At 40.3% G+C, this 229,901-nt stretch overlaps 8 protein-coding genes across 9 annotated transcripts; 7 read left to right on the top strand and 1 right to left on the bottom strand.

Moving 5' to 3' along the window:
• Positions 1-35,905: 35,905 nt before the first annotated feature.
• On the bottom strand, positions 35,906-54,258 carry LOC139455526 (agmatinase, mitochondrial-like). The gene is made up of 9 exons (XM_071237078.1): positions 54,246-54,258; positions 53,550-53,674; positions 47,774-47,963; positions 46,187-46,312; positions 45,752-45,927; positions 44,649-44,849; positions 44,205-44,349; positions 36,825-36,919; positions 35,906-36,010 (listed from the first exon to the last, which is right to left on the bottom strand). The coding sequence occupies exons 1-9, from the start codon at positions 54,256-54,258 to the stop codon at positions 35,906-35,908; spliced, it is 1,176 nt and encodes a 391-aa protein (XP_071093179.1).
• A 16,912-nt stretch (positions 54,259-71,170) lies between these two features.
• LOC139476946 (glutaminase kidney isoform, mitochondrial-like) lies at positions 71,171-123,168 on the top strand. Its single transcript, XM_071259507.1, has 15 exons — positions 71,171-71,383; positions 86,569-86,662; positions 99,484-99,620; positions 100,106-100,235; positions 102,041-102,120; positions 104,448-104,611; positions 108,256-108,347; positions 108,971-109,029; positions 113,844-113,910; positions 114,937-114,987; positions 115,389-115,565; positions 116,302-116,433; positions 117,069-117,223; positions 118,384-118,524; positions 119,035-123,168. Exons 1-15 carry the CDS (start codon positions 71,352-71,354, stop codon positions 119,156-119,158), a joined length of 1,635 nt encoding a protein of 544 aa, XP_071115608.1. The 5' UTR covers positions 71,171-71,351; the 3' UTR covers positions 119,159-123,168.
• Positions 123,169-127,127: 3,959 nt separating this feature from the next.
• LOC139463925 (tetratricopeptide repeat protein 38-like) lies at positions 127,128-144,694 on the top strand. Its single transcript, XM_071245364.1, has 14 exons — positions 127,128-127,268; positions 131,177-131,254; positions 131,796-131,877; positions 132,741-132,909; positions 133,499-133,672; positions 134,557-134,632; positions 135,212-135,331; positions 135,782-135,841; positions 136,141-136,179; positions 137,864-137,945; positions 138,219-138,384; positions 139,615-139,771; positions 140,159-140,232; positions 142,730-144,694. Exons 1-14 carry the CDS (start codon positions 127,242-127,244, stop codon positions 142,818-142,820), a joined length of 1,395 nt encoding a protein of 464 aa, XP_071101465.1. The 5' UTR covers positions 127,128-127,241; the 3' UTR covers positions 142,821-144,694.
• Positions 144,695-146,936: 2,242 nt separating this feature from the next.
• LOC139463920 (C5a anaphylatoxin chemotactic receptor 1-like) lies at positions 146,937-149,219 on the top strand. The gene has a single exon (XM_071245351.1). The coding sequence runs from the start codon at positions 146,937-146,939 to the stop codon at positions 148,311-148,313; it is 1,377 nt and encodes a 458-aa protein (XP_071101452.1). The 3' UTR covers positions 148,314-149,219.
• A 3,890-nt stretch (positions 149,220-153,109) lies between these two features.
• On the top strand, positions 153,110-158,055 carry LOC139463912 (uncharacterized protein RT0683-like). Its single transcript, XM_071245338.1, has 3 exons — positions 153,110-153,182; positions 156,925-157,068; positions 157,255-158,055. Exons 2-3 carry the CDS (start codon positions 156,940-156,942, stop codon positions 158,053-158,055), a joined length of 930 nt encoding a protein of 309 aa, XP_071101439.1. The 5' UTR covers positions 153,110-153,182; positions 156,925-156,939.
• An 8,376-nt stretch (positions 158,056-166,431) lies between these two features.
• Positions 166,432-172,926, top strand: LOC139476915 (thiosulfate sulfurtransferase-like). Its single transcript, XM_071259481.1, has 7 exons — positions 166,432-166,833; positions 167,397-167,598; positions 169,512-169,607; positions 169,824-169,959; positions 170,220-170,369; positions 171,201-171,325; positions 172,220-172,926. Exons 1-7 carry the CDS (start codon positions 166,712-166,714, stop codon positions 172,277-172,279), a joined length of 891 nt encoding a protein of 296 aa, XP_071115582.1. The 5' UTR covers positions 166,432-166,711; the 3' UTR covers positions 172,280-172,926.
• A 3,910-nt stretch (positions 172,927-176,836) lies between these two features.
• Positions 176,837-196,123, top strand: LOC139476925 (thiosulfate sulfurtransferase-like). The gene is made up of 7 exons (XM_071259491.1): positions 176,837-177,004; positions 184,242-184,443; positions 190,082-190,177; positions 190,467-190,602; positions 191,114-191,263; positions 191,868-191,992; positions 193,334-196,123. The coding sequence occupies exons 1-7, from the start codon at positions 176,883-176,885 to the stop codon at positions 193,385-193,387; spliced, it is 885 nt and encodes a 294-aa protein (XP_071115592.1). The 5' UTR covers positions 176,837-176,882; the 3' UTR covers positions 193,388-196,123.
• Positions 196,124-197,303: 1,180 nt separating this feature from the next.
• LOC139476902 (thiosulfate sulfurtransferase-like) lies at positions 197,304-203,052 on the top strand. 2 transcript variants are annotated; one of them, XM_071259462.1, is made up of 7 exons: positions 197,304-197,635; positions 197,964-198,165; positions 198,698-198,793; positions 199,237-199,372; positions 200,657-200,806; positions 201,467-201,591; positions 202,730-203,052. In XM_071259462.1, the coding sequence occupies exons 1-7, from the start codon at positions 197,346-197,348 to the stop codon at positions 202,787-202,789; spliced, it is 1,059 nt and encodes a 352-aa protein (XP_071115563.1). In that variant the 5' UTR covers positions 197,304-197,345; the 3' UTR covers positions 202,790-203,052. The 2 variants fall into 2 exon arrangements, with proteins under 2 accessions (XP_071115563.1, XP_071115572.1); XM_071259471.1 differs by lacking the exon at positions 198,698-198,793.
• Positions 203,053-229,901: the final 26,849 nt, after the last annotated feature.

Here is a 229,901-nt window from a genome sequence, read left to right as displayed (position 1 = left end):
TTGATGATAACTTTATTAGCTACGTCTTGTGTCCAGCCGAAAGCTATCCCGGTTGCTTTCACCTTTTACAATGCCATGAGGCTAGGCCGCCTTTACCATGCCGGAAGCTGACGATGGCGCCTCGTTCTGAATTCTCCGTAACGTAGTTACCGTTGCCGTTCTCAACGTCCCCTTCTGTTTTCAACAGAACCACGATCGCTTTTGCTCCGTTGATCTCCACGTTGTGCTCACTACTGTATCTCTTCAAGCATTTTCCAGTCCAAGATGAATACAAGGCTTCATATTCAAGGTATTTAGGATCCCAATTATTCGACTTTAAAGTGTTAAGATGTTAAATTAGTGATGAAATTCGTCGTAGTTAGGCAGCCGTATTGGGACTGAAGATGGCGGCCGCCATTTGCAATTGTTTCAATTCAAAATGTTTGATTTTGAAATTCATTTCGTAGGCTGTGATGACACCTGTTGGTGTATTACAGTGTCGGACGATGTAGCATACACATTTTAGATAGCTTGTATTACGTGTTTAGAAGTTGTGGACCCAATTTATTCGTTAACTGTCTCGTTTTAGAACAGCAGGTAACTGGATAACTGTTTAGCCGATGTGTGCCACATAGATGCAAATTAAATAGAAATGACCAAATCTGAAAGAGCTTTCTAGCAGCTAAATACACCATACTATCTGCCTGACCTTCCTGTAGTATCTCTGGTACATATGATTGTTCTGATTTGTTCTTGGTAAACGTGTATTGACTCTAATATTACAATACTAAATAGGGGGTAATATGTATTTGTACAGAACTGAAAATATACTAGATTTTTTTTAAACGTAACCGTCGTCGTACATTTAACGGAGCTTTTCTTTTCTTTTCCAGCTCGGGAGGACATAAATCGGTATTATGGTACTCCTGCGGCTGTGAGTTTGTGGCCGTCTCAAGATGAGGAGTCCGACTGTGTATGTATTTTACATGCACTCCTAACTTCTTCAGTCTAGTATAGCTGTTTCGTTAATATTAAGTATGTCCATTGCCTACGATATAGTGTGATTTGTTTTCTTAGCAAATCTCCCGATGTTCTGTCTCACTTGCCTTACTTTCTCCCTCCCTCCCCTCGATGAGTAGCGTTCCCAAGCTGTGTCCCCTTCCCGTTTCCCTGACCCCCTGAGTGTCTTCACTCCGTTCTGGGCCCGCCCTGTCTACGGTGAGACGCTCCCCGCCCCCGTCACCATCAACCACGCCGACCACTATTCTGCCCCAAGTGACGACGATGAAAGTGACTACTGGGTGTACGAGGACGAAGATGACCACAGCTTCGTGGATGACCGAGAGATTCATCCCTTGAGTAAGGCGCTGACGAGAGCGGCTGCCTTCTTTAGGAAGATCTTCTCGTAGACTCCTTATCATTTTAATGTCTGAATGTGTGTGAGTGAGTGAGTGAGTGAGTGAATGATTGGATATGTGTATAGGAGAGAGAGAGAGAGAGAGAGAGAGCGAGAGAGCTTGAACGATTGAGAGAGTAAGATGTAGAGAGAGCTTGAACGGTTGGGAGAGTAAGATTGTGAGAGAGATTGAGATTGTGAGAGTAGTTGAGAGAGATTCAGAGTAAATAAGACAGAGCGTGCACGATTGAGAAAAAGTGACAGAAAGATTAAGAGAGAGTTTGAGATAGAGTATATGAGTGAAATTGAGAGAGTAAATGAAGGAGAGAGAGCGAGAGAGCTTGAACGATTGAGAGAGTAATATGAGTGAAATTGAGAGAGTAAATGAAGGAGAGAGAGAGGTGAGAGAGAGAGCTTGAACGATTGAGAGAGTAAGATGTAGAGAGAGCTTGAACGGTTGGGAGAGTAAGATTGTGAGAGAGATTGAGATTGTCAGAGTAATTGAGAGAGATTCAGAGTAAATATGAGATAGCGTGCACGGTTGTGAAAGAGTGACAGAAAGATTAAGAGAGAGTTTGAGAAAGTGAGAGTATATGAGTTAGATTGAGAGAGTAAATGAGAGAGAGAGAGAGAGATTGATTTAATATGCATCCTCTCATTTTGGCCCATTTTAGACACACTATTTTGGCCCATCTTTGGCTTACGTTTTGGCTTATTTTTCATATAATTGATGATCTTTATTCGCACAAGGTGATGCTATATAATACTATTTTGGCCCCGTAATTTGGATCTCTCTTTTGGTATATTACTTTCGACCTATTGTCATCTGAATAAATATTTCTGTAATGTACATTCAAGTCGTCTGTTTTCACTACTGTGTTCCTTCCTTAGAGCTAATAATGATCTAGTAGACAGCGGTATCGCAATATCGGCATCAGGCCACATCCCCCGGCCTCTGATCTTGACACATAAAACCATCCTGATGTTGTGAAACAACGTGATATTTGCCCCCATATATGGCTATGCTGCTGTCTCCTAAATGGATGAAATATTCTGGCAAATACCTGCAGATTCGTGTATGCGTGGGGCTACCTTGAAGATTATAGACATTCCTTTATGTGGCGACAGTTGTACGAGGACAGGTCTCTCGAACACTTTTTAATTATAAAAAAAATGTTAAATATTCAAACGTTACTACTCATCATTTCTTATGAAACAATTATTGTGGTTCCCTTTCAAGTGAGTTCGAATCAAACCTGGCCTTTCCACTTTAAAACAAGTGTCACCACATGGGATATATTACGAGCACTTCACTCACCTCCATCAGGCTAGGCGGACATGGGATTAAGAGTGATCTCCCCTCGCTCACATCAATCTTGGATTCCACACATCTCTACAGTTTGAACAAACGTGGAAGCTTTTTCAAAGGAATGGACTACACTGCTTGTCCTTTGGTCCGTGGCCAGCAGAAAGAGCAGCAGGCCTGCTACAATATAAGGCAGTGGCCCAGTCGAAAGCGAAAATTCACACATTCTTTGGTGTAGCAGTAATTTGTAGATATTCTAATCTGGCATTTCACGAGATAAGGAAATACTGACAGAAAGGACAACTGATGTTTCTAATAGATGGCACTGTTGTCCAGTAGAGTATTTTGGAGGGGTAGTTTTTTTCAACACCAGCCGATGTTTATTTTAGTGGTAGAAATAACCCCAAACACCATGGAGTTTCTACATAACCAACACTCAATTCAGGATACACCTCACACGGCACTTGCTTCACACACATCAAATAGTTTCTTCTTCCACATTCTACCGACCCGTTCAAATGAGCACGAGGCTGCAAAGCAAACGTTTTTAAAGGTCAAACATCACCAGAACATGGTCTACTTTTAATCACAGACGATACTACACATATTGCAGTTTATTTTTCATTTTGAATTTTCCATATTTAAAAAAATAAATTCAGTCGACATTGTGGTTCTAAGTAAGAACTGTCACTGTTCATCATGGTACATATAGCAGCTCCATTTAATATTTAATCCCAGTTGACGGGAATAATTCCAACATCCCACTGTGATCATCAGAGATGAAAATTGTCACTAGCCCGCTACCCCGAGTCATTTTGTCTGCTATGAAAGACATCCTGAACGGCTACAAGAATTTCAGGTTTTAAGGGATGTCCAAATACGATATCACTGTTTAGGCTAGTAAACGTTTGAGATTAATTTCTTGAACTGAATATTTTATCCAAATAAACATAGTTTTCACAAAACATTTTTTTCAAGCCACAAACGTGTATAGTTTGTTTCAGTTCTAAGTTTGCACTTTGAGTCTCGCGAGTTGCCAAACCAAATGCTGGAATTGATGATAACTTTATTAGCTACGTCTTGTGTCCAGCCGAAAGCTATCCCGGTTGCTTTCACCTTTTACAATGCCATGAGGCTAGGCCGCCTTTACCACGCCGGAAGCTGACGATGGCGCCTCGTTCTGAATTCTCCGTAACGTAGTTACCGTTGCCGTTCTCAACGTCCCCTTCTGTTTTCAACAGAACCACGATCGCTTTTGCTCCGTTGATCTCCACGTTGTGCTCACTACTGTATCTCTTCAAGCATTTTCCAGTCCAAGATGAATACAAGGCTTCATATTCAAGGTATTTAGGATCCCAATTATTCGACTTTAAAGTGTTAAGATGTTAAATTAGTGATGAAATTCGTCGTAGTTAGGCAGCCGTATTGGGACTGAAGATGGCGGCCGCCATTTGCAATTGTTTCAATTCAAAATGTTTGATTTTGAAATTCATTTCGTAGGCTGTGATGACACCTGTTGGTGTATTACAGTGTCGGACGATGTAGCATACACATTTTAGATAGCTTGTATTACGTGTTTAGAAGTTGTGGACCCAATTTATTCGTTAACTGTCTCGTTTTAGAACAGCAGGTAACTGGATAACTGTTTAGCCGATGTGTGCCACATAGATGCAAATTAAATAGAAATGACCAAATCTGAAAGAGCTTTCTAGCAGCTAAATACACCATACTATCTGCCTGACCTTCCTGTAGTATCTCTGGTACATATGATTGTTCTGATTTGTTCTTGGTAAACGTGTATTGACTCTAATATTACAATACTAAATAGGGGGTAAAATGTATTTGTACAGAACTGAAAATATACTAGATTTTTTTTAAACGTAACCGTCGTCGTACATTTAACGGAGCTTTTCTTTTCTTTTCCAGCTCGGGAGGACATAATTCGGTATTATGGTACTCCTACGGCTGTGAGTTTGTGGCCGTCTCAAGATGAGGAGTCCGACTGTGTATGTATTTTACATGCACTCCTAACTTCTTCAGTCTAGTATAGCTGTTTCGTTAATATTAAGTATGTCCATTGCCTACGATATAGTGTGATTTGTTTTCTTAGCAAATCTCCCGATGTTCTGTCTCACTTGCCTTACTTTCTCCCTCCCTCCCCTCGATGAGTAGCGTTCCCAAGCTGTGTCCCCTTCCCGTTTCCCTGACCCCCTGAGTGTCTTCACTCCGTTCTGGGCCCGCCCTGTCTACGGTGAGACGCTCCCCGCCCCCGTCACCATCAACCACGCCGACCACTATTCTGCCCCAAGTGACGACGATGAAAGTGACTACTGGGTGTACGAGGACGAAGATGACCACAGCTTCGTGGATGACCGAGAGATTCATCCCTTGAGTAAGGCGCTGACGAGAGCGGCTGCCTTCTTTAGGAAGATCTTCTCGTAGACTCCTTATCATTTTAATGTCTGAATGTGTGTGAGTGAGTGAGTGAGTGAGTGAGTGAGTGAGTGAATGATTGGATATGTGTATAGGAGAGAGAGAGAGAGAGAGCGAGAGAGCTTGAACGATTGAGAGAGTAAGATGTAGAGAGAGCTTGAACGGTTGGGAGAGTAAGATTGTGAGAGAGATCGAGATTGTGAGAGTAGTTGAGAGAGATTCAGAGTAAATAAGACAGAGCGTGCACGGTTGAGAAAAAGTGACAGAAAGATTAAGAGAGAGTTTGAGATAGAGTATATGAGTGAAATTGAGAGAGTAAATGAAGGAGAAAGAGAGCGAGAGAGCTTGAACGATTGAGAGAGTAATATGAGTGAAATTGAGAGAGTAAATGAAGGAGAGAGAGAGGTGAGAGAGAGAGCTTGAACGATTGAGAGAGTAAGATGTAGAGAGAGCTTGAACGGTTGGGAGAGTAAGATTGTGAGAGAGATTGAGATTGTCAGAGTAATTGAGAGAGATTCAGAGTAAATATGAGAGAGCGTGCACGGTTGAGAAAGAGTGACAGAAAGATTAAGAGAGAGTTTGAGAAAGTGAGAGTATATGAGTTAGATTGAGAGAGTAAATGAGAGAGAGAGAGAGATTGATTTAATATGCATCCTCTCATTTTGGCCCATTTTAGACACACTATTTTGGCCCATCTTTGGCTTACGTTTTGGCTTATTTTTCATATAATTGATGATCTTTATTCGCACAAGGTGATGCTATATAATACTATTTTGGCCCCGTAATTTGGATCTCTCTTTTGGTATATTACTTTCGACCTATTGTCATCTGAATAAATATTTCTGTAATGTACATTCAAGTCGTCTGTTTTCACCACTGTGTTCCTTCCTTAGAGCTAATAATGATCTAGTAGACAGCGGTATCGCAATATCGCCATCAGGCCACATCCCCCGGCCTCTGATCTTGACACATAAAACCATCCTGATGTTGTGAAACAACGTGATATTTGCCCCCATATATGGCTATGCTGCTGTCTCCTAGATGGATGAAATGTTCTGGCAAATACCTGCAGATTCGTGTATGCGTGGGGCTACCTTGAAGATTATAGACATTCCTTTATGTGGCGACAGTTGTACGAGGACAGGTCTCTCGAACACTTTTTAATTATAAAAAAATGTTAAATATTCAAACGTTACTACTCATCATTTCTTATGAAACAATTATTGTGGTTCCCTTTCAAGTGAGTTCGAATCAAACCTGGCCTTTCCACTTTAAAACAAGTGTCACCACATGGGATATATTACGAGCACTTCACTCACCTCCATCAGGCTAGGCGGACATGGGATTAAGAGTGATCTCCCCTCGCTCACATCAATCTTGGATTCCACACATCTCTACAGTTTGAACAAACGTGGAAGCTTTTTCAAAGGAATGGACTACACTGCTTGTCCTTTGGTCCGTGGCCAGCAGAAAGAGCAGCAGGCCTGCTACAATATAAGGCAGTGGCCCAGTCGAAAGCGAAAATTCACACATTCTTTGGTGTAGCAGTAATTTGTAGATATTCTAATCTGGCATTTCACGAGATAAGGAAATACTGACAGAAAGGACAACTGATGTTTCTATTAGATGGCACTGTTGTCCAGTAGAGTATTTTGGAGGGGTAGTTTTTTTCAACACCAGCCGATGTTTCTTTTGGTGGTAGAAATAACCCCAAACACCATGGAGTTTCTACATAACCAACACTCAATTCAGGATACACCTCACACGGCACTTGCTTCACACACATCAAATAGTTTCTTCTTCCACATTCTACCGACCCGTTCAAATGAGCACGAGGCTGCAAAGCAAACGTTTTTAAAGGTCAAACATCACCAGAACATGGTCTACTTTTAATCACAGACGATACTACAAATATTGCAGTTTATTTTTCATTTTGAATTTTCCATATTTAAAAAAATAAATTCAGTCGACATTGTGGTTCTAAGTAAGAACTGTCACTGTTCATCATGGTACATATAGCAGCTCCATTTAATATTTAATCCCAGTTGACGGGAATAATTCCAACATACCACTGTGATCATCAGAGATGAAAATTGTCACTAGCCCGCTACCCCGAGTCATTTTGTCTGCTATGAAAGACATCCTGAACGGCTAAAAGAATTTCAGGTTTTAAGGGATGTCCAAATACGATATCACTGTTTAGGCTAGTAAACGTTTGAGATTAATTTCTTGAACTGAATATTTTATCCAAATAAACATAGTTTTCACAAAACATTTTTTTCAAGCCACAAACGTGTATAGTTTGTTTCAGTTCTAAGTTTGCACTTTGAGTCTCGCGAGTTGCCAAACCAAATGCTGGAATTGATGATAACTTTATTAGCTACGTCTTGTGTCCAGCCGAAAGCTATCCCGGTTGCTTTCACCTTTTACAATGCCATGAGGCTAGGCCGCCTTTACCACGCCGGAAGCTGACGATGGCGCCTCGTTCTGAATTCTCCGTAACGTAGTTACCGTTGCCGTTCTCAACGTCCCCTTCTGTTTTCAACAGAACCACGATCGCTTTTGCTCCGTTGATCTCCACGTTGTGCTCACTACTGTATCTCTTCAAGCATTTTCCAGTCCAAGATGAATACAAGGCTTCATATTCAAGGTATTTAGGATCCCAATTATTCGACTTTAAAGTGTTAAGATGTTAAATTAGTGATGAAATTCGTCGTAGTTAGGCAGCCGTATTGGGACTGAAGATGGCGGCCGCCATTTGCAATTGTTTCAATTCAAAATGTTTGATTTTGAAATTCATTTCGTAGGCTGTGATGACACCTGTTGGTGTATTACAGTGTCGGACGATGTAGCATACACATTTTAGATAGCTTGTATTACGTGTTTAGAAGTTGTGGACCCAATTTATTCGTTAACTGTCTCGTTTTAGAACAGCAGGTAACTGGATAACTGTTTAGCCGATGTGTGCCACATAGATGCAAATTAAATAGAAATGACCAAATCTGAAAGAGCTTTCTAGCAGCTAAATACACCATACTATCTGCCTGACCTTCCTGTAGTATCTCTGGTACATATGATTGTTCTGATTTGTTCTTGGTAAACGTGTATTGACTCTAATATTACAATACTAAATAGGGGGTAATATGTATTTGTACAGAACTGAAAATATACTAGATTTTTTTTAAACGTAACCGTCGTCGTACATTTAACGGAGCTTTTCTTTTCTTTTCCAGCTCGGGAGGACATAATTCGGTATTATGGTACTCCTACGGCTGTGAGTTTGTGGCCGTCTCAAGATGAGGAGTCCGACTGTGTATGTATTTTACATGCACTCCTAACTTCTTCAGTCTAGTATAGCTGTTTCGTTAATATTAAGTATGTCCATTGCCTACGATATAGTGTGATTTGTTTTCTTAGCAAATCTCCCGATGTTCTGTCTCACTTGCCTTACTTTCTCCCTCCCTCCCCTCGATGAGTAGCGTTCCCAAGCTGTGTCCCCTTCCCGTTTCCCTGACCCCCTGAGTGTCTTCACTCCGTTCTGGGCCCGCCCTGTCTACGGTGAGACGCTCCCCGCCCCCGTCACCATCAACCACGCCGACCACTATTCTGCCCCAAGTGACGACGATGAAAGTGACTACTGGGTGTACGAGGACGAAGATGACCACAGCTTCGTGGATGACCGAGAGATTCATCCCTTGAGTAAGGCGCTGACGAGAGCGGCTGCCTTCTTTAGGAAGATCTTCTCGTAGACTCCTTATCATTTTAATGTCTGAATGTGTGTGAGTGAGTGAGTGAGTGAGTGAGTGAATGATTGGATATGTGTATAGGAGAGAGAGAGAGAGAGAGAGAGCGAGAGAGCTTGAACGATTGAGAGAGTAAGATGTAGAGAGAGATTGAACGGTTGGGAGAGTAAGATTGTGAGAGAGATCGAGATTGTGAGAGTAGTTGAGAGAGATTCAGAGTAAATAAGACAGAGCGTGCACGGTTGAGAAAAAGTGACAGAAAGATTAAGAGAGAGTTTGAGATAGAGTATATGAGTGAAATTGAGAGAGTAAATGAAGGAGAAAGAGAGCGAGAGAGCTTGAACGATTGAGAGAGTAATATGAGTGAAATTGAGAGAGTAAATGAAGGAGAGAGAGAGGTGAGAGAGAGAGCTTGAACGATTGAGAGAGTAAGATGTAGAGAGAGCTTGAACGGTTGGGAGAGTAAGATTGTGAGAGAGATTGAGATTGTCAGAGTAATTGAGAGAGATTCAGAGTAAATATGAGAGAGCGTGCACGGTTGAGAAAGAGTGACAGAAAGATTAAGAGAGAGTTTGAGAAAGTGAGAGTATATGAGTTAGATTGAGAGAGTAAATGAGAGAGAGAGAGAGATTGATTTAATATGCATCCTCTCATTTTGGCCCATTTTAGACACACTATTTTGGCCCATCTTTGGCTTACGTTTTGGCTTATTTTTCATATAATTGATGATCTTTATTCGCACAAGGTGATGCTATATAATACTATTTTGGCCCCGTAATTTGGATCTCTCTTTTGGTATATTACTTTCGACCTATTGTCATCTGAATAAATATTTCTGTAATGTACATTCAAGTCGTCTGTTTTCACTACTGTGTTCCTTCCTTAGAGCTAATAATGATCTAGTAGACAGCGGTATCGCAATATCGCCATCAGGCCACATCCCCCGGCCTCTGATCTTGACACATAAAACCATCCTGATGTTGTGAAACAACGTGATATTTGCCCCCATATATGGCTATGCTGCTGTCTCCTAGATGGATGAAATGTTCTGGCAAATACCTGCAGATTCGTGTATGCGTGGGGCTACCTTGAAGATTATAGACATTCCTTTATGTGGCGACAGTTGTACGAGGACAGGTCTCTCGAACACTTTTTAATTATAAAAAAATGTTAAATATTCAAACGTTACTACTCATCATTTCTTATGAAACAATTATTGTGGTTCCCTTTCAAGTGAGTTCGAATCAAACCTGGCCTTTCCACTTTAAAACAAGTGTCACCACATGGGATATATTACGAGCACTTCACTCGCCTCCATCAGGCTAGGCGGACATGGGATTAAGAGTGATCTCCCCTCGCTCACATCAATCTTGGATTCCACACATCTCTACAGTTTGAACAAACGTGGAAGCTTTTTCAAAGGAATGGACTACACTGCTTGTCCTTTGGTCCGTGGCCAGCAGAAAGAGCAGCAGGCCTGCTACAATATAAGGCAGTGGCCCAGTCGAAAGCGAAAATTCACACATTCTTTGGTGTAGCAGTAATTTGTAGATATTCTAATCTGGCATTTCACGAGATAAGGAAATACTGACAGAAAGGACAACTGATGTTTCTATTAGATGGCACTGTTGTCCAGTAGAGTATTTTGGAGGGGTAGTTTTTTTCAACACCAGCCGATGTTTATTTTAGTGGTAGAAATAACCCCAAACACCATGGAGTTTCTACATAACCAACACTCAATTCAGGATACACCTCACACGGCACTTGCTTCACACACATCAAATAGTTTCTTCTTCCACATTCTACCGACCCGTTCAAATGAGCACGAGGCTGCAAAGCAAACGTTTTTAAAGGTCAAACATCACCAGAACATGGTCTACTTTTAATCACAGACGATACTACAAATATTGCAGTTTATTTTTCATTTTGAATTTTCCATATTTAAAAAAATAAATTCAGTCGACATTGTGGTTCTAAGTAAGAACTGTCACTGTTCATCATGGTACATATAGCAGCTCCATTTAATATTTAATCCCAGTTGACGGGAATAATTCCAACATCCCACTGTGATCATCAGAGATGAAAATTGTCACTAGCCCGCTACCCCGAGTCATTTTGTCTGCTATGAAAGACATCCTGAACGGCTACAAGAATTTCAGGTTTTAAGGGATGTCCAAATACGATATCACTGTTTAGGCTAGTAAACGTTTGAGATTAATTTCTTGAACTGAATATTTTATCCAAATAAACATAGTTTTCACAAAACATTTTTTTCAAGCCACAAACGTGTATAGTTTGTTTCAGTTCTAAGTTTGCACTTTGAGTCTCGCGAGTTGCCAAACCAAATGCTGGAATTGATGATAACTTTATTAGCTACGTCTTGTGTCCAGCCGAAAGCTATCCCGGTTGCTTTCACCTTTTACAATGCCATGAGGCTAGGCCGCCTTTACCACGCCGGAAGCTGACGATGGCGCCTCGTTCTGAATTCTCCGTAACGTAGTTACCGTTGCCGTTCTCAACGTCCCCTTCTGTTTTCAACAGAACCACGATCGCTTTTGCTCCGTTGATCTCCACGTTGTGCTCACTACTGTATCTCTTCAAGCATTTTCCAGTCCAAGATGAATACAAGGCTTCATATTCAAGGTATTTAGGATCCCAATTATTCGACTTTAAAGTGTTAAGATGTTAAATTAGTGATGAAATTCGTCGTAGTTAGGCAGCCGTATTGGGACTGAAGATGGCGGCCGCCATTTGCAATTGTTTCAATTCAAAATGTTTGATTTTGAAATTCATTTCGTAGGCTGTGATGACACCTGTTGGTGTATTACAGTGTCGGACGATGTAGCATACACATTTTAGATAGCTTGTATTACGTGTTTAGAAGTTGTGGACCCAATTTATTCGTTAACTGTCTCGTTTTAGAACAGCAGGTAACTGGATAACTGTTTAGCCGATGTGTGCCACATAGATGCAAATTAAATAGAAATGACCAAATCTGAAAGAGCTTTCTAGCAGCTAAATACACCATACTATCTGCCTGACCTTCCTGTAGTATCTCTGGTACATATGATTGTTCTGATTTGTTCTTGGTAAACGTGTATTGACTCTAATATTACAATACTAAATAGGGGGTAATATGTATTTGTACAGAACTGAAAATATACTAGATTTTTTTTAAACGTAACCGTCGTCGTACATTTAACGGAGCTTTTCTTTTCTTTTCCAGCTCGGGAGGACATAATTCGGTATTATGGTACTCCTACGGCTGTGAGTTTGTGGCCGTCTCAAGATGAGGAGTCCGACTGTGTATGTATTTTACATGCACTCCTAACTTCTTCAGTCTAGTATAGCTGTTTCGTTAATATTAAGTATGTCCATTGCCTACGATATAGTGTGATTTGTTTTCTTAGCAAATCTCCCGATGTTCTGTCTCACTTGCCTTACTTTCTCCCTCCCTCCCCTCGATGAGTAGCGTTCCCAAGCTGTGTCCCCTTCCCGTTTCCCTGACCCCCTGAGTGTCTTCACTCCGTTCTGGGCCCGCCCTGTCTACGGTGAGACGCTCCCCGCCCCCGTCACCATCAACCACGCCGACCACTATTCTGCCCCAAGTGACGACGATGAAAGTGACTACTGGGTGTACGAGGACGAAGATGACCACAGCTTCGTGGATGACCGAGAGATTCATCCCTTGAGTAAGGCGCTGACGAGAGCGGCTGCCTTCTTTAGGAAGATCTTCTCGTAGACTCCTTATCATTTTAATGTCTGAATGTGTGTGAGTGAGTGAGTGAGTGAGTGAGTGAATGATTGGATATGTGTATAGGAGAGAGAGAGAGAGAGAGAGAGCGAGAGAGCTTGAACGATTGAGAGAGTAAGATGTAGAGAGAGATTGAACGGTTGGGAGAGTAAGATTGTGAGAGAGATCGAGATTGTGAGAGTAGTTGAGAGAGATTCAGAGTAAATAAGACAGAGCGTGCACGGTTGAGAAAAAGTGACAGAAAGATTAAGAGAGAGTTTGAGATAGAGTATATGAGTGAAATTGAGAGAGTAAATGAAGGAGAAAGAGAGCGAGAGAGCTTGAACGATTGAGAGAGTAATATGAGTGAAATTGAGAGAGTAAATGAAGGAGAGAGAGAGGTGAGAGAGAGAGCTTGAACGATTGAGAGAGTAAGATGTAGAGAGAGCTTGAACGGTTGGGAGAGTAAGATTGTGAGAGAGATTGAGATTGTCAGAGTAATTGAGAGAGATTCAGAGTAAATATGAGAGAGCGTGCACGGTTGAGAAAGAGTGACAGAAAGATTAAGAGAGAGTTTGAGAAAGTGAGAGTATATGAGTTAGATTGAGAGAGTAAATGAGAGAGAGAGAGAGATTGATTTAATATGCATCCTCTCATTTTGGCCCATTTTAGACACACTATTTTGGCCCATCTTTGGCTTACGTTTTGGCTTATTTTTCATATAATTGATGATCTTTATTCGCACAAGGTGATGCTATATAATACTATTTTGGCCCCGTAATTTGGATCTCTCTTTTGGTATATTACTTTCGACCTATTGTCATCTGAATAAATATTTCTGTAATGTACATTCAAGTCGTCTGTTTTCACTACTGTGTTCCTTCCTTAGAGCTAATAATGATCTAGTAGACAGCGGTATCGCAATATCGCCATCAGGCCACATCCCCCGGCCTCTGATCTTGACACATAAAACCATCCTGATGTTGTGAAACAACGTGATATTTGCCCCCATATATGGCTATGCTGCTGTCTCCTAGATGGATGAAATGTTCTGGCAAATACCTGCAGATTCGTGTATGCGTGGGGCTACCTTGAAGATTATAGACATTCCTTTATGTGGCGACAGTTGTACGAGGACAGGTCTCTCGAACACTTTTTAATTATAAAAAAATGTTAAATATTCAAACGTTACTACTCATCATTTCTTATGAAACAATTATTGTGGTTCCCTTTCAAGTGAGTTCGAATCAAACCTGGCCTTTCCACTTTAAAACAAGTGTCACCACATGGGATATATTACGAGCACTTCACTCGCCTCCATCAGGCTAGGCGGACATGGGATTAAGAGTGATCTCCCCTCGCTCACATCAATCTTGGATTCCACACATCTCTACAGTTTGAACAAACGTGGAAGCTTTTTCAAAGGAATGGACTACACTGCTTGTCCTTTGGTCCGTGGCCAGCAGAAAGAGCAGCAGGCCTGCTACAATATAAGGCAGTGGCCCAGTCGAAAGCGAAAATTCACACATTCTTTGGTGTAGCAGTAATTTGTAGATATTCTAATCTGGCATTTCACGAGATAAGGAAATACTGACAGAAAGGACAACTGATGTTTCTATTAGATGGCACTGTTGTCCAGTAGAGTATTTTGGAGGGGTAGTTTTTTTCAACACCAGCCGATGTTTATTTTAGTGGTAGAAATAACCCCAAACACCATGGAGTTTCTACATAACCAACACTCAATTCAGGATACACCTCACACGGCACTTGCTTCACACACATCAAATAGTTTCTTCTTCCACATTCTACCGACCCGTTCAAATGAGCACGAGGCTGCAAAGCAAACGTTTTTAAAGGTCAAACATCACCAGAACATGGTCTACTTTTAATCACAGACGATACTACAAATATTGCAGTTTATTTTTCATTTTGAATTTTCCATATTTAAAAAAATAAATTCAGTCGACATTGTGGTTCTAAGTAAGAACTGTCACTGTTCATCATGGTACATATAGCAGCTCCATTTAATATTTAATCCCAGTTGACGGGAATAATTCCAACATACCACTGTGATCATCAGAGATGAAAATTGTCACTAGCCCGCTACCCCGAGTCATTTTGTCTGCTATGAAAGACATCCTGAACGGCTACAAGAATTTCAGGTTTTAAGGGATGTCCAAATACGATATCACTGTTTAGGCTAGTAAACGTTTGAGATTAATTTCTTGAACTGAATATTTTATCCAAATAAACATAGTTTTCACAAAACATTTTTTTCAAGCCACAAACGTGTATAGTTTGTTTCAGTTCTAAGTTTGCACTTTGAGTCTCGCGAGTTGCCAAACCAAATGCTGGAATTGATGATAACTTTATTAGCTACGTCTTGTGTCCAGCCGAAAGCTATCCCGGTTGCTTTCACCTTTTACAATGCCATGAGGCTAGGCCGCCTTTACCACGCCGGAAGCTGACGATGGCGCCTCGTTCTGAATTCTCCGTAACGTAGTTACCGTTGCCGTTCTCAACGTCCCCTTCTGTTTTCAACAGAACCACGATCGCTTTTGCTCCGTTGATCTCCACGTTGTGCTCACTACTGTATCTCTTCAAGCATTTTCCAGTCCAAGATGAATACAAGGCTTCATATTCAAGGTATTTAGGATCCCAATTATTCGACTTTAAAGTGTTAAGATGTTAAATTAGTGATGAAATTCGTCGTAGTTAGGCAGCCGTATTGGGACTGAAGATGGCGGCCGCCATTTGCAATTGTTTCAATTCAAAATGTTTGATTTTGAAATTCATTTCGTAGGCTGTGATGACACCTGTTGGTGTATTACAGTGTCGGACGATGTAGCATACACATTTTAGATAGCTTGTATTACGTGTTTAGAAGTTGTGGACCCAATTTATTCGTTAACTGTCTCGTTTTAGAACAGCAGGTAACTGGATAACTGTTTAGCCGATGTGTGCCACATAGATGCAAATTAAATAGAAATGACCAAATCTGAAAGAGCTTTCTAGCAGCTAAATACACCATACTATCTGCCTGACCTTCCTGTAGTATCTCTGGTACATATGATTGTTCTGATTTGTTCTTGGTAAACGTGTATTGACTCTAATATTACAATACTAAATAGGGGGTAATATGTATTTGTACAGAACTGAAAATATACTAGATTTTTTTTAAACGTAACCGTCGTCGTACATTTAACGGAGCTTTTCTTTTCTTTTCCAGCTCGGGAGGACATAATTCGGTATTATGGTACTCCTACGGCTGTGAGTTTGTGGCCGTCTCAAAATGAGGAGTCCGACTGTGTATGTATTTTACATGCACTCCTAACTTCTTCAGTCTAGTATAGCTGTTTCGTTAATATTAAGTATGTCCATTGCCTACGATATAGTGTGATTTGTTTTCTTAGCAAATCTCCCGATGTTCTGTCTCACTTGCCTTACTTTCTCCCTCCCTCCCCTCGATGAGTAGCGTTCCCAAGCTGTGTCCCCTTCCCGTTTCCCTGACCCCCTGAGTGTCTTCACTCCGTTCTGGGCCCGCCCTGTCTACGGTGAGACGCTCCCCGCCCCCGTCACCATCAACCACGCCGACCACTATTCTGCCCCAAGTGACGACGATGAAAGTGACTACTGGGTGTACGAGGACGAAGATGACCACAGCTTCGTGGATGACCGAGAGATTCATCCCTTGAGTAAGGCGCTGACGAGAGCGGCTGCCTTCTTTAGGAAGATCTTCTCGTAGACTCCTTATCATTTTAATGTCTGAATGTGTGTGAGTGAGTGAGTGAGTGAGTGAGTGAGTGAATGATTGGATATGTGTATAGGAGAGAGAGAGAGAGAGCGAGCGAGAGAGCTTGAACGATTGAGAGAGTAAGATGTAGAGAGAGATTGAACGGTTGGGAGAGTAAGATTGTGAGAGAGATCGAGATTGTGAGAGTAGTTGAGAGAGATTCAGAGTAAATAAGACAGAGCGTGCACGGTTGAGAAAAAGTGACAGAAAGATTAAGAGAGAGTTTGAGATAGAGTATATGAGTGAAATTGAGAGAGTAAATGAAGGAGAAAGAGAGCGAGAGAGCTTGAACGATTGAGAGAGTAATATGAGTGAAATTGAGAGAGTAAATGAAGGAGAGAGAGAGGTGAGAGAGAGAGCTTGAACGATTGAGAGAGTAAGATGTAGAGAGAGCTTGAACGGTTGGGAGAGTAAGATTGTGAGAGAGATTGAGATTGTCAGAGTAATTGAGAGAGATTCAGAGTAAATATGAGAGAGCGTGCACGGTTGAGAAAGAGTGACAGAAAGATTAAGAGAGAGTTTGAGAAAGTGAGAGTATATGAGTTAGATTGAGAGAGTAAATGAGAGAGAGAGAGAGATTGATTTAATATGCATCCTCTCATTTTGGCCCATTTTAGACACACTATTTTGGCCCATCTTTGGCTTACGTTTTGGCTTATTTTTCATATAATTGATGATCTTTATTCGCACAAGGTGATGCTATATAATACTATTTTGGCCCCGTAATTTGGATCTCTCTTTTGGTATATTACTTTCGACCTATTGTCATCTGAATAAATATTTCTGTAATGTACATTCAAGTCGTCTGTTTTCACTACTGTGTTCCTTCCTTAGAGCTAATAATGATCTAGTAGACAGCGGTATCGCAATATCGGCATCAGGCCACATCCCCCGGCCTCTGATCTTGACACATAAAACCATCCTGATGTTGTGAAACAACGTGATATTTGCCCCCATATATGGCTATGCTGCTGTCTCCTAAATGGATGAAATGTTCTGAAAATACCTGCAGATTCGTGTATGCGTGGGGCTACCTTGAAGATTAAAGACATTCCTTTATGTGGCGACAGTTGTACGAGGACAGGTCTCTCGAACACTTTTTAATTATAAAAAAATGTTAAATATTCAAACGTTACTACTCATCATTTCTTATGAAACAATTATTGTGGTTCCCTTTCAAGTGAGTTCGAATCAAACCTGGCCTTTCCACTTTAAAACAAGTGTCACCACATGGGATATATTACGAGCACTTCACTCACCTCCATCAGGCTAGGCGGACATGGGATTAAGAGTGATCTCCCCTCGCTGACATCAATCTTGGATTCCACACATCTCTACAGTTTGAACAAACGTGGAAGCTTTTTCAAAGGAATGGACTACACTGCTTGTCCTTTGGTCCGTGGCCAGCAGAAAGAGCAGCAGGCCTGCTACAATATAAGGCAGTGGCCCAGTCGAAAGCGAAAATTCACACATTCTTTGGTGTAGCAGTAATTTGTAGATATTCTAATCTGGCATTTCACGAGATAAGGAAATACTGACAGAAAGGACAACTGATGTTTCTATTAGATGGCACTGTTGTCCAGTAGAGTATTTTGGAGGGGTAGTTTTTTTCAACACCAGCCGATGTTTATTTTAGTGGTAGAAATAACCCCAAACACCATGGAGTTTCTACATAACCAACACTCAATTCAGGATACACCTCACACGGCACTTGCTTCACACACATCAAATAGTTTCTTCTTCCACATTCTACCGACCCGTTCAAATGAGCACGAGGCTGCAAAGCAAACGTTTTTAAAGGTCAAACATCACCAGAACATGGTCTACTTTTAATCACAGACGATACTACAAATATTGCAGTTTATTTTTCATTTTGAATTTTCCATATTTAAAAAAATAAATTCAGTCGACATTGTGGTTCTAAGTAAGAACTGTCACTGTTCATCATGGTACATATAGCAGCTCCATTTAATATTTAATCCCAGTTGACGGGAATAATTCCAACATCCCACTGTGATCATCAGAGATGAAAATTGTCACTAGCCCGCTACCCCGAGTCATTTTGTCTGCTATGAAAGACATCCTGAACGGCTACAAGAATTTCAGGTTTTAAGGGATGTCCAAATACGATATCACTGTTTAGGCTAGTAAACGTTTGAGATTAATTTCTTGAACTGAATATTTTATCCAAATAAACATAGTTTTCACAAAACATTTTTTTCAAGCCACAAACGTGTATAGTTTGTTTCAGTTCTAAGTTTGCACTTTGAGTCTCGCGAGTTGCCAAACCAAATGCTGGAATTGATGATAACTTTATTAGCTACGTCTTGTGTCCAGCCGAAAGCTATCCCGGTTGCTTTCACCTTTTACAATGCCATGAGGCTAGGCCGCCTTTACCACGCCGGAAGCTGACGATAGCGCCTCGTTCTGAATTCTCCGTAACGTAGTTACCGTTGCCGTTCTCAACGTCCCCTTCTGTTTTCAACAGAACCACGATCGCTTTTGCTCCGTTGATCTCCACGTTGTGCTCACTACTGTATCTCTTCAAGCATTTTCCAGTCCAAGATGAATACAAGGCTTCATATTCAAGGTATTTATGATCCCAATTATTCGACTTTAAAGTGTTAAGATGTTAAATTAGTGATGAAATTCGTCGTAGTTAGGCAGCCGTATTGGGACTGAAGATGGCGGCCGCCATTTGCAATTGTTTCAATTCAAAATGTTTGATTTTGAAATTCATTTCGTAGGCTGTGATGACACCTGTTGGTGTATTACAGTGTCGGACGATGTAGCATACACATTTTAGATAGCTTGTATTACGTGTTTAGAAGTTGTGGACCCAATTTATTCGTTAACTGTCTCGTTTTAGAACAGCAGGTAACTGGATAACTGTTTAGCCGATGTGTGCCACATAGATGCAAATTAAATAGAAATGACCAAATCTGAAAGAGCTTTCTAGCAGCTAAATACACCATACTATCTGCCTGACCTTCCTGTAGTATCTCTGGTACATATGATTGTTCTGATTTGTTCTTGGTAAACGTGTATTGACTCTAATATTACAATACTAAATAGGGGGTAAAATGTATTTGTACAGAACTGAAAATATACTAGATTTTTTTTAAACGTAACCGTCGTCGTACATTTAACGGAGCTTTTCTTTTCTTTTCCAGCTCGGGAGGACATAATTCGGTATTATGGTACTCCTGCGGCTGTGAGTTTGTGGCCGTCTCAAGATGAGGAGTCCGACTGTGTATGTATTTTACATGCACTCCTAACTTCTTCAGTCTAGTATAGCTGTTTCGTTAATATTAAGTATGTCCATTGCCTACGATATAGTGTGATTTGTTTTCTTAGCAAATCTCCCGATGTTCTGTCTCACTTGCCTTACTTTCTCCCTCCCTCCCCTCGATGAGTAGCGTTCCCAAGCTGTGTCCCCTTCCCGTTTCCCTGACCCCCTGAGTGTCTTCACTCCGTTCTGGGCCCGCCCTGTCTACGGTGAGACGCTCCCCGCCCCCGTCACCATCAACCACGCCGACCACTATTCTGCCCCAAGAGACGACGATGAAAGTGACTACTGGGTGTACGAGGACGAAGATGACCACAGCTTCGTGGATGACCGAGAGATTCATCCCTTGTGTAAGGCGCTGACGAGAGCGGCTGCCTTCTTTAGGAAGATCTTCTCGTAGACTCCTTATCATTTTAATGTCTGAATGTGTGTGTGTGAGTGAGTGAGTGAGTGAGTGAGTGAATGATTGGATATGTGTATAGGAGAGATAGAGAGAGAGAGAGAGAGCGAGAGAGCTTGAACGATTGAGAGAGTAAGATGTAGAGAGAGCTTGAACGGTTGGGAGAGTAAGATTGTGAGAGAGATTGAGATTGTGAGAGTAGTTGAGAGAGATTCAGAGTAAATAAGACAGAGCGTGCACGGTTGAGAAAAAGTGACAGAAAGATTAAGAGAGAGTTTGAGATAGAGTATATGAGTGAAATTGAGAGAGTAAATGAAGGAGAGAGAGAGAGAGCGAGAGAGCTTGAACGATTGAGAGAGTAATATGAGTGAAATTGAGAGAGTAAATGAAGGAGAGAGAGAGGTGAGAGAGAGAGCTTGAACGATTGAGAGAGTAAGATGTAGAGAGAGCTTGAACAGTTGGGAGAGTAAGATTGTGAGAGAGATTGAGATTGTCAGAGTAATTGAGAGAGATTCAGAGTAAATATGAGAGAGCGTGCACGGTTGAGAAAGAGTGACAGAAAGATTAAGAGAGAGTTTGAGAAAGTGAGAGTATATGAGTTAGATTGAGAGAGTAAATGAAGGAGAGAGAGAGATTGATTTAATATGCATCCTCTCATTTTGGCCCATTTTAGACACACTATTTTGGCCCATCTTTGGCTTACGTTTTGGCTTATTTTTCATATAATTGATGATCTTTATTCGCACAAGGTGATGCTATATAATACTATTTTGGCCCCGTAATTTGGATCTCTCTTTTGGTATATTACTTTCGACCTATTGTCATCTGAATAAATATTTCTGTAATGTACATTCAAGTCGTCTGTTTTCACTACTGTGTTCCTTCCTTAGAGCTAATAATGATCTAGTAGACAGCGGTATCGCAATATCGGCATCAGGCCACATCCCCCGGCCTCTGATCTTGACACATAAAACCATCCTGATGTTGTGAAACAACGTGATATTTGCCCCCATATATGGCTATGCTGCTGTCTCCTAAATGGATGAAATTTTCTGGCAAATACCTGCAGATTCGTGTATGCGTGGGGCTACCTTGAAGATTATAGACATTCCTTTATGTGGCGACAGTTGTACGAGGACAGGTCTCTCGAACACTTTTTAATTATAAAAAAAATGTTAAATATTCAAACGTTACTACTCATCATTTCTTATGAAACAATTATTGTGGTTCCCTTTCAAGTGAGTTCGAATCAAACCTGGCCTTTCCACTTTAAAACAAGTGTCACCACATGGGATATATTACGAGCACTTCACTCACCTCCATCAGGCTAGGCGGACATGGGATTAAGAGTGATCTCCCCTCGCTCACATCAATCTTGGATTCCACACATCTCTACAGTTTGAACAAACGTGGAAGCTTTTTCAAAGGAATGGACTACACTGCTTGTCCTTTGGTCCGTGGCCAGCAGAAAGAGCAGCAGGCCTGCTACAATATAAGGCAGTGGCCCAGTCGAAAGCGAAAATTCACACATTCTTTGGTGTAGCAGTAATTTGTAGATATTCTAATCTGGCATTTCACGAGATAAGGAAATACTGACAGAAAGGACAACTGATGTTTCTAATAGATGGCACTGTTGTCCAGTAGAGTATTTTGGAGGGGTAGTTTTTTTCAACACCAGCCAATGTTTATTTTAGTGGTAGAAATAACCCCAAACACCATGGAGTTTCTACATAACCAACACTCAATTCAGGATACACCTCACACGGCACTTGCTTCACACACATCAAATAGTTTCTTCTTCCACATTCTACCGACCCGTTCAAATGAGCACGAGGCTGCAAAGCAAACGTTTTTAAAGGTCAAACATCACCAGAACATGGTCTACTTTTAATCACAGACGATACTACAAATATTGCAGTTTATTTTTCATTTTGAATTTTCCATATTTAAAAAAATAAATTCAGTCGACATTGTGGTTCTAAGTAAGAACTGTCACTGTTCATCATGGTACATATAGCAGCTCCATTTAATATTTAATCCCAGTTGACGGGAATAATTCCAACATCCCACTGTGATCATCAGAGATGAAAATTGTCACTAGCCCGCTACCCCGAGTCATTTTGTCTGCTATGAAAGACATCCTGAACGGCTACAAGAATTTCAGGTTTTAAGGGATGTCCAAATACGATATCACTGTTTAGGCTAGTAAACGTTTGAGATTAATTTCTTGAACTGAATATTTTATCCAAATAAACATAGTTTTCACAAAACATTTTTTTCAAGCCACAAACGTGTATAGTTTGTTTCAGTTCTAAGTTTGCACTTTGAGTCTCGCGAGTTGCCAAACCAAATGCTGGAATTGATGATAACTTTATTAGCTACGTCTTGTGTCCAGCCGAAAGCTATCCCGGTTGCTTTCACCTTTTACAATGCCATGAGGCTAGGCCGCCTTTACCATGCCGGAAGCTGACGATGGCGCCTCGTTCTGAATTCTCCGTAACGTAGTTACCGTTGCCGTTCTCAACGTCCCCTTCTGTTTTCAACAGAACCACGATCGCTTTTGCTCCGTTGATCTCCACGTTGTGCTCACTACTGTATCTCTTCAAGCATTTTCCAGTCCAAGATGAATACAAGGCTTCATATTCAAGGTATTTAGGATCCCAATTATTCGACTTTAAAGTGTTAAGATGTTAAATTAGTGATGAAATTCGTCGTAGTTAGGCAGCCGTATTGGGACTGAAGATGGCGGCCGCCATTTGCAATTGTTTCAATTCAAAATGTTTGATTTTGAAATTCATGTCGTAGGCTGTGATGACACCTGTTGGTGTATTACAGTGTCGGACGATGTAGCATACACATTTTAGATAGCTTGTATTACGTGTTTAGAAGTTGTGGACCCAATTTATTCGTTAACTGTCTCGTTTTAGAACAGCAGGTAACTGGATAACTGTTTAGCCGATGTGTGCCACATAGATGCAAATTAAATAGAAATGACCAAATCTGAAAGAGCTTTCTAGCAGCTAAATACACCATACTATCTGCCTGACCTTCCTGTAGTATCTCTGGTACATATGATTGTTCTGATTTGTTCTTGGTAAACGTGTATTGACTCTAATATTACAATACTAAATAGGGGGTAAAATGTATTTGTACAGAACTGAAAATATACTAGATTTTTTTTAAACGTAACCGTCGTCGTACATTTAACGGAGCCTTTCTTTTCTTTTCCAGCTCGGGAGGACATAATTCGGTATTATGGTACTCCTGCGGCTGTGAGTTTGTGGCCGTCTCAAGATGAGGAGTCCGACTGTGTATGTATTTTACATGCACTCCTAACTTCTTCAGTCTAGTATAGCTGTTTCGTTAATATTAAGTATGTCCATTGCCTACGATATAGTGTGATTTGTTTTCTTAGCAAATCTCCCGATGTTCTGTCTCACTTGCCTTACTTTCTCCCTCCCTCCCCTCGATGAGTAGCGTTCCCAAGCTGTGTCCCCTTCCCGTTTCCCTGACCCCCTGAGTGTCTTCACTCCGTTCTGGGCCCGCCCTGTCTACGGTGAGACGCTCCCCGCCCCCGTCACCATCAACCACGCCGACCACTATTCTGCCCCAAGTGACGACGATGAAAGTGACTACTGGGTGTACGAGGACGAAGATGACCACAGCTTCGTGGATGACCGAGAGATTCATCCCTTGAGTAAGGCGCTGACGAGAGCGGCTGCCTTCTTTAGGAAGATCTTCTCGTAGACTCCTTATCATTTTAATGTCTGAATGTGTGTGTGTGAGTGAGTGAGTGAGTGAGTGAGTGAATGATTGGATATGTGTATAGGAGAGAGAGAGAGAGAGAGAGAGAGCGAGAGAGCTTGAACGATTGAGAGAGTAAGATGTAGAGAGAGCTTGAACGGTTGGGAGAGTAAGATTGTGAGAGAGATTGAGATTGTGAGAGTAGTTGAGAGAGATTCAGAGTAAATAAGACAGAGCGTGCACGGTTGAGAAAAAGTGACAGAAGGATTAAGAGAGAGTTTGAGATAGAGTATATGAGTGAAATTGAGAGAGTAAATGAAGGAGAGAGAGAGAGAGCGAGAGAGCTTGAACGATTGAGAGAGTAATATGAGTGAAATTGAGAGAGTAAATGAAGGAGAGAGAGAGGTGAGAGAGAGAGCTTGAACGATTGAGAGAGTAAGATGTAGAGAGAGCTTGAACGGTTGGGAGAGTAAGATTGTGAGAGAGATTGAGATTGTCAGAGTAATTGAGAGAGATTCAGAGTAAATATGAGAGAGCGTGCACGGTTGAGAAAGAGTGACAGAAAGATTAAGAGAGAGTTTGAGAAAGTGAGAGTATATGAGTTAGATTGAGAGAGTAAATGAGAGAGAGAGAGATTGATTTAATATGCATCCTCTCATTTTGGCCCATTTTAGACACACTATTTTGGCCCATCTTTGGCTTACGTTTTGGCTTATTTTTCATATAATTGATGATCTTTATTCGCACAAGGTGATGCTATATAATACTATTTTGGCCCCGTAATTTGGATCTCTCTTTTGGTATATTACTTTCGACCTATTGTCATCTGAATAAATATTTCTGTAATGTACATTCAAGTCGTCTGTTTTCACTACTGTGTTCCTTCCTTAGAGCTAATAATGATCTAGTAGACAGCGGTATCGCAATATCGGCATCAGGCCACATATCCCGGCCTCTGATCTTGACACATAAAACCATCCTGATGTTGTGAAACAACGTGATATTTGCCCCCATATATGGCTATGCTGCTGTCTCCTAAATGGATGAACTGTTCTGGCAAATACCTGCAGATTCGTGTATGCGTGGGGCTACCTTGAAGATTATAGACATTCCTTTATGTGGCGACAGTTGTACGAGGACAGGTCTCTCGAACACTTTTTAATTATAAAAAAAATGTTAAATATTCAAACGTTACTACTCATCATTTCTTATGAAACAATTATTGTGGTTCCCTTTCAAGTGAGTTCGAATCAAACCTGGCCTTTCCACTTTAAAACAAGTGTCACCACATGGGATATATTACGAGCACTTCACTCACCTCCATCAGGCTAGGCGGACATGGGATTAAGAGTGATCTCCCCTCGCTCACATCAATCTTGGATTCCACACATCTCTACAGTTTGAACAAACGTGGAAGCTTTTTCAAAGGAATGGACTACACTGCTTGTCCTTTGGTCCGTGGCCAGCAGAAAGAGCAGCAGGCCTGCTACAATATAAGGCAGTGGCCCAGTCGAAAGCGAAAATTCACACATTCTTTGGTGTAGCAGTAATTTGTAGATATTCTAATCTGGCATTTCACGAGATAAGGAAATACTGACAGAAAGGACAACTGATGTTTCTAATAGATGGCACTGTTGTCCAGTAGAGTATTTTGGAGGGGTAGTTTTTTTCAACACCAGCCGATGTTTATTTTAGTGGTAGAAATAACCCCAAACACCATGGAGTTTCTACATAACCAACACTCAATTCAGGATACACCTCACACGGCACTTGCTTCACACACATCAAATAGTTTCTTCTTCCACATTCTACCGACCCGTTCAAATGAGCACGAGGCTGCAAAGCAAACGTTTTTAAAGGTCAAACATCACCAGAACATGGTGTACTTTTAATCACAGACGATACTACAAATATTGCAGTTTATTTTTCATTTTCAATTTTCCATATTTAAAAAAATAAATTCAGTCGACATTGTGGTTCTAAGTAAGAACTGTCACTGTTCATCATGGTACATATAGTAGCTCCATTTAATATTTAATCCCAGTTGACGGGAATAATTCCAACATCCCACTGTGATCATCAGAGATGAAAATTGTCACTAGCCCGCTACCCCGAGTCATTTTGTCTGCTATGAAAGACATCCTGAACGGCTACAAGAATTTCAGGTTTTAAGGGATGTCCAAATACGATATCACTGTTTAGGCTAGTAAACGTTTGAGAATAATTTCTTAAACTGAATATTTTATCCAAATAAACATAGTTTTCACAAAACATTTTTTTCAAGCCACAAACGTGTATAGTTTGTTTCAGTTCTAAGTTTGCACTTTGAGTCTCGCGAGTTGCCAAACCAAATGCTGGAATTGATGATAACTTTATTAGCTACGTCTTGTGTCCAGCCGAAAGCTATCCCGGTTGCTTTCACCTTTTACAATGTCATGAGGCTAGGCCGCCTTTACCACGCCGGAAGCTGACGATGGCGCCTCGTTCTGAATTCTCCGTAACGTAGTTACCGTTGCCGTTCTCAACGTCCCCTTCTGTTTTCAACAGAACCACGATCGCTTTTGCTCCGTTGATCTCCACGTTGTGCTCACTACTGTATCTCTTCAAGCATTTTCCAGTCCAAGATGAATACAAGGCTTCATATTCAAGGTATTTAGGATCCCAATTATTCGACTTTAAAGTGTTAAGATGTTAAATTAGTGATGAAATTCGTCGTAGTTAGGCAGCCGTATTGGGACTGAAGATGGCGGCCGCCATTTGCAATTGTTTCAATTCAAAATGTTTGATTTTGAAATTCATTTCGTAGGCTGTGATGACACCTGTTGGTGTATTACAGTGTCGGACGATGTAGCATACACATTTTAGATAGCTTGTATTACGTGTTTAGAAGTTGTGGACCCAATTTATTCGTTAACTGTCTCGTTTTAGAACAGCAGGTAACTGGATAACTGTTTAGCCGATGTGTGCCACATAGATGCAAATTAAATAGAAATGACCAAATCTGAAAGAGCTTTCTAGCAGCTAAATACACCATACTATCTGCCTGACCTTCCTGTAGTATCTCTGGTACATATGATTGTTCTGATTTGTTCTTGGTAAACGTGTATTGACTCTAATATTACAATACTAAATAGGGGGTAAAATGTATTTGTACAGAACTGAAAATATACTAGATTTTTTTTAAACGTAACCGTCGTCGTACATTTAACGGAGCTTTTCTTTTATTTTCCAGCTCGGGAGGACATAATTCGGTATTATGGTACTCCTGCGGCTGTGAGTTTGTGGCCGTCTCAAGATGAGGAGTCCGACTGTGTATGTATTTTACATGCACTCCTAACTTCTTCAGTCTAGTATAGCTGTTTCGTTAATATTAAGTATGTCCATTGCCTATGATATAGTGTGATTTGTTTTCTTAGCAAATCTCCCGATGTTCTGTCTCACTTGCCTTACTTTCTCCCTCCCTCCCCTCGATGAGTAGCGTTCCCAAGCTGTGTCCCCTTCCCGTTTCCCCGACCCCCTGAGTGTCTTCACTCCGTTCTGGGCCCGCCCTGTCTACGATGAGACGCTCCCCGCCCCCGTCACCATCAACCACGCCGACCACTATTCTGCCCCAAGTGACGACGATGAAAGTGACTACTGGGTGTACGAGGACGAAGATGACCACAGCTTCGTGGATGACCGAGAGATTCATCCCTTGAGTAAGGCGCTGACGAGAGCGGCTGCCTTCTTTAGGAAGATCTTCTCGTAGACTCCTTATCATTTTAATGTCTGAATGTGTGTGAGTGAGTGAGTGAGTGAGTGAGTGAGTGAGTGAGTGAATGATTGGATATGTGTATAGGAGAGAGAGAGAGAGAGAGAGAGCGAGAGAGCTTGAACGATTGAGAGAGTAAGATGTAGAGAGAGCTTGAACGGTTGGGAGAGTAAGATTGTGAGAGAGATTGAGATTGTGAGAGTAGTTGAGAGAGATTCAGAGTAAATAAGACAGAGCGTGCACGGTTGAGAAAAAGTGACAGAAATATTAAGAGAGAGTTTGAGATAGAGTATATGAGTGAAATTGAGAGTAAATGAAGGAGAGAGAGCGAGAGAGCGAGAGAGCTTGAACGATTGAGAGAGTAATATGAGTGAAATTGAGAGAGTAAATGAAGGAGAGAGAGAGATAGAGAGCTTGAACAGTTGAGAGAGTAAGATGTAGAGAGAGCTTGAACGGTTGGGAGAGTAAGATTGTGAGAGAGATTGAGATTGTCAGAGTAATTGAGAGAGATTCAGAGTAAATATGAGAGAGCGTGCACGGTTGAGAAAGAGTGACAGAAAGATTAAGAGAGAGTTTGAGATAGTGAGAGTATATGAGTTAGATTGAGAGAGTAAATGAGAGAGAGAGAGAGAGAGAGATATTTAATATGCATCCTCTCATTTTGGCCCATTTTAGACACACTATTTTGGCCCATCTTTGGCTTACGTTTTGGCTTATTTTTCATATAATTGATGATCTTTATTCGCACAAGGTGATGCTATATAATACTATTTTGGCCCCGTAATTTGGATCTCTCTTTTGGTATATTACTTTCGACCTATTGTCATCTGAATAAATATTTCTGTAATGTACATTCAAGTCGTCTGTTTTCACTACTGTGTTCCTTCCTTAGAGCTAATAATGATCTAGTAGACAGCGGTATCGCAATATCGGCATCAGGCCACATCCCCCGGCCTCTGATCTTGACACATAAAACCATCCTGATGTTGTGAAACAACGTGATATTTGCCCCCATATATGGCTATGCTGCTGTCTCCTAAATGGATGAACTGTTCTGGCAAATACCTGCAGATTCGTGTATGCGTGGGGCTACCTTGAAGATTATAGACATTCCTTTATGTGGCGACAGTTGTACGAGGACAGGTCTCTCGAACACTTTTTAATTATAAAAAAAATGTTAAATATTCAAACGTTACTACTCATCATTTCTTATGAAACAATTATTGTGGTTCCCTTTCAAGTGAGTTCGAATCAAACCTGGCCTTTCCACTTTAAAACAAGTGTCACCACATGGGATATATTACGAGCACTTCACTCACCTCCATCAGGCTAGGCGGACATGGGATTAAGAGTGATCTCCCCTCGCTCACATCAATCTTGGATTCCACACATCTCTACAGTTTGAACAAACGTGGAAGCTTTTTCAAAGGAATGGACTACACTGCTTGTCCTTTGGTCCGTGGCCAGCAGAAAGAGCAGCAGGCCTGCTACAATATAAGGCAGTGGTCCAGTCGAAAGCGAAAATTCACACATTCTTTGGTGTAGCAGTAATTTGTAGATATTCTAATCTGGCATTTCACGAGATAAGGAAATACTGACAGAAAGGACAACTGATGTTTCTAATAGATGGCACTGTTGTCCAGTAGAGTATTTTGGAGGGGTAGTTTTTTTCAACACCAGCCGATGTTTATTTTAGTGGTAGAAATAACCCCAAACACCATGGAGTTTCTACATAACCAACAATATTCAATTCAGGATACACCTCACACGGCACTTGCTTGTGGGGAGGGGTTAGGTTGAGGAGAGGGGTTAGGTTGTGAGGAGGGGGTAGGTTGAGGAGAGGTGTAAGGTTGAGGAGAGGGGTTAGGTTGAGGAGAGGGGTTAGGTTGTGGGGAGGGGTTAGGTAAAGTAGAGGGGTTAGGTTGTGTGGAGGTGTTGGGTTGAGGAGAGAGGTTAGGTTGTGGGGAGGGGTTAGGTTGAGGAGAGGGGTTAGGTTGTCGGGAGGGGGTAGGTTGAGGAGAGGGGTTAGCTTGAAGAGAGAGGTTAGGTTGTGGGGAGGGGTAAGGTTGAGGAGAGGGGTTAGGTTAAGGAGAGGGGTTAGGTTGTGTTGATGGGTTGGGTTGAGGAGAGGGGTTAGGTTGTCGGGACGGGGTAGGTTGAGGAGAGGGGTTAGCTTGAGGAGAGGGGTTAGGTTGTGGGAAGGGGTTAGGTTGAGGAGAGGGGTTAGGTTGAGGTGAGGGGTGCGGTTGAGGAGAGGGGTTAGGTTGTTGGGTGGGGGTAGGTTGAGGAGAGGGGTTAGGTTGTTGGGTGGGGGTAGGTTGAGGAGAGGGGTTAGGTTGTTGGGTGGGGGTAGGTTGAGGAGAGGGGTTAGGTTGTTGGGTGGGGGTAGGTTGAGGAGAGGTGTAAGGTTGAGAGAGGTATATGGTTGAGGAGAGGGGTTAGTTTTTAAGTCTCAACCTGTACAGTGATTTCAGTGTACCTCACCTTAGTATATTATTCGTTTGGCTATAAAGAGAGACTAAACTCACCTACATACACAAGTGTCTACTAGTATGGCATTAAAATGTATAGCAGCTACTAACGTTTGTTTGAAGTTGCATCGTGTTTCATCAACTTCATTCCAGCCCCACATAAACAGCTATAAAAGTTAATGGCCGCCATCGCTATTCTCAATTTTGTAAGCCTTGTCTTGACATTGCCCTTCGTCAATAACGGCTCAGATATAATCAGCGGACTCACTTGAAACTCCTCTACATTCAGACATTTAGACAGACATGTTTATTCAGTAAAAGGCCAATGGCCCAAAATACAGACATGTGAGCATGACATTTACAGGGCACAGAATTTATCATTAATTATTTTGTGAGCATAGGATAAGAATTTACAAACTAGAAATAATGTTTGCTCATTTTAATTACTAAGAATATTTATTACATGAGAATTACTGTAATGAGTAGGCATAGGAAGATTAACAAGGTATTTTTGTCTTAGGGCAGAATATAAATTACAATTAAAGAGTACATGAAATTCATCCTCAATGACATTAACTCCCTTACTACTACAATAGTTACAAAATCTGAGTGAACGGTCTGTTTTACTATATCTGCCAGTTTCTAAAGCTATTTAAAAATTTGAACATCTGAATTTAGTAAAAACAATTCTTAAATGGGTAGGGAGTGGACATGACAAGTACCTTTCAACATTTAACATGGATTTAAAATGCTTATAAAGATCACAGTTTGAAGAAGAGTTTACAGAAGCACTCCAGAATTACTAGTAAATTATCTTTGAGCCTTTGCTTAAAATGGGGAATAAAAGCTTTAGAGTCACCCACCTCTTGATTGAGCCATACAAAACCAAATCCAAATTGGAATAAAATATTTCTAACTTTAGTCGCCCAAGTTACCCTCCCAACATCATCTAAAGATTTAAGCATTAAATAGCATTGAGAAGGTAATTTGTGGGGTTGAAGATGTAAGATCCTGCACCAATATTTAATTACTTTTGTCATGTAAGTGAGTTGTAAAGGAAACCTCCCACATTCCCCTAAAACCATATTTGAGCAGGTTGATTTGTTTACTTTTAGATAATGCTTACAAGAGGCGATTTGGACAGATTCGATTTTTTTACAATAGCAAGTACCCCAAATTTCAGAGCCATAGGTTAAGATGGGGGTGACCATAGAGTCAAAAACCTTAAACAGAACCTCTACATTCCTGTGCCAAGATAGAATGTAAACCATGACGTATGTTGTTCCAACAATGTGACGGTGTCCACTCTGTCTGTCACCGTAAGGTTAACAACACATCAATTAATTAATTTCTTGAACCAGAGATCAATTCGTTTGTGAAGCAGCCTTGATAGCTGTATTGTTTGACTTTCGCTCTGTGTCGGGCAAACGTCATAACGTCAATTAGAATAAGTGAGTTGGGTTTATCGTCTCTGTAAACAGCATTTCAGTTATATTACGGCCTTTAAGCTTAATTTAGAGGAAAGACTAAACTGATGCATGTCTCAGACGTTTACCACTTTGGTGAAACCCAACACGAGCACAGGTATTGTGCTGACGAACCTTGTTACATAATCAGGACAAACCGGTATTCGAAAGCACGATCACATGTTTCTGACGTGCCCAAGGGACGCAACTCTGCACATCAAGAGAACAATTAGAAGATATAGTTTACATTGAACTCATGCTGAATGAGATATTGGGTTGTGGTGAGATGGTCATTGTCATTGGTGTGTTTATTCAGTTCAACAGAAAAAACTCGAAATCAAAATTCCATGTTCGATGATCCGCTCAAATATTTCCATTTCACAAATGTTTTCAATGGTTTTTGCTATCTTTGACTGAGCCAATCGTTTGTCATTTCATTCAAAATATATCAATCACATAAACGAAAGTTTAGTTGAAAGGACGTGTCAAAGTTTTTGTGTACAATATATAGAATGGTGTATTTTTACATTTAACACACATCTAGTCAGTCAGTCCAAAAGCAGTAACACAATGTCACAACGTGTTCGAGGTATGTAAATGTAGACCACAACATGTAGACACCGTGTGTCGCAATTCGCGGATTCATTCCAACACCCACAGGTACTTGTGAACAGTTTGTCAAATATCATCAAAGGAGAAATAGGGACTTTTCAAGATTTCGTGACAAGAACACATCCCAGTAGCACAAAGATGTGAAAATCCTGGGGAAAGACAACATTCTGCTGAGAAATGGGCAACAATGACGGATGCCTGTGGCATGCAAACCTATGGTATTGGTGATGAGGAGGGCCAGCTTGTAACATCTTCATTTCCATGGTCAGGAGCTTCTTCTAGCAAGCAGCCAGCTCACTCACGATTTCCCCCAAGCCACGATGGCAGCAAAGAGTATGGCTGACTTTGAAGAGCTCCTAGAGACGCATTTGTAAGTACATCATATGAAATGATATCATGTGTAAAATGTCGAAATAAGAAAAACAGTGTGTCTATATACAAGTAATCGCTAAGAGACGCTTATCTTTGTTTTAACCAACTGAGTGACGTATTATTATTATTATTATTATTAGTAGTAGTAGTAGTAGTAGTAGTAGTAGTAGTAGTTGTAGAAGTAGTAGTAGTGGTCGTGGTAGTGAGTCAGACATTGAAAGGAAATCTTCCAAGTGAGCTATACAAAGGTTCGTGTTGGATAAAATTCTGCACGTTTTCCTTCGACAATAACAACTTTTCGGTATCGGCCAATAATTAAAAATCGTCGGCTTTGCCGTCATTGTCTGCCTTGAAAGTGCCCAGCATCACTATCTAAGGCAAACGAAATTAAATTATTTAAAGCAATTCTTGGTTAGTTGGTGTTTCTCCGCAACCACTATTGCATCGAAACGACCACATCGAACTTAATGTCTTTCAAAGTCTTGATTCTATCTAGATGAGAAGGGAGTAGCCTTGACCTACAGTGTTCCAACGTTGAACGTACATGTGTACAGTAAACTCCAGTTATAACGAACTCAAAGGATGTGTACAACAAATGGCCGCGTCTAAAAAATAGGTTCGTTATATCAGTCAGTTCGTTATAAGCATGTTCGTTATAAACGTAGTTTACTGTATTTTGAAAATAAACTGCCGGGTAAAAGAAAATTATACAGCTAAACGAACTTAAACTTAAACGAACAAGGAATGGTTAATTGATGGTGATGGTTTTGATACGGGTATCATAATTATGTTTTGGACAAGTTTGTAGTCTTTCGGCGACTGTTTGCAGCCTTGAAGCGTTTTGATAACGTTTGTAATTTTTGGGGTCTAATACAGTTTTCAAGTATATACTTTCGTTTGCCCGGCATTTTAGAAAGGTGTTAAGTGTAATGTGTGATGTGCTCCCACACCTTCACTGGTTCTGTGACTGTACTTGACCTTGCAGTCATTGTAACATTACCAAGAGCGGGTGTCCTATGTTGAATAACTTGTTCCCAATCCTTTTCCCGTTGTGAATAAATTATTTTCAAGGAAAGTAAACTAACTAACATTACCACATTACTCGACTTGACATTATGGTGACACCAAATTAATCATAGTCCTTCGGCTTGGTAATCTTTAAATAACGCCTTTATCTTTAGGTTAAATACTAAAAGCTTGTACCGAAGCAATATCATGCTTTAATCCAACTAGACAGATGACTCAAGAGGCACGATGACAAGTAGCATCGACACTAAATCCAAGTCAAATTGAACAGAGACTGTACATTCCACTGGCGGTGCGACCCAACGTCATATACAAGTACCCTAGAAAAACAATGTTCCTGCTCAGAACACAGTATAGGTTACCTGTGACCGTCTATTTGAGCTCTCCAGATGCCTGCACTGCTCACAGGCAAATATCAGGCAATGTTGGTAAACATCTTAAGATTTTTCGTACAATCTTGAAAGATGAGAATCTTACTCAGACAGTACATCAATTAGTCAGACGGTGTACCATTTCGATTGTGAAGTCACAAAATTACTATAATACATTTAAAAGGGACATAAAATATCTGAGGTACATAGAACCTGTCTCCACCACAGATTTTTACGTTGGTGTTTCAGCAACTCAAGATGTTAATGTCCATGTGTGTCAAGGATATCTATTCATAGCTTATATAACTGAAATTGCAGAAGAACCAGATTACATGTTAGAGCTAAATACCTGACATATTGTTGGGTTTATTGTAGGTAATCCAGATATTTTTTTTTTAAATCCAAATTATTGAAGACGTTCTGTTGTTCACATTAATTGAATGTGAAATGGGTGAATTTTGATCGTGAAGACATTGTCATCAAAGGGCAAATAATTATTTTACTTATGCCTTTCACTGACGAAGAGTAGTGTCCCTTAGCTGGCAGGATCTGCGGATCACGTGCCCGATACATCAACAGCATAAACGTGCTCAGGGGTTGCTTTATACTGTTAAAACATACACGACCCAGCTAACTGGGGTTTCGTCCTCCAATAATAAGACATGATGTGATATGACTGAAATAGGTTCAACCTGCCGTTATGTGTAACTCACTCACTCAAGAGTTCAAAGACCCACATAGTTTATCACAATTATTGTATTTTACACAGGTATTCATTACCGACGCTCTCCTGTACACCTTGCATACCTTCACCCAGGAAAGATGGAGATGACCCACTTTCATAAATCCAGCAATGTTTCACACCAGTAGATAAATCATCTTTTTTTAACAGGGAATCGTCTTTACACCCTTAGGTAGATGAAGCAGAGATAAAATAAGTAAAGCCCCCGTATAAACCTACACGTCAAGGTCAAGGGCGCAGCCAGGGGCCTCTTTGTTCAGTTACCTGACACGGTTAATATGGTAAACACTTAAAGTGAACAAAGAAGCTAGTAGGTAGTAGGTAAAGGAAATGAAACGTTTGGTCATTTACACAATTCCATGAAAGACATGGACATCATCTCTGCATCTTTGAATGCAACTGGGATGTAGCTTAACTCCAACTTCAACTTTTAAATAGTCAGATTTGTAAATATCATCCACATGTCCACAATAAAACTTGTTGACAGCTTTACTGAGGCCTTAAATGGCCTTTTTGAGCAAGAGTCATAAAACGCTCTTTGAAATCTTCGTAAAGAGAGCATGCTCGATTGTACCTCTAAAGTTTGGGGAAAGTTTGACTATTAGAAGCTGAAGTCATCCCTCTTATTATATCTTTGTGGAGAGCGGTTTGTCACTCTGACCCGCTATGCATTAATCTATGTTGTTTCACACATATCATTAATTCAGATCCACGAAAGCTATTGATTAGAAGCAATTACAAAACTGACGGTAACCCAGTCCTTATTGCTGACTTTAATGCAAATATGAAACAGATGGGTCGGTTTCACTTGTCTCTTTTATTTTAGTTGAGGTGAGTACATCTGTGGGAAGGGACTTGGATATTTGACATTATTGAATGATCGGCTACCAAAGTGCTTTTCATATACATGTCTTTTTGATACTAATTATAAGATCAGCTATCAAAGAGGTGTCCAAGTATGTCAGTTTTACATATGCATGTACATATCTTATTATACTTAAAGGGGTTTCTATTTATATCAATTTTATACGTTTTGGTTCTTCGCCGAATTTATGATACCTAAATATGGTATGAAGACAAAAACGACGATGGTGAGAAGGCAGTTAAGGTGCGTGGTGTGATATAAGCATATGCATCTGTTGGTCATGAATGAAACAAAACAATGGTATAACAAAGTACATGAGAATCACAACATTAGCTCCATCTGAAAATTGTTCGGCTATCAGCTGATGACTGGTGGCCTTCTGAGAAACCTTTTGAGAGGTTCCATTTATGAGATCACAGCGGGTAGTATTTGACACCGGGAAGGACACATAGCATCTCAAACAAGTAATGTGCTGCTGCCATTGACGTCATATTATTGTTGTCGTAGGGCGGTGATACCTGGAGATGAAACAAGACACGATTCACTTAAACTGTCAGCAGAGGTATCACAGGGACAACATCGAGAAAGGGTAGAGATTCCGAGGTGTTTGTGATGGACGAAGTAGTTTTAGTTGACCTCTTGCTATTTATTCAGTTTTATATAGTTTTGAATAAGGTTTGACATCTTAACATCGGACGTACAAGGCTAACCTCAACCTCGCTTTATGAGGGTTTAATCTAATTGAGTAAGGGGACACGGGTGGCCCAGTCGTCTAAGCGCCGCGATTCGCTGTGCAGAGTTGCGTCCCGTGGACACGCCAGAAACCTATGATTGTGGGTTCGAATCACGGTTGACACTGGCCTTTAGTGACATAGTTTCCACATGCAGTTGTTTCACACTATCATTAATTCATATCCACGAACACTATTGATTAGAATCAACTACAAAACTGACGGTAACCAAATCCTTATTGCTGTCTTTAAGCATCCGTGGTTTGTTGCTAAAAAAGAACGTCAAATAAACTTATATATGACTGATCAAAACCAACTGTTATGTCCTGTGACGGTGCAGGTTAAGCTGCCAGAAAGGCTGTGTAACCAAGTCAACATGATAGACGTAAAACGTCGACGAGACACTAACCAGTCCCAATTATCCGACGAAACAGATTTCACTGGCAAAGGCAAAATAGCAGTGAACATTATATGCATGAAAAGCGAGAGCGTGTATTCAACGTTAAAGAAGACAGGAATGATATGTTGTGTTCTTGTAATACGTGGAACAATGCCAATTAAAAAAGTTACGTGGAACAAAGTGTTGTGGTTTAAGCGTTACCTCCACGACGTCGCCGCCGATGATGTTGAGGCCTCGACAGCCTCTGACCACCTCCAACCCTTGTATCGTCGTCAGACCACCGATTTCCAATGCCCCTGTTCAAATATAGGACCAATTTAATGACACTTTGACCAGATATTAAAGAGAAGCAGTATTTTATTCATAAATGATTCATTTAGCATTCATTTGGGGCAAGGATGCTGGGAGCCACGTGATCTGGAGTTGTCTTCATTCTCTCTGCCAGATTTCGCTACTCGTTCGAAAACCCGACTAGCATCGGTTACGATCCTTTGTCTGGCAGCACAATATTATTGCTCGTGGGGTTTCAACAAGTAGATGTCTACAACATGGGTCACTGACACGCAGTATTACCATCCTGGAGTCATGTTCAAAGGAGTGTTAAACCGAGCTAAGGTGGTAGTTCAGCGTTTAATGTTCTAAGCAACTTAAACTTATTTTTACTTGGGTCTTGATTGTCCTTGAACGGTAGGAATAATTCCAGAGGTTGTTGGTGATTTCTTAACGAATTAGTTTACCCTGTACAATTGGTCGTTAAATTATTTTAACAATTCATTCAACGTTTGTATGGAGATGTTAACAACGACATGGGTTCTCCCTGTCAGTGACGTGTTCCGATTTCACAAGGAGGTATGTGTGCTTGCAACTGATTGTTTTCATTTTGCTTGGTCATAGATACTTTGATCTCGTACATGGATTACAGGGTAAAGTCGTGCGCATGATGCTGGTGTAAGCATCATGTTGGTACTTGCAACAGTTACATCAGTAATAAGGATTTAACTGTGAAGGGATCATTTGAAAAGGTGAATGTTGTTTTACATTGAATTACACCACTACGGTTTGCAGACGGGTTCTCCCTGTGCACGTGCAGAAGTTAGACGATTCGATCTACGGATGGGAATATAAGAATGTCAACTTATTTATTATGAGGAACACAACGTTTCGGAGTATATACTTACTGCTTTACCTGATGAAGCAGTGAGCATATACTCCGAAACATTGTGTTCCCTGTAATTAAAAAAGTTGACAATCCATAAATTCTCTTCCTCAGATCGAATCGTCTCCTTCACCCAATGAAGCAGTAAGCATACACTCCAAAACGATGTGTTCCTCAAATAAAGAAGTTGACATCCATACATTCTCTTCCTTCGGTCGAATCGTCTCCTTCACCCAATGACCGAGTAAGCATACACTCCGAAACATTGTGTTCCTCATAATAAAGAAGTTGACATCCATAAATTCTCTTCCTTATGTGCATCTCTTCTAAATGTCTTTCAAAGACGTGATTCTATCTAGATGAGAAGGGAGAAGCCTTGGTTCAGGATCTGCATTATTTTGAAAAGAACATCGTGTTCGGAGCTTACGTCATGTAAATCCGTATCGCCATTGTCGGGGTCACTAACGTATACGTAAATGAGTGTAGCCACATTATATTTAATCTGCGTCACCAATGGCTGCTACATATAACATGAGCTAAGATCTACAGCGTAGAGGTACGATGGCACAATATACACATTCAGGCGCCGTGGACCACCTGGGTGTCTAACAGGGAGAGAACATTTAGTGATGAGTATGTTCAGGGTGATCTAGTGATGAGCAGGGAGTGGGTGATGAACTCACCAGCTAAAACGGTGATGATGTTCTCTTTAGCAATGGTGCCACACCTGACGACGATGATATCGATGACCTCGATGACGATCCTAGTCAGTACAGTGGTTACATATATTTCTTGTGATTATTCAGGCAATGTTAAAATCAGCTAAGGACGATAATAATGATTGTTGAACTAATGAATACTTTGATGCTTTTGAATTGTGCACTGACACTCCCCCAATGCCTATGTTGATTGCTATGATGTGATTGAAGGCGGCAACCATCATGATGACACGTGATGATGATGATGATGATCATCATCATCTAGTTTTTACTGGTATCACACCGAGTTCCCAGAGACTCGGAGGTTACAGACGCAGCCTACATTTATCAAGGAAATTATCGGCTTGTAATACATCTTTGCTACTACATGTCATACACAATTTGAAAGTTCTAATCCTACCGTTCATAAATATGAATGTCATGTTTATCACATTATTTAAATAATGCATTGATAACTTAAATAAGTTGGTTTTTAACAACAAAATTAAGCTAACACATTCAAAACGTCAAGATTAAACATTAAGGAAGCGAAAATTCTGACGTTTTCGGCAATTTTAAGATTTAATAATAGAGCAATACATTAACTTATTTCTTTTTTATTTTCGTTGTTAAAGTTATTGGAAAATACTGATTAAAAGAATTTTAAGTACGATCTATCATCACATAATTCCTGATAACATTGGCTTTCCGCTCAGTGACATGACCTATTTTTAAAATACGTGTTTAGATCGTGTTTAGGTTACGACCCGTGACAAAGATTTCTCATGCATATATTTTGGCATTAAACATCGTGTCTTGGCCTAAAAATCGAGGCAACAAATGCCGAGATGTGATATGACTTACATTACACGATCGCGTGATAGATTGAAATTGTAACTTGGATATAAGCTTGACAGGTTCTAGAAATATGTTTGTTGATTTAAGTTATTATTTATTTAATTTATTTACGATTTGCTTGAAAGGTCTTTGTATTGCTCTTTGACATTGTCGATGTATGTGTCCCAGATTATTATTGTTTTCAATAACACTGCGTGAAATAGTTCATTATTTAAAGTCTGTTGTGAAAATATGATAAATTGCAATGAAATACGTATTTTCTGACTTTATGAAAAGTGATAGATTTAATAAATGAATGATATGAAACTATATAGCATTTTAAGGTGGCCTGCGGCGTTGAAAGAATTAACGAGCGGAGCAATCTCATTTTTATGATTCATTTATGCTTACAGCTTGAAATAAACAGCAAGGGCCAGCTGAAAATTAAAACTATCAGCCCGAGAACAAATCTGTCGGCCTCGGGCCTACGGGGCGATCTCTATTTCGAACACTAATGATGATGATGATGATACGTGATGATGCTATGTGTTCACTGAATGTAATCTTCTAAGATATAATTCATCATTAAATCATCCTTTCAGGTAATTTAAATAATTGTTTTCTTCGGTTATTTATTCACCAAAAATATTCACAATTATTTCAGATGTAAATAAAAGCAGAGTCAATTGCACGATTCCGACCACTAGGATATATATGAGCATATGTTCATAAATCACTATCAGTTAATGATGATCGCAAGTGATCGCAAAAAGGTAAGTCAATTCTGTTCCACCAGTGGCACCCGTCACAAACACAAGCAAAGGCAAGTCAATGTTTCACCTGTCAAAACACGGAAACATTTTATACGAGTCAAAGTGAGTGTGCGAGTGAGTGAGTGAGTGAGTGAGTGAGTATGTTTTACGTCGCCTTTAGCAATATTCCAACAATAGGGAATTGCATCAGGACACCCGTCACAAACACAAGCAAGTCAATGTTTCACCTGACAAAACACGGGAACATTTTATACAAGTCAAAGTGAGTGAGCGAGTGAGCGAGTGAGTGAGTATGATTTTACGTCGCCTTTAGCAATATTCAAACTATAGGGAATTGCATCAGGACAGGGACATCATATCAAAGTGGCTCATGGACATGCACTAATTCTGAATTCATTGCACACAGTTATTTATCAAGTTAAGGAGTCGTGCAATTATTGCAAGCAGCGAGCGGGACAAAATGCTCAAACCGCTGACTCAGCATTTTGAGGAACCTTCCACTGAAAATATCACAGGGTCATTGGAACCGTGCGGAGACTTAAGTATTATATTTCGCTCCTTGGTCCATGAAATGTAATGCCATTTAGATTGGCGATACTAAATGAGATCTTATGCCCGTCACACGTTTTGCGATAACACTCTGGCTAACCTATAGCCAAGATGTCAAGGGCATACCAAATAAATATAATTGGGACAGAATCTTATGTATTTCACCCAGATCGTGCGAGATGGGATGGTACTATCACAGTGACTCGCACTGTCATATATCCAGCTATGTGATTGGCTGAGTGTAGAGGAGAGTCGTGTTTAGTGTCAATGTTGATATCAATGTGAATACTTCTTTTCTAAATTTTGCGTCTCTGTTTGTTAGTCAAGTTATTCAAAACACAGCTTCTGTGTTGATTTCTGCGTTATGGCTATCTTCACCAGTTTGGTTCAAAAAGCAAACGATAAACCATTGGTACAGGCAGCCAGGTCACAAGTTGGAGTGGTTGATGTTGACCATGATGGGTTTTTTATGTTGTTTCTTAAAAACAACAACTGGGTTTTGACGTGTTTTGTTTGTTGTTGTTTAACGCCGCGCTCAGCAATTTTCCAGCTATATGACAGCGGTCGATAAGGTCGATAAATAATTTAGTCTGAGCCAGACAATTTAGTGATTGACATTATGAGCATCGATCCACAGAATTGGGATACGATGACATGCTTCAACCAAGTACGCGAGCCTGACTACCCGATCCCGTTAATCGTCTCTTACGACAAGCATCGTCGCCTCTTACGGCAAGCATGGGTTGATGAAGACCTATTCTCTACCCGGATCTTCACGAGTCGTTTTAGAAGTAAGACGATGCTATCAAGGTGGACATTTGGTCCGAACCAAAACTGAAAAGGGCGTGATCTGACTGGATTCCTTTCGTTACTGTAGTAGCACAGCTCGAACATTTGCACATGAAGGATTGTCCTGTGAGAATGAACGGGAACTGATCTTCGTATTTAGTACGTGCTTTTTTACATTCGCTGTTGTCTGTAGAAGGTTATCCTAGCTATGTAGCTAGATATTGTCCACAAAGGAGATTCCTCATTTAATAATGTCGAACCAACAAGGACCAGACGTGTCCCGTGTATTTCACACTTGTTACTAGTCCAAACGTTGTCATTTGGTCTCATGTCACCAGAAGTGACGCCGCTTTTAGCAATATTCCAGCAATATCACGGCGGACTCTAGGAATGGGCTTCACACATTGTACCCATGTCGGGAATCGAACCCGGGTCTTCGGCGTGACGAAACACAAGGCTACCCGACCGCCCTCTTAACATTTAAGAAGAAATATCATACTTATAAGCATCTAGTGTCCTTCAAGAAGTCAATATCAGTTGGTCATAGTTTTGCAACGCTTTTTCATTCGCCAATGCCTGTTTCTTTCTCTGTTGCTTCGTTTCGTCTATGCTACTGGTAGACACACAATTGATATATCTGGTGATGTGGTCATTACTCTTACGAGATGCACTAATATACCATTCCGTTTGTTGTTTTACGCCGCAGTCGTAATTATCCCAGGTTGATCAGCACGGCATGTAAATAAGATAGAGTTCAGGGCAGTCAAAGGAGTGGTTGATATCAAGAGCACCGCCCATCGCCGTCAGGGTACGATGACACGCAATCATCCAAGTCATCGAGCATGACCCGATCAAATTTAGCCGTCTCTTACAACAAGCAATTGAGTGCTGCGGATGGTCACTGGGACGTAAAACTAGTCTAGTCACACACTAGTTCAGTGACACTCTTCCTTAATTGGCATCGTCACAGTTCAGCAAAGTCCGGCGATCGTCATACGCCGGTGTCTCTACGTTTATTGTTAGAGAATTTATGAACCGTTATTGTATTCTCTGGCTGTTTAATCGCAAACTTTTATCATGTATTGATTTGATATATGTTGTCTTATATATGTTTGCTACCCTTATTCATGTATGGAAAATGGGCGGTGGGGTTGTAGTTAAAGCGTTCGTTAGTCAAGCAATGTCAGAAGCCCATTCCTGGTGTCCCGTGATACTGCTTGATATTGCTGGAATATTGCTAAAAGCGGCGTAAAACCATACTCACTCACTCATGTATGGAAAATAAGTAACTAGTACTTGTAGATTATTTCTCTGGTATTTATGATCAATTTTGCCATCCCAATGTACATACCTGGTCGTTTATCTTAAGTGTTACCGTTGGATAGCTTATGTTCAGCGCTTTATTTTGGTATCTACATCTCCCAGATTGGTTTAGTAGTTAGTTTGCTATTCGGGTCAGATAACACACTTTGCTCACCAGTCTATAGCATTCCCCCGGCTGACCCAGAGAGGTTGCTCTCTCCGAGGTCCGCGTGTCCCGTATGAAACCCTTGGCGAAATCAAGTCTTTACCCCCAGGTATCGCTAGACCGTTAAGGGTTCGTCTTTCTACTGGTTTTGTCAGGTCGAAAGTAAGTGTTAGTAAGTAATTACGGAGCAGTTTTAATCAAGAACTGGCTTACTCCGGTGGTTCTGATCTAAAACTTATAAGCTACGTTTTTATATTTCATATTCCGTTTCTCTAGTAATCCGTGGACTTACATGTGAATATCTAGTTGAGATCAAGTGCCTACTAACTATTGGGAGTTAGGTTACTCCTTTTGGTCGAGTACCTTTCTTAATGATTGTGAGTAAAAAAAACCCGTGGGTCAAGAACATTGTATTTTTGGGAAGTCTTCCTTCCTACTTCCTTAGCCAGTTTAAGTGACTCAGACTTTAGTCTGAGACAAGTTTTCTATTCAGGCGTTTTTCGTCTTTTGTATAGTCCAAGAGTCATGCTTTAGGGATAAACCCTCGGTGTTCATTTCTCCCTATCTTATTCCGTTGAGGGTATTACTGTCACACAGATGCTTTCCTAATCTGCTTGTATATTTATTCTGATTTAATTAATCAGTGATCATTGGCAGTGTTAACTGGGTTTTTGATCCTTTAGTTTGTCGTCTATTGATACAATTAGCTGATAGTAATAAAACTGAACTGTTACCACGTTTTCAACAAATACTGTATTCTTGTTTAATGACACCCTGGTCGCAGGAGCACAGCTCCGTGACAGGGAACTACTCTTAACCCACGTGGGGTGTTATATCAGTAGTACTTAATTGAAGTTCGATCAAATGAGGCAATAAACTAAAAAGGGATACAAGATTTAAATCATGTTTGTAAAATACTATCAGTCTTATATATGGCATGAAATATTATAGTTCTTCTCGTTGACATACATATTTATACTCATTTTATACTCCGCAGGTTTAGCACTTTCCTCAAATGGGATTCTTTATATATTCAATCACAAACGCTCTCTGTTGAGTGGGGTATCCAACCTTTCCTTGTCAAACTGATGGCCCGTTAGTGACAAAAAGGCGCTTCTTTATGAACGTCAAATGAGCTGAGGACAGTGAGACGCTTGAGTTTGACCAGCTTATCCCCTTACATCTATTCTGAATTTTTTTCTCAGTTTTCATGAATGCCCCAACGTCATAATAAATTGTCAGATTAATAAGAGTATAGTGATGCGGCACGGGTATTTGGTTTCATGGTATATCTTGTCATCAAATTATTACCTGTTCCCGGAGCGAATGAAGGGTCAAGGGCGTCGATATCAAAGGTCACATATACGGGTATGTCTCCCATCATGGCTCTTACTTCTTCCATGAGGGGCGTGAGGGACTTGTGCCAGCATTCCTCCGCGCGAACCACACGGAAACCCTGAAACAGATGTTTGTCGATATTGCAGTATTTTGAGTACAGCTTAACAACAGTTGTGCAAGCAGCTAGTTTGCACTAAGCTTGCGTTTAGCCTGCTTTTTGATTGCGTTTAACGTTAATCGTTAATGAATGGTTGCTCTTTTTGGCTATAACCAATTTACAAACAGAAATTACCATCTCTGTAACCGGAAGTACAGCCTCATCTCACCTTCAGCATCCACGTGTGATGTAACTGCATTAGGCTCTCGTTTATACACATGCTCTGGGGTATTTACATTCAGTTTGGAGTATCAGCTGACCTGGTCAATGCCCCATTGTACGTAGTCCATGGAATACCCGCCTCCACGGATGCCAATCTGCACGGTCTTCTCCGGAATGATGCACCCGTCCTCCACGGCACGTCTGATGGGGGTGGAGTGGCAGATCTTGTCCCCGGCTATATTGTCCACCGTGTCCGTGTGGGCGTCTAGCTGGATCAGTCCCATGGGTCCGTGCTTCTCCTGAATCATCATCATCATCGTCAACACATAACCCGCATGTACAATATCCTCCTCCTCCTCCTCCTCCTCCTCATCATCATCATCATCATCATCGTCATTGTCAACAACATATCCCGAATGCACAATATCATCATCATAGTCATCATCAGTGGTTTCGTTGCCGTTTCATTGGATCAGAATTTTTCTTCGTTTGCTTCAATTACAATTAAATAATACATTTTCTTTATCAGAAAGAACGAAATGATCATATCATGTTATCAATATGATAAAACAATCCCATAAACTTGGTATCACGATCCGTTAAATATGCAAAAGAGGTCGTCTTTGAGTAATCTCTGTACACCGATCTGATGATTACTGGCTGAAACACAGTATAATGTCTCCTAAATGAGTAGCGATATTCCAGGTATATGAAGCGGTGCGGGTTGTAAATAACCGAATCTGGACCAGACAATCCAGTAATTAATATTGTGAACAACGAACCACGCCGTCAGGATACGATGACATGCAATCAACCAAACCACAGAGCCTGACAACTCCATCCATTTAGTCGCACCATACGACCAGCATAGGTTGAATCCAAGAATCCATATTATATTACTCAAGCTTTATATTCCTTAGCGGTATCTAAAGTTACTATAGTGGATAGCAACATGTCTTAAAGTGCGATTATTTTAAGAATGATATATGACCATCGTCATTCCTAATAAAAAATTTCGTATCGTAACTGAATTAAACGTCTCGTTATGCAATACATGTACCTTCATTATCAGAGCTGTGCTAACATTATTAATTGTGGTCTTCAAATGACCTTATTGGAGTTAAAACCGGGATTTAGTACATATTTATAACGAGCTCGGCAAGAGTTATGGCTCTCACCTACTCACTCACTCACGCTTTACCTTCAGTGCCTGGAGTATTGGGTAGGTGAGGGTGTGATCGCCACCTATCGTCAACGGGATACACTCTACGTTTGTGTAATATCTTCGAATTTCCTCGCATGCGGTAACCAGATTATACTGATTAAGTCTAACGTCACCCACGTCTGCTACCAGGAGAGACTCGAACGGGGCAGCACCTGAAAAACAGTATAATGCAGCTCCGTATTTTTTCATTCGCTTTTATCTTCATCATCATCATGATCATCGTCATTGTCATTATTGTCGTCCATTTTTTATAAATTTTATTCTATTTTTTATATATTATTATTATTATTTGAGAGAGAGAGAGAGAGAGAGAGAGAGAGATTCTTCCTTTTGTCGGATGGAAATCACTATCAATTATTGAACTTTGAAAGGTCTGTAATTATTTATCTTTTGTTCTTCTGCTATTCTCACCTGTGCTTGCATTAAGTGATTTAAGGTAGACGGACTCAACTCTCACATTTCTCGGACCCATCCTGGTACCATTGCGGTACCCGACCCCCATATCAAGGGGGACACCGATGAAACCTACATCTAAACCTGTCAATAAAAAAAGAAAAAAAGTACACATGCTATTCTTACTGCGTATATAGAATCGTTGATCTAGTAGGGGCTTTGATCTCCGGCCGCGTCATACCAAAAGACATAACAGATGGTATTTGTTGTTACCCTGCCTGGTGCTCGGTATTTAGGGGCTAAAACAAGAACTGGTCGGCTCGGAGTCAGTATACTGTGCCTGTGTGGGGTATTCATGTTAAACTGCGGCATGGTATCTCAGTGAGCTAGCACTATAAATCGGCATCAGTCCGGACTAGTACAAGCAGCCACACACACACGTATGCACGTCACTATATAAGAGCAATAATCTTGAAAGAGACGTTAAACCCCATTTCATCTCACCACCAAGGACCAAAATATTTAAGAAGCATATTAGCTGATATGCATAAGAAATCATATCATATCATAGCTTAAGAGAACAGTATTCATATTGCAAATCGGATACAAAAAGTGTGACTAACTATGACTAATTTCATCATTGAAACCCAGTATTTTATCTATTTTTTTTCTACATATGAACTTTAACGCTGTGTTGTATAACATAGGCAAATAGTTTCTATTATCTCTATCCTGAGTTCTACGAGGCATTATTATAGTAACATGTAAATAAAAAGTTATTTGTCTCAATGTTTAGTACTAATGAATATTAAATGGAGTTGATGTCCTTATGGTTGAAGCGCTTTATGGTCAAGCCGAAGCCCCGGATTTGATTCCAATATCGGAACAATGTGTGAACGTCGTACTGTTGCTGGCATATAGCAAAAAGCGACATAAAGCCATACACTTTCTAAGTTCTAGTTTTAATTGTATCGGGACTGACATTTGTAATGCGAAGGTTAGATGATTACGCATCCGATGGTTTTGGTGAGCGTATCAATGATCAAGATATAACAGTGAGTGAATATGGTTTTACGTCGCTTTTAGCAATATTCCAGCGTGAGCGCGGCGGCGGACACAAGAAATGGGCTTCACACATTGTACCCATGTGGGGAATCGAAACTAGGCCTTCGGCGTAACGAGCGAACGCCTTAACCATTAGCCAACCCCTGTGCCCCTCAAGACACAACAGAAGTCCTCAGCAATTGTCAGAAACCGTCTTACAAAGAATCTGCGATACAACGTATTTCGGGACCATGCGTCAATCTGGACCAGTTTGATACACCTCTCAATGTATCTGTCTACAAGTGTTACCGACCCGTGAAGATCCGGGGTAGAATTGGTCTTCAGCAACACATGCTTGTCGTAAAAGGCGTCTAACGGGATCGGGTGGTCAGGCTCGCTGACTTCGTTGATGCATGTCGTCGTATCCCAATTGCGTAGAACTATGCTCATGATATCAATCACTGGATTGTCTGGTCCAGACTCGAATATTTACAATCTGTCGTCTGTAGCTGGGATATTATTGGTGAGTGCGGCGTTAAACAAACAAACAAACAAGGTTACCCTTTGTTGTTGCTTGTGACGGGAGTCTCATCATCGTACAGATTCCAGCTGGACGGGGCAGTACATCCGGGGACAGGGGTTGGTTGAAGGCGGCCGCCCGTGGGGTGGTGCAAAATGCTCGGTGGGTCGTGGATTGTTTGACCATGCCAGACAAAAGTCGGCCAGCAGATAATAAAGTTCTCTGAAACATCTAATGATGAGGATGCAGCATGAAAATATGGTAATGGTAATTATTGTTTTTGTCTAAGTAAACTGGGCGACGAAAGAAAGAAAAGGTCGAGTTCCATGATCGATAAAAAAAATAACAAGAAGAGGTTTTGTTGTGAATTATATACATAATCTAGGGAGGGGTAACAAATGATTGATCAACCACAGTTTGAATAAAATTGTGCAATCACAGGTAATGTCAGCTCAAGTTAAACAATGGTGGGGTAAGAAATTTCATTTTCAAAAGTTGTCTGAAATGTCACCAAAACATTGTCAGACACACTACAAGTTCATTGTCGACACAGTTGCCTTCATTAGCGTGTATGACCTCCAGCTGCCTTAATGTATGCTGTGATACGCCGCCTCGTCGATGACGTCAGTCTACTGATGACGTGGACTGGAATCCGTTGTCACTCGTCTCAGGGCCTGCTACAATTCTTGTCTGTTGACGGGAGGCTGATGGCGTGCTCTAATCTGTCTGTCAAGATGGTCCCACAGATGTTCAATAGGATTCATATCGGGTGAATGGGCAGGCCAGGGCAAAACGTCAACGTTCTGCTTGTTTAGAAAGTTCCGAGTCAGTCTTCCAATGTCCCCTGCTGTTGGTTCGTGTTGAAACAATGTCCCCTGCTCATGGTTTTGTAAGAACGGAAGCACAACTGGCTGCAACACTTGGTCTCTGTACAGCACAGCGTTCAGGTTTCCCTGTATAATCACCAAATCAGTCTTCTGATCTCCACATATACCGCCCCACACCATGACACCTCCCCCGCCGAATGGATGGACCTTTCGAATACACACCGGAGCCAAACGTTCCCCTCTGCGTCGATAAACTCCTTCTCTGCCGTCATTTCGAAACAAGTTAAACCGACTTTCATCAGTAAACAGCACTCGACGCCAATTTCTCACTTGCCAGCATCGAACCTGCCTCGCCCATCGAAGTCTCAGGCGCTGTTATCGCTGTATTTAGGAAAATTACATTACTTTCATTTCTGAATCAGTGGAAGGGACTTGGCTATTTGACCATTGTTAAACAAGTCAGATCATTGAAATACCTGAAGATTAAGTATCCGATTCTTGATTGAAGAAACAGATCAAAAAGACAAAAAGAAGGGGGGCATGCCTACTTCTTGTCTGAAAGTCTTATGCCAAATTTTCACGTACAAGTCATTAATGGGGACGTCCAGCATTTCTCATATTGTTTTCTCAATAACTTCAGATGGCATTTGCTTTCATTTTATAAATTGCCCTGAACCTCTGAGGATAGAGATGTAATTATATCTATGGTCACCACGTTTAGTAACAAATGCCCCATGGATCAAGGAATGAAGATTTCCCTTAGATTGTTCGACACTCTTTGAACACCAGATACATGTAATCAAATGTTTCCTTCTTTTTGAAATTTCAAATTCCTTGCATCTCTCAAACTTATCAATTACAATATTGAACCACTTCATCACTACTTCTCTCCTTCCGATAAATATCCCTTCACGGCCTAATCTTAAATTGGCCCAGTAGAATTTCCACGTGGTTTGTCAAAAGATTCCAGCAAAGTAAATGAAACGTGGGGATATTTGAAACAATGCGAAATAACTGAATTACTGTGCTTTTTCCCACACATTTTCTTTTTGTCAGCATGAGCTCGATTTTTATAATGTTATTTTTTAATCTACGTCATTTTCAGCATATGTCTATTCCATAACAAGTTAGGAACTCATATAACTTAATTAACTAGAAAATAATAATAATCACAGTGTGGCTTCACAGAGTGACTAAATGTCTAATCATGTACACGACAAACCACTTGCCAAGACGAGGTTGATGTTTTTTCCCATAATAACATTATTTTTCTGAAAGTTTAGCAAGCCTATACATGAAAATAAAGAGAATGAATTGGTCAGGTCTCTCTGACATATTGCTGGAGGAAGCCTTGGTTGCCTTTGGCTCCATCTGAAGAAGCGAGTTCATATGCATGTCCAACAGCATTGCTGACCTATTTTTCTAAAGAGTGTACAATACACGTTTAGAACTTTCCCGTGCTGTTCAACATACGGAAAGACAACTAGTCCTTGTATGTCTTGTGTTTCTCAAGCTTTCCTTTGAGGTTCTCACCAAAAGATTTGGAACTCAATATATATCTAACAAAAATCAGTGTTCTTCTTCTGCTGTGGGATAATTCATTGCAATAAATTCTATAACATGGGTTTCTGTGAGTTTCATTGGTCTCAATTTGTCTTTATCATTTTCCTTCGAATCCTTATGAGAAAATGTTTTCTTTGCCTCTTTTCTTTGCTCAATCCCTCAGTGATCCATGTTCCCTTGACCCTGAATTTCTTCCTTCCTTCTGAATGGCAGAATATGCAGTCCCATTTGAACGAAGTCACTTGGCCAGGGTGACAACCACACGTTTTGACACTTGTGTTTCCGTGTGTATGAACATATTCATATTTCCACATCTACCCATACTGTACACTAGGGGTAGTGACAGCACTGTAAAGACCTGTAGACATTGTTGGTCCCAAGGCTGAATAACAATCTGGTCACTGGCGGGATATGATCTCAGTATCTAGGGCATTTGGCTGCTTTCCCACTCCGAACATGATGGTCCTGGAGGATCAGAGTGTGAGGAGAGGCGATTGAGATTCATGGTGAATCAATAGTAAAGTTTTGTCTGGGTTCAACACTGTAACATTACATCGAGTGAATAATGTTCTCACGATATTTAACCATACGATCTGCCATTGCTGGTATGTACTGTTGATCCATTTGGTTTCTCGGATATCTACCGGCAAAAGCATGGTTTGGTGAGAGCGCGGCACTGAGGTTAAATGAAAAGAACGACAGAGGCTTCCGATCTTAGATAGGGTTTCCAGTAGTCTATATACACGATGTTGTCTTCTGAGTAACTTTTGTATTCTTTTTTTTTGTTGCAAAAAAGAGCCCTATTATCATTATTATTATTGAACTCATGATATTTTTCCTGCATATTACGTTTTGCCTCTTTACATTTAACATAATACCATTGTTTTGTTTTTTGTACATTTGATTCATGTTTGGAGGCTTTGTTGATAATTTGTTGACGGTTTGTAAAATATCAGAGAAGGCACCAACGAGTGCTTCACTTTCAGAACTATCTTGGAGGCTGGAGGTTAACATAAAATTGTTTAAGAAAGTTTGAATATTTAAGCTAGAAGTAGCATGTTCAACACATATGTGACTAAATGAATACCGGCGTCTTCTACCCCTGCATTTATTGTAAAGGTTGTGAAAAAATATGCCAATAATATGAAAACATATATTTAAAACACTTAATGAAGAATAGAACTTATAAATATTATGATTGTACTGTTAATATACATTTTAACTTTTCATATGTGTCATTCACATTGTGAATATATCCTATAACTACCAGTATCCTCACTTTGTTTGAAAAGAGCAAACCCAACTCACTGAGCCTCTTAATTTGTGCTGACCATCTGCATAGATTTAGACCACTTGGTCTAATGAGAGCTGACAGGCACTGGTGCTCCCCATGGCCCAGCTATGCAGTGATATGTCAGGTGGTATCATATTGCCTGATTTTATCTCTACATTTTTCTTAGGAGTATAACTAAGAAAACAACCAAGAGTATGTTTTGTTACATTTCAAAGATATTTCATTATCAAGGAAAATATAGATATTTTTTATGTATATTGAAGTACTGCATGGGGAACAGGGTTATTGCTTTTCGTAGGAAGCGATTAAAATAGATCTCGTGGTGGGGCTTTGTGTGAGGGACATTGATCGTGATATCAACCCCTGGTTTGTCTGGCCCAGGTTCCATTTACACGTCGCCATGGTGAAGCTGGAATATTTTTTGACTGGCGTAAAACAGCATGCAACAACACACAATACCAGGATTTGCTTGTCAAAGTCATGCGAACCTGGATAAGATCATAAATAAAGTACAGGTGACAACAATATATGCACAATCATGCCAAAAACAATGCCCCGGACACAACATCTCTGACACTGCATTCGCTCGTCACGCCGAAGACCCGAGTTCGATTCCCGACATGGGTACAATTTGTGAAGCCCATTTCTGGTGTCCCCCGCCGTGATATTGCTGGAATATTGCTAAAAGCGGCGTAAAACCATACTCACTCACTCACTCACTCTGACACTGCATAACTGATAAATGCGAGAGAGCTTTGTACGAAACACGGGGATTTCAGTCCACCAGCAGAAACAAGGAATGATTTGGTGTTAACTTTTTAAAACAATATTGTACTTACCATGTGCATCTCTATCAAAGACACATTCGCGTGTATTTGCACGGTTTCAGTCTGGTTCTCTTAGTGTGGCCTATATTTAACACGATGGCGTCTCATTTGATTATAGACTGTTAATGGGTTCCTTGTTGTCATTAGTTATACGTATAGATAAGCACCTCAGTACAGCCCATAGTGTGCGGATTAAACCAGTACAAATGGCAAACTACAAATACCACTAGCCAACCAGAAGAACTCAAGCAAGTCTAGATTTTATTCTGTTTCATAAATTTGTTTTCGTTGCATCGTCACGCCTGGGTCCGTGTTTGTACAAACATAGGCCCAGATTCGATTTACAGGTCGCCATGATGCAGCTGAAATGTTGTTAACTGTGACCTAAACGAATATGCAAGCCTGAATGTTACCGAATATCCGATCAGCTTGTCAAAGTCATGCAAACCTGGATAAGATGACAAAGGAATACATGTAGGTGACAACAATAAGTGCAAAACATGCCAAAACCAGTCAACCTTAGAGGACATTCTATCAATTTTATTAGATTTTATTAATTTCCGCTTGAACGGTTGTAACTGAACTTAAATTTGATTTACTCATACCGCTTTACACAGCATGATACAATGTTATTTAGATTGATAATTTCGAGATATCTATTGATATAGTCGAACTAAATCGACCTGTTTGAATCGCTGACTGTTTCTATTTCCGCTTCTACAGTTTAACAGTGATAATTAGATGAAATTATTTTCGAGTCATGACCATATGTGAATTGTTTACTGCTAATATTACACTGACAACATGTTGCAATGTTTAATTGCAAAGCCCCTAAAATTCTAGTTTATTGCCTTATAAATATTATGCTGCACACAGATTCTGCAGGATATCGATTCAGCAGTGAGGTGGGGTGGGGGTGGGGGTGGGGGTTGTGCTGGGGGTGTGAGGTGACAAAGGGATCAGCGTCTTGAAGCCGGGCAGGGTAAGTATCTTTCTACGTCTTTTGGTATGACACGGTCGGAGATCGAACCACCGACCTTCTGCTCTCTGGCAGATTCTCTGTCCACAATACCACCGAGGCGGGTGTTGAATTAAAGCTAGAAGAGATTAAACAAAATCATGAATATCTTATGGGTTGAAACAAAGGACACAAATTATAACTCGCGCAGCATGGGTATTTTTTAAGATTGTGAAAGACTAGCGTAGCATACATTGCAATGAAATGGGATAGCAAGCGTTGAGGTGGACAACATTACAAGGAGACACACAGACTTGGTCAAGAAAAATGAGTTGCAATATTGCCTACCATAATATGTCCTCTTATTAAAAGTTGAGATGTTACACCAGCGTCCAAGTGAAACGACCTTTCCAACACTCCCAGAAGCGCTGTGGTTGTATTTAGGCCACACACACATATATTTATATGTGATGCTCATGACTACTGCTTACATGTGATTGGTCCGTGTTCATGAATAATAATACTGTCTTCAATAGCTCCCACATAAATATAAAACGCCCACGCCAGAGAATAACTCAATTATCCCCCGAAAAAGATTCCATTGCGCGTAAAAGGCAAGTTAGCGATGAAAATTAATGTGAATGGATCACTTAAAATCAGTGATTTCAGTGGTGGTCAAGAAACGGGTACGCATGTCCTGCCCTAATGGTATCACCTGCCACTCACTCAAAGTGCATAAAAAATAAGTGTTTGTTTGTTGTCTGCCGCCACACAGCAGTAAACAAACCAGACAATCAATGATTGACTAGAAAACCCAGTAACACGATAGCGCATTTACTGATTTTAAAAAAATGTAAATAAAAACGATATCATTTGTGTAGAGGTTATGCTGCATATAAATAAAGACAATGTGACACGGCAGATTGGTGGGAGATGTACCTTTGATATCCACCACCGTTAAGATCTGAACAAGCTAATCTTAATCGAGCATGTATTACTTGTACAGATCGATCACCTTCATAGAAATCCGAGATACTGAGTTACCTTTACGCCCCATTGCTGACTTAAAAGATGCACAAAGACGACACTTTCTGGCGCTCTGAACTCATATTTAAAATCATTGTTCCCATGGATTTCAGTGTTTTGGACAGTAATAATTATTTAATACATTTTGAGGTGTCATTTTGTGCTTTTGTCTCGCATTGTATGTATATGCGTTTTGTACATGTATTGTATGTGTATTGCATTTGCATTGTATATGTATTGAATATGTATTGTATATGTATTGTATATATATTGTATTCGTATTGTATGTGTATTGTATTGTATCGTGGTTTTACTGATATTTGTACAAGAAATTGTGTTGAATATGTTCACTTGACAAAACATCAATTATCACTTAAGCGAGAGAACATATTTAACACAGTATAATAATAAGACATGAATAAATATTTTTTTAAAGTTCATTCTCCCATAAACGCAGAAAAAATTGAAGTAAATTCCTAAGTGAACATTTTCAAATTATCATCGTTGAAAAACAAATGACACAGTTTCAAAACCAGAAATAGAAAGCAGCAGAATGCAGTTAATGAATTACTTCATAAAGTGCTCAAAATGTGCATTAATGTGAAGACACTTAAATGAATATACAAAAAACCCACAAATACCACAAATAGATACAAAAAAACAAAACAACAAATACTGTTTCAAATATTTTTATAGATAAGATTGTTTATTAAATGTCTATTCTGTTTAATAGTTTAAAGTAAAGTACTCTTGGAAAACAATCTTAATTCTGTAAATAAGTGAAAAATTAAAATCTTTTATTAAAACTACCAAATACGAAATTACAATATATATGAACTAACAGGTTATTATTTGTATAATTTATACATGTACAATTATATATTCGTGTATGTATACAACGTGTACCGAAGAAGCATTAGTAGGGACCAATTCAAAAGTTCGATGTCTGATAAAAAAACCTTAATTCTTATGATGTTGAGTTTTGTGGCCTGTTTTGTATTCAGCCCTGTGATATGATCAATTGTCTCGGTGACAAGACGTTTTGTCATGCGTTCTTGTGTTTTGCACGTTTTTTTTTCAGAACGTCTATCGACTGCAGTTTATTTACTAGGTGTTGAAAATCTTTTGTGTGGATAAAATCTGCCATTACATAGTACGCAATAGGTCAAATCTGCAACTCCAAAGTACGCAATGGATCAAATCTACCATTCCATAGTACGCACTGCACTAGATGGACTTACCACTGTTGCCGGTGTCCCGGTATAAACTCTCCCCCGTACAAATTCTCCCCCCGAAGATTTTATACCGGTACAGATTCTCCCCAGGAGAATCTGTTCTGAAATAAAATCTCCCCCGGGCGGATATATTTCGCGCCCCACTCAGTATAAAGTCTCCCCCCTGATTATTCGGTTGGTTGCAGTGTCTTTAAGTACCATATTCTTTAAATAATTCTTTAATGTAATGAGGGTTACTTTAACAAATAGATTATGAAATATGGTCATAATGATTGATATTTCAGAATATTTTATTTGGTAACTGTACCTTCCATCCTAAAATAATTATAAGACATAATCATACCAAACAAAGGATGGGAGACAAGAGTCTCTACAGAGTTTGTTGTTTCTAATACAGTTGTTGTTGTCTGTATACATTTTTTAATATACCAGTTTGAGTCTACATGTGAACACAATCGATGGTTGAAATGTTAGTCTAAGAACAAAACATGAACTAAATCTCAAGAACTCTGATGTATAAAGTTACCTTCATCTTTGATTGACTGATGTATTTTCAATCTTTATTCAGCACTAAAGAGGCCATGAATAAACTGTTATAAAGATTTCATAAAGTATCAGGGGTTATTTCAACTTGCAAAATGATTGACATAGTCCTTTAAAGAGCGAGGATTTGGCTGTTTTCCCACCCGATTGACTGATATTACAACATTCACGTGGTTTAGAATGGTACAATGAATGGTAAAGCATGCAAATTACACTAATACGCGATATTTCATAAGAAAATATCATATCTCCGTTGAAACATAAAACCAATATTTATGAGTCTACATATTGATAAAAGACTTTATCACTGTATTCAATTCCAACATTTTAGATATAAACTCTCGGACAGTTCAGTTCAAAATTCTTTAACTTTTAATACATCATTTTGTGTAGCTAGACGACGAGAATCTACAGTCTTGACTTACTTACTTACGTTTGGAGATTTAACGTGCGCTTTCCGACTGGAGCGTATTTCGCACACGGGCCCGGTCGGGCCATTTAGCGTGGTTTTGAAGGGAAAATAAAGGTTTTGCAACCAGAGGGGGGTTTTAGTTGTTGCTTATATAAGTTTTGGAGATTTTGAAATTTGGAATACATGCCTAGGGGTGTGGTAGTGTACTAAGGGAGTGTGTTGGTGTGTGTTTGTTTGTTTATGTGGTGTGGTTGAGTGTTTTTAGATGCGGATCATTAGATTGGTTTTAGTTAAGTATACGCCTAGTGCTTTAAATTTTTCTATATTGTTATGTGGATTTAGGATTGATTCTAGGGTTATGGCTTTATCTAGTTTTAGATTTGTTTGGAGTGTTGCTCGGTGGGTTTGGTAGTGCGTGCAGTGTAAGAGTGCATGTTCTATTGTTTCCAGGTGTGGGCAGTGTGGGCATTTTCCGGTTGCGTGTTTTTTTATTTTTAGGAGTTGACTGTTTAGTTTGGTGTGACCTGTTTGGAGTTTGGTGATTATTCTATCAATTTTCTTGGATGGATGGAGGATTTTAGGTTTGGTTAGAGGTTTTTTGAGGATTTTGATTATCTGTGTGTTTGTTTTTAGGTATGTCTTATGCCATTTTTGGGTGATTTTACGTTTGTTAATGCTTTTGATCTCTGCTTTAGATATTGGTAGATTAAGGCTTATTTCAGGAATTTTGAGGGATTTTTTGGCGGCTTGATCGGCGTTTTCGTTTCCATATATTCCTACGTGGGCTGGGATCCAGATAAATGCTATTTGTTTGCCTGCCTCTGTTAAGTTATTTGCGCTTTTGAGTATTTGGTTAATGGGTTTAGGGCGGTTTTTGGTGTTTTTATTTTGGAGGGCCTGTAGTCCACTTAGTGAGTCTGTGAGTATTAGGATTTTTTTTATGTTTTTTAGCATGTTGGTTATGGAGGGCGGATGCTATGCCCATTAACTCTGCATTGAAGATGGATTGGTTGTTTGGGAGTCGATAAGATTGTGTGTTCCTTTTTGGTTGTGCTATGTGGACTCCGAAACCTGTGCGATTTGTGATCGGATCGGAAGATCCGTCTGTGTAGATGTGGCACCAATTTGGCCAGTTTTCGTGTATGTAAGCTAGTGTGGTGGATTTAGCTATGTTTGGATCGGTTTGTTTGTTTATTGAGTTTGCCAGAGATGTGTCTATTTTGGGGATTTTTAGTTTTGGGGTAAATATATTTGATGGTTTGCAGTTTTGTTGGAGGTTATCTATTTGGTTTTCGTTTAGGTGGTTGAAAATTCGTTGAGATATTGGAGTAAGTAAAGGGTGCTTCCTAGTTAGAGCCTGGTTACGAGGGCGGATATTTTCGTTTAGGAGGTGTGTGACTGTGTGTGTTTTATTTTTATGAGAATGTTTCTCACCGACCTTAGCGTGTAGGGGTGAGATGTCCCGGGCAGGAAATGACAGTGTTTTGACTACTCGTCGTTCATTAATTAACGTTATGGGCATCCCTAATTAACCTTTACTAATTCATGTTAAACCAACACAGGATGTTTTCTGGAAGTGGACAATCGCGAATGTCATAGGGCTGACACGACACGTGTTAATAACTGTCCTAGAACTTCTTAAGTTACTAAACATTCTTTATATCTAACGACTAATATTATATCTACCTATATACCACTTTATTGTCTCATATTGCGGTAATTAAAGAAAACACAGTGCTCAAAGTGAAGCCCTTTTCACTCCACGTTCTCAACATCGTCTCTATCAGAAGTGTTTGGCAACTATTGAACTGCATGGCAAGTATTTATAAAACGACCGGGGGAGGAAATATTCTTGGGGTGGTGGGGGTGGGGGTGGGTGATTTTATTTCGTAGGGTAGGGGAGAGTTTATTTCGAGAGGGGCGGAACTGTACCGGTATAAATTCGCCGGGGAGGGGGGGGGGGGGGGGGAGATTTTATTCGTGACAATGAAACCCGACGTTGTTGAAAGACTGGATGTATCTAGAAGACAACATCATAAATGAAAAAAGGATAGTTATAGTTTAGTTACTATATAAAACATTGAAAATAAGTTTTGCTGACGTTGTCCGATGAGCCATTAACCCCTACCCCTTAACTTAAGGAATTAAGATTTTTATCATGTCATTACTTCGTCTGAATTATTTCCATTATGTCAACAGTTTTGAACAGGAACTTGGTTGTCTCTTAAATGTCTTACCAGAAATAACCATAGCGCCAAACCAAACATTACAACGAACCAGTGGTTTATACATTTTAAATCCATGTTCGACACGGATTCTCTACATGCTTGAGAGATTGCTGATCCAGAATCAAATAGAAATGTTAATGAGTTGACCAAATCTATATTGAATTCGCCCCTTGAACAAGAGGAGGTCCGAGAGGCCTTCATTTAGCGAAATAGTAAATCACCTGGTAATGAGCTTATCTGTGAAATGAAGACCTTATACGTGTATTACAGTCGTTTTTAAGCTTAGTTTCCAACTGTTTGGGACTATTGTCCCTTTATAGCTCCATGGGTAAATATAAATATTTAATGTATGTTCATACTGTATTCAGTACGACACTTGTATGGTTGTATGTGTGTATGTATATATGGACTGAGGTATGAATGGATGGATATAGGTATGGTTGTATGTGTGTATGTATATATGGATCGATATGTGTATGGATGGATAAAGGTATGGATGTATGGTTGTATGTGTGTTAGTATATTTGGATTGAGGTGTGTTTGAATGGATATAGGTATGGATGTGTGTTAGTATATTTGGATTGAGATGTGTTTGAACGGACTTAGGTATGGATGGACCTGTGTATGTATAATACGGATTGATTTATGTTTGATGGATATAGGTATGTATGTAGGTTGGTATGTTAGTATGTATGCTGGTTATACATGTAGGTGAGTATACACGATTGATGAATTAAGTTGTGTGTATATGGACGCATATGTGTATAGATGTATGACATGTATGAGATTGCCGTGAGTGTTTTGTATGAGATTGCTGCGAGTGTTCTGAATGAGATTGTTGTGAGTGTTCTGTGTGAAATTGTTGTGAGTGTTCTGAATGAGATTGCTGTGAGTGTTATGTATGAGACTGCTGTGAGTGTCCTGTATGAGATTGCTGTGAGCGTCCTGTATGCTTACCTGTTTGTATGCTTACCTGTTTGAATGCTTTGAGCGGATGTGTGTGTAGGTGTATCGGTATGGGTGTGGGTGTGGGTGTGGTAATATATAAAGTTGCAACTAATTTTTCCTTTCTTTTTTTAATATATTTTAAATGTACCATTATGTAATTAGTGTCTCGTAGGCCAACTGGCCGGGTGCTGTTTTTTTTAATGAAATGTTTATATGTCCATATATTTAGTACTGCAGCATGTGACACTTTAATAAAATAATTTTCTTCTTCTTCTCTTCTTCTTCTATAAAGGTACACTTTTTAGCGTGTTTAGCAAAATATATGTGTCAATTTTGAATACAAGATTACAGTTCTGGGGTGAATGCTTTGATAACATTGTTGAACCCTAGGCCGGCTTCCGTTGCTATTCAACAGCTAACAATATGTATATTTCACAGTCCGTTATACAACGATATCCAGGAGAGGTGTTTCGCAAAATACATGTTCTATTTGAGGCTTCTGCCAAGGCATACAACTCTGTGAACAGATTTATGCTTTGGACAGTTATATATGATCATGCTGTTTCACCGAATATGTATAACTGCATTAAAGATATTTATGACAGTGTTACATCTTGTGTAAGGTTTGATGACCACCGGTCGGAGACCTCTGAATGTCACATCGGAGTCCGTCTAGGGTTCGTTAAAAGCCCTTTATTGTTTGGATTTTTTATTAATGATTAAGCGAAAGAAATAGGAAAATCACATGAACCTGGAATACAACTTCGTCTAGATATGACCTTATTGTTTCTTCTGTTTGCCGATGACGTGATTCTTATAACTGACACAGTTTTGGGACTTCAGAAATGAATAATTGTCTTAGATAAGTCTTGTGATGATTATATGTATATGTATATCTGTGTGTGTGTGTGTGTGTGTGTGTGTGTTCCATATAGTATATCCATCTTACCTTCAGAAATTCAAATTACACACGTCTTTGAAATGAACGTGTTATTCCCACCACACCCACCACACCCACCCCACCCCACACCCCCATGTGAAAATAAGAAAATAAAGATCGTTGTGTCCAGTCACGAAACTAAGAGGTCTATAGGTTGATTCCACCTGAATGCATTATCCGCTTATGCTGGTGTCATACAAGGCTGTATTTTATCGCTTGTCTCTTTACCCTTATACAGTGGAGAACTCGAAAGGGAAATTTTATCCAATGATTGAAGGTAGATTCATTGATGAAACTTTTCAATATTTATCAATATTTATTTTTGCGGATGCTGCTGCAATATTTGCAAACTCTGTCATTCTTCTACATCGTAAAATTGATATTTAAAAAATCACTGTTTAAATTAGGGAGGAACAAAAAAACCGTGACAAAACAAACATAATAGTGTTTTAAAGAATGGTGAGAAACACAATGAATTGAGAGAAACGATTCATCAATACACAATGGTTGTTAAGCTGTCAGGTGCTCATGAAAACGCTTTTTTATTGAACCGTAAATAAAACTTCCTCAATGCCACGGCTTGCTGAAAATCAACGTCTACGCGCAAACAGGAATGGCGCAAAATAAAGTTGCCAGACATTTCAAAGTTTATCGAAACAATATTTTTCTATTTGGGGACGTTATCTTCATCAGGGCAACTCTCATGACTTGCCACGTGGCGGTCGTCCACGTGTGACGTCACGTCAACAATATGACCATATCCGGTTGTTACATTTAGGATGGTCACACCCGATATTGCCTTTGTTAATTGAGTTGATACTTCTCTATAGGCATTCTCTAATAAGTGATTTAGGCACTTTAACGTAATAATGTGTTCAAATGTACAATGAATCTGGACAGATGTTTCAAAGTGAATATATTTTTTAGGTTGATGAGGTTTTACGCAAGTTACACATATTTGGCCATTATAACTCCTTGAGGTATAAAGAAGTCGTTGTTGGAGAAGAGCTTCACACATAAAAAGATAGTGAAACTCGTCTGATTCCCCAAATTTCGTTTGATTAACATGAAAAACAGTTACTTTTTCTGCAAGTATGTATTGCGTTTATAATACAGAAATATATTCTGTGGCGCCTGTTGGTAACTTTCTATGTCATTAAACATGCTGGTATTAAATATAATGTGTTGCCAAATAAATCATCATTCGATGGGAAAATTCAACCGACACTGTTATAACGTTTGGGCATAAATACTATTTGTTTGTTTGTTGTTTAACGTTGCACTCAGAAATATTCCAGATATATGACGGTGGTCTTTAAATAATCGAGTCTGGACCAGACATTCCAGTGATTGAAATCATGAGCATCGATCCACGCAATTGGGATGACATAAATACTAATATGGCAATAGAAGAAATCCACGGAATGTGTTTGTCAAACTCTGATTACAAATTGGCAAACGACGTACTGGCTGAATGTGGTCGTTTCCCACTATTTATTAATGCTCTGAGTTTAGTTATGTCATACTGGATAAGAGTAGATAGATGCTATGATTACTAAAACAAGAGACGATTTGGGGACTTAAACTGTGGATCTTCAGTATGCAATGTACTTTTTCTTTACGGTTTGGGGCACGTCTGGCTTGCTTGCACAAGACGTATGATACACAGAAACCTTTCAGAAATATTTTACACAGAGATGTAAAGAAAGTTATCAACAAGAATTGTTTACATAAGAGGGAGGAACATTTGTCGGAATACAAGGTCAAAAACTGACTCTTGTTAGCAAATAGTATAAATACTCTAGATAAGCATATTGCTCAAGTGTGACTTCAGAAAGGACCCACGGGAGAGTCACGTAACGAGATCACTCGCACACAAAAACTAGCAACAGCGATGTTAGTTTATTTCAGTCATTGGTACAATCCGTAATTTCTTCCCGAAAATGCGACCTTGCGGTCCATATAACAGATCTTATAATTACGACACTAAAGTGGTGATGGGGCCAATTCTGCCACGAAATCCCCTTCAGGAGCTGAGGAGATATTGCTCTGTTACGTTCAAAACAGAAAAGAGAAACTTATAATGTAGTCCTTTTTTGAGGCAAGTTAGCAATATTCCAGCCCTATCACGGCGGGGAACACCAGAAACGGGCTTCGCACATTGTACCCTTGTGAGAGATAGAACCCGGGTCTTCGGCGTGACGAGCGAACGCTTCAACCACTAAGCTACCCCACCGGTATACCGCAAGCTATGACATTATGTTCAGGCCTTGACATACATTCAAAGACATATAGTATAGACACGTTGAGATACTTACTTCAGTGAATACTACAGAGGGCTGAAGTGAGCATTAACCATCAACCACAATCTTCTATCATATATTAAAGCTGACCTACGATCGGCTGAAACACAAATGTCGCAAAATGCTTTAATGTTAATAGTTATGACAGTTACCTTAGCAACGAACTGTGTCCTATACATATTATTCACAAATGAGTTGTTGTACAATGCCTGTCACACCTGTCACACCTCTCCGAAATGTAAAATAAATATATATTTGCAATATGGATGTGGAAATGCAAACGACGGCATGAAGTTCTTTTCTATAGAAGTTCAAAACCAAATTTGAATTGAGGGACATATTAGGGTTTCTGGCGTCATTTGAGTGAGTGAGTGAGTGAGTGAGTGAGTGAGTGAGTGAGTGAGTGGGTTGCTTGACTGAGTGAGTGAGTGAGTGAGTGATGATGCAGATAGAACGGTAGGAAGTACGTGTATCATAATCTTTACGAATGTGTTCCTTTATGCAACGATAACTGGGCGGTTCCTATAAGGGACAGAAAATAAGTGGGTGTAGTGCCGCGATAGGTAGGCGTTATATCACGGCGTGTCAGGTAAATGTGTACTATTTTAGTTTTGTTTATTTGTTTGTTGTTTAACGCAGAACTCAATAATCCAGCTATATGACGACAGTCTGTAAATCGAGTCTAGACCAGACAATCCAGTAATTGATATCATGAACATCGATCCACGCAATTTGGATACGATGACATGTATCAACAAAGTCAGCGAGCCTGACCACCCGATCCCGTTAGGCATCTCTTATGACAAGCATGGATTGCTGAAGACCTATTCTATCCCGGATCTTCACGGGTCTACTAATTCAGAAAGGCGATATGCAAAACTACATATGTACGTTTTAGCCTGATATATTGTCCCAGAACAAAGTCTGGTTCTGATTTCCAATGTACTTCTATGAAGTAAGCGTTTGTTTCTACTGTGCAACATAGGTGTATATTGACTCCAACAATCCAAACATTCCGGAGCTTTAACCAAGAAATTGACAAAAAACAAAATTGGATGCGAAGATGTAGTTCCCTTAACTTAAATAGAGACGTTTCCAAAGGAAAGGACAGGACGTGTGAAATTCCGGAATAAAAGGGCTTCGCTGTAAATGACATTGTTAACATTATTCTTCACAGTGATTCTGACCGCCCCCGTGGCCTAGTGGTAGAGCGTCCGCCCGGGGGTCATCATACCAAAAGACGTTAAAAGATGGTACTTGTTTTACCCTGCCTGGCGCTCGACATCACGGGTCTAAAACAAGGACTGGTAGGCTCGAAGTCAGTATACTGTGTCTGAGTGGGTATTCACGTTAAACTGCGGCAAGATATCCCAGTGAGCTAGCACTATAAAATCGGCACACACACACAACACACACATCACTATGTATGTGCAATAATTATGGACGTGACGTTAAGCCCCATTTCACGTCACCTCACCTCACCTCACCACACAGTGATTTCTGTAGCTTAGCGAACAACACTTACCTGTGAGTCTGGGTAAACGTGTTTTTAGAATTGAACCTCCTCCGACTCATTTACAGAATGACAAGCCGGAAGGTGACCTTCCAACTTCGTCGGATCATGACTTCTTAACAGTGTCCTTGGTTTCATTGTTAAGCTACAAACTACACTGCCACCCTGTCTACTTGACACATTTCTATCCCGTAAATCAATCTCCAGTCCTTGGTTTTAGTGCTTTATTGTTGCTGATATTGTTGTGCAAGTGTAAATCTCTATTCACGTGTGCATATACCACCGTATATAACTTGACAAAAAATGAAACGTCGTAGTTCATTTTTTATATATAAATCAGGATTGTATAGTGGTTATATATGCACCTTGTACAACATATTTCATACGTTGTGGTAGCGTACAGGTTGGAGCAGTGACTCGTCACAATGACAATCTAGGTTCGACTGTCAATGTCAATGTCAGATAATAACCAGTCTAGATTATCCGCCGAAACAGATTAAAATTTGGCGTAAAGGGCAAAATAGGGGCGCAGATTATGAGAATGAACCACTGAAAATCAGTGATGATAACATGTGTTCACGAAAAGGGTAGTTACTAAGCAAGTACTGTCCTACCGGTAGCACCCGCCATTCACACAATGTGCATAAGAAAGTAAGTGACAGGTGCCTTTTTAACTTCTTGGAACCCATTTGTCCAGAATCTCTCCATGCTGTGGCCAGATTCTGTCAAAGGTATTAACAAAATTGAACGTGCTGTTCTCATGGGTACATACTTAGGAAGGGTGGCCCATGGGCGAGAATATTTTCCTTTGGTCAAAACTCATGTTTTTCTTTTGCAAATACATGGAGGTGTGTCTACAAACATCATGACACATGATTCAACAGTTTTAACTAATTTGACGCGTTATTAGAATATTCTCGCCCGTGGGCAGGTTTGTGGACCACTCTTCGCCCTTGGGTAGTATGTAGGCCACTGAACCTGACTACACAGAAAAAACGGTATATAAATGGAATATATGTTATTGGAAAATGTTGGTGGCCTGATATTCGACAAACGGTTCGTCAAAACGCAGCCATTGTCGATTTGCAATGTCTTAAACTGCATTGTTTTCACACTTGTTAAAAAATATCATGGAGGAAAACAGTAAAGCAAAATGCACGTGCAAGTTATGCCCTTCGTAACTCGTGGTAATGGCTATAAAAAGGCAATCATAAGCCAATAATTTGTCATCCTATTGTCAACATTTTTCATGTTGGAAAATGCCGAGACTCAGCGCTGCCGGTCGGAACATCGCTATAGGACGTATCCAAAGAGGGGAATCGCAGTCTTCTGTTGCACGCCATTTCAACGTCCACCACAGCACCATTTGTCGCCTCTGGGACCGATAAACACAGTTCAGTTCCACTGCAGACCGTCCGAGAACCGGCCGACCAAGAGTTACCACCCCTGCACAGGATCGCTACATTCGACTGTTCCACCTACGTCATCGCAATGCCACAGTTACTGCAGGACGCATCCCTGGTTTGAGGAGGATATCGGACCAGACTGTTAGGAACCATCTTCGCGAGGCTGGAATCCGACCCAGAAGACCAGTTATCGTCCCTGTTTTGTAACAGATCCATCGACGGCGACACTTGCGTTGGTCCCATACCGTACAGTCAGCGAATTTGAGAAACTGGAGACAAGTGTGGTTTAGCGATGAATCACGATTTTTTCTTCACCGGCAAGATGGAAGACAACGTGTTTATCGTCGTCGAAATGAGCGTTTTGCCCCACATTGTGTACGTGAGTTCGACAAATTCGGCGGCAGTAGTGTCATGGCGTGGGAGGCCACCTACACCACGAGATCTGACTTGGTTGTAGTTCAGGGAAAATTGACAGCAAATCGCTCCATGAATCAAATTCTTCAACCTCACCAACCTTCTTCCAATCATTGACCGCCAGAGGGAGCTATTTCAACAGGACAACGCTCCACCGCACCAAGCTCGTGTCATGGTAGACTACCTTCAACATCAACGTCTTGTCCTGGCCATCGAGATCTCCAGATCTCAACCCAATCGAACACCTCTGGGATGAACTCGATCGACGTGTACGTAAACGTCAGAACACGCCGCAGATACCCCCACAACTGGCCAACGCGTTACAAGCAGAATGGCGCAGAATTCCGCAGGACAGAATTCGTACACTTATCCAGTCAGTGCCGAGGTGACACGAGATACTGAGTTCAGCGCAACCTTGTGGCCTTATGTGACATGACATTGAACAGTTTTCAATGCCTTTGTATCGAGCTCCAAAATTTCATATTTTTATCTATGATATTAAATTAAATGTATCGACTTTATTAGGTACAATAAATTTACTACAAGTCTACTTTTCGTTTTTGTAAGAGCGTAGTTTAAATTTTGAGTTTTCGAAAGATTTTTTACATTGTTTCTTTCTTTTTATGTACCCATGAGAGCAGCATGTTCAATTTTGTAAGTACCTTTGACAGGGACTGACCACATCATTGAAAGTTTCTGGACAAATGGGTTTCCAGAACTAAAATGGGACGTGTTATATGTAGTTCCGCCAATGTCTAAGAATCAGGTTTCAGTTGGAACTGTATTGACTGTCACTGTCCGACTGACACGTAACTTACCTTCTAGCGTAATACATAATGCGCACATTCCATGAAAGCCTGCAGTGTCTTGGCAATGTTTGTGAGAGATGGGAAGAGATTTTTCGAGCACAGAATTGAAGAGTGACATAATATGATGCCTAGGTTATCAAGTTTGTGTGTTTGGGGATGGTAAATATCCTGTTTCTTCGCCAAGGCTCGCTAGATACAATGTTTATTCAAAATACAGGATATTTACCACCCCCAAACACACTCTCGTGATAACCCCTATTGATTTGCATGGGGGAGGGGGTTCATTTTTTAACGATCTACTTTTTCCCCAGCTGTATCCAACAGACTATCTATTTACTGAGCACCACCAAATTATCTATTCATTTTCACTATTAACACGAAACGTTTGATGTGTGAGTATTTTCCACATAACAAACTACTAGCATTGATCTTTTCACCGCTGTCCACAGAGTATTTATTCACTTTGGACATATATCTGAACAAACTATTTGTTTAAAATATCTTCATAAGGAAACAGGCAAACACACACACACACACACACACACACACACATTTGGTATTAGCTACCTACTTTAAATAATCAGATATACAGGAAATGTTGACAAATTATAATTTACAGTTAATTCTTTTATATATTCTGCTCGTTGTTCCTTTCTACTTGTTAGGAACGGTCTGTCACCTGCCATCTGTGTGCCGCTGATGTATGTATATATTCAATTTTGTATGACCGACTTTAATTTTTGAAACCAATGAAGTTATCTATTTGAATTTTTCGCAAATGTTGATTACTTGTCATGAGAAATAACACACAGGCCGATAAATGAAGTATATTATTTCACTGATGCGATGTTATCTGTTGTTTTCTTAAATAGAAAAGGCCGGGCGATACACACATTCTATGGCGTTTTTTCCGTTACTTTTAACTGTGTTAGTTCGTGTTTTAATTGCAGACTTAACAAGTAGCTGTAAGTAGCTATAACTAAGCTAACAATCACTATAAAACACGGGCTAGTTTCAGACATTCAGGAGTAGGCGACTGTGTTGGAATATAGGTGCCTCCGTGGTCTAGTGGTAGAGCGTCCGCCCGGAGAGCAGAAGGTCTTGGGTTCGATCCCCGGCCGCGTCATACCCGAAAGACGTTAAAAGATGGTGCTTGTTGTTTACCTGTCTGGCGCTCCGCATTAAGAGGCTAAAGCAAGGACTGGTCGGCTCGGAGTCAGTATATAGCGTCTGAGTGGGGTATTCGTGTTAAACTGCGGCATGGTATCTCAGTGAGCTAGCACGATAAATAGGCATCAGCCCGGACTAGTACAAGCAACCACACACACACACTATATAAGTGCAATAATCTTAAACGACGTTAAACCCAATTTCATCTCACCACACCGCTATAAAGGTGCAATTATCTTGGTCGCGACGTTAAACTCCATTTCGACAACTTGAGTGTGAGTGAGTGAGTTGCGTTTAACGCCGTTTTTAACAGTATTCCAGTTATATCGCGGCGTGTCCGCTTAATGTGGGTGGAAAGCCCGAAGTGATGCAGGTCTCAGACATTTACCATTTCGGTGAAACCCACGAGCACGGTTATGGTGCTGACAAACCTAGAAACATAATCGGGGTGAACCGGGATTCGAACCCACAATCATAGGTTTCTGGCGTGCCCAAGGGACGCTACAGCGAATTGCGGCGCCTTAGACGACTGGGCCACCCGTGCCCCCTTCGACAACTTGAAAAACTTGACTCCGGCGAAGGGGTAGTCTAGTGGTTAAAGCGTTCGCTCGTCACGCTGAAGGCCCGGATTCGATTCGACAAATTGGTACAATGTGTGAAGCCCATTTCTGAAATGTGTCCCCCGCCACAAGAGGTACATAGGTCTGGCCTTTCAAAGTATGCATTAGTCTTTACTTCAGGAATATCTAAGTCACTACAAAGTCTACATAAGGAAGTTCCTTCAGTACTAGCTAAGTGACCACCCTCTATCACATCTTCCCGAGGCAAGGGAGTTGACTGACTATTAAAGTCCAGTTTCCGACCTTGTCGAACCTGGCTGGAATTATGGCTGGACTCATAAATCTATTGTTATAACAAGGATCGGTTCCCACCGTGATATTGCTGGAGCAGTGCTAAAAGCGGCGTAAAACCATTTTCACTCTCAGGCTATAAGACCGTGTCGTAACCATATGTGTTTTTTGGTGGGTCCTATCTGAAACTTGTCTTGAATACTTTTTGTAATTCGTGGATGAGGGAGTGAGTTAGTTTTAACATCGCTTTCAACAATATTCCAGTTGCATTACGGGGTGTAAGCTTAATTTGGGAGTAACGCCGTGAAAGCACGTGAAGGTGCTTTTATACATAAGCGTTTGCTCGTTGATTTTGAAGTGTCAACCATTGATGAAATGTACGACGATACGATCTGGTTGAAGCTGACGGGAAAATCATGCAATACGCTCTGCTTGTGCGAAACGTACATGCCTCCTGAGAACTCGACAAGGTCACATGACCCTGAAAATTACTTCACACGACTTTTAGCTCAAGTGTATGAGTATCAGAGTTTAGGAATGTTATTATTGACTGGTTATTTTAATGTTCTATGTTGTTTAAATTTTGTAGGGGGGGTTAGATGGTATACCTCACAGGGACATCATTGACGAAACAAGCAATCATTTTGGCAATTTCCTGTTGGACTTTCTTGTTGATTGTAACATTTGTTACAATAAATAAGAATTTTTTTCATGAAGGCATGAATATGGGTACATCGCAACTAGCAGACGGCTGATTGCAATCAGTCCGACAAAACGCAGCAATGAAACTCACATGTACGTGGAAATCATGTGTCAACGGCGTGGTGCACGTGACCATAAAGACAATGCGCATGACATCGTCAAACATCGCGTTTCTTTATTGTGGAAACATGGCAAGACAATACAGGAGTTAAGCACAGAAATGGCCGTTAATTGGTAACATTAGGTTCGGAAAATCTATACGCCAGGCTGCAGCAGACTGTCAGAAGTCGTTCAGTATGGTGTCACGTCTGAGGAACCTCTATAAGCAAACAGGAGATGTTGTGATGAGACGCAGTCGTGGACGGAAGCCGAAAACAATCCATTGCGACGATCACGAAATTAGGCTCATTGCTGTACGGGATCGCTTTAAATTGTCTTCACACGTGAACACCGAGTTCAGAGCATGGACGAATATCAGCCATCTAATGACGTCTGTAATCCCCTCAAATAGTTTGGTCTCAATGCGCGTTTAGAGTGGGAACGGCGGTTTGACGTCAGGTATTTACGTGAGTAGCGTTATGCCATGTTCAGCGATGAGTCCAGGGATTATTTTCTTGGTTGTTGCGTCAAAGAACATGTGCGACAACCTCAAAGTCTGGAAGAACTGTTCTTCGTTCTCCGAAAAAAATGGAATTTGTTTTAATGTACTTTGGTAATAGATATAGGGTTAAAGGTACTAACCCCGATCAATCAATAAGGTGGCATACGTGTGTGTGTGTGTGTGTGTGTGTGTTATAAAATGTACATTTATCTGAAATCAACATAATTATCACTCTTTGCATACACCCTTTTCCCAAAGGTAACAACACACGCACGCACGCACGCACGCACGCACGCACGCAAGCACACACATCCCTTTCCAAACAAAACTGTATCCACTTGGCGCGATGTGATGTGAAGGATCAAAGCCATCTCAATGTTTCTGAAAGTAGGCGAGTATATGTTGTGCATCGCTGCGGTTGCGGTGGGCAATATTCCAGTTCTGTCTAGGCGACCTGTAAATAATCGAGACAAATCAGTGGTTGATATTATGAATATTGCAGGAATACCACCAAAAAGAAGCGTTAAACCCAACTCACTCACTCCACTCACTGGGGACGGTTTCATCCCTAATAGCGAGGTTTCACTCTATAAGATGTAGATCATAAACCAATGGGTATAAGGAATAGAGACATATGGTGCCGAAACACCAACAAGATCGGAATGAATGCCACCTGTGGTATCTCCTCGTTGCTCAAAGAAAGGTTAGGCAACACTACCAGCTCTCCCTTAGCCTCGAACATTCTGTGGAGGTATGCTGGAGTTTCCATGATGTACACAATCCGAGCAGTTAGTTCCATGCCAACTGCTGAAGACATACAGTTTCAGCGAGCTAACGTTCTTCTCAGGGTTCTCTCTTTTATATCTGTGGTAGAGCGGCTAGCCGGACCAGCATCTTCTTACGCGGGTATTCGTTCCGCTTTGTTGATGGTCCAGACCGCCTGCTGATATATATGTCTAAAGCATGACATTCAGGCTTCATTCACAAATTCAAAGTCATATATACACAGCTTCACGCCCAGTGCCATTTTCTGAGAGGCTATCCTCAACATGGACAGTAAAATACAGGGAGGCCAGCTGAAGTAAGTTGCATTGCTTTATTTATACTGGGCATTTGTCGTATTTTCACTGATGTTTGAATATCAGAAATGCTGAGGTGTGTTACATGTTTCTATAAAATTCAAATCAAGGGCATCTGACTTCGTGACCTATTCAAAATCTATGTAGGTATTAAAGGTAGGTATTAAACTCAATTCTATATAGACGTAATTAACCTTATTCAAACTGATTTTTGCGTTCGTTTTCTTATTGTTTGTTTTTTCACAGGGGTACGTGCTATTATTATTTTTCACGGTGTCAGATTGTGGTGGTTCAAATGCATGTAAAGTGTGCGGAAGATGCATTTTGCTTCTAGTTTTAGTAAGTGTTTCATCGGTTTGGAAGAGAATGATTTGGGTTTGACACCGCTTTTGGCAATATCATGGTCGTTTTGTAAGCAGTGTGTTAGTGTATCGTAAACCCCCGGTCTACAGATGAACACTGGATTTGACGAACAAATTACAAACCTTATCAACTGATCGTAAGTTTGGATATGTATGTATTTCCAAGTTCAAACGCAACACTTGTTTTTGTGTCTGTTGGTTAACACCGCAGTATCGCGGCTGTAAAAGAAGGCTAGAAAGCGATGACCCCCCTCGGCCACCATTACTTGACAATACGACACGTCTCGGAAAGCCCTAATCTGAATTACAGCGTCGTGTGTTAACAATAAAGCCATGTGCACGCTATTTGTTTCTCGCAGAACGAAATGCGTTCTTATGCTTAATGACTTTATCATTACCTTTCTCTAAGGAATTGCAGAAGAAGTAGGATAAGGGTGAGAATGTGTAAGCCTGAACGAAGTGTTTGCCTATAGCGTTTCCCAACTAATCAACATCATTCATAGTTAAAACATAGATTTATGGTTGATATTAATCATGCTTATCAAAACAAGTTTGGTATAGTATAAAAAAAAATATATGTAAACACACACTCCCTGGGCCTGTCTGTTATTTCTTTCCTGTTATGACCTGACAATGAGAACACCGTGACATTTACAGCCCTAGTTATACTACTCCTGGAAATGTCACTGACTCGTTGCGCCAGATAGAATTCTTTGCAGCTCCGCAACACAGACAACAGCTTTACATCAATCAACATGTTTTGGTTTGGTTTGGTTTGTTGTTTTACGCCGCACTCAGTAATATTCCAGCTACATGACGGCGGTCTGTAAATGATCGAGCCTGGACCAGACAATCCAGTGATTGATATCATGAGCATCGATCCACGCAATTGGGATGGATGACATGCTTCAACCAAGTCAGCGAGCTTGACCACCCGATCTCGTTAGTCGCCTCTTAAGACAAGCATATAGTTGCCATTTCGACAAGAATGGGTTGCTGAAGACCTATTCTATCCCGGATCTACACGGGTATCAATCGACATGTAGGAGACTTATATATTCAGCGCGATTTCAAACCAGGTCAGTTTACAAAATGTTACCGTGCAATAGTAAATGAGTGAGTAGAGTTTTACGCCGCATCCTGTAATCTTTCAGTAATATCACGCTCCGTACCAAGTTGAAGAGGGACATCCAAATGAGTATCTTTCACTGAATAGTAAAATTATTAAAACTTGATTTTAAACGAATCATTTCGATTGAATAGAGGCGAAGATGACATCTCCAACACCAAGCAACGTATTTACTAAGCTAGTACATGACGTAAATTAATAGACATTATTCATATCACTTCCCGTACACTATAATGAACGATAATAATCAACAGCGATGATTAATAGGTGAGGTGAGGTGAAATGGGGTTTAACGTCGCGTCCAAGATTATTGCACTTATATGGCGACGTGCATGTACGTGTGTGTTTGTGTTGCTGCTTGTACTAGTCCGGACTGATGCCGATTTATAGTGCTAGCTCACTGAGAAACCATGCCACAGTTTAACATGAATACCACACTCAGACACAGTATACTGACTCCGAGCCGACCAGTCCTTGTTTTAGCCCCTTAATGCCGAGCGCCAGACAGGGTAACAACAAGTACCATCTTTTAACGTCTTTTGATATGACGCGGCCGGGGATCGAACCCCGGACCTTCCGCTCTCCGGGCGGACGCTCTACCACTAGACCACGGAGGCGGTCGATGATTAATACATACATGCAGTTGACATGAAGTTAATATAAGTACAGTGGTACGTGTCTCGCGTGTTGGCACCATAGTACGCCGCGAAACTTTCTAATTGTATTAGACCGCCTCCGTGGTCTAGGGTTACAGCGTCCGCCCGTAGAGTGGAAGGTCCGGGGTTCGATCCCCGGCCGCGTTATACCAGATGACGTTAAAAGATGGTACTTGTTGTAGCCCTGCCTGGCACTCGGCATTTTTAAAAGGGGCATTAATCCCTGGTTTCGTCTCGGCTGTCTAAGACTGCTCATTAGCTGCCGTCAGTCAATTTGCTAGCCAAAGCAACTAACCGTGACAAGAGACTAGGCTACCGTCTGCAAGGACAGCTAAAAACTTTTTTTTTTGAACACTGATTGGTTACCCGTGATCTATGACGATTTCGACAAAGGGCGCATGTTCATTAATCTCTTCACTCCGACAAAAAGAACGGCGGAAGCTTATCGGATGTCGTCATTTGGAAATACCTCTGATGGTTATACATGAAGTTTGATAATAATACAAAAGTATCCCTGCAGTGAAAGCAATTTCGGATTGCGTGGATCATACGATTACTACTCCCTTGTTGTCATCCATGTTTTCTGGTATAACCCTACACTTGTCTATTTGTCGTCATTCACTTGTTGCTCAGTTAATGAATTTATTACAGGTATAATTAGTGGTAGCACCGCTCAGATTACCTGATAAAGGTTCCCATGTGGCATTTCTTGTGTCTGGGGTAATTATTCAATCTAAATCCAGGTTTGAAGTGAGGTGAAATGTGTGCTATGTAATATGCACGTGGTAGCCCAGCAGAACAGAACAGGGCCCTGTTCCACAAAGCGATCTTAGCGCTTAGTAGATCGTAACTCCCTTTCTTTAACACTGACTTACGACAGTCACAGCGCTAAGATCGCTTTGTGGAACGGGGTCCTGAACTTTATTACGCTCAGGCCGAGATCCTCGGCATATGAGGTACGAAATGACAGCAAAATACACATAATAATAGCGGAAGTGTGGTTAGCCGGAAGATTTTACAATTTGCATTACATATTTACAGAATTTACTAAGGTTTTTTAATACAGATATCTCTTTATAATTACAAGTGTAAAGTCTTTGAAATTTAATCATATTAGGTCTTTTAGAATATGTAGGTGGGATATACAAAATTCTTTCTTCAGTAAAATATGGACATTTAAAAATATAGTGAAATTCATCTCCAATATCATCAATAAAACGCAGTTTACATTTTCTTTCACAAATAGGTATCCCATTCCATCTTCCTTTTTCATTGGGTAAGTGGTGGCATGAAGTACGAAATAAAAGTAGAGGGATAGCTTTATTTAGGGGTAGGGACGTCAGATAATTTTCTAATTCAAATTGTGGTTTCAAGAGAAAATAGACTACACTTTTTTTTTAATTTTCCACCTCAGAGCTCCAGGTTCGTTTAGCATGATCAGTTAAAATAGAGTGAGCTGTTGCTTTGAGCCAGGAAGATGAAACAGGAGACTGTGACAACCATACATAACTTAAACCAATATTGTTTAGAACATTTTGAATACATGAAATCCAGTCATAGTTGTAAACACCTGTATTATGGATGTTATATACAATGGGGTAAATGATTGAAGATATTTTGCTGGATTTATCTGTAAGTAATTTCGACCAAAAGGTTAATATACGGGTTTTAACATCAACAGATAAGGGAACTCTACCTAGTTCACCGTAAAGCATGCATAAAGGGGTACTCTTTTTAACAGGTAATAATTTTCTCAGTAAACAAATATGTACATTTTCAATTTGTTTTAGATTAACAAAACCCCATAATTCACAACCATATAATAAGATATAATAAGATTGTGTCAAAAAGATATAATTGGCTTTGAATTGATAAATTAAGGTTTCGGCAAGAGATGAATGATCAGTTGATTTACTTTTTTGGTAAATCAAAGGATCATTTTCCTAGACATCAAAGGATCAACCAAAATACGTTGATTGATTAATCACTGTTATCTTGCACAGTGGATATGTCACAAGTAAGTGTTTACATGTGTATGTTTACTAAAGCAAAGGGAATACACTCATATCATGGCGTGAAGTGCCGATGTAAAAACAACATACTTTGTTCAAAGGGTTAACCGATGATACGTTGATTGAATGCTTGTTGTTATCTAACTCAATGGACTTTTTAAGAACCGTGGACCTTATGTAAATAGTTATCACGTGGGCTTTCTCAGCTGACCTTTGAGACTTGACACCTATATGAAATAACTGAAACAAACTAAGTGATCAGTTGAGAAACGAACACAGGTCATTATATCCCGATACGATATATATATATATATATTTAAATATTTAATTGTTACAGAGATACGTAACATCGAATACGTTTCTTTGTACAGCTACAGACGTAAGGAGTATTGTTCCTCTATGTGGATATTCACGGATACAGCTCCCTAAAATTATACACATAACTTTGGTAGGTTGTAATTAAGATGTTTTCATTTTGTTTTCATTCATTTGCTGTAGCATTGAACGGAATCATTCTCGTTCCTTTACGTCTTGGTTAGGAAGTTCTTCGATCAGCGATAGACGTTGTTTTCACAAGTCTTTTCCTTTGTAAGCGTGTATATGGTACAGTCAATTTGTAAAATGTGATTCACTCAGGCACTTTATAAAATGTCTAAATATGTCAGTCATTTTACAAATTGACTGAAACATCTGTCCATTTATTTAACAGACTGACTACAAATGATTAAGAAGGTTAAAAGGGCTTCTTTAAAACATACTAGATTAATTATGCTAGGATTAGAGAATATAGAAATGTGCTTTTAATCATTTCCAGTCTCTTGGTGATGATATTAAACATAAAAATGTTAGGAATTCGTTATCATAATAATACAGATTGACATATATTTCAGTCAATTTGTAAAATATCGGAATATTTAATATGCAATGTTCATGTGAAATATTTACTTTGTGTTGCAAGTCAAAATAGTATAAATGAAAATCCCACAATTACCAAGCAAGTGACTTATCAAAACTTCGTCACCATTATCGATCATTACAAAGATACCTACATTTCCTTATTATTTTCCAAACTGTATTTCATTTTGTTGATCAATGTGACCATACGCCCTTATACTATCAATAAAAGTGACAAATGCGCTTACGAATGGCGCAGCACAGGTCGCGAACTTGTCTAGATTTCTGCTATATCATCCGGGTACTCACGGGGAAAAACAATAACAAAGGCAACAACCAGTCCCCGGGAATTGCTTTAGATCAGTGCCCCTTTTAAAGGGCACAAAACAAGGACTGATCGGCTCGTAGTCAGTATACAGTGTCCGAGTGGGGATTTCAACCGCGGCATGATATCCCAGTAGGCTAGCACTATAAAACTAGCATTAGTCTGGACGAGCACAAACACAAGCACAAGCACAAGCACACAAACACACACACACACGCACGCACGCACGTCGCTATTTAAGTGTAATAAGCGACGTTAACCCCATTTCACCCCCCCCCCCCCCCCGTCATCTCTGAATGTATGATGAACCGAATTAGGAAAAAACTAAATTGTAACAGATTTGGCGATCTGTATTTATTTTTTTGACAGCATGTACATATATTGGGGTAGGATTTGTCTCCTCTTACCTAAAAATGGTTCGGTGGTTGATAGCGTGCCAACGAACCCGAAGGCATAAATCGTTGCTAGTTGCGTCCCTGGTTTGCCTCTGCATCAACACAGATGCTGAGTGGTCAGAGGTGGAAGTTTTGTTGGTCTTATTTTGTCTTATTTTATGCATAGCTATCTTGTCCATACACTCATTTCTTAAACATATTTATTTGTTTTATTGGTATGTTTCATTAAAGCTTAACAACTCTTTCACATTCCACTGACAGCACATTTTAGTGTGCACACAGAATTCCCCAAGCTCCAGGCAGGGATATACTGTTTTCTGAGTATAGGGAATGTGTCAACACTGCAATAGAGCTAAGGTGAAATTGGATTTATCATTGCATTCAAGATTATTTCACTTATAGAGCGATGTGCGTGCGTGCGTATGTGTGTGCATGTGTGTGTGTTTGTGTGCTTATGTGCGAGCGAGTGCTTGTACTAGTCCGACTAATGCCGATTTCATAGTGCTAGCTTCCTCTCACTTTAATGTATGTGTGTTTTTTCATGTTTAACTTTTTCATGTTTAACTCCATGTTTATTCCAGCTATATAACAGTGGCTAGTCAACGATCAAGTTTGGATCAGACAATCCACGCAGTGATTGATATTGTGAGCAACGGTCCTTTGTACCTTACAGTATACATATGTTACTTCAAATAACCAGGTGCGATCTCGTATCTGACTCCAATATGATTTATTGCTCAGAGACATAAGTACTTCTTGGTATTTACATCACACTATGTATTTTCAGCGATCATTTAAAAAAAATGTAAACCTGTTTTTTTTTAGTTTTTCGAGGAACAGTTTTTAAAAATCTCAGCTAAGCTATTTTTTTTCATTTAAAGTCATGTTAGAGTTAAAAAAAATAATTATATGTGTTAATTCCTAGTGATAACATTACATCACAATGATCTTCGCATGTTTCAAGAATGCAAATAATACCTGACAATTGCGTGAAATTGGTATCACGTCACGGTGACCAAAAGTGCAGCTGAGCTGTACAGCATGGCGGTCTATGGGTAATCAACATGTGGTTGATAGCACGAACATCAACCCACAATGTCGGGTTACGGTGACCGAAGCTGTCAAGCCTCACAATACAACCACCCAATTCCCATAAACACGAAATGAGGAAGCATGGGGTCTTGGTCTCTATTCTGCCCAATAATATCGATAAAACATATGCACTCAATTTAAAAGACAGATTAAAACAATATGAAAGAAACCATGTCAGATCAACATTTGTACTCAAAGCTACAGTGTCGGGCAAAAGAGAGCATACATTTAAAAAATCACACTTCATTCTGCTCCTTACTGTGATCCCCGTGTTCCTCGAGACGACATGTACACGTCACCACCATGCGCACGCACGTCACCACCATGCGAACGCACGTGAGATACTCATTGATATGATGCATGTATATCGCCTATGATATCCGTATCAAATACATCTCCATCGAATAGCCATTTGTCTCATTTATCTCATTTTTAGCCACCATCAAACATGGATGTATACTTTCTTTTGCCCGTCAGTTTTAATTTCAGCAGGGCGCACGCACGCACACCCAATACCCCTAACATATCACATAAATTTCTATTTCATAAATTGTGATATGAAATTCACAACAATGTTTACATAAACATTCCAGTCTACAAAAGTGTTGTGTAATATTCGTGAGTTAATAACTTATGACCATGTTTGCGCTTTTGTACAAGGAGTTTTCCATACACCACGTGCCCTTGAATCACTCCACCTGTATACCACAATGTAGTGCGGGCCGAGCTGGGTCGGATCGCTGATGGCTCATGTCGAACATACACAACCTATCTGACACTAAGATGCGACATTTATCACATATCCTGATTTTCGGAGCAGAAAGATGGACAAAAAAAAACCACTAAATAGTTACTATCAGATTACGGACAGGGATCGTGTCACAAGAAATAATTACTTTTTCACAGAACTTGAAGTTGTACCTACCGGAAAAATACACCCCCTGATAAGTTATTTCACGATTTCCAAGAATGCCAATATAAAGAGATATATCAGTGTTTAGTTCCGTCACATACAATGAAAGACTGTTACCCAGGTCTGGCCTATCCAGAAACCCTTCCTTGCGATGACTATACAGTAAACTACGGTTATAATGAACACGCTTATAACGAACTTACGGATATAACGAACTTGCTTTTGGTACCGACTATTTGCTGTAGTTATGCTGTATATATTCTTATAAGGAACTACGGTTATAACGACCTGACTATATAACATCTATTGCTTAAAGCGTTGTTCCGAAAATGTGTTTAAAAAGCGATTTTCCTTGGAACGGTTCCTACACACCTACGAGAACAAAAATATATTTATATAGAGAGAGATTCGTATATATGATATGTGTGCACGTGTGGCCCAGTTGTCAAAGGCGCCACAATTCTAGAATACTTTGATCCAGCTTATGCATTTTTATCGTCAGCAGGATACCCATAAATAATTGTTGGGGAAAACATGATCAACCTCCAACATATTAGTTTTCCTCCCAAAACAAAGCTGACACGCCGTGATATACGACATTAACCCAAACACACTCACTCACTAACGCAGAGCAAAATCCAACTGACTTACGAGGTTATAACTATTCGACAAGTCACACGTGAATTAGTTGTTTGAACGGTTTGAACAGTATTTCCGATGCATCACTCGGTACTGGAGGAAGGACCACTGTGGCAAGAGAATCACCTCCTTGGTACCCTTCGGTTCCGCACGTGCACGTATGCTCACAAAAATGCATCGGTTTTATTGATAATTTGACAACTTTCGACAGAAGCATAAACAGAACAAAAATCGTTCAGATAAACTGAGGGGCAAAAGAGTGGATACCGTGTTTATTAAGTCTTTAGTTGCCGTATACGGCGTCATATTAGGTTAGCCGAAAATATTTTTCGGCTAACCTAATATGACACCGTATACGGCAACTAAAGACAACGAATTTATTATGCCGAAAAGTTTACACTATTTGGTATGTTTCTTGCACGTCATGTCAAAACTTAAAACTCAAAACTAAACACTTTCAACCTAAGACGTTGAGGGTCAAAGGGAGACTATTCTTCAAACCTCAGAGGCCAAACCTTGTCGATAATTTTAACTTTATATAATGTTTATTAAAGTCATGTAGGTGATAAAAAACATTAATTTCCTTACACATCAAAATTAATGATATTAAAACACAAAACAGTGTCGAAAAACGAATTTCTGTACCAGAATTTCCATGTGAAATATGTGAGGTTGGTGTTGGAAAATCCAAAATGGCTGTTACTGACGGTATAGGGTCTCATATTAGGTCAGTAACAACCGTCTTCGATGTTCAGCCTAGACATGCGGCAACCTATACTTGCCAAACTATTCTAGACTTGAGTTGGACAACTTTTTAAATTTATTCTCCACTGTCTGGACACAGGAACTCGGTGATAGCGTGTATAGGATAATATGTTCGTATAGAAAATATCCCATCTATTCGTCTCTTACAAACACAAATAATTGTGAAATAAAACAAATAAGAAATTAGCCTTAAATGCTTATTTCAAGATACTAGTATATTCATGGGTCTATTCATGCACTGTGGCATAGTGGGCACTGCAACCCTGATGGTGATACGGCCTAATCCCTTAATCCTTTGTTGTTATAAGATCCAAATTCAAAAGTGGGCACAGTGGGGGTAAACCGGAGATGATAGATCACTGAGATCTTTGTGCTTTCGCTCGTCAGATACCACAACTATTCACTCGTTTCATAAAATTGGTATTACACGGGAGCTTGTTTAGTATTCTATATATATCACCCTTGCTGCCGCTTGTAAATACGAGAATTTTCAAGCTCATTTCGTAAAATCGGTATGATGCACTTACTCGTAAAATTATCTCTATATATGGTAATAGGAGGATTTCTCCAAATGCCCTGGTCCTTTCGCTGAAACTGGAGGAAAAAAAACTGCATCGCTTGCGGGCTTTGTCGTCGGACCAATCATGGTTGAGGAAGATCACGTGATTGATGACGTGATTAACCGGAAGATCAACAATCGATAGCAACGGACATGTGGCGTGTGACGTCGTTGGCACCAGTCGAGACAGTGGTCGAGTCGGAATTTGCCAACCAATACCAAATCCTGACTTTACTTTCGTGAGAAAAAAAACATTTTCCGAAGAACCAATCAATAGACTGATGACATTTGTACCAAATCCTCCATTCACACGTGTGTAATGAATTTGACCTCGCTAATGTCAAACCTGCGATAGCAAATTTTTTAGTTCACCTCCCACACAGGCCCCTTACCTCACACCCTTTTGATTACCTGATTGTGTTATCGCTGTGATTATGACGAGCTTACAGTAATCCGTTAGGTGCTCCCTCGTTATTACGAGTAACTAAACCCCCAGTCATTATGCTAACCCTAATTTTACCATGTTACAATTTCTATCGTAACAGACAGGGCGCTTATCTTTAACAGTAACGTTATACTGTTAGTTGACGGGTTTATCTAGAGAGTGCAAACGATGTTATTATAACCACAAATCGTCATATTGGTGTGCATATATTCACAAAACAGCACGCCTAGTCAGTATTTACATATATTGTCGTTTCATATTTCACAGTAGATTGAATTTCACATGATTAATATTTAATTGTATGAGTAATTCCACTGTACATATCGATTTATGTTTTAATATTTGAGGTAGAGTTATGAAGCCTTTGGGGTGTATGTTGTGCATGAAACCAAACAGTACAATTGCCAGTATTGCAAAAGTTGGTGCGAAGCTAACAAGGAATATTGTAACCTCCTGTGCTCCTTCAAAGTGTTATGGACTGAGTGTGGCAGCTTTAAGTGAAAGTAAGAAAGAATGGCATTCAACACAGTTACAAAAATTCAAAGGTGGACAGAATGACGGCTACCTTGAACAGTAAGTATATTTATACGCCTCTAGAACATTTGATAACAGATCCGTATTCAATCACCATCACAACAGTTTGTGAGACGTCTGTAGATCAAAACGGGCCTAGTCAAAACAGGCCATTACAGACGTCACAATCTAGGAGTATCTGTATGCCTGTTACAAAGAATGTTTGTTAAATGTGTTTATGTGTATTAGGGCTGGGGCGGGTGTACTGTCTAAGGTACATTTGTGTTCCGCGTAGGTACCCATAGGACTACCCGGATCAAATGGTTTGTCAAGTGATGTATTGTTTAATAACCCTAACAGTCAAGCTCCATGGTTACACTACGCTAACTCGCTGAATGTTCGCATTTCTTTCTCCAATGCACACTACCCTTCCGACTGTTACATGTTTGAGTAATGATAATTTTTAAAGCTTCACTCAACTTCAATGTATACATGATCAGGTCGTTTTATGCGTGTATCTAAGTAGTTTTTGCCAGTGCTCCGTCCAGACAGTTCCCAATCTGACATTTTGTACCCAACTCTTGAGACCTACAGCAGGTACTCAGGTAGGGTCAGGTAATAGGGGGTCGTGTACCCATGTATTTAATTTTGACTCGTCCAAGGCCTAGTTCTGTGTGGGTTTCCTTTTGCAAAGTTCAAAAGGTGCCCCAGTACTTAAGATTCTTCTTTCAACCTTCAGGATGTGCCACAATGGAATGGTAAATGTCAAGAAAAAAAATAAACTAGTACAGTAAAGTACGATTATAACGAACACGCTTATAACGAACTGATGGATATAACGAACTGATTTTTTGGGCCCGACTTTTTGCTATAGTTATGCTGTATATATGCTTATAATGAACTACGGTTATAAAAAACTAAATTTAGTGGCCCCTTCGAGTTCGTTATAACCATAGTTTACAGTGTTTACAAAAATATAATTCTGCATATCTCCCATAGTTCAAGAATCTTGTTATCTATTTCTTGTTGCCCTAACATAGGATGTGATTTAATGGCACCTACCCCTTCATCATACACAGTCTTTCTCAACATTACATGGCCTTGTGTTTGTACACAGACTGGTGGGAGGAAAGCAAGACTATCTCAGAGCCTTTCATGTGAAACCCTGTGTCAGCATTGGACCCAAGCAACTGTTGCTGGTTGTAAGAGGCGGCCTAATGGATCGGGTGGCCAGGCTTGGTGTCATCGGACCCTGATGGTTTGGATCGTTGCTCACAATATCAATCACTGCATGGATTGTGTGATCCAAACTTGATTGTTGACTAGCCACTGTTATATAGCTGGAATATTGCTGAGTGTGGTGTTAAACATCAAACACACATACATTAAAGTGAGAAGAAAGCTAGCACTATCATATATATATAATAAATTATCTTGAATGCAATGATAAATCCCATTTCACCTTAGCTCTATTGCAGTGTTGACACATTCCCTATACTCAGGAAACAGTATATCCTTGCCTGGAGCGTGGGGAATTCTGTGTGCACACTAAAATGTGCTGTCAGTGGAATGTGAAAGAGTTGTTAAGCTTTAATGAAACATACTAATAAAACAAATAAATATGTTTAAAGAATGAGTGTATGGACAAGATAGCTATGCATAAAATAGGACAAAACATGACCAACAAAACTTCTACTTCTGATCACTCAGCATCTGTGTTGATGCAGAGGCAAACTTCTCAGTTTATTGGATGGTCTTTTTCCTAATTCAAGGAGCTGAATTCAAGATCTGCGGTAACACATAACTGCAATAATTGTAGCCATTAAAACAAATTGTTTTCCATTGTAGCATGAAGAAGTAATTATCTAGGGGGCGGACCCAACTCCTCCTGCAGTACCCGTTACTGATACCCGACCCCCAGAATGTGTCATCGGTCTATCTCTCCTCCCCCACCCACCCCTCTTCCCCCACCCACCCCTCTTCCCCCTGTCCATCAGGGACACAACCCAGCTATATAAGTAGAGAAGTTTTTGTGCTGCTGGACAGGTTTTGGTTACACCAGGGTGGATCGAGGTTGTTTTTTCTATGGAGGGTTTCAAGTCCTTAACATCAAGCTGACCTGAAGATTGAAGAAAATATTCCTGAGAAATAACAGAAGTACGTTGAATTAAGTTTTGATGTCTTTTTAACATGTTTATTTTAAATATAGCAATATATTTAATGTTTTGATATTGTACTATTGTTAATTTAAAGTTTGTGCACAATTTGTGCATTTGCCAAGTGTTAAATATGATAATTTCAATAAGGTGGAATTCTGTAATCTCTGGATGTCTCTCATCTGTTCATTGCACTGTGAATAATTAATCTACATTTTCAACCTTTTCCCCTGACTCATCCCGTCAATATTGTCTTTTTATTAAGTACTTAGGGTTTATGATTTGTTAATGTTAAGACCACACTGATTCTTTACTTCTAGGTTTTTGGTTTCGTTTGGCAAAAATCTTGGTGCGAGATTAAAATACATTTAAGATTTTGTGAAAATTAGGCCACTTTAGCAGTGTTAATTAAGCTTTTCCCAACAGGATTGCAGTGTAGCCTATTGTCTGTGACAGTATCTTTGTGGCCAACATACCACTTGGCTTCAAGAGGGATGAAGCGAAATAGTGCCTTTCAATATTGTTTTTCCTTTTTTCATTATTTCAAGATCTGCAGAATCCATAAACCAATTAAAAAATAGTTTTTTCTAACATGAAATTAAGTGGTATTGGGTTTATAAAGTTATATATATTTGCCAGTGTTACATATATAGCTGACTACATGAAGGGTATTTAAACAGTGGACATTCCATCTCTCACATACTTAATCTTTTGAGTGCAAAGATATATGTATTGGACTTCCTGATATTAAACACATATTTTATTTTGTTTGCAGGTGGACACGGACATTTGGCCGCTACACCTGGCTGTCTTCTACCCGAATCTTAACCACTGCTGTCAACATGCCTCAGTATAAGTGGGGCTGTCCTTGTGATGGTCCGACCCCAATTGCGTGATCGATGCTCATGATATCAATCACTGGATTGTCTGGTCCAGATTTGATTATTTACAGACCGCTGTCATATATCTGGAACATTGCTGATTGCGGCGTTAAACAACAAACCAACCAACCAACCTTGTGATGCTCCAAAAAGCAAAATGAGCTGATGTGTCAGATGAACTAGCTGACATGTGCAAACAAATAAAAAGATCATTTCTGTGTGTTTGTTATTGATTAGAAAGGGATTCTGATTAAAACTAGATGGGTGAATTATCATTCAAGCACTATTTGACTGTTAATCGAGCGGATGTACAGTGAATAGTAGAAGCTCAAAAATTATTATTAGATGGGTCTTTACTGGGCCTTATGGTAAAAATCAGTGGGGATAATTTTCATATGCTTTATTCATATAGCGATGGGACATGTTGTTTTTTCAGTAAGCCAATCCTTACTTAAACTGATGATAGTATAACTATAGGGCTAGGTCAATTACCTCCCGCGCAATTGCCTCTCGAACAGTTGCCACCTGGGACAATTGTAATATTTTTACCACCTGGGTAATACCCAGTGAATTTACTATTACTAGTATTCCCACCCAAAGTTTTTTGTTGTTGTTTTTTCATTAAATGAAAGGTGTCTTACTGTTGTGCACAGTGAGATAAACAAACACGTTCTTGAATGTAAGGTGTATAAAGCAGTTTTCATGTTATTTTGTAAAACATTTTTGTTTGTTAGAGGAGAGTATTGGGAGCAGAGTTGCTTGTTTTTTACAATACCATTGGTTAGAAACCAACTATTGTTTGATAACTCCATGATGACATATATGTTGTGAGAGTGTCACTGTCAGAGAGGATTTACTGAATATACATATTCTCACTACAAAAAGAAACGTAAGTTCACATTGGAAACATCTCTTCTTAACTCACATACATCTCCACATTTCTATGTTTTGTGTTTGTTTTGGTGGTGAGCATATATCGGAAATTGTTTGATGGTAGACCCATGTACTTATTTCTATGTCTGTAGGTACTCTGGGTTACACCAGCAGCCTATGCTTGTGGTAAGAGGGGACAGTAGATCCAGTGGTCACACTTGGTGACCTGGTTCATTGCATGTCATCATACCTAGCAGCATGGGGTAGTGCTCATGACATCAGCCACTGGTTTGTCCTGTCCAGCAGGTCCTGACATGACTATTATCAGTCAGGTGGAATAGTCCTGAATCAAGCATTAAATAAATAAAAGTTTGTCATGATAGTAAGATGCCCCGCTAACTTTTTGTTCCAAATAAGCGTAATTATTATTTTAGGGTGCATTTATTTCAAACCAACCCACTTTGGCTGTTCAACTGCCTCCCCAGACATGTCCAACAGATATTTTTCCTGGTGCTTCTAAAAAACAAGCTGTCCCTGTTTTCTGCATCGGACTGTATCAGAATTTCTGTTTTTTCCAGTGAAGCTAAGATTGACCATGTCCACATGGAGGATTCCCTCTTTGACTACCTGTGTGAGACGCCGGACAAGCTGTCCATCACAAGGTTCAAGACGGTCAGTACATTTCTCATGTCTCATTAATACAGGTCAATGGAGCAATCGCTTCATCAGCTAAAATGGGGTTTAACGTAATGTTCAATATTATTGCACTTCTATAGCAATGTGCATGCTATGTCTGTGTCTGTGTGTAGTGCTAGCCCACTGAGTTACCATGCCACAGTTTAACATGACTACCCCACCCAGACACCGTAAACTGACTCCGAGCTGACCAGCCCTTGTTTTAGCCCCTTGATGTCAAGCGCCAGGCATGGTAACAACTAGTACCATCTTATATGGTATGATGCGGCGAGGCTCGAATCGCTTCATGAATTCATGTTAACACTTTATATACAAATAGGATAACTGTACTGATGCTTACAGTTCAACAGATATAACACCGACCCTTATGAGATGATAAGTACAACTACAAGGCCCAAATTGTGTCTAGGGCAGAAAATATTCGCAGGGTCTTATGCTTGTCCTGGGATTATGTGGCAACAATGGCACCTAGGTATGGACATCACCTGGGAAGAACAAAGTTAAGATAGAACCTAATTGTTTGTGTCCACTGCTTTGATCACTGCTCACTATGTCAACCACCGGTGTTCTTGGTCAAGACCAGAGTACTTTACAGACAGCACAGACAAGCTACTTCTCTGTTTTTAACAGGTCTATCTGTAAATATGGGTAGCCTAGTGGTTAAACAGTTGCCTTGTCCAGCTGTTAGGGCTGGGACAGGTAGCTCGGGGACTCGGGTCAGGTGGGTACTGAGTAGGACCCGGATCAGGTGGGTACTGAGTAGGACCCGGGTACCCACAGGACTACCCAGACCCGTGGTTATTCATGTGATATATTGTTTAATGATTAAAAATATCTAGAACTCTATGGTTGCAGTACAAATCACTAATGTTTGCATTGCTTTCTGATTAAGCACCATTGCTTCTGACCTTTATATGTTTGAATAAAAATAATGCTTCAGTCAACTTCAGTGTATGCATGACCAGATCATTTTATACATATATTTAAATACATTTTACCAGGGCTACACTCAAACTATTTCCAATCAGACATTTTGTACCAAACTCTTGAGACCTGAAGTGGGTACGCGGGTAGGGTCAGGTAATAGGACTCGTCCCAGCCCCACCAGCTGTAGCTACTTCCTCTTAACAGAGACCATATAATAGAGGGACGGCCCTCACCAACAGTTTATCACTAACCATCAGCGCTACGGTCTGGCATGTAACTGATACACCCCGACACCCTGCTGTTAACCTCCCTGTACCGCTGCAGATTCGCAATAGATGCGCAGACATTCACAACTGACAATTCTGGTAACCACGTAAACAATATTACATAATATCCTGGGTAAGAGTTAATTCCCTTATCCGAGATTTCTCCGACTACGACCAGCGACAATCCAATAAAAGGACGTCTCTTAGCGGATTACACAGATTTTTGTATGATATCTCTCATTAGCACATGCCAGTTGGCTGCAAATTATTTGCTGAACACGTGTGTCTTCCGGGACATTTATTTCAATTTACATATCTCATTTTATGCTGCAATTGTTCACTATTATAAATAAACAAATATACCAAATTTACTACGAACGCCACAGAAAACTACGATCCTGTAAATTGCACAGGAACTCAGGAAGTGTAAATAAAACTCATTCAGAATCAGGGAAGACACTTGTAACATATCACCATATTCCCGATGTTCACAAAATATATCTCCAGATTAACTTCATATCTTATAATAAGTTCAGACTAGATTTACTTGCAAAAATGCATGATCACCGACTGGTGTAAATGCTTTACTATTAGCCAGAAAAAAATGACGCCATATTAATGTTTTTATTTCATGTAAATTCGCTACTATTTTATAATGCTAATAGTTCCAATGAATTAAAAATACACATTAAACTACGAGCGTTGTTATATGAATGTGTCTGACAATGGGCTTCGAAAGAATCAAATGTTATTGGTTAATGCCAGTTTGGGTCTAGCAGTGATAATAGGGTTTGCTGGAGCGAGATAAGTTTGACACCTTCGACCTTGTTGTCTGGAACTTCTCTCCCGACGACTGCCGATATAATCCTTCTTTTTTTCTTGGCATTCACAAAGCAAATAATAATTTTATAATACAAATATTTCATGTAACAGATTTTTATTTTTGTATGATGTTTTCATTGTTGGGTAAATACACAAAGTAAGTACCTTCATCATATTTACATTATTATGATTGGGTTTAGGCCAAGATAATTTTGCTCATAATCAATATTTACACGGCATAAAATAAATAACTGATTAAATGTAGTCATGATTAATACAGACAAAATCTTCAGAAGATAACAAATATGTAGTATTGTAGTATGTAGTATATGCGCGATATGTGATAGAAGCCTAACTGAAACAAAGTTAAACTTACGAAAAAATGGCGAAAGCAATGGTAAAAAAAATACGCGTCTTACAAAAACAATTCTAATATAATACAATATAAGTCACTTTGTATAATGTTTCAAAAGATATATGCGAATGATAATCACAGACAAAATGCATGTTATTTCGTCTGCTATATGGTAACTTAATTTAAAATATGTGACGTAAAATATGGCCTTGCGCCAAAAATCATACAAAAAAAACTACCGATCGTACCTAAATAACTTTGGTACCAAGCCAAAGGGGAAATCGTGATGAATGTAAAACTATTTATTTCAGGACCGATGATAGGAACACATTCGTCTGAAAGCATGCGAAAATTAAGAGTTGTGGTGTAATTATTTCGGGAAAAGTCAGATTTAGTCTAATTTCTGGAGTCAAAATCTGAAATATCGCATCCGCCCTAAATTTGTAAATGGCACTAAGCCAATTTTTAACATATTTCCTTTTTATACACCTCGGTAACCAAGGACTTTCATCGCGAATTAGAGGCCGTTATTGAAAATCAAAATCTGCACTTTTGCTGATTTTACATGTGCGCCATTTTGTTCTCTCGGACAAAGACGAAGCGTGATCACAGTCATCAAATACAGTGACAACGACATGCTTTAGGGCACCAACAAATCTCAGTTGTAATGTTAACAATGTTAAGAAATACATGAGTGTAATTTTGTATTGTAAAATATATCTTTTGCATGGGAAAAAAAGGCGACAACGATGACTGCAGTGAACGCGTTTCTGCTCGCTTCCGGACAGGCTGCGCTGTACAAGCTGTAGCACTGATGGTTTCGCGCATAGGCTAGAGGGCCGTCCCTCTATTATATGGTCTCTGCTCTTAATCATTCATTGTTTATCATCTGCCTTTCTGTTTGTCACTACCTGGGGCTGCAGATTGACTGGACGGAAAGCAATCTCCAATTGGTTACAAATTATTCCTTAATTACATTCCTAAAGATTTGTAATCTGTATTTAATGAAACATATCAAAATGAGCATTCTATGTATGAGGGTACTAGATCTGAATTAATGAAATAAAGCTGCAGCGGTACAGGAACGCCATCTTGTTTTCTAAAACTGGTACTGGATCTTGTTTCCGGGAGGATTAATTCTCATCATTGGTGTAGGCTTTACATATGTAGCAGGCCCTGTAACATAACAGGGATATGACTCTTAATGGATATATTACATGTAAATATGTCCTCCTTAAGGAACTGCTGTAGTTAGCATTCTCAGTTGAAGTGAATAGTCCCATGAAGATCTGGGTTAGAATTGCTCTTCAGCAACCCATGGTTGTCATAAGAGGACACTAACAGGATCAGGTGGTCAGGCTAGCTTACGTTGATACATGTCATTGTATCCCACATGCCTGGATCGATGCTCATGATATCAATCACATCTTGTCTGGTCCAGACTTGATTCTTAACAGACCTCAGTCATATAGCTGGAATATTGCAGGGTGCGACATTATAACAAACAAATGAAATGAAGTGAATATGTTATTTTATAACCATGGAAGTTACAGTGTTATGTCATGATACCAGCTTGTCATTACCAGTATCTATCACAAGCAAAATTTAATCAACTAGTAGCAACAAGAAATGTTAAGCTTATTAAAAATATTGCCATATATTTGAAAAGAAACCTGCCTGTATAATCCAACTGTCCATAAGCAAAGGATTATCTCATGTATTGTACTCTTGGCCATGCGGCCTTTGATGCTGAAAAAACTTCTTCTTCTTCTTCAAGATACACAGATATACTTTCCAGACTATTTATGGGAACAAAGTTATACTAGTCTATCACAGGAATCAGGCAATGCAGTCACAACTGGTTCACAACATTATTTCTGAGACTTGACTGGAAACTGTGAAGTTATTCTTTGGGGTTTGACCTGGTATACTTCTGTTAACTAACAATGTGTCTACATTTGGTGTTTGTTCCCCCAAAAGCCTTGACCTACATTCTGAAGTTGGATAACGATTGCTATACAGGGTCAGTGACCATGAAAAAAGATTTGAAGACCTCCCTAGCTATGACCTTGAACCGAGTACTGGTACATGTAATACAATCCAAGAGTAAGTACCCACTGAGGGGTTGTCCCACAGGCCAAAAAAGAAAACAGTTATACAGCCATCATATTAGGCCCTTTTTTTCTACTTCTTAGTTTTAAAGATTTACAGTGTAATTTGCCAAACAACTAGTTGGTGGTCAAAATATTGGTGAAAGTGTTAATTAAAATGAAATTTTGAAGCATGTTTTTTTGTAAGTCCTCACTATCCCGGCATTTTCGAGGCATTCTTAGAGGCCCTCTGTCACATCCAATGTCCGTAAGAAAAACCCAAAATTTAATTCAAAGTGTCACAAGTCAGGTTTTTCTTATGTGATGGTGACTTGAATTTCACTGATCTTGCTGAATATATGACCAGAAATATTTGATAATTACTTTGACATAATTGCACTGAATGCAATGTTTGAGTACCTTTAAGTTTTAGAAAATAATAACTTTTAAAAAGAATTCCAAATTTGTTTCAAACTTATGAATTCTACCTGCCTGCCAAAGGAATTAGTTTTAAATCCTTGCTAAAACTGCTATTAGGGACCGGTCATTTATTACAGGGGTATGTGTGACTCAGGTTTTTGATGCACTAATAATTGATGAAAATAATTACCCTCCTGTAATACTTGTCCTATTTTTAGACGACCCTTCCCAGAGTGCGATAATTATCCAATCTTTGGACCAGTAAAAGGACAAGAAAAAAGCCTTTGGACATTATGCCAGTTGATTAAATATTCGTAGTGATACTGATTTTATTATACCCCTGTTTACGAAGTAAATCTGGGGTATATAGCGTTCCGTTTGTCTGTCCTTCCGTCTGTCCGTCCATCCTACAATTACCACAATGAGTACTTGTGCCTTTTGCCAGTTTGAAGATTCTGAACTTTTAATTTTTGGCGTTTCCATGGAAACATTAAAAAACTTAAACTTTTAGGGTGGGTGTTTTGTACGGCCCATATCTTTTTAACTATACACCCTAGCTTCACCAAACTTTCTACACACATTAACCACAATGAGTACTTGTGCCTTTTGCTTGTTTGAAGATTCTGATTTTTTTAATTTTTGCCGTTTCCATGGAAACATTAAGAAACTTAAACTTTTAGGGTGGGTATTTTGTACGGCCCATAACTTTTTAACCATGCAGCCTAGCTTCAACAAACTTGCTACACACATTTACCACAATGAGTACTTGAGCCTTTTGCTAGTTAAAAGATTCTGAATTTTTTTATTTTTGCCGTTTCCATGGAATCATGGTGAAACATGAATTTTGGGTAGAGTTTTTGTACGATCCATGTTTACAATATTATGTATCCTAGCTTCAGCAAACTTGCTACATTAACCGCTATGATTGTTTTGTATCTTTTATAACATTCTGAAAGTTTTGTCTTTTGCTCTTTTCATGGAAACATGATGGAATTTAGAAATTTTGATGACTGGTTTTGTATAGCTAATATATTTTTTAAAATTGTTTCCAAACATGTAGATCATCATAAGTAAGACGGGTCCTCTCTCCATCCAACCTGCACAATGTTTCTTCAGACTGTCATGGGCGCTGTAGCCCATCTGCATGCTGTGCTCAGTTCACTGAATGGCCAGCATGTGTGAATTACAGTAAACGACCTTTATAACGAACATGCTTATAATGAACTGACCGATATGACAAACTTAGTTTTTAGTCCTGGCCACTTGTTGCATATACGCTGTATATATGCTTATAACAAACTACGGTTATCCCAAACTAGAATTAGTGGTCCCTTTGAGTTCATTATAACCGTAGTTTCCTGTACACATTTTGAAATATTTCTAGTGGCCAAACAGGCAAGTTTGATTTAGAGTTTCCAAAATATGCTACAATATGTTTGCTTCGAGATCTGTCCACAAAAATTGAAAACTGTGACTTAATCATTCAAATGTAACTCATAAACATCGTGAATGTCAACAGTCTTTTCAACTTCTGGTTACTCAGAAACATTTTCATGCTGCTGCACATGGCAAACTCGCCGCCTTCTGCGGGAAATAAATGACTTAATTGTTCTGACAAAAGTGTGAACCTGGGGCAATATTCATTGTTTAATGAACTATCACCTTCAATTAATTCAAAATTCCTTAATATTTCCTTTGATATGTTACACACTACAGACGGAAATAGATGCTATTTCAGGTCATCACTTTAAATATTTTGAATTTAATCAAAACACACATTGTTGAAGACCTAGAAATGTGATAACTGCAGATTGTTGTCTCCTGCATGCCAATGAAATGAACAGCTGTTGTTGGTAAACATGCCTCTTAACGGAAATATAAATACTAATGTTATTTTCTATTAATACTAAATTCTAATATTTGTATGTATTCGCAGTGGAATAATTTATGTTCGATAAGTATATCTGAGGATATATCAAAATAATCATTTATCACTACAATGTTCAAGTCACAAGTAATGAAAATCAAATACACTTTCCACTGTGTAAATGCGAAATATCGCTGAAAATTAGCAAAATTTAATCACATGCCAGATGCTTGTATGTCGCTACTTGCTGGAAATTGGATATATAATTGCTATGGTAAGCTTGATTAGAGTTTGATGGTACAGTCGTATGGGCACAACTAGTAGTATACAATTGGTTACACGTCAATTTGTAAACAAAATTGTCCACTCCGATTCACGTTGGTAACATTTGCTTTTCGCTATTGTAAAGGTCACTAGTCAATAAAGGACCTATGAAAAGTAGGTACGTAGAGTAACACTGTAAAAAAATATATATTTTGACATTTGCATCGGTCTAATTCTCCAGGTTAAACTGTTCAAAGTGTTATGAGAACCGACAGGCTATGTGACTGTACACTGTCGTGTAGACCAGGATGAGATTAGGTCCATAATACGTTTCTAAAACTTGAAATGTATCATACACACAAATACACGTCACAGTTTTAGATTCTGTGGGAAAGTATCTAATATGTGATGCCATTAACAACTATTTTAGGCAAAGCATATGTACAACAAACGACATCTGAAAATATTATACAACGAAAATATTGCCATTTTTCGCATTTTTCCAATTCCCCATTCAAAAGGTGATTATTTATTCAAATAACGTATAGCTACACGAGAAGTTCAATTACAAAACCATTGGGTGTCTGCTTTTGTCCAAACACCAATCATCATTCCGAAAAGACTCCAATAACCCTATATTCGTTTTTTTCTTTGAGGCCAGGGGAATTAATATTCAATGCATTTAGTTCATGAAGTAGTTTACTGTTTCAATTTTGAATTATAATTTAAATATATCTCTTCAATATCTTTTCACCCAGTAAAATAATGCACTGCTGCAAAATTGGTACATGTATATAGTACTGTTCCTAATATTATCTGAAATGCCGTAAAAAATTTTTTGAAACTCTTAATAATCAGCTGTTTGTTTGAACATCGAAATTGATATTCATCGTGTTATTCTTCCTAAATGTTGCTTTGTGAATGTAATAGCCTGCAGCATATACATATTTCCTTTGAAGAATTGTAAAATATTCATAGTTGCAAATTTTTATTGATAGGTTCAATAAAACAGGCACTTCATTTCTTAAATTAAAGTAAATGTATACCTGAAGGAAATTCGTCATGTTATATTTTTATTAATTTATAACTCATGTGTGAACAACGATTTGTTTTACATTTGGATTTTATCGTTTAACTGGCAGAACATTGACAGCTAAAGACTGCATCTGTCTGTGATGCGCGTTTCAAAATAGGGGCCGACCATTTGAGATTCAGTGGGTGGGGGCGGGCCACAGTCTGTTGGGGTTTGGGTTTGCCTTGGTGGGTGGGGTTAGGATGTGGGGTTGTGGAGCTGTGGAACATCATGTTCTTTTAGTCAACATTTTCTATAATATGAATGTATATTAGTGTTAATAAACTGTTACTCTTTTTGTGGTACCGATTTCAACGTTTCTTATAAATTGCGATATAACCTAAAAGTATCTGGTTTCAACAGAGCACAGGGCACATTCAGGATTTTTATAGGTCATTCTTCTCTATTATCACAAAATCTGCAATATGTCTTCATGGCCCTGTTCCACGAAGTGATCTTAGTGCAACTTTGATCGTAAGCCTATGATAAAGTGAGGGAGTTATGACCAACTTAGCACTAAGTTCGCTTTGTGGAACAGGGCCCAGGACACTTTAGATGACAATCATTGAATGTCCCAGAAAAGGAGCCTATGTGGTTATTACAATTGATAGCTGTGTGGGAACTTTGTAGATCCCAAATCACAAAAATATACTTGAATGTATTGTCCTGAGCCAAAGCAGATGCTCACCACGACAAGACGATGAGTTACAATGGCTTACAGTTAAGAATTGCAGAGTTATGCCCCTTTTTGTCTTTGTACATGAAGACATCTCCCTCATATTTTGATGTCATAGTGGAAAATTTATTTTCGCCACATAAAACAAGTACACTTTCGTATCGATGTGTCACGTTATACATAGTCGTACTATACTAATATATCTGTCATGTTTGGATATACGTATATTGTTCACTCACAGTTCCCATAAAACATTTCGTCGCACTTTACTTTATCTATGTACGATGTGTAAATATGGCTACATACTTTAGAGGCTTTTTTGTTAGCAAAACAGAAACTTTTAACACTTTTTGCTTTTTTAACCAGTCTTTAATTTTCCACCTTGGTGTTAAAAATTCAGTGATATGCAAGTCCGTTAAATTGCAAAGTCAGATGTTTGGCCAAGTACCGCACCACCACAATTCTCGCACAGCGTTGATTTTTCAAAACTGAGCGTCTGAACATTGACTCAGCAACCAGGATTCCAGCGATAATGTAGTGAATCACAAGCTTTTTGTCAGAGATCTCGCGAGACCCGAGTTGTATGCAACTAGCCGTGTGAATGCCGAGTTGTTTTACGATGACTTTTTTGTTAAATGGGGCACTTAGGGAAAATAATAAAATAAATGAAATGCAGTGTTTAGTTGAAAATACCTATTGTTAAAAGTATTGAATTAACTTGATGGGGAAAAATATTGTCTTTTGGTCAACAGTAATTTCCAATATTATTAGTCAATTGTTATGGTAGTAACATGATTAATCTGAAATTGTATTCAATGACCATAATTCTCGTGCCACTTGACGTTTTGGCTGACAAAAATGGTAAAATTAGAATTTTTCGTCTGGTTTAAATTGGAACTAGGACAGAATCAGACACTGTGCTGCAATACCTGAAAGTACTGGAACATTTCTAATATTATTAGTAAACTATTTCTGGTTGAACCCAGACTTCCATACAGTGAAGCCAGGCGGATGGCCCACAAGGAATCATGAGTATAAACAAGTTATGAGTGCTGAGTAATGTTGTTTGGAGAATGTATACACAGCTGGCGTGGCAGTCTGCTCACCTCAGCATTTTGTGCATGGCTGTTTTAATAGCATCAGTGAAATATCAGTTTAACAAATCAAGATCAGGAGATATCTTTACTTACGTATATGAAAGAGCTGACTAAAGGGCAATAGGATTATCTGTCTGTATAAAGTGGCTAGTTGTGGGTCATCCATGGCATTGTCCACTCACTCACTCACTCACTCACTCACTCACACTTATTTATTTATTTATTTATTTATTTATTTAAAATGGAACCGACACTCCTGATCCAGGTGATGGTGAAATGGGTGAGCATGGCCTACTGTAACTGTAGGGCTCATCATGAGTGAGGGTCATAGTCATAAAGTTGGCAAAAAACCAACATTTTATCCCAGAACAGCTTTTCCTTAAGTAACTGATGATGATGTTACATTGTGTATCTATGGAAACTGTGAAGTTGACTGCTCTGTTCTTGATGGGGATTTCCTACTTTTTATGGGTTGACATGAACATAAATGTTCAAACTAATGGACAGCCAGATTTTGTGAAACATTTATCGGTCAAGCTCGTGTCACAACACATTAACTCTCATGTTCTTTTCATCATCACAATAAATTGTCCATGATAGGAGGTCAGGGGGATCTATTTCAGATTGGCTGACTCAGATATAGATAGTTGACACAATCGGGCAGCCAGTCCTCTCAGGGCCTGCTGTTACTCACTAAGGCCACACTTCGTGGATTTTGTGGCAACATATCTTGCATTATGAACATTAAATATTGTATCTATCACAGTATTTTTGATCTGTGATTAAAGGCATAAAATATTTGCATACTTTATTTATAACAACAGGGTTTTCTAATGATACTGCGGAATAAATGTACAGTGCTTAGAAATTATATACAAGTTATAAGAATTACGTACATAGATACATACATACATACATACATACATACATACATACATACATACATACAGACAAACACATATACGTACGTAGGTACACGCACGCACGCAGGCACGCACACACACACACACAAACACGAGATAGATTGATATTTATTTTTATACAATGGTACATTTGTTAAAGATATTTAATGTATTTATGAAATGACAGTAGTTTATTAAAGAATAGAATAGACAGACATTTTAAATGTAAATAAAGGGTGGGAACAATAGAACATTACTATGCTGTGATAATTACATGGAATGTTATGGTTTGACATCAAAATCACAGTCATAACGAATACCAAAACTAATAGAAAAATAAAATATAACTGAGACTTTTTGTACAGAAACAAGCATGTAACAATATAGACATGATAGAAGTAGCTGGTGATAGATAATTCTTATTATATTAAGATAAATTTAAAATCCTTTTGTTTCCACTGCAAATTGATGGATAAATGTAAAAATTGAATTATTTTGTTCTCCGGATAGATTTTTGTTACCACTTAGAATTGTTTCTAAATTGGGCTGAGCCCCTATATACATAATGCTGATAAATATAGATTGTCTTATCAAAAAAATGTTCAAGAAAATAGTGAAAAGCATTTTCACACTGGGAACCGCAAGAGCAAGAAGTAGTGTCTGACAAACTTACCCTCAGTAAGTCAACATTTAGATTGCTACATCCATGTCTACGTCTTGTGTGTATAATATTAATTTAACGCGTTCCATAACTGAAATAATATGGAGATTTAATAACATTTGGAGATTCTTGTTTTAAATTCAGCTACAGAAATACTATTTTTATCTATTTTAGTTTTTGTATTCCACTGTTTTAATGAGTCTATAATCAATTATTTCTGAAAGGTACTTGTTGTGGCAAAACGTGCAGTCATGTTCTGTTTGTTACGTAGGTTATAATTTGAAGCAGCTGATCTGAGGTGAGGTAACAAATCATTTAGATAGAGGGAATTCATTCATTATTATTTTGTCCACTGTCATAAGTTTTTTTTGTTTTTTTGTCTCTCTTTTAGTGGTAGCCAGCAAATTTTGTCAAACCTGTAACAGTTCTGTGAATCAGAATCTAATGATGCTAAGGTTGTGTACATTTTAGATGTTTTGTGGAAGTATGTGTGTAAAAGTCTTTTAAGATAATGAAAAGATGAAACACAGGGAAACATGAGTTGAGTCAAGAATGATGATCTTCTGTAGACCTTCAAAAGCTGTTACTGGCTGGACTATACCGGAGACATTCAATTCAAGAAGATCAATGAAGGAATCAGAGTTTTCCCTTTTGAATAGAATTAAATCTGTCGTTACTGCGGTGAATTAATTCTATATATACTTAACTTACCACAAGTGAGTCAATTCTTTTATTGCTTACCAAGAATCCACAAATTAATCTCCATGACATCTGAATTGCAAGAATTTGTGTAGTCATTGAACCTTTTATGCCAGTATCTGCTTGGAAACTACATTATAAGGGTGCTTCTTTCACATTGTGGCAATCCTATCCTTCAGCATGGTCAAATAACCATGGTAACAAGAGTGTGCATATGTTGTGTTGCATAGCGTCTCATATATGGAGGGGGCACGGGAGGCCCAGTCGTCTAAGGCACCGCGATTTCGCTGTGCAGAGTTGCGTCCCTTGGACACACCAGAAACTTATGATTGTGGGTTCGAATCCCGGTTCACTCCGATTATGTTTCTAGGTTTGTCAGCACCATACCTGTGCTCATGGGTTTCACCAAAGTGGTAAAAGTCTAAGACCTGCATCACTTCAGGCTTTCTCCCACATTAAGCTGACATGCCATGATATAACTGGAATAATGGTAAAAGCGGCGTTAAACCCAACTCACTCACTAACTCATATATGGAAGAGAGACAGTACAGTGTTCTGGATCATGTTTTCCACACTGTATTTGAGTCAATTATGTCTACCTGTCCACCTCTCTTACAGATATGTCCTTCTCATTACTGAAGTGTCTTTGTTACATTCTCATCCCCTCTTCCCAACACAGGAGCTGGAGAAGACTGGGCTTAGGGAGACTGACCATCGTCTGAAGGAGTCAATGGCCAAGATTGCCAGCATACAGAGTGAGAACATCAAGAGAGAGGGACATGCATATGACTTCTTGGACAGAGAAACTTTTAAGAAGTAAGCCCAGCACACTAGAGGAGACATCTCTCAACTTAGAGAAGGCAGACCATACCACTAACAGCATGAGCTGGTCGTCATTGGACCAAATTAAGAGGGAACAATTAGCACATGTTTATAGATATATGTTTATTCTGTTATCTGGTTAAAATTGTTGCTGCTGTTTATTGTAATTTAGGGAACGGGTGGCCCAGTCGTCTAAGGTGCTGCGATTCACTGTGCAGAGTTGCGTCCCTTGGACACACCAGAAATCTATGATTGTGGGTTCGATTCCCAGTTTGCCCCGATTATGTTTCTAGGTTTGTCAGCACCATACCTGTGCTTGTGGGTTTCATCTAAGTGGTAAACATCTCAGACCTGTATCACTTCAGGCTTTCCTCCCACATTAAGATGACATGCCGCGGTATAACTGCAATATTGTTAAAAGCGGCGTTAAACCCAACTCACTCACTACTGTAATCATTTTTGGCAATCATGGTTTTCAGGTGTATTGCAGACAACATTGTCCTCATTGCAAAGGCATTCCGAGAAGAGTTTGTGATCCCCGACTTTTCTACCTTCTGTCAGGACATTGATAAGCTGTATGAGAAGGGCAAGTCCAACACAGCCGGAACGGTCAGTATCTCTATTTTTTCGTATTTGACTGACCAGAATCCTTCAAGGTATGTTACTGTGAGGGGTTTAGAGCTTATGCCAGACCTGCATTCTTATTCTCATGATAATGCATGAGTATTTTCTATTTATTTCCTCTTAGCTATTGTTCAGCTGGAATCCAAAGGCCCATCGCATAAGATTCATATCAACCCAAATCTGTGAGAGTGTCCTGCTCTCCTTCAGCCAGCATCCTACATCTCTCAGCCAGCTAGGTTCAACCGTGATATGTGAGGGGCGCCGTCTGAACCGTATGTCAATGTCCTGATTGCTCCTTCAGTCAGCATCCTACATCCCTCAGCCAGCTAGGTTCAACCCTGATCTGTGTGGGATGCTGTCTGAGCCGTATGTCAATGTCCTGATTGCTCCTTCAGTCAGCATCCTACATCCCTCAGCCAGCTAGGTTCAACCCTGATATGTGAGGGGCGCCGTCTGAACCGTATGTCAATGTCCTGATTGCTCCTTCAGTCAGCATCCTGCATCCCTCAACCAGCTAGGTTCAACCCTGATATGTTAGGGGCGCCGTCTGAACCATTTGTCAATGTCCTGATTGCTCCCTCAGCCGGCTAGGTTCAACCCCGATCTGAGTGGGATGCTGTCTGAACCGTATGTCAATGTCCTGATTGCTGCTTCAGTCAGCATCCTACATCCCTCAGCCAGCTAGGTTCAACCCTGATATGTGAGGGGCGCCATCTGAACCATATGTCAATGTCCTGATTGCTCCTTCAGTCAGCATCCTACATCCCTCAGCCGGCTAGGTTCAACCCAGATATGTGAGGGGCGCCGTCTGAACCATATGTCAATGTCCTGATTGCTCCTTCAGTCAGCATCCTACATCCCTAATCCAGCTAGGTTCAACCCTGATATGTGAGGGGCGCTGTCTGAACCATATGTCAATGTCCTGATTGCTCCTTCATTCAGCATCCTACATCCCTCAGCTGCAGCCGGCTAGGTTCAACCCCGATCTGTGTGGGATGCTGTCTGAACCGTATGTCAATGTCCTGATTGCTCCTTCAGTCAGCATCTTACATCCCTCAGCCAGCTAGGTTCAACCCTGATATGTGAGGGGCGCCATCTGAACCATTTGTCAATGTCCTGATTGCTCCTTCAGTCAGCATCCTACATCCCTCAGCTGGCTAGGTTCAACCCTGATATGTTAGGGGCGCCGTCTGAACCATTTGTCAATGTCCTCATTGCTCCTCCAGTTAGCATCCTACATCCCTCAGCCGGCTAGGTTCAACCCTGATATGTGAGGGGCGCCAGCTGAACCGTATGTCAATGTCATGATTGCTCCTTCAGTTAGCATCCTACATCCCTCAGCCAGCTAGGTTCAACCCCGATCTGTGTGGGGAGCTGTCTGAACCATATATCAATGTCCTGATTGATCCTTCAGTCAGCATCCTACATCCCTCAGCTGACTAGGTTCAACCCTGATATGTGAGGGGCGCCATCTGAACCGTATGTCAATGTCATGATTGCTCCTTCAGTCAGCATCCTACATCCCTCAGCCAGCTAGGTTCAACCCCGATCTGTGTGGGGAGCTGTCTGAACCGTATATCAATGTCCTGATTGCTCCTTCAGTCAGCATCCTACATCCCTCAGCCGCCTATGTTCAACCCCGATCTGTGTGGGATGCTGTCTGAACCGTATATCAATGTTCTGATTGCTCCTTCAGTCAGCATCCTACATCCCTCAGCCGGCTAGGTTCAACCCCGATCTGAGTGGGATGCTGTCTGAACTGTATTTAAATGTCCTCCTCTCTCTTTCAGACAGCATCCTACATCCCACAGCTGGCAAGATTCAATCCCAATCTGTGGGGTGTGTCAGTCTGTACAGTTGATGGCCAGAGGTATATATATAGTATAGTTGCATATATCAACACCACACACTTTTATCAGTAGTGTCCAACAGCGCTAAGTGACTTTGCAGCATATATCAGTAGCCAACACTGCCTGGTGAAGGCACTAGTACAGTGATCGCTCGCTATAACGCTACCAATGGGGTCCAAATAATTGGTGGGCGTTATAGACGATGAGCCGTTTAACCGAGGCCGAGGCGCGCGCTCGGAAAATCTCAAATCATCAATATGTGTTTATCTCACGTCACATCAAACTAGTATATATTTTTATGGACCTAGATCTACCTGTAATATCATTCATTTATTAAATCTGTCACATTTCACAATGTCTGAAATACGTATTCCATTTCAATTTATCATTTTTAATCGATAAATTAAAAAATTATTCACTATTTCCCGCGATGTTATTGAAAATAAAATTCTTGGACACACATTTCGACAACGGGTCCACATCAAAGAGCAAAATAAAGACGTTTTAAACAAATCTTTAAATATATTATACAAAGTGATAAATAAAATCAACAAAAATATATCTAAAAGTAATCAAACTTACATCTAAGTTATTATTTCCATCGTTTCGTGCGATCGCGTGTAATGTAAGTCAAATGATATCTCGGCTTTCGTCGCCTTGAATTCTCGGCTCGGACACAATGTTTAATGCAAAAATATATGCATGAAAAATCTTTGTTACAGCTCGTAACCTAGCATGATACATTCGCGAAGTTCCATATTTTTAATATATATCGTGATTTCCTGCTTAAAACGTTCAGATTAACACGATTTAACAAAAAATCTTTCGCCAACTTCTGAAATTTATCAAACACGAGCTTGGTATCACAGCTATAATTTTATTGGCTGCCTGAGGTCACGTGCTCAAAATTGACCAATCACGAAACTTGTAGTAGATTTCGGCAAGAAAGCGTCATTAGAAACAAATTTTAATCCAATGAAATCGCTTGTTATAACTACTGAAAAAACCAGGCGATGTTACGAAAGCACGATTACGAAATGAATGACCGCCGTGTTGTGACAGCAACTACATGTGTGTGACTGTCGCCTCAAATTGGATTGCCCACTAATTAAGAATTTAAACTTCGCTTGTGGTTCTCTTTTATTGCATGCATGCGCTTCTAAGATCAAAGGTCGATAGTGTGAAAAGTTAACTAGTTGAACAATCGTATTTCCGGGACTTGCCGCGGATGTTTTCAAACCGATTATTAGAACTCCATTCAGCGATAAACGGTTGATTATGCAATGAGAAGCGTTATGTGCAAATGAACAACGAACAACAATACAATTATGTCTGTGTAAAACTATCAGTAATAAAAGTGTACATAAATTTTGGGAGCCATGCGTTACCGCGTGTAGTAACCGAAGTAGCGCTTTATCGAAGAGCGCAATAGCGAGCGATCACTGTATACCTTCCACAGTGCCAGGGAATGTGGAAGGACCTGAGGCCATGTGTCTCATAGGCCCCACACACTACCAATGGTGCAGTTTGGACTTGAAAACTAATTTTGCTTTTGATGTTAATATTTGACATCACAGAGTAGCAGTTATGTAGATTGGGATTTCAGAGATGTTTTCCAGAACCTGAAATATGGGCAATAGGCTTATAAAGTATTACAATGGCTATAGACAGATGGCTTAATACAGTGACACCCTGTGTAACAAGATAGCACCATCCCCAGCAAAATGAGGTCAATAGGATTTTAGGATAATCAAATTCTGGGTACCAAGCATATCCATTAATATTTATTAAGGGTCCCTTACAGTAATTGTCTTGTTTTGTCTTATCTGCTCTAACAGGGTATTACCCTGTGAAGATCCAGGTTAGAATCGGTCTTCGACAACCCATGCTGGTCGTAAGAGGTGACCACTTTGTGGTATTGATGCTCATGATGACAATCACTAGATTGTCAGGTCCAGACTTGATTATATACAGACCGCAGTCATATAGCTGGAATATTGCTGAGTGCGGCGTTAAACAACAAAACAAACAGGGTATCACTGCATACTTGAATGATGACTCTTTTTCCCAAAATATTACCAGCCATAATTGTATTATGAATAAGGACATAAAAATTATTCATTTTGTAGATTTCTTTGGACTAATATAAAGTTTCACAAGATTAACTTAAAACATTTTTTAAACTTGCATCAACTTTTATCCATATTCATGCCTTTTATATAGCTATAAATTGTACAGGAATATTTGAAAACATGAAAGCACCTGTTATTTTGAACTAGTCTGTCTAGGTGACCATCTAACAATGAAGCAGTTCTATGAATCATAACTTGGCTGTTTACATCATTAGGTATTCCATTGGCGACACTGAGGTACCGTTCTGCCTACAGTCAGTAGGCAAAGCCATGACATATGCACTAGTTCTGAGTGACCTGAGCTCAGAGGTTGTTCACCAATATGTGGGACAGGAGCCCAGCGGACAGCCTTTCAATATGCTGTGTCTCAACCCAAACAGTGAGTCCCAAGGCTTTCTTTCTCCTGAAATAACGTTTTGCATTACTAGGTATTCAGTTGGCGACACCACAGATCCATTCTGTCTACAGTCTGTTAGTAAAGCGCTGTCCTATGCCTTAGTTCTGAGTGATCTCGGGTCCGAGGTCAGCCATCAGTACGTGGGCCAGGAACCCAGCGGACTCCCCTTCAACATGCTTTGTCTTAATCCCAACAGTGAGTAGGTCTCATGTGTCGAGGCATATGGTAGTCTCCCCTCCATGTGTAAGTACTCTTTCTGACACCACAAAGCATCTTGGTGCCTCCTGAAACATGTATTGAAAGTAACACTGTAACTGAAACAGATCCTGATCCATTAGTCCTTCTTACTTAACCCTGATGAGAAAGACCTCATGTAATCCTGTTCCTCTGTAACAAACTACTCCCCTCAATGTGTAAGAACTCTTTCTGACCCCACAAGGCATCCTGGTGCCTCCTGAAACATGTATTGAAAGTAACACTGTAACTGAAACAGATTCTAAACCATTAGTCCTTACTGCTCTATTTCTGTTAGTTCTGCCTTAACCTTAACCCTTTCTAGTAGGGACTACGAGGGATGGTCAAAAGGTTCTAAGCCTGACCAACTTTTAACCATGGGCCATAACAAAGTGAACTAGTCAATGTAGCACATTATTTTAGTAGTGCATTACAGGTGTATTTGGTCTGTTGAGGCTGTTTGTAAATTAGTGACACCAGAGAAAATGTAGAGCTAATTGAACAGGATTTCAGAGATTAGTACAGGTGATGAAACATGGGTCTACCACTATGAGCCAAAACATTAGTCCATGTGATGGCACCATTCCACTTCTTAGGCACCAAAGAAATTCAAGTCTGCAAGATGAGTGAAGAAAGATATGGCCACTGTATTCTGGGATGCAAAGGGTGCGATCCTTGTTTATTACTTAGAGAGTCATAGGCCTTCACATACTTCAACATGGACTTGCCTAGTTGTAGCCCTAGGACTGTCACAACATACTTCAACACGGACTTAGCTAGTCATAGCCATAGGACTGTCCCAACATACTTCAACATGGACTTGCCTTGTCATAACCCTGTGACTGTCACAACATACTTCAACATGGACTTGCCTAGTCATAGCCATAGGACTGTCCCAACATACTTCAACATGGACTTGCCTAGTCATAACCCTAGGACTGTCACAACATACTTCAACATGGACTTGCCTAGTCATAGCCATAGGACTGTCCCAACATACTTCAACATGGACTTGCCTAGTTGTAGCCCTAGGACTGTCACAACATACTTCAACATGGACTTGCCTAGTTGTAGCCCTAGGACTGTCACAACATACTTCAACATGGACTTAGCTAGTCATAGCCCTAGGACTGTCACAACATACTTCAACATGGACTTGGCTAATTGTAGCCCTAGGACTGTCACAACATACTTCAACATGGACTTGCCTAGTTGTAGCCATAGGACTGTCACAACATACTTCAACACGGACTTAGCTAGTCATAGCCCTAGGACTGTCACAACATACTTCAACTCGGACTTAGCTAGTCATAGCCCTAGGACTGTCACAACATACTTCAACATGGACTTGCCTAGTCATATCCATAGGACTGTCCCAACATACTTCAACATGGACTTGCCTAGTTGTAGCCCTAGGACTGTCACAACATACTTCAACATGGACTTGCCTAGTTGTAGCCCTAGGACTGTCACAACATACTTCAACATGGACTTGCCTAGTTGTAGCCCTAGGACTGTCACAACATACTTCAACATGGACTTTGCTAGTCATGGCCCTAGGACTGTCCCAACATACTTCAACATGGACTTGCCTACTTGTAGCCCTATGACTGTCACAACATACTTCAACATGGACTTGGCTAGTTGTAGCCCTAGGACTGTCACAACATACTTCAACATGGACTTGCCTAGTTGTAGCCCTAGGACTGTCCCAACATACTTCAACATGGACTTGCCTAGTTGTAGCCCTAGGACTGTCCCAACATACTTCAACATGGACTTGGCTAGTCGTAGCCCTAGGACTGTCACAACATACTTCAACATGGGCCTTACTAGTTGTAGCCCTAGGACTGTCACAACATACTTCAACATGGACTTGGCTAGTTGTAGCCCTAGGACTGTCACAACATACTTCAACATGGACTTGCCTAGTTGTAGCCCTAGGACTGTCACAACATACTTCAACATGGACTTTGCTAGTCATAGCCCTAGGACTGTCCCAACATACTTCAACATGGACTTGCCTAGTTGTAGCCCTAGGACTGTCCCAACATACTTCAACATGGACTTAGCTAGTCATAGCCCTAGGACTGTCACAACATACTTCAACATGGACTTAGCTAGTCATAGCCCTAGGAGTGTCACAACATACTTCAACATGGACTTGGCTTGTGCTAGCCCTAGGACTGTCACAACATACCGTATTCGACATAATAAGCGCCCACGGCGATATTTGCTGATATATTGGCTGGTGAACAATCCCAATTAGCACCCCTTCCGATTGATCAATGTACACGAGACTTATTTATTCACGTATAATGCACACTCGTGTGTTATATGCACCCTTAATTATGGGCAATTAAATTCTGGGAAAATATATCTGTCGGACATAAACATTTCAGGCTGTCACCATAAAACACGAAATTTATCCTTTTCACCAAAATAATATTCTACTAAGAGCCCCCTATTTCTAATTTTGAGAGCGCCCTGGGCGCTTATTACGTTGAATACGGTACTTCAACATGGACTTGCCTAGTTGTAGCCCTAGGACTGTCACAACATACTTCAACATAGACTTGGCTAGTTGTAGCCCTAGGACTGTCCCAACATACTTCAACATGGACTTGGCTAGTCATAACCCTGTGTCTGTCACAACATACTTCAAGAGAATGGAAGTTCGGTGGTTCAATCAGGGGGCCACTTCATATGTAAAGACATTAAAAGTTGGCCTGGCATTCGTCATTAAGGACTGGCCGGTTCAGAGTCAGTATACTGTGTCAGGGTGGGGTATACATGTTAAAACTCATCATGGTATCTCAGTGGGCTAGCACTATAAACCTAGTAGCACTATAAACCTAGTCCGGACTCATACAAGCAGCTACACACACAGGCATGCACATTGCTATATAAGTGCAATAATCTTGAATTGCAATGGGTTTTTTCACCTCACCTTCATTCCCATACCTGCATGACTTGCTGTCAGTCCTTGCTCTGCATGAAGACAATAATAATACTTCCTGTATTGCTGGATCTGTTTGTATGCTATTTACATGCATGACACTGCAAGAGTTTCCTGACCATACTGACAGTTGTTTTCCATATTGCTTCCATGTTAAACAATGTCATGTCACAGATTTCAAATTTAACATATACAAATCTTATAATTACAACTATGTAAATGAACTTAATTCCCATAGCAAATTATTATTAGCTTCATCAGTTAATCCAGTCTCATTCGCACCCAGTGCTATGGTCTTCACAACTGACAAATGGCATGACATCTGTATTTGGTTGAGCCTTCTCAGACCCTTCCTTGTGATGAGAGGTAGACTTTCATGACTTTGGGTCAGGGTTGTACTGGTCTATAGAATGTGTCCCCTTTCTATCTACAGACAAGCCACACAATCCCATGATCAACGCTGGCGCCATCGTCACATGCTCACTGCTGAAGAAAGATCTCAACCTTGCCGACAGATTTGACTTTGTGAGTGGTAATCTATTTACTGGAGTGACATATAAAAAACACCCTTACAGTTTAGAATGTAAGTCGTTCAATGAAAGCGGTGGGATAGCCTAGTGGTTAAAGAGTTCGCTCGTCATGCCGAAAATTTGGGTTCATTTCCCCACATGGGTACTATGTGTGAAGCCCATTTCGGGTGTCCCCTGCTGTGATATTGCTGGAATATTGCTAAAAACGGTGTAAAACACTTCTCACTCACTCACTCATTCGATGAAGTTGATATTTGGCTTGGAAAATCTGTAAGTGTTGATTTCAAGTGTGTCTGCATGTGACCTAGAACTTATGTTCTGTTCCATAAGGATTCTGCAGTAGATGTCCCAAATTCCCCATTCTTGCCATAAAAGGTGACTTTAATGAGGAGTGAGTGGTTACATTGTGTGACCTCAAATGTTACATTCTTCTCTTTCTGAAACATGTATTCAGTATGGCTGGTGCAGTCACACCTACAGGTGCACATGGGAAGGGAGGGTCTGTTTGGCAGCAGTTGTAATAATCATGGACTTATTTTCAACTTTTTAACAGACTATGGTACTGAATTGATCACTTTGAATGACAGCACATGTGTTGATTTTGTTCTTCGTCTTCAGACAAACAAGATGTACAAGAGGATGGCTGGCAACGAGTACTTGAGCTTCAACAACTCAGTGTAAGTGTGTTTGGTATGGCCAGACTTGTTATCAGAAGCATAGCTCATTGTCTGAGGTTTTATGGCCAGACTTGTTATCAGAAGCACAGCTCGCCGTCTGAGGCTCATGGAATATGTCAACTAGTCTTGACATTCACTTCTCACCACATGAGGACTCACGTTTGTAAAGGACAACTAATTAGGCCTGAGTGATACTAAGAGGTAGGCCACATGGATAGGCACTCCCAGGCCTTAGCCGGCAGTCTTGGTGTGGCATTGTGACCCGTAGGTTGGATTGATGCTCACACCATCAGTCATAGGTTTGCCTGTTCCTGGTCTGACTACACGCATTGCAAGTAAACGTAGTGCTGGACTGAACATGACACTTGTTCGTATTGCTAAAGTCGTAAATCAGCAGGTAGGATACACTCTGTAACAGTTCCTTTCTGAAGAGTTCTCCTGTCGTGCAAGTGTAGGACACAGAATCGGTAGTGCAAGTGTATGACACAGAATCGGTACTACAATGTAGTTCCTTGTCACTCTGATCCCTCTGTACTGTATTAAGTACTGTTGACCACAACATTTAGTCATGTCACTCTGATCCCTCTGTACTGTATCAAGTACTGTCGACTACAACATTTAGTCATGTCACTCTGATCCCTCTGTACTGTATCAAGTACTGTCGACTACAACATTTAGTCATGTCACTCTGATCCCTCTGTACTGTATCAAGTACTGTCGACTACAACATTTAGTCATGTCACTCTGATCCCTCTGTACTGTATCAAGTACTGTCGACTACAACATTTAGTCATGTCACTCTGATCCCTCTGTACTGTATCAAGTACTGTCGACTACAACATTTAGTCATGTCACTCTGATCCCTCTGTACTGTATCAAGTACTGTCGACTACAACATTTAGTCATGTCACTCTGATCCCTCTGTACTGTATCAAGTACTGTCGACTACAACATTTAGTCATGTCACTCTGATCCCTCTGTACTGTATCAAGTACTGTCGACTACAACATTTAGTCATGTCACTCTGATCCCTCTCTACAGTATTAAGTACTGTTGACCACAACATTTAGTCATGTCACTCTGATCCCTCTGTACTGTATCAAGTACTGTCGACAACAACATTTAGTCATGTCACTCTGATCTCTCTCTACTGTATTAAGTACTGTCGACTACAACATTTAGTCATGTCACTCTGATCCCTCTGTACTGTATTAAGTACTGTCGACTACAATATTTAGTCATGTCACTCTGATCCCTCTGTACTGTATCAAGTACTGTCGACTACAACATTTAGTCATGTCACTCTGATCCCTCTGTACTGTATTAAGTACTGTCGACTACAACATTTAGTCATGTCACTCTGATCCCTCTCTACTATATTAAGTACTGTCGACAACAACATTTAGTCATGTCACTCTGATCCCTCTGTACTGTATCAAGTACTGTCGACTACAACATTTAGTCATGTCACTCTGATCCCTCTGTACTGTATCAAGTACTGTCGACTTCAACATTTAGTCATGACACTCTGATCCCTCTGTACTGTATCAAGTACTGTCGACTACAACATTTAGTCATGTCACTCTGATCCCTCTGTACTGTATCAAGTACTGTCGACTACAACATTTAGTCATGTCACTCTGATCCCTCTGTACTGTATCAAGTACTGTCGACTACAACATTTAGTCATGTCACTCTGATCCCTCTGTACTGTATCAAGTACTGTCGACTACAACATTTAGTCATGTCACTCTGATCCCTCTGTACTGTATTAAGTACTGACGACTACAACATTTAGTCATGTCACTCTGATCCCTCTGTACTGTATCAAGTACTGTCGACTACAACATTTAGTCATGTCACTCTGATCTCTCTCTACTGTATTAAGTACTGTCGACTTCAACATTTAGTCATGTCACTCTGATCCCTCTGTACTGTATTAAGTACTGTCGACTACAACATTTAGTCATGTCACTCTGATCCCTCTGTACTGTATCAAGTACTGTCGACTACAACATTTAGTCATGTCACTCTGATCCCTCTGTACTGTATCAAGTACTGTCGACTACAACATTTAGTCATGTCACTCTGATCCCTCTGTACTGTATCAAGTACTGTCGACTACAACATTTAGTCATGTCACTCTGATCCCTCTCTACTATATTAAGTACTGTTGACTTCCATATTTAGTCATGTCACTCTGATCCCTCTCTACTATATTAAGTACTGTCGACAACAACATTTAGTCATGTCACTCTGATCCCTCTCTACTATATTAAGTACTGTCGACAACAATATTTAGTCATGTCACTCTGATCCCTCTCTACTATATTAAGTACTGTCGACTACAACATTTAGTCATGTCACTCATTGAGTCAATTGATCATGTTTCACTTCACAGCCCTAGAGGTGTTATTTTATGTTTTGCACTCTTACATGTCATTGTCCTGGGAGAGACTTCTTCACAGCATACAGAGAACACTTATCTTGGTCTAGTCATCAGTGAAGTCACGGTCTAGTTTGTTTCTTTATCAAATGTACATAGTTGTACTCATGAGATTTGTGTAGTGTTTTTTTATTCTTTGACTGTAAGTTGGAAATAAATCTCCAGCATAACATTCATTCATCAGTAGTATTTTTCAGTAGACTTACATTCTAGCCTAGTTCAGATAAAGCTTCTGTTAACTGTAATTCGACCTCACAATTACTTTCAACTACCAAACCCTAAGATTAGCTAACCCACTACTGACAGTCAACTGGAATACCAAACAGGCTTTTTTTTAAAAGGTTTCTTGTTATTATGTCTCAGACATTTCAATAATGTTTGCCCCAGTGGGAATCCAGGTCAGAATAGGCCCCAGCAACCTATGGGGTGTCATCGTACTCTGTGGGAGGCTGCTCGTAATGTCAATCACTGGATTGTGCTAGTCAAGACGTGGTTATTTACCTTTCTGCCATCATTGCTCCAATAATGCTGAGTGTGGTGCTAAACAACAAAGTCATAATTATGAAATGAAAACCTTCAGATTTAGCAAAGGGACTTAACTTCTGCTGAAAAAACAGATGCTTGTGGGTATTATCTGCAAGTCAACAATGAATTTTCCCAACAATCTCAAAGAACAGTAGACTGGGTCATTGAAATAGAATTCTTCTGTATATTAATTTAAGAAGACTTAAACAACAGTTAAGAGGGTGAGAGTTCTAGGTGTTCTGGGAAGTCTCTAATTCTGCCTTTGTTCACTGCACACTTTCAAATGTTGCACTGATATTTTATGTGCACTTCAAGCATTGTATGGTGATGCAGTACAAGTGGTATGTATATTGTTTTGAACATTCCCATTTCAGTTATGAAGCATATTTTGACCCCACAGATCATATTTGTGACAGTGACAGGCGGTAAATATTTCTTTTGCCAAAAAATGGTTTCACTATAGTAGCAAATGTTGCCTCTCGTTGTTTAAAGCTGACGCTTTGCTTGCTTTTCAAAATGGTTTATTTCAAATTTCAAGCCCTGATTGTTTTTATCAATGTGTTGAAACATGCCTTATGCTTGTGTTTAATTGACGAAAGGGACATTTTGTAATATTCTTATCAGTACAAGTAGTTTACATTAATTATAAGACAGGGCTCAAAATTTGCTTAGTGTCTGATGAGGTGCTGCTCATGAATACACGTCACAAATTTCTGGAATGTCTTGCAAGACTAAAGAGGATGATTTGTATAAATATGATCTGTGAATGTTCAAAAACATCCTGTATAGTTGAAAGTGCTCTTTGTTGTGAGTATTTAGTTTGTAGTTAAAAGAATCACAGTGTTCAGTTCCAAACAACAGATCAGATTTCGAGTCCTGTTATTTCAACTAGAACATGCTTGACATGCTTTTCCCCTCTAACGTTGTTACTAACGAACTCTATTGAAGCATTCAGCTGTTGCAGCTCCTACTAAATCAGATAACATGGATTTCTGCTTGTTATTCTGTCATCATAGCTGGAATACTACTTCTCGCTGTAATTCTGGGGGATGGGTAGCTCAGTTGTCTGGACACCACCATTTCCTGTACACAGCTACGCTTGCCACAAACTTATGATCATGGGTTTGAATCTCATTATCATCATGTTTCTGGGTTTGTCAGCACCAATGTCTAGAACTGCATCATGACAGATTTTCATCTCACAAAAACTGACAAGCAGTGACAACAGAAACCCTGCCATTAAACCAAACTAGCTCCTTTCTTGTAACACAAGTAGTGAACTTAACACATTCTCTTTTATCTTTTTAAATATTTCTGGTAAATATTTTCCTAGTAATTATAAAAACATTTATTACTAAACATCTGAAGTTCTTTTGTCTGTTTTTTTATGTCAAATATGTAAATACTGGTCAATGCAATTAGCAAAACTCCTTGATGAAGCCTGAGGGTTTTACTACTTTAGTTGACTTGGGTTGATCAACTGATAACAGATGACACAAGGGGAACTTCTCCATCCAACTGGCTGCGGCCAGAATGGACATCAATTGCTGTGAATGTGACCACCAGGGGGGGATAACTCTGTGTGAATTGGCAGTGCTTGCGTAATATTGTACCCTTTCGACATGGCTGATACTGTGTCTGATGTTTGATCTCTTTTCCGACTGTCAGTGTGTGTAGAGGTTCACACACACATGCCAATTTGTAATCCTGGCAAGTTAAACACGATTTTTTTTTGAGATCTCTATTTCACACAGTGCATTGCAAATTGGTCACCAGATATGTGTGTAGCTACATGTGACTGCATATGTCCTTGTAACCAGGAAAAAAATGTAATTCTTTTCAGCTTCCTTTCTGAGCGGGAAACAGCTGACAGAAACTTTGCCCTGGGTTACTACATGAGAGAGAACAAGGTATGGGAGACAACCGTTTAAAGTAACAAGGCTGGACTTAACTCATGAATACCGGTATATAAACATGAGTCCAGCTATTCAATGAACTCTTTTTATTTCCAATGGTGCAACAACAGGATTAACTTGCGTAATTCAGTACGGGTTTTGTTGATATTCTATTTTTGATGAGAGTTCACGAGAGGTAGGTTTAGGTTGGGGGTCCGGCTAATGTACCGCACATAACAATTTCATACAGATTTCAAGGAGCAAGTTAATAACTCGACTTATCAATGAGATCGGCTTATCTGCGGTCGTGTATGGTGATGTGTTGTAACCACCAGGTTAGTTGTCTGTCGCCATGTTGTCGGGTCCTATTCAATCTCTTTAAAAACACATCTTTCACTACGACATGATTCTTGTCTGTATCAAGATCTGACAACACCACAATAAAAGGTTGAATCAGGCAAACTTTCAAATCAGCCAATCAGCACTGAGCGAACCCTAAGCAATCTTTTTCCGCCCAATTAAATAAAGCATGTCTTGTTACTTGATTCAATGAGATGTCAGATTTCTCTAATGATTCAGCTTAGTTTCTTTTCCACCTTAAATAGGATATTTCATTGTGAGTGAAAGAAAAACACCATAGAACACAAAATATTCCCTTGATAGTACACCCTTTTGTATACAGTATCCATAACAATATAATCATGCTTATGCTGTTTTTTGCATTCTGAATTCTCTGATTATGAAACAGAAATGACATACGCTTGTCTGAATGCTTCACTCCAAGAATTTAGAAACCATGAGGTTGATTTGCCGACTTGAAAATTCACTTCACTCACTCACTCACTCACTCACTCAGACAATGATGCTGTTTGTTCCACCACAAGTTCCAGCTTATGAATCCAGCTGCTGCATCATTTAATGCTTAAATCAACTTGGGTTATGGTATCAGATGCACACAGCTGACATCGATCTGTCTCATGTTATGGTAATGAGACTATTTGCTAGGTCCATTATTCTGATGACCTGCTTGTCACATTACAGTGCTTCCCAAAGGGCACCAACCTCATCGAGCTGCTTGACTTCTACTTCCAAGTAAGTTCTAACTTGTCTCTTGATATACAGCCTTTCCAGGTCTTGTTGTTATTTTGTAATCTTTACCTCACCAGGACTAAATGGTCATTCTCCATCCAACCATCTGTCTTCTTACAGCTCCTTCTCCCACAAGGCTGAGGAATGACACTGGTATGTTTTTTCACAAATCAGAAAATCAATTCTTCTCATTGGTAACCACAAGACCCATGCCCAGCAGAGAGCGGAGTCTTTATGGAGCTATGACTTTCCACCAGGACACACCACAGATGACTTTAGAGATTTCACTGCATACCACCTTACTTGAATGAACTAGTTGCCTACAACAGTGCCTTGGTGCATGTTCATAAAACCGCTGGTGACAGAACAGAGCCAGAATATATTCCTTATGTTCTGCATTACAGTGTTGCTCTGCTGAGATTACATGTGAGTCCGGAGCGGTGATTGCAGCCACTCTGGCCAACGGGGGCATCTGCCCAACAACAGGTGACAAGGTTCTCCAGCCAGCTGCCATCAGAGACACACTGTCACTCATGTTGTCCTGTGGGATGTATGACTACTCCGGCCAGTTTGCCTTCAAGGTATGCAGAGACACCTGGTACAGTGTCACTGGTGGGTGTACATGATGTCAGGAGCTAACTGAATGGGCTCGTACACTACTGTTCATCCTGCTAGTGACATATGTAACAAACTTATCATTTAGAGTTCAAATGTTTCATAGACTATTTTCAGTGAAATATTTCTGCGTAACAATTAGATATATTAGATATGTTTTGTGATCGCCCTCAGAATCTCAGTATGGTAACTCGGAAGTGCGGACAGGGTCGGCTGTCATGTGACAAGCAAGTGATGTTGCATTGAAACATAACGACATCAGCCGTCTTGGAGAGAGAGAGAGAGAGAGGCCTAATTAAATATTTCCAGAGTAGATATTGCATTATGCCGCATCAGCAGTCTTGCAGCCATTCGCGGCGATGAACATAAAATAAACATTTACAACATATAGTGTACACAGTTCACAGAAAATCACAGAAATTACTCATCTTTCTCTATCAATCATGTTACAGTACAGGGCCAAGTTCCACAAAGGTATCTTATCTCAAAAACTAAACTCAGAAGCAAGAGAACCTATACCCTTCAGCTGATTTTATCATATGTTTGAGAGAGAGAGAGAGAGAATTTTAGTGGGTTCTTTAGGGTTGCTTATTTAATTATTTAATTTTTGGGAAATTTGTAACTTTGAAGAGTGCTGTCAAATGGCCAGACTATACTGACTCTACTAGTGACACGTTTATGATGTTCCTGTGATGTATTCAGGTGGGTCTGCCTGCCAAGTCGGGTGTGTCTGGTGGTGTGATGCTAGTCGTGCCCAACGTGATGGGCATTTACATGTGGTCACCCCCTCTGGACCAGTACGGGAACTCCTCCAGAGGCATCCAGTTCTGTGAGGTGAGGAAACCATCTGTTTCAGCTGTTGAAGGATTCAGATGAGGAGAATACACCTACCTACCCACCCACGCAAAGATGAAGGAGGCATTATAAGCTCCTCTTGACAGATTCAAACTTAGATCATTTTGAAATAGAATGGAACTTTAGGATGTGTCTCAGTGGCAGGATACTGGCAAGCTTTCAGCATATGAGATATCTTGTCAGTGGCAAGACACAGATCGGCAAGGGTGGCAAGGAATTCATCTAACTTAACAGAAATTACTGGTTAAAAATACAACTGATATGTATTGTTTGTTATGTGCGAAAGGTTCACAATTTGAATCGTTATTGCACTGTGGTTTCTGTATAGATGTTAAAAGTTTTACAGAGTGTAACAGAGCGTTTAGAAGATAGAAAAAACGGCAACAGGTGAAAGCAATAGTGTTTGTTCCCTTCTTTGAAAATCCTTATGACATTGAGTGTAGATTTTGTTATAAAATTGGAAATTCGTTGAATAAGAAATTCACTAAGAACATGGAGAATGATGGTAAAAAAGATACAGCAGGATGAAACTGTCCCTCTCTTGGTATTTCAAAGTTAACATTTTGATGTGACAATATGTTGACTATTGCAACATTGTGTCTGTGTGGTTGTAGAACCTGGTGGACTGCTTCAACTTCCACAACTACGACAACCTCAACCACAACCACGAGAAGCGGGACCCTCGGGTGAGGAAGGTGGACACCCAGTCCAGCAACGTGGTCACGCTGCTCTTCTCCGCTTTTAACGGAGATGTCACGGATCTGAGGAGGTCAGTGGACATCGGTGGCTGGCCTTACTTCTCTGTGACAACATGGCGTTCTTGTTGCCCTAGGCCTGGGCTCACTTGCACCAAGCCATCTTAGCACTAAGACTATCATATCTCCCATACTTAAACACAGACTTACTAAGTAGTCTTAGCACTAAGATTCATTTATGCAAGTTGGTCCAAGACAGAGAATGCTCTATATTTGTACCTTCATATCAGAAGGACCAAAGGAAATAGTGGATGAAGGAAGTATAAGGAGTGAGAAGGCTCTGTTTTTGTTCACAGGATCTGCATAATTTAAGAAATGAGCAATTAATATTTGTCCTGATTTAGCATTGTATTGTATTGATTTACAAATTGAGATGGGCAGATATCATAAAATTCCAAAGGAAGAAAGGCAATATTTTCACTCTAACAGTAATTTTGTTAAAAATGAGTGTCAGTTACTATTGATATGTGATAAATATCACATTAATTGTTCAAAGTATTTACCAAGGAAATTCATTGTAAATCTTTCCACTTTGATCCATGTTCGATATATTCATGACAAGTACGAGGGAACATTTTGTCAGTTGGCAGTTTACATTTCTTTTGCCAATAGAGATAAGAACTTACAGTTCCATGTATCTTCTAACTATGTGTGGATACATGTTATGTGTTGAAAGGGCCGACTTCAAGATGATTTCAGGAAGCATTTTTCCGATATCTGAAAATGAGGAAGTCTTTGCCTCAAGCTGTTTATCTAAGGAGAAACAGATAAAAGGCATTATAATATGTGGTAATAATTCATCTTGGGTCACAGAGTTGTTCTTTGTTAGATTTTTTTTTCTTTTGAACTTAAAAGTACCTACTCTTTTCACTCATTTTAACCATATGCACATGTATTTGATCATGTCTCCAAACCTTACAAGAGTATAAAAGAAATTAGGTTTATTGTCAGGCCAACATTTGAAAGTTTGAAAATTATACTTCTAGTGGGCCAAAAAGTGTGCCCTGCCCATCCCCAAGAAAGCTGTCATGGGTTCCGAGATTGTTGATTTGAAATACCTTACCTGGAGAAAACAAACATCTTTTTCACACACTGCCACATTGTCCTTTCTCAACTTCACATGTAAGCCTGCAGCAAGCTGGGTGTAAGATTTGTGGTACTGTCCTGCTCACAGATGTGCTATTGCTGGGATGGACATGAGCACCCCTGACTATGATGGTCGGACAGCTCTCCACATTGCTGCTGCTGAGGGCCATCTTGACGTCATTAAGTTCCTCCTCTTCAAGTGTAAAGTCAGCCCCTTCGCTGTGGACAGGTGGGTGGCCATCTTCACAATGTTACACATTGTTTCTCTAGGTGGCCGTCTTGACAATATTGCACATTGTTTCTCTAGGTGGCAGTCTTCACAATATTACACATTATTTCACTAGGTGGTCGTCTTCACAATATTACACATTGTTTCTCTAGGAAAGGCGTCAAGCCTTTCACAGACAATGATTGATTCAAATCCTTTGGTGCATGGCAACTATTCATGGCCCAATGGCACTTTATTCATGACAAGTTAAAATCAATAGATACCTTCACTGCCATTGATAGTGTAACAAAATAAAACAAATACTGTTATGTATCCTTGTTTGTATCCTGACATTGCTGATATGCTCATGCTGTCACCCACGTTTTGTAGTGCAGATATTGATAGGTTGCAGTCTGCTGTGATGTTGCTGCAATAGTGATGAATTGCTGCTTAAAATGTTCATCCACTCATTTCAATGTATTACTTCCTAATCACATATTCTCGCACAAGCTCTCTTCCTTTGTCTTCCAGGTGGGGTTTCACTGCTCTGGATGATGCAAAGAGATTCGAGAAGGTTGAAGCTGGTGAATTGTTGTTGAAGTCTATGCAGGATATCCGGCCCGATTACCTGTACCAGCCCCACTCACATGACTAGATCACATGACCAGATCGCATGATTAGATCATGTGACTAAATCACCTGACCAAATCACTTGCCTATAGCCAAAGAGGTTTCTTCAAGATGCTTCTATGTTAATACATATCATATCTACATTGTACTTTGTACAGAGACAAATAGCATCTGAATCACACTAGGTCTACCTTATTCCTACCTTACCTCAACAGTGATGGTTTGTCAACTGACTGAACAATTAATATTCAGCTAGGTGCTGGCCCGTTTATGTGGGTTTTTTTTATAACAAATGTCATTCATTTCACAGAGGGCAGTGGGGTAGCCTAGTGGTTAAAGTATTTGCTCGTCACGATAAGGACCTAGGTTCGATTCCCCACATGGCTACAATGTGTAAAGCCCACTTTTGGTGTCTCCCGCCGGTGATATTGCAGGAATAATACTAAAAGGTGCTTAAAGGGGCACTGATCTAACGCAATTCCCCGGACTGGTTGTTGCCTTTGTTATTGTTTTTTTCCCCGTGAGTACCCGGATGATAGGCAACGCAACTGAGCGTGACCAGAGACTGGGCTACTGTCTGCAAGGACAGCTAAATAAACTTGGAGGCAATATTTGTTTTACCCATTTTTGCATGAACACTGATTGGTTAACTGTGATCTATAAAGATTTCGACAAAGGGCACATGTTAATTAATTTCTTCAGCCTAAACAAACAGACAGAAAGAACAGCGGAGCTCATCGGAAGCCTCATTTGGAAATACCCCAGATGGTTATAGTTAAATACTAAAAAGGTATCCATGCAGTGAAAACATTTTCGGATTTCGGATTGCGTCAAAAATACGATTACCACTCCCTTGTTGTCATCCACTTCTTCTTGTATAACCCTACACTTGTCTATTTGTCGTCATTCACTTGATGCTCAGTTAATGAATTTATTACAGGTACAATTAGTGGTAGCACCAGTTAGATTACCTGACAAAGGTTCCCATTTGGCATTTATTGTGTCTGGGGTAATTATTCAATCTAAATCCAGATTTGAAGTGAGGTGAAATGTGTGTTATGTAATATGCACGTGGCAGCCCGGCAAGAGATGAATGATCAGTTGATTTACTTTTTTTTGTAAATCAAAGGATCGTTCCTAGTCATCAAAGGATTAACAGAAAATACGTTGATTGATTAATAACTGTTATCTTGCACAGTGGATATGTCAAAAGTGAGTGTTTACATGTCTAGGTTTACTAAAACAAAGGGAATACTCATATCATGGCGTGAAGTGCCGATGTAAAAACAACATACTTTGTTCAAAGGGTTAACTGATAATACATTGATTGGTTGATCGTTGTTATAAATCACTCAATGGATTTTTTAGGAACCATGGACGTTATGAAAATAGTTGTCACGTGGGCTTTCTCAGCCGACCCTTGAGACTTGACACCTATGTGAAACACCTGAAACAATCCAAGTGATCAGTTCAGAAACGAACACGGGTTATAATATCCCGAAACGATATATATCTTTTAAAATATTTTATTGTTACAGAGACACGTGACATCAAATATGTTTCTTTGTACAGCTGCAGACGAGTGGGATATTGTGCCTTTGTGTGGATATTCACGGATACATTTCTCGAACAAGGAAGCTGCCTAAAATTTATACACATAAATTTGGTAGGTTGTAATTATGGTATTTGCATTTTGTTTTCCTTCATTTGAACCGATTCGTTCTTGTTTCTCTACGTCTTGGTTGGGAAATTCTTTGTAAAATGTGATTCTCTCAGGCAGCTTATATAATGTGTAAATATTTCAGTCATTTTGACTAAATAATCTGTCCAGATTGATTTAGACGATCAAAAGGGCCTACAAACATCATAAAAGATTATTATGTAGGATTAGAAGCCAAACAACATAGAAATGTACTTTTCAACGTAACATTTTCAATCTCTTGGTGATGACATTAAACATCAAAATGTTTGGAATTCGTTATCATAATAATACAGATGGAAATGTTTTTCAGTCACTTTGTAAAATAACTGAATATTTAGACGTTAAATAAATTTGTTACACATTTTGACAGTAAAAAAAATATACACACTATATAAAAAGCAATGCTCAGGTGAAATATTTACTTTGTGTTACAAGACGAAATAGTGTAAACGAAAATCGCAAAATTACCAAGCAAGTGACTTATCAAAACTTCGTCAATTTGACCATACTTACGAATGGCGCAGCAGAGGTCGCGAACTAGTCTAGATTTCTGCTATACATCTGGGTACTCACTGGGGAAAAAACAATAACAAAGGCAACAACCAGTCCCGGGGAATTGCGTTAGATCAGTGCCCCTTTAATACCCAACTCACTCACCCACTTCCTCATTTCAAGGAGAGATGTGGTAAGTCTAGGATAGATGTAGTAAGTTCAAACACAAAATGAAAGATTTGTAGCCACCAAAGATGGTTGTCTTCCTGGTATACTGTGCATATGAATCATAGCAGCACATAAACAGTGTATATCCCGAATCTTTCAACCACTGAATGCTATAATCTGTAATCTCAGGCAGCGGTTTGTGCATGTTATGAAGTCCTTCACTGCTTGATGAAGAAATTTGCCTCTCTACTTCTTACAGTTGAAGATGACAAAGTGTGATAGTGGAGTTGAAGTGGTTTTAGGTTACCGTATATCATAGGTGTGTATTTAGTACCGACTAATGTTATTATTTACTGAGGTGAAGCTCTGTATCTAACAAATATTATCAAACACCTACACTTCAAACTAACTGATACAGTGTTGTTTCATTACAACTTTGTTCCAACCTTTCAATTGTCAGGATGTATTAATCAAATTCATGCTTGCTTGGCTGTTTTTGGAGATTTGGAACAAAATAATAGGTTTTGGTTTTGTTTGGCACCATATTGTTACTAAAAATGAATGACTACATAGATCAGCATTGTGTGATATCGTGTCAGTTGTGACCAGGCTGTTAAATGGAACATTGTATTAAAAATGCCCTGCATCACAGAGGATGAGTGGGGAAACTGGGGAGCAGTCATGGTTTACTAGGTGTGTTTGTTTAAGGGATATAATTGTTGATTTTCCATGTATTTGTGTTTGACATCAATGCTCAGCACCCCAGCAGTGCCACACCCTTGGTTGTATCGTTCTAGACTATCACTGATGTTTATATATGCAGTTTATTGCAGTGCTTTTTGTTTGTTTACCTCAGTGTTCATTAAATGATTTGTTACAGGGTAATTGCATCTCATTCAAATGCTCAAGACACCATTTTCTGTATTATTGATTTTAGCTATTTGTTTTCCTGCTGGTGGCTTATACTGTAAAAACCAAACCTCCATCCTATGCAGTCTTTAGCTTTGTGTGATTGTTATTAATAATTGATGAACGAAAGATCAAGATTGAATCTCAGAGTCACTGACAGCATCAGTGTATTGTTAAGGTAAATTTGTTTTTGAAACAGGGATTCTGAATAGTTTGGCCTTGATAATGAAATTTTGACCTTGATAAATTTCAGCTGGCAGATGGTATTGACAGTTCATATACAAATGTCAGATATCATCATCTACGGTATTTTTAGATAGTTTGCGTTTACTTATGTGCACCACATGCTGCACATGGCAAGACACTTATTGATAGCCTGTGTGTGTTGGCACCTGTCAATCATCATCACTATGCACTTGTCGATTTCAAATCAGGAACTTTCTTTTACAGATTTTCAGGATCTTAGTTTGTATGTTTCTTTCCAAGAGAGTGTTGTTGTTTTTTGTGTGAGTGTTTAGACATTGACAGTGTGTACAAGTATCTACTCAAGTACTGGTTATGGCGGTGAGGCATTCTTCTGTTTCTCTACCAGAGAGATTTCGATATTAGAAGAATTTTCTTCATTGTATATTGTTGATTATACTTACGGTTTATATATTTAATATTATTTGCAGTTAATTCTCGTTATGATACTGTTAGTGTTCAAAGGGATATAGCCCTCGTTGTGATGCACATGCACACACACACAAACACACACACCCTTTCTTTCCCCCCCCCCCCCCCCCCCCCCCCCCCCCCCCCCCCCCCACACACACACACACACACCACCCCACCCCACCCCCGAGCAACTGCTGCTCACCTACTGGATACTTCGATGTGATTGAATCTGAGACCCTTTGGAATGCCAGACTCATTATAATGCCACTCTATATTACCATGACAAATAGTGTTATAACAAGGTTTGACTGCATGGCATTAGCAGGATTTGTTACTCAAGTATTAATATATATTTTGTTAAGAAATTGATATTATCAAGAGATTAATTTTCTAGTATATTTACACCCCATGTTTAGTGGCTGCTAGCTTTTTAACACAATAAACGCTGACAATTCCAATGTCTTTTGTTCTTCATCAGCCCTGTTCAGCATGAGGAATGGTTGGCCCACTGGCACCATCTGTTGGGATTCTGCCATGATCTGATTCTTGTGGGTTCAAATCCTTGGTTTGACAGCACTTTAACTGAGATTGTAGGTTTCCATCATGGGTTAGAACTAATGCCCCTGTAGACTGATTGTCTGAAGAGTCGACTGAATGGATCGGGGGGCTAAGGCTCAGCTGATTGCTTGTCATACCTGGTGGTGCAGGCTCTGCTGATTGCTTGTCATACCTGGTGGTGCAGACTCAGCTGATTGCTTGTCATACCTGGTGGTGCAGGCTCTGCTGATTGCTTGTCATACCTGGTGGTGCAGACTCAGCTGATTGCTTGTCATACCTGGCGGTGCAGGTTCAGCTGATTGCTTGTCATACCTGGTGGTGCAGGCTCACCTGATTGCTTGTCATACCTGGTGGTGCAGGCTCAGCTGATTGCTTGTCTTACCTGGTGGTGCAGCCTCAGCTGATTGCTTGTCATACCTGGTGGTGCAGGCTCAGCTGATTGCTTGTCATACCTGGTGGTGCAGGCTCAGCTGATTGCGTGTCATACCTGGTTGTGCAGGCTCAGCTGACTGCTTGTCATACCTGGTGGTGCAGGCTCAGCTGACTGCTTGTCATACCTGGTGGTGCAGGCTCACCTGATTGCTTGTCATACCTGGTGGTGCAGGCTCAGCTGATTGCTTGTCATACCTGGTGGTGCAGGCTCAGCTGATTGCTTGTCATACCTGGTGGTGCAGGCTCAGCTGATTGCTTGTCATACCTGGTGGTGCAGGCTCAGCTGATTGCTTGTCATCCCTGGTGGTGCAGCCTCAGCTGATTGCTTGTCATACCTGGTGGTGCAGGCTGAGCTGATTGCTTGTCATACCTGGTGGTGCAGGCTCAGCTGATTGCGTGTCATACCTGGTTGTGCAGGCTCAGCTGACTGCTTGTCATACCTGGTGGTGCAGGTTCAGTTGATTGCTTGTCATACCTGGTGGTGCAGGTTCAGCTGATTGCTTGTCATACCTGGTGGTGCAGGCTCAGCTGATTGCTTGTCATCCCTGGTGGTGCAGGGTCAGCTGATTGCTTGTCATACCTGGTGGTGCAGGCTCAGCTGATTGCTTGTCATCCCTGGTTGTGCAGGCTCAGCTGATTGCTTGTCATACCTGGTGGTGCAGGTTCAGCTGATTGCTTGTCATACCTGGTGGTGCAGGTTCAGCTGATTGCTTGTTATACCTGTGGTGCAGGCTCAGCTGATTGCTTGTCATACCTGGTGGTGCAGACTCAGCTGATTGCTTGTCATACCTGGTGGTGCAGGCTCAGCTGATTGCTTGTCTTACCTGGTTGTGCAGGCTCAGCTGATTGCTTGTCTTACCTGGTGGTGCAGGCTCAGCTGATTGCTTGTCATACCTGGTGGTGCAGACTCAGCTGATTGCTTGTTATACCTGTGGTGCAGGCTCTGCTGATTGCTTGTCTTACCTGGTGGTGCAGACTCAGCTGATTGCTTGTCATACCTGGTGGTGCAGGTTCAGCTGATTGCTTGTCATACCTGGTGGTGCAGGCTCAGCTGATTGCTTGTCTTACCTGGTGGTGCAGACTCAGCTGATTGCTTGTCATACCTGGTGGTGCAGGCTCAGCTGATTGCTTGTTATACCTGTGGTGCAGGCTCAGCTGATTGCTTGTCATACCTGGTGGTGCAGGCTCAGCTGATTGCCTATATTGGCACCAACGCCCCTGGGCTGCAGTTCAATTTGTCACGTTGTAATCGCCCAGTTTATTGCTTATTAAGCTAATCTTTGGCCAGCAGTATAGAATCAGTAGTGTTTCTGTCACTTCTGGCAATATGCCAAGCTTCGAAAACATTGCAAGCCCACTGCATTTACTTTCTTGTCCTTTCTTGATAATATTATTGTCCCATGGCAATTTCATCGTCAGGACTCAGATTTGTGTAACACTTGCTGGTCTTTGCAGAGTAAATCTTTTCGAGGTAGTCACAGTCACTTGCAATGTCATCGTCACTGCGCGTCAAACTTCCAAAACTGAACAAGCGAGATAGTTCTACGGACATACAACTTCTTTATTACAATAAATGCTCCGTTTCGGTGTAGATACTATAACAGCGTTATCAAAGATGATGATGTGATGTGTCACAATCAGTAGATCACTTGCTTGATCTACATCGAAACATCGCATTCATTGTCATATAGAAGTTGTTAACCCTATTTACCACCATGACATTAGACATAGCTACGCTTGATATCAGAGACCGCTGTTGCAACTTTTATACTAGAATGTAACCGAAGGTATTAATGTCGCCTTGGTGAGGTGAAATGGGGTTTAACGTCGCGTCCAAGATTACTGCACTTATGCATGCGCGCGCGCGTGTATGTGGTTGTGTGGCTGCTTGTACTAGTCCGGAATATGCCGATTTATAGTGCTAGCACACTGAGATACCATGCCACAGTTTAATATGAATACCCCACTCAGACACAGTATACTGACTCCGGGCCGACTAGTCCTTGTTTTAGCTCCTTAACCTCTTTTGGAATGACGCGGCCGGGTAATCGAACCCCGGACCTTCCGCTCTCCGCGTGGACGCTCTACCACTAGACCACGGAGGCGGTCGTTGATGTCGTCTAAACTCGGTCATAGTTAAAGTATGTTAGCACGCTCCGATCTCCATGTCGTTGTAATGGGTTGAACCCAGTGTCTGGATGGTCCGGCACATATTTGTATATATTTGTATGATCATGAGATCAATTGGATCATTATACTTGCCGACAAACAGCAGTAAAACAGTAAGGTTTATATCACTGTTTCAATATAAAAATATAAAATACCCCATGTCAAAATATAAACAGAAATGCGTACAGGCATTTCCTCAAAGTCTATTTCCACTGTCCTTACATACGGCGGGGCGGTCGGGAAGCCTAATGGTTAAAGACACGGGTTCGATTCCCGACATGGGTACAATGTGTGAAGCCCATTTCTGGTGTCCCCCGCCGTGATATTGCTAATAAAAGCGGCGTAAAATCATACTCACTCACTCACTCCTTACCCACGACAGCAAATGAGCCCAAGCGGACATTGTGGCATGGTTGCACCCAGCCGTCAAAGGCGCCGCAGTTTGTTGTGCGGAGATTGCATCCCTTTGATACGCCAGAAACCTGTTATTTGGGGGGTTCGAATCCCGGTTTGCCCCGATTATGTTTCTAGGTTTGTCATCATTATACTCATGGGTGCTCACCGTGCTCGTGGGTTTCATCAAAGTGGTAAGTGATGTCTGAGACCTGTATCACTTCGTGATTTTCTCCCACATTAAGCTGACACGCCGTGATATTACTGGAATACTGTTAAAGGCGAAGTTAAACCAAACTCACTCACACACTCACTCACCCAACTCACTCCGGCAGTGTCAGATAACAGGATAGAAGCCAGAGCCTAGGGCTACTTTTTGTCATCAGATAAAGAAACGCGGTGATAAAGATACCCCAAGTTGAGCGAATATCGCTTCATACGCTCATTCAACCTTAAAACTCGCTGACACAACCAAGGTGAAGGTTATTCAGCTCTCTCGCTCCACATACGACAGTCGCGCGATAACCGTCCCGCACACCAGGCCCATATCAGACTGCTGTCACCTGTATCGACACACCTTGGGTGATACCTGCTCGTCTTCTCCATACCTGTTCCAGGTGTTTACACCATGCATAGTCAGTGGCGAGATTGCCAGGTAAGTTGAAATGTAGGCCATACCTACTTACAATAGTGTGTAATATTCAACAAGGAATTGTGAATGTTAAACGCTGCACGTTTCCGTGTCGTCTGCTGCCGTGTTGTAATTCGACGAAACTCGTAGCTACTGTGATCGTTAACTATTAACAACGATACGGTCCTGCTTTTCTTCACTGGGTATGACAAGTGATTGTTAGGGAATTGTTTTCCATATTTACTGGCTATGTAGACAGAAAGATTTATTAATATATCAGATTCTACTAGGAGATAATCTGTTATCCCCGGTCGGTACACGGAAGTGTCTTCGAGGGCTTTTAATCGAAATCAAACGACTTGAAATCTTGTGTCTTCAGGGTAATCGTCTTGATTAAATGTTTTATACCGAATGAATTGATGGTTTATTAAAGCGTCACGTTTTAGCTGTAACAGATCATATATATTTGTAAGTATGAAATGTAGAAATGCGTGGCTTAAAATGGCCGAAGAGAAATCATGATCAAAAGTCAGTCAATAACATATTATATTAGAAGAAATCTAAGGTATCTACAAATGTTATACGCCGAACATCGGATGAGTAATGTTATACCTGTACTGTACATGGACAACACTCTAGTCGAATTACTCAGGGTGTTTTTCAAACATTTTTGCAATTTTTTTATCTCTGCTATTCACGGCGGCGAAGGAGTACAGGTGATGCTTCGAACTAAGATATACTCGCCGACAGAAGCAAGGTCAAGACTATTCAGCTATGTCGTTTAGGGTACCCTGGTTCAGTTTAATTTGTGACCTGGCTGATTCTGTTCCATGGTGGGTCGACTGTGTGGATCAGTGGTCATGAGATCAGTAGTAACCCAGACACAAAGGTGTAATATTTTGCGTTAACACTGCTAATACATTCTACTGCTTGTCTTAAGAGGCGACTAAACAGGATCGGGTGATCAAGATCGGTGACTTGGTTTATTGCGTGTGATTTTACCCCGACGACGTGGGAAATTGTCATTATGTCAATCACTGGTTTGTCTGATCCAGATTGGATATTTTTCAGGCCGACGTGATATACATTACGCATCTAACTGCGGCACAAAACACGAAAAAAAACACAAACATGTAAACGCATAATCAACTTTAACTCTAAGAACAAGTAGATATTTACTTGCATGACAAAGAATGACTGTGTGGCCAAATTACATTGTTGTGTTTGATTATCTCATGCCTAAATAAACAACGTAATTTGATTTCTATGGGTATTTTGTCAAATATTGAAAAATATATTTTCGTATTCTTAGCCACATATTTCATTGGTGTGCATCCAGTCCTACAGCTCAGCCATCCGTGAAGATCCTGGCTAGAATAGGTCTTCAGCAACCTATGCTAGCCGTAAAAGGCGACTATGCTTGAAGTATTAGGCGGCTAACTGGATCGGGTGGTCAGGCTTGCTGACCAATTACTGGATTGTCTGACTCAATTATTTAAAGACCGCCGTCATATAGCTGGAAACAAACTTCAGCTCAACAGCTGTTCAGCTTATCAATCGAGTAACTCACAAAAATAATTGAAAGTGTTCAACTGAAATACGCACCCAAGCGTCTGGAACACACAGCTGACCCAGGAGTTCAGCAAGTATGTACATAGATATTTCTTGTACATCAAAGCCACTATGAATAACTATGCGAAGATGCAATTCAGCACAATCACTACGTTTTGGGGAGGGGACCTCGAGATAACTTGACGCGTCATACTGAGGGTAAACGTGACATCGTGACTAGGTCGCGTTACACATAACGTCCTTGTACTTTAACTCTATTGGATGGGGTTTTGTACTTTGATTATTATAAATAGTAGGCGATAGTACACAATGATTATCTTTTATAGGGCGGGTAGGTCGGCATATCTCAACCATCCTCCCGAGGCAAGGGAGTTAACTGACTATAAAAGTCCAGTTTCCACCCTTGCCGAACTAGGATGGAGTTTTTGGGCTCGATCGAAGCGCCTCCAGTGAATATTACGAGTTATGTCCCTTCTATGTCCCTCCTATTGACAGTCAGATCCCACCTTTTATATCACTTGCATTTGCTTCAAACGAAATGGCGGCGCCCAGTCAAAACGATCAGATCGATAATCAAGATCTATATTGTTATAAAACAGGTCTCACACCGCGAACTGCATCGAATCACATGAGCACCTAAATTAAAAACCTGAAATGATTTGCAAAACATCTGTCGACGCCCAGTTGGTGTTACACATGCTTTGCAAACCCTGCAGTCTACCGAAATCTGAACGTTGAAATCCTTGTTTGCGAACCGGATGTGTAGTTCGTTACGTGATTTTCAATGGACTATGCATAGAGTCGTTAGTCCTGCCAAAATGTAACTCCGGAATTACAGCCTAGTTCGGCAAGGGTGGAAACTTGCCTCTGGAAGATGTATTTCAATGTAATCGTTACACATTTGCCGAGATAGAAACAAAAAAATATTAGTTAGTTTTTAGAAACATACCTTTTCCAGTTCTTTTTTAATAAAATGAAACAAAGAGTCTATTTCGATGGGACTCTATTCTTTCTGCTCTTTTTTCTTAAACAATAGGTTATTCCGAGGACTCCGAAACCCAGAAGATGTTGGTTAACAAGTGCGTTATCGACGTCACTACGACCAAACGAAAGACACAGTTTATGATTACACGATGTTAAATACATAATTATATAAGGATTACACGATTACAGGCGTACGGTCAATTGAATCAGAGTTACCACCCTTAACGGTATTTAGAGTTTTGGTCATTAGCGAGTGCAGAATGATAGACAGCTTGTATGTAATCAACCATACCAAGTGCCGAATGTAAGACAAAGGTTAGCTCAGCACTATTAGTCTGGTGTCCGTTCTATGACCCAATCTGTCCCGGATTCCTTATGGGTTGACTACTTTCGAAGCCGTCGTCAATGTCAGCAAGTCCGAACGTTTCCATCCCTTCTCTTCACCGACCCATTACCTTGGTAGTGTTCTTATCGATCAACTGGAGTGGTTTGTTACTCCATTGGAATGTTTTATGACATCTAGATATGTCTCAAATGACTACAATGGATACTAGTTATGACGACTGTATAGGCGGTGAATTACTTGGGACGACCTCCAGTTGCCTGACGGTGAGAAAAAGGTTGCAGATGTTAGATCGGGGTTCACACCTTCAACCATCGGTTTACCTTAGAAATTGAACAGAACTAATTGTATAAAAGCGACAAAACATTTCTATAATCGTAAGAAATCTCTACTAAAAGCAGAGTTCTTTTCACGATTCCCACCAACCGGTGGCACCTGTCAAAAAACACATGCAAAGGCAAGTCAATTGTTCACCTGCAAAAAACATGGTACAAGTCAAACTAGGGAATTCAGTCGGACATCATTTTTGTCACTGGTGCGACAAATATGGACATGTTCTCCGTATTTCTACCTTAAAACATATTGAAAGCTTTACTGAGGAATTGAATGTTGTAACCCTGATCAAACAACTTCTGAGCAAGAGTCCCATATCGCTCTTATAAATCTTCATGGAAAGAGTATGCTCGATTGTACCTCAAAAGTTTTGAAATGTAGACGTTAAAGGTTGGAGCCGCTGGAATATTCGTCGACATATGGGGAAAATATTACCTTTGGCAACTAAACTGAAATCATCCCTCTTGTCATACAGTTATGTGGAGAGTAACGCTGTTTCAACCGTAAACGCAATTTATTACCGTAAAGAATAATGCATATACATTTGCCGACGGAGGATGTTTGAAAAGACATTTGACATATGAAAAAGACAACATTGTAGCGGAAACTCCATCAATTGTATTGAAACGTTCATCTCTGTGTGTATTGTCTTCACTATGAGTACCCTAAGTTCTTGGAAATACATTTTTATTTTATCCAGGAGTGGAAGAGTCTCGGGGTCCCACTCTCCACAACCAACAATGAAGCGAGCAAGATGTTCGATGCTTCTCTCACTCAGGTAAGTGGATTTCGTGTCTTTGCTGAATAGACCTATAAATATATGTTTCGGTCAGCGAAACCCATACATTGAAACCACATCGTCCGAAAAGAAATTCTGGGCGAATAATGTTGAGAACGTCTTTAAGTAATGGGTACACAGCATGATTCGTTTATCCGGACAGTTGTTTGCCTTATAGGCGATATCACTGGCAACGGCACCGTCTGGTCTAACATGGTTTGAGTGCTGTTTTACCGACGGTAATTCCAGATATTCTTATGTAAGACACCGTCTTGAGATAAATCCCTGACTATCAGTTTAATAATCAGCCCATAAAACAACGTGACCACCATGTTAATATTAATTGATGTACATACCATAACCAGTTAGAAATTTGTTTCATCGTATAATAAACCTTCTTTTAGTTCAGTTATTCACTCATAAGAGAAAACTTCATTATTACAAAGAACATACGCTGAGTCTGGTGGATCAAACAGCTTGTAGACGAGTCAATTCAAATATATGCGTCATCTCGGGTATCCATGCTTGTGTATGACTTCAGTATGTGGGCTGGTATGACGACACGGGAACCGGTGGCATTGAAACCTCGATTCAGAAAATGATGGAGGCTGACCCAAACTTTGGCAAGTTTCGATATCTATTAACACAACTAACAACTGGCTAGACCATATCAAATAAACTATTGTTTCGAATCGCTGCCGCCTTCAATTGTCGCCTTCGAACCACAAACAAGTTTGTATGTATTGGTATTATGAAAGGTATTTTGAACAAAGCTCATTTGTATTCCACCAGTTTATAATATTTTAAATTTGTAAAGAACGCATATCTAAATCTTTGAGTCCGCGAAAATTTTGTTTTTCGTATCCTCGCATGTCGTGACCTCGCAATAGGACCCGTGAATATCCCGGTTAGAATAAGTCTTCAGCAACCCATGCTTGTCGTAAGAGGCGACTATGCTTATCGTGAGAGGCGACTTACAGGGTCGGATGGTCAGGCTCACTGACTTGGTTGTTGCATGTCCAAATTGCGTGTATCGATGCTCATGACATCAATCACTGGATTGTCCATTCCAGACTCGACTATATACAGACTGCCGTCATATAACTGGAATATCGCTGAGTGCGACAAAAACAACTAACAACCAAACAAAACCTACAATGCACTACTTAACAAATGTCTTATGATTTTAGGTTTTGTCACTTTTATTAAAATGGGGTCGGTCGGGTAGCCTAGTGGTTTAAGCGTTCGTTTGTCACGCCCAAGACCCGGGTTCGATTCCCGACATGGGTACAATGTGTGAAGCCCATTTCTGGTGTCTCCCGCCGTGATATTGCTGGAATACTGCTAAAAGCGGCGTAAAACCATACTCACTCACTCACTCATTTTATTAAAATGTACGTTAAATACATGCACACCTCTTTACTCATTTCTATGGTACATGTTGTGATACCTGAAATGACGCCTTAACAATAATTTCTTGTTTCAGTTATGGGACACGTTCTGAAAAACGGCCTTGACCTCTTAGGAACTGGAAGGAATATCCATGTTGACAAATCTTTCCCGGGGGAGATAAGCGAAATGCTTCGACTTGCTGAGACATCCAGTATTGAGCGCGAGAAACAGCATGCACGTGCACTGAAGCTGTGGTCAGAAGGGTAAGATACAACATACATTATGGTTTGTTTAATACAGGATAATAAGTCAAGTGGCGAAATTGCAATGAATTTAATTCTGCGAACAATCCCTATAATACATATATGTGATAGCTGGAAAGATGCCTCACTTTTTTCAGTGCGTTATCTAGAGACTCACTTCTTTCACGAGTAAGTGAGTTGGAATTAATAGTAATTCAGTAATATAACAGCCTGTAAGTGTATGTAGAAGAAAGCCCAAAGCAGTGTTTACTATTTTGGGAAACAAATTAATGAGCACAAGTGTGGTGCTGATAGCAGCAAATGTAGATTTCGGATCCACGACCAGCAACTCCTGACAAGGCTAAGGGGACGCATCCTTGATAGCTTTGAGGCTGATGGTCCAGACTGAAAACAATTTCAGGGAGACAATATTATCATCAGATTATCATGGAAAGTGCTTTCAAAGTACGGGTAACCACAACTAGCCAATGATTCACATTACCGCAAGAGATTCAAAATTATCCTAACAATCATCATATGATTGCTTTGTTTATTTCTGTGCACCTTTATACGTTCTTTGCGAATACAATTCATTGTTGTCGTTTCCAAGGTGGACCTCTGACGCGTCTGACGTTTGGGAGGACATTTTGGTCCAGAACCCTCTGGACATCCTGGCACTCAAGTTTGCACACGACACGTATTTCTATCTCGGCTACCCCAATCAGAATCGAGACAGCATAGCCCGTGTATTGCCGAAATGGAAACCGGAAATGCCTCTTTATGGGTAGATGAAACTATTCAGGCGATCTAAGCAATACGACTGTAATACTCTTTAGTTAAAGTATAGGAGTTAAAGTTTTTCTTGCTGCTACCTTAAATTGTATGATGCTTTTCAATATAAAAGTTATTAATGAAGCACATAGAACACTCTCAGATTCACACAAGGCTCTGATAACAAGATCCAGACTGGAAAGAGATACCAGACACTTGGGCATTGTTCGGCTTTAACATGCACTAGATATGATAGATCGTTTATTATCTTTAGCCATACAAAGTATATTTGTTCTAATGAAAGGCGTGTTTTTGCTGACAGATTGGTAATACAGGTACTGCTGATAGTAAACTTACTGTATCCTATTTGAGAATGAATCTCAGAAACCACAGGGCCCTTCGAAGATGGTATACATCGTGACAATACAATAAAAAAATCAGTTTAAATGCTTTTTTAATGGAAAAATGTTGAACATGTTGAAATTGTTTAAATGTCCCAGACCAGTTTTTTCCGTGAAATACGTATGCAAGTATACAATAGGGTATATAACACTGCAATATTGGGCTGGAATATGTTCATGTAATATACACGAAGAATCTAATATCTTTTTATTGAAACTAAAAAACATCAAGTTAAGAAATTTGTTTCAACAATTTCCTTCTCAGAAGCCCCAATACACATCATATTATTAGCATCATATCAAACACTCCAAATTTTACAACTAATGTATATTAAAATGATTTAATATGCCCCTAACAGCCTCATGCTACAGACTTAATACTACAGAATATCGCTACACATGAAATTATTACGCTGCATGCACGTACCTGGCGTCTTTTGTGTAAGAATATATTGAATTACTATTAATGTTAGGAATATTTTCGTTTCTTTGGCAGATACCTGATCGGGATGTACTCTTTTGGTTTGGAGGAGTGCAACTTGTATGATCAGGCGGAGAAAGCGGCCAAGAAGGTCAGTTACTGGTAATTTTGCTCAGTATTCCACGTCATTTGAAAGAAACATTTAACGAGATAGAGGCATTAGCATTTGTTGACCAGGAGTTAACATTGATGATAGCTTCGTAATGGGCATGTTAACATGCACGCAACTGCCTGTCTATATCCAGCCACCAACACGTTACTAGTCCTGCGACTGTGGAAAATATGTACTTTATGAAAACAAAACCAATCTTGATTTATATAAAAGCAAGTCAGCCCTTGAATCAACATTAGGAACATTAATCGTTTTAATTTAAGAGGAGAGAAATATTATGTGTAATAAAAGATTTCATAGACTATGTTAGTCAACACGTTACCTGAAGCTACCGTGACAATAGCCTCCTTATATATGGGTATGTTCAAGTTTACTCATCTCTCCACTTATATCCAGCCAGCTTATGACATTTGTTGCTTAATGTGCACGTGATGAAAACATGTTTGAATAAGCTGAGACAATAAGATATATATTATTGTGAATATGCGCAGCACGTTACTTGAATTTATGTATCGCTTTGTCTCAAGAGTTGTGTGTAGATTACTGGTGTCTCCCCAGGGGCTGGACCTAAATCCCAGGGATGCCTGGTCCACTCACACAATGTGTCACGTGATGGAGATGACAGGGCGCCAGGATGAGGGCATCTCCTTCCTCACGGACACGGTCAAGAACTGGGCGGTGAGTATAGAGGGTGAGGCATGAGTATAGCGGGTCAGACTCTTCATAATGAGCAGTGAGTATAGAGAGTCAGACTCGTCAAGAACTGAGCAGTGAGTATAGAGGGTCAGACTCGTCAAGAACTGAGCAGTGAGTATAGAGAGTCAGACTCGTCAAGAACTGAGCAGTGAGTATAGGGGGTCAGGCCCGTCAAGAACTTAGCAGTGAGTATAGAGGGTCAGACTCGTCAAGAACTGAGCAATGAGTATAGAGGGTCAGACCCGTCAAGAACTCGGCAATGAGTATAGAGGGTCAGACTCGTCAACAACTGGGCAGTGAGTTTTAGGGTCTAGAAACTATCACGATCATACATGTTCTTAATTTCGCCAAATATTGTTCAGTTTTTAATATAACCTTGTTGTTTTGTGTCATTGTGGACCCTTGAAATAATATTGATATCTTTGATTCCAGAGTTGCGGGATGCTGGCTTGTCACAATTTCTGGCACTGGGCACTATACTACATAGAGAAGGTTATCATTACATACACGATAATACCGTTGTTGAAACATATTGGAGAATCTTTTAAGCTTTTAAATGAAACGTAATTATTCAGCAAGCTTTTCTTCTTATACCGATGACCTTTTTTGCCTATAAATTTGGAAAGGTTCGATATTATATTGTTTTGTGTGTGTTGAAATTGTGGTTATCACAAATTCCAACTTGAAAGTAGTTTTGTTTGTAACTAATTCAATAGCTCTCTTGACTACATATACAGTACCCTGTGAATTATTTCATTAATCGCACTAACACCAATGTTCCTCTTCCCCAGGGTGACCATCAGGGTGCACTGAATATTTTCGACAGCGAGGTAATTTAGAAGGTTGTACCACACTCACTGAAGCGTTTTAGGTACAATTTGAACCACATGACATTATGAGTGAGTGAGTGAATTTGGTTTTACGCCGCTTTTTGCAATATTCCAGCAATATGATGGTTGGGTAACACTAAAAAAATGTACTTCACACCACGAGGCTATCCCACCGCCCCATAGGATATTATGACGTTGCGTTGGACGTAGTTGTATACGGGGTACCAGGGAGTTGTTTAAACCAAAATGTAAGATCTAATGGATACGGTAACCCTTTATATAAACCGTGATAATATGCTATTGATTAATATACTAGTATTAGCGGTGTTTTGGTGCTTGAGAAAGGTTTCAGGATGTTGACCTACCGGTACATGTGAAACGTGTAAGTGAAACTAGCTTATGCAAATGCTTCAGTTGGACAGGACAAACATGTACAATAATATATAAACCCTTGGTGAAGGGGTAAAGAAAATGAAACACATCGATGCGTGTGTGCAGATGTGCGCAAATAATAGTCATCGGTCTATTCATAGAATATAACACCATTAATATTATAGTGTTATAGGCCTACACCGGAACATAGACATTTTGTGAGTGAGTGAGTTGGGTTTAACGCCTTTATAAACAATATTCCAGTTATATGGCGGCGTGTCAGCTTTATATGGGAGGAAAGATATATTTTGGTGCAGTATGCATGATGTGTTTGAAGGCTGTATATGAAATACATCGGCAGTGAATAAATCCATTGAATATTGTTGTAACATTTCAGTTATTGGCAAACGAAATGTTTACTATGATAATATATTTATGTCGTCAGCTATCTTTAATAACCAATACACGCCATGCAGTTGTATTGTCAAATTCGTGAACAGCTGGTGTCATCAACGATTTTCAGTTATACACAAAAAGGTTTATTCTGTGTATTTTTTAAAAGCAATTTGAATACATTTGTGGATGAGGTATATTGATTTAGATATTGTGTGTTTCGTTTTTAGGCTGGTGATTTGATTTAATTTGTTTATCAGTCAATACTTTATTGCTTATATACAGAGACAGAATCACTGCATGAAGCCCACAGGTGTTACATATTGAAAATGACAACACCTGGCAACTGATATCACATTTCATGTCTAACTGATTTTCGAGCCGTACGGCAGCATTCTGGTCATATTGAAAATGTCACGTTTGGCTTGATACGTATGTGGCGGTCGGCTAGCCTAGTGGTTAAAGCGTTCGCTCGTCACACCGAAGACCTGGGTTCGATTCCCGACATGGGTACAATTTGTTAAGCCCAATTCTGGTGTCCTCCGCCGTGATATTGCTGGAATATAGCTATAAGCGGCGTAAAACCATACTCACTCACTTGCTATGTATCTTCTCATTCCACTTTTTGCACTCCCTGTTTAAGCAGCAGTCCCCTCATGTTGCACCCATATGGGAAATCTACGCGGACAATAAACAACGGTTAAACCCCTTAGGCACGCAAGTTTACAACTACCCCAAAACGATAATTACGTATGATCCCGTTTAACTGTGTGTATATGCTTGTGCTTAATGAATCATAAAATGAGATGGGAATTAAGTTGTTTTTAACTTTTTATCTCCAAACTTTCTAACCAGTTCTGGGGATGTCGCCCCTCGTCATGTTGACACCCTATTGCCATAAATAGTCTGTGTTCAACAGGTCACCGTGAGGGCGTGTCAGTCTGGGGCACTTCTGGACATGGTGGACGCTTGCTCTTTGCTCTTCAGACTTGAGATGGAAGGTACATTTGAATTCACGTCATTACACCGTTATCAAGCTAGATAACGGTATAAGAATCTACACTGAAACGTCGCTACATTCAATAAACCAGAAGTTGTTATCAATAAAATGCACGTCCACTTATTTACTCTCCACTTTCTAAAATGCCAATAAAACAGTTAATATATATACTATCCACCCAAACAACAACCAGACATAGTGCAATATTCTTTAAACGAGACGTACTAACATTATTTCCAAGCGGTCATACTAACTGAATGTTTTTTTTGTGTAGGCGTGGACGTTGGCGAAAGGTGGAACAATGTATACGACGTCTGCCGACCTCACATCGACGATCACATTTTAGCATTTAATGACGTTCACATGCTGTTGGCGTGTCTAGGGGCCAAAAAGTCAGACGCCGTCAAACAGCTCATGGACTCTCTCAAACAATTCGTAAAGTAAGACAAGTATCTCGAATATGCAGCGTTACATGATAAGGTCGCGCGATCAATATAATGGTCAATAATTATTTTATTTAATGTAATTGCCAGATTGAAATACATTGGTCAACTTTACCTTCAAATTGAGTTGATGGTAGTGTGCGTGTATGTCGCAAAGTTTGAAGATCGTTTTGATTATTGAATTGATATTTAAAGGGGGAATTGCAATACCAATACATAAAAGATGTTATTACTAATTCTTAATAAAAATACATTATATCGATCCAACAGGATCATTGAAGCAAATGCTTTATATATTAAATATTTTCAGGCTTGCACATGAGCGAAGCATATTAAATAAATATCAATGTTTGCTTCATACACGACAGTTTTATTAATTAAATATCAGTGCATTTATTTTTTAACTGAGCCGTGGACGATGAAACACATATTTTATCCGAAAAGTGATTCAGAATACAATTCATATACATGAACATCTTGCTTTTATTAATACCTTCAAAATTACTTTTATTCATTTCGTATAGAGAGACTATCAATAGATCACTTACATTAAAGTCACATCGTGTATTCCGATACTATACATCTCTGCATCAAGATCTGAGGACACTGACATGGGAGGTCGCGTCATATGGACCATCAGGGAACTTTAACCGTCCACTCGATCTGAAGGATACCTGGGTTCAATCGGATGTCAGCTTTCGAAAACGATTCACCTTCATTTCTTTACCCCCACGATTCGGACATTTCGATTTGTTCAAAAGAAAACAAATATTTTGCATATTAAAATTAATTATCCTACATTCGGAAGAGGTCGTTTCAGTTCGTTTTCGAGATACGGAAATTTGTTGGAGTTACTGAGAACTTAGATTGGCTGATTAGAAAGTTTACCTTACGCGACCTTCTATGGAGATGTCCTTATATCTTCACGCAGGGAGATAGCGTATCAGAGTAAACGATCCTATATCAATGAAATTGTCAATATGTGAAATTTATTTGCGATATGAAATGTGCTGACAAAGTATTGTGTATAAAATAAGAACTAATACCAATGCACTGAACGCTGGATATCGAGCGTCCAAATGCTCTTAAATATTTACAAAATGGATCCATACTGACATCACAAAATGAATCGAAATACACTTTTGGAATTATTTCAAACAGAATTTTACTATTAATGTAATGCATTAAATGACTCTCAAAGAAGTTAATGTAATACATCTACCACAGGAACAACCGCGGCCACAACCAGGCTGTAACGGAGGAGGTCGGGGAGACGTTATGTGAGGCATTCGTAGCCTACAACAACGGCGACTACGCCAAAGCTGTCGACCTTCTCAAACCCATCAGATATAAAATAATAAATATTGGCGGCAGTCACGCTCAGGTAGGAAACTTCAGGGTTGTTGCATCTTCGATATATCCGATTACCAAGGGTATTATATTACCATATTACCCTAAACCCATTCGTTACCGTACTTCGTTTTGAGCCGTATATATGAAGGCCACAACGTTGAATCTAGTCGCCCAATCAAGTTACACTCATCAGCGATAGAAATCATGTGGAACGTTAGTGATAAGAGATGTAGTGTTGACGTCACTTCAACTTTTGTGTGCGAATGGGTTTGGGGTATTTACCATATAAACATTTGACAACCGAGGATGTAAATTCTGTACATGTAGTTTACACAAACATACGGTAACGATAACTCTCAGTCGAAACAGGAAAACACAAGAATTAAGTCACATTAAAACTGCTTCGTTTCACTTTCAGCGGGACATATTCAACCTGTTTTTGATTCAGGCTGCCATCAAATCCCCATCTGCAGATCACCACAAGTTCGCCAGGTAATACCCAAGGGTGGGGCGCCACCAAGGCAAAGGGGAGTCTGTTGCCTTGGCCCAAGGGGCAAGGTATCCGAATGTCGTTGGCGATTGATATTTCTGACGACGTGTGTTAAGTTCATACATATTTTGACAGAAAATGTCATGCATGTACATGTGTATAAATTAGGAGTCTTCTTAACAAAACAATTTTAAACAAATGAAATATCTATTACTTCAAGCGGAGCGGTGAACATTTAGAGAGAGGTGGAGGCGGGTGGGTTGGGTTTTTTTCGGGGGCGTGTTGAATATCAGTGTAAAGTCCCGACCAAATAAATCATGATAAGTATTTTGAGCCTCGTCCCGTGAGGCTAAGATAACAAGCATTCAACCAAGTCATTGAATCTGATCACCCTCTTCATTGATTCGGAATTCACCAGGAATCCCCGTGGGGGAGACGACGAAGCTACACTACTCGTCTCCATTATAAGTCCAACAGGTCAAAACTAAAACCGTTATTATAATGCCATGTTGAGACATTGAATCTTCGTAATAATGAGTTTTCAGAACGCCTGCAATTGAACTTTCTGGGACTGCCAAATTAGCGGAGCTTAGCCTCCCTTTAAACGGGAACTTTAACGGTACCTGTTGTGTGGTGAATAAAGTCTTATATCTAGCCATTCATTTATGCTATCCCACAGCAGATATCATTGTCCCTCAAAATTTAAAAATAATAATGATAAAATGTTCATTTCGAAACCTGACGATAAATAAGACACGAAAGTTATTTCTTTTACAATCTTTAATGATTTTAGTGAGTGAGTGAGTTGGGTTTAACGCCGCTTTAAACAGTATTCCAGTTATATCACGGCGTGTCAGCTTACGGGGGTGGTGTGATGCAGGTCCCAGACGTTTACTTCTTCCGTGAAACCATAGAGCACGGATATGGTGCTGACAAACCTAGAAACATATTCGGCGCGAACCGGGATTCGAACCCACAATCATAGGTTTCTGGGGACGCAAGGGACGCAACTCTGCACAGCGAATCGCGGCGCCTTAGGCGACTTGGTCACCAGTGCCCTCCTTTAATGGTTATAACACAAGCTTGCTCTATCATTACTCAGTAACAGTCATCAACATCCAGGTACAGCTCAGGGTCATTGCAGCTGTACAGGGTCATCGTCATCATCACATCACAATCAACAGTCCAGTTGCGCTAATGTCAGCTTCCGCAGAGGCATAAATAGCAGTTATTATGAACATTAGTCAAAGCTGTACAAAATGAAATACACGCCTGTTATGAAATTAGAAATACACATTTTCCCAATGTGTACGTAGTTACATAAACGGAGAAGATTGGATTTAATTCGTCTCATCGCTCGTAGACCGCCTCCGTGGTCTAGTGGTAGAGCGTCCGCCCGGAGAGCGGCCGGGGTTCGATCCTCGGCCGCGTCATACCAACAGACCTTAAAAGATGGTACTATTTGTTACCATGTCTGGCGCTCGGCATTAAGGGGCTAAAACAAGAACTGGTCGGCTCGGAGTCAGTATACTGTGTCTGAGTGGGGTATTCATGTTAAACTGTGGCATGGTGGTATTCATGTTAAACTGTGGCATGGTATCTCAGTGAGCTAGCACTATAAATCGGCATCAGTCCGGACTAGTACAAGCAGCCACACAAACACACACACGTACATGCATGTCGCTATATAAGTGCAATAATCTCGGACGCGACGTTAAACCCCATTTCACCTCACCTCACCTCACCTCACCTCACCTCACCTCACCTCTCATCGCTCGTCATTCTGAGATGCATAGTTCCGCCGTTTGCGAGGTGAAAGAGGGTTTACCGTCTCGTTGAGATTATTTCACTCATATAGCGACGTACTTCAACGCGTGTATCTGACTGTTTGTACTACTCTCCGGACTTATGCCGGAGTTTAAGTGCTGGCCTTGTGAAATACCATGTCACAGTTAAACAAGCATATCCCACTCAGACACAGTATACTGACTCAGTGCTGGCCAACAGGTGACATCGTTTAACGTGTCATGGTACGACACGGCCATCTAGGGGGTCGAATCACTACACCACGGGGCGGTTTCTTCACATGAAAAATAGCATGGGCACATCCGTACATTCGTGTCACCACTCGAATCTTTCCGTTACACGCTTCAGATTGTATCGTAATGACACGAGTGTCTGGGGCTAGGCAGAGACCATAAAATTTATTTTATGCAGAGACCTAAACCAATATCTAGTCTCTGAAATGAACATGTTTTACAGATAAAAACAATTCTTAAATTATAGTCGTGAAATAAAAAGGAGCCCAGAGACTATCTTCATTTTCAGACTGATACTACTGTAATCTAGACTTACCAAATATTATAGACTTGCATGGGCTTTAATGGATATATTTGTTTTAGGGTATGTATGACAGACTAGCAGTCTGGGCTAGGGCAAGAGACCCGTCCTACTCCAATGTTTCAGTGGATTAATTATGGTTCTGGTTTTCTCACCCAGGTCGTTGTTGATGGAAAGGAAAGCTCTGAAGGAAAACGCCCCAATGACAGACAGGCTCATCGCCAAGGCAATGGCTGTCCACGCTGACTGAAGTTCGAGCCATACAGATCAAAATGTTGTAATTGTGATTGTTGATATGTAACCTGTTTATGTTTCTAAGCACCGCTTCAGATTCAGTGTTTCTCAATATCTGAAAGTTAAAAGGAAATGAAACTAAGTATTTATATCAAAGTGCATGTAAATATGTAAGTATGCGAAGTTATGATGCCACTCTGGCCCTAGGCCGTAAAAATGACGTCACACTGATGGAAAGACGTCAGAACATAACGTCATTGTCGCAACATTTTTCGTCACCCACTTTTGTCCCATACTTGAACTGGCATTACTTGACGAGTACAGAGAAGATTTTAAAAGCGTACACGGGGAACAATGATAGAAACTGGGAATTTGAGTTAAGATCGAAAGTCACGTCTATGTAGTTCGACAGTGACGTCATAAATTATCCAAAGCATTGCTTTTATATTTATATTCATGTTGATCGAACACAAAACATGATCATTCTCGAGGTTAAACTTTAAAGAATAAATGTTGTCACTTGTGTTTCTAAAACGGCATTTCTTCGTTTTGTAACCTATGAATACCTTGATAAGTCCTTTGTTTAAACGAATGGAGTTTACATGGTTATAGCTCAATAACAAATATTACACGTGCAAACTCTCTGTCCATCGGATAAATACCGCCTTCTACATATATGTATCTCGGGCAAACCATGAGTGAATGATATGTCTTCCAAATATTTTAGACAATAAAGCGACAATTTTTTTCATAATCATAAGACATAATATTATATCTGCTAAAAAGCAGAGTCCTTTATACGATTCCAACTGTGTCATAAGCATGTGCTTATGAATAACTATTAAATAGTGATGATACCAGGTGTTCGCGAAAATGTGAGTGTATCCTGCCTCACAAGTGGCACCCGTCACAAACACATGCAATGGCAAGTCAATTGTTCACATGAAAAAAACACGGAAACAGTCAAAATAGGGATGTGCATCGAACACCATTTTTGGCACTGATGCGTCAAATTTTAAAATGCCCTCTGCCTGTCTAAGATAGTAGTCTTTAAAAGCTTTACTAAGACCTTGACCGTTGGTACTCTGATCAAACAACTTTTGAGAAAAAGCCATATGACACTATTTGGGGCAGTTTTACAAGTTTCTTGTAATTTTAGTTTAGGTGGGTAAATCAGTGAAGGGAATTGGCTGTTTAACCATGATTATTGAACGACGTGAAATCATCTATATAATAATTATGTTCAACTTAAGTTCAACTTCTTTTCAACCTTTGAAAATAGAGATGTAATTAATCTATGGTGACCACGTTTAATGATCAATATCCCACGTATCCCTTCGGTTTGACTTGTGAAATAGTTTTGTGTACAAACTGAACTGGGTTCTTTTCTGAGATTGCATATATTCAAGCAAATCCATTGAGAATTCACATGGTGTTTATTCCAGTTGTCTCAAATACTTCATGTTAGATGAAGAAAGTTGTATTAAGGTTTATGTTTTGTGTTTGAGACAGGAATTTGATGGTACATTTGCTGGACCTAGCAATATATATGCTCTTCGTTCGGATTGTTATGTTCAACTCTCCAAATTCACCATTTTATGTGAACATACATTATTCTATTAATGATATATATTAGTGCAAAATGAAAACGAATATGTGAAATGTCAGTGTTTTACAGCTAATACTTTTGCTGGGTCAAAATATTGTATTACTGTGATGCAGAGGAGTATAGAATAACACATACACCCCATGTCATCGGGTTTTATTTTCAGTAGTAAACGTGCTGATACTCACGCCGTTGTTGTGGGATTTTACGCAGCGTTAAGCAATATTCCAGCAGCATTACAGCGGAAGGCAAACACAGTGGATTGCACCGGTAGTGGGAATCGACACAGGGTCTTAGCCAGGGTCTTAATCCGCCAGATAACCCAAGGAATCGCCGTTTGACGAAGTTACTGAAAGAGTTTAGTGTAATGCGGCTTTGAATTTCCATTATTTTTTTAGGAAGGCCCAACGCGAAGGATGCAGTAAACAATTTGGTGAAAATTAGTGTTTGACAAACCAAGGGTCACAATCGGGACGAATAAGAGATTTGAACCTACGATCAGTGTATCGTCGCACGGCTAAGTGACACAATTCTGAGTAGCGAAGGCAAACAGAACTACTAGATCACCCGAACACCGTTGCCAAAATCGGCAAGTAAAATGTCCTATGACATTGCCTACAACATTCACTCATGACATGATCCCTATCAAAATGAGAGTAATAGTATAATCTGCTTCCTGTTTGAGGGTGAGGGTGCATATACAAGTGAACTCCCTTGTCTCTTCACCCCCATCTCCATCCTCACTGAAATCGAATCAGGCCTATATGTTTTCTACTTGGTCGACGATCCCTCTGGAATAATATAATCAGCATTACAAGTGCCGCCCATAATTGTAATCTCAAAGTGTTTGACATCCACTGAATTTGCTGAAATGAAACTCTGTATTGAGTTCATCATTTAATACATAGAAACAGAAACACTACATAGATGTTATTTATAGAACCAGAACCAGTGAAACCATATCCCTTTTAAATCTCAAAGCCCCCACAAAATCACCCTGTTGAAAGCATTTTATTTAATTTGTTTTATCGACTTACTGATCAAAATTGTCAATGAACCCCGTAAACATAAAAACGAAACGTCGGACCTTCATAATATATCACTTTTTCGGTTTAATGGACATTTGGAGAACAGTATGTATATATTCATGCAATCCAAAATACGTATTCCTACTTCCTTGTGTCGGAGTCTTGTTTCCGACCACATACTTCCGGTAGAGATCACTTTGATGTGATATACAGTTTACTATCTCCTACTAGCGACCAGAACACACCATATGTACAGTGACCCACGACGCCAACTTCATCACAAGTAAGTTTTATTATTAAATATTGGCATGGTTTTGTTAAAATACAATGTATTGTTATTCTTAATTCTGCTCAAACACAACATATGTGCACATTTCGAATTATTGTCATCAGTTGGAATTGTAAACTGTGTAACTATCTTTTCTTTGTTAAGTTTCGCTGCAGTAATGCTATGATATCCTGCTCAAATCAATGAAACATTCATATTTGCAACACCTACTTTTGTGATAATATATACAACTCACCCGAGTGTCTTTTGATATTAAATATATCAACACCTAGTTTCTAGAAGTGTTTAACTCCGAGGCTTTTAACTTTTATTGATGAATGTTGGTATATTTAGTATCAAATGACACGAGGGAGAGTTGTATATATTATCACAAAAGTTCTTGTAACTTTTTCAGTTTGCAAACAATACTAAGCTGAGTCTTAAGTGTAAAATGTAAAGCTTGGCAGAGAGATTAGTGACGTCGTCGTAACCGATGATGTCACAATGGTCTGCCAAGCATTGATACATTTTCAATGCAGCGTGGAGGTCTGTTTAGGATGATATAATTTAGGTTCAGGAGATGTATAATCGAAAACATCACGTGTCTAACTCATCCTTATGTCGGCAAGAAAACCAAATAAATAAAGGGTAATTGTATTTTTGGATATGTTCATTTCATCGAGTGACCTGACAAATTTGATGTTTTCATGAGTGGCGCATCCACATAAACATTATATTTCACAAGAAAAGACAAAAGGATCTATTTATTATGTTTTGTTCTTTTCTGCTGTCATTGTACCTCAATGAAAATAATTCCAGCATAAAGTGTTATTTTACTGAGTGAGATAACAATTTTACTTTTCATATGAATACAGTATTTCATCACCAGATGAGATAATCATGTTAATTAAGAAATAAACGACTCGTGGTCGTTGTTTATCTTGCAATAAAACACTGCTTGGAGAATAAACCATTGTTTATTCACACTGCACAGTTTTATTGTAGATTAACAACGTCCACGGGTCGTTTATTTATTATATGAGATATCAGCATTATGTACAGCCTCTTTAAGGATGTAAATAAAATGTACAAGCTTTAAAAACATTTAACCGTATTAAAACAATGACGGATGGCAGTGACGGACAAGCCCATTTTAAAAAGGGGGGGGGGGGGGGGGGGGGGGGGGTGATTTCCCGCATATTATCACAATTTTCTATTTACCAGCTCATCATGAGTTCAAACATCTCAAATCTGATCAGCGATGGCATCGACGATTATCTACGCCGTCATGACGACCTCTACGCCATGAAATATCTCCCCGTCATCCTCTTCCTCGTCATTCTGATGCTGCTTGGCGTCCTAGGAAACTCTTTGGTTTGTTACGTCTACATCGCTAAGTTCAAGCCAAGCACAACACGATGTTTCATAATCTCTCTGGCAGTGCTGGATCTCATCAACTGTCTCACCAGCATCCCGTTTGAGATCATTGATATGAGACACACCTACACCTTCGGAGAATACAAAATATGTCGTCTAATGAAGCTGTTCGAAACCATTAACTCCATTGCCTCAGGAAGCGTCCTTGTCGCTGTAGCTGTGGACAGATTCAAGAAAATATGTCGCCCACTCCATGTCCAGATGACTACAAAGGTTGCCAACATCTCCATAAGCATCTGTTGTTCTCTGGCACTAATTCTTGCCCTTCCTGCTGGATTCATCTATGGCGGTAGAACGGTGCCTACTGACAAAATTAACATCACGGGAGTGGATTGTTCCTTGTCTGACCAGTTCATAGGTTCAACACTGCATATTGCGTACCTTGGTGTTCAGTTTCTGGTGTTCCTTGGAGCAACGTTGATCCTGGCAGTTGTGTACAGCTTGATCTGGAGGCAGATCATACGCCAGAAAAGGTTTAAGGAAACCGTGTCTGTACGGAGAAGGGTCGATGAACGGATCATGGTTCTTGATACACCAACAGAGATTTCTATCAATGCGCGAAACACTTCAGTTGATATTGTAAGTTCTTCTAAGTCGGAACAAGACGGATTCAGACTTCCTATGACTGAACTGGCACCTATAAACCATGATGGCACAGGCGACATCCGGGATAGACTATTAGATGTCGGATCAGGCGACGGTGTTCCTAAGAACGACAACAGCATATCCCATGAAAGTGACGTCACAGATCACAGCATCAAACCTTTGGGTGTAGCTGGGAACTCTGAAAATTATCCTGACATGGCATCTACTGGCGAGCCGAACGCTGCTTTATTTGAACATGGAAACGGATCAAATTCCACTAGTGCAAGACGTGTAACACGGTGCTCACAGCGAGACAAAGGAACTCGAAGGACAACGTTTATGATGTTTCTGATAACGATGGTGTTTGTGCTGTCGTTTCTTCCCCACCTTTCCCTGACAATCGCGGCTTCGGTCATGAAAACCCTCCTGAACGATCTCCATGGAGTCGGTTTCGTCGTCTTTCACGTCTTTCAAAGGTCCTACTTTCTTCAGAGTGCATCGAATCCTATAATCTACAGCTTCTGGAACGCCAACTTTCGCCGTGAAATTAACCGTCTGACAATGAAGATTACCAACAAAGCCTGAGCATGACAATTGTTCATGATACTATTTGATTTCTTCATATGAATGTAACACATGTTTCATGGATTAATCTGTGCCTTCTCCTGTGGATATCCTGGTGAACGTGATGCTGACATAAAACACCTAACTTTTGTGAAAAAAAGATGACCAAACGTTTATGTATTTTGAAGACATTGTCTATATTCACCGGATCACAAGAACACATGCCAACTTATATTTCACTGAACACTTTGTTTTATTTTTAGCTTATCCTTTAAATTCCGAAGTTGAACTGGTACTGTACTGAACAACAAATGTTTGGGATCGTGAATATTTGGGCATATTTCGTTGTGAAATTGTGTCTTCACTACAAAAATAATATTACCAAATTATTAACAAAACTTATTTGTTCGGTATAGATCATCTTCCCGAGGCTAGAGCGTCCACTAGCCTATTTATCAAAGTTTATTTTCCTCGTAGAAACTAGGCTTTGATATAGGCTAGTGGACACACTTGCCTCTGGAACATGGGTATAGATTTACGCTACAATAAGTTATTTTGTCGCATGTTTAAAAATACAATACAATTGTTTGCAGAGAAACAATCAGTGGCAATATTCATAGCATCATTTTACATTTGACTGCCGCACATGGATCCAACTACTGACGCTGCTTCTAGCAACATTTGACCTTTAACATGTCTGGGAGCACCACAGAATAGGATTCATACAATGTATACCCATGTGGGTTTGTTGGTTATTTTGAAGTATGCAATATTGAAGCTTTGTCACAACGGCTTGTAACTACTGGAATATTACCAGGCCGTCCGGGTACGATGACACACACACTCAGCCAGGTCACCGAGCCTGACACGACAGGCAAGAAAGTCCTGGGGACCCATGGTGACACCGAGTTCGTATTATATTGGATAAACGTGTAGGCAAATAGTATCAAATATTCGTTTATATACAAATGACAAGCTATGAGATAAGTTTTGTTTAAGACCTGGGTCATACATTATCTACTTAAATATATTCATTTGTGTCTGTGTGTGTGTGTGTATATATATATATATATATATATATATATATATATATATATATATATATATATATATATATATATAGTAACGTGATGCTGGATGTTTTAAAGCAGTAGTACTGCAATCGGAAACAGAATACTGTCGACATACATACATGCAGACAGACAAAAGGCATAAGGATAAACACGCATTGCAAGTTTTGCCTCGGATTAGTATTTGCTTATCTTGCTCGGACGTCAAGTGTTATTTAATTTAATCTTGGCATTTTGTATCTGGTTATCTGAAAAAATACATAATCTCCAGACACAAATAATCCCCCCCCCCCCCCCCCCCCCCCCCCCTCGAGCTACACAATTGGGATACGATAACTTGCATTAACCGATCCTGTAAGTCGCCTCTTACGGCAAGCATAGATGCATCTTACGTCAAGCATGAGTTGCTCAAGACTTATTCCAACCCGGATCTTCACAGTACATGTAGTGTTTCCTCGAGCAAGACAGCGATTGGTGTCTGTTCAATGGAAAACATAGCTCTGTTAAACATCACCTCCTCTCTCTCTCTCTCTCTCTCTCTCTCTCTCTCTCTCTCTCTCTCTCTCTCTCTCTCACACACACACACACACACAACCATACATACATACATACGCGAGCGCACGCACGCACACACGTACGTACGTACACACACACACACGCACGCATACACACACGCATACACACACACACACATACATACATACATGAGCGCACGCACGCACACACGTACGTACGTACATCCACACGCACGTACTTACGCACGCACACACATACATACATATATACGCGAGCGAACGCACGCACGCACACACACATACATACATGCATGAAGTCAAGATATGGTCTAAGATTTATTTCATTTTATTTTTACATTTCTAATGATATAAATTTATTTAATTATTTCCTCTGAATTTCACAGTTGTAAATGCTTTTGCGTGTTTATATTGTAATAAAGGCAATATTTAAAAAGAAAAGACTTCTATATCGTGTTACTACTGTTGTATTGGGTTTTTGTTCCCCTGGGACCCTCTTGCCATTATCTGTAAGTTGTGTAGTTATCCCGTGAATGGAGACATACTGAACAACAAAAGTTCCTGTGACATTGAAAAAGATTTAATGCAAAGTTATGTTTTTATACCCATTCTTGGGTAGTGAAATGCATGGGGCTTCCATAAAAGTCAACTTGTGCATGGAATGCATGCTTTTCGGTTGCAGTTGCGTTTTTGTGACTTGATTCCATACATGTACTACAATATTGAAAACCAAACTTTACTTGTTTGAAAAATACACTAAAATATTGGTGTCATAGGAACTTTTGTTGTTGAGTATATAAGGTTCACTCACAACATGCAACTTAAGGTAGGAGGGTAATACAAGCAAAGAGGCGATTTTCCGTTTTGGACTTGATTGACTTGACACTCCATCTATCAGGCACCCGGCATTCAGAGAGACAGTTCAACACAAGCATTAACATCCTTGGTATATATGTCAGATCCTCAACATAGATGAACCCAGGAACCCCAGGACCAAACTCGGGTAGCTCGGCCTGCACTCCTCGTTTGGGTCATTGTCTAACAGTTTTGTTATTCAATTGATTTCAACTCGAGATCAAGACTGGTTGTTCTCTGGTGCTGACGTTTTATAGCCATTTAGCCAATCGATAATCGAGTTACCGTTAACCCTAAATCGGTATTATTTATTGTTAACGTTTCTGGGGTCTAAGCTTTCAATAGATGAGACACACCGAATCACTGTAACGCCTATATCCTGCATCACTTAGCTCTTAATCGGTGGATGATTCAGCCATTCCTCGGCCATTACTTTCATTTAATGTCATCAGTCGAAAATGTCAGGGCTTTATATATATTTTTATAGTAACTCTTTGTTATGTTTTGGGGGGCATTTTTACCTTCAGTTCTTCATTATCTGACCGGGGACACGGGTGGCCAAATCGTCTAAGGCGCCGCAATTCGCTGTGCAGAGTTGCGTCTCCCGGGCACGCCAGAAACCCATGATTCTGGGTTCGCATCAGGGTTCGTCCCGATTATGTTTCTAGGTCTGTCAGCGCCATACCCTTGCGCGTGGGTTTCACCCAAAGTGGTAAACGTATAAGACTGCGTCACTTCGGGCTTTCCTCCCACATTAACCTGACACGCTGTGATATAACTGTAATGAGTTAAAAACGGCGCAAAACCCAACTCACTCACTCATTAACTTACCGCCACCTTGGTCTGGTGGATAGACCATCTGCCCGGAGAGCGGAAGGCCGGTGGTTCCACCCCAGCCGTGTCATACCAAAAGACATTATTAGACTTGTTCTTTCTCTGCCTGGCGCTCGGACTTAAGGGGCCAAAACAGGGACTGGTTGGCTTGGAGTCAGTATGCTGTGTCCAAGTTAGGTATCCATGTTAGTCTGCGACATGCAATAATTTTAAACGCGACTTTTAACTCCATTTTCCCTCACATTTGCATTAGCTTATCACGAAATCTTTTAACAAAACATATATATGTAAATCATAAATGCATTTGAAACATTGCTTGTTAAAATATATGCGGGGATGCATTGTCCGTATGAATAGTCAACACGAATAATGTCTTTATTACAGAGAATTATAATCGTTTAAAGATATAGCCCGATCACAATAATTATATTTTCATATAAAATACCGTTTAAAAACAAGCTGACGTACGCATAGTGAATTATAGTGACCGAAATTGTTCCATGACAATAGTTACAAAGCTACCCTTGCAGCTGCTTTCTCTGTTCTTTCGCCTTATATGTCGTCAGTTATATGTATATCAAGTGTACAATATTTATGACATCTACCCGAGTTCGCCAGGGATATATATTGAGTCCGTTGTTATTAATGAGTTTGTCCAGAAAATGAAAAATAGTAGAATAAAGGGGACATTTGAACTGAAGTAGTATAACTGTTTGCAGATTTGTAATTTAAATTGGCTTGCAAAGAGAATAGGATTTATTGGAGGTGTTCTGTAGAAAGTGATAGTAGTAGTCAATTTAGAAGGAAAATCAGATAATTGTGTTCAGAAATGAGATTTTTTTTAAGAGTAATGAAAAGTAGTTTTATGAAGGGAAACAAAGGAAAGTACTAACGTATTTGGCGGGAGTCGTTTCGTATGAATTAATATGGTCTGAACTTCATCAATACAGGCCATAAAAGCCTCTTTATTTTAAATAATGTTTTGGAACTAGTCTGCTTTATCTTATGACGTTGATAGAGGTAGATTTGGTTCTATAATAGCAACCACATTTTCGCAATCTGTATCACCATGAAAAGATAAAGAAGCTTATAAGGAAATAAAACGCGAACCAAAATGTTTTCCTCTTGAACGAAAGATGTATAAATCAGTGTAAGTCATAAAGGTTTCATTTTCAAGCATGCAAATAAGGAGGAAACTTTGATCGCATTATATATAACCAACCAACGATTGACACCTCAAATACGCATCACGCACAGGGAAACATTTGAACATGGTTACGCATAGCTAACCAGAGGACACGGTTACCCACAGCTAACCAGAGGGCACGGTTACCCACAGCTAACCAGGGGACACGGTTACCCACAGCTAACCAGAGGACACGGTTATCCACAGCTAACCAGAGGACACGGTTACCCACAGCTAACCAGAGGACACGGTTACCCACAGCTAACCAGAGGACACGGTTACCCACAGCTAACCAGAGGACACGGTTATCCACAGCTAACCAGGGGACACGGTTACTCACAGCTAACCAGGGGACACGGTTATCCACAGCTAACCAGAGGACACGGTTACCCACAGCTAACAAGAGGTCAAGGTACAGTCTCGTAGAACATGAAACAGATTGGGCGGTCTCACTGATCTCTGTTGTTTGGGTGAGTTAATCAGTGAAAGGGAATTGGCTATTTAACCAACTGTCGCTCGCAAAATGGACAATGAGTATATATTGCATTAAGCCTCGTCAGTATCAGTATTTGCAGCTGCTTTCGGCGGAGGGGGTACAAACATGTTTTATCCATAACGATTTGTCTCGCCGTTTTTCGCTGAGTAATACTCTCGCTTACTTCGTCAAATCCATGGTATTTCAAGATACAATGAACATGCAGTCCCCTTGAATGTTGAACAGTCCCTTTAAGATTTGTGTATTTAAGGCCAAAGACCCACATACATAATGTTAAAGTGCAAGCATAATAAAAAAATAGTAATATATTTTTCTTACATCATCATGTATCCAGTGTGATGTACAATAGGATGGCCGAGATAACAGTGTGAAAATGTAAACTATTGCGGTTAATTAAAAGTACGCATTTGGAGGTTTGTATTTGTAGAAACCAGCCGGGTATATATCGGTACAGAATCTACGCGATCGTTTAATTAGTTGTGTTACCTGCGTTGTATATAATACCGGTATGGATTCCTTGTTTGCCAAGAGTATGGCTAGTGGGGGCGGGTCAAGTAACCTCGATTTAACATCTGTTATATACTCTTCAAAAAAAGAAACTTGACACTGACTTTCAAAATGTAATATAATGAGATTGTTTCAAAATAGGACACAGAAACCATAATTGAAACACTGTTTGAAGATCAATGTACACAATGTTCAAATTATTAATCGTGTCACCTAGACAGACACACGTACACGATACAGTTAATGTCACAGGGGTACAGAAAATGTCAGTATCGGTTGTGCCCACCGACGACCCATAGATGCAATCAAGTTGTCAATAACACGCTGTTATGGATGTGCTGCCATTCATGCTGAAGTGCATCAAGAAGCGTAGGAAGAGTTTGGGGCGGTCGATTCCTTCTGCGGACGCGTCGATCCAACTCGTCCCACAGATGCTCAATCGGGGACAAATCTGGTGACCGGGCTGGCCAAGGTAATGTCTGGATGTTGTTGTGCTGTACGAAGTCCTGACAAACACGTGTAATATGCGGTCGAGCGTTGTCCTGCTTGAACTGTCCGCCATGAACGTTGACGTGAGGAAGAATGTAAGGCTGTAGGATCAAGTCTCTGTAACGCACACCTGTCAATGCACCTGTCATATGCACGAGAGGCGTCCTACCACCGTGGTGAATTCCGGCCCATACCATGACACTCCCGCCGCCAAATGGGACAACCTGCTGCACACAGTTGGGGGCGTAACGTTCACCCCGACGTCTGTAGACACGTGCGCGCCCATCAGCACGTGTGAGTAGGAAAGGGGACTCGTCAGTAAACAGTACATTTCTCCACCTTGCACTTGCCCATCTAACCCTCTGTTGACATCAAAGCAGACGGTCGGCCAGATGCAAAAAGTCCAGCCTCCCTCAGTCTGTTGCGTACCGTTTGTCTGATATTCTGCGTACCCCAGGGATCTGTGCGGTTGTAGACGTGCGGTAGTGCGGTCTCGGAGGTGTCGCAGCCGGATATATCGATCTTGTGCTTGGGTTGTCACCCTTGGTCTTCCTGACCTTGGTCTGTCGTCAACTCTGTTGGTGTTGTTGTATCGGGTCCACAGTGCGGAGATTGTCTGTCTGGATACGCCAAAGTGCCTGGCCAGCTTGTAATCTCCCAATGGCGTTGTTCCGTTGAGCTGCATTCAAGTCTTGGCATTCAGTCACCTCCTCTACTGCCGTTATAAGGACTGTATGAACAGCCGTTGATGTGGATTTTTATACCCGTTCAGCAGGGGGGCCTGCATGCCTAACTGCAGGATCCTGTGTTTCACGTTTTTTACAGGCGGTTACGTTTGGATGCTATAAAATTGAACCCCAAACGCTACGTTTATGTGCTTTGCATGTGTTTTCGCGAATTATAAACACATCAACTTTCTGTTTGACTTATTTGGTTCTATTAGGCAAAAAGTGGTATTACATCTATGTCAAGTTTCTTTTTTAGAAGAGTATATAATTTGAACTTTGTAAAATATGTTCAATTGTAGTGGCGCGGACCCCCAGACCCCCCCCCCCCCCCCCCCCCCTCCCCTCCTTTTCAATCCGTGCCGCTTTAATGAAAGTTTCTAGCCAATTAGTGCTACTTAACCAGAACAGTATTTGTTCCATCTACAGTCACTCTCATCTCACAACACCAGCATACGTGTCCCCCACCTTGAGATTGCTGGAATATTGCTAAAAGCGGCGTAAAACTTCTCTCACTCACTCACACCAGCATAATCTGCAGTTGTATGCTTGCAGTAGGTCCAGGTGTCATAAGTCACTCAGCCATGAGCCAGAGTAATTTAACATGCTAGCAGGTGACACGAATTCACTTGTACTTCTTCCTCAGAAATAACCAGTTCATCATATTGACATTCCATGATAACTCGAAAACTATTATCACCGTCAGTGCTGGACTTGAGCTAACGATACGTAAGGGAACAAAGTAAGTACGTCATCATTATTTGGGGTTCATTTCAGGGTCCATCTATTTCTTCGAAGGGGTAGGTAGGGTGTAATGATAAATAATATTGTTTAATAAAACAATAATCCAGTAAGTGCGATCGATACTTCATCATTATATACATAGAGAAGCGAAAGTTGGAGACAAAGAAAATTTTCACAAGTAAATAAATGAAAGTACCGAAACTACAAACACAATAGAAGAAATGGCATTTTCGCTCATAGTTTTCTCACCAAATAGTGAACAGAATTGGTGATATAAATGGCCTTTGTCACATTATAAAATTTAAAAAAATACCAATCATATACAGTTGTGGTAGCAAATGTCAGTAATAATTGTATATTATTCACCGAGCGTCGACAGTGGCCAAGCTTCCGAGATAGTCCTTGGCAGGGAATCAGGGGTGATGAGTGATCGTCACAAGAAAGCTGGTCTTGATGTAATGAAATGTGTGTGAGACGAAATGTCATCACAATATAGAAAATTCCACACATTTTGCTATAACGCACAATCTCAATCCGCGGTATTCCGGAAGTTTACACATGACTCTAGCATCTACATATAGTAACTTCCTCAAAACTGCTTAAACAGTTATACATCCCTGACAACTAATCACTCTCCAACTACAATGCAATGAGCTTCTACCGAATCCCAACAGAAACAATGCAACACAGTCACAATCATTGTCCAACAATAAAATACAGTGCCATATAACAAGATACATTTTGGGGTATTGTGTAAACGAATCACCGGTAGATTGGTAGATTTCTGAGAAACTGCACACGGCAATCTTAATTTCTGCATATAAAGCACTGCTCAGCAGAGCAGACATCATTTCTAGTGATAATTCATCTCAAATTTCACATAATATATTGACTACCTGTTCAATTACCTGAATTCGCTCACGAGATGTAATGTACTTTTTGCCATCGTCATATAGCTGGACTATTGCCGAGTGCGGCGTTAAACAATAAACAGCAACAACATTTTATGAACAGTATAGAAACAAAAACAAAAATTAAAAACAGAGTTCGGCTTCGATTATCCTTCCTATTTTAGATCTCAAATCATACCTAACCCTTCCATATATTCATAATACCTTTCTATTATAACCTCTGACGTTATGGCTGATTCGTCAGTCCAAAACAATGTTGAACGTGTCATATTTCTTTTACAGCCGGCACAAAACAGGATGATATTGTCACGAAATACGTCCTGCCTTATGTGGCTTGCATCTGTCGTTTGCTTCACCATGTATCTGCTCTATCCTTCCCCAAAGAGAGCAGTTATACGAGACATCCCAAGAAACCTTACAAAAGACATTGCCAAGGACATCATATCATATACTTCGGACAGTCTTACCCGACATATGGAAAGAGTTATACAAGACATCCCAAGAAACCTTGCAAAAGACATTGCCAAGGACATCATATCATATACTTCGGACAATCTTACCCGACATATGGAAAGAGTTATACGAGACATCCCAAGAAGCCTTGCAAAAGACATTGCCAAGGACATCATATCATATACTTCGGACAATCTTACCCGACATATGGAAAAAGATGCACGTGAAGACTGTTTCAAAGGGAAGGACTACATGTCGATACCAACAAGATGTCAGAAAGGTTGCTCATCTGAGAAGCGAGCAAAGGATCTGTTTTTTGAAAGAATATCCAAAAAGGAAAGAAAAGAGTTCAGGAAACTGATAAAGACCTTCAGCGAAGGTGTCCCTTCCAACGTCAGCTATTTCCTATATGCGGGGACACTACTAGGTTCCTTCTCCCACCACGGCATGATTCCTTGGGACGATGACATTGACATCATCGCGAGGGACGACGACAGACCCGTGTTGTTGAAGTTCCTGCAGTCTCTGAGGCCCGAATATGAACTTTACACGGGGTGGACGGTAAACTGGAAATGGTACCACCAAGCATCCAAACAGGCTGGGGGCACACCTTGGAAATGGCCCTTCCTGGATATATTCTTCTATTCCACAAACACGAACTTGACATACATTCAAGATCGAAGATCGAAGAATAAAATGTTCAACAAGAGTGATGTATTTCCATTGATAAAACGGCCTTTCATGGGTATGAAGCTGCCAGCACCAAGGAACACCCATAAGGTGTTGAACATGACCTACGATGTGGAGCTTTGTAAATCGAATTCATATGACCATAGGCTTGAGGCAGTTATACCGACGAAGTGTAGATCGGAACTTCCCTGTCAACTCCTGAAAGAACAGTTTCCATTTGTCGACAGGACGCACAGCGGTCGTGAAGAAGTTAAAGTACCAACCGTTTGAGTTGAATAATATCATTGAATAATATTTCAGTTGTAGTACGTATGTCAGAATAATGTGTGAGGAAGGCCCAACATTACTCCAGTCGTAGACGATTATTACCTTACTGAAATCAAGTGGCACGGATATGGTACTGTAAAATCTTTGACGTGATTCGAACTCTCCATACGATATTTTTGTAAATATGTGCTGGTTGGTTGGTTGGTTGGTTGGTTGTTTAACGCCGCATTCAGCAATATTCCAGCTATATGACGGCGGTCTGTAAATAATCAAGTCAGGACCAGCAAATCCAGTGATTAATATCATGAACATCGATCCACGCAAATGAAATATGTGCTGGATGTGGTGAGGTGAAATGGGGTTAACGTTTCGTTCACGTACGCGCGTGCGTGCGTGCGTGCGAGCGTGTGATTGTACTCGTCCGTACTGATACCGAATTTTACAGTGTTAGCCAACTGAGATACAATGCTTCAGCTTAACATGAATACCCCGCTCAGACACAGTATACTGACTCCGAGCTGACAAGCCCTTTTTACCCCCATAATGCCGAGCGTCAGGCAGGGTCAGACGCGGCCAGGGATCGAACCCCGGACCTTCTGGGTGTGGGAAAGCATGTTTCCAGTAACGGTCGATTATCATGTAAATGTGTTAGTTACTGGTGCTAGTTGTTAAGGATGTCTGAAGATCGCTCCCCTAAACAGTGTCATTTACCTCTGAGGAAATTAGACCTGGCTGGAAGAGTTACCTTGTCTACATCTGTTAAATGTGTCCTGTGTTCATATGGTTTTGGATTTGTTAGGTACAGTCCGGATGTAGGTAATATTACACAGTTTATTTCTACTTTTAAGAACAGAATAATAGATTGTGATGAGAAGCGTATTCTTGGTAACACCAATCAGTCATTGAAATTGCATCATTATTAAATGTTGAATGTCATGTAAGCTTCATTAATCAGACGAATGTTAGAAGATATACCAGTATATGTTCACTTAGATTGCACGTGCTGCTAATAAAGTGTAACATGGAGAAGTGAAAGGGTGAATATGACATCTAAAGTTTGTGAATGTGGTCTAAATGAAAATTAAATCCTTTTCATGTTTGAGTGTAAAATGTTCATAAACATTAAATTAATTAGCAGTACACATATTTTAGAAACTGCCCGAAGTACATTATGGAAGCCGGAACTCAACGAAAATCTGTATTAACAAATGCCACTGTCTAAAACACATTGTCATTGAAATCAAATGCTACTGTGAGATCATTTAAAATGTGTACTTTTATTGTACAAGGGCTAGCGGGAAACAAACCGAAACAAAATTATATTGAATTGGAACTTGTGATGTTGCGCTTTGCTTCTAATGACCGGACAGGATTACATTTCTTTCACAAACGCGAATTTTATTTCGCATAAAAAACATAAAGGAAAGAAACATGCTTCTGTATCAGTGTTTCTTTGAAGCAAGTCGAGTCGGGTATTTCCCTTCCCGCTTTTATTTACGTTTCATGGTTACTGAGGAAAATAGGGTATTCATCCTCGTCTGTGGTAGGCGGATCCTTTAACCATGTTTTTAAAAACGCCCAATGTGGAACACGTTCTATCGAACGACGCTCCAACGAGGTCACTGCTTGTGTAAATTGTTTATATAAAATTACAAAAATTACTATTCTTCAACATAAACATTTTTTTACACACCATAATGATTTTTATGAAAGTACATTATGTATAAGAGAGTGGGTGTGCTATGGTCGTTATTCGTGTAGTGTATCGCAGCCTCTCATTCGTCCTAGACCATAAGTTTTCTTCTGTTGGATAATGTAAAAACGTCATATCATTAATCTAGTTTACTTATAATTCAGCTGGATTACAGTCACAGCTATCCCTGGTTGTTCGAGATGAACGGATTTCTGCAGTACAAAATCCATTGGTTATAATGACAATGTGTTTCATGACAAACGTTACAATTCCCTGGTTATGATGCCATTTATTGTTTCTTTCTTTACGTAAAATGGGCTATGTGGTTAATCTTTTGGAGAAAATTCCTTCTTCTAAATCAAGAAACTAAATAATTGATTTCAGTTGTTTTCACGGCTATTCCTTACACAGAGAATCATTCACTTTCTTAAAATAACGAAAAATGAGTTTGAAGTTTATGATACAGTCCGTTTTCGTAATAATAACCTCAATCGCCGCTGCTTCAAACAATTAATTGCAAACATTATGTTGGAAATAGATATACAGTCCACCCTGATTACAATGCCATATTTTCCGCTGGACGAACGGTAACATTGTAACTAGGAAGGACTGTATGTCAATGGTCGGCATAAGGACAAAAACGCATTGCAAGTTTTTCCTCGGATTTGTTATTTAATTTCCTCTTGGTATTTTCTATCTGGTTATAAGGAAATACATTATCTCCAGACACAATACCCATAACCACGCTGTGTTGATCCAATTCAGTTTAAGGAGATCAACTAGGAAGTAAGCGAGTGCACACTTCAGACTCGTTGCATACTGTTTAAGTGTTGCTTCCTACTAACTTTGATATTTTATAGGACCATTCTATATCCACACCATGAAATGCAAGCGGTAGTGTTGTGTTTCCGAAACACTCGTTTTGGAATTCCGGCTGTTTTGAAGTCGAGACACTTGTAATGTGACTTCATGTCATCTATTGACCATATAGCTCGTATTGCCAGTAAACTACGGTTATAACGAACAGAAAGGGACCACTAAATTTAGTTCGTTATAACCGTTGTACGTTATAAGCATATATGCAGCATATACATTGCAAATTTCCGGGGGCCCGGAGGGGGGGGGCGGGGAGGGTGGGGGAATTGTTATATCCGTCAATTCGTTATAAACGTGTTCGTTATGAGCGTAGTTTACTGAAAGGTTGGGCGTGTCGTCGTGGGAGGACAACACTACTATGACCAATACACTACTTGTGACTTGCCATTAGGAGGTGGACAAGTGGCTATATGTTAGTGTCACTCGCCCTTAACGAGAGCAGCTGCAAAACAGTTCGAACACTATCGCAAACGATATCGCCGGTAGTGTACGCCATTCAAATTGCCATTAACAATGTTGAGTTATGTTCTTCCTTCCTGCACGCACACACACACACACACACACACACACACACACACACACACACACACACACACACACACACACACACACACACACACACACACAAACACCACACACACACACACACACGTAGACCCTTCTCCTTCAACTGGTTGTGTACGGTAAAGACGGAGCTACCTAATAGTGTAAATTTTTCGGCATAATAAATTCGTCATGGTGTCTTTAGTTGCCATGTACGGTGTCATATTAGGTTAACGCCTCGCCATATATTTTTTCTGCCAACCTTACCTGACACCGTATACGCACGGTAACTAAAGACACCATAAGTAATAGCATTCAACAAACGATAAAATTACAGATTCCTGTAAACGGAACCGAAACACAGCTAATTTTGCATTTTAGTCATTCGATGACCCCGTTTCACTCCTTCAGTAAATGTTTGCACGCATGTTAAACAAAACCCAGTGGGTCAGATGCGCGTTCAGCAAAGATGTCGTCACATCAGGCCAGATAGCAATATGACTGATTTCATAAAAATGTAACGACCCAAATATTGTTCGCAGGATGAAAACATAAAGTATATTTTTACCCAATGTCGTCAGTAAACATGGAAGTAAAATTACAGGGAATTAAGTAATCAATAAGTAATAAAGAGGAATTAATTTCATTTAAGGCAATAATTACATTTTAGGAAATGTTATGTTTTGATAACGCACCGGTATTGTGTTTCTATACTGTTCATAGAATGTGGTTGTTGCTGTTTATTGTTTAACGCCGCACGTGAATGGGATATGATGACATGCATCACCCAAGTCAGTGAGCCTGATTTCATTAGTCGCCTCTTACGACAAGCATAGTCACCTGTTACAGCAAGCGTGGGTTGCTGAAGACCTATTCTACCCCGGACGTTCACTATGGGTACTGTTCATATTTTAATATTTTAAAAAGAATGTTAGACTCGAAGTAGACAAACATGGGGAAGCAGGAAATGATAATTGAAAACGACGTCCTTTTCCTGCCCCCCGCGATCAGTCCAATGGTGTGTGTGTGTGTGTGTGGGGGGGGGGGGGGGTGGGTGGTGCAACCAGTACCTAGTCACTCTTGGACTCTTGTCTCCTTAAGGGAAGACCTTAAGGCTGCATTTGATTAGGTATTTAGAAGTGCTCTTTTATTTAAGTTATCAACTTCCAGTAATAAGGGTCAGCTATTTCGTTTGATTGGAAAAATGTATGAAAATGATGTTAAGTGTTGTGTCTCAATAAATGAAGGCTTTACTAAGGTTTTTATTGTAGTTTTGGTGTTCGCCAGGGTCGTCATATGGCCCCATTACTATTTTCATCTTACGTAAATGACACTGTTGATTTCGTGGGAGAGGATGTCCATAATTGTATAGAGATTCATCATATATATATGTTAATATACTGAACCGCAAAAGAAAGGTCACCATGGATAGATATATGAGAAACCTTATTTGTCTAAACATTGTAAACATACTTTGAGACATATTAAAAAGACGAAATTTGGCAAAACTGATCATCAAGGTTGGAATTAAAAAGTCAAATGTTCTTAAAGTGAAACACAACACTAGTCCCTTAGAATATGGCATCACAAGTCAGTATCTCATGTGTCCGTCATGTACATTGATGACTGCTGTGCAACGTCGATACAGGGAATGGATGAGGCGGTTGATGAAGGCCATAGGCACTTGAGCCGACACTCTGGGGAACGCCTGACACAATTCATCCGCAGTTGTCGGCCTTGGTCTGACGTCATTCAGCCGCCTTTGAATCTCGTCCCACAGATGCTCAATGGCATATTAATCGGGACTGAGGGCAGGCCACTGCCATTCTTCTAAAGGAAGTCTCCTGTTGCTCTCACAGTGTGGGCACGGACAATATCATGCTGAAACTCGTGGTTGCGGCGACGTGCCAAATGAGGTATGGCGTGTGGTCTCAAGACTTGATCAATGTACCGACCTGCTGTGACACCATTGCCTCTCACAGGACCGATGTCCTGGAAGACCACAGGGCCGACCCTCTGTGCAAGACCAATTCCACCCTACACCATGATGCTCGGAGCACCCCACGAGTCTCTCTCAACAACACAAGAATCCGAATAACGTTCACCACGGCGTCGCCAGACTATCTCTCTTGGCCATCTGCTGTTGAGATACAGAATTGGCTCTTCTCCACTGTTTGTGGCGCCAATGCTGGTGCTGTGTTGCCCACTGAAGACCGGCGATGACGTGGGGTCAGATTGGGTCCTCGATGAGGCGTGTGACAGTGGAGATGTCTGCTCGTCAATCTTCGACGCATGGTGTCCGCATTAATGTGTCGCTGGTGTGTCCCCATGGTCTGTCGAGCCGATTCCGCAGCAGTAACAAAGCGATCTTGAAGATGCTGTCTCACAATCTGACGATCCTGACGTCAGGTGGTGACCCTTGGTCTTCCACTGTGATCGGTCATCTATAGTGTTGGTGGTCTGGTACCGTTGCTGGAGCCTGTATATGGTCCTTACGTGGACTTGAAATGCATTGGCTACTTGCCGGGCGGTTTGTCCAGCTTGTAATCGTCCAAGGGCTTGGTGTCGCTGATTTCTTGTCAATCTTGGCATGTGGTAGCAATTCAATAACGAATGAATGTTATCCGATCTATGTGGATGTTTATAGAGCAAGAAATGGGGAAACGTATGTGCATTTCAATTTGTACGGAACTCACGTTCATCGGGTTACCATGGCCGTTGCCGTGATGCGTTTGAGCGATCGGACAAGGTAATGTTAAATTTTAGAAACTTTGACAAAAATTACCCAGATATTTAAATGACAACTTTTCATGCAATGTTGCTTGGGGTGATGTTTCTTTTGCGGTTCAGTATATTTGCCGATGGCATGGCGTTATTTGATTGTAAACATTAGGTTTGCAGAGGAGGTGTAGATTATCCCCAACATTGTAATAAATGACAGCTGAAAAGTAAATTTCAAAAAGACTAAAGTAATCATATTTAGAAAGACAGGTTGACCTATGACAGAAATGTGAAAAAATGTATTTGATGGAGACAGTGTAGACATCGTATCTACATATTAGTATTTGGGTATCCATTTTTCAAACTCAGGTTCGTTGCATGTTATCCAGGCAGTTTTCACCGATCAGGCTTTGAAGGTTATCAGAAATGTTTAGCCTAATACGAATAATTTTGTCAATGCGCCAAACGATTGTCTATTTCATATATTTGATGTCAAGGTTTTGCCACTTTAATGTATCCACTTAAGTCTGGGACTTTCACACGTCACTTGATGTATCACGTGACAAATTCCGAAACGAAGGGGAGAAAATAATTATGGATAATAACTTTTTTATGATACCGTGATAAGTTCTTATCCATATTTTTTTTGTCTACTTGGACATCTGTCAACTTCTAACAAATGCCTATTAATTTCTTTTCATTTTTGTAAAGACATTTTGACCTAGGTAGAACAACTCGTAACATAGTGGCTAGAGGTGAGTCGGGTCGTTTCTAACTGAGGGGTAATGAGTATGTCAGGACAATGTAGTATTGGGTAAGTGGGCTGTGTTAGCAGCATCATAATGCTTTTTTAAAAAGAGCTTATGAATACCAGTATAATATGGCTGAAGGTAGATGTAATTGTTGGGCACTCCAGGTTAAGAAGCTGTTATATAGTTATGGTTTGGGTTATATATGGATGAACCATGACGTGGGCTGTGTCAGTATGTTCTTGCCTAGCTTTAAAGATAGGTGTATATCAACAGTTAATCAATTTTGGTTGGAAAATATTGTTATTTTCTTTAGACTTGAAATACACAGAAGTAAATATAAAATTCGAAAATAAACTTAAGAATTAGTTGAGGATTGTTACAGTTCCTGCTTATCGTATTGCATTGTGTAAATTCTGTTGTTCTAATCATAAATTATTAACTGAAAGAGGGAGACAGATGGGTTTAGTCCGTAATTAAAGATCATGACTAGTTTGTATTGTTCCAATTATTGAGTCAGAATATTATTTCTGTATGGAATGTGCATTTCACAATGACCTACGTAATGACAACCTTCAACGGTATTATATCGTAGCTCAAATAAAACAACTTAAGTTTAAACAATTAATGTTTCAAATAGTAAATACGTTATGAACTTTTTGGACGAATATGTGTTTCTAGCTCTAAAACAATGTCAACTATTTCGTCAATATATGATGCTTATATGTTTGCATCTCTCACTCTCTCTCTAATAGTGGTCTAATAGAGTTTGTAATAGGTGAGCTAAGCATTTATGTCTCATCTGTACCTCTAGGACATACCAGGACATGGTGTCATGGGTTCGAATCTCACATTCGCTGCCACTTACGCTTTGGCCAACCATCGCAAAATCCTGGGTACGTGTTTTCCACCACAGTGGAAAAAGCTACCACGTGCGTCACGTGATGTAACTAAAATTTTAAAGTTGTTTACACCCCAATGACACTGTAAACGATCTCGCCATTATTGCTTGAAATTGCTTCGTTGATGAGTTAAAGGGGAAGGGTCAGTTTTATGGAATGAAGGAATATCGAGCGCCATTGTGTTATCCCTGCTATCACTTATCTTGTATACTTCCTAGGGAGCTGGGAATGAAAATCGAGTGCACACTGTTCCATTGACCGGCGTAATAATGTAAGCGCCATGAGCACACCAGCTGGTATGGAGTTTAACGCCATATAAATGGACTAATGTTTGGAGATAATATCTTCCAAAGAGTTCGCCCTTCTTCCGAATCGGAAAGTAGAAAGTCACACATCGTTACCTCACGTGAAGTCTCGGATCTGGTTAGCTAATAAAAATCAGTGAGTGAGTGAGTTGGGTTTAACGCCGCTTTTAACAATATTCCAGTTATATCACGGCGTTTCAGCTTAATTTGGGAGGAAAGCCCGAAGTGATGCAGGTCTCAGACGTTTACCACTTCGGTGAATCCCATGAGCAGGGGTATGGTGCTGACAAACCTGGAAACATAACCGGGATTCGAACCCACAATCATAGGTTTCTTGCGTGTCCAGGGGACGCAACTCTGCACAAATCAGTAAGGAAAGGATCCAAGTGAGAATCTGACTAAGAACTACAATACAACAAACACTGTTAAAGTATGTTCTGGACAGAGACAGCTACCTGGATAGGGGCAAAGTGATAATCTGATTGATATGTGTACGCAGTATTTGAACTCTGGAAACGCGAACCATGGGACGTGTTTGCTATCGTCACGTATGTCAGTTCACCTTGGTTCAATCGTTATTGCACAACATTTACTCATAGCAAGGGCACAACCTCCAAATAGACAATTGTCGGCTACTATATGTATCAGCTTTTACTTACTCGAATCACTTCATTTACATTTCTCTATGAGACAGCATATTGAATATCTATGTAGAGATATTCAGAAGCGTTCACTCACTGTAGCTGTTCGTTGATTGAATCAATAGACGAGAGAGTGACCTACTGACCGAAATTACTCTGCGAGAAGCTCCCGACATCCAGTTGTACTGTTGCTCTCAAGCTTAACCCGTTTGTCATCGGTTGGAAGAAAATGGCCTCCCCTGTGGTAAAACCCGAATGGCTCGCAAGTCAAATAAAGGCCGGAAACAAAGATTTGAGAGTTTTTGATACAAGCATAGGACCTTCTGGGCCGTCTGTCGATGAGTTTAAAAGGTAACAAATAGTATGTGATTGTCTTGTAGTTGGACAGCATTTCACCTTCTAGTATTTTGCTCAAACTAGTACAGCCGGAAAAACACGTTCATGCGCGTCGCTATATTAGTGAATAACCTTGAACGCAGTTTCACCTTTATGCAGTGTTCGTTTGCACTGGTGATATGGAAAATGTCAGGTTGCGTTTTGGGGGTGCGACCAGTGGTATGTTTCAGTAGCCCAAAACGTGTTTCTGATTACCATTACATTTGACAATAAATACACATCCGTGACAAAATATGACAATGTCATATGACCAGATACGTCTATACTTGAAAGTATAAATACATATCTCTTGAGTTGTTATCATTCTTTTTGCAAAATTAAGAATGTGTTACAGAAAGTTAGCTGCATATTATAATAATTTTAGGTTTAAAATTGTATAGACTCTATACAAGATTTAATTGGAACTTCGAAAAACCATAAATGTGCAGCTTTGCGTAATATAACATGTATATATGTTTTGTCTATCATTGATTATGTACCAATACAAGGTTTCATGGCTCGGCAATGTTATTTTTCAGTGCGCATATAGAAGGAGCACAGTTTTTCAACTTAAAACAGAATGCCCCCTTCACTCAGTATCTTCCTGTTGGGCTACCAGATCCCTCCGTCTTTCAAGATTACGTGAGATCTCTCGGCATTAACTCATCCAGTCACGTCATCCTGTACGAAAATGTTCAACTTAACGGATTTGCAGCATCTCGAGCATGGTGGCTGTTAAGAGTAACGTATCATTCTCCATTTACTACACTGGTTTCTTTCAATGTCGACCGCCTACGTGGTCTAGTGGTAGAGCGTCCGCCCGGAGAGCTGAATGCCCGGCCGCATCATACCAAAAGACGTTAAAAGATGGTACTTGTTGTTACCCTGTCTGGCGCTCGGCATTAAGGGGCTAAAACAAGGACTGGTCAGCTTGGAGTCAGTATACTGTGTCTGAGTTGGGTATTCATGCTAAACTGCGGCATGGTATCTCAGTGAGCTAGCACTATAAACCGGCGTCAGTCCGGACTAGTACAAGCAGCCACACAAACACGCACACGTACATGCACGTCGCTATATAAGTGCAATAATCTTGGACGCGACGTTAAACCCCATTTCACCTCACCTCTTTCAATGTCATGTCACGATAACTCGACATTTTGTCTCTGTTCTTCGATACCTAGGCTTCGTGTTAACCGTGGTATGTAAGGCGGTAGGCTTCGTGTTAACCGTGGTATGTAAGGCGCTAAGCTTCGTGTTAACAGTGGTATGTAAGGCGCTAGGCTTCATGTGAACCGTGGTATGTAAAGCACTAGGCTTCGTGTTAACCGTGGTATTAAGGCACTAGGCTTCGTGTTAACAATTGTATGTAAGGCGCTACTGATAGATTTTCAGATTGGTGTCCATTTGTCATCAGGAGTCGCCGGTCTTGAATTCGAATCCTACATTCTGCCCGATTATGACTGATTAGGTTCGTCAGCCTAACTCTCATGCTGGTGTGATGCCCAAACAGTTAATAATAGTGCATGCTACTCTGTCTGACGCTCGACATTAGAGGCATAAAACAAGAACGTGCACGTGCAATAATCTTGGACACGACGTTAAATTTTATCACATTTCATCTCATGCCGTGCGATTCAATCGAGCCATGAAAACGAATGTGGGAATATTATGGCTACATTGTCCCTATATGTACACGTTATGACACATGTGTAGCTGGGGATCGTGGTATAACGAATGTGTCCCTGGGAATGTAATGGCTACATGGTCCCAACAGGTACACGTTATAACGAATGTGTTGCTGGGAATCATGGTATAACGAATATGTCCCTGGGAATGTAATGGTCACAGGGTCAATACAGATATACGTTATAACGAATGTGTCGCTTGGAATCGTGGTATAACGAATATGTCCCTGGGAATGTAATGGTCACATGGTCCCTACAGGTATACGTTATAACAAATATGGCGCAGGGAATCATGGTATAACGAATATGTCCCTGGGAATGTAATGGCTACATGGTCAATACAGATATACGTTATAACGAATGTGTCGCTGGGAATCATATTATTTTTAAATATGACGAATGTGTCCCTTGTAAAGTATTTACTATTTTGTCTCCATAGGTTCATGGTATAACGAACATTTCATCTCATGCCGTGCGATTCAATCGAGCGGTGAAAACGAATGTGGGAATAGTATGGCTACATTGTCCCTATATGTACACGTTATGACGCATGTGTAGCTGGGAATCGTTGTATAACGAATGTGTCCCTGGGAATGTAATGGCTACATGGTCCCAACAGGTACACGTTATAACGAATGTGTTGCTGGGAATCATGGTATAACGAATATGTCCCTGGGAATGTAATGGTCACATGGTCAATACAGATATACGTTATAACGAATGTGTCGCTGGGAATCGTGGTATAACGAATATGTCCCTGGGAATGTAATGGTCACATGGTCTCTACAGGTATACGTTATAACAAATATGGCGCAGGGAATCATGGTATAACGAATATGTCCCTGGGAATGTAATGGCTACATGGTCAATACAGATATACGTTATAACGAATGTGTCGCTGGGAATCATATTATTTTTAAATATAACGAATGTGTCCCTTGTAAAGTATTTACTATTTTGTCTCCATAGGTTCATGGTATAACGAATGTGTCTGTTTTGAATGGGGGACTGGTCAGATGGAAGAAAGAGGGTCACCCGGTCACAGATAAGCAGGTGGAGTATGAGGTGGGTGCTCAGTTGGACAACATCACGTTAGTTGTACACGTACTATTCAGACAAAATTGGTCACAGAAACTAAAGTAAAACTAAATGAACTTAAATATGAAAATATACGTTCAATGGGATTTAAAATCTGAAATAACAGTGGGTAAACATTTAAAATATATGTCATAAAAAACGTTATATTCGTCTAAATGGGTATATGTTGATCATATTCCCCAGAAAGGTGACGTGACGGTCAAGGTCAACAAAAGTCTGGTGATGCTCTACGATGACATCAAACCCGGCGATGGTCGACAGTTCGTGGACACACGGCACCCCGACAATTTTAACGGCAAAGAGAAAGAGCCTTCAAAACGTACTTATGAACATAAATTTTCGAATGTCTGATTTAAACACCTCGGGAATCTTAAGTTCATGTATATGTTTAAATATATATGTCTTGTAATTATGCTACAATAAACATCGAATTTACTTACGATCAATAAAATTAAATATCAACACAGGCCTAATCTTTGATATTTTCCAACTGAATACATCTTGCATGTTAATTGATATTTTTAGGGGTGCAGTAATTCAATAATTCGATAAAAGTATTTATTATTCCCTGACGCACAGTTCAGACGTTCTGCATGGATTTTGTGGGACTGAAGTCAGATGGTCTCAAGCTTCAGACAGGGCATATTCCCGGAGCCTTCAACATCTTCTACCCTACTGTGTATGAGGAGGACACCATCTCTCTCAAAGGGAAAGATGAACTTCTCCAAAGTGAGTAACAATAACTCTTTCTCTAGTGGGTCCTAAATATCACCGTGGGATATGCCTTTTCGGTTGAACAATTGCCTTGCCTTTGCGTGTGTTTAAGACGGGTTTCACCGGGGGGGGGGGGGGGGGGGGGGGGGTCGGGGGGGGGGGGGGGGGGCAGGATACGCTCACGTTTTTCCGCAATCACCTGGTGTCATCACCATTTGATAGTGATTCACAAACACATGATCATGATGAAGTTGGAATCGAACAATCGACTGCTTTTAGCTGCGATTGCTATTGGTTATTAAAAGGGTTTTGTCGCTTTATTTTAACCAGCATTATGTGCCACCGTATGGGTATCATTTGAGTATTTGAGTCTCGGGATCATAATTTTTTAAACGATCCGCAATACAATACTTTGAAATAGATTATAGTATTTTTTGGTAAAAAAAACATACATAGTTATAAGTCCAGAATAATTTCGGGCCTTTGATCCCGTTTAAAGTTAGCCATCGAACGTTCATGCCAAGGGCTGATTCATCCTACTAACTACTAACATCTACTAAAATTTTAATTTTTTTTTAATTTTAATTTTAACTTCACTGGGTTTTTCTACACAGACGTCCTAACTGATAGTTCAATGCGGTATGCAGAAAGGGAATTCCATTATGACATATTTAGGTCACGTGGTTCTTTAGGTCTTCCATCCCTTGTGTATTGCTCGATGACTTCCTTAGACCACATGCTTCAATCAATCACATCGCGACACGCACACCTACATGTACATGTCCAATCTATACAGATATCAATTATACATTCCATTTAATTAATAGAATTAACCCCGTGGTCCAGTGTTTCAGTCAGTTGGGGTCAAGCTGGACCAGCCAATGACGTCAACCTGTTACGTAGGCTTCACCGCCTGTACCCTCGCCTTGGCCGCCTGTGTCTGTGGGAAGGATGACGTCAGCGTCTACTATGTGAGTAGAATACAGTCTTTGTAGATCATTATGAATTCACTGATTTAATCAATAATCAAAATCAAAAGGTTCTTATATGTTGTTGAACTATCACCTCACCAACCAAAGGTGATGACCAAGGAAGACGTCGAACTGTGGATGCTGTTACAGTAGTTACCAAGTGGTTTAATAGTCCAGGTTACTGTTTGATACCAATTCCTAATTGATCGAATCCGTCTATCATGCCTTGTCATAGTTGGGATCTACTACGTAATGGTCTGTTTATTGTATGTCGTAATTGCGTGCATCGATACTGATGATATCAATCACTGGATTGTCTATCAAAACATTTTGTTTTGCTGGACTTGAAGCTGATACTCAGATAATCTCACGTGTCATATCTCCACAAAGACAATATTAAAATACATTCGAACCTCTTTGTGTCAAATTCGTTTGGACCTGGAAAAAGTTTCGAGACGTCAGCGGAATTTTATGCTAATTTGGATACTTGGGACTCTCAAATGAGTTAGCGACAACCAGGAGGCCGAAACATCCAAGTTCGACACAAAGAGTTTCGACTGTAATTTATATTGTCTCTCACGTGAGAGTGAGTTTTTTTTAAACTCATGTACTTGAACAACTTTGTAAACACAAATGAATCGCTTCATGTTAATGCTTTTCAAAAATGGATAAAATTATTGCATGTAACTTATCTCAAAATGCATTAATGTTCTTATTGATATTTAGTGGATTAAAATGCAGGAAGACATTTCGGTTCTAAAAAACCCAACACATTTACTTTTGAATATATATTCCCAATGACTAGCACAATCGTTGTTTATATATTTCAAATTACTCAAGTTTTTCTTTTTGTGTCGACCTTCATCTTTTAATATAAATATCGAATCTTTGAAGGGTTCCTGGACTGAGTACGGACAAAGAGCACCAGACGCTAATGTTGAATGCAAACTTTGAAAACGTACCCAGTGGCAACAATCGTCCACCATCGACGTGGACCAGGGTATCCGCTGCAGCTTAAACCGTCGCCTGCTGGTGGTGGCAAACGAAGGGAATCACAGGATGAGCTTCATGTTTCAGCGTTAACAATTACCATTGATTCTATATGTTAAAGAGTAACTCATTATGAGCATGTCGATGATTTGCAGGCTGCAGTTCTGTTACTATATCCATGACATATATAATGGCCTGTGCTTCTGTGTGGCATCATCACTATCAGTGACTCCTAAACACATCCTCATGATGTAGTCGGACGCGTACAAAGGACTCTATGACTATTGAAAGGGTTTTGCGTCTTTTAATAATTCATGTACACAACTGTCCATCGATGTTGATATATCAAGCTGATTTTCAGTGATCTATTCATATAATTTCCATCACCGTTTTGCCTTTTACGCATAAAGGAATCTGTTTCGGCAGATAATCGAGACTGGTTATGCGTTGGCGTTGACGTCTTGTAAGTAATAAATGTTTATTATGAAATAGCTAAAAGCCACTCGCAAAGTTAACAATCCACGATGATGTTAGAGAAATAAAAAGTTTCTTTAAATGTGATTTTGCTCGTATATGTGGAGAAATGTGTATCACGGTGACAGCTGACGAAGATGTAGAAAATATTAAGCGTTTCCATTTCATAATAAATTGATGTCCTGAGTGCATAATAACACATTTTTTATAAGGGATAGAGACGAGATATCAACTTGAGCGAGCGTAATATTCTCGTTATTGACACGTGTGGTTTTCAACAAAATAGAAGTCTTGATGAAACACAAATATAACAGACTGAGTTTATTTTGATAATAATATCTCATTAAAGCAGTATTTCAAATTTCGGAACTTGTCAGTGCACACTACTGTAAAATGTTTCATGTACAGTTCATCCGACGGATACCTTGGACTTGTTATCCCCCGGTGTGAAAAACTGGAGGAAATAGCGATCAGCTTGTCCGTCCGTCCGTCCGTCAGCCGTCAGTTTTCCGTTTGCGGAGCAGAACTCCCAACCGTTAAATATTTCTTGTTGAAACTTGTTATATCGATCAGTCTAGTGGTGAACTGGTGCCTTTTGATGATTTTTGATTTTTGATTTTATTTAGTTATTTGTTTTTTCATGACGATAAGTTGGACTCTACACTAAAAATGATCGTAGTTCTCCTTTCCGGAGCAGAGCTCCTAAACCTTTGAATACTTCTATAGTGAGTGAGTGAGTAAGTTGGGTTTAACGCCGCTTTTAACAGTATTCGGGAGGAAAGTCCGAAGTGATGCAGGTTTCAGACGTTTACCACTTCGGTGAAACCCACGAGCACGGGTATGGTGCTGACAAACTTAGAAACATAATTGGGGCGAACCGGGATTCTAACCCACAATCATAGGTTTCTGGTGTGCCCAAGGGACGCAACTCTGCACAGCGAATCGCGGCGCCTTAGACGACTGGGCCCCACGTGCCCCCCGTGCCCCCCGAATACTTCTATAAGAGATCAAACTTGCTGACTGTACAGATCAGACAAGTGTGAACGTGTGCCTTTTGATGACTTGGGATTACACAAAGTGCGTGATATAGACTACCCATTGTCGAACTTTCATTTTTGTGAACGCCTCGGTGGCTGAGTGGGTTAGATAGCTGACTTTTTGTGCTGGACATTAGGTGCCTTACTCTGGCGGTGTGGGTTCGAATCACGGACGGGACTCAACCCCAAAAAGTACGAGAATCTGTACTTTACCAAGAAAGTGATATCCCAAATGTAACATTTGTTATATTGTTTTTTTCATTGACAATAAGTTAGATTTCATACTGAAATTGAGGGTAGTGCTCCTTTCCGGAGCAGAACACCCAAACCGTTGAATACATTTTTTAGATCAAACTTACTGTACAGATCAGACCTGGTGAACTGGTGCGTTTTGATGATATGGGATTTGTTTAAAAGGTTATGTTTTCATGACAGTAAATTGGACTTTACTGACAATGAGGGTAGTGTTCGTTTCCGGAAAAGAACTCCAAAACCGTTGACTTCTCCTAGATGAAACTTGCTATACAGATCAGTCTAGTGGTGAACTGGTGCCTTTTGATGATTTTGGATTTTGAAAAATACTGAACAGCATTATTGTTTTCTTCACTGAACAGAAGGTATCCCATGGCAATAAACCAAAAGTTGGGTATAAGTAGCCAAACTCCATTTCCGATTTGCACCAGACCGGGAGACATGTCATCTGATGACCCTTGTTTAATTTTGTCTCATTTAGCCAAGCTGAAATCACGCACAAATGTCTACTCTGCTAACTTGGGTACCTGAGTGTGATTCACTTTAGGCCCGATCGTGCTGAATCAACTTATATATCAAGGGCAAGGCAATGTTGTTCATTTTAAAATTAAATTTGCGCCATTTATCGTCTTCTTCAAAAGAGCAACATGCACATCAGAAACCGTAAGTGTACGTGGAGCTCGACGCCTGCGTGAACTGGCGGCGACACTTCCAGCGCCAAACAATAACGTCAAGTATTTCCTGCCACTCTTTCCCGTTCCACTAATCCAAAAATGGTACAGAAAATTATAATTGCTATGGCAAATCTGATTCATAATCAGCAGCTTTAACTGAAATCGAGTGCTGAATCGTGATTGCCTGGTGCTGTTAGAACTTGAATAACCTCTATCCCAATATCGATGTTCACACATCGCCCAATGGTCTGCCTTCTCCAGGCCCGTTTACACATTTGAAGACGACTACACACTACGAAACACGAAACGCACATGTAGTATGTAGTACATTATACCTGACTACGCAAAGAATCTGGTATATGAATTGGAAAAATGTTACTGGAAAATGTTGGTGGCCTGATATTCGACAAACGGTGCGTCAAAACGCATCCATTGTCGATTTGCAATGTCTTAAACGGCCTTGTGTTCATACTTGTTAAAAAATGTCATGGAGTTAGTGAGTGAGTGAGTTAGTTGGGTTTAACGCCGCTTTTAACAGTATTCCAGTCATATCGCGGCGTGTCAGCTAAATGTGGGAGGAAAGCCCGAAGTGATGCAGGTTTCAGACGTCAACCACGGGATTCGAACCCACAATCATAGGTTTCTGGCGTGCCCAAGGGACGCAACTCTGCACAGCGAATCGCGACTGGGCCACCCGTGCCCCCAAATGTCATGGAGGAAAACAGTAAAGGAAATTGCACGTGAAAGTAATGGCATTCGTAACTCGTGGTTGTGGGTATAAAAAGGCAAGCATAAGCCAAAAATTGGTCTTTTAATTATCAACATTTTTCAAGTTCCAAATATACACAGTTCAATTCCACTGAAAACCGTCCGAAAACCGGCCAACCAAGAGTTACCATCCCTGCACAGGATCGCTACATTCGACTGTTCCACCTACGTCATCTAAATGCCACATCTAGGGAGACTGCGGGACGCATCCCTGGTTTGAGGAGCATATCGGACCAGACTATCAGAAACCATCTTCGCGAGGCTGGAATCCGATCCCGAAGACCAGTTATCGTCCCTGTTTTGCAACAGATGCATCGACAGCGATGCTAGAGGTGGTGCCATGCCTTACAGCCTTGGAATTTGAGAAAGTGGAGACGAGTGTGGTTTAGCATGAATCACGATTTCATGTTCAGCGGCGAGATGGAAGACAACGTGTTTATCGTCGTCGAAATGAGCGTTTTGCCCCACATTGTGTACGTGAATTTGACAGTTTCGGTGGCGGGAGTGTCATGATGTGGGGGGCCATATCCTACACCACGAGATCTGACTTAGTTGTGGTTCAAGAGGGAAATGTGACAGCAAATACGCTACATGAATCAAATTCTTCAACCTCACCTTCTTCCAATCATTGACCGCCAGAGGGAACTGTTTCAACAGGACAACGCTGCACCGCACACAGCTCATATTTAGGTAGACTACCTTCATAATGCCAACAACAAGTTTTGCCCTGGCCGTCGACATCTCCAGATCTCAACCCAATCGAACACTTCTGGGATGAACTCCATTTACGTGTACGTTAACGTCAGAACACGCCGCAGGCATTCCCATAGCTGTCCAACGCGTTACACGCAGAATGGCGCAGAATTCCGCAGGACAGAATTCGTACACTTATCCAGTCAGTGCCGAGGAGTTGCAGACACGTGATTGCTGCCCGGGGCTAACACCCGATATACTGAGTTCAGCGCCACCTTGTGGCCTTATGTGACATGGCAATGATTACTTGTCAATGCCTTTGTACAACGACAACATGTGACTATCGAGCTCCAAAATTTCTTATTTGTATCTATGATATTAAATCAAATATATCGAAATTATTAGGTACAATAAATTTACTAAAAATCTACCTGTGCGTTTCTTCTTCTTTTTTGGAGAGTGTAAAACGCATCGCTGGATAAAATGATTCATTGTCAGGTACATTCATTCACGCAGCCCTGGTACAGCCCCGTGCAAGTTATATTTACTTTGCAACGCTATCATAAGCATTCGGGCTACCGCGTAACATACTGACCCAGATTACTCAACGCGAGGCTCCCGACTGTTTGAGCAATCGGACTGAAGATTTGGCTTACGACGGTGCACAAAATGGCCTCTCCTGTGGTAACACCTGAATGGCTCTCAAGTCAAATAGAGGCCAGACACAAAGATTTAAGAATTTTTGATACAACCAATGGGCCTTCTGGGCCATCTATCGATGAATTTATGAGGTAAGTATAATAGCACATTATTCTGTTTTACCTTATGTATTGCGTGTTTCGGGAGTAGTGCACTTTTTCAGATCTAATTAGCGCTGTGAGAGCTCGAACGCTCTTCGCCGGCTCACCGGCTCTGCTAATTAATGCGTTAATTAGCCGACGCTCTACCACTGGACCACAGGCGCTATCGGTGTCTAGCCGGGAGAGACACATTTCAGAAATGGCTATTGCCGGTAAAGCCACATTTTCAGCTGAGTGCATTTCGTCTATTCTAGCGGGTAATTAATTAATCCGATTACCGATACCTTTATATGAGTGTCCCACATTTAAATTACTAAGCGCGGTACTCCCAGACTGAGGGAGGCGACCAGTTCCTACACCATGTTAGTGACGACATCATCATCTTCACTACAGACAAGAACGTTGAACATTTGTGTACTGCAGACATTGTATTTTGTGATGGTACATTTTATGCCTGTCCCAAGTTGTTTGATCAGATTTATTGTTTACATGCTGAGGCTATATGTTTCCATTAGTTTACTGTTTGTTGTCCAATCGAACAAAAGTTATGTCAACATGTTTCAGTACCTATGCGATTTTGCTAGTAGAGGAGGTCTAGAGTTTGCCCCACTTACAATTCAGTTGGACTTTGAACGTGCAGCTCACAATGCCGTGACTGAGGTATTTCCTGGGACATTAGTTAGAGGGTGTTTCTTTCACTTCACCCAATGTATCTGGAGGAGGGTGCAGAAAGAAGGTCTGGTGTTGGACTATAAGGAAGATGAGGAGGTGAAGAAGCTGGTGACAAGAGCTGCTGCCCCCCCTCTAGTACCTCTTGACAAAGTGGATGATGTGTGGCTTGATGCCATTGCTGACTCTCCTGCTGGCCCTAAAGTGACTGCCTTCATGGACTACGTGACAACCTGTTGGGTTCAAGGAGGGGCCTTCATGCCAGAGATTTGGAACCATTTCGAAAACCAAGGCCACCGTACCAACAATCACCTGGAAGTGTTGCACAACAAGATAAAGAAACTTGCCAAGAAGTGCCACCCGAACATCTACGAGGTAGTGAAGCTATTTCAGCGAGAGCAGTCACTCAAAGAGGTTGCAGTCCTGAGACTCTCACACCAGTGATCAGAACCTTCACGAAGAAAGAAGTACAAGGCAATCGATGCACGTATTGCGTCCCTCAAGATCCAGCTCCTGAACCCACACCTGAGTGAGATGGAATATGCTGACCACGTGGGCGACCTCCTTCATCTGCATTATGATATTCATATGCTATTCATATTCATCAATGTAAAGTTTTGATGAATATGTTATCCTTGTTGAATAGAAAATGAGAAAACAAGACTTGTTTTGTTATATACGGTAACCTGTTAGAATCATAAAGCATGTTTTGACAGCATAGCCGCGAGAGCCACATTATTCAGTAAACAATGAATTGCGCATGCGTGTGACGTCACTGCCCGCTCTCCGATTCATCTTTTCTTGAAACCACACCCGCAATTGACCGACCAATGGGATTAACTGGATTAACGCTTGAAAAGGTAAGAATTTATGGCTAACCCTATGGCAAACCCTCTCATCCAAAACTTAATTAACCAAAATATTAGCCCAAGAAATCAAGTTCTAGCTCGCAAACACCCCTTACTCACCCCAATATCCCAAAGAATAACTAACTACCTCAATGAACACCAAACTCAAAATCTTAAACAAAACTGCCAAAAATCAAATATATTCACCCCTAAACTCAAAATACCCAAAATAGACACAACGCTAGCAAACCAAATAAATAAACAAACCGACCCAAACATAGCTAAAACCACCACACTCGCATACATACACGAAGATTTGCCAAATTGGTGTCACATATACACTAACGGATCCTCAGACCCGATCTCCAACCACACAGGTTTCGGAGTCCATACCACACAACCAGTTATATCCACACAATCTTACCGACTCCCTAACAACCAATCTATATTCACGGCCGAACTTATGGGCATGGCCTCAGCCCTGCATAACCAACAATCTAAAAACAACAAGAAAATCCTAATTCTCACCGACTCCCTTAGTGGACTACAAGCCCTCCAAAACAAAAATACCAAAAAACGACCTAAATTAATAAACCAAATACTTAAAAGCTCCAACGACCTAACAAAAGCAGGCAAACAAATAACCTTCTTGTGGATCCCCGCCCACGTAGGAATTTACGGCAACGAAAGCGCCGATAAAGCAGCTAAATTATCTCTCAAAATACCAGAAATAAGCCTAAACCAACCCATCTCAAAATCAGAAATTAAAAGTGTTAACAAACAAAAAATAACCAAAAAATGGCATAATCAATATCAAAACTCAAATAGCCAAATCCAAAAAGTGCTCAGAAAACCACTAGCCAAACCTAAAATCCTACACCCCTCAAAAAAATTGACAGATCAATTACAAAACTCCAAACAGGACACACTAACCTAAATAACCATCTAAAAAAACTTAAAAGGCACACCACAGGCAACTGCCCCCACTGCAAACAACCCGAAACCACAGAACACGCACTCATCCACTGCACACACTACAAAACACACAGAACCACACTACAAACCACCCTCAATCTAAATAAGGTTCCTACTCTAGATGAAATACTAAACCCTCAAAATAAACTAGAAAACTTCAAGGCCCTAGGCGTATTCCTAATCAAAACAGACCTAATTAAGCGCATCTAAAAACTAATTAATCTACCAATCCAAAATCCAATAAACATACAAACACCCACCTCACCCGGCTCCCTTAGTTCCCTCCTCCACCCACCTCGGCATTTATTCCAAATTTAAAAATTCCACAAATTCAATATAATTAAGCACCCCCTAAAAGACCCCTCTTGGGTTGCACACATCACTTTCACCCTTTTCGGAATACACTAAATGGTCTGGCCAGGCCTGTGTGCGAAATACGCTACAGTCGGAAAGCGCACGTTAAATCTTCTATATCAGTCAGTCAGTCGGCTAGCCCTTGCCCAAAGCCAGCTGACCCTAATGACCGAAATGGGGTTTTGGATCGTAAAGACGTGTAAGTTTCCCTAAGACCGAAAACGGGTGTTGGATCGTAAAGTTGTGTAAGTTTCCCTAAGACCTAGAACGGGTGTTTGATCGTAAAGATGTGTAAGTTTCCCTAAGACCGAAAAACGGGTGTTGGATCGTAAAGATGTGTAAGTTTCCCTAAGACCGAAAACGGGTGTTGATCGTGAAGCGAGAGTCACCAGAGCGTGAGGCACGCTAACGGTATAACGAGACAGCGGTGGCACTATAGCGCGGTAATTGAGCGGATGGTAGAGCTCGGGCTGCGCCGTTGTTCAGAGTTATGAGATTGTCGTCCTCAACCCATTTCTCTACCATTTTGCCGTATTTGCATGAATCATTCCTGTCTTCCCAAAGAGGGCTGTGGGCATTAAAGTCACCAAGGATTATCCCATTTTTGCCTACTATTTGAGCTAGTCTTGTTAGCTCTTCCATGTTCGTTTCATGGGTAACCCTGTGATATATGTTAGCTATGCGTAATTCGTTGCCATTTGCCAGTTTTAGGAAGATTACTTGGGTTTCAAGGTTTCCTACGTTTGCTTCAATATTGTTGGAGGTACAGCTGTCGTGGACAAGGGTGATTAGTCCTCCTCCCTTGTTGCCAGGCATAAGTCTTTTTCTGTCTTTTCTATATTGGCTTTTTCACTGAGTTTAGTCTCCTGTATTAGAATGACATGAGGCTAGTGTGTGCAGTGGATGAGTGCGTGTTCTGGGGTTTCTAGTTGTTTGCAGTGTGGGCAGTTACCTGTAGTATGTTTTTTAATTTTTTTAGATTGTTATTTAGGTTGGTGTGTCCTGTTTGGAGTTTAGTGATTTCTGTCGATTTTTTTTGATGGATGGAGAATTTTTGGTTTGGTTAGTGGTTTGCTGAGTACTTTTTTGATTTGGCTATTTGAGTTCAGATATAGGTTATGCCATTTTTTGCTTGTTTACGCTTCTAATTTCTGATTTTGAGATGGGTAAGTTTAAGCTTATTTCTGGAATTTTGAGGGATAGTTTAGCTGCTTTATCGGCATTTTCAATACCGTATATTCCTACGTGGGCGGGTATCCACAAGAAGGTTATTTGTTTGCCTGCCTTAGTTAGGTCGTTGGAGCTTTTAAGTATTTGATTTATTAATTTAGGTCGGTTTTTGGTATTTTTGTTTTGGAGGGCTTGCAGTCCACTTAGGGAGTCGGTAAGTATTAGGATTTTTTTGTGTTTTTTTTTTATTCTTGATTGTGAAGGGCTGAGGCCATGCCCATTAGTTCTGCCGTGAATATTGATTGGTTATTTGGGAGTCGGAAGGATTGTGTGGTTTTAGTTGGTTGTGTGGTATGGAATCCGAAACCTGTGTGTTTGGAGGTCGGATCTGAGGATCCGTCCGTGTAAATGTGACACCAATTTGGCCAATTTTCGTGTATGTATGCTAGTGTGGTGGTTTTAGCTATGTTTGGGTCGGTTTGTTTATTTATTTGGCTAGCTAGTGTTGTGTCTATTTTTGGGTATTTTAAGTTTAGGAGTGAAGATATTTGATTGTTTGCAGTTTTGTTTCAGATTTTTAATTTGGTGTTCATTGAGGTAGTTTGTTATTCTTTGGGATATTGGGGTAAGTAAGGGGTGTTTACGAGCTAGAGCTTGGTTTTTAGGGCTGATATTTTGGTTTATTAAGTTTTAGATGAGAGGGTTTTATTGGGACGCGCCCCAGAAATTTAAGCTTAGCTGTTCCCTGCGTAGACTTAGTGGCATTTCTCCTGTTAAGGCTTGAAGTGAAGTGTAGGAGGTGCCATGTTGGGTGCATGTAATGAGTTTGAGGGCCTGATATTGTATTGAGTCAAGTTTTTTAGATAGAGAGTTGTTTAGGGTGTTGTATATGGCGCAGCCGTAGTCTAGTTTTGATCTAATTAGTGATATGTAGAGAGAGAGGAGGGTATCTTTGGAGGCTCCCCAATTAGAGCCAGTTCGGTATCTTAGGATGTTTAGGTCTTTACTGCATTTAGTTGTTAGGTTTTGGATGTGAGCATCCCAGGTGAGATGTTCATCGAAAATAAGTCCTAAGAATTTGGTTTGTTTTTTAAATTTGATTGTTTGGTTGTTTAGCTGGAGGATTGGGGAGGCGGGTTTAATGTTTTTTTATGTTTGAATACTATTCCTGTTGTTTTTTCTGAGTTGAGGGAGAAGCCCCAATTGTCAGCCCATTGTTGTTTTTTATTAAGAGATTTTTGGAGTAAATTTTTGGCCATTTTAATGCTTTTAGTGCGGATTCAGAGGGCTCCATCATCCGCGAATTTCGATGTGTTTACTTTAGGGTATAGGCCCTCGAATAGATCGTTTATCATTATATTGAAGAGGGTGTGGCTGAGGATACTGCCCTGGGGAGTGCCATTTTCTAGGGGACATTGGTCCGATAGTGTTTGGTCTATACCCACGGTTATTTTACGATTGTTTAGGAAGTCCTGGATGTAGTTTATTATCTGACCTTTGAGTCCTATTTTTTGAAGTTTTTGTATTAGCCCGTCGTGCCATACCATGTCGAAAGCTTTAGAGAAGTCTAAGAAGATGCCTGTGGTATATTGCTTATTTAGTTGTCCTGTCGGGCGAGGTTATCTAGGGTTGAGCGGCCAGGAGTGAAACCGCTTTGATCTGGGTTTATGATGTTTTTTTGGGTTAGGTAATGTTGTAATCTTTTTTCAGCCATTGACTCCATTACTTTACATAAGTTTGAAGTTATGGATATTGGTCTATATGAGTTAGCTTGATTAGCTGGTTTATTATGTTTAGGGATTGGTATGACTAGGGCCTGTTTCCAGGGAGTAGGAACCTGCCGTTTAGGTAGATGAGATTGTATAGTTTAAGTAGTGCCTGGAGTAGTTTTAGGGGGAGTTTTTTAATTATTTGGTAAGAAGTTAGGTCTAATCCTGGGGCTGTGCCCTTTTTCCTGTTTTGGATTACGTAGAGGAGCTCCTCCATTGTGTACGGTTGGTTTATTTCCAGATTGTTATTGTTGTTGTTTTTTGTGGGTTTGTTTTCTGTTTTAAGTTTTTCTTGGAATTTTTGGCTGAAGTTGGAGTTACTGCTAACGGCCGAAAGTGGTTGGCGAGATTATTTGCTTTTTGGGCAGGGTTGGTTGAGTTGTTAATGCTAGGTGTTTTTTTATGTCGTTTTAAACCTCTAATGGCGTGGATTTTGCGCCAGACCGTTTGGGCATCTGTACGGTTATTTATCGTGTTGGATCGTGAAGCGAGAGTCACAAGAGCGTGAGGCACGGTAACGGTATAACGAGACAGCGGTGGCACAATAGCGCGGTAATTGAGCGGATGGTAGAGCTCGGGCTGCGCCCGGTAAACTGCTTTGTTGCCCTTGTTTCTTTAATGATTTGCGGGTTGGGTTGGTCCGTTGCTGACGTTCGGGTTGGCTGGGCTGCTGTCTGTCGTCTGCTTCGTTTTCCCGTCAAGATGGCGGCTGCCTTGAAGTTGCTTATGTCTCCCATCAACTCTGAACTACCATTTGCTTTGCTGCGAGTTAGGGTAGGGGGATCGTGCGTGAGTCACAGCAAACTCACGCTACCCGGATTATTCTCCATCATCTGGCCAAGGGCGTAAGTTTCGGCCCTCGGATGGTAGCTCAGGGTGATGACGGAAGACAAAACTCAGGGGTGAAGTTTAGACGATAGCAGCCATGTTTTTTGATGATGAGTTGAATAAGTCGAAAAGGTACATGTTGATAATAACGTGACAGAACGCACACCGGGACCGAGTGGCCAATGTTCCCAGGTGGGGGACTCGCTCTGCCACTTACCTTATGGCTGTCTCCCTGACTGACCATGTCAGTCGGGTTTTGTAGAGCGATGTGTTACGTAATGTGTGGCAAGGTCATTGTCCCACGTGTATGTATATACGTAAGATCCGGCGACATAAGGAGGTGTTAATTGAAATTTATAGATAGTGCTGGAGATTAAGGGTCCTGCCCTGAGGGGCTTATGACAAGAGGAGATACGCCGAATATTTGCTGAATAAATTAAACAGACAAAGGGCATAGAATTTCGGTGATTTGGAAACATGTTGAACCAGTTACATATTTAGGTTAATGAAATGTTAAATACAAGTACTGAACTGGTTTGCACTATAACAACTGCAACGTATTCTATGACATGGATAATTTACTCGCACACAATTTATGCATATTATCCTTTTCAGTGAGCATATAGAAGGATCACAGTTTTTCAACGTAAAAAAGAACGCCCCCTTCACTCAATACCTCCCTTTGGGGTTACCGGATCCCGCAGCTTTTCAAGATTACGTGAGATCACTCGGCATCAACGCATCCAGTCACGTCATCCTGTACGAAAACGTTGAACATTACGGATTTGCAGCATTTCGAGCATGGTGGCTGTTAAGAGTAACGTATCATTCTCCATTTACTACACTGGTTTCTGTCTGAACCTATTCTCCTTCTGTAGCTTGGTATTTAAGTCGACATTCACTCACCGGGGCAGTGGTGGTTTAACATTACACCACTGCCACAGGTCAATTGCATATTACGTGACCGGACTTGTCTCTTGTTTGTAAACAAACGCGCTTAACAGACTGGCCTAATGCAAGCCGTTCGGAGCGCTTTACACATTGTTTAGCATAATTATATAGATATGCTACGACAAATGCGACAGTGAGGAGCATAACGATATATCTTAAAAATACGAAAGAAAATGAAAGTAGCGGTATCGCTAGATCAACGGGGAGGGGGGTTGTCGATAACAGCACGTGGAGCTGTAAACCAAAGTAAGCAAAGGATAACGACGCAAATAGAATTTGTTTTTCACGATTTAGGATATTTTCTCAGTGACATTTAACCATTCTATGACATATATTTATCTAAATGTGTAGACTCGTCAAAATTGAAACATAAAAAGCATGTGCAATATTTTGAATGGACTGTAACACGCGATGAGTCATCACATCATAACAGGGCGCTATTGTGTGATCACCATTCAGAGAAGTAATTGCAAGCACATACTTGTATAGAGGGAGGATGGCCAAATAGATGAAATCAGGTAATCCGTGAAACATTTTGCCATTCATAGTCGCGCTGTCCTTGTTGAGAACACGTCAACAAATGAGTAATATATTACTTAAGGAAAAGGGATAATAAGAGATTTACAAGACCAACGCTTATGAAAAAATCAACAATGAAATAACATGAATACCTGACTACCCACGCCATGTAGTCATATTCATCTAACTTCTACTTGCCTTTCGGGGCGGTCGGGTAGCCTAGTGGTTAAAGCGTTCGCTCGTCACGCTTAAGACCCGGGTTCGAATCCCGACATGGACACAATGTGTGAAGCCTATTCCTGGCATGTGTTCAATAGGCCGAGGCGCTTTCTGAGGGCTTACTTAGCGCTCTCCGCGGACGTCCGGGTGCAATCGAACGATGTGTCAACTGCCGCCGGTAGATGGCGCGGTTTTCAAAATGGCGCAATTTAGCAATTTTGTTGAACATTGTGTATGTAAAGTTTTATTGTTTAGAATAAAGATACAATAAAATTACCGTTAGTTAGACGGTCATCGATTAGATAACACAACTTTATCTTATGGCATTATCGTGATATACGTTGGACCGAACTCTTGTAATCCTACCGACTTATTTAACATAGGAAAATAGGAATGTCAGTGACACTTGACACTGAGTGAGTGATTATGGTTTTACGCCGTTTTTAGCAATATTCCAGCAATATCACGGCGAGGGACATCAGAAATGGGCTTCACACATTGTACACATGTCGGGAATCGAACTCGGGTCTTCGGCGTGACGAGCGAACGCTAGGCTACCCGACCGCCCGGACAATGAGTGATATTTCGCAGTTCGCTGCATAAGTCACTAATTAGTGGATGGGCCTTGTCGGTGATCCGATATCAGTTCGTTATCTCCGTTAGTTCGCTGTAGAGAGTTCGTTATGTACGTAAATTTTATATGATAATATAATGGAGATAAATCGTGGATTTTGTATCAGTTCGTTGTATCCGTTTGTATGCATGGTATAAGATTCAACTAAATGGATCGGTGACTTGGTGGATTGTGTTTCGTTGTACCCCGCCAATCGTTACCACTCGAATGCCCCGACGGCATGGGACGTTGTCCAAATCAACCACTGGTAAAGTTGTCAGGCACAAAATCGATTATTTACAGGCCGCCCTGATATTCCTGGAATACTGTAGACTGCAGTAAAGATGAACAAATCGCAATGATTTAGATTTATTTAGGAGAAGACAGACTCCTATGAAAATATCTGAAGTTACGTTTGCGACAAGTGAAGGTTTATATCGCATAATAATATACGTCAATTGTTTACAAAAAGAAATCATATGAGTGTTATTGGGACAAATCACCATCTTGTTCACAAACAGACGCATGAAAAGGATTTTTTTTCTGTGCTGAAATTAACATGGGTTGCACGGAAAAATACTCCGTGCTGCGAGGGGCTTCCAAATGCAACTAAAAAAATTGGGTTTTCCTGGTTTGAACAAGTGACAAGTCTTCCGACAAATGTTATCTCTAACTTGGTGGTATCAAACTTCACCACTGAAAGCTTGTATGTCTTACAAGTTGTTCCATGTCGAAAAGTTAATGTTCACAGGCCCCGCATTTGTCCAAGTCCGCCATCTTTGTCTATCGGTGTCCATCGACGTGCCTCCTCCTCAGTATGCTCAGAGGGGCTAGAAAGTGCTCTCAGCGTTCGTTTCGTTCATTTGGAAATATTCGGAGGTGCTCGCCAGCGCTCGCTGGCGCGTCAGCACCAAACGGCGTATTGAATGCACCTAAGGTGTCCCCCGCCGTGATATTGCTGTAATATTGCTAAAAGCGGCGTCAAACCACACTCACTCACTCACACTACATGCCTTTCAAAGAGTGAGTGACTGAGTTTGATTTAACGCCGCTTTTAACATTATTCCAGTTATATCGCGCCGTGTCAGCTTAATATGGGAGGAAAGTCCGAAGTGATGCAGGTCTCAGACGTTTACCACTTCGGTGAAATCCACGAGCACGGGTATGGTGCTGACAAACCTAGAAACAATCGGGACGAACCGGGATTCGAACCCTCAATCAGAGGTTTCTGGCGTGCCTCAGGGACGCAACTCTGTAAAAAGAATCGCGGCGCCTTAGACGACTGGGCCACCCGTGCCCCCGCCTTTCAAAGACTTATTGAAATAACATCTGTTGTAATACAAAGAACTGCAGATATGCAGCCCCTTATATTGGTAACAGGAACTCCAGTCATTGTAACAGTAGACGATCTGATTAAAGCACATAAACAACAGTTAAAATCACAGCATGTTTGAAATTACCGTATTCGACGTAATAAGCGCATCGCTCTAATAAGCGCCCACGGCGATATTTGCTAATATGTTGGCTAGTGAACAATCCCAATTAGCACCCTTCCGGTTGATCAATGTACACAAGACTTTTTTATTCGTGTATGATACGCACACGTGTGTTCTAGACACCCTTAATTACGGGCAATTAAATTCTGGAAAAATATATCTGTCGTGTATAATTTGCACATACATTTCTTTTGTATCATTTTAGGCTGTCAGCATAAACCACAAAATTTACCATCTTTCAACTCTTTTACAAAATTATAATCTAATAAGAGCCCCCAATTTCTAATTTTGAGAGGCCACTGGCCGCTTATTTCGTAGAATACGGTATATCATAATTAATCAAATCTAGTACCGATTTTGGAATCAACTGGTACAATACCTGGCGTGTGGATGTCGTGAAATTAAAGAACACATTATCACAATCTAACACTGCGCTTGTGAGGTAATGTTTGAAAGTGCAAAGAGATGATCGTCACAAAATTTAGTTTTCCAAATCAAGAATCAAGTGTTTATTTCAGTATTTAGGCCACAGACCCAGAGTCCATGTTGACATGGAAGACATGGCTATTAATAGTTTGAAACATCACAATTTACATACGGATACAGACCGCCGCCGTGGTCTAGTGGCAGAGCGTCCGCCCGGAGAGTAGGAGGTCCGTGGTTCGAACCCCTGTCACGTCATACCAAAAGACGTTAAAATACGGTAATTGTTGTTACCCTGTCTGGCGCTCGCCACTGTAGGGTTCAATCAAATCTAGTACCGGTTTTGGAATCAACTGGTACAACACCTGGCGTGTGGATGTCGTGAAATTAAAGAACACATTATCACTATCTAACACTGCGCTTGTGAGGTAATGTTTGAAAGTGCAAAGAGCTGATCGTCACAAAATTTAGTTTTCCAAATCAAGAATCAAGTGTTTATTTCAGTATTTAGGCCACAGACCCAGAGTCCATGTTGACATGGAAGGCATGACTATTAATGGTTTGAAACATCACTATTTACATATGGATACAGACCGCCGCCGTGGTCTAGTGGCAGAGCGTCCGCCCGGAGAGTAGGAGGTCCGTGGTTCGAACCCCTGTCACGTCATACCAAAAGACGTTAAAATACGGTAATTGTTGTTACCCTGTCTGGCGCTCGCCACTGTAGGGTTAACACAAGGACTGGTCGGCTCGGAGTCAGTATACGCGTTTGAATGGGGTGTTCATGTTAAACTGTGGCATGATATCTCAGTGAGATAGCACTATAAAATCGGCTTAAGTCCGGACGAGTACAAGCAGCCACGAACAAGACAAGTTATCCTCGCTGATGTACAGCTGTCAAGTAATTATCTCCCTTTGACTGTAGAGACACGTTTCCTCGCTCATGTACAGCTGTCAAGTAATTATCTCCCTTTAACAGTTCAGCACTGCTTGGTGTTCTGCATAATATCTACAAAGCTTTATTGGATCGATGCTCATGATGTCAATTACTGGATTGTGTGGTCCAGACTCGATTATTTACAGACCGCCGTCATATAGCTGGAATATTGCTGAGTGCGGCAATAAACAACAAACAAACATCGTCAACAGCAGGCACAAGTAAATTTTCATGAGAAAATGGGTCCCGTGTTCAAATCCATCTCAGTTGTTTGGATTGCCAGCGTATGATTTCCGCACCTGAATCTACACAGAGCAACCCTTGATCTTTTACTTGCAAAGATGAATAAATATTTTTCTGGTTCCAACAATGATTTACCAAGAGTGCATGTGATGACGGGGGTGTATTTGGTATTTCTTCAGTGTTTCCCCTTTTTTTCGTTCACACAACATCTTCACATTTTCTACAGCAATTTCAGCATCAGTCGAGATGTCCAACCTGCTTCCCCATCCACTTGTATCTGTATCCATGTTGTATTGTCTTGTTTTAAGATTCTAGTGGAACTGATTAAAGGTTTTGTTTGTTGTTTAACGACACACACAGTAATATTCCAGCTATATGACGGTGGTCTGTTAATGATAATAATCGAGTCTGGACCAGACATCATGAGCATCGACCCACGCAGTTGGGACACGATGACATGCATCAACCAAGTCAGCGAGCCTGACCACCCGATCCCGTTAGTCGCCTCTTACGACAAGCATAGTTGCCTTTTACGGCAAGCATGGATTCTGAAGACCTTCACGGGACAGTTCTGGCCAGTAACTGACTAATGTTTACTGACTGACTCACGTTGTTAACTTATCTTGTGTAGAAAGAATACCAATAATGAGGCTTTATAACAAAGACGATTGTCTTTCCTTCATGGCACTCAAAGCATGTATTCATCACCTGAATGGGCCCTACCCGAGTGTCAGGTGCGGACCTAAGACATTACGGCGTTCGCAGTTGTGTCCCTTTGCTATCAGAACTCACTGGGGTTCTTTTTGGATCTTACATCTTACTCTTCGATTGTGTCATAGAGATATTTTTCCGAATTTAAAAAACAACACCTCACAATATCCAAAGGATACTTACGATGTAGCCATGACGTGTATATGGCTACATTGTCCATGCAGACACAAGGTATAACGAAGTAATGACTACATTGTCCTAACAGGTTCATGGTATAACGAATATTTTGATGGTAACTATTGTCATGTTTCGCTGGTAAAGTATTGACTATGTGTGTCCACAGGTTCATGGTATAACGAATGTGTCGCTTTTGAGCGGGGGACTGGGCAGATGGAAGAAGGAGGGTCACCCAGTCACAGATCAACAGTTCGAGTATGAGGTGGGTGCTATCTTGGACAACACGACGGTTGATATATAGGTACACTGAAAAAACAAGTCCTAAACAAACATTCACCGGTAAAAAAACAAAAACAAAAACAACACAATTTTCTTAAATTAAATAACAAACATGCACCGGTAAAAAACAAAAAAACATAACACAACTTTCTTACATTTTAAAACACGTGTTAAATATATGATGTGAAATGTGAAAAGTGTCTGGACTAATCATTTCTGTCCAAAAAACGTGATATTTGTCAAATTCAGAACACATGAATCATATTCCCCAGAAAGGTGACGTGACGGTCAAGGTCAACAAAAGCCTGGTGATGCTCTACGATGACATCAAACCCGGAGATGGTCGACAGTTCGTCGACACGCGACATGCCGACCATTTTAACGGCAAAGAGAAAGAGCCTTCAGCATGTACGTGTTTCAAAACAGGAAGGGGAAGTGGGTGGCTCAGTCGTGCAGAGTTGCGTCCCTTAGGCACGCCAGAAACCCATGAACCCTATTGAGGATTCGAACCTTGGTTCACTCAGATTATGTTTCTATGTTTGTCAGCACCATACCCGTGTTCGTGGGTTTCACCAAAGTGGAAAACATCTGAGACCTGCATCACTGCAGGCTTTTCTCCCACATTAAGCTGACACGCCATGACATAACTGGAATACTGTTAAATGCGGCGATAAACTCAACATACTCACTCAAAACAGGAACATGTTTCTATTGCGGCTTTATATTTCATAAATATTTCATGGAAACATCCTAAACATTTTGAGTTCAACAGCGAGTTTCCTCATCAGCTGCAATGAAAATAGAGTCATGGTGGAACAACGTTGTAGTTTGTTAAACCGACCGTCAAACTTTCATTTAGCTAAGTTTGGGGTCCATCAATCCTCTTCAATTAAATTGATTCTATTCTGTTGCCCAACAGATCAAACGATGCGCATGGAATTTTTAGGACTGAAATCTGATGGCCTGGCGTTTCAGACCGGTCACATTCCCGGAGCCGTCAACATCCACTACACCTCTTTGTACGACGACGACACCATCTCGTTTAAGGGGAAGGACGAGCTTCTCAAAGGCGAGTTACCCGAGAGAAATCTTTACCTTTGTACTTTGACCTGAATCATCTACGCCCAAACGCCGAATTTTTGTACAACCTGAAAAAAAAAACACCAGAGAATAACCAGTCTTGAATATCCGACGAAACAGATGCCATTGTGCGTAAAAGGCAAAATAGCGGAACCAATTATATGAATGGATCACTGAAAATCAGTTATGACATTAGGTGTTCGCGAAAAGGGTAAGCATGTCATGCCCTACCGGTAGCACGCGCCACTCAAACATTTTGCAAAGGAAACTCGTATATGTTAGCTGAACACACCTCACATCAGTACTCCTGTCATGTGACGGCAGCATGTTAACAAAACAGGAAAACCGTTCTGTGCTTTCAGATACTACTGCGAAATGTTATAGTGAGTAGGTCAGAAGATCGCCGGGCGTAAGAACCAATTTTGACGTTTTTCAACCAATCAGATATCTACCCTCATATTTCCTTTCTATTCTACTCATGCCATGACAAAAACTCCAGTAACATGAAAGCATCGGGTGATGTTTAACTATTTTATGGTGGTATATATCGATGTCACAGTCCATAAAGTAATAGTGTGTCTGTCTTGGTACAGTGTTTCAGTCTGCTGGGGTCAAGCTGGACAGGCCAATGTCGTCCACGTGTTATATCGGCTTCACAGCCTGTGCCCTGGCCCTGGCCGCCTGTGTTTGTGGGAAGGATGACGTCAGTGTCTACTATGTGAGTTTAATACACTAGCCTGTTAAGAATACTATTTAATATGTGTTGAGTATTCACTCATTGTATCAAAACTTAAGAAAATGTTTTAGTCTCATTAAAACCATATCTTAGTTCTCGCTGCCGCTAAACAAAGATCTGAGGACATCCCATAACTCTTATCGACCAATGGAATTACTGAAAAGAAGTCGCCATTAGCCAATCAGAAGGCAGCTTTCTCGTGCTTTACGGCACCAATTTCAAATTGGCGACTACCCTTCGAAACATATTTTGACAAATTCACGCTTAAAGATTTGAAACCTGAACAAAAGAACATTCTCGAATGGCTAATATATGGTCTAGATTGTATAGATTCAGTCGTTAAGACCGTAACTATCGTTCGGAAAAACCCGTTTTAAGGTTTTAGAGGTTGTACGATTAGAAATCACATTCGACTATCACTTTCATGATCAGGTAAGCGGCGCTCTGATTGGTCGGATGAAAGGTCATTCTGACGTGACCCATAATGTCCTCAGATCTTTGTTTAGCGGTAGCAATGAGATTGGAAAATGTTTCTAACGTGTAGAAAAAATCCATGCATCACTCAAAGCTGGTCAATATGGGTTTAATCAAGAGTGAATACGAACAGCTGTCGATTATCTTACTCTGCGGGCTGAACGTCGAGGTTACTGCTAAACAGTGTTTGTTTGGGTCCTCGTATCATGGCTGGACAGTGTAGGGGCTACTTCATCGTGATCGGCTTACTGGGTCATTCGAGTATTCGATATTGTTTTCATGGTCGTTGTACATGAAGATCCGGGCTAGAATTCGTCTTCAGTAACCCATGCTTGGCGTAAGAGGCGATCCGGTTGGCTCTCTGACTTGGTGGATGATGTCATCGTATCCCAATTGCGTAGATCGATGCTCGGGATTCCAATCCATGGTCCAGACTCGATTATTTGTAGGCCGACGTCATATAGTTGGATCGTTGCCAAATATGGCGTTAAACAACAAAGAAACCAAAATCAAACCAAGTCAAATCCTTGGACGTTGATCTGACCTTGAGATAGTCACGTCAAATCACGTTTGATAAAGGGTATTTTGGGAATATTGTAGTCATATACTTGAAAGAAATATAAAAACAACTGAACAATTCAACTAAAATTTACTAAATTCAAGGAGGAAATATGGCACATTAGACACAATTCATGGAGAACAACCTCTTTTATTAGCTGTATCACCAACGTTTCGGTGTGGATCCGCCATAGTCATATATAAGGATTTATACCGAAACCTCGTTATTACAGTAAATGAAGAAGTTATTATCCATACACTACATTGTGTGGACTTTTTGAATCTTTTAAGGGTTCCTGGACTGAGTACGGACAAAGAGCACCTGACGCCAACGTGGAGTGCTAGCTTTCAAAACGTACCCAGTGACAACACGGTCCTTCCTCGTTTGTGAAAGACCCTGGTATCTGCTGCTGCTGACGATGTCACCGTCAGGATGTGTCAAGCGTAGGGACTCGGAGGATGACATTCGTGTTTGATTTTCAGTAACTGACTTTGACTCTTTATTGTTAATAGACGATTATGTTACATAGGGTAAATAGATGATTATGTTACACAGGGTAAACAAATGATTATGTTACACAGGGTAAACATAGGTTAGTTACACAGGGTAAATATACGATAATGTTACACAGTGTAAACAGACGATTATGTTACATAGGGTAAATAGATGATTATGTTACACAGGGTAAACAAATGATTATGCTACACGGGATAAACAAATGATTATGTTACAAAAGGGTAAACAAATGTTAGTTTCACATGGTAAACATATGATAATGTTACACAGTGTAAACAGATGATTATGTTACACAGGATAAACAAATAATTATGTTACACAGGGTAAACAAATGTTAGTTAAACACGGTACACATATGATAATGTTACACAGTGTAAACAGATGATTATGTTACACGGGGTAAACAGATGATTATGTTACACAGGGTAAACAAATGATTATGTTAGAAAGGGTAAACAGATGATTATGTTACACAGGATAAACAGATGATAATATATGTTACACAGTGTAAACAGATGATTATGTTACACAGGGTAGACAGATGATTATGTTACATGGGGCAAACAGATGATTATGTTACATGGGGTAAGCAGATGATTAGGTTACACGGGGTAAACAGATGATTATGTTACACAGGAAAAAACAGATGATTATGTTACACAGGAAAAAAACAGATGATTATGTTACACAGGGTAAGCAGATGATTATGTTACACAGGGTAAACAAATGTTAGTTAGACAGGGTAAATAGATGATTATGTTACACAGGGTAAACTGATGATTATGTTACACGGGGTAAACAGATGTTAGTTACACAGGGTAAACAAATGTTAGTTGCACAGGGTAAACCAATGATTATGTTACACAGGGTAAACAGATGATTATGTTACACAGGATAAACAAATGTTAGTTACACAGGGTAAATAGATGATTATGTTACACAGGCTAAACAGATGATTATGTTACATGGGGTAAACAGATGTTAGTTACACAGGGTAAACAGATGTTAGTTGCACAGGGTAAACAAATGATTATGTTACATGGGATAAACAGATGATTATGTTACACAGGGTAAACAGATGTTAGTTACACAGGGTAAGCAGATGATTATGTTACATGGGGTAAGCAGATGATTATGTTACACAGGGTAAACAGATGATTATGTTACACAGGGTAAACATGTTAGTTACACACTGTCAGGGTAAACAGATGTTAGTTGCACAGGGTAAACAAATGATTTTGTTACACAGGGTAAACAGATGATTATGTTACACAGGGTAAACAAATGATTATGTTACATGGGATAAATAGATGATTATGTTACACAGGGTAAACATATGTTAGTTACACAGGGTAAACAGATGATTATGTTACACGGGGTAAACAGATGATTATGTTACACAGGGTGAACAAATGTTAGTTACACAGGGTAAACATATGTTAGTTACACAGGGTAAACAGATGATTGTGTTACACAGGTTAAATTTATGATTTTTGTTTTGCACCACTGATCTGTGCTTGTGTTTGTGTTTCCTACGCAACTGGCCATTGATAATTTCTTTGTTGATGTATCTGCTTTATCTAATAAAGTTTCTTTGTTTGTTGTTTAACGCTGCAAACAGCAATATCCCAGCTATATGATGGTGGTCTGTAAATCATGGCGTCTGGACCAGACAATCCAGTGATTGACGTCATGAGCATCGATCCACGCCATTGGGATACGATGACATGCATCAACCAAGTCAGCGAACCTGAGCACCCGACCCCATTAGTCGCCTCCTACAACAAACATAGTCGCCTTTTACTACAAGTATAGTCGCCCCTTACGACATGTATAGTCACCTTTTACTGCAAGCATAGTTGCCGCTTACGATATGCATAGTCTCCTTTTACTGCAAGCATAGTCGCCCCTTACGACATGCAAAGTCACCTTTTTCAGCAAACATGGGTTGCTGAAGACCTATTCATTCCCCGTATGGTCGTGGGTGAATCTACTGACCTGTTGACAGAGGTACTATTCGTGTGCTGATGTAGACTCATTAGGACTTTTTGCTGGAGGTGTTCTCATGCATACGAAATATATTCGATGGTGATATGACCGGGGAACGTAACATCAACTACAATTAAAGTAATTCCAGAGTCCTAAATAGTAGTCATTTAAGTGGTGTATGAGCCATACGACTCAACATTTGGCAGGAACCATCTGTTCAGGATGGAACACACTGATTGGTTGGAGATGCTGTAATACGAATATAAACTGTCGGACAAAAGAAAGAATACTCTTGAAAATTGGATTTGACCAAAACAGAACAAACGTTGTCAAAACGTTACTAGGCTGAAAACAGTCGCTGAAACACTACAATCTTAGGATCCAATATTGACTATGATACTTGTGTCAAATACATCACCATCGAATAAACATTTCTTTTTTGTTTCATTTTTAGACAAACGGATAAATATGTGAGTAAACCTTCTGTTGCTCGGCACTTAAGTGTGAGTTATTGTAATGGAACTGACGTATTGCCGGCTTCAGTTCAAGTTGAAATAAACGAAGGTTCACATTTTCATGTGTTGTTGTCTCTGTGTATCGTGTCCGTCCGGGAAGTGGAAGGTCCGGGGTTCTATCCCCTGCCGCGTCATACCAAAAGACGTTAAAACATGGTACTTGTTGTTACCCTGCCCAGCGCTCGGCATAAAGGGATTAAAACAAGGAATATTCGGCTCGGAGTAAGTCTCATTAATATCATAACTTGGTTTTCACTACCGCTAATCAAAGGTCTGAGGACATCCCATTACGGATGACGTCTGTGTCGGAATGCATCGAGGAATGACTAAAGATATATCTCTGATGTTTGTTTGTTGTTTTACTCCACACTCAGCAATATTCCAGCTATATGACGACGGTCTGTAAATAATCGAGTCTGGACCAAACAATCCAGTGATTGAGCATCTATCTACGCAACTGGAATACGATGACATGCATCAACCAAGTCAGCGAGCCTTACCACCCGACCCCATCAGTCGCCTCTTACGACAAGCATGGGTTGCCTATTCTACCCTGGGGGCGCTTGCTGTTCCTCCACGTGGAGATCCGTGTGAGAATAGTCGTATATGCATCTGGTGCTCAGACTCGGGAACTTAGTCCATTATGTGTCATCGTATCTCGACGGCCGGCGTAGTTGTTCATAATATCAGTCACTGGTAAATATAATACGTCAGCGCTGGAGAATAACCAGTCTTGGTAATCCAGCGGAACACATTCCATTGGGTGTCAAAGGCGAAATAGCGGTGAAAATTATATGAATGGATCAGTGATCAATGATATGAAATTCAGTGATGACACCAGGGCCCACTTGCACAAAGCGATCTTAGCACTACAACTATTGTAAGCCTATGTTAAAGTATGGGAGTTACGATCATCTTAGCGCTAAGATCGCTTTGTGCAAGTGGGCCCTGGTGTTCGCGAAAAGAGCAAGCGTGTCCTGCCCTACCGACAGCAACCGCCACTGACACAAATTGCTCGTCGAAGTAAGTGCATCGGTGGTATTAGTGAGCCATGCAAACTTATGTCTCGTTTCACGGAGTTTAACTTATCTAGCCTTGCATGCCTTTACTACTGATATTCGCAAACACCCTGAACATGCATTTATGCAGATTACTTGTACAGCCCATTATCCAGATTCAATAGGCCAGTGATTTTCACCACAGGGTCATTACCTAATAGTCCATGCTGACAAACTTGCTTTCGAGGTCGTCTGCGAATTTGTTCGTACTGACTTTTAGTTACATGGTGCACATGACTTCGGCCTCGTCTGCGACCTTGTTTGTTATTATTATTAGTTACCTGGTCCTGAGCATGGCGCTGTGTTTTGGCCTACTGACCGAGATTATTTCGAGAGGCGCTGTGCTGAGATCTTTCGCTCTCGTTGGCCTGTTAGATGCGAGCGCGGGGAGCATGGCCTCCCCAGTGGTGACGCCGGAATGGCTCTCAAGTCAAATAAAAGTCGGAAACAAAGATTTAAGAATTTTTGATACCACCATTGGACCAGCTGGTCCATCTACAGACGATTTTGAAAGGTAAGAATGTTTTCATGTTGCATGTCATTGTGTTAGGTCACGTAGGGCCCAGGTTGCGTTTTGGAGGTGCGACCAAAAGGGTGTTTCAGTAATGTTTCCGATTAACTTGTAAAATCGGCTATGAATATTACTTTAGATTTGTTGAGGTTTCTCTTCAGAAAAATAAGGTTACGTGTAACAGAAACAAACCGCGACATTTATAATGGTCTATAGATGGAGCTTAAATTGAATAATGCATGTTTTATTATTGCAACGTGTATGCATGCATATATTCTGTGACATTGATCATTTACTTTCACACAAATTATTCATTTTCAATACTTTTCAGTGAACATGTACAAGGAGCACAGTTTTTCAACTTAAAAAAGAATGCCCCCTTCACTCAACACCTCCCTTTGGGGCTACCAGATCCCACAGATTTTCAAGATTACGTGAGATCTCTCGGCATCAACGCATCCAGTCACGTCATCCTTTACGAAAACGTCGATCAAAACGGATCTAAAGCATGTCGAGGATGGTGGTTGCTAAGAGTAACGTATTATTCTCCAATTATTACATTGACTTGTTCCAAGCCCGGTCGCACACAGACTCCCCGTGAACATACGGGTTAGAATAGGTCTTCAACGACCCATGCTTGTCGGCGACTAACGTGATCGAGTGGTGATGCTCGCTGACTTGGATGGTGCATGTCATCGTATCCCAATGGCGTATATCGATGCTCATGATGTCAATCACTGGATTGTCTGATCCAGTCTCAATTATTTACAGATCGCCGTCATATAGCTGGAATATTCCTGAGTGCGGCGTTGAACAACAAACAAATAAACCCACACGGTTAACAAAGCACCTCAGCATTCCAATTGCTGAGGCGGCTCAGTTCGAAAGGCTGTCAGGCTTGGTGGTTGTGTGCCACATGCCTTTTTGTGTGGATTTTATCGTGATTGCTCATGTTAAGAGTTGATGTATCAAGGCATGGACTCGATTATTTAATGATAACGTGACGTACCTGAAATAACTGCGGCACCAAACAACATTCACCCACTCATTTCATGGTCCCCACAGGTTCACGGAATAACGAACGTATCCGTGTTGAGTGGGGGACTGGTCAGATGGAAGAAGGAGGGTCACCCAGTCACAGATAAGCAGGTCGAGTATGAGGTGGGTGCTATCTCAGACAACATAACGGCAAATCTACACGTACACGCAAAAGTTCCAAAGCATACACGCACCTGTAAAACATGAAAAAAATACCTGTGGAGTTTCCGGGTTAGAACAGGTCACTAGCAACCTATGCTGGTCGTAACAGGTGACGTCATGGCTCGGATGATCAGACTCGGTGACTTTGTTGATTGCGTGTCGACGTACCCCGACTGCTCATGATATCAATCACTGGATTTTGGTTCTGACGGTCGTCATATAGCTTGGGTATATTGTTGCGTGTCATTCACACACGTGATCATAATCACACAAACACACATATACCACACACATTCACTCGCTCACACACACATCCGCGCGCACTTCACACGGGTTTATTGTGATATGAGATCTGAAAGATGTGATGTTTGTCGAATTCAGAATATATTTATCATATTCCCCAGAAAGGTGACGTGACGGTCAAGGTCAACAAAAGCCTGGTGATGCTCTATGATGACATCAAACCCGGAGATGCCCGACAGTTCGTGGACACACGGCACCCCGACAACTTTAATGGCAAAGAAAAAGAGCCTTCAAAATGTAGGTACCCTAATGCCCATCAATGAATCGGAATAAAAAAGACTTCCCTGCATTTTGTGAAGATTGAGATCTTGAAACTCTCAATCAAATAGCCTTGAAGGCACGCACAGATAATTCAGTTGTTTGTTTGGTTTGTTGTTTAACGCCGCACTTAGCAATATTACAGCCATATGACGGCGGTCTGGACCAGACAATCAAGTGATTGATATCATAAACATCGATCCACGCAATTGGGATCGATGACATGCATCAACCAAGTCAGCGAGCCTGACCACCCGATCCCGTTATTCGCCTCTTACGACAAGCATAGTCGCCTTTTACGGCAAGCATGGGTTGGTGAAGACCTATTCTACCCCGGATCTTCACGGGCCTCATTGTTAACAATAAAACGTACCAGCGTATAACTATTGTTGTTGAAGGTGTTGTCGTTAATATTATCCAGATGATGTTCAAATTGATATTTTCAAGAATAGTGAGCAATCTCATTCAAATCAGTCCTTAGTTCTCGCTACCGCTAAACAAAGATCTGAAGACATCCCATTACAGGTCACGTAAGAACGATATGTCGCGAACTTTGACCGACCAATGAAATGACTAACATGGAGTCGACACGAAACAAACTTGATAAAAAGGACAAAAGAACGTTCTGGAATGTCTAATAGATGACCGAGATTGTTTGGCAGCGATTCCCGCGGGCTATGGAAAGTATCTTTTTTCAAAAGTTTATCCCATCGAAGCGAGAGATGATGCTTACGGTATCAGTCGTACGGTAAATGTCGTTCGGAAAACCCCGTGTTAACGTTGTCGAGGTGGCATGAATAGAAAACACATTCCGACTGTCGCGTTCCTGATCTGGAAAGCGACGCGCTGATTGGTCGGATGAAAGGTCGTTCTGACGTGACCCGTCAAGGGATGTCCTCGGATCCTCAGATGAGACTGAGGAGTGACGATTGCTCTTCCACACAATTAAGTCTGTTCATGGCAGACCAGGGGTTGATGGCATGAATACCCGGATCATGACCAATATATGCTGGCTGCAAGATGCGAGTACATGGATCGGATGGCCAGTTACTTGATTGATTGCATGTCATAGTACCCCGACTGTCGATCACTGGATTGCCTGGTGCAGCCTCGATTTACATGATCCTTCATAAAGTAATATTGTGATATTGCTGAATGCGGCGTTAAACAACAAACAAACATTACTCGGCTTTTACGACAGGGGCGGGATAATCGAGACCTGTTCTGCCCATGGAAACTCATCAATTCTCTTTTCTGAAACAGTCCAAACCTACTGTATGGGCTTTCTGGGACTGAAATCTGATGGCCTGGCGTTTCAGACCGGACACATTCCCGGAGCCGTCAACATCCCCTACCCCACCCTGTTCAAGGACGACGCAATTACCCTTAAAGGGAAAGACGAGCTTCTCCAAAGTGAGTCACCATAGCAAAAACATTACACTCGTAATTTGACCGGAACCATTACCACCAGAATAACAGGACTTTCCTTCAGTGTTACAACTAATATTATGTGCTTGCAGATTTGTGGATGTCATTGTCATTCGGCATTGCGACCACAAACATCACCTTGGTCTTACGTGATGGCAGAGAGACGTGGGTGAAATGGGGTTAATTTACGTCGCGTCAGAAACGTGCATGCACATGTATGTGTGTGGCTGCTTGTACTAGTCCGGATTGATGCCGATTTATAGTGCTAGCACATTGAAATACCATGCCGCAGTTTAACATAAATACCCCACCCAGATACAGTATACTGACTCCGAGCCGACCTGTCCTTGTTTTAGACCCATACTGCCGAACACCAGACAGGGTAACAACAACCATCTTTTAAAGCCTTTTAGTAGGATGCGACCGGGGATTAAACCCCGGACCTAACGCTCTCCGGGCGGACGCTCTACCACTAGACCACGGAGGCGGTCCGGTAGAGAGAGAAAAGTGTTCTAAGTCCAGAAGATTACCAAACTTCAAAACCCATTTAACATCGTGCTTAACCAATCAGATCGCGAAACCATACCACATTTAAATTTCTATCTATTGATTCCATGCAGCTGATATTATGATGCCGTGATCCAGTGTTTCAGTCTGCTGGGGTCAAGCTGGACCAACCCATGACGTCAACATGTTACATCGGCTTCACCGCCTGCATCCTCGCCCTGGCCGCCTGTGTCTGTGGGAAGGATGACGTCAGTGTCTACTATGTGAGTAAACCACATACTTTGTAGATCATACTGCTGGATATTTATTTCGCTTGTTGTATCAATATTAAAATTGTTCCTGACGTGTGGTAAAACTCTACCTAATTACCCAAAGTGTGTCGATAGGGGTTTAATCCTAAGTGGCGTCTTTTGAGGTCATACCACGCATTCATTCTAATCCGCGTATAGGGTCGTCAGTCGAGCGTCTACAGCTAACTGGCTGGCTTATTCAGCCATCGGTTACTTGGCAACGTTCACGTTCACGTTCCATGTTTTGCTTCGTGCAATTTATCGACAGAGGCAATTTCAGAAATTCATGACATTTCACGTTTGATAAATGTTTTCTCTTGGAAATCCATAGAGTTAATGTAGATATCATATAACGCAACTGAAACGCTTCACTGCCCCTTCAATAACGTCGTTATCTTGTTTATTGTTTTCTTGATTCTTGGATAAAAATATACTATGCAACTTACAAACGCCTTTGGGCGTTTCGGGTACATAAGTGACTATAAGTGTCTGTAGGAAATAGGGTTCCACGTCACATAACAGCCAAACCTTCATACATGCATCTTTATAAAACAATAGTTATCATTGCTATAATTCTAAGAATACTACCTCTGTTACATCATTTCCAAGTTCCTGTATTTTGGTTTCAATCACACTAAACTAACTCAGATTTTCAAAGGAAGTCCTCTTTACTGTCAACTATACAATAATTAGTTTATCATATACTAGTAACGGGGAGGTTTCTCGGCAGGATAAAAACAATACCTGTTGGGATCATATACAGACCGAGATACAAATATCAAAGGTCAAGCTTTATAGTAATATACTAGTAATATATTAGTAATATATATATATTAATGCGCACATTCCGGGAAAACTTGCAATGTTTAGGTTATGTTTGTTAGAGATGAGAAGAGATTTTCAAGCACAGAATGACATGACATGATAAAGAAGTTATTAAGGCTCGCTAAATACAATGTTTATTCCTAATACAGGATATTTACCATTCCCAAACACTCACGCGATGACCTCCATTCTTTCTTATATTTATTCAGTGCATGGCTCACTTTTCACTATTATCTAAAGCTTCATCTTAATACATTATATAAACATATTTTCATATCCTTCATAGGGTTCCTGGACTGAGTACGGACAAAGAGCTTCAGTCGGCAGTGTGGAGTGCAAGCATTGAATACGGAGCCTGTGGCAGGTGCATCCTCTCCTCATCTCCATACGCTGCTGCTGTTGCTGCTGCTGCTGCGTTGTCAGCCATTGAAGATGTACATAGAGGGCACTCATGTTTTATCATTTTCAAATGAATATTAACAACATTCCATAAGACATTGATGAACAGTAACATATTAAGTAACTTCTAGGCATTTAGAAGTCGGAGTACTAAGTAAGGATAAGAATTTATGGATAAACAACTTCTTTATTACAATTAAGAGCGACGTTTCGGTGTAGGTTGTAACGCCGTAATCAAGCAAGTGAACCTACACCGAAACGTAGCTCTTAATTGTAATAAAGAAGTAAATTCCATAAATTCTTATCCTTACGTAACATATTAAGTAGATACACGTTATGTTTTACATCGGTTCTGATATTTCAGCTACGTAGGTTATTACAGCCTAAAATACCTATATGGTGAGGTTCGTGTTTAATTGCCATTGATATAGTTACAGATGCTACTGATCCTATTAAGTGTTATGGATAATGAGAAAATTGGTGAGTGTTGTTTTAAGCCACAGTCGGCAATTCCAGCTATGTCAAGGCGACCTATAAATAGTCTGGGCCCACTTGCACAAAGCGGTATTAAAGTAATTCTCATGATCAGTTACAATAAGGAATGGAAAAAGAACATAAATAAAGTTCTAATATTCCAAAAAAAGTCTTTCTTTCTCCAAGTGCTTTTACTGAGGAAGCTAAAACTATTTGTTCATCACTAAGAAAACTACAACAAGCCATTGACATCAGGAGACACCAGCCAGCCATGAGCCGTGACCAAGGAACCTACCTGCCCAGTGCTTGGGACTTACTGCTTTGATCTTTGTGGTACAGTCAGTTAACTCACTTGCCTCGGGAAGATGCTACATCCATGTTCAACATTATTACAGTCAAAATACAGGGCACCGTAGCACAAAGCGATCGTAGCGATTCGACAGTCGTAAGTCTGTGTTAAAGTATGATGGTTACGGTCACCTTAGCGCTGTGACAGTCGTAAGTGTATGTTAAAGTATGGGGGTTACGGTCACCTTAGCGCTGTGACAGTCGTAAGTGTATGTTAAAGTATGGGTGTTACGGTCACCTTAGCGCTGTGACAATCGTAAGTCTGTGTTAAAGTATGATGGTTACGGTCACCTTAGCGCTGTGACAGTCGTAAGTGTATGTTAAAGTATGGGGGTTACGGTCACCTTAGCGCTGTGACAGTCGTAAGTGTATGTTAAAGTATGGGTGTTACGGTCACCTTAGCGCTGTGACAATCGTAAGTCTATGTTAAAGTAAGGGAGTTACGGTCACCTTAGCGCTGTGACAGTCGTAAGTGTATGTTAAAGTATGGGAGTTACGGTCACCTTAGCGCTAAGATTGCTTTGGGGGACTTCTTATATGTGGCATAATTTAATGCATCACTTATAATACCAACCTCAAACAAGTAATGTTTATGATGCTTGCTTGATATTTGAGTCCTTGTCAGTGGGAAACTACATACCTTTCAGGGGGATCCATAAGGAAACTACTTGGAACAGCACGAAGCCGTCAATATCAGAATCGTTTACAGGGAGCAGCAAAATGATACGGTTACTGAGACTGATGTGATCTGCGTCGTGCAGACGTGCTTGTTTCGTCTCCTTCGAAAATTATTAATTTCCCCGAAAATAATACATCCAGGAAGTATTCTACGTAAGAAATGAAAGCCCATAAGAATGCCCGATCAACACACACCCGCTAACCCAGATAAACGTCGCAAGAAGAGAAAGAAGAGGTCAAAAGTTGTAAGCTCTACCTCTGACTCGAGCTTATGTGACACCTCTGCTCAAGACTCTCCGACGAGTATGGCTACCAGCAATATTATTGTGAGTCACTCAACGTTGTCTACTCTCCAGACATGATCGCTCAGCAACCTCAGCAACCACAACTTATGTTTATCCCTCAACAAGGACAGATGCACCAGGAAGCGTACCATAACAATCATCTCTCCCAAGCACTGACACCCACTCATGATAATAAACTGAACCAAATTAAAAACTTCACAATCCTAAAATTTTAAGATTTTGACCAGTTATCATTGTGGGCCCTTATTGTGTATTTAAACAGTAATGGCCACGTATTGTCTTCAGATAACACCCGTTTTTGTGCAGGTGAATCGATCAAAATCATGTGCACAGCACTATAGTGGTAAAAGTGTTTTTTCACGGGCAACTGGTCACGTGGCCGTAATACCGCACGTGTTTTCAGCCATACTTGTTAGCAGTCATTAACAAAAAAAGAAAAGCAAAAGTCTTTACGGCCATTTGTCATGCCACGCCTTTCAAATGTGCAACGTGAACGTGCCATCGGCATGTTGCAGACGGGAACGTCCGTAGCTGAAGGCGCAAGGACGATGGGTTGTAGTCGACGGACTGTTTATGATTTACAGACGCGTCTACAGCAAACGGGTACCACAGCTGATCGCCCTCGGCCAGGTCGACCACGTGTTACGTCACATGCAGAGGATCGTCAGATTGTCTTGCGTCACCTCCGTAACCGATTTTTGACGGCTACATCAACCAGAAATGACCTGTTTAGGGGTAGACTGAGTGCGCAAACTGTTCGAAACCGTCTGAGAACTGCTCACCTTCAAGCACGACAGCCATACTGCGGGCCGATTCTGACTCAATTACACAGACGTCAACGTCAATTGTGGGCACAGCGACACTTACGATGGAATCAAGTCGTCTTCAGTGATGAATCCCGATTTAATCTTCGATTTGCTGATGGTGGGGCGAGGGTGTGGAGGCGCCGTCATCAACGTTACGCCCAGTGTTGTGTACAGTAAGTTGACAGATTTCGAGGCGGAAGTGTCATGATGTGGGGTGCTTTCTGTGGTAATGAACGTTCCAGGCTTCTTGTCATCCGTGGCAAACTCAACGCTGTTGCTTACCGCGACCAGGTATTGGCACCAGAACCATGGACCCGGTTTGATCTTCCAACACGACAATGCCAGGCCCCCCACACAGCAGTTTTGACAAGAAATTTCCTTCAGAATGCGGGAGTCAACTTCATGGACTGGCCGTCAAGGTCTCCCGACCTCAATCCCATCGAACACGCCTGGGATGCTCTTGGCAGAAGTCTGTGCACTCTCCAGAACCAACCACAGAATTTACAAGATATTGGCACCATTTTGCAGCAACAATGGCGTCGTCTTCCCAATCATGTGTTCACAAGCATCACACTGTCCATGCGGAGGCGTTGTGTGGCAGTTGTCACATGTTGGCCATACACGCTACTGAACTTGTGTGCCATCAGATTCTCGTTCTTGGGACTTGTGATTTAAACTGTTGATGTTATTACCGAATACCGTAGGTGCTTGGAACAAATTATGGTTACCACCGTTAATTAAAATCCTTCTTTGGACATTAATGATTAAAAAATACCTTCTCTGATAATTTGTCCGCTGTATATCATATATGGGATTACTTTTAAAAATGTGAAGTTTTTAATTTGACTCAGTATATATAGGCAAGCTCCGTCAATGACGGGGAGAGTACCCGTTGAAGCCCCAAAGGGCAAAAGTACCCACAAGTACCGTTTGTTTTGCGCGGTAAAGCTAGACTCCTAGTTTCAAATTTATTCATGTAATTTATATGCTGAGATGTCGAATTTGTAGTTTTCATGACATCAATCATTATAATAATTAATCGGTACTGAGTCGCACCGCCAAGGCAGATTCCTGTATTCGAAGAACCTTCGAAGAGAAATTTGGTCAATACATTGCAGTGACATTTCACATGACAACGGTCATTTGGTTATTTTTCAAGCCGGTGTAGGAGGCTCAAATGACTCCCCAGGCTCAGATGACTCCCTTAGGCCCCAACGACTCCCCCGTCGTAGGCTCAGATAACTCCCCAGGCTCAAATGACTCCCCCATTTGTTTTGAAGAATACAAATGTCTTGACACTAATTGTGCAACAGTCTGTGAATGTCGTACACAAATAATATATTTTCGATGATACAGCACAGTATTTTCGATGATTGCGCCCCATTTTTTAGATATTGTGAAATTATCCGATTGTTTGCATGGTAAGATTTTATGTGATAAATTTGAAGGACATTATCAAGTCATTTCGTTAAGACTTTTTAAATACTGTTACACATCAGTAAATTTATTTTCTGACATAATGGTTGGGTATGATGTGATATTGACGCTTTACTGCAATATTTGCTTAACTTAGAAAATATTTGTATTCATTATTCTGTTTGATTTACTAACTTTGTATTTAAAATAATACTGCACCTGATGTTTGATTGTAATGGTGAAATAGTTTTTAGAAAGATAATTATATTTGCACTATGACCTGTTTGGCAATCTTATTTCTTCATGTAAAATGTTGATATGCATGCACGATCATATGTAACAAAATCAATGGAAATCTATATTGTTTAAAACATATGAAAATACTTACTTTACCTAATGTGATATGTTTATAAGTTTCCTTTTTTAGGTGATTTTTAATCGTCAAATTACCTTAGCAATGCAGTGTGCTTTGTTTTTAGAAATTATTTCTTTGTGTAGGAAGTCGGCGCGGTCATTGTTATATTGGTTAATAGGTGGTTGATACACTTATGTCTCTTTATACACGAAGACTAATCGTCTTGTAAATTCAAAATATATTATGCGTTTATATATATTATATCAAATTGTTATTGAAGTTACCTATTGCTTTTAATGCAGCGACTCGCCAAAAACAATACACTAAATCCCGGTAACTGCGCATTATTAACTGTGAATAAATAAAATCAGATATATTTACTTACCAGGTGAATTTTATAATAATCTGTACAACGTTGTAGTTGTTGTTTGTAAATCAAAATTTACCAAGTATTTAGGGAATTTGTTTTAACTGACCGGAAGAGGTCCGACCAACTCTCAAGAGAACCAGCCCTGTTCTCAAAAGGGTCAGCCCAACCCAATTGAAGGGAATCCCTTCACTCTGGTCACCAGAAAAACTGACAAAACAGCCTACATGATTTATAGTCAAGCCGTGCTAAATGTCCTTGACCGTTTTCAGGACAGATTCACGTTCTCGGGAACTCAAAACAAAGAAAATATCGATTATAGTGCCCTATGGGCTCAAGACATGTTTAAACGAAAACAGCCTCAATCTTTAGCGCAGACTTCTTCCAAGATCTTAATAAGATCCTAAGAGATCAAGATATTGCCAAAGAGCTGATGAACAAAAATATTATTAGAATAAATAAGTGTGGAAGAAGGTATGTTGCTGTCGTGGACAACCTTACAGAGTCAGTTGACATGACCAAAAGCATAAATGGAATCAAACTAAAATGGGATACCCTAAAAAGGCTTAGTAATGTCAGATGCGCTGTGCATCTGGACCAATCCTGTCGGCGTTCAGGATCAAATCAATGGGCACAACCAACACACGAATAGTAATACTCACATTACAAGACCAGTCAGTCCCCGGCCACCTTAATCTGGATGGTAAGGATATAAAAACTATGCCAAACAGGAAAAGGTTAACCCAATGCTCAAACTGTATGCTCTATGGACATACAAAAACATCATGCATCCAGCCACCCAAGTGCAAAAACTGCTTCCGAGTTTCTTGCAAAGAAAACTGCAACATTTGGTGTACAAACTGAAGGAAAGAGGGCCATTCATCCTTGGTGCAGAAATGTCCAGAACGCTTGCTCATCAGCAAACGCATAAATAAAATACCTACTCAGCAATCTGAATCCAAATCTAATCAACCCAATGAGGACGAAAAAACGCAAGAGACTACCGATCACTCTACTGAGCAAATAATGGAATCTGTGAGCAGTGGGCAAACAATGGACTCTGTGAGCACTAATCCGCTTGCTCGCAGACACAAAGCCACTGCAAAACGCAAGGGGGGAAAGACCAAAGCCCCAAAATCAAACCCCATGCCTTCTATTTCTCAAACTGAGGCACACAGTCAACGAATCAGTCAGGCATAAATAAAAAAACACCAGCTCATGGTAAACAAAAGGCTTCGAGCAAAGTTGTAGAGATCATTGCCACGCCATTGATCCAAATTACAAGCAGGAAAATGAGTGCCAAAGCCACCTGTACCCTCGAACTGGCTTCCAAAATGAAAGGAACAAAGAAACAGTTCCTAAATAGGGTATGCCCTAAAACTCAATAAGCGCTCATCTAAACATTCATGGACTTACTTTTGTTACAGTGGAACGCAAATGGCCTTAAGAGCCAGGTGATAAAGTCCCATGTCATCCTTATACAGGAGACTAAACTCATTGAAAAAGCCAAATTCACACTACCTGGGTACTTCCAATATAGAAAAGACAGAAAAAGACTTATGCCTGGCAACAAGGGAGGAGGACTAATCACCCTTGTCCACGACAGCTGTACCTCCACAAATATCGAATCAAACGTAGGAAACCTTGAAACCCAAGTAATTTCCCTCAAACTGACAAATGGCAATGAATTATGCATACTTATCATATACCACAGGGTTACCCACGAAACAAACACGGAAGACATAACGATATTAGCATAGTAGGCAAAAGTGTGATAATCCTTGGTGACTTTGAAGGCCCACAGTCCTCTGTGGGAAGATGGGAATGATTCATGCAAATACGGCAAAAGGGTAGAGAAATGGGTTGAAGATGACAATATTGTCATAGTCCTAAAATCACTATAATTAACCCATAATTATAGTGGTCATATTTCAATAATATGTTTTGTATTTTTCTCAATATTTTATCTTACAACTAGCTAAACCTAAATATATTTCTGTCGATAATGTTAGTCAGTTGCCATGCACGTAACTGACCGTCACAAACCAGTGACTCTGGATTATCTAACTCAGCCAGGTGGCCAGGCTAGGGTTATGCCTCAGGCTATAACATGCTGTGTATGGCCGGTCGCATCGTCATTTTAATATCAGATAGGTGGAATATAAAGGATATTACGCGGTCGGTGCGCTCCGTAACTGTCGAATTATTGTAATTAGTACGCCACGCATGTAGCAGATTTAGATCATAGTTTCAATATTAGGTAACTAACGCATTCTATAGAAGGCCTAAGTCCCTATATATACGGAGTCCAGTGGCAGATACTTCACTCTGCCACGAATAAAGACGTAAAGGGACTCAGCAGCCTTCTCTCTGTTTTAAGGTAAGATAACATTATTTTCTTGTTAAATTTTCCTTGCCTTTAACTTATATGATATCCTGTGCAAGCAACTATATATTTACCATGGTTTGTAATATTTAAGAATAAGTTATATGTCATTCATTATACCGCAAAGTAACTTGAATGTTAATTGTATATGTGTTTTTATATAGATGTTAGTAGATTAATTCACTTGTACATTAACTGTTGATATGCCAAGTGATAGATAAAGCCGTACATTACATAGCATGAGAATGAGTACATTGTGGTAAATACCCTTGGGTAATCTCACGTAAATACCGTCTCATGCAAATATTGGCCATGCTACGTCTATCATTTGGTTAAGCATTTACGGCATTGAAATTATACAGTATGTTAAATACATTTGTATGTAAATACATGAGTAACGCAAGAATGCCGTAAATGTAAATGTTAACAGTTCCTGTATGAAATGTCGTAGCTAGAATAACATGAAATACCTCCAAGTCGCTTATTATTCACAATTCGTTTTTGTACCTTATTTATTAGAACAGTCCTGTTAAGAAAGTTTAAACCAGTCACTATCAATTCATGTATGGTTGTCAATTATATATTTATTGTAACAAATCATTGACTGCATCTATCTTGTAATGTAATATTGTTTAAATATCTCTCTATATATGAAATTACACTCTGCCACGAATAAAGACGTAAAGGGACTCAGCAGCCTTCTCTCTGTTTTAAAGGTGATAGCCGAGTAATCAGCTCTACCAAGTTAATTCCCCCACTATCTTGGTCATTGTGACGTAGCAAACGGGACCACGCCCACACAAGGCAAAACGTCCCGAAACACAAGCTACGTCAATATCATAACTCTGAACAATGGCAGTCCCACGCCCAGTCGTCTAAGGCGCCGCGATTCGCTGTGTAGAGTTGCGTCCCTTGGGCATGCCAGAAACTTATGATTGTGGGTTCGAATCCCGATTCGCCCCGATTATGTTTCTAGGTTTGTCAGCACCATACCCGTGGTCGTGGGTTTCACCGAAGTGGTAAACGTCTGAGACCTGCATCACTTCGGGCTTTCCTCCCACATTAAGCTGACACGCTGCGATATGACTGGAATACTGTTAAAAGCAGTGTTAAACCCAACTCACTCACTCACTCACTCATGATCAAAGATCTTTTTATCATGCCAACTCTCCTACCCAAACTTCCAAATTCGCCGATGACGGAGCAAGATGGGTAAAGCACAGAGATATTTCACAAATCCGAAAAAACTCCAGTCAGCCCTGGACGGAGTAAACCAATGGTGCAATAAATGGGGGTTCACCCTTTCGAGTGAACATACTGTTTGAGTTCTATTCAAATGCAGGGGGATACCCCGTGTCTCCTTAAAAGGCAAACCAATCAAATTTAAAAAATCCGTAATATTTCTAGGGGTGATCCTTGATCAACACCTCATTTGGCGCAAACATATAGAACATGTGGAACACAGATATCAAAAAGACCTGAACGTATTACTGGCAATTCCAGGCACATCTTGGGTCACATCGAGGGAGACTCAGCTGGACCTCTACAAATCACTTATCAAATCAAAAATAGGCTGTCTTGAGCCGCATCGAGAGAATACAATACAAAGCCCTAATGCTGGCCACAGGCGTAGCAACAGACACTTCACTAGAAGCACTGCAAGTAGAAACAGGAGAACTCCCATTGAAACTGAGAAGAGAGTAGGCAATATTATCGTTCTGGTGACGTCAAACCCTTTTGTGAAAAAGATATGGCAAGACAAAAGCACCCGAGATGAAGCCCCAGCTCGAGAAAAACCTCACAAAAGCCATCTGGGATATTTATCCGAAATCACAATTGTGATGACATTCAGCCACCAGAAAGTCACTACAAAAGGTTACACCCTCCCTGGACCTTAAAACTCCCAAAGTTGACACTGCTTTAACATCAGAAGTCACAAAAAAAGAAAACCCAATCCTGCTACGATCAGTAGCTATCACTAAAATTCAAACTAAGTATTCACTGCTGAATTGGAGGCAATTAATCTTGCAATCAAACTAGAGTCATATCAGACTCACTCAGTGCGCTTCAAGCCATCAGCGACAGGAACTCAAACTCCAGGCCAAACACAGTCAATAATATTCTATACGAATATACAAAACTATCGGACCAAGGGCAACAAGTGGAGCTGTGTTGGATCCCTTCTCACATAAATATTCATGGAAATGAAAAAGCAGACACACTAGCGAAGCTAGCTCCAGACAAAGCGGGTTCCCTTTACTAAACTGGAAATATAAAGCAAAATCAAAGCTTCCACAGCCCAAAGATGACATACACAGTGGGACGCAAGTAAGACCGGCAGATGGCTATACAATATTCAACCCAAGATCCACCAAAAGCCAAACTCATACTCAAAAGAAAGGAAAGTTGAAATTGCCATCTCACGCCTCAGACGCAGTCACAAAAAGCACTATGAAAAGGTTTGTCCATCTTGCAATCAACTTAAATCTATTGCTCACTTGTTACTGGAATGTCAAGACCACGCCCCAGCCCGGGCTCGGTTAAAACAAGAATTGCAGTTAGGAAACAGAAATCATATCAATACAAACAGGGTTTAAGACGACCTCTTAAACACTTAAAGCAACAACTTGTACGCGTATTACTGCGATTTGAAAAAATGGATTCTGATAAGATGAAGTATGATTTCGATGTGATCCGTTCCTACCTCTCCACCCAGACATATCCAGGCAGGTATCAGAGGACAGGAGGCAAACTTCAGAAGGAAGGTTTCTAACTTCCTGAATTCGGAGCTGTTTTACAAGCATGAGACAGCTAGAAACTCGTCAGAAGGTACGTTTTCCACAAGTTTTGCGTTAGTTGTTGAGAGCGTTTTAATGATACGGAGTTACCTCCCCTTATCTTACATTCGACATCTGGCGTGAGGTCGATAACTTCTCATATGCTGTATCCAATGCAAATGATCACATAATTAATAACTTCATCGTCGGATTCGCTGCATCCGCTCCGATTTAAAAAAAATGTGATCTTTCATACGTTTCTACCATTAATGACATGTGTATAGTATTGTAGACTTCACACGACCGCATTATGGCGTGATATGGAGATGACGTCACAGTACATGATGACGTCAGACCCTGCCACTGTTGACGCCATTACCCATTTGTTGAAAGACAGCGTCTCTCTCTATATGTAACTCATTCCCAAATTATAGCTTTTAAATAATGCATAATAAAGAAATTATTAAACTTTCATGTGTGTCATACTGATTTTACGAAACTCGATTCAGAAATCATACGTTTACAAATCAGTATATTCAGCAATTTATGTTTCTATTTGCTGTGCAGTACTGTACGTTTTAACTGTCTCTCCCAAACAAATGAGTGGCTCTGTACACTAATCGTGAAGATGTCCCATGAAAGGTGTGACACCTCTGCAGAAGCCAGGGCTATTGGTAGACACATTGGGAGAGACAAATATCTGGGCAAGATATTGGAAAGGTAACATAGTTTACGTTAACGGACAGTTCTCTTTTGTAGTGATAACAGCGACAAAAAGCTGACACTGTTTTGTGCATAGGATAAAATTGAATGACTCGGGAATATTTAATCAAACATATCAGTTAAAAACAGCTCAAATATCTCATAAGTAAAATGATGGGTTTCAATTAAAAAAAAAATACTCATAAGGAAAGTTAAATCCCTAAAACGTAAGCTTCTTCGAAGAAACTTACACTTACACACATGAGAGATTAATTGAGTCTTCATAACAGATAGCATATGAGATAATAAAAGAGATTTTTATGTCTTTATTATGTATTCTAAATAATTCTATCATTATTTTAGTAGATACTCGATTATTTCGTAATAAAACAGGCATGCAAATTAACTTTAAAAAACAAAAGTAATTGTATTTAGGCAAGGTGGCCATCTTCGCAGTTATGAAAAGTGGTTTTATCATGGTGAACCTATTGAAACTGTTTCAAGTTATAGATATCTTGGCTTAATGTTTACACCTAAGCTTGTCTGGAGTAAGGCACAAACTACTCTAGCATCCCAAGCCACCAAAGCAATTTTAGCCATTAACTCTTTTCAAAGGAAAATTGGTAATATTACTTGTACATATCTGTTTAAGGTTTTTGCCTCTATGGTAACCCCCATCTTAACCTATGGCTCTGAAATTTGGGGTACTTGCTATTGTAAAAAAATCGAATCTGTCCAAATCGCCTCTTGTAAGCATTATCTAAAAGTAAACAAATCAACCTGCTCAAATATGGTTTTAGGGGAATGTGGGAGGTTTCCTTTACAACTCACTCACATGACTAAAGTAACTAAATATTGGTGCAGGCTCTTACATCTTCAACCCCACAGATTACCTTCTCAATGCTATTTAATGCTTAAATCTTTAGATGATGTTGGGAGGGTAACTTGGGCGACTAAAGTTAGAAATATTTTATTCCAATTTGGATTTGGTTTTGTATGGCTCAATCAAGAGGTGGGTGACTCTAAAGCTTTTATTCTCCATTTTAAGCAAAGGCTCAAAGATAATTTACAGCAATTCTTGAGTGCTTCTGTAAACTTTTCTCCAAAATGTGATCTTTATAAGCATTTTAAATCCATGTTAAATGATGAAAGGTACTTGTCGTGTCCACTCCCTACTCATTTAAGAATTGTTTTTACTAAATTCAGATGTTCAAATTTAAAATAGCTTTAGAAACTGGCAGATATAGTAAAACAGACCGTTCACTCAGATTTTGTAACTATTGTAGTAGTAAGGGAGTTAATGTCATTGAGGATGAATTTCATGTACTCTTTAATTGTAATTTATATTCTGCCCTAAGACAAAAATACCTTGTTAATCTTTCTATTCCTACTCATTACAGTAATTCTCATGTGATAAATTTGATATGAACACGAACGAGATTTGAAACAACAATAACACTAAAGCAGAGCAGATTATCCGTATCAAGTTAACGTCTGGATATTGTTTTTCATGTGACAACAGATTAAAACAAACATAAGGGCAAAATAAAGCCAAAACCTTAAATTCATACTTCTTGAAGACTTTGCGCCAAGTCGAACTTAACATGAAGTCGAGCGCGCTCTGACGTGACATTCCACACCTACATAGGATGACGTTATTACGTAGGAATTATACGACGTCATAATGACAGCTAAGATGTCTCAATGGAGTATCCAATACTTGAATCCAACTTGGCTTGAGGGGTGTGTAATTACACCTTCTACTTACGACCACATTATGCTAAGCTAAGTTGTCACTTAAACGTCTACTGCAGTCGTTTTGATAAAAGATAAATAAAATCTAAACTGAGTTATTTAAACTATTCGTCCGAGTTTCCAAATCATTAAGGTAGTGTGTGTATTGCCCGTGATGAATTTTGAATCTTGCAAATGCTGATTTCCTTTGCTTTGGCTACTAGGATAGAGTTTATGTTTATTTTGTTATTCGTACAACCTGTCACCCCAAAGGAAGCAGTTTTACCTTTCAAGTAATAATAAGTCAAAGGCCACAGGTCCAAAGGACATGACTCTGCATTATATACATGTATATACATGGTGTCCACAACACGACAGTGTGTTATTATAATGTTATTTAAAAGCATGGAATACAAGTTAAGCTAACATTAGTATTGAATGAGAGAATTTAGAATTCATAAAGCCAACACATAATTGTAACAATGGGTTACTATAAAACCGAGGATGTATGTATCGTTTACAAGCAGAAAATGAAACTCATTTTCTACATAATCATAATCAAATGCGCAGTCGACATTCTTGACCAATATCAGCTCTCCTTCCTAATTCTATCAAATTATGACAACTGCATCTAAATCAGTTGTAGTTAAGTGAGCTTCGGTATTCAAAAGAGACGTGTATGTAGAGTAAGATGATAACCTCGGGTTACTGGTGACATATGTTTCCCACTGTTGCATATCGACATCCATTATGCGTTGTTCGAATTCGATAAGAATACGCCTTTATCCCCAACATCTTGCATTACCCATGTGTAACCGAATTCATATTCAAATAAAATATCCTTTGCGTGAGATATACTGTCAAGTCCATATAAGATTATATAACTTTGCTTAGGAAGTATGTTATCATTCATTAAAAAGCTTTGTCAAATACGAAATACATTTTGTGACATACGTGATGTAACCTTTCACATACCTAGCTATTCAAGGCACAATAGTGAAGCCGTTAGACATTCTGCATAAGCATTGGTTGCATGAGTTCAGTTCTAGTCCAATACTAGTTGTTTGATACCAATTAACTTCATGTACTGCATACCATATTAAACAACATTGTTTTGTGAAGATATTCTGAAACTTATTTAATAGATGCATCTGTTATTTAAAGCAGCGTTCTCCTCCGTCTCCCCATTCTTTCCTCATCTTGTCCGCACAGTAACACATAAAGATTACTAAGACAAAATTGTTATGGATGAGCAACTTCCTTATTACAATTGGGCGACGTTTCAATTTTGTCTTAGTTACCATTCCAACTTCTAAATGCCACTCAAAGAAGACATAAAGATTAGTTCGGATTTTGTTAAAATGTTTAGCATAGATGCATGAAAATGTACATGTACATGTACACAACCAAATATTGACAGTAGCGGGTGACCTCGCCAAGGTGAACACTACCAAGCTGACTGTCGTTCATTTCCCGATGAACGTCAGTATGTCACGTGATTACGGTGTCAATCGAGCGGAGTCATACAGAACTACTTTAGGGGAATTCCTCAATGTCTAAAAATAACACTAAAAATCATTAGGGACAACTGACGACATCGATTCAAGCTATGAATGATGCGGGTTTTGAGGCCAGACAGATCATGTATGTCGAAATGAAGCGTCCATTCGAAGCTATAACAGAGAATGCTCGACTGTTCTCCACACTGCCGTGTATTGCTTCGGGAAATCCAACCGCTACGCCTCAATCGGTTATCCCCGTCATCATCAAAGTTCACAGACCGTTAATATCAATCCATTTTCAGCATCAGCCGCGTCTGGATTTCTTTCCAACGCTAACTTTTTCTGGTGCTCATTTCAAGTGAATGACATTTCCGTAGCCGCCATTTTCTACCAAAGGGATGTCACTCCAAATGGAAGGTTTTGGACGGATGACGTCACGACTCTCCGCGTTGATATAGTTCGCTTTAAATAATTAAAGTTTGATGTTTAATGGATAGTTTTGTTATGAGTTATGTATCTGTCAAAATAAGGATTGAAGTTGTATTTGTTGGCGTTCATCAGCTAATGAAGACAGTGCCTCACGTGAGCAAATTTACCATGATTTGCTGACGTGAGGCACTGTCTTCATCATCTGATGAACGTCAACAAATACAACTTCAATCCTTAAATGAAAACTATATGTCCGGACCATAACTTATATTGAATTTCTAAATCCTTACTTAAATGTAATCTTGAACACAGACACTTTTTAACATGAAGGTATTAATGATAAAAATATTTTCTTTAAAAAAAACCCAAAAAAACAACATTGTCTCATATTTTGACAAAATCCCTTAAATATGAAGTAAACTGATGTCTGTCTGAAAGTGACAAAAACTAAAACATTATTTCTGGAGCATCTGTATGAACATGATCCCCAACAGTATTCAATCTAAGGACAAGTACAGCTGTACCAGAACGTTTGTCAAGAACCTGACAAGACATGGACAAGTATTCCTTTGATCAGAATACTACTAAAAATAAATATTAAAATGAATCTGTCTGTAATAAACCCTTACTCCATAATATTTACCTAATGCATATTTTTCCATATACCATAATTCATTACTTGATTTGATGATAATTAATTAACTTATCCCATGCTTATTGGACATGTTTTCAGTGTACAATCACTGCATTACAATCTCTAAATATTGCTTTTGGTTTCAGATTTTGGTGGAAGATGTGAGGTTACATGTATCCACATGTGACAAATGCCAGAAATTAGTACGAAATTTCATAAATCATCACCTGAACTCGATTCAATCCTTGGAAACAAGTCGGTGTCGATCTATGTTCTCTGCCAACAACTGATTAATGATTCTGCTGCATTGTTGTCTCAGTTGACTGCTTTACCAAGTGGATAGAAGCTAAGCCCTTGAAAGACAAAACTGCTGCAAGTGTTGCAACGTTAACATTCCTGTATGAAACTATCTCCTGCCATGGAATACCAAGTATCCAGATTAACGATCAAGGTCGTGAATTTGTGAACCAAGTTTCACATGAGCTGCACGGACTGACTGGAACACTGCGACGAATTACCAGTGCCTATTATACCCAGGCCAATAAACTCGTTGAGAGAAATAATCAGACAATTCAGCAGTCTTTTTTGAATGCACTGGACGGGTTGCAGGAAGAATGGCCACAAGCGCTGCCTGGAGTTCTGTTTGCCTTTAATACCGACCGACAGAGGTCGACGGGATTCAGTGCGTTTTTTCTGATGAAAGGGAGGGATACTGTGCTTCCTGTAGACATTAGAAGTGAACCTGTTGAAGAGAAGGCAATGGGGAGTTCTGTAGCAGACTTTGATAGTGCATCACTGAAAGCCAGTATCCTCGTTTGACAGCCTGCAGAATGTTGTGTATCCCAAAACCAGCAGCAACATGAGAGCTGCATAAAAGCGCCAGAAAAGAGACTACAACGCAAGACATTCTTTAAAGAAGATCTTCACCAAAGGTGATCAAGTGTTAGTGTGGAACACTCGTCGTGCAGATGGGAAAGGAGGCAAACATGTTAATGCATGGAATGGGCCATTCATCATTAACTGAAGCATTGGCAAATGACTCATTGAGTTGAAGAACCCCAAGACGTCCACTGTTCCAAAAAAAATCTAAGATGAACGGATGCAACCTGAAACTGTACAGAGACAGTCTGCAAAATGATATTCAGCCATCCTCAACTTCAAACAGCAGCCCCACACTAACATCCTCGAACGACGACCCTACCAATGTTAATGATGATGTCGTCTTAAGCTCTGCAGAAACCTCAGGCCAAAAATGTCAGCCAGCTGACTTAGAGTGGAGACGATTCCAGAGTCAGAAACTTGGCCTTCCAACATCAAGAGGTGTGATATCACAGAGAACTCCGGGACTGATTCTTAGCGAACCTACAGAAGTTGATGTCGTCCAAGGTGATGCCAACTGCCTGTTTAGAGCTATATCCAAAAAATTAACAGGAACTGAAGAATACCACACGAACATCAGACATCATGTTGTAGATCTCCTACAAGATGACAGGTACAAAAGCCATTTTGAAAAGTACTCTGGCCATGAAGACATTAACCTCTACGTTGTTGAAAGTGAAATGCAGAAAAACTCGGTTTGGGCAACCGATGTTAAAACAGTGGCTGTTGCGTCGCTTTTGAACACACCCATTGACATCCACACTAAGGACATGGCAGTCACTTTAATAAATTTGTTGGATATTTTGGATCGGACATTAAATATTAATGTGTACCAGATGTTGTGTCATTATTACTATTTATATTTGTGAAATATTTCGACAAAGAGGGGGTGAAGTAAGCATAGTACTTGCGCTTACGATTGGAGTGTAAAGTCTCGCCTTATGTAAGGAACTACAAATGAGAACAGGTTCAACTTACACTGACACAACTGCCAAGTCCCCGTTCAGAAAGAGAGCTGTTACCATGAATGAACACCTTGTATTGCAGGGTACATTACCCGTCGAGAATAGGCGATCCATGCATGACGGATGACATGCGCGTCTAGCAGGTCAAACGAGAATATGGCGACCCCTCTCGTGACTCCCAAATGGCTTGCAAACCAAATGGAAAAGCGTGCTCCAGAGTTGAAAGTATTTGACACAACTATTACAATCAAGGGTTTAGGTGACGAAGACTTCAAAAGGTAAGGATATTTTATAAACAGTAGAAATAATTCGTGTTCCTCATGTGACTCAATTGTACGCTGTACATTACAATGTAAAAGTTTGTTTTCGTGTTCTGCAGTAAAATTGCGAATAATCCGCGGATATCTAATTACAGAGTCGGCCTGATTTACAGGTGCGTCTACAATGCCTGCTTCCGTTCAATTAGTCTGCAACACACAGCGTGAATAAACAGTTATGCAGGTGTTGCTGTGGGCAAATACCTAGCCTGTACATACATTTTTGTAGATACATGTATTACATATTTTTGTTAATTGTGGATATATTAGGCACAAAGACACACAAGGTTCATGAAAGATGAATTGGTGCCTTGGTATAGAACAAGAACGAATCTTATTTTTTCTCCGCTTTCCTGATGTGTATCATCGTTTCATTCTATTACATGTATGTTTGGACCCGTGAAGATCCGGGTTAGAATAGGTCTTCAGCTACCCATGCTTGCCGTTAAAGGCCTGTGGTCATACATTCAGCAATTCAGCAACCCATGCTTGTTGTAGGCGACTATGCTTGTCGTAAGAGGCTACTAACGGGTCGGGTGGTCAGGCTCGCTGACTTGATTGATGCATGACATCGAATCCCAATTGCGTGGATCGATGCTCATGATATCAAAACTGGATTGTCTGGTCCAGACTTGATTATTTACAGACCGCCGTCATATAGCTGGAATATTGCTATGTGCGGCGTAAAACAACAAACAAACAAACATGTATGTTTGGAGGCGTTATCAAAGGTGCATCCCAGCAGACACAATGTCGTCCGTGGAACTACCACCCCACCCTGTCAGTAGGAGTTATGTTATCGGTACACAAATAACTTTGATGCGGTGTCAGTGTTAAAGGAGTTTGACTACGTCCGTCACTGGCCACGAAACTCTTAAAGTACAGTACCATTCTACAAGGCCACTGCCGTTCAAATAACCTGGTGATGCACGCAGCTCTCGTCGACAACGGCTGTCAATTTGTCTGCTACAGCTACCATCCCCGTCACAACTGTTGTTTAACTGTCTTTTTCAAAATACTAATTGTAAAAACATCGTTAACAGACTGACGTACGTCGTACACAGTCCTCCTATTTGATAAAAACAGTTAGTAAGATAACTGGAAGATACACTGGATGTTACATTCCCTATAATGGTCCTGTTTGTGAAAATATGCACCAGACATAAGATTTAAAGACTAATAAAATCAATTTTAAGACCGTACAGACAATAAAGCCAAATAGAATATGTCTTGGCATCATCTGTATTATATGATGGTTATGATCTGAAATGTTATAGGAAGGAGAAAGTGTGATTTATGAACACTGACATGAGCAATAAGATTAAGCAACATGACCATACATGAAATATTACACTAAGCAACTTGCCTGTGCACAAGCGGTTTCCAAGGATAGGATATTGCATAGACAACACAAACTTGTTTGTCTGTTTTTAGTTGTTGTAGACTGGTGAATAGCAAGTGTTTTTTAATGCTAAGCGTATGATTATATTTTCACATAACAAATTCAGATATACCGCCCGAGTAAAGCATTATGAAGCTGAGACCTGAGATGTCAATTATGACCTGCATTCACACACGGAAGCAATACAATTCCTGTGTGTATGCCCTTTCCTCTGAAAAGTGTAACACCAAAGTATTTGAAATTGTAGTAACTATAGTATTTAATAAAACTTGTAAAACTCAAAGTTACTTGGGATGTCTTCGATAGATATGATCTTCATTTTATTGACAGCTTTCATTAAATAGCTGGAACATTGCCGAGTACGGCGTTAAACAACAAACAATCATATTTCTGGGAACACTTCAGTTGAAAAAAAACAGGATAAAAATCGCCATTCTGCGTCCTAAAATTTGACTAGAGCGCAGGGGGGTCGCCATACTAAAGAAAACTCTCTTTTGGTGTAATCGCTCCTACGACCGTTCTGCCTTCCTTCTGCGACTAAATATGTTACTTTTGTCAATGTCACTGCGTTCCCTGAACGACCTAGGCGGTCACTGTGCGATATCTCTACGCTCCATCTGCCTTCAACGCCGACCTGGCAAAACTTAAGAACGCAGAACGGTCGCAGAAAGGTCACCGTCCGGTGTAATGGGGGTATTATCAAAACAAATTTACAAATGTGTTACCTCTAAAATAATGAACTGAACCAAAAGAAGGTCAAACAGACAAGACAATCTTGAAGCTTCATACATTGTTTGATAGCTGATATTAACATTATGCAGTAACGATAATAATAATGACTCATGATTACTGTAGCTTTAGTACATATCCAACAATATTAAATTGCACTACAGTTTTTCTTCCACTAAGAAGCTGTGTCTTTAGTCTTTCAATTCTTTCGTCCCTTTGTCTGTCAACACGGGCTCGGGGTCTGCATGATCCTCCCAGATCAATTTGTTTCCTGGAGCGTCTGTCTGCCTTTTCAATCTTCTTGATCTCCTTCAAAAACTGTCTCGCATTATGTAAGGAACTACAAATGAGAACAGGTTCAACTTACTCTGACACACTAATCAAGTGCAAACAGGAAAACAAAAATCATATATCATATCATATATGCGGGGGGTAAAGTTGATGAAGCTGTTTCTAAGGAATCAAATACAGGATAAAATGAGTTGTCTGAACCTGACAGGGGGAAAAATCTGAGTACGGTAGTGAAGTTGTTTTAGCTTCATGGTACAGGGAGTAATCTGAGCACGGTAGTGAAGTTGTTTTAGCTTCATGATACAGGGAGTAATCTGAGCACGGTAGTGAAGTTGTTTTAGCTTCATGATACAGGGAGTGATCTGAGCACGGTAGTGAAGTTGTTTTAGCTTCATGGTACAGGGGGAGTAATCTGAGTACGGTAGTGAAGTTGTTTTAGCTTCATGGTACAGGGGGAGTAATCTGAGCACAGAAGTGAAGATGTTTTAACTTCATGGTACAGGGAGTAATCTGAGCACGGTAGTGAAGTTGTTTTAGCTTCATGGTACAGGGAGTAATCTGAGCACGGTAGCGAAGTCGTTTTAGCTTCATGGTACAGGGAGTAATCTGAGCACGGTAGCGAAGTTGTTTTAGCTTCATGGTACAGGGAGTAATCTGAGCACGGTAGTGAAGTTGTTTTAGCTTCATGGTACAGGGAGTAATCTGAGCACGGTAGTGAAGTTGTTTTAGCTTCATGGTACAGGGAGTAATCTGAGCACGGTAGTGAAGTTGTTTTAGCTTCGTGGTACAGGGAGTAATCTGAGCACGGTAGTGAAGTTGTTTTAGCTTCATGGTACAGGGAGTAATCTGAGCCTGATACTAAAATCATTCAAGCAGAATAGCGAGAGTAATATGAGCCTAATACGTAAACATATTATGTAAGATACGGGGAGTAATTTGAGCCTGATACCCAAAAATTAAAGTAAATAGCGGGAGTTATCTGAGCCTGGTTGGGAGGAATAGGATACAGGATAGGTGCAGTAGTCTGAGTCTCTTACTATAGTATCGGATATGGGGAGAAATCTGAGCCTGATACTAAATAATCGGATATAGTATAGGCGTAGTAGTCTTAGCCTGCGAGTAAAACATTTGGATGTAGGAGATGGGGGGTGGGGTTAGTTTGAGGGATATATTAATGAATCGGATACCGAATACGAGGAGTAGTTTGAGACTGATACTCAAGAATCGGATATAGAATAGGGGAGGTAGTTTGAGCCTGATATTCAAGAATCGGATATAGCATAGGGGGGGGGGGTAGTTTGAGCCTGATATGAAAGAATTGGATATAGAATAGGGGGAGTAGTGTGAGCCTGATATGAAAGAATTGGATGTGGGATATTATAGGTTAAAAAAAGTATAGTGATTTAAGAGAGTCACCTGGAGTTTTTCCAAATAATAAGCTTTTCGTTGTTATGTTTGTATTTAATCCCTGTCAAATGACTTTGAATATATAAGCCTTGGTCCAGAGAAGAAAAATATGAAGGTCATAGCTAGGGCTAGGCTAGGTGTGTGTGTGTGTATACATGTGATCACATATTTAAAGTTAGGTGTGTCGCCAAACCACACGGGCAACGCGCGTATTTAATTTGGAGCAGCTAATTTACATCATGAACTGCCAAGTCCCCGTTCGGCAAGAGATCCATTGCTTGATTGGTGATCCATGACGAAAGACGGGTGGCGTGCATCGGTCACGTCTCATAAACGAGAATATGGCGACCCCTCTCGTGACTCCCAAATGGCTGGCAAACCAAATGGGAAAGAGTTGAGACACAACTATTACAATCAATGGTTTAGGTGACGAAGACTTCACTTACTTACTTACTTTGGAGATTTAACGTGCGCTTACCGACTGATGCGTATTTCGCACACGGGCCCGGCCAGGCCATTTAATGTGTTTCCGAAAGGGGCGAAAGTGGTGTGTGCAACCCAAGAGGGGGCTTTAGGGGTTGCTTATATAGAATTTGGGAATTTTGAGATTTGGAATAGATGCCGATGGGGTTGGGGAGGAGAACTAAGGGAGCTGGGTATGGTGGATGTTTGTGTGGTTATGTAATTTTGATTTGGTAGTGTTTTTAGATGCGTTTTATTAGTTCCGTTTTGATTAAGAATACGCCTAAGGCCTTGAAGTTTTCTAGTTTATTCTGTGGGTTTAGTATTGCTTCTAGAGTGAGAGCCTTGTTTAGATTGAGGGTGGTTTGTCATGCGGTTCGATGTGTTAGGTAGTGTGTGCAGTGGATGAGTGCGTGTTCTGGGGTTTCTAGTTGTTTGCAGTGTGGGCAATTACCTGTAGTATGTTTTTTGTTTTTTTTTAGGTGGTTATTTATGTTGGTGTGTCCTGTTTGGAGTTTTGTGATTACTCTGTCGATTATTATTTTTTTACTTCAAAAGGTAAGGATAATTTATAAACGTTGGGAAATGATCCGTGTATCTCATGTGGCTCAAATGTACGCTGTACACTACAACGCAAAAGTTTGTTATGTGTTCTGCAATAAAATTGCGAATAATCCGCGGATATCTAAGTTTGTTATGGTGTTCTGCAAAAATCTAATTACAGAGTCGGCCTGATTTACAGGTGCGCCTACAATGCCTGCTCCCGTTCAATTAGTCTGCCACACCACGCGTGAATAAACAGTTATGCAGGTGCTGCTGTGGGCAAATGTCTAGCCTAAATATGTATATATTTTTTTTTGTAGATACATGTATTACATATTTTCATTAACTATGGATATATTAGGCACAAAGACACAAAAAAAGGTTCACGAAAGATGAATTGGTGCCTTGGTATAGAACAAGAACAAATCTTGTTTTTTCTCCGCTTTCCTGATGTGTATCATCGTTTCATTCTATTACATGTATGTTTGGACCCGTGAAGACCCGGGTTAGAATAGGTCTTCAGCAACCCATGTTTGCCGTAAAAGGCGACAATGCCTGTCGTAAGAGGCGACTAACGGGATCGGGTGATCAGGCTCGCTGACTTGATTGATGCATGTCATCGTATCCCACTCTCTCTTATTCCAACCCGGATCTTCACAGTACATGTAGTGTTTCCTCGTGGAAGACAGCGATTGGTGAGAAGTCACCAATATCATATTGAACTCGACTGGTATTCAGCATTGCCCACACAGACTACCTTGTTGAACAGCAACGCTGGTACACTGGCGTGAGGTATTGACTACACATCCTCACCTACCACAAAAATAGATATCTCCCCCACTAGACACTGGGTCATCTATTGATTCCACTATATATTCACATCACGCATCCACAATAAACACTTGTAGACATCTCAAAAGTGATATGATTTTGACAGAACAATTCACTTAGATAGAACTCTCACCATCCATAATGTTTTCAAGAGTATATCAAGGTTCAAACAGATATGGAACACTAAAATTCAAGGCCTTTTAAATGCTTTCCAAAACATTCAACTGTCATTTACAAGGCCTCGGTCTGTCAATATATTTTTAATCCAGCATATTGTATATTAGTAGTAAGACCATACTATATAGTCGTAAGACCTAAAAAGCAGTATGAACATAACAATTTTTTAAACAAGATTGATTTTCACAGCAAGAAATAAAATGTATTAAGTCTGTCAGGAATTTTTCAAGGCGTTTGGGAAAGTGATAATGACACTTAAAAATCATTGGTACATTATAATTTTACTTTTAAGAACTAGGTTATGTCACTGTACATATTCAAGGCTATTCAAGCTATTTTGGTGATTTTCAAGGCTTTTCAAGATTGACACTAAAAATCAGACTTTTCAAGAGGGACCATAAAATTCAAGGTTTTTTCAAGCCTGTATGAACCTGGTATAACAAAGCAGGGAAAGAATACAGTACCTGCACCTTAAAATGCACTGAACCAAGTTAGTTCAAAGTGTTACATTTATATCTACTATATACTACTATAATGCGGTGTGATGCGAGACCTCTTACACCTTTCATGACAAGTTAGGGGGCACGGGTGGCCCATTTGTCTAAGGTGCCACGATTCGCTGTACAGAGTTGCGTCCCTTAGGCACGCCAGAAACCTATGATTGGGTCGAATCCCGGTTCGCCCCCATTATGTTTCTAGGTTTGTCAGCACCATACCCGTGCTCGTGGGTTTCACCGAAGTGGTAAACGTCTGAGACCTGCATCACTTCGGGCTTTCCTCCCAAATTAAGCTGACACGCCGCGATATAACTGGAATACTGTTAAAAGCGGCGTTAAACCCAACTCAGTCACTCACTCACTCATGACAAGTTATCAAAATACAAACAACATTTCCATGTACCTTGTAAGACAATCATGAATAGATATATCAGCTGATAACTGTGAATTATAAAACCTTTCTCTTGGTTGAAATAAAAACTTTATCACACATTATTACAAGTATTTATATATCAATTTTCAATTCATAACTCAATGAACCAAAAAGCAATAGTCAATCCTTATAAACATATTTAATAATAAGTGTTACTAATCAATATCAGAACACAATTATCAAAATGTGCTGCAATACATGAAAGTGATTACGTCAAATCCAACCAATCAGAAGCGTTTAAACAACTTGACATGGAAACGACAGCTTGACCTTAATGTTGACATTAGATGAGTGTAACGTCGAGATTGACGTTCATTGCCGATATTATCCAAAAATGATTAAATTTAGGGGGGACAATTTTATTCCGTACCACATCTTGTACAATTGTAACTGGTTCTTGAGATACCTATGAGAGGAACGCGAAATGAATACAATTGTGCATGTATATGAATTTGTGTACTATAGTTACGACTCCTACCGTAGAGCATCAGTTTTCAGAAACATATCGCTTCATACCAGTGTTTGAAATAATTTTAAAACCTAACATGGCAGTCGGACAGGTGACCCATAAATGTTGCCTGCCCATCTTCAAAGTTACCTGCACGCATTCAGATATTATGAATATTGAAAAATCGCAAAAAACAGGAGGCAATTCACATCTAGATTCAGCTGAAATAGCAGCAATTTTCATCTAGATTCAGCTGAAAAATCTACGAGGAGTTATGATAAAACTGAATACGTAAGTAGTCTTTAAACAATCTGCCAGCCACGGGCAGGCAGTTATTTCGGCCGCACTCAGTTATATGACGGCGCTCTATACATAATCAAATCCGGACCAGACAATCCAGTGATTGCCACAGTGAGCATCAATCCACACAATTGGAATTCGATGACATGCATCAACCAAGTCAGCCACCCAACCAGCCTGACCACCTGACCCCGTCAGTCGCCTCTTACGCCTACCAGTCGCCTATTCGCCTTTTGTGGCAAGAATGGGTTGCTGAAGACATTTCAGGATGCAAATGTGAAGATTAGAGCTGATAGGTATTGACTTAACAAATAAAACCCCTGAAAAGTTGACATTGTCAGAAGAAAAACCTTGCAAACCTTTACGTTTATTTGCCTGATCTCTATCTTTGAAGATATGAAAAATGAAAAAAATCCAAACAAAAAGTATCTGTTGACTAGGGGTGTAATGATACATCAGTGCACCGGGCCACTATGTGTTTTCATGTGACGATACGGTTCATGATATGTTTTATTCTGTATCAATACAAGACGACACACTTACTGAAATACATTACTTCCCACTCTCTTAGCGTTGTCCCTAATACTCCATTTTTCTGTTTCAGTGCCCATATAGACGGTGCCCAGTTCTTGAACTTGTTCAAAAGCACAACGCCAACAAAACACCTGCCAGTGAATGTACCAGATCCGGCGGAATTTCAAGATTACGCGAGATCTCTCGGGATTAATACATCCAGTCATGTGATTCTGTATGAAAACACGGACCTTCATGGGTTTGCCGCGCCAAGAGCATGGTGGATGTTGCGAGTAAATATTGTTTACGATCTGACTAATCTCTTTCACTGTCCGACATCTACTGATCGATATTACACAGCTACGATTCACTCAACGTGTGTATATTAAAGAATATCGCGGAAACATTAATACCTCCAGTTCCCAAACCATTTATCTTTAATAAGTACACTGACTATTTCGATTGAATAAGTTATGTGTCAAAAGGAATGATCATGAAAAGGGTTTGGGGTTACAGCCACTGATACTGTCTAAAAATAATAACATCGACCGCGGCAATACACTTCATTAAATAATAAATAAATATAATGAAATATGAAATAAATACATTGATTAAGAGCAGATTTTTATTTATTTATTTCAGTAAATTGTTATCTTCGGCAGAATGATCATTACATGAGAAGATCGGTGACTTTCTGTCCTGTAATTCTATCAACACAACCGGCCATACATACTGACCAAACGTTACAGGGGTCATGGAGATTTGGGGGGGATATTTTTCATTAAATTGTGTGCTCAATCACTGCATAATCCGCCAAAATATTCATGATCCCTACCATTTTAATATAATATCGCCAACTATAAGATATTTTCAACTGAAGAATCAAACATATGATAAAATCAGCTAAAGGGTATAGGTTCTTTTGCTTCTGAGTTTAGTTTTCGAGATAAGATACCCTTGTGGAATTTGGCCCTGTACTGTAACATGATTGATAGAGAAAGATGAGTAATTTCTGTGATTTTCTGTGAACTGTGTACACCAAATGTTGTAAATGTTTATTTTATGTTCATCGCCGCGAATGGCTGCAAAACTGCTGACGCCGCGTAATGCAATATCTACTCTTGAAATATTTATTTAGACCTCTCTCTCTCTCTCTCTCTCTCTCTCTCTCTCTCTCTCTCTCTCTCTCTCTCTCTCTCTCTCTCTCTCTCTCTCCTCTCTCTCTCTCTCTCTCTCTCTCTCTCTCTCTCTCTCTCTCTGCCTGTCCAGGCGTATGGGATACGGAACGTATCAGTCCCAGGCAGTGGTCTGAAGCAATATGTACTCTCACTCTCTCTATCTGCCTGTCCAGGCGTATGGGATACGGAACGTATCAGTCCTAGACGGCGGTCTGAAGCGCTGGCGGTCTGAAGGGTACCCTGTGACTGATAAGACAACACAACATCAGGTAGGGGACTTCACGCTTCTGGGGTGGACCCAGAACCACTTTCTCAACTGGTGGGTAGGGTACACACATTCATTATATGCATGTGTGTGAGTGAGTGAGTGAGTGTATATGGGGTATCTGTTAATTTGAAGAGGGTGCGGTGAGGGAAGAGGGAGGTTGAGTTCTGCTATCCCCTACTGTCCCCTTGCTGCCTGCATTGTAGAGTAGATCAATCAGGTGTAGACACAACATGATAAAACTATAGATTGCATCGCAATGACGTCTAATGTAAATGTACCGACGGGAATTAAATGTTTCTTGTATCAACGCAAAATGTACCATCAGGTTACTCTACACAATTTGTGGATGTAAAACATTTAAAATGTGGGGAGACGTAAACAGCTTTCTATGATAATGCTGTGACATTGCCTGCATCTTCCCGAGGTAAGAGAGTTAACCGACTATAAAAGTCTAGTTTCCACCCTTGCCGAATTAGCTGGAATTATGGAGTTACATTTTGGCAGGA

The sequence above is a fragment of the Haliotis cracherodii genome, unplaced genomic scaffold (assembly GCF_022045235.1).
Source record: "Haliotis cracherodii isolate W230 unplaced genomic scaffold, xgHalCrac1.p SCAF_1, whole genome shotgun sequence".
In the NCBI taxonomy this organism is placed as follows: domain Eukaryota; kingdom Metazoa; phylum Mollusca; class Gastropoda; order Lepetellida; family Haliotidae; genus Haliotis; species Haliotis cracherodii.
Note: the sequence above shows the minus strand (reverse complement) of the source record. Positions and strands in the feature narration are given on the sequence as shown.

Excerpts from the sequence above, each read along its gene's own strand:
- LOC139476915 (XM_071259481.1), top strand. The coding sequence starts at position 166,712 with ATGGCCTCCCCTGTGGTAAAACCCGAATGGCTCGCAAGTCAAATAAAG. Across the intron at positions 169,608-169,823 it reads ATAAGCAGGTGGAGTATGAG|AAAGGTGACGTGACGGTCAA; the intron begins GTGGGTGCTCAG and ends CATATTCCCCAG. Across the intron at positions 169,960-170,219 it reads AGAGAAAGAGCCTTCAAAAC|TTCAGACGTTCTGCATGGAT; the intron begins GTACTTATGAAC and ends CCTGACGCACAG.
- LOC139476902 (XM_071259462.1), top strand. The coding sequence starts at position 197,346 with ATGGTGCACATGACTTCGGCCTCGTCTGCGACCTTGTTTGTTATTATT. Across the intron at positions 198,166-198,697 it reads GAGGATGGTGGTTGCTAAGA|GTTCACGGAATAACGAACGT; the intron begins GTAACGTATTAT and ends TGGTCCCCACAG. Across the intron at positions 201,592-202,729 it reads ATGACGTCAGTGTCTACTAT|GGTTCCTGGACTGAGTACGG; the intron begins GTGAGTAAACCA and ends TATCCTTCATAG.
- LOC139463920 (XM_071245351.1), top strand. The coding sequence starts at position 146,937 with ATGAGTTCAAACATCTCAAATCTGATCAGCGATGGCATCGACGATTAT.
- LOC139463925 (XM_071245364.1), top strand. The coding sequence starts at position 127,242 with ATGCATAGTCAGTGGCGAGATTGCCAG. Across the intron at positions 131,255-131,795 it reads TCGATGCTTCTCTCACTCAG|TATGTGGGCTGGTATGACGA; the intron begins GTAAGTGGATTT and ends GTATGACTTCAG. Across the intron at positions 132,910-133,498 it reads CTGAAGCTGTGGTCAGAAGG|GTGGACCTCTGACGCGTCTG; the intron begins GTAAGATACAAC and ends GTCGTTTCCAAG.
- LOC139463912 (XM_071245338.1), top strand. The coding sequence starts at position 156,940 with ATGATATTGTCACGAAATACGTCCTGCCTTATGTGGCTTGCATCTGTC. Across the intron at positions 157,069-157,254 it reads CAAGAAACCTTACAAAAGAC|ATTGCCAAGGACATCATATC; the intron begins ATTGCCAAGGAC and ends CTTGCAAAAGAC.
- LOC139476946 (XM_071259507.1), top strand. The coding sequence starts at position 71,352 with ATGGACAGTAAAATACAGGGAGGCCAGCTGAA. Across the intron at positions 109,030-113,843 it reads TTGAGCTTCAACAACTCAGT|CTTCCTTTCTGAGCGGGAAA; the intron begins GTAAGTGTGTTT and ends AATTCTTTTCAG. Across the intron at positions 118,525-119,034 it reads AGCCCCTTCGCTGTGGACAG|GTGGGGTTTCACTGCTCTGG; the intron begins GTGGGTGGCCAT and ends TTTGTCTTCCAG.
- LOC139476925 (XM_071259491.1), top strand. The coding sequence starts at position 176,883 with ATGGCCTCTCCTGTGGTAACACCTGAATGGCTCTCAAGTCAAATAGAG. Across the intron at positions 184,444-190,081 it reads GAGCATGGTGGCTGTTAAGA|GTTCATGGTATAACGAATGT; the intron begins GTAACGTATCAT and ends GTGTGTCCACAG. Across the intron at positions 191,993-193,333 it reads ATGACGTCAGTGTCTACTAT|GGTTCCTGGACTGAGTACGG; the intron begins GTGAGTTTAATA and ends GAATCTTTTAAG.
- LOC139455526 (XM_071237078.1), bottom strand. Across the intron at positions 46,313-47,773 it reads GTCACAAGCAACAACAAAGG|GTTTAGATGTAGGTTTCATC; the intron begins GTAACCTTGTTT and ends TTTTATTGACAG. Across the intron at positions 44,850-45,751 it reads CAATACTCCAGGCACTGAAG|GAGAAGCACGGACCCATGGG; the intron begins GTAAAGCGTGAG and ends ATGATGATTCAG.